The sequence below is a fragment of the Plutella xylostella genome, chromosome 25 (genome assembly GCF_932276165.1).
Source record: "Plutella xylostella chromosome 25, ilPluXylo3.1, whole genome shotgun sequence".
In the NCBI taxonomy this organism is placed as follows: domain Eukaryota; kingdom Metazoa; phylum Arthropoda; class Insecta; order Lepidoptera; family Plutellidae; genus Plutella; species Plutella xylostella.
The window spans coordinates 8918867-9207224 of NC_064005.1; the positions used below are offsets into that span (position 1 = coordinate 8918867).

General features: G+C 37.2%; 5 protein-coding genes across 8 annotated transcripts; 4 read left to right on the forward strand and 1 right to left on the reverse strand.

The window, feature by feature from the left end:
- Positions 1-2887: 2887 nt before the first annotated feature.
- Positions 2888-8104, reverse strand: LOC105384844. Its single transcript, XM_011555130.3, has 9 exons — positions 7383-8104; positions 7063-7239; positions 6575-6777; positions 6208-6368; positions 5909-6039; positions 5034-5271; positions 4416-4551; positions 3712-3795; positions 2888-3341 (listed from the first exon to the last, which is right to left on the reverse strand). Exons 1-8 carry the CDS (start codon positions 7944-7946, stop codon positions 3729-3731), a joined length of 1677 nt encoding a protein of 558 aa, XP_011553432.3. The 5' UTR covers positions 7947-8104; the 3' UTR covers positions 2888-3341; positions 3712-3728.
- A 1836-nt stretch (positions 8105-9940) lies between these two features.
- On the forward strand, positions 9941-16398 carry LOC105384845 (protein preli-like). Of its 4 annotated transcripts, none has more exons than XM_048630356.1 (7): positions 9941-10168; positions 10523-10713; positions 13583-13690; positions 14250-14355; positions 15260-15337; positions 15544-15612; positions 16140-16398. In XM_048630356.1, exons 2-7 carry the CDS (start codon positions 10622-10624, stop codon positions 16302-16304), a joined length of 618 nt encoding a protein of 205 aa, XP_048486313.1. In that variant the 5' UTR covers positions 9941-10168; positions 10523-10621; the 3' UTR covers positions 16305-16398. The 4 variants fall into 4 exon arrangements, with proteins under 4 accessions (XP_048486313.1, XP_048486311.1, XP_048486312.1 ...); XM_048630354.1 differs by having other exon boundaries at positions 9941-10158; XM_048630355.1 differs by lacking the exon at positions 9941-10168 and adding an exon at positions 10244-10403.
- Positions 16399-23887: 7489 nt separating this feature from the next.
- Positions 23888-138467, forward strand: LOC105384853 (neurexin-1). The gene is made up of 28 exons (XM_048630086.1): positions 23888-24079; positions 39311-39722; positions 40815-40948; positions 66789-66933; positions 82011-82152; positions 98226-98375; positions 99383-99543; positions 103012-103038; positions 107659-107817; positions 109101-109253; positions 113902-114009; positions 116166-116358; positions 116741-116932; positions 118772-118915; positions 119308-119522; positions 120131-120248; positions 121199-121795; positions 122015-122215; positions 122613-122729; positions 123250-123428; positions 124254-124425; positions 131471-131688; positions 132745-132930; positions 133274-133380; positions 133737-133951; positions 134264-134569; positions 134976-135121; positions 135522-138467. The coding sequence occupies exons 2-28, from the start codon at positions 39390-39392 to the stop codon at positions 135675-135677; spliced, it is 4974 nt and encodes a 1657-aa protein (XP_048486043.1). The 5' UTR covers positions 23888-24079; positions 39311-39389; the 3' UTR covers positions 135678-138467.
- Positions 138468-141935: 3468 nt separating this feature from the next.
- Positions 141936-144083, forward strand: LOC105384854. The gene has a single exon (XM_011555145.3). The coding sequence runs from the start codon at positions 141990-141992 to the stop codon at positions 143973-143975; it is 1986 nt and encodes a 661-aa protein (XP_011553447.3). The 5' UTR covers positions 141936-141989; the 3' UTR covers positions 143976-144083.
- A 50664-nt stretch (positions 144084-194747) lies between these two features.
- Positions 194748-286375, forward strand: LOC105384855 (hemicentin-1). Its single transcript, XM_048630141.1, has 17 exons — positions 194748-194953; positions 214197-214585; positions 236069-236192; positions 266640-266848; positions 267394-267507; positions 267899-268084; positions 268504-268652; positions 268935-269079; positions 271373-271503; positions 279022-279181; positions 281588-281745; positions 282708-282864; positions 283255-283424; positions 283739-283934; positions 284050-284218; positions 284477-284655; positions 285045-286375. The coding sequence occupies exons 2-17, from the start codon at positions 214498-214500 to the stop codon at positions 285128-285130; spliced, it is 2421 nt and encodes an 806-aa protein (XP_048486098.1). The 5' UTR covers positions 194748-194953; positions 214197-214497; the 3' UTR covers positions 285131-286375.
- Positions 286376-288358: the final 1983 nt, after the last annotated feature.

A 288358-nucleotide genomic window follows, 5' to 3' on the forward strand; every position in this document is an offset into this window, starting at 1 on the left:
ATGTTTAGTAAAAGTGTAAACTGTACGTTCTCAAACATGTTGGATATAAACACAGACACACAAGCAAGCGTTCACATCACTGCTCGCTTGCATATGTATGTGTATGATTGTATTAAAATTAAATACTATCAATATCATAGTGTAGCCTGATTCTGTACAGATATTTAAATTAGAACTGTGTTTTAAATGGTTTTTTTTTAACATTTTATGCCTTCTAAATTTAGGCCATATTAGTGTGGCGTAATGTTGACAAGAGCATCTACGTTTTTTTTTATATTTTACCTTAATTCCCACTTTATAAGATTTGCTTTTTTAGACAAAATAATGCTCCTGTTGTCATGATGCCAAAAGTACAATAATAAGATAATTTTTGAACTGTAAAGAAAAAGGCGATAAATGGTTATTAAAAATAAACAAACCACATTTGTATGGCACCCAATCCTCTTGAAAATCTACTATACTAATCCTATAAAATATCCCATTACAATGTTGAAACGACAAAATTATCATTTTTGCTGGCACAAATGCATCTTCTGTTCATTCATATTGTCTAAATCTGAGACTCCGAAATTCGAAGTCTCAATTTATGTTGTACAGTTTTTTCCTAGAGATTTGTAATGTCATAATAAGGACGTTTAACGTTTTAAAATGAAATTAGGAGTAAAATATGTTATAAATATAATTAAATAGTATCTGGCTGATAAACACTGCACTGTAAATAAGAAATATTGCCTTTTATCCGTTTCATTTTAGTAGTCTAACACCCTTTGTGAACTGAGTTATGGCCCCACATCGCATTACCCTTGTATAGTACCTACTTATTGAATGAAATATGCTTTATTCTGAATGTACTTTATTGTTCATAGTTACTTTTCTCGGTATATCAACCACAACATTTAACCTGAAAGTGCATATTTTAGTTGGGCTGCCAAACTTTTCCCAATTTCCATAGTCCACAAAATTAGGAATTGAATTAGGTCTAAATGCATCGCTCTGGATTGTGCAAATGTTCAGTGCTGGACTATAGTCAAATCTAAGGCAATAACATACATTTATAAAATTGATATAATAAACATGCATTCAGAAAAATTAGAATTAATATGTTAAATTAAAAGAGTAACTCTTATTGGATAGATAATCTATTTTTTAACGTAATTTGTACACTTAACTGTTGTTTTGGAGTGTTTGAATATTGTCTGCACCCTTAAACATTATGTAAAACATATTAACATCCTTTAAGTAGTAAAAATATTATAATGATGATAATTTTGCGCACCAAATGCATCATCTTATAACATTTTGACTCCAGGACTTTTTTTTCTTAACATTTTTTTTACGTAGTCAAATAAACTTAATAATTGGGAATGGATAATGATTTTGGGGTTTATTTTTTTGTTAGTCTCGATGTTTTCTCACTGAAGTTGTACTTATTTTTTTGTTTACGAAGTTTCGGTGACACTACTGCAGTTAAATTGCATGTAGAGAATGAAGTGGAGGTTGAGAGGTGACATAAATAATGCGTTAGATAACTGGAAAATATGGTCATAATACTTAAGTCCTCTTAACTCTTAGATTTGACCCATTTATTGGTTTTGTTAGACGATCGCTACTACATTAAATTGCTTTTTGGTAGCTAGTAAATAACCTACACCGTACAAAGCTTTTTATCAATTTTGTATCATAAATTGAAGTACGTAATTTTGTTACCAAAATTGAATAAAAATATTACAGGGTAGAATTTTATGAGTGAGTGGCTCGTAGGCAGGGCAATTTACCCCAGTATTTCTCCAAGAAAGAAGTTTTAAATTTAGCCAAAATCGTGATATTTGCTATTGGATATATTTATTTCGAATTTATTTCCACTACATTTTCATAATTCTTGGAACATCGATCTGCCTTCCTAGATCACTTATAAAATTCCACCCTGTATACAGTAGTCTCTTGGCATGGGCAAACGACTAAAGATATTTCCTTTTTTCTCTTGTAAATAAATTAAAAGAAGAAAGAAAAATACTTTTGTACCTGTTTGATCGGTTCATGAAAATATTTTAGTGTATTACCTAAGTAGTTTTAACTAAACAAATTATAGTATACCTACTGACTTCTATGTAATATATACGACAAATTCATACTATCTTCAAGAGTTTGAATAAATATAAACTTGCGTAAAAAGGAGTTTATTGTTCGTGTTATTGAAGATTCGCAAATATTTTATTATCAAAGCTTTTGATAAAATTACACGTTGCGAATACGACACAGTCTCCTCATACATCAGATATCGTATTCGTACACAGGTTTTGCAAAACTGGTATACTAAGCCGAAAGCCTGTTACTCAGGGGGTCTGAATCTGAACAACTTTTTTCTACTACTTTAAAAAATCCGAAAGACCCCCTGAGTCTAGGCTGGCCCCCTTTCGATTTAGTATACCACTTTTGCAACCCTGTAAATTATGTTAATTTTTTTAATACAATTTCATAATATATATTGTTTTCAAGTAATAGATTTTCTTAATATTAATTCATTGGCATATTGAGTTAATTTAATAGTGCTATGTAGGTTATCATTTAATTTAGATACTTGTTTTTTTGTGAATTTAACGATTAGACCAAATATTCTGGCGGTGGGTTTAAAAGTTTAGGTCCATCTGCGTCGTAGGTTACACATATTGTCTGGTTGTTTTTTTATTATTATTATTGTAATTTGCTTTTCACGGATGACGACATTCTGGGAGTCTCGTTAGACCTTGTAGACCCTTGAACAATAAATAAATACCTGTACCTTTAAAATATACGTTTTTTTATTTAAACCTTCCAATATATTATCTAAGTAGATATCAAATAATTTGTAAGATTCAATCTTTATAATTGTATAGTTAATACTAAGGAAAGTATAATAATTATATAAATATAAATTTCAAACGTTATTGCTATAAATTATATGGAGAATTCCAACTAGATTAATCTCATAGCATAGGGCCCTTGTAAAGGGGATATTAAGATTCTCGTACATTATGTCGCACGGCAGTGCACAATTCTGTACCTTAGAGGTAAACAGTAATAAGACAACTTTTATACTCTTTTTACACTTATGTGATAGATTTTATTCAGGTGATCTCATTAGAGTAAAAATAGAGACAAAAGAAAGTGGACTTTTACTGTTTACCTCTGAGGTACAGAATTCGTATGTAAATATTTTACAAGTCACTATGGACATAGTTGACAAAGTGTTCCAGCGCCATCTGTCGGTGGAACAGTTGCCACTCGAACGCGTCATCCGACTCCTCGGGCTTGCGTCGTTTGACCTGCTGCCTCTTCCGCGAAGCCTGGTCTGTGGCTGCTTTCTGGATGAGGAAAGAAGGCCGTTTTAGTTGCAGAAGATGTAAGTATTACGTTTAAAAGTCACACTTTCGCGGAGTTGCAGAAAGTGACTTTAAGCTAATGTCGACCTTAAATGTTTAGCTGCTATACTTTGACAGTATTAGGACAGGATGACATAGATTTAGATTAAATGCGGACATTAGTTAGAAGTTCCTTTCTGTAACACAGCGTTGCATTGGACTATGTCCTATGTGTAAGTACACAAGTTTAGTTTTCCAAAGTGGTGACCCCGACGTGATGAAACTGTAGTATTGTGAAGATTGAAGAAGTTTTTCAACCTTTTACAGATAATGCATTCGTCTGATGGCTAAGCGATTATCAACACGGTTGTACCTGTTCCTTTTCCTTGGTTATATCACCAAAGTATTTCGAAAACTCGTCCTGACCCATCTTCCATTCCTTGGCAGTTTTGTGTACCTACGAATTAAGCAATCCATAATTTAATTTATTGCAACTGAACTAATGTTCCCATGGGGAAAGAAAGCTCGCTTAAAAAGCTACTTAAATAAATAAATAAATAAATATGTGGGGACATCTCACACACGGCCATCCGACCCCAAGCTAGGCAGAACCTGTGTTATGGGTGTCGGACAGCTGATATATCTACACAAATACATAGATAGATAGATACTAAATATAAATATCAACACCCAAGACCCGAGTACAAATATCTGTCTTTAAACAAATATCTGCCCCAGCCGGGAATCGAACCCGGGACCATCGGCTCAGTAGTCAGGTCACTAACCACTACGCCATTCGGTCGTCATGACTTCTAGATAAAATGTGTGAGTACCGACTAGTAGTAGTTCAATATAGCTAAGATTAAAATTCAAAAGGTATATAAAATATGAATATAATTGCCACATAGAAATACAAAATTCATTTAGGTTACTTAACTAATTGATAATAATTAACAAAGAACTAAAGAACGTAATTTTCGGAGGCAAATCATTCCATATTTTAGATGCTGCGTAACTGAAACTTCCTTGATATCCGATAGACATGATTGGTATACCTACGTTAGTAGTTATACTTACTTCAGTCTCAACAGCCTGTGACCTAAATAGTGTATCGGATTGCGAGGTCGCAGTTTCTCCACATCAGCTAGAGCCGTTGGCAGTATGGCTCCGAAGTGCTCGAAGATGTAGGTCATGGCGTTCTGGTCCATTTGGCCTGCAGAAGAGGTGAGTTTCTAACCACTGTAAATAAATTTTCGAGGCGGATGGAAGCGAGTCGTGTGCGAAATATCTAATGATGTGGAAAGGGAGCAAATCGGATAACGGCTTATTCCATGTACATTTAATCAGCAAAGGATGAAGCAAATAATGACATGCTTAAGTACTTAATTTTCTAAGTGGGATAAAATAATTTGCCATAGTTACCAATCTCTCCACTAGGTGGCGATACAAAGGCATAAAACAGGGGCGAATTAAGGATGGGAGGACTTATGCCGAGTTGCAGAAAGGGACTTTAAGCTAATGTCGACATTAAATCTATGTCTGTCTCTTTCTGTCCGTCAAAGCAAGGCAACAATACATTTAATGCCGACATTAACTTAAAGATCCTTTCTGCAACTCAGTGTTAGTGCTATAAATAAATCAGATCATTATGTCTAGAATTTAAATAAGTAAATAACTAAACTTGGTCGACCATACCTGAACAATGCGGTGGAATCGGAAATATTGGTTCATCAGTCGGGTCCTTAAACTCTATCTCACATTCCTTATTTGGCGCCTCCGAATGCCCACAATCCTTTGTCACCTTTTGGAATAGTTTGTTCTCATCCAGTTTATAAGAACTAGCGCAGGTAGCTCGTTCGTAAATCTTCTCATTTTGGTCGATAGTGTAGCGACCGAATTTGTCATAGTGATACGCGGTTTCATTGTCTTCAGTCTGAAATAAGTACTTTCAAATATTAGCTAACGTAAGTTTATAATTTTATATTCTGATGTTATGTATAACTGTCTGAAAGAGGGCAAACGTAAGGTCGGTGGTCAGCTCCTGAGGTACAAGGATGTCCTGAAAAGGCACCTCAAAAGATGCGATATCGAACCCGCACATTGGGAGAGTTTGACAGCACGACGTCCCGAGTGGAGACGATTGGTGAAGGCTAGGGTGGCTGGTTACGAGGAGCGCCGCAAAAAAGAATTAAATGCAAAGCGTGATGCACTGAGAGACCGGCCACCTGCGGCCATCATCTACAATTATGAACGCGGTGTTCTTACTTGTCCACACTGTGCAAGGAAGTTCACCGCCAAAATTGGCTATATTAGCCATCTTAAGGTGCACCAGCGCCAGAATTAGGGTTTGGCGCTGGTGCGCCTCAGGCGTCACAGTAAGTTAGGAGTCGATGGCAGTCGCCATGGCCGAAATCGGTCGGAAGGTCATCATCATACAGGTAAGTACTTCTCTTTGATAAGTTTCAATTTTATTCTTGTAAACGCGTGGATAATAGGAGCGACGAAGAGAATACTTACTCGCAATGTTCTAAAACATAAATGTTAGTGCCTACAGCATATTTTAAAGATACCTCACAATAGCTTCCGTCACACTTGACTTGTCGTTTGTGGAGACCATATTCCAGGATAGATATCCTATGTTTGTACGGGTCATTGTAAATTTTTGTTGGTTCTATCATATTAATGTTAGCTTCTTGTGCAACTAGAAAGAAATAATGTTATCTGTTAGTATTGTGTAGTAACTATGTGATTGCACGTAACATAACAGCATAAATAAAGGGTAAAAAAACTTTGAAATATTCCCTACCTAATATAGAGTGTCTATCTAGATCTAGTCATGTGACAATAATATCATCAATACAATGTTCACCTGTGGCTAGTGTTGGATAACTAGACCCCGCAACAGCAAAGTGAGTAAACAGAGCAAGTGCTGCCTCCGAGATTTTTAAATTCAATTCTTGCTTATGTGCTTGTATGTTGTCACCAATGTTTGTCCAACATTTCGTCTTGGACCCAGGTAGTTCAAAGCATCTAAACAAAAAATAATCCAAATATTTTAACATGAAAATTAAATGGACAAGTAAATTTTGCCCCATTGTAAAAATTTCTAATTTACGAGTTTTTGTGTTTTACAATGTTTTTATTATGAATACAATGTCATGGTATCTATAAGTACCTACTTGCTGCTAAGCATATTATTACTTTAACATACAATATTATTAAACTACTAAACTTACTCAGTGTTATTATACTCTTTTTCTTGTTCTATTATAGAAACTTGTTCCGAGCGCAATATTTTTATAACATTGTAAATTTGGTCAAAATCCTCAATAACATCTCCCCAATATTTCACTTCCATTTCTAAATGTTCTATTGCAGGATCAATACTGTTATACTCATCTTCCATTTTCCTTTGAAGTATTTTTATGAGTTTTAATACCTAAACCAATAAGTCCATTTATAGATGTCGGCAATGCGTTTCATCAGATAACTATAAGTATGCAGAAATAGGTTCTTAATATTGTGGTGTTCATACTAATTAACCTTTTGGTCCTATTTGAAACTAAAGTGAGGGCTAATTTTAAAAAATATGTTATTATTATGGATATTGATGATGTTAGTTATTTTGACAAATCCACAATCTCAACTATCTAGATGATTGCCTTATATTTTATCTCTATCTTTATTATTACTGAAATCTCACTATTATATTATTTCTATTTACCTCTGCGAGTTCTAAAGAGTTGTCAGGATTTTTCTCCAGTTCAACACGTCTTTGATTAGCGTCAAGCATTTCCTCTTTCAGAGTATTAATGGCTTCAGTTCTGTTTGATACTAAGTTATTGAGATCTCTTCTCACACGGCCGTGTATGTCTTCTAGGCTCGATCTCAGTTGGTACAGCTACACATAGTTGAAAATAAATACTTATTAGTGGTTAGTGGAGACTGTTTAATCAAAACCTACTTACAATGAAAGTAAAAACCGTTACGTTTAATCAAAACCTAACGAGTCTAACGACATATGAAACAAAGAATAAAGCTTACACGGTCCACCAAAAACATAGCGATATAAGTATGAGTAAATTCGAATATATCAGACATCTTTTGAAGTGTAATTTTCAAGTTTTCTTCAATAACAGGCAATGGATAATATCTAGCATGAACAGCATTAGCCCTTTCCTTTTCTGCTAGTATCTTTTCGCAGTGTTCTTTATATTTTCCCTCTAACTCTATGTACATTTCTTTATCATCTGGTGAAGTAACCGGAAGGAACTCTTTGGCAAAATCAGTCTGACTAGCGTTAAGCATAAACATAGAAATATCTATAAGAGCTATGTAATCATCTTTAGAAGCAGTGGAGGAAATTAAGTCCACTTCTTTAGTTGCCATATCAATGCTTTCTCGCCAGAAGTTGTTAAAGGCGATGACCTTCTCTTTGATATCTCCATAGTAGGCGTGGATAAAACCATCCCTATACTGGGTATTCACTAAAAGTCGGACTAGCTTCTTTAACTGTGACGATATGTTGGGAAGCACTTGAATACACATTTCCTCTAGCTCTAATCTCCTTAATTTTTGAACAAATACTTTAAAATAAACATCAACCATTGCTTAAAAGTTCCTAGTAAAAAAATATAAATTATGAGTGAAAATTAATAGTTATATCAACCGCATTTCCTCACATAAACCACCGAAAACTATATGATTGTATAAAATGTGTATTTTACGATTTTGAAAGCAACGCTTATTCAAAAGATTGAAAATGGCAATCATTGATTGAAAATGGCAATCATTTTATCATCATATCCATATCACACAGAATACATTTTCATCTTAGCCTTTTCACCGACACTCAGAATAATAATTGTTTGGTAGCAAATTTTTTTTTGTTAAGCCATTGTTTTACTGACTGATACAAGTGATACGATTGTAAGTGATAAATATACAAATATATACTCTAAGGATAAATAGTTATACCAATACAAAATGGAAAGCACTTTAGTGTAAAGATAAAATACGATTTTGGTGCGATCCTTTTTAAAAAAGATTTTGAAACGAAGCTACCAAAAAAAAATTTGTTCTATTCTGTGTTTGGTTTCATGCTGTCAGTGTGAAGCTGTCAAACTCACAACACAGAACCTAACTGTCAGCCAAGCCAGCCAAAGCAAGAATCTAAAAAATCCACAGGGGTATAATCGTGACAGTTCTGACATTGCGAAAAAGAGACGCTTAGCTACATTAAGCGTAAGAAAGAAACGTTAAGCTGCAAATGTTTTTTGTCCTTTTTGCTGAGGCGCCTGTTTACGTCAGTTCTCTGTGCCAAACAATGAAACAAATGAAAAATCTGTGCCAAACAAAGGCTGACAGTTACAACAAAATTTTCTAAATGCTATTTATTTTTGATTTGCTAGTGATTTGTGGGTGTTTATTAAGTTTATTAGACTATTATCATCACTTAACGAGTGTGTGACATGGGTGGGTGGATTTTGTTCGGTTGTATAGAGCATATTCAACGAAAACACGATGGAATGATGGATGAGATATATTTTCACATGTAAGTAGATACTATCAAGTTTAACAAGCTTACATTCATCATAGTACTATCTATTGGCTCGATTTTAATATAAAACGATACTAATTTTAATACTGTAAGGTCTTTTAGTATCAGTTTTAAGTAAAAATTACGAGGTACCATATCATAACAAATCACATGGTGTTGCAAGTTATTGAAAATTTATTTTACCCACAAATATTATAGTATGCAAAGAAAATACTAGAAATTGTAACGGACTCGGGTTGGGTTTACAAATGGGGCGCACGAATTCGGTTTTTGTGAAGATTGTATTTTGTAGAAGTCATTCTCCTCTTTCAAATGAGGTGCCTCTCATTGTGAGGAAACGTTCGTTTCTTTTTTTTTCTTCCATGTGTGATTTCTTCTGTATAATATAAAGTTTATTGTATTGATACGAAATACGTGTTTCCTTTAAAAAAACCCCATCACATATTTGGCCCACGATTATAATGCTCATGCTCATCCATTTATCTCTTTCATAGGTTTCCGACAGAAAAAAAAATATCAAGAAAATGGATAGATATTACCGGTCGCACAAATTGGGAACCAAGGACACATACAAAAATTCTGTTCGGCACATTTTGAAGAGGATGGTTTCGATTGGACGAAGACAATGAATTATACAATCCACTCAGTTTGTGTATATTAAATAATTATATTGAAATCAAATAAGTATGAGTAAAGTTTTTTTTCTTATATCGTCGGTTGACAGGAAAAACTCACTAAGGCTGATTTTTCAATATTCATATAAATGTTATCTGGGTAATACACACATTGAGAAACATTGAGACGCAACAGCATCAAAATTATTTCCCAGCAAAACTTTTGTCTGGCTATTGAAAAATTAGCCTTTAGTGTCTTTTTCCTATCAACCGACGATATACTCAAGTTTTGTTTTTGTTATTATGATAAGTTAAATTTCCCCATATTTAGGTTTTATTTTTTTGTCGGCAACATCTATGGTTTGAGTGAGAAAGAGAATAGTGCACACGGCGATTGCGAATCTATTTGTAGTTGATCTGAGAAAAAATCATAAAAAGTCCGACCGAATCCTGTAAAAGCCAAAAATTGGTTGATTTATCCATAATTTTAACACAATATCACAAAAATTTGATAAAAACATGAATGATAGCAATATTAATAAGTGGTAGATTGACTTACTTCAACTTTAATTAAGCACATACTTCTGTTACGAATTTGTCGCTCGTTTGATTTCCGTAACATTTACAGCAATACCTCGGCTGTAACGTGAGTATAGGTTACTATTATTTCCTTCCATAATCTTAACTAGGTTATCGGTATCTTTTTATGCCAAATACTGTGGGGTTAAGGTTGAACCAAAGGTTATATCATTTGATTTAAATGGACGCGCTAGTCGAGTGGTTGTCCTTCAATTTATTTAAATTGATGCATTGTTTACGTCAGAGTGGAGGGCGATCGTGTTCACAAAGGCACTGTGCAGTTTTCATTGAAAAAAGCAGCATTTTAATTCGGTATCTATTTATCTCAGTTGAGTGTCACCTTCTGTCACACAGTTTTATGTAACTTGACACTTGCCCCATATTTACAAAATAACTTAGCACATGTGACTATTGTTTCTGTTATTTACCAGGTGTGGTGAGCGGCAGCTACAACCATGGTGATACAGTGCTGAAGACACCCACTTTTTCTTCTTTCTCAACATTCCAATACAATAAATAAAGATTTCAAAATGGCAAGATACTTTGAAACATCTACCACTTTCAACTTCAGTTGGGAGCAAGTGGCCTGTGCCTACTGGAAGAGGTATCCTAACCCTGAAAGGTAAGATTTAACTTATTTTTATTAATACCTTGTTTACTTTATTGCAAAGTTTCAATTTGCTATCTAACAATTACGTATTATAATCAAATAAAGTGGGCGGCTTGCTTTGAGGATTTCAGTTGAATTAATTAAACACATTAATTCATGAAGGTGGGCTTATTTTCAAAACATAATTTCTTTGAGTGAACCTTTTGGGTAAATAGGCATGATAGTGACTGTGGTATCAACCTGTTACGAGGGCGATACCGAAATGATCGGGAATAGAAAAAAGTACAAAGATATCATAATATTATTTACTTTTATTGTTTTTCAAAGTAGTCTCCGTGACATTCAATGCACTTTTTCATTCGATTAAACCAATCATTGAAACAGTAATTCCAGTCTGAAGTGGATACTGTCAAAACAGCTGATTTGTAAGCTTCGACCGCCTCTTCTGGGCCGCTAAACCGTTGACCACGTAGCATATCTTTAATTCTTGGGAATGTAAAAAAATCATTGGGGCTCAGATCAGGGCTATACGGAGGATGGTCCATCAACTCCACGTTTTCCATATTTAAAAACGTTCTTGTTTTGCGAGCGGTATGAGAGCTTGCATTATCGTGGTGAAGGATTATACGACGATTCGGGTTAGTTTTACGAAGTTCTCTTACGACTTCCGGCAAACAAACTGTTGTGTACCAATCAGCAGTAACCGTCCTTTGTTCTTGTAATGGAATCGTAGCCACATGGCCAGTTTTCGATACAAACGAAGCAACCATTTTTTTCGACACGCTGCGTGAGCGAATAACTTTTGTTGGCTTGACCTCACCTTCGAAGACCCAAACTGCCGATTGATGTTTTCTTTCGGGCTCATATGAATAAATCCAGGATTCATCACCAGAGACGATATTGTAGACAGCATTTGAACTGCCTCTATTGAACCGTTGCAGAGCAGATCGACACCAATTAACACGAGCAGACTTTTGTTCCTCGGTCAAACGGTGGGGCACCCAGCGCGAAACTAACTTCTTGACACCCAGTTCTTCATGTAAAATGGTTTGAATGGCTGTCATACCAATGCTGAGAGAAGCCCGAATCTGCTCGTATGTCACATGTCTATCTTCTTTTATTAACTGGCGTACAGCATCGATGTTATCTTGTGTTACCGCTGTTTTTGGCCGACCAGTAGAAGGGACTGTGGTAAGAGAGGAACGTCCACGGCGAAACTCAGAATACCAACGATATATAGTCGTTTTACTTGGTGCTTCAAGTTTATAAATAGAAACAAGCTCGGCGAGACATTGTTCTTGAGATAAACCTCGACGAAAGTTGTGAAAAATTATTGCACGGAAATGTTCCCGCGTAAGCTCCATTTTTTACACCGACTTGTCAAATTCAAATGGTCAATACTCTTTTATTTTTTTATTTTTTTAAAATTCGAAAATGGAATTATGTTTGAAAAAACACTACATTTGATACACCAATTAAAAACCGACTTCAAAAAACCACTAAAACGTAAGAAATAATTTAAGGTTTAGACCAATCCTAGGTCACAGTATAAATATACCTAAGCAGGTACTGTTCTTTTTTGATGTTGGTGCAGTGACAAAGTAGTTAATCTGAAGAAATATGGCACCAACTTCAAAAAAGAACAGTACCTGCTTAGGTATATTTATACTGTGACCTAGGATTGGTCTAAACCTTAAATTATTTCTTACGTTTTAGTGGTTTTTTGAAGTCGGTTTTTAATTTTTTTAAAATTATTATTTTATTTTGTTATTTTTAGTTTATTTGCAATAATTATCAATCAAAAGTAAGATGCAAATGATACCAATATGTCCTACTCGTTAATACGAATCATTCGAGCCCAAACACGAGGTAGTTGCTATATACCGTTGAGGAGTTCCCTTGACTGCCTTCCGTTTCCATCATCAGATCAGCTCAAGGTCACCATCATATCTTTTTGTTATAATAACAATATTTACGTTATAAATTTCATAAGAATCGGTTGATAAGTGCCCAAAATGGAAATTTATACCCCTGTTTTTACCCCTTTACCCACCCTTGGGGGTGGAATAAAATTCTGAAAAAAAAATGGGACCACCCCTGAGCTCAACCCAATACATCAAAAAAAGAATTTTCAAAATCGGTCCATAAATGGCTGAGTAATCGATGAACATACATAAAAAAAAAAAAAAACATACATACAGACGAATTGAGAACCTCCTCCTTTTTCGAAGTCGGTTAAAAAGGTTTCACTCTAATTTATTCCTAAGTATTCTATTCCCGATCTTTTCGGTGTAGCCCTCGTATTGCCTCTAAAGTCAAGTGACCTTTGGACTTGTGTTTACTGTTGTGCTTTGAAGGCTGTTCTTTGTTTACTATTAATGTCTATATGGATGTAACTATGCTATTAATTTCTAGGCTGCAAAGAAATTTATTTTAAGATTATCAACAGTAATATAAAGGATTGGGGAAAATAATTCTAGGTATTTTGAGACCTTTAAGTTAAGTATCCACCTATCAGTATTCTATGTATCCTACCAAACTTGGACTGTCTTAAAGGTATGGAGAGGGTAAAGGGGGGATAAAGGGTGCCTGACAGTGGGAGGGCTACCTTACCAAGCCTAACTCTCTCAACACAACTGCTCATAGTACACATACTGATCGCAAGTTTGCAAAATCATAAAAAAAAGACAAAAAAAAAATTGTATGGAGAAACGGCTTCACCAATGCTGATAAAGTCAATGATCTTGTGTGAATTTCTTTACAAAGAATATGATGATGCGTCTGTTGCATAAAATGCCGAAGGTACATGTGTTTTGTATGTTTACCTTAATAAAGACTTTCTTTTATAATTATTTAATGTGATTTTTGAAACACATTTCAGTACCCACGTGTTGTCTGAAGACACCTGCCATCGCGAGGTGCGGGATGGCTGTCTGTACACCAAGAGACTACTCACTAAAACCAACAGAGTACCCAAATGGGGGGAAAGGTATGAACCTATTCTAGGTTCTTCGTACATTACCAAGTTATAACTAGTGATGTACAAAGTAAAAATCTTCTCGGTAATGTAGGAAGAAACTTTTGTATTTGTACATATAAAAAAGTATATGAAATATTTATTAGATTACAATATTTGCTCCAACCATGATATTGTGGGGAAACATCTCTAAATCAATATTTTTCTTTATAATTTATATCTGAAAAGGCTATTCACAGTTTTAAGATGTACATAACATAATATTGTTTATGCCTATGATTAGGATTACATATTTAATCTGACATGATTACATTGTTATCAATGTGAAAAGAGCTGAACTGGCCTTGACAAAGAGTGATAAGTTGGATAGGTACCTAGTCACATTGTATTATTATGAATTTCATAAAACCCCATTAGATATCACTGTATGTACCTACAGATATGACTAGGTAATTTTATTTTTAAAAGATTGCCTATCTATATGTATAATACATAGTCTTATAATAAGTTTGTTGTTTTCTTATGATACGTCTAAAACCTAAACCTAAATGGTAAAATGTACTTTTTACAGATTCTTCAGTGCAAAATCGGTGAAGATAATTGAAGAAAGCATTGTGGACCCAAAAAACAAAGTTCTAGTCACATACACACGGAATTTGGGATACACAAAAGTCATGGTGAGATATTTTACCAGGTTTTCCAAAAATATTTTCTATACCGGTTCCCGCAAGCTTTGCTTTGACTTTAAAAGTTATCTCGTAAGAGTTCCGGGATATAAAAAGTAGCCTATTTTATTTCCCATGGTCTGGACATGGACCATCTGTATACCAAATTTCATCCAATTCCGTTCAGCAGTTTTGGCGTGACAGCGTAACAGACAGACAGATAGAGTTACTGTCACATTTATAATATTAGTCAGGATGTCATCAAGCTGACAAAGATTATGTTCGTTCCAAGAATAAACATCGTTTATAAGGAAAATAGGTTGTTTATAAAAATGGTTGAGCAAACAATGGATTTGTTCATGATCTTATCTTGTTATTGTTGCAGGTGTTACTAAGTAATTATTGTTAAAATCTTTGAGTGTCCTTTTAACTAACTCATATATTGTGTTTTTTTAAGGGTTTCTTACATCAATTGGAAAAATAATCCAATAGGATAACTTTTTTGTCTATCCATCTGTTTGACTGTCAGTTAAGTCTTTGTTTGTCTTACGTATGTTTTTTTTATCATTACCATAAAATATACAACAGAATTTCCCAATTCCAAAGTGTAGCAGGCACTATTCTATTCTATTCTCTGTGGGGGAGTACCTGCACCTGGTTCTCTCGAATTGAACCTTTGTGGATATCTCCTAGGTCTGTGTGCTAGTCTGTGTGAACTGGCTAATGTGTTGCAGGCTCTTACCTCCTTTAAAATTTTAAAAATATAAATAATTTACTTGTCCACCAACCCGCTCTGGGCCAGCGTGGTGGACTAGGCCTAAACCCTTCCTTCATTGGAAGGAGACCCGTGCCCCAGCAGTGGGGACGTAATGGGTCGTGATGATGATGACTAATCCAGTGACCTCCCTTCTTTCAGAGTGTAGTGGAGCGCGTGGAGTACCGGCGCGCGGGCGCGGACACGGTGGCGCGCCGCGCGGCCTGCATCGACTCGCAGGTTATTATATATCTATTTATTACAATATATGCATACACAGGCCTAGCCTAGTGTGGTAGCCCTTGTTATATCACCACCTTTTAATTTTTGACAAACCTGCAACCTGTAACTTTCATAATCTTTAGTTTAAATGAATATTTTTTCATGTCTTCATTTTTGTTTTTAATTTTTGCTTTATGTCAAATTTACTAATTTACTTATTTAAGGTGTTTGGCTGCGCGCGCGCAATCCGAGCGTTCGGCATCGAGCGGTTCAAGAACAACTGCCATCAGATGGTGAGTTGGATATATTAGATATATCCAGAGTGTAGTAGAGAATGAATGTAAACCACTGCCACCAGATGGTGAGTGCGAGCTAAATTAATAGATATGATTGGTTCACGAAATGAGCCTCCTGGAGTTATATAGGTATAAATTTCCGGATCAGTGTGGAAAGTCAGCTTCTGACTAATCTGACTGGCTAATCCTTTCCCCATAGCAGTGACAAAAGCAAGAGTTTGTCACAGACATGATAAGTTGCCCATGGATACAGGCCAAGTGTTGTGGCTACCCTGGGCCCTCCTATGTCAGTACTGGTTATGTCGAGAAAGATGTAGTTAATACTTCTACTATTCATAACAGAAATGAAATCATCATCATCACGACATCCTCAGTATTGGGGCACGGGTCTCCTTCCAATAAAGGAAGGAGGTTTTCGGTCTAGTCCATCATACTGGCCCTAGCGGTTGGTGTTTAGCTGGAAGTGAAATAATCCTCTACCATCCTCAATAACTACAATAACACAAAATCTCTCCATTCCCCAGGTGAACGGCTTCAACTTCGTCCTCCACAACATGTTTCCCAAACAATGCCCCACCTCCACACAATCTCCCACTTTAGTACCCACCTTCAAGGAGATCCGGACCGCCGCCGCCGCCACCGCCGGCCGCGCCAAGGCGAATGTACTACACTCGGTTAATAGGACTTAACCCGATGATGACGGGAAATAGGGGATGGACTGAGATGGGAAAGGATAAGATTTGTGCGGTTTTTGGATAGGAATTTTTGGATTGTCTTTTGGTATGCAAACTTTAGTGTGTCTCCGATGTGAAAATAAGCAGAGGAAGTAAAGTTTTAGCGGTGCAGATTACAAAATCTATCTAGCTCAAAGTGATCGAACGCTTTTTCCAAATGTTATTTAACCTGAGCAGGGAGTGATGATCTTGTAATTAGTGTGTTAAATTCCGAATTAGACATGATTATGAAGTAAATAAAACGTAAAAAAAAATCTAATCTTTGCATACCGAATTGATAATCTAAAGTGGAAGTGTAAAAAGTAGTTTGGGAGGGTGTGTTTATTTTCATTACTGGAATGTGACCATATGGGAAGCTATGTTATCCCGTAGTTGATGATTAAGTACAGAATTGCTGAGCAGGTTTTGAGTTTTTTGTGTGTATCGGGCAGGATTGTTCAGACAATGGGTTTTTAAGGTTGCTTTTTTGATGCAATCATGCCAAATAATGACATAACACAACTGTTATAAGCAAAAATAATGAATAGAAATATTTATATTATTATTTGTGCAATAAATACTATAGAACTGTATGGTGCTGATTTGATAGCAAGAAAACAAATCGAAAAAGCAGCCTTATGTCTAGCTCATAGGGTTGGAAATTGGTTGGTGGCAATGAGGAACAATTTGAAGTGAGTGACGATTATAAACTGGTGTTTTCAGAAGATAGTCAAGATATATCTATTAATGGCAGTTGAAAGTGGATTCATTCGAAAATAAAACTTAGGTGTTCAGAATACAGTGTATTTTTCATGGATTTCATTGAATCAAAATTGTACCATATCATTTTAAGGCATGCCATATTCGACAATAGTTATGTAACTCTCTTGGGATAGCATAGTAATAATAATAAGGTTCTAAATCGCTAATGCCATTTTGTTTAAATGCTGCCTATATAAAACATTGATGTTAGTATTAAGGACCCTATTCCAATGTGCTACGATTCAGAATGCTTTGTGTATATTTTGTTGTATATAAAATTATTATTTCCAGTAGGTATTGTTTTTAGCAAAACTTGTTGATCGAAATTAACAATATTCAACTTTTATAAAATGTACATTAGAAACCTAACTTTTGGCGAATAAATGTAGAATTTATTCAATCAAGCAGAAATTTATTTTTTAAATATTTAGATAACATGTTGTGCTTTTGCTTTGCTGAATGTCAACAATACAAATAATGCATTTTATTGTTTTAGTAACCTTTAGCTATTTCTCCACCGATCATAAACCAAGTTATTAGTGATTTGATGATGTAAAATAACTACCTACTTATGACAGAATAAGTGGGCAGATGGATGATGTCCAAGTAAATGACATGTCACGATTAAATATGTAAAATCTTAGACCCGGTTTCTCATTACTCGTTTACATCGTAACCAGGGAAAAGTTGATCAATTATACGTCATCTCCATATAAAGTTCTTGATAGATGTGTCAAAAGTCAACCACTAATACCTGGTTATGCTCTAACCGACTATGGAGAAATTGGCACTAACAGAGCCATTTATGGACTAGGTCAACATTTGTATCGTTTCCCCGTATCATACAATCCGTATCTTAACTACAGTCAAATATTGCGATCGGCACATATCCGAGGCTTCGTTTCGTATATCTGATACAGAGATAAATATGATACAAACTTTTGGAGCTGCGGTTTTTGTGCTGATTGAGTAGCTTGTTCCTCGTCATCAGCAGGACCATATTCAATCTGCTTCTTTTTTCAAACATACCCAATAGGATAATGATCCCACTGCCATTTTTTGTTAAACAAAAATAATTACTGCTTTACCTATTGTCTGTTACCATTCATTGCGATCCAACTATTACTGCTGTGTATGTCACATAATCACTGAGTTGCAGAAAGGATCTTTAAGTTAATGTATTGTTGCCTTGCTTTGACAGTATACGGACAGAAAGAGACAGACTTAGATTTAATGTCGACATTAGCTTAAAGTCCCTTAGTGCAACTCGGCAAATATGTATTTTATACAACAAAACTTTGGTATAAATTAAGAACTAAGTACAAGTACCTACATAGGTACCATTCACTCAGTAACATACCGCAATCCACAGAAGGAAATATGTACGGTGGCCTGCGCCTAAAAGTATACAGACGGAGTTTTTAAAATAGCAATATCAAGCTCACATGCTGCTCAAGCACATCCACATAAACACCACTGCTACACACATCACACACAACACGTCCCCGGATTTATAACAGATGTAGCAGATGTGGTCCCTTCATCATCAGGGATCGCTATTTTAAAAACTCCGCCTGTATACTTTTAGGCGCAAGCCACCGTACTTGTTGTAAATTGATCCATATGTTAAACCTACTAATAATGTAAAGTCGAAACGAATATCTCTGATTTATAATGAAAATGTGAATGTCATTTTCACTTGCAAAAATTACAGGTTTGATAACCTTAAATACCTATTTATTTATTTTCTAAATACCTAGTTAACTGCTGAATTAATTAAATAGTTCGGGTATATAATATGTATTATGCTACCAATTCGCCCTATTTATTTTATCTCTCTCATATTATATAGTCAAATGTACGATAAACAGAGACGATATACCTATGCTTATATTTAGTAAAAATGTAATATAGAAAGGGGCTGGTAGCTTAAAAATTTATGTAAAATACTTAATTGTAGATAAATAGTATTATAGTTGAAATGTATGTAAGTATGTATAATATTCATAAACAAAGGAAATTATAAGTTTATGAAATAAATGAATACGAATAACGATAATCAATTATTTTGTTTTATTACTTGAGTACCTAATTTACGTGTGTCGTCGCACACGGGCTACCGGCCACAGCCACAAACGCCGCCACGAAATTAAAAGCTACAAACAAAATGTAAACGATTTGAAGCGTGTGGCCGCCGCCGGCGTCAACCGTGTGCCGCGAGTCCATATAAAATGTACGAAAATTACAGGAAATATGCCAGTGGCGGCGTTTTATGGTTGTGGCCCGTGTGCGGGAGCCCTTATCCTCCGAAGGAGCGGCTCAATACTAGTATGATTCAGTCAGTATTTAGATTTATCGATTAATGTCCTTACGTAGACTTCTATTAGGGCTAGAGCGCATTGTGGGTCGGCGAGCTGCGGATGCGGTCATCTTACTACATACACCACACCCCATAAATACTTCACATTTATTTAACAATCTCTCATCACAAAATAGTTAATAAGAATATATAATATGTGGGGACATCTCACACAGGGCCATCCGACCCCAAGCTAGGCAGAGCCAGAGCCTGTGTTATGGGTATCGGACAGCTGATCTATCTACACAAATACATAGATAATAGATACATATTAACTATAAATATCAACATTCAAAACCCGAGTACAAATATCTGCCTCAGCCGGGAATCGAACCCGGGACCTTCGGCTCAGCAGTCGGGGCCACTAACCACTACACCAATCGGCCGTACAAAAAATATTTATTGTGAAATAGGCTGTTTGAGCCACAAACCTTTGCAACGTCGCGGCGTGATAAAGAAAGCGGAAGAAAAGAAACAAAAATCCATAGAGAACATCGCATCGGATTTTGTTTTGGCCATAGAGAAAAGAACACTACGTTTTACACTGGTTTTGGCGGCATTGGAAAACTTATTGCAAAGATTGCGAAATATAATAAAATAGAAATGCATTAAAATGCATGCGGACTATATTATTTTGTGAGTTAAATATTGTGTAAACATTCAGAAAATGCCGCTGGATGCTAAGTGGCCTAAATGCTGCTTCCCGACGTGTAGGCCTCGGTATGAACTTGGACAAGACGAAAGTCATGTAGGTACAATGCTCACATCAAACCGGAGCCGGTCGCCGTTGGTGAGGCAACAATCGAAGTTGTGCAAGAATATGTCTACCTCGGGCAGACTATTCGGCTAGGCAGAAGCAACTTCGACAAGGAGGCTGCAAGGCGCATCCAACTGGGTTGGGCTGCATTCGGGAAACTTCGTCACATATTCTCCTCGGCCATTCCTCAGAGCCTGAAGATAAAAGTCTTCAACCAGTGCGTCCTGCCAGTGATGACGTATGGTGCAGAGACGTGGACACTGACGGTAGGACTGGTCCACCGATTTAAAGTCGCTCAGCGTGCTATGGAGAGAGCTATGCTTGGGGTTTCTCTGATGGATCGTATCAGAAATGAGGTTATCCGTCAGAGGACTAAGGTAACCGACATAGCTGTCAAAATATGCAAGCTGAAGTGGCAGTGGGCTGGTCATATCTGCCGAAGAACCGATAACCGTTGGGGTAGACGAGTTCTCGAGTGGAGACCACGAACAGGCAAACGCAGCGTGGGACGCCCTCCTGCCCGCTGGACTGACGACCTTAGGCGGGTGGCGGGTAGTGGTTGGATGAGGAAGGCCGAGGACCGAGTGTTGTGGCGCTCCTTGGGAGAGGCCTATGTCCAGCAGTGGATGATTATTGGCTGATGATGATTCAGAAAATGGATTTGTGAACTAAACTATCGGTGCGGCGTGAAATGAGAAAGTCGATGATGCAAAGCGGCCATGCTATGGGGTAATGTAATGTAATGTAATGTAATGTAATGTAATAGTAGGTACTAATTATAACATGTCGAATTAAGGTTTTGTCGGAGTTTAATGTCGGACTTGCCATATTTTTTTTAGTGATTGAGATTTCCGACTGCAGCCCTGCAGGCAAGGGAGGCTATAGTGGAGGTTGGAGGCTACAGAGATGAGATCAGACTAGTCTCCTTAAGAACATCAGTTCATCCCCGACGATGATGCCCCCTCGTGTGTGGCGGTTATGTAGGTAATCGAATATTTTTTAAAGCTGCAACACAAGAGCGGGACGTACTGCCTGGCGTTCGTTTGTGGTGTCCATAAAGTTAACGTTAGTTTTATCACTTCTATGATGCTGCCAGCATGAGCCGCGAAAATTTTAACGAAAGTAGGTATAATGTGTAACGTCTATGTTGTGAATTTCCTTTTGTAATTTCTGTATTTGTGTGCGATACCAGTACGATTACAGTATTTATCTATCAACATGTACCTATACCCTGACGGCCATGCAAACCGGCGGGAATATATAGGTTGGTGGAGGCTGCTTACAAAGCTTCCGGCGGCGCGGCTGTGTACATCAGCCTACAGATTTATGATTCAGAAAAAGAGATTCAGATACCATAATCCATACATAGTAGGTTTTTACCGCCAATTGAACCTAAAAGGTGTCATAAGTTTGGCGAATCTGTGAGTTAGCCTGAGGCCATTTAGTTTTAAAACAAATGCATAGAATCGATTCTGATTCACAGTCATGTATCATCATGATCTGCATAGATAGCTAAGGAAGGGCTCCCTAGCCCACAGGAGTTTATAGTGTCCTCCCAGCCAAAATTCCCCGACTGCCAATCTCAATCAGATCAGCCACCTGCGCGGAATAATTAGGTTTAGTGACAATGACACCGCTGATTAAACATTAGACCACACGTACAAATGTAACATACTATGTCATCATCATACAACAGAACTAAACCGACCACACAGAGCAACAGCGCAAACCTTTCAGTAAAAATAATCGTTTATCGCTGCTGCGGCTGGTAATGAAATGATACGATGAAATTATTTACTGAATACTTAGACAGACGACCGAATGGCGTAGTGGTTAGTGACCCTGACTACTGAGCCGATGGTCCCGGGTTCGATTCCCGGCTGGGGTAGATATTTATATTGTTTAAACACAGATATTTGTCCTCGGGTCTTGGATGTGCCCGTAAATGGCAATAGGCCCGCCCCCTATTACATTGGGACTAACATCTCTGGCGAAAAGTGGGTGCAGCAATGCACCTCTGCCTACCCCGCAAGGGAGTACATTAGTACAAGGCGTGAGTGCGTGTTTTTTTTTTTTTTTTACTTAGACAGAAAGCAAGAGAGATGTTTGCATCTAGTCTAGAATAGATAATTTACTCCCCCTGTATATAAACCTTCTCGTACATCATAAAGAAGAAAATTACCTATAACACCTATCAACCTACTCGTATATCGTAGATATGAAAATTATAACACCCTATCCAGTGCAATTAAATTCCTAATTACTAAACTCAAGACAACTCATACATAACTCATAAAATGAAATATACAATTCATTCAATTAATCAACTAAGTACCTACCTAGACCTACACGTAACATCATCCATTAAAATTACTCGTCATAACTTGTAGTGTGTATTTGTGTTTGTAAACAAGCTATGCCTATGTATCAGCGAGGTATATAGGTAGGTATATAAGGTACAGTTGAGAAGACAAGGGGCAGGAGGCTGACGCGGTGGTATCTAGTGTTGAGCTGAATGCTACAAAGTGCTACCTTTTGTCCGTTTAAGGGTGGGTTTTGGTAGCACGATTTTTGTTATGTCGTAATAAAAGTTTAGGTACCTATTCGTTCGTAAGTCAACCAACAAACATTGAGATTGCTGATGATCAAATGGTTCGCAAACTGACAAAAGAATCGATCGTTCCGGGTTTGACCGGGTTCCGGTATGACAAACATACAGACAGACAGACACAGTTACTTTCGCGTTTATAATATTAGTTAGGATTTGTTAGGATAAATGCAAAAGTTTTTAAAATATTTTTGGTTTGAACATTGGTATGCTGGAAGCTTAAGTTAGTCAACATTAACACAGAGTAGTTTTTACCCCGAAACTCCTACAGGAAAACTATTTAAGACGACTAACATAACACTCTGGCGAAAAGTGGGTGCAGCAATGCACCTCTGCCTACCCCGCAAGGGAGTACATTAGTACAAGGCGTGAGTGCGTGTGTATGTGTGTGCAAAGCTAGATGGCAATAGCTAGTATTTAATAAATATTTAACTAAACAATAAATTATAGACATTTTGAAGTTAATGCTAATTGTTATTTATCACATTTCCTTAAAGTTATTATAGGAAAAAAAAATTAACCTATATATACAGCCACATTAATATAAACCTGTCACATTAAAGTAGACGGAAACGAAGCTTTTACCGATTGCGGCTGAACAAATTAGACTCTAATCCCGTTTAGACAAACAATGGAATGTCGATTTTAAATCTCACTTAAGACGCCTATTCTTGCGTTTCCACTGCATTCCTGAAATATAAGGAGTGATGCATACTGTGTTGTATGTAAGTATTTATACTATAAATAAATATAACTATATCGTAAACCCATATTAATCAAATAAAAACAATATTTTTTTTATAAGTCTCTTTCAACGATTGCCTTCTTTCATAGTTAAAACACAGCTGAATGTTAAAAACACAATGATTTTAATTATTAGTGATTTATGCTCTCGAGAGTTAGGTCCTCATAGAGTATCAACGCAAATGTCATATCCAGCCCTCTTGAAAACTCTGAAAATCCGTCAACCGTGCGACTGATCGCAACACAGTCGCGTATTTCCACTGCGCGCTGAAAGAGGGGCTTAACCGGAGGGCGGGCGGCGCGCGCAGGCACCCGCCATTACAGTCCGCAGTCGCCCGTAGACCTCCCCGCACCCGCGCCATGCTCGCTACACAACCGAATTACATAATATCATAACCTAATGATGTGCTAAAAACGTGTACGAAATCAAACGGTTCAATCAAGTGTTGTAATAACAAAGTGCGGATTGTCTGACGCGTTGACGCCGCGCTGATGTCCCGGCGTGTGCGGTCGATGAAATAGTAAGTACGCTCTGTGATATCGGTGTTAAATGCGCTGAAAACGCGAACGTTTTGTTCGGTGCGCTTCGGTTTATTTGTGCTTTGGTTCGGCAAGATATTTTCGCGGCAGACTGGGTTTTTGATAATTTATGTGTGTATCCTGTGGCTGGTAAATTGCTGGGAATGGTGGGAGTCAGTTGTAAATACGGTAGATGTAGAGCTATAGATGCACTGTCGCAGGATAAAGGTTTCTGCTCTCGCGGGAACATCCTTGTAGCTATTGATAGATATCTGTATAGTTCAGTCCCAGACACTTTCGAGGGGAGGGTATAGTTCGTGTTTGATTCTACGATTATTGACATCTTGGCTTACGTCTTACTTGTGTCTAGGGTTTGTATTATTGTTGTAAATAAGGTAGGACTGAGAATTTATTGCCATTTCTATCTCACATTATCGACTATTCCTAGTTAGAGAGCACTTTTAGCGTCAAGTCCACCAATTTGTGCAAATTTTACTTCATCTTTGGTGTTTTTTTTTATTTTTTCCAGTGAAATACTGAATCTTGTAAAGTATGTATCTATTCGCTTCTGGGTTGTAATGTAATGTTGTAATGTGGATTTATTGCAATACCTTCATTAACTCACTCGCTGTCCGTTTACAACCAACACATACACACCGCGTATTTCACACACACACGATAGTATCGCATACATAGGTACTACAGTTTACTACGCTACGCTACGCCATTGCAATTTACTACACAACTATAATATTGGTACCCATAGTTTGGAACGACTCAAAGGTTCCACCAGACCCTTTCTTGTTTAAGTACCTTTATGTATAAATTTGGAAAGAGTTAGTTTAACGCATTTTATCTTGCGTATCTGTAGAAAACGGTGCGGTGTATGGTAGCTTAGTTCGTGGTAAAGCGTAAATGGGAAAAACGTCCTGGGAAATGGTCTAAGCTTAGAAATGGAGTAGACCTTAATGTTGGGATATTCAGAAACGTTATTTTTCAGTGGGCTATTAATACTCTTTATAATATTCCTACTTTTAACATCAATAACCATTCACCAATTCACAACTACTGGCATAACCCTGTGTTATCTTCCTTCTATTATTCCTACCGTCCAGTTAGCCAAAGGAACCTATAAGTCCTGTCGAGTTATAGTTAGTTACATTCCCATGAAGATCATCCATTTGAAAGCGTTGTCAGTGGCCCGTTATGTTTACGAGTTGTCTCTAATTAAGTTCCCATGTGTTTGATGTCTTCACCATAAACAACCGACATCGGCTCGCCCACTGTGCGAGTAATAATGCGTTTTAATGTGTAAGGTCTTTACATTGTAGGAAATTGGTTAAGTCGGGTTTACACGGTAAGAGAATACACGGTCCAAACAAATATGTTCATACTGACCCTAAAAAATTATTTGTTTTTGCTACCACAGACAGATACACAGAAGTTAAACTGATAACACCCCTCATTTTAGTCTAGGGTTAAAAAACAGATTGTATCGAACTGTTGCTCTGAAATAAATTATGTTCGGTCATGAACACCGAATTGCGATGCGAATTGCTGCGGTAATGCTCGGCACTCACTCACTTTGATTTGACTGTCGCAGATTTTGACGATGTCACATCGCAGTTTTGCTGGTCAACCTGAATTTGTTCTAGGGGTCTGGATGCGACTGAAGGATGCTAGACCTATCCCCTATTGCATTGCGACTAACATTGCAACGGCAAAAAATAGGTGCAGAAATGCATAAGGGACTAAGTGCCTGGGTTTAGCTTCGATAAGGATTTTTATTAAATTTCTTGTCGGGTGTCGGGTGAGGGTATAGAGTACGCGTACAATAGCGTAACATACGCTAAGCTATTGTACGCGTACTCTATACCCTCACAGTAGCGTACAAAACTCGTGTTCACTCGACCGGCAACCCATTGCCCACGTCGCGGCAACGATTGTGGCGGAGTTATAAAATTCACAGCCAGAATATATTGAAAACCAAATAATAAATGGATTGGTAAAACGATTATAGTGTTGGTTCTCTAAAAAGAATTTGGTGTTATATTTTCGTACCTAATTATTATGAAAATATTTATTACGCAATACGTACGTAAGTTTCATAATATAATAAAGGTAATCAAGTAGCTACTTTAAATTCGGAGAAGATTCGCAAGCTAGCCATTCGCTTTTATTCTTTTCATGTAGGTACATATTAGAAATTACATTTTACGCCCACATAATATTATTGTAGGTATCAAAACACGATCAGAACATACAATTTACTCCCACCATCTACCTGTATAATGAACTTTTGAGGACAAAGCCCTTTCGGTACCGGAAAAAGATCCAATTATTTTCCAACTCAATTTTAAGACAATAGAACAAAACAAGGACTACCAAAAAAACAAGTCCCAATTTACCAAATCGCACAAACCGACCAAGCAAACAAGAGCCAACTTTTCACAAACAAATAAGTGGAAAAAAGTGAAAAATCCGTTTTAGTTTTCAGTGTAAGTTTAATAACCTGGGCTAAGTCTAGCGGCGAAGTTCGTGGCCTCTGTGCCAAGTATTGTAGTTCATGTACCTAGCTACCATGTCTCCTTGACACTTTATTCTATTGCATTACTATGTGGCTAATTCTGAAACAACAAACTTTATTATTTAAAGCTCTGAATGTTACTTCAAAGTTATCTTGTCTATTTTAGGGATCCGTAGTTAACTCAATGATTGGTCGAAAATGACAAAAATTTGTTAAAAACTAAATTAACATCATCAGCCCGTAATCTCCACTGCTGAATCCTCACTCAAATACAATTCTTTCGGTTTTCCTGATATAGCCAGCTGTTTGTCTAAAGTTCGCGTAGCAAAATAAGTACTTACGTCTGTTTGATATATGCACATGGATGAATATAACGGGATAATATAATAGTCCGAGGTGGCGGAGGATCGCGATCGTTGGACCAAATATAAAGAGGCCTTTGCCCAGCAGTAGGATACAAATCAGGCTTTTTAAAAAATAAATATAGCCAGTAGATCCTTTGAGTTGCGTCTTACTGTACCTACTGTGACGAAGGCCTTCATGTTCATGCATAAAGGAATAACTTGTTTGTAAGTTATTCGAGGCAGTTGTCAGCCGAATTAGAATACTTACAGTCGCTTTTGATTCATGATGAGGCTATTTTTGTTGTTCTTACGTAATTTTGTGCGGCTCCAAACAGTTTTTTTTACGTCGTCTATTTATCAAGAGAGAAAATTTTGAAGGATATATTCTTCCATATTAAAATGGTTTAAGTATTAACTAACGGAACTATTTTTGGTGCTTTAGCGGAAGTTAAACCACCAAAAATAGAAAAAAAAACTTTATCTCATCCAAGAGGTCATTCTAACTTACAAAACACGTAATATCGGAGTGTTGCTGCTCTAACGTCGTACCATTTGGTTTTATTAAGTGTTGCGATAGCTTTACATTTTAATAACCGCAAAAAGAGAGAGCTATCATACCAAAGGCCGACACAGATACAGAGTTAAAGTTATTTAAACCTATCCTAACTTCCTAACTAATAGTATAAATGCGAAAGTAACTGTGTCTGTCTGTCTGTCTCTTTCACGCCAAAACTACTGAACGGATTTGAATGAATTAGTATACATTATGGTGTAGACCCTGAGAAAGAACATAGGCTACTTTTTATACCGGAATTCCCACGGGAAAACTTTTCAAGGCGAAGCGAAGCTCGCGGGAACAGCTAGTACTACATAAATCCATTTTAATATATTTTTTTAACTTTGGTCAGATTCACTGTAGTAGAATGATCGCTTTAAAGATATACCGACTAATCTATAAATAGCAACGATCGATTGGGAGAGTTATTTCGTCCGCTTGGGTGACACTCGCAGCTACCTTATAACTAATATTTAACAGGATTAGGATAAGGCTATTAGATTAGCTACCTACGTATTTAATTAGTGGATTTTGAGCTCAAGATTAGCTAAGCTTCTAAAGGTTTTCTTCTTGGGGATTCTAGGATATTTGTACGACTAGGTAGTAAGTATAAATTTTAAGTATCGCAAAATTTTCAACTATCTCTACATACACAACACACCATTGCTAGGTGCGACGTCGCTCGGGAAGAGAGGAGACTTTTTCACGTCAGTTTCCAATCTGTCCATCACATAGAACAACGCGGACTCGGGTGTACCTTTACCTTCATAGCTTGGTTGCCTCGAACAAATATATAATGGACAACATTTCAAAAAACTAAAGCTGCTATAAATCGAAAACCATTTCGAGATTTAGCTCTAAAGGCCACAAAAAAAATGTTTTTGTATTTTTTGGATGTATCATTTTCAAGAAAATCATAAAATAGTAAAAAAGTGCTGATGACGTCATGCATCAGGTGCGATGCATTTTGATGATCAAAGCCCATAGATTTAAAAACAAAGTAACTGTCACTTTCATTTTTGATTGACGTTGACGTTTTATCGTGACCTTGTTGTTTATTTGGGTCATTTTCATTAATTCTGTTCTGACACTTTCTGACATTTTTTTTATTTATTATTAAGAGATGACCTCTATATAATATGTCCCAGAGCATGCCACCGCCTACACAGTTGAAAAAATGCTTCTGCTTATTTTTTTACATGATAAGTACCTACTTTCCATCATCAGAAATATCAATGTCATTTGAAATTGACCCATTTGTTGGTTGGCATGTAAACAAAGTTTAAATGTCACTTGTCAGTGTCATTTATGGTTTTTTTCGAGACTCCGGCAATAGACAAAAATAAAAATTGAGCCTAATATGTGACGTCACTTCCGGTTTTAAAATAATTAACTTTAAAGTTAAAAATAACATGCAAAAATTAATGTATATACAAAATAAAAAAATACGGGTCCACTAATTTTCTATAAACTTTCCGAATAGCTAATAAAAATATAGGGTAAAGAAAATGAAATGTTGTCCATTACATACACCGTTCATTTTACCTCATCATCACCATTATTCCTCTCTTAAGTTGCGCCACTAACCTATCAACCTGTCTAAGGTCACCTTTTAAACTGGTTGGAGCGCATCCCACACTACACTTGCCTGTTCGTGGTCTCCACTCGAAAACTCTCATCCGCCCACTTCCTCTTCAGCTTACCGATTTTAATGTCGGTAACAAAACAATGTAAATACATGCTCTCAGACTGAACACAAAGCTAATAATCGTACGGCGAACTGCGTTCGTATGTAAATCCGGACAATCTCGAGCATTCCGTCCCGGATCGGAACGCCGGAATGCCGGATTGCCCCGGACTTGAGACTCCGGCATCTGTCCGGACTGAAAATATGCAGAAGGTTTAAAAATGTAGTGTCTCATAACTTTAACAAAGAAAGAAAGCGGTTATTAAGTGCACTTTAAATTTAATTATGGTATAACACTTAGAAACTATACTTGAAGTAGCTGAACATCAGGGAATATAACCGGCTGTCTCTTGCTGTAGTTTTTAATATATCTATCAAAATATTTTATAATAATACGGAAGGAAGTGAGGCAATAGAAGTGGGTACAATTATTGGGTGCAATTATTACTATATCTCAAAATATTGTACGATACTTTACACATAATAAGTAGTTGTTGTGATGTTTATACAGGGTTATGGTAAGTAGACCTGATCCTTTCAGCAGGTGATAGAGGAAGGCATTTCCAGTTGATTGAACCCTATAATGCATTATCCGAAACTTAACCATTTCTAAGATATTTAATATTTAAGTTGTTTTTAATTTTTTTGTTAAAATTTTATGTTTAAAACCGAAAATAAAAATAACTAGCCATATTTCAAAAACTTTTTTGGTTGTTTTGCACAAGTAACACCTTAATAAACTAATTAAAATAATGAAGTGTGCATTATTTGACTTAAATTAGACACAATACCTCAAAATAGTTAAGCATTTTTTAAAAATATTCAAAACGTAAAAACAAATAAGTTAAATTAAAAGATAAAGTCATATGACAATTTTTTGTGCACTTTAGCTTAAAAACATGGTCAACTTATAAGCTTTCAAATAAGATATTTCAATATCAAATCGATTTAGGTATCACCAAGATATGGCTAAAACAACCAGTGAAGGCGGAGAAAACTCAATAGGTGTTTCCATACTAAAGTCAACAGGGCTGAAAACAATCACACTTTTTACCTTTAAATTGGGCTAAACTTGTTCGTTTTCCTATTGAATTTTGTCCGCCTTCTCTGGTTGTTTTGGTCATATCTTGGTGATACCTAAATCGATTTGATATTGAAATATCTTGTTTGAAAGCTTATTAGTTGACCATGTTTTTAAGCTGAAGTGCACAAAAAATTGTCATATGACATTTTTTTTTAATTTAAGTTATTTATTTTTACGTTTTGAATATTTTTTAAAAATGTTTATTTATTTTAAGGTATTGTGTCTAATTTAAGTCGAATAATGCACATTTGATTAAATTAATTAGTTTATTAAGGTGTTACTTGTGCAAAACAACCAAAAAGTTTTTTTTTCGGTTTTAAACATTAAATTTTGGCAAAAAAAAATTAAATATGAAATATCTTAGAAATGGTTAAGTTTCGGATAATGCATAATAGGGTTCAATCGACTAGAAATGCCTTCCTCTATCACCTCCTGAAAGGATCAGGTCTACTTACCAATAACCCTGTATAGCAAACAAATTGGCAACAATTTACATACTTTGCTACATAATTGATACGTCCATATCTGTAGCCTTAATAACTTTCCCATTTATAAAGTAATCGCACTGAAGATAACTTAGATATTAAAGTTTTTTCAAGAAATCTATCGGGTTTACGAGCTTGTCGTCTCATACCTACTCAAATAGATACTTTCTGTAGCATTAGATGACTCGCGGCATTCCAAGTGCCGTGTACAGCCAAAAGAATTCTCATACGTTCTCGGCGCGAGAATGCGAGAATAGCGAGAATCTCTGCATATTTCGTATCATCAAGTTTGCCTTTGAAATCTTCAGCGTAAATGTACTGAGATGATGTCGCTACATTGTGTGGAAATCTTAGAAGGAGCTGTGTTTTGAAACCAACTGGAAAAGAAGGATGTTATAAATTTTATAATAATGAAATGTCTATGAAACCTAATATTCGAAAGCGATTAATTGAAACACATTTGTTTTGGATTGAGAAGTTTAGTTGTTAGCTACTTTTACCTATAATCAATTAAAATTCATATGACTCAGATCTTTGGCTATGCATATTAACATTTTATCCGTAAACTTTCATACTTTTGTACTAAGTAAGCCAGCCAAGTCTTAACAAATGCATAATGAGCTAATTAAAGAACTGTTTAATCCAACGTCTATTATTAACACCAACATAGCGCGGCCTCTATACAACTCACAATTTCACCCAGCTACCATTTCATATTTCTCGTTAATTTCGTTAGAGTCCGCACGCCATTGCATGCACAACATTTGGCGATAAAATTGTTTATGCTTCGCTCCTAACTCCAATTTCGGAATGTCAAACAATTCTACAACGATTGAGAGATTTAATTATCTGTAGTAACAAGGTTTCGAATCATTTTTGAGTTTATGAGTTGTTTAAATTATTTTTACTCTCGATCGCGAAAAAAAGGTTTAACGTTTGAGGGTTGAGATGTGTGTTTGTTATACATAAGTTTATAGTTAATTAAAGACTTACCATCTTCTTAAGTCCTTTAACTCCTAGTGGAGCATAGGGCCGCAACTACAGCTTTCCACTTCTGACGATCAGAGGCAGCAGCCACAACTTCTGGCCAGCTCATGTTGATCGACTTGATCTCCTGGGCTAATGTCCTTATCCAAGTTATTCTTGGGCGCCCTATCCTTCTTTTTCCTTGCGGGGCAAACACTAGGGCCTGCTTTGTGAGGCGAGAGTCCTCCTGCCGCAACGAATGACCTATCCAGCGCCATTTTCGATCGAGGATCTCTAAATGCGTAGGTCTCTGGTTTGTGAGAGTCCAAAGGTCTTCATTTCTGATGGTTCGTGGCCAAAATATTCCCAGAATTTGTCGCAAGCACTTGTTTATAAAAATTTGAAGCTTGTGGGAAATATCTTTACGCACAAACCAAGTCTCGCACCCGTATAAGAGGACAGTTTTTACGTTGGAGTTAAAAATCCTGATTTTGGTGTTACGGTTGATGTTCTTGGAACGCCAGAAGTTCTTCAGTTGTCCGAACACTGCTCGTGCCTTGTTGATTCTCGCCTCGACGTCAATATCCGTGCCTCCGTTGTGATCTATCATGCTACCGAGATAGCAGAATTTTTCCACTTGTTCTATGTTCTTGCCATTAATCTGAATGGGTTCTATGTCGTCTGTGTTTATTCGCATATCTTTGGTCTTATACACGTTGACACGCATTCCATATTCGGCAGATATTGTGACTAAGTCCAAGGTCTTTTGCTGTAGATCCTCCCGGCTTGCGGATAGTAAGCATAGGTCGTCGGCATAATCAATGTCTTCGAGGTCACGGTTTGGGCGCCAAGGTATGCCTCTTTCCTTATCTTTAACCACTCTGCGCATCACTTCGTCTATTACGACAAGAAAGAGGAACGGTGACATAAGGCATCCCTGTTTAACTCCAGCAGATACATTTATAGCTTCAGACAGCTGTCCACGATGTATCACTCTGCACGTGGAGCCAACATACAAGTTTCGGACCAGATTTATAATTTTCCCTGGTACGCCCTTCTGTCGAAGTACTTTCCACATAGTATCCCATTGTATAGTGTCGAACGCTTTTTCAAAATCTACAAACAGAGCATAGACTTCGTTTTGCATCTCTCTGCATTGTTCAATCACTATACGCAAGACATTTATTTGGTCCGTACAGGAGCGGTTTACCCGGAAGCCTCCTTGTTCATCTCTGAATTTTGGTTCCATCACCGTCGCCATACGCTGTAGCAGGATTTTCGCTAGAATTTTGGAGCACATCGGCAGTAAGCTGATTCCCCGATAGTTGTTACAGTCTGACATGCTTCCCTTTTTCGGTACTTTGACAATGTATCCCTCTTTCCATTCCCTCGGTATTTCTTCTGACTCCCAGATTCTTTTAAGTAGGGGAAACAAAAGGTTACACGACATTGCTAGGTCGGCTTTTAGGACTTCTGGGGGGACGTTGTCATTACCAGGGGCTTTACCGTTTTTTAAGCTTATTATAGCTGCGCGAATTTCGGTGCAACTCGGGGGGCTGGTGTTGATGTCAAGGGGATGTTCAGAATGCTGGTCTACATAGTTGGTTTGTGAGGAAACCGCTGTCTTGAAAATGTCTTCAAAATGCTCTTTCCATCTTAATAGTTGGGCTTCTGTAGTTGTAAGAGTATTACCACATTTATCTTTTAGCGGTTTCTGCCCTCCTGAACACTTTTTGGTACACAGTTCTTTGGTAGTCTTGTACAGCTCCTTCATATTCCCAGTTTTCGCCGCATGTTCTGCACGGTCTGCTATCGCATTTGCCACACGGCGTTTATCAGCCCTTGCACTACGCTTAACCTTGCGTTCTGTTTTCGCGTAGTTCGCCGACAGCATCTTTCTCTGATCTTCGTTTCTCTCCTGGTTTATTGCCAGCTTATAAAGCTGGCAATTCTTGCGGTCTTGTATTAGGCTCCAAGTAGCGTCAGACATCCAGCTGTTTTTATTGTGTTCAATAAATCCAATGGTTTTTTCACAGGTTTCCTGATACACGGTTTTTATGCTGTTCCACTGGTTGTCAACAGTTGGCTCTTCAACATTCAGTAGGTTGTATCTTTTCCGCAGTTCGGTAAGGAAGTTTTCCTTATAACCTGGAACACACAGCTTAGCTACATCATACCTTTTCGATGTTTTGGTGGTTATCTTCTTGGCTGCCACTATACGGAGCCTAACCTTAGCCACCACAAGGAAGTGATCACTGTTTGCATCGGCACCACGTTTGTTTCGCACATCTAAAAGAGATCGTCGCCAAGTGCGGCTGATTGTAATGTGGTCGATTTGGTTCTGGGTGTGACCGTCTGGGGAAACCCATGTGATTTTGTGGATTCTCTTATGAGGAAACAGTGTGCCTCCAATCACGAGGTCGTTTTGGGAACAAAAGTCTAGTAACATGTTTCCATTTTCAGACCTAGTTCCTATTCCATGTCTTCCCATATGTGACTCAAAACCAATGTTATTGTCTCCCAATTGAGCGTTAAAGTCCCCGAGGCAGATGATAATGTCTTGTTTCTTTATTGTACGCATAGTATTTGTAAGTTGGTCGTAAAAACGCTCTTTGACTTCAACATCTTTACTGTCTGTTGGTGCATAACACTGAACGAGCGTTACTTTACGCACTCTACTTTCAAATCTCGCTGTCATGATTCGGTCCGAAACTGGGTTCCAATCTATTAGGCTTCTTCGCATTTTAGCGCACATCATTATGCCTACCCCAGATTCACGTTTCTGCCCTTCTTCTTTCCCTGAGAAAAGTAGCGTTTTACCGCTGATAGTCGTTATTTCACCGGAGCCGTTCCTACGGACTTCTGAGATTCCAAGGAGATCCAGATTGTATTCAGACATTCTCTTGTCTACCTGCTCCAGGCTGCAGTCTTGTCTCATCGTTCGAACGTTCCAGCATCCAATCGTAGTCCTGTGTTTCATGCCAAAAGTCGTTGTATTTATATCAGTTCGGTTTTCTGTATTTGTGGTTTCAGTAATATATGGGATTCAGGCATACAGGTTTAGTGCCCTAGTCTGATGGCAGGGCTGCTACCTTAAAGCAAACAGACTTGCTTGGTTTGTTTTCAGAGTGCCTTCTCTTATCAGAACATTTTTTGAGGGTATTTGGTCCCCAAGGCCGCTGACAGCCTCTTCCTGTCAAACAGGGCGTGTGGTTATACCGCCAGTGCTCGGTCGCCAGAGCCTCGTCCGTTATCTAGCAGGGTGCACCACGTGCAGGTGAGGTTGACAGTTGGGCCAGAATGATCTTAATTCTACTCTCCCCTTACACCCCCTAGACTTACCATACACCTTCATATTTAGTTATATTTTACTAAATTCAGTATTCTGGCACATATGTATACATAAATGTTATAAAATTGACACAACATAAATAGTTCCTCGACGTGTTTTGGTTTCGTAGTTCCGAATACGACATGTTTTTGCAGATACCTAATTAGTGAAATAACAATACTTTGCCGCTCGTATCGTACTGAACTGGCGGTGCAAAATAGCACTTTACTTAGGTACTTACTATTGTGCAACAAACATTTAACTACGTTTATGTATGTTTGTATCTATGTAAAGTGCCGCAGTGTTGGTTTGTAAAGGTAATCGTCCACCACTCGGTATCGTACGTATCGGACCAAACGTATTTTCATAAGTAAACTGTAGTTATACACGTTTTATTAGCGGGTTTCCAAATGTAGAAAAGACAGCCAAGGTTATAATGACAAGCGGCTTCCGTGCGGCTTCCTTTGGATAATACGATTAATACACCTTAAATTTAACGTAATACATATAACATAATTAATTACTAATAATTTTATTATGATCTAATTAATTATGATTTTTATTTGTTGATTAATATCAGTTAATTTTATTTGCACACTTAGTGCTTTGTGGATTTGAAATCGCTATTATTATTTCTCGTGTCGTTTCTACGAATAAGATCGTAATTAAATACATCCGATATATTTCTATAGATTACAGCATTATACTACGCTGAATATATTAACAATAAATATGAATAACTTATTTGCATATATCTGCATACAAATAAATAACAACAACTGTCTCAGCGTCCTCCATTAAATGTCCATCTATCCGATGCGAGTAAGACATGAATGCCAATAGGACCCAGGACATTATCCGGTCGTTACTGGGAATGCACGGAGAGATACGTTTGACCGCAACATATCGGTCGCTCGGGTCGAACGCTAACGATGCATGTTACGGTCGTTGTGATATGCAGGGATTATTAATAGTGGCTGGTTTGATCTGAGATTACAGTGGTATTGAGTTATGTGCTTTCATGTTTTCGCTATGCTACTAATATTAAAAATGTGAAAGTTTGTACGTAAGGATGGATGCATGGATGTTTGTTACTGTTTCACGGGAAAACGATTATTATTACCGACGATTTATTATTAACTAAATTTGTTATGTAGTAAGCTGGACATAGGTTACTTTTTATCTCGGAATTCCCACGGAAAAACCCTTAAAGGCAAAGTAAAACCTGTGCGAAATATATAGTAGAAAATTATCTAAACATTGGGTCAAAAGATAGTACTGTAACACAGTGGCGCCGCTAAAATAGGTCTAATTTATCGTTGGGCAAATAATACCGCCGTCAGCTACTTCTGAAGTGGCCATCATATTCAAAAGCCAAGGTTTTCGGGGCTGCTGACTCAAACACTTCTCTTAACAAACCCCGACATCTTATTATTATTTCAGCTGTAAAAATGATTTCAGCATTCTCCGATCTTTCTTGTTAAGATGTTTAGGGAGTCTTGTTGGAAACGATTTACGGTTGGAGATCTTTAGTTTTATTGTTAATGAAGTTTGATCTTCAAATATGTATGTTTTAATGAGTTTTGCAGGTTGGAATTTTATACCATAAATGTTGGCTACTATAGGTTATGTTACCGATTTAGGGAATGAAAGACACATAATTTACATAATATACATTTACTTGCGTATGTTTGTTGGTAGGCACTTAGCTGTACGATATTTTTGTACAACATATTTCTTTTATACTACCATGTTCACCCCATGTGTACCCCATGGTGTGTGTAAATGTGAAAAGGCTTCAGTCTAGTGTCTAGACGTGTTCCTACGATACACAGTGTGCCAGACACTGCCATTTATAGCGGCTTATTCCAGCCCAGCCTGCGATGACAGCTGACAGGCGCCAATCATTGTAATGGCAAAAATAAAGAGCTATTCGCATGTGAGCTGCAGATTAGGAAACTATAAATGGATTGGTCAAATTAGTGTTTCTAAAATATGACTGGTTACAACGTAATAAGGAAACGTCAAAACTGTAGTTAAAAACATTTGACGATCGCTTATGGCCGGAGTTGAAATACACTCTCTTTGTGAGCTCTTGCTCTGTCATACACTTGGGAAGGTATAACTAAAACTATTGTTTAAATACATTATATTATGTAAGTATGTATTTATATTGTAGAGACGGTAATAGAATCGTGATGTGTGTAAGCCCGGCGGACCCTGGGCAGTCACAGTCAGCAACGGACGCTATTCTCTGGCCACTTGAATTCGTATTTTTTCACGACTGAGCTACAGGAATAAGGCGGTATCAGTGTTGCCAACTTTCAGCGATGACTGGCGTTTTTCTGGCAGCTTCGGAACAACTCGCAGTGAAAGAAGGCGGAACGGGCTTTGTTAGTTTTTAAAAGTAGTGTTTTTGTTTCGGGCCTAGTTATAAGGGGAACATGGATGGAACTAAATGGTAGGCTTTGTTGCTCGGTGTTGAAGTTTTGATGAAGGTTTCAGCTTTTAATAAACATAGAGGTGAAGGTTTTTCTATTTACGTTTTACTTTAGAATTTTTAGCAAACTCTTTCAAAAGTTAAAATGAGAAAAAAACAGGCATAGCCTCGGTGTTAATAATTACCGTCTTTAATGAAAGAGTGTCGTATCAATACAATTAGGGGTTTTTGATGAAGTTGCTACACACACATAAAAGGTGCTCTTTGCACTACTATTATAAAGAGGAAACATTAAATGTATTTTTCTTCGCATGTTTGTGTAGGTTAGTATATATGTATAAATGTGATAAATAAAGTCGGCTTTGGATGTTCTTGAAGCATTTATTATAGCATTAGGACCAAAGACTAATGATTTATTTAGATATCTCCACAGCGGCGTGAAAATACACAAAAAACTGCAGACGTTTTATCAATCAGCTGCGCGCCATCTAAACACACAGCTCTGCTGGGAAAAAGTTACGCTTTGCACCAATGTGGCACAGTGGCACACGGTGTAGTGGCGAATTGTGACTAGTTATTAGAATAATCCATAATAGTGCAATGGTAATATGGATTGTTTTAAACCTTAACGAGCAAGTACATTATTATACCCAATCAAAGAGTAACATTATAACATTTTTAATAGAGTTAGCGCGAAAGCGTTTTGAATGTTTTGACTTTTGACGTAGCCGCTGTAAGGAAAAACTTACGCTTAGCTAGCATAATAGCAACGAATTGTTAAATACTCATGCTTTTTTATTTTTTGCACTATTTAACTATCCCAAAAAACTAGGGACAATTTAAAAGTTCATAGAGTTTAAAGCTTCAAAGCGAAACAATGAAAACGTCTGCGCATAAGACGTCGTTTTTACAACGCACTTCACTATAAAGTATGTATCTTATGCTGTGTCGGTGGGAACGGCGCGATGTAAGCAGCGGATAGAAACATTCTACAGTCGAGCGCTCGAAGTAAATGGTACTCAGATGTCGGAAAGCGCTAGAAGTAGGCCGTCAGCGCTTCAAATACTATTTTTCGTTGGAGCAGAATTGCGTTTTTGTTCCACGGGTTTATGGTAAATTTTGTAAAATTAAACGAAACGAATACAATACTTAAGTTGATATGTAGATTGTAGCAAATGTACAATATTTAATTTGATTTGCATTTTAAATTATGCATGCACTGTACTAAATGCAGGAGGTAGAGTAGAACAACTACCCAAACATACCGTACCACGTTTCGCCAATGTATTTCAACACCTAGAAAAAAAAAGTTTAAAATCTACTTTATTCTTTACCATCTACTTATAGGCAAACATCATATTTTATCAGCAATGTACAAAATTACATCCTCTTCCCAAAATGTTAAGGGTTTAACTACCCACAACTGGCACAACATAAATTCATTGGAAATTAGCACTTCGACTCAACTACCCTCATAACAATACTGTTTCATCGCTTTCAGCTTCCCAGATCCGCGAGGGATCCATAATGTCCGCATAATCTGGGAACCAGCCAAACCACCGATTAGCCTAAGGCCTAACCCATCAATTTGCATTAGCCTTGTAAAGTTAGGCAGATGGCAAGAAATGTTTACGTTATCTTGTGGGTACTTTAACTGACTATTACCCGTACATTTTAAAAACCCTGCTATTATTTTCATTTCATAATTGTTCTAGTTTCCAGTAATTATCCTAACAGTCTTCTCACAGCGTTGTTTTTAGGTTAACCTCTTTCCCTAATGATGACGTCACTAACCTTTAATTGTTTGTTGCAGGCCCTCGAGAGATGAAACGGAGACGGTGCGTCGGTCTCGCTCCCGCGCGTGTCTTGTGGTGACAGTGCAGTGAGACAAGATGTCTTCGGACGCCGTCGCCGCGATGCGTTGCGCGCTCTTTTGTCTTCTATCTTTTTTCTTAAATCACAATCTCGCTTTCGTCCTCGATAAGCAGAATCCGTACTCGCAGTTTCGAAAATGGAATGCCGGTTTGAACGGGACACTGGAACTTGAGTTTAAAACGGACCAGCCTAACGGTCTGTTGTTGTATACGGACGATAGTGGTACTTATGACTTTTTTGAGTTGAAGCTCGTGAATGGTGCGTTGAGGTTGAGGTATAACCTGGGAGGGGGGGCGCAGATTATCACAGTCGGCAATAATCTCAACGATGGACACTGGCACAAAATACAGGTGAGTTTTTGCGCATCGATATTTAAAGTTTTGTTTGTAAGTTTCATGATTTGCATAGTCTACCCTTGTATTCATAGAACTTAAATGTACAGAAGAAATACACGAGATGTGATCTATTCTTCGTGTTAGTCAGAAAGTCAAAATTCGATTATCACTGTTCTATGAATACGGGAGTTCAACTCCATCAAAGTTCTGTAAAAAGTTTAAAAAGTCATAATTTTATTATGTTTTTTGTAAGTCCTTATACAATAATATGTTTTTGTAACGAATCGTACGATGATTAAAATTTTCTCTGTCCCGACATCATTATTTATCCAAAACTGTTAAGTTTCATAGGCTAATTATTTTGTTAAAGTTTTGAGCTAAGGATCCAAAGGTCAAGTAAACATAAACTAGGATGTTCCGTAAAGTTCGGAATTGATTACTTGCAAGTAACTTTGATAACATGAAGTCATTAGTGAAATTTCGAAACTTACTCTACTTTAGGTCTTGGGTTTGGTTGGATTTAAGTAATAAATATTCATTTCAAAATGGGATATACGTACATAAATATACCATGAATGATTCTATCACAGTAATTTATTTTATTTTGGTATTTGGACCGGCATTTGGGAGAAATGTAAAGGTTATGAAAGAAGGATTCGTAACTAAATATTTATAATATGAATTTTTTGCTACGACGTCGTGTAGCAGAGTGCTACGGCGCAGCACTTTCGTAGCGCTACGCCGCGCCGTAGTCAAATCAACTTTATTGTAATGGTTTAAACTACTGAAAGACAATGAGACATTATATTTACAGTCTGTATTTGTAACATATTTTAATCTTAAAACCCGAATAATAATTGTAAGTACTTAATGAATTGAAATATAATTCCACTTGACGCTGTGCGACATAAAAATTTCATCCTTACTAGAACATTATATTTAATATGTATCTATCTATATGTATTTGTGTAGATATATCATATACCCATAACACAGGCTCTGCCTAGCTTGGGGTCGAATGGCCGTGTGTGAGATGTCCCCACATATTTATTTATTATCTTACAAACGATCGATGCTTCACCATCTAATTCCCCTCCCCGCCGCTAGGTGGCGCGGCGCGACGAGCACACGTCGCTGGGCGTGGACGGCGCGGCGCTGAGCAAGGCGTCGCGCGGGAAGGAGTTCGCATTCGGACGGTTCACCACCAACTCCGACGTGTTCGTGGGGGGGATACCGCCGTCGTGAGTACCTACCACTATATTTACTGCTTCACTAAATATCTGTACCTAAATTTATTTAGGTAGACTAGAGAATATACATTCAATTTAAACGTACTTCACTTCAAAATATAAAAAATATATTGTGGAATAGAGATTATTCAAAAAGTCCGTTACTAATCGATCCGGGCCCAAAGATCCCTATCACACTAGCTGCATTACCGCGTTGGATGGCGAATGGTAAGTGTGATTCTTTGGCCCAGGTGCGATCCGATGATTTTTACTAGGAGTTATTAATATCGATTCAACCATTGATATATGTAGAGTGTCAGCTTCCTACATACATACAAAGTAGTTTTACGTAAAGACTAACATCCATCCATTGATACGTATAAACTTTTGCGTTTATAATATTAGTAGGGTTATTTTTATCTACCGACTTTGCCATCCTTATTTATGTGTGTGGATAAACGTCACTACATCGAGATAAAGTTTAATGCGATGTGTGATGAGTATTGTTTGCACTTATGTATTGAAAAAGTCTTGTTTTGTAGGCTACCACCGAATAACATCACTAGATGGCGTGACTTTAACTATATAAAATATATTCATAGCTCTATGCTACATGTAAATTTTACATAACCTTACATATCGCTTCGGTCTGGGACTGAAAATTTAATAAAATATGTACAATCGAACGTAAACATGGCATGTAAAGGCGTTGTTTTCTCCACATGGCCGCCATATTGGCATGTTGGAGGTCACATTATTGCTGTGTCGAGACGGTACGTGACTTGACCGTATCGGGGGTTGACTTTACCTTACGTAAAAACTAACTTTCGAAACGCTACTGCGCTAACCACCACATTAGTAACGATTCGATAAAGTCACACATTTTAATTTTAGCAACGTCAAAACGTAAATTTCCTTCCGAACTTCAACTTTATCATATTTACGTTTTTATATTCCAAACAGAACTAAAATCGTAATTTGTGCCTTTTAAATCGCTGACATTACTCGGCGTAGTAAAAAACATAGCCAGACATGTTCGTTGCTTGGTTTCAAGCTAGAGTGACCCTCCGGGGCGATATTTCGTCGAGTTGATATTGAACTTGTCGCACGTGATCAATAGAACTAAGACCTCGACGTGTGGGAGTTTCATTTATATTGGACGCCTATGTGTGGTAGTCTAAATATTTTAACTTACGGTTTCGTGTAGTTAGTTCGATACCTTAGGCCATTTTAGGTAGGTAACATATACCATTTTGCAACTCGCTAAACTTTAACCCTAAACAGTCATGAAATAATTTGAGTAGCCATGACCATTTATTTTTGCCCTTAACTCAAGTGGTTAAAGTGGGGTCCATATAATGATGGCCGAATGAGGGTTAAAATAAGTGCGTATCTTAGTTTACAATGATTTGAAAGGTGCATTGAGTGGTGTTTCAACACGGTGTCCGCCGAAAGGGGGTGGCCAAGGCTGCTTATCATACCAACGTAACAAACTGTACAGACCATGTTAATGATAAAAAATTAGGAGTTGTCAATCAAAAACCACGCAAAAGGGCACATTTGCACACTCTACTAAGTACTCAGATCTACATGCTTATATGCTTTCACTACAGACCATTTATTAGAGAATTTAAACGGTATCTGCGATTTTAAACTAACACAGAACTGCTCGAATAAATCAATAGCAGTCTATTTCCTGCAGCTCAGCAATAAATTGTGTATTTGTTTTAGAAATTGCCCTTCGGCGAGTCCGGCCGTGACCTACAAGTCTAGATATTTAATCAGTTACTGCTGAGTCTAGGAATTCCAGTTACTGTTCACGCAAAACCATTTCGGCTTTTCTTTATGTATAAATGACCTTCGCATTTGAAAAACCTCTTAATTGGTTTACCTAGAGATCTTTTGATTACGACTACTTTTTAATTTTGGTTTTAATAAAATCCTTCTCTCATTTATGAATTTTTACGTAGGTTTTTTATAAGTTGCCCCAAAACCAAAACAGTGATTCCCCCAGTGTCCAAACGGAAATTAAAATAATTATGTAAACATTTTCAGCGTTTCTTATCCCAAATTAAGTAACAAAATTGTAAATGACCAATTAAAAGTCTGACCCGATATTTTCCACCAACCAGCATTGCCAATATTGGGCCTACACCGAATAAATATTCCTAACGACGCATTAAAGCGAACTGCTTTTCGGCAAAAAATCGTTTAGAGTACAAAGAGTAAACTTTACCTTAATGGGTTTAAGTGTCGTTTTCGGTCGACGAAGTTTCGGGAGTAGATTGTATCGTGGGTGCCGCCTCGTTTTTGCCCTCTCTAAATCTTGTGTAAGTTACAGCAAGTTTCTGATTGCATTATTACTGTGTTGGGGTTAATTGTGCTAAGTCTTGCTCGGGTTTCGACTGGTGCCTTGTAATCAGTGGTCACAGGATCTACTAGACGACCCCTGCACATTATGTTACAAGCAAAATTATATGACACACTTGTCTTGCTGATTGTGATTGGCTTGTGTAAGTAATGTAGGATGTCTGAGTGACCAATGATTAAGCGTTGCTAGGCCATTTTTCTGTTTCGATTTGCTTCCGTCGAATGGTATACCAATAATGGTCACAGCTTTTTCTTCTCACTTTAAATCAAATGAAAAGGTATTCATAGATTATTCTTCTCTGTCCTTGTCTACTGGCGTCAGTCTCGACAGCTGGAGTACGTCTCACACAACATTTTGGTTGTTCTTTGCATCACAAAGTGAATAAGGATTTAGGCAATTAGATAGGATCCAAATTCCTGCATAGAAAGAGATTGACTGAAAGTTCTTTTTTAAAATATTAAAAACACATTTTTAATATAATATGGCCAGTATTCATAAATATGTGTTGACTATAGGGGCGTGAAATTAAATCAATCATTCAGTCGTGACTGATATAAAATATTGCTGAAAATACACAAAAAAATGCCAAATCGCTTTTTTACTCACATTCCTAAATGGGTCAACGTTTATCAACACGGTGAATCAAAAATGGACTCGTTTCATTCCCGTTATGTTGTATGTTGCCAACAGACCACTTTTGTACTTTTGCAGTTCGTTTGAAAACAATTGAAAGATGGTTTAATACCTAATAATATTAGGTGTACATATACATACATAAATATTTGATATGTAGTGGTGCTTGTCTAAAATTAAATACCTAAATAGGCTGTCGTTATGTAAAAATATATAACAACGCGGACTCTTGTGTAATCAATGTGTTTAAACAATTGTGGAATTGAAATGAAATGATTAGACTCATCTTACACACTTTTATTACCTATATGTGTTTTCAGATTAACATTATTCGTTTGTTTTTTTCAGACGAGTGTTTAAACTCACAGTTATGCTATTGCTACACCAGAACAGGCTATGCAATTTTATCGACACCATAAAAATCGATCCATGTCTTTCTTTTATGTCAAACGCTGAGCTATACAGATCAAACGTTAGGCTGGCGGTACGATTGTCACTTCTACGTCACAGGGATAGGGTGGATTGTGGAAGGGCCGCGATGGGAGGGCTTTTATCCCGTCGATTCCACTGTAAGGTCGGGATCAGAGTGGATGTGTCACCGTAAACTAACCCCAGATTACAGATATAATGCGCTAGAAACAGGTGCAGGTTGACAATTCTCAACCGCGAGTATTATGTTGAATTTTAGAGTTCATTGCAAAATCGTTACTATTTTTATTGCATTTTAAAGGTAGAAAAATGGCCAGGTAGGTATTGTAGACTACTACAGCTATTGCTCACTGTTGAAAACTTTGATGGGGCACTAGGGGCCAGCAGGGGCCAGCATTAGTCAAAAAACTGAAATGTAACAACGCATCCGCGAAAGTGAAGATTTCATCAGCTAGAATAATATTAAATTGTAGCAATTCCGGGATATAATTATACTGTATTTTCAGTCCAGTACTGTATCCGGGTCATGGCCTGCATGTGTGCTAACATCCTAATTGGCGCAGCACTAGTATTTCTACGGATTACCGTGTGTAATCTGCGAATACTAACGAGCGGACACGTTGTAGCTCGTTTTAAAAAACAAACAAGAATCACATTACCACTATAAACAATCTCGGCATTGCACCTGCAACTAGTAATGTTTCATTTCCTGCATAACTAACAGTTTACATAGTGCAAAGACATTACATTTAATTTATTGATTAAGTATTATACGTATTTTATATTATTATTTTTTTATTTGTAAAAGATATAGGTAGTTTAGTATAAGTAGATAAGGTACCTATATTTAAACTTCTCATTACATATAAACCTCAATAAAGTCAGCACATATTTATTGATTAAACTTCTATACAATTTATGATGGTACCTAATTTATTTTATGGGTAATCTAAAAATGACATTCCCGGGTAAAATTTTAAATTTCATCTATTGATTATGTGATATAAATTCGGCGCACTCGGAGTAGTCAGCGTCTAAACGGCCAATCCTTTTATCGCGGTAGCAAAACATAGTCTTGTGTGTGTCACTGTAAGAATGTCTGTGTAACTGTAAACATGTAAGCTGTAGCAAACGGCTGCACTTAACATTATAAACTATAACCCACCATATACATCATCCAAACCTACCCCAACCGTCTGCCTCTTAGCCTAATCATATTCACTTGGCGTCGCACGCATCGCTCACAGCCCGCACCTGTGTTCCGCGCACGGATATTACCTCTCACCAAGCATTCAGCCGCCACTGCCATGCTATGTTACTGCAGCTATAGCTTCGAGTGTGCAGTGGGGTTTATTTTCAGTTGGGTGTTATTGGAAGCGATATTGGAAGGTTTATTTTTAACCGCGCACCAAAAAGGGGTTGTGATAGGTTTATTGTGACTGTCTGATTGTGTTAACATGGGTCGAATAATGAGAAATTATAATCATTTGAAGTTGCGAACTAGATAAGCTGATTTTGATGTCAAGAAAATTGAGAATTTTCGTATATTCCGTTGGTGAGTTTGGTCTAAAAATAGTCTCGAGATAATAGTGTGTATCATTAGGCTGATTCAGAAAATGAATGAATAAAATGTGTTGACGTGAGACGCGATTGAGATGAATATTATTATGAAATTTCCGTCGATATTGTGACAAACGTGTTATAAATCGGAAATAAACAGAAAGTCGTGACAGCTTCAAATAAAATGTCCAATTTAAATAATTTACCAATAAAATTTTAGTTTCAGTGCGAAGGTGTAACATTGACATTTGAATTCTTTAACCTTCAGCAAAGTCTCTACTTTCGTATTAAATCCGTATAGCACAAAACTATAGTCATAGCAAATTTATTAGCTAGGCTGTGCCGATTTTGATGAAACGGATGACGAACCGTGATCTGCACGCGCTATAATGTATAATGGTATAATGTGACTTTTCAAATTACCAAAAACAGTATCCTCGCTGGTGGGCTATATTAGCTGTAGTAAAATAGTATCATATATGTGTACTGAAAAATATACAGACACATTTATTTATAACATTTATATTTTTATCAGAACATTGCAACCAAAAGCTTGCATACAGTTTTCAAAAGGCCTATCTACAGACAGCTTAATAGCTCTCCAAATTAAAATGTCAACAACAGAACAGAAAGCCACTACAATATTCCTAGATAAACATCACAGGCAGCAGAAAAATATGTTTTAGCAATTAAAACCCTTGAAAAGCCCTTATTCTTCTTCTATCGTGTAAAATGCACTAAGCTAGCTTCCTCCAGTGTTTTGCTACTCTAAGCCCTAACAAACTGAATCAGACAGGGTGGAATTTTATCCTGGACATTCCTGTCGGTTACAGAGCAACTTTTACTATGGATCAACTTCGAAATCGAGTATAAATTTTCCCCTATTTTAGAGTTAGGCCGTGTCCCCACTAGGCAAACTGGTAGCGGCGAGATACTGATATAGTCGGCGCGCGTAACGCTGCAAACTACGTACTAAACTAGCAGACTGTGGACACTCCATTTTTAAATATATGGAAGAGCGTACTAAATCGATACGCCACAAACTCAGTCAGTCGCTAACAGTTTGCCTACTGGGGACACAGCTTTAGTCCTTCAGTGAAATCTTGCTCAGTATTCAGACGGTGTATTTGCCAATGTCATGGGTATCTCACTGATAAAATTCCACCGTATGCATGTACTTTTGATTCAAAACCGATTCCATGAAACAGTCATTTGAATTCCGATTCCACTGAACACGTAATGACATTGGGTCAAGGACAGCTATTACTATCGACTGTGTCATACGGCACACGGTTCTAGGAACTACATAATAATAATGTCCTCCTAGCCGAATTTCGACCACGGCGGCCAATCTCAATTGAGATCAGCCATCTACGCAGGAGTAGATTATAGTGCCCAAGTGTGTGCGCAGTACACAGGAGCACTCTCTGTTCCATCACTCTCATAGCCCAATGGGACGGATTGACCGACACGACTGGAGAGAGCTAGGCGCAGGACCGACTGCTTTACATGCCCATCCGACAGCATGGATCGTTTCACTGTTTCGGACATCAGGTGATCAGCCTTCTATGTCCTAACCAAACTTAGAACCACAATTTAGAAACACAAATTGATGGTCCCACCCGGGAATCGAACCCGGGACCTCTGGGTCATGAAGCGAAGCTTCTACCACTAGACCACAGAGGCAGTTAGTTAGGAACTACATAGTTTAGTAGTGAAATTAACAGAAATGCATTTTCAGCTATTTCTGGCTTAGCCCCTTGGTTTCCGAGAAATCAGAATTAGTAATAATACATATAATTCTATTTTTGGTTAAATTAAGTCTGTTTTGTATTTTAGTGAGTCATTTAGGTAGTACTACCATAAACAATCGATTGAGTTTTGCACGACATGAAACTTAAAATAAAACAAAATAATTCATATAATTTACTTGTTACTATGGGTATAAAACTAAAATAAACAATTATTATTATTATTCAATTAGGTAGCTACATTAATGGAAAGTTATTCTGATTTACCGAAGATCCATGTTTAAAATACATAATTGCTGCTCGCGCAGTTGAATACATAACGGTTCAGTGAACTTCCTGAACAATTAAACAACCTTCAGATTCCAACACTCAAACTGTCAGTTGGCAAAATCATGATTTCATGAAATGTAGCTAAGATAAGCTAACTTATTATTTTGTTAGTAAAATATGAACAAACAAGTTCTACAGTCGATGATTATAATAAATTAGTAATCTGGTCTTCTTCTTATCGCGTTGGTGACAAACATAAGAGCTTGACTATGGTTTATCACTGTGGTGGAAGGATTAGCCAGTCAGATTAGCAGCAGGCAGTGTTTCTCTGCCCAGAATATGCTGGACATATCTATGGGACAGGTGGTAGATACATAAAACATTTATTCACTTTTACGACACACAACACTAAACTACATTAATTAACTAAAATCAACTAACTAAATTAATGATTATGGTTAAGCATAGTGGATAAAAACATTCAATTTGGATACATATATTTTAAAACAATAGCCAAACATAAATTTTAAAACAATAGCCCTCTTTTTTTGCCCGCGGTCATAAAGCAACGAACTGTTCGATCAGTCTAGTCACAAACGCATCAATTATTTGAATCCAAAGCCTGTACAGAGGGCGCCACAGGCTATAGACACTTTTCGTTCAAAATTTACTCTTAAGTCTGTCAAATTAAGAACTGTTCAGTTCAAAGCTTTGAGCCTAGCGAGTCCTCTAGTGTACTATCGTGACCAACAGCTAGACTGGATTCGCGTGTTCGCTATATTATTGAAAGCCCTCAGGCAACGTACAGGCACTTTTCACCATTAACTGCTCATGATATAAGGACTAAAATAGCATAGCAGTCGTATATTCGTATACTCGTACCAGTCGGGTGACTTCCAGTAAGTAAAACTTATTTTAGTTTGTGTTCGCGCCACAACTATGTTAGCCTATAAGAAAAGGAATAAATTGTGATTCGAATAGAAAATCGAATTCGATTTGAAAGAGGAGTAAAGAATAGTGTCTATTCATACAATAAAATCCAACTTGTTAGTGAATGTAACTCAGAATGACTGGCTGTGTAAAGAAAGCAACCGCTTCTAAAGATTTCAATACAGTTTTTGCTACACTCTGTAGATACAGCTTTATATCAACTAGATGGATGATGCTCTGTGAGGAATTTACGATAAACCTAACGTCGCAACATTTTATAGCGAGTCTAACGACAAGAGTGCTGGCACCTTATTCCGGACTGCTCGGCGATTACTAAGCGAATGTTAGTCACTTCTTGCTCTAGGCGTGTCGGTGACAAATACTAGATCTGGGCTAGGGTTTTGTCACCATGCTGCAGGGATCAGCTAGTCACTGATTGGCCAGACATACACATACACTCGCGAGCAATGAAAAATTTCCAGTAATAATAGCACTAAATTTACCTAAATGGAAGAGCTACTTTATGACGCCGTCTGCCATCCTAAAAACGTTGATTTTATAGTAAGTATTTAAAAAAAAAATACTCTGATTGAGTTTACAAACGACTCTCAAACCACACAAAAAAAACGCAATAACTGTAGACGTTCGTTCGGTGTCACTGAATAGGGTCACTCTTACTCGGCGAATAAAGGGATCATACTTTTAGTGCTTTTACTAAAAGACCCTTAGTGCCATGGAATGTTTATTAAACATTTACAGCCTTATCACAGAAAGACAGTGGCACCGTCAACTACCCGTATGTTGTTTTACTATGTATTGTTGGAAATTCTCTTAGACTACCAAATACTATTCTGTACAAACATATCCTAGAAAAATATCCCAGTTGCGAATCAGAATTGAAAACCAAGATTTTGCACAAGACGTGAGTCACAAATCCAGATTTCTGAGATGTAAGAGTACGAGGAGCTTTCAGTATTCAGGTCAGAGCTTCCCAAAGCTTCAGCACTGGAGCTTTTGTCAACAAAGCGGAGTGGGAGCTTACGAGAAAATTATACCAAACAAATAGTTCCGTTAACTATATCTTTAACGTTCACGCTACTACAAGATAGGTATACTTACTATTATTTTTTTCAAAGGTTAAATAAAGTACTCTAAAATGCTTTTATTCATCACAGGATCCATGAATCAGCCTCCGTTCGAAAAAGGGCTTTTTTAAAGAATATACCTATTAAGGAGAAAAAACTTGAAATAAAAATAAAAAATCTTAAATCTCAGAAACCATACAAAATTTTTAACCAAGCATAAATTATTTCGCTCCAGTCGGGTGCTTGGTTTTCAACTCTTTTTTTTTAATGTGTTGACCTTTTCGTTCTTTTGTATAAGTTTGTTTACAAGTGCAGCATAAAAAAAACAAATATTTTTGAAGCGCTGTTGTTGAATCAACATTTTTGTAATAACATAAAAACTTTTTACTGTTGTGATAGGTTTTCTCTTTATTGTTACCTATTTTTGTTTTCTTTTTGGTATAAAATAAGTTGCACTGGTTGTAGTTTTATGATAAGATGTTATATGTAGCTAACTCTTCTACATGTATATTTTATAGTAGAGAACAAAATTAAAGTTGCCAGCTTCATCGGATCTTCTTGAAGTCATGCCGAGTATTTATTGTACACCTTCATAAGACAAGGTATAAAAGTGTGTATACAAGGTAAATATCTACTTGTGAAACTGACCGTATACCTACTGTATTTTTTCTTACTTGTCGTAGATTTTGAGCAATCTTGGAGTGTCTTTTTATTTGAATTAATTTAAAAACTAAGTTATAAAATAAAACATAATGACAAATGAAATACTTACAAGCAAAAATTAGATAGTATTTGGAAAATCCTGCAAACAGCAACCATCCTGTGAATTACACCGCATAGAGGAGCGAATGTGGCGGCAAAGTAGGAAACTTAGAAGTACCGTCAGCAATAACGTGAACATTGACTGATATTTGTGTTATTAAAATGAGATTGTAACTGACAAAATGATGCATCTGAAAATTTAAAAAAAACGTAACTTTATTTATGTAGGTATATACCAGTATATACTTACTAACATCTGAGTTTCTTACCCCGATCACTGGACCGTGTGAATATCGAAAATTTATAAAGTTTTTTGCCAACTGTACAAGATATATAAAATGTTTCCCGAATACCGTCACATGCGGGCGCCTGGCATGTAGAGTGGGGCTCCGTGATAGATGTAACTTGCGACAGAGCCTTATTCAGCGACGATGCCAATAAGCCCCGTTTAAAATTACCTCTGAATTGTTTTGTCAAGTTGTCTAGTACTTGTTCTTCTTCTACTTTCGTGCCGGTGAAAATGCTAATTTTCAAATTTGTCCAGACCAAAAAGAAGCAACTTTGATAGCATTCTGGTTGGCCTGGAGTAAGTTTTCCCGAGTGCAGGTGGAAGGGCACAGGGGATAGGAGGGTAAATGAGTGCTCCATAGTCTGGGGGTCGCATAGGTTGTACTTGTTTATGAGATAAGGAGAATTGAGTGTGTATACAGAAGCACTCTCTGTCCCATCACTCTCATAACCCAATGGAACGGATTGACCGACACTACTGGAGTGAACTAGGTGCAGGACCGACTGCTTTAGGTACATATGCCCATGTTGTCCATCCGACAGCATGGATCGTTTCACTGTTTCGGACAACAGGTGATCAGCCTTCTATGTCCTAACCAAACTTAAAACCATAATTTAGAAACACTAATTGATGGTTTGACCCGGGAATCGCCCCTGGGACCTCTGGTTCATGAAGCAGAGCATCTACTACCGCTAGACAACATAGTGGCAGTTTCTCAGCATATTATTTTATAACAGGAACAAGACTTCAACAATGTTAACAATCACAAATGCAGCGAAAAACTTAAGACTTCTTTAAGTTTAACTTCATTCAGTTTGTTTTAACTCGGTCTGCGGTGTAAAACGGCGCTACCGGAAGTGACGTAATATTACTGGCAACATTGAGGGATGGCGACGAAAGTAATTACGTCTGGAAACACTGCAAGAAGAATTGAGTGACTTGCACTCCTTACTATGTTACAAACGCTGTCTAAGGTTTTTATTGCATTTCTTTTAGCAGTAAAATGGTTTCCACTTTGTAATTGTGTCCTTGTAGATCGTGTCAAAGATATTAATATAAAACGTACAGTCCTTGTAAGTATAATATTTGAAATATAGTCTTGGAATAAATGTTTGATGTTTAGATTCCAACGGAAATATTCAATATCGAAACGACAAAAGTAGTGACCTTTTTGATTTATAGCGAAAATTCGCGATATTTTCAATTCAGTCGTAGTAGTGTCTAATTGTCTTTACTATCTGATATGGACATGCGTAACTAATACGACCATGGGCACACAACGTCTTACTTACACTTACTTATAATGTTTTGTAAAGCCTCTATTTTCCAGTACGGTTTAAGACTGAACTCATCTAAAGTTTTATTATTGTACAAGTTCAACAAACAAAAAAAGTAACAAACACTAGTGTTAAAATGACTTTAAGCCTTATTTTTTATCAATGCCAAGATTATTACTTTTCAATGAAAAAATATTTCAGAACAACATTAGATTTATGAAGTACGGTTTGCAATTATGTCGCTTTCACAATCAGCTTGACAGTTGACAAGTCACGCAAATGCTTGAATTGTACAATGTAACTATAGTGCCACAAACTTATCTGTTCCGGTGAGAGCGAACTAAATTGGTCCATACCTCATTACTTACTAAATGAATTTCATATTGACATAGATTATATGGACCAATTTAGTTCGCTCTCACCGGAACAGATAAGTTTGTGGCACTATACAATCTTGTTCAAAAAGGTTTACTGTGAGTACTGTGACAGTCATTGCTTATTATCTTCTTCATTACGCCATGTTAAAAGAGGTAACGTAATCTTTAAGTTTAACAGTTGTTAAATGGGTATTGTGAAGGAAATAGAACTGGTTTATAAATAATATATTTTTAATTCTGTATACAGTGTGTTGCAAAAAGGGTATACTAAGCCGAAACCTACATGTGCAGCATGGTATATCTAAGCCCGAAACTGAAATCAAAATTTCAAAATTCGCGAAAAAAATAAATCCATGGAAACTTTGTTGGTCACGTAACTTTTTACTATGGATAATGAATTATTTTTTTAGAGTACACTTTTACATAGCATGCCCCTCCGGTTCTCGTAGGTAGACAAATCAATAATACGTCGACACTTATTACACCGTTACTTTTCGGCTGATAGCTTAAAAAAAACTCTATCAATCAAGTCAACTTTCACCAGCAAAATCTAAATAAATAGTCGGATCACCCGTAGAGCTTTATATCGCAGAAGTTTTTCTAACTAATACAATAATACACCCTCACAAGCAATGAAAAATTTCCAGTGACATATATGGAACGTCAATGGCAGGAGGAACTTTTTCATTGCACGTAAGTGTATAATACTCATATTTTCGGTCAGCGGTTAAAATGCCTGCGATCATCGTCATGCGTCAACCGCGTCCTTATCGCAGGTTCCGCCGTTATTTCCGGATCCTGTCCGCGGTCGGTGCTAATCTAGCGTTTCTGCTGACGCTACCTCCACCTCGTCGTGTCATTAAGCTTACAGTGAATAAAATGTGCTAAATGGCTTAGTTATGATTATAATCTTTGAAGGTTTCAAATAACACGTAATTGTAATTTTTTGTAAATACGCGTACGCTTTTGTAAAATAATGTTTGGTTAAATTTCCTTTCCGGTCCTGATAAATTCTTGTTTTGATAGTTCTTTATAAAAATGCCTCTGTGGTCTAGTGGTAGAAGCTTCGCTTCATGACCCGGAGGTCCCGGGTTCGATTCCAGGGTGGGACCATCAATTTGTGATTCTAAATTGTGGTTCTAAGTTTGGTTAGGACATAGAAGGCTGATCACCTGATGTCCGAAACAGTGAAACGATCCATGCTGTCGGATGGGCATGTAAAGCACTCGGTCCTGCGCCTAGCTCTCTCCAGTCGTGTCGGTCAATCCGTCCCATTGGGCTATGAGAGTGATGGAACAGAGAGTGCTCCTGTGTACTGCGCACACACTTGGGCACTATAATCTACTCCTGCGTAGATGGCTGATCTCAATTGAGATTGGCCGCCGTGGACGAAATTCGGCTAGGAGGACATTATTATAAAAATACTGTGTCAATTTAAGCTAAGAGTCATGCTACAGGAACCCTCAGTTACTTCTATTGTCGGTCGATAGGTAAAATTCGATAAGTTTCGTCGATCCTGAAACTCCCATCATACATATTTATGAAACCTTCTGATGGTAAGAGGGTTGTGACAGTCCTGCTATTGAGCCATGTTCTTTAACGTACCGTCTGCTCGACAAAAAACGAGAGTCATATATGCAAATATGTATATGTATGTCTGTCTGCCGATCTCAGTTTAGTTTCGAAATATATACCTAGATCGATCCGAATGCCAGAAAGTTTTTTTTCCTTAACCCTTTTGGTTAAACTCTTATGACTTCAGCACTATAGGAAAAAAAACAATGTAATGATTGCACGCAAAAGTTTCAAATTATCCAAAAGAGTAGTATGGGTTGACAAAGATACGAAAAATAGAAGTGAAGATTGGGATGAGAAACTAAATTCCTTTCTCTTCGATAATCCTTCACATATACACTATGATATCTGCAGTCGTGAACGGGTTACAATGTCATGTGATCGGAGCGCAAAATAATGGCTTTCCTTTACTCCAGCGGTCAATATCTAACATGCGATGCATTGGTTCAGAATTTATGGTCGTATTCCTGATATTTATTACATCGCCTGTGTAAATGGCGCTTTACCCTTTGGCATTTTCCATTGTAATGGTAATGTAACGCCAAATAATCCTTTGGAAAAAGTAGTGAAATGTAAAATGTACCAACAGTGTAGAAATAATATCTATGAAAGTACCCCTTAAATGTTTGTGGTGTGAGATCTCCAAACCGTCTGCCAAGCTTGGAGATAATAGCAAAAATCCTCCCGTCTTGTTACGTTCTCTGCGTGTATGTATTTTAAATAAGTATTATAACTATGGCATTAACGATACTGTCGATTTGTCGATAGGGCAACATAAAAAATATTAAACGTATAATATACCTACTATGTAAATCATCCTACCTTGAAATATTATTACCAATAGTATAGCGCTATCATACACTTTGCACCAGACGTGTCCTGCCCCTAACGTCTTGATAAGAAAATCATGTAATTTCGAGGCTAATTCGTGTATTTTCAGCGTTAATCTGAAGCTTGCCTCCAAATTGAGCGTAACAAAATCAATATTGAACTTGCGAAGTGACATCTCCAGTTGGTTTTAAACTGGATTGCTTCGATAAAGCGGAATATGGACGCGAGGGGAATGTTAATTAGCGGCGAGGGAGATATTCTGTGATCTTTATCTACGCTTTTTGTGACACGGATTATAATCACCCACGGGCAATAAAAAGGTTCCACTTAGAAAAGCACCAAATTACTCCTGAACGGAAAAGGCTAGCTTAATGATGTCTTCTGCAACATTGAGGTAAATTCAACCGAGAATCAGGATATAATCAAGTAATAACAGTAATATTTTGTTCAAATTTTAAATTACATGTTTAAAAAAATTGGGGGTGTTTGGTGATGGAATTTGTGAGTGAAACGTTTTCATTCCCCCTGAGTATATATTGGTTGCATTATAAAATAATGAATAAATATAGATAAATACTGTATTGGGTTTTATGAAGGACTTGACTAACTTAACAAACAGTTGTTAAGTTAGTCAATTCGGCGCCCTCGGTTTACCCTTTCCCTACTTTCCTCGTTAAGAAGGAGTATAATATTATATTGGTGTTTTTATTATATGTACAATGTAAATACCGGAAGTTAGATTAGTGTGCTTTCAACTTTTTCTCTGAATACATGCTAATTTTAATATTTTTTATAATGAAATACATTTGTCCCAAATAATGCACTAATACTTACCCTGCCTTTCCGAAAGAACAACCTAAAATCTGTCTTCATCAGTCTAGGAGGCTGGAGGGAGTCCCACGCTCCGTTTAGTAGAAATATGATATTTAATAGTCTTATTATGTTTTGTATGGAGATGAGTTATTATTTAATCAGGCTGGCTCCATTGTTCGTGTTTGCAGTAAATCTTCTGGGAAATAAACGAAAATGTTGAGGGAAATTACGTTTATTGGATGAATTAAAGACGAAAATGAACCAAGTAATTTGCTTTCCTTTCAACAAGTACTAAAATAATGTTTTTTTTTTCTTACAAGCTTTGGTAAAATAGCCGGGGTGTGGCGAGGCGTTGTCTTGATAATCTATACCCTTTCCTCCAGAAATAGCCATAATCTGTCGTTAAATAAGATAAAGAAGTGATTCGACATTGAAAGATTTCTAAAATATCTTTAAAACTTATATTTCATAAGTGTGCAATAAAGTATGAAATAAATAAATAAATAGAACTATTTCGAATTAGTATCTATAGGGTGGAAAGGTTAACGTTACATCACTCAACAGACTGTCCACTAGAAATCCCAAATTCCTCAAGAAGTTTTCAATGTCGTCACACTTGAGTGAGCTCACTTGCATCCTCAAATCCCCCACTTTGTAGTACAGGGGGAAGTTTGGAGGCCGCGCGTGCCTCCGACGCAGCGGCGGCTAACGAGGCGGCTGCTGTGTTGGAACTGTTTAAATTAAACTGCGGAACAGGGACACGGTTTTGAAACGGTTTTGATAGTTTGCGTGAATGAAAAAGTTATAGTTTAAAAAAAAAAGTTATCTTTATCTTCGTTTATACATCGACAATGCGAGAAGAGGATTTCGGCAATCTGATATTTCTTCTTACGTTATACCTAATGTCCAATAAGTTGCTATAAAGGGCTCAAGCTATGAAATTAGCGGATTTGATTTCTTATCAACCCCTTGATTACGTAAAATTATGTAAAAGCACTTTTTATTATATTTATAACAGAAATGTAGTCGCCTATTACTAAAATATTCTATCTTCCGAATTTAAGGTACTTCCACTCCTTGTGGTGTGTCCGTGGGACACCCTGTATATCGCGGCTCTTCCTCACGTTAGATTGGATTTCGGAACTGTCACTCAGAGTCCTCGCCGAGGTCGTATGCAGGTTCACAGCACAATGTAGACGAGACTAGTCCTTGTGGCTAATGGAATAGGGTTTGAGGTCGAGGGTCAAAATTATGTAATCTTAAAAGATGAAAGGTTAAATCGAATATGATGTGGGCCGTGAACAGGATTCTTATAGGCAGCGCCATTTTGATAATATTTTTATGGTAAGTTCCTGAATGAATTGTTTTATTTGTAATATTTTCGTGACACACTAAATATTGCTCAGAGTGTATCATGGTGTAAATTTATTGTATTAAGCGGCAGGCAATGTGAGAAACTAACACATACCTATAGTTTGCCGTAGGGGGATATTTTTTACAGAATTAGGTCTTTTTTTTTTGCGATTTTCCAAATTTTATATATTAGTTTGGGCATATAATCCAATTTTAGCAACATTTTTTACCGACAAGTAGCGAAGCGCAAAGACGTTATTATTCTGAGCTACAAATAGATAATTGTAAACCTACATATAGATATGACTCGGACGTACAAAAGTCCATGACCTAATTCGTATAAAGATAAACTTTCTCGTACGACGGACCCACATCCAGGCTGACTGGAATAGTCTAGTCTACTCTAGGCTATAACTCAGTGTCTCGGTTACATTTACTTTCATATTTATCACAAGTTTCTTGAAATAGTATTCAGAGAAATATTACATGGAAATGTTAAAATAAGTAAAAAAAAATGAGAATAAAAAATACTGAATAAGAGTATCTAGCGAGAGGAACGGAGGCGAATTAATTAAAAGTTTTAATTGCAGTGCATATAAAGTTGTAATAAATAAATAAATTTACATAGTGGAAAAGTTCAAAAACTTCAGATTTATCAAAACTATCAAAAGTCAGATAAATGTTATCACTCCTTGAACTCCGCTACGTCATAGCTTAAAGTTCGTTTTTACCCGACTACGGCGAATCAAAAAGGAGGATTATGATTTTTTATAATTTATTTATGTAATACCCGCCAAAAGGACTTCACTAATTGAGTAAGGCGGTCATTCTGATCCACTTTGATCTTCGCTAAACAAAAAAAGAGGCGATGATATTGAATAAAATTACACTTGATGTTTTTTTTAAATCCATCTGTTAAATAAACGACACAAAATCCTCATCTAAGCTCTGAGTACATACTAGAGAAAAGCATTAGAAAATAAGCTCCAGGAATATCCTAGCACGAGAGCAAAGTCTAGATTATGAAGCCTTCAGGAAACAGGAAATGACGGCTGAAGCTGGAATTTAATTAGTTTAGGTCTTGAGAGTGTTTCGTTTCGAGTCATAGCGTAGCCTAGTGCGGGAGGTTGTGCAGGATACACACATAGCTTGTAACTTGTGTACAAACCCAACATCTAAGCTAAGACTTACATCTTCTTTCTATATTAATTTTTATTTTTAATATTTGATACTTTATTGCACAATATATATTTTAGATTTCTTTAATAGCGGACTACAGTTTATTAGCGGACTACATCGTCAAAAAGGAGAGTTACACGGTTGGTTTTCTTGTCGGTGTCGGTCTGTCTGTATAATAAGTGGGTCATTCTACCAAACATCGATTTTTATGTTCGCGTGAAATAACTCTTAAAATATAATACCTAGACGTTAATAATGTACTATCACAATCAAGCCGGGATCGTGTTCTATGTGTTCTCCATAAAATATAATGAAAATTTTCATTATTTATTGAAAAAACCATATTGACACTATGTGATTTGTCACGTCGTGTCGATTGTTCGCGAGCGTGGTAGCACGGTTTGAGCAGCTATAAAAAAATATTGTGTAGAGATAGGATTATATTTCACATAATAAAATAAATTACAATACTTTTACTTATTCATAGTTAAATATTATATTTTTCCAACAATTAATTAAAAAAATACAGACCATTCTACAACCGTTATAAAAAAATAGTCACAAATGTCGACGTTCATAAATCACGATTTTATGAAGGTAAATATTTTACTCTGTGAACATATTTTTTTATTAATGGCAACTCTAAACCACACCTGTCATTGCCAAGTCTAAAATTTTCGTGGGGAATGAATAGTTTTTTTGTAATTCAAAATTCAATATACGTTCTACACCTGTGTCAAAGTTGACCTGTCACAAATGAGGAGGCTATAAAAAATAAATGGATCATTCAATTACAATTTTTGTTACTTGACTTAGTGAGTATGAGAGTACTTAGCACATTTTTAAAACATGCACAAGTTTAACATCATATTGAAGCTGATATGGCGTATTTTGTCGATGTTCTCACTAATGTCGATGTCACGCGTGATGAAAAATTGTTCGACAATTGTGATTTTGTTCGACACGAGGTGACAGATGCTTCTAGGACTTTGGTCAAATATCTATTAACTGTGTATTTTTTTTTCTATTGCTTATTGCATTCACTAATATAATTGTTTACTGAGATAAATATGTCAAAAAAGTTAACAGATGTATCAAACATGCGATGCAGGCGTTATTATATGTCTTGTCGACACTTGTGATTTTATTTGATCGACACAAGTGACTGTAGCTTGTAGTGTGTTGTGAAATTTCTGTTAATTATACTATATAATGTACCGATCTTTTTACCTAGGTTTAGGGTTTTTACCAAAATAGGGGTAAAGACGAAGTTAAAGCTCAAGAAATACACGGTTTAAGTAATAAATATTAAAATGAGTAAATTAATGCTAGAATAAGAAATTTGACACAAACAATACAGTAATTATGGAAAATACTTTAAAAAAATAAAGTTTTTAAAAAAAAGGAGGCACCAGGATTAATGCAGATTATTTTAGACCATTAAAGGTTTACGATTATCAAATCAAACTTATTACAAAATGTGCTAAGGAAAAGACAAGGATGAAAAAAGCGATTCTGAGATTATTGATCTAAATAAAAATAAAATATTTGGAATAATAGTCCCAAATAATGTATTATTTTCATTTAATATGATTCTGATGACCTTGATTCATATTTATTTTGTGGTCACCTAATAAAACCTAAATTTCCACCATCAAAAAATTTCGACATTTGTGAAGACACTTTTGTCGAAATTTTTAATATATTTTTTAAACTTTTTTCAAAATATAATTTCAATAGACAAAAACATATTATGGTTTATATGTAATGAGAATAATATTATAGAATAAAGTTGAGAACCTTAAATGATTATTTTATGATAAAAAACATGGATTGTATCACCCATGTCGACTTCATAGTCACTCGTGTCTATTTAATAAAACAAAAAGTTCATATTTTTTCCTAAAATAATTCTACTATATCTCTGATTTTTTTATTTAATGTTCCCATCATTATGTAAAAGTTAAAAATCTACTTCAATATGCGTAAAAGTTGATTTTGTTTTTATTTATTTTTTTAATCCGTACGGTAGAATTACCCAAGTAAGCTTTCGTTAATTTGTAGATAATTTAAGAGCTTAAACAATGTTCCCGGAATTCTACTGGTACTGAACCGAAACTCGGTTCCTCAAAAACAAACACAACATTAAGCATTATTATACTCACCTGCGTTTTTACTTTCAGCTCCCGAGCAACTTTCAGTGGAAACATGATATTGTTTCACAAATGGTTTCTTTCGTGAGTTAATTAGCAAAAAACTTACATTTCCTTCTTTAAGTCCATGTGGAAATTATTGAAAATGCATGAGAATATATAAATTAGCTGGTTGGCTAAATTTTGTGTCCGAAATGTTGAATTTGTGTCTTTAAATTTAAGCATTTAGAGTGTTAAAAAAACCTAATTGAAGTACCCTTTCAAAAAATAAAATAAAAAGGCTAACAGCACGTACTCACAAGCCTCTGCTGTCTGCCTGTCTGTCTATCAGTCTGTCTATTCTGTACGTAGCTCATTATTCACTGTTATTTTCACGTTCATGAATAACGTTATTAAAAAGTAGCCTGAAACTTTCATTTCCACACTGTAATTATGTATTGTATCCAAAAACATATGATTCTAGTTAAAATTCCAGCAATATTAAGCCATTTCTATTGCTTTCATTGTTGCATAATGATTACAATTTTAATAAACAACTTATTTTTCCTTCCGTAATAACTACTATTAATTTCGGTACTACTGGCTTTACTCTCTTTTATAATAATATACACTTTGTATGTCCTTAGAGAGGTATTAAAACTAAAATAATATTATTTGTCATAGCTATAATCTAGATAGACACACACCCATAGAATGTTTCCAAGCGGATTAATTCTCATTACATTTGCTCGAGAGTTTGACCGGAGAGAAACGGTAGCGCGACTCTTATATGTAGGTCACGGGTTACCAACTTTTACAATAGCTTAGATACCTAATATAAAAATATAGCTACATGTACCTACAGTGCAAGTGAAGCGAATTTATACGTCACTCGCTTTTTGGGATATCAGCCAGACATACGCACAGATACATACACACCTGTTAATGAAACTTTAACTTAATTATTATAAGGTAATTTACTTCTTAGTATAAGGTGTCTTCAGCTTACTAGTAGTCCGCTGCTGGACGTAGGCCTCTTCTAAAGCATGTCACTGGATGCGATTTATAACTTTAACCATCATAATTGATCAACTTTTTTATAGTATTGCACCACATCTCATCACCAATAAAATTAAACAATTTGTAATTTTCAATTACTATAAAATATTTACAGCAATTAAAATGATCGTAAGTTAGTGTAATTGAAAGTATAAATATTTAGTTTGAAATTATCAATTAAACATGGTCATATTAATGAGTTGTTGAGGTTTTGTATTGGGAATTCATTATTACTACTTATATTTGTTTATTCCTCTCAAAGGATTTTACTTTCAAATATGCAACCACATTTATAATTGTTTCATTCATTTTAATATATTCATAGGTTAATTTAACAATGGTACGGTGGCGAAATGAAATAAGATAATATAACTAAGGATAAAGATCTATCGAATGGCACAGAGGTTAGTAACTCTTGAAATTGTGCCGAAAGTACCTGGTTCGAATCCCAGCCGGGGCCATCGATTAATGGGCCATTATTTTATTTTGGGTACAATTTGACATACTTTTACAGATATTTTTTTCAAAAATAAACTTCTTATTAATTAACCTTTCAATATTTATTTATGTTAATTAACATTTATATTATTCATTAAATACATTTGCAGCGATGTTTTCTTGCTATTTCTTAAAGTTATTGACGTTTAATCGAGGAACGATGAGAAAAAAATACTACTGCGTTACTTTCATACAAAATTATGTGTTATTGTTAGGAACATATATTTTGGTTCGTAAACATATACCAGATAAAAAGTAAGAAAAAAAACATTAATCTAACAGTTTAAATTACAAAATATTCTCAGTTTTGTTATACATTCTATAATAAAGTTTCCCACTGCGTTACCAATCAATAAGTTTTAATGCAATACTTTTCGAAAAAAGGACAAAATAATCATAATTTTTTGCTCAAAGTTTTAGAAATAGCTCTAAATAAGGTGATTTTTTAATTATTATATTTAGTTTAACATTCTTTTGAATATAGAGTAGCTAAAATGTTTGTGAATACTCTCAGGAAACGAGGGACAAATAGATAACGCTGTGGTTAATTGGTAACACAGTGGTATCTCAATCACAGTCTTTATACTTTCTTCAATTAAAACTAATCATAATTTGAAAAAAACTATCAAACTAAAATTAACAGAACTCTTTGTTTAATATCAAACATTAAAATCGCTGAAAATATAACAACTTAATACTAAGAAATATTTCTCATTTTTTTTGCCTATAAAGCCGTTGTTTTTCAGCCGCTGTTTACGCCATTGAGTCTGAAATGTTATACTGTAACAATATAATATGCTCAAATGTTATATTTGTACCATAAATTGAGTAACAGATACCTGAAAACTATAAGAAAAACCCCTGAGTTACTATAGCTACAACTGCGTTACTGAAAAAGTAACGAAGTGTAGCGGTAACGCAGTTGTAAAACAATAACTATTTGAAGTTAGTACTTAAATAAATACACATACATGGGATATCAAAATGCCCTAATAATTGTTACTAATTATTACATATATTGCATGAAATAAAATAATAAATATCTATAAAACTCACCGTATGTTGCCGGTAACTCAGTGGCGTCACAATAAATACACGCGCTTCTCTCCAGGACTCTCATCCGAAAGACTTGGTCATTTTATCCGTCCCGCTCTCCTTCCTGCACTCCGATACAAATACACAGCCATTCAAATGATCTTAGGTGTAAGAAAGTGAAAAAAAGTTTATTTATGATTGAATTTCCTAGGGTAACCTAGTGTAGGTGTATTTTTGCTTAGGCTTGGGGACTCGGCCAGGAATATTAATTGTCCCATAATATGTTCATATAAAATCATGATTATTACCGTGAAGTAAAGTTTAAATAATGACATATTCGTTATAATATTCAAAAAAATTGTTTCCATTATAATTTTTTACACACGTTGTGCTTGTTTCATATGACTCGCTCCGAGGGACAGACAATTTTTGTATGAAAAACAATTGCGTTACCAAAAACAACAACAGAGTTACCGTAATTTGTAAATAAATAAATTATTTAACATAAATTCATTATATTGTCTGTGACCGGTGTCTTATTTAATTGCTACAGACGGTAGCTATATTCCTGAATTTCATTATTTAATTTTTTAAAAATGTTTCTTTGTAGGGGACCGATCATGGTCCCTAAAATAAAATAATGGCCCTAATACTCCTGGAAAAATATTTGTTTACAGACATTTATTATGTTGTTCTCGGGTCTTGGATGACACCTGTTTGTGTTTTGATATATCTCCAATAGGCCTGCCATGCGTGGAGATAACGACAATAACCCTGACCGTGAATTGGCCTGTGTATGTATTAGACCCGTTTTATTAAATTCTCTATGAGAATAGATGGCAATGCTTCTTTCTATTCCTATAATTATTCTTAGTCTTAAAATATTTGTCAAATAATAATGCAGGTCAATTTTAACCCTCTACTTAATCCTTTACTTATCTCCCTTGTTTAACCAATACTTATTCCTTACACCGAAGAATCACCTCTAATCAGGCCAAACCATTACTCGTCAGCTTAGGACCAAATGCCTTCACATTACTTACCTATTATCGGTTCGAGAGCAACGTATTCGCACTCACACTCTCAAGAACTATTCCTATATTGGATCCTGGAGCCGTTTAAATGCAAAACCGATTGCTTCTTTCTAGTTTACGAAACGAAATTGGCTCGAGTACCTATATTCCATCTGACGGCGATGCACTGCCAATGTGGAGCCGCCAGATCGATGCGACAATAATTTAAGTTTGAGCGAAAGCAATTTTAAAATACGTGACCTCGAGTGAACTTTGGGACGTGTTGTGGGTACAATAGTACGTACGTAAATAAGTATGTGTATGTACTGTACGTATACGAAATGGAATTTTATCAATAATCGACAGTACGACACAGATCAGTGAATGCGACATATTGGAAAACATAATTATGCCTATGACAATATGTAGGGACATCTCACAATATGTAGGGACATCTCACATACGGCCGTACGAGCTAGGGGTCGATATAATTAGGATTAGGCAGAGCCAGAGTAATATGGGTTTCGGACAGCTGATATATATGTCGCAGGCATCTGGTTTAATCTGCTGTTTGATTGAACCGCTAGCCCGTTCATTGGATGACGCTATTCAGTTGTATGACTAAAGAACAACTCGTCAAGTGGTTGACTGTAACGTCCAACGTCTTGACTGAACGTTATTCAGCGAAGTCGTTAAATTTGATATAGTATAGCAACTTTGTAATGTCTGGTTAGGATGAACATGACCAGACAAGAGTCAACAAAAACACTATGTTACAAAGCTCTCATCTCACAAATTAACTAAACAATAACAATAAACGTACCTTGATATTGTTGTTCATAATTATCCAGTTTGAGCACATTTTTTTCTTAGAAACTATCCGCCGGCGGTGTAATAATAGGTAAATCCATGTTGTCACACTATTTTAACATAAATAACGCACTTTAAAGCTAATTTATTTGCAAAAAATAACAATACAAGTGCTTTTTGTGTCAGCTGTTCGCTGTTAGACGCCATATTTGTTTTATTCACCACCTGACTGATTTTAAGTCCGCTAACTAGTTGGACGTTTTGTGACGCTTATAAAATCAACGTTCGGCCTAGTCATACAACTGAATAGCGTCATCCAATGAACGGGCTAGCGGTTCAATCAAACAGGAGATTAAACCAGATGCCTGCGACATATACATACACAGATACATAGATGAATATATTATTTTATAAATATTAACAAGCAAGATCCGAGAACAAATATCTGCCCAGGGCTTGAATCGAACCCGGGACCTTCGGCATAAAAGTCAGGGTCACTAACCATTGCACCATTTTTGATCGAAGATAATTTTATATTTATTTTTTTAGGGTATCAGGCAGTCCAGCACCATGATGCGTTATCATCACTAATAAAATTGCTCTCTGCACAATGACTCCATTTATCGAGCTTGGATATTCAGTCGTCATCAGCAGTCGAAAGCAATCTCAGAGGACAAACACTGGGAGGGAATGAGTGATTGATTGATTGATTGACCAAATAAGCGTGGGCAATGAGGCTCTGCCATGATACTCTAATAGCTTTGATTGACAATGGCCGCTCCATCATCGGGCAGCTTATTGCTATCCCCAGATCGAAAAAGAGACTTGGTATTAGATTGATATAGTGCACCTATGTGTCTCTTTGTGCATAGTAGCTCCGTTTCGAATGCAGTTTTTTGTTTTACCAGATGCATTCTATCAGCAGATCATTGACATAGGTTAGTGGAAAATATCATTTGTATTACCCTCCTTGGTCTAGTCTAGGCCTATGTCGAACAGGCTGATGAAGTTGACTAATTATGAAGCTTAAATTATACCTCTATTATTATCTTTATTATGTATGCACGTCAGCGTATGTCTATGCCGTGCAGCCGCCTCATTTGCGCTGGTGACGTCACGTGTCCTACACGTTCATTTTTTCGTCGTGTCGTCGCTCTCGTAAAATAAACAATTTTATAAAGCTCCCGGGGGGTCACTCTATATGACGAAAAACTAAGTTTCGGAGCGCAGCGGCGCCAGCTACGACTCTATGTCGTTGTATTAAACGTGCCGATTTCACGACAGCTCTCGTTCGTTAATTTTTTGTGAGTATAGAGTAACCCCCCGGTCTGCGCTGGAGTGGACAGCGATAGGTCAGGAGGGTATTTTATTACGTTGTGTTTTGTTTTCTTTGCGCGGGAAAGCAATTTAGATTATTGTCGGCCGCTGTCGGCTCGCTTTTTTGCCGTCGACAGTGATAGCTTTGATTTTGTAACGGACTTTTAAAGCTGTTAAGTTATTGTATAGTATTTTTATCACGGTTCTCTTGTTTGAAAGAGTTGGTAGAACGGTTTTAATTTCATTGAGTAGTTAGCTTTACATTGCATTTAATACGAACTCCTGTACATCTGTTTTAAGAAATTGAAGTCATTTGGTACATACATACATAAATGCTCACGACTGTAATCCTCGAAGAGGTAGTCAGAGGTGGCTCGCAAGCGCATAGTCACCCGCTTTTCGCTGTACATTTAATTTTGTACTCACGTGATAGGTCGTGAGCCGTATCGCCGTTTTTGGAAGAAGATGAAGTAATTTTAAGTGGAACATTTTTATTGTCGCAGGTACAACTCGAAGCTGACCACCCTCGCGCTGCCGTCCGTGATCTTCGAGCCGAAGTTCCGCGGCGCCGTGCGCAACCTCGTGTACTCCGACCTGCCGGGGCAGCCGCCGCGCCGCCAGGAACTGCGCCACTCCAGGGACCTCAAGGTATGTGGAGACCAGTGGGGTAACCACCACTGAACATCAACAATTTGCTCGCATGTATGTGACAGTACATGGAAAAGACGGGCGCGCCTCTGTTTCTGTCGCTGCCCCTCGTAGCGGAAATTCCAATGTGAATCAAAGAGCTATAGAGGAATCTTACTGAATCCTGGAACGCTTGAAAGGAGCCTCCTCCAATGACGTATCAATTGTAACTTATAAAGAGTGTTAAAAAAAGGATTTAGTAAGAGAAAAGGATGCGATTGAGGGTGTCATTCTGAATATCTTTTGTTATACGACTTTTGGAAATTTGCGAAACCTTTAGCTTTAGAGGACCACTAGTGTCAACATTTCTGGCTGGTTGATTACTTTGTGCTCAGACTTTTAGGATTAGACGAAGAAAATCAGTGACAACGGCAACGTACCTTTACCACTATTAAAAGTAACTTTATACTTTCAACATGTTTTTAAAACAAAAAGTAAAGGTAGAAGTGGTTCTTACTCGACAGAGATCGAGCAGCGAATGCGCTCGGCAGGAACGCTGGAACTTTGCCAGAAATACGAGAATTCTGACCTGGAGCAGCCAGCCGGAGTTAAAGCCAAGAATTTAAGCACCCGCCTCAGATAAATAATTACTTGTTTATGTCATTTATGAAATAGGTAAAATAGGTGATTAAAAACAATGACACAGGTATAATTCTTCTGGCGGATCTCTTCCAGGCAACCTTAAATAGGAATAAATAGCGGTATAATTTCTAGTAGAGATATCTTCCAGACAACCTTTGAATGGATAGACTTGATTTATGAAATGTCATAAATCATAATCTTACCGAAACTTAAATTTAGGTGGCTTTCATATTTCTGGTAATGGATAATTTTAAAACGTTTTTTTTCGTGTTACAGTGTAAAAAACTATTGAACAAAAACCTCGTTTTCATCCATCCAGCAATAACGTAACAGCCAATACGGACAGACCGCAGCTTTCCCCGTTGTAACGGGAAAGCTTTAAAGTAATTTTAATGTAAGCATTCAATGGTCGGCCGCACCACAGATGTAGCCGCTAGTACACGGCGGTTTTAAATAAATTTACGACTTACATTTTCAATTCAAAAACAAAGCTCTATTTTGTGTAGCCGTAACTTTTGCTTTGCCCGTGAAATTTACTGCTATATCTTATATCTTCTGGTTTAAGTTGGGTATTATTAAAAATATAAAAACTAGAAAGTTGCGGCCGGTTACGTTAGTGTACTTTGTTATGTTGTTATGATATAAAGATATAACCAAAGAGATAACTCACAACGGTCACATCCCTTTTAGGTTTACCGAAATGACGAATGAATTTTAAACAGTTTAAATTAAAAATGACCAATTAGGACAAGTTAGATCCAAAATAGAACAAAAGAGACATAGCGAAAATTCTGCCTGGAAAATTGTAAGGCTTATTTTAATGAGCAATTCTTATTCTCAGACTTGCCGCTGCTATAAATAAAGTCGTATTTTGAATAATAATGAGCTTGTCTTATGTAAAAATAAGGTTGGTTTTTAAATTCCATCTGTTTATATGGAGAATGTGTGTTTGCGGCAAATTCTGAGATCAAATTCCATTATGTACCAGGCGTGTCCCGTGTGGACTTCCGCAGTGACCCCAGCTATCTACCCGTTTGTTTTCCGCATAATGTTTGGCCATTGTTAACATAAAATGGAATAGCTTCAAACGTACCTATTTATACTTTTATTTAAGTAAAGTTTATATTAATTTTAAATACGCATGCTACTATGTATGGTAGCTGAACATTTTGTAAAAAGCCACTTTATATTTCGAGGTCATTTCAAAACTCCCAAGAATTCTCACACAAAAATAACTTTTGCTCTCAAGGAAAATTCAATCATATTTTACAGCGCTCTCCACAATTCAGCCATAAATCCACTTGGACATTTGCATGCAAAACGCGCGACATCCATCAGGGACCACTCCGAGACTCCTGACGGAACCACCCGCGAGGAGGCAACCCTAGCGTCTGCACCAGTAGCTACCGAGTATAAATTATTTAGAAGGGTTTTCTGGACAGGGTTGCGATAATGTTGTTAACAATCGTAATTTTTAATGAATATAGAGGAGGAAGAATGGCGTGGAATTTAAAGCCAATGCTCAGCGTGTGTAATTGTTGGTGGCTAATGATGATAGGAATAGTTATTAAACCCTGACTACCTAGGGTGACCGGACCTATACAAATACTGGTAATACGCCATCAAGGAAAGAATAAGGAATGCAAAGAATAGTAAACGCTTTGTTTGCTCTTTTTGGATCGCAGCAATTTAGTTAAACCTCTTTGTGGAAGCACCCACCGTTGCAACCTTGGTGTAAATACATTATTTTTATGTACCTATTTACGTAGTCACGTTTAAGTAGCATTCTAATTTACAAAAAAATATGTGGTAAGTTTATGATGAATGTAAAGAGTGAAGTAAAACAGCCCACGCTAAAACCATACAAAACATCTGAATTTTAAATACAATGTAGGTACTGCCTACAGACATAGGGAAAGAAAAAGTCAGAAATAAATGTTTCGGAAAGTGTGTAGGTGGAGTAACACGTACAGAATAATAATTACAACAAACACAAAGCTAAACCGCAAAATAAATAATTTTTTATGATATGCTTATGCTTAGGTATTTGTTGAAAGTCTGTGGTTGAAAGCAACATTTTCTGTTTCTTGGTAACAGTTGAAACTTCATATTCAGTATAATATCTGAAACAATCTTAAGTTATTAAAAAAACTACAAAAAGTATTTGAATTCTCTTTCTAAAGTATTAACCGGTCGTGCTCTCAGCCTAAAAAAAAATAATAGGTACGTTTTGACCTTGGCTGCATTTTCTCCGTTACCTGGATGACCTCGTACCTATACATATATTTTTACAGTCTGCCTAATTGCTGACCGACCGTCGCGCCGCGTCTATCTCTCACCCTGTCCACGATCTCTTGTGCATATCAATTTGATTGTTTTTATCATTTAAATCTGGGTAAGATTTGCCTTAAGGTTTCATGCTATTGTCATAAATTTGTCCACCTTTAACGAGTGTTTAACATGGTGACACAAATCTCAATATACAGGGTGTTGCAAAAAGGGTATACTAAGCCGAAACCAACATGTGCAGCATGGTATATCTAAACCTGAAATTGCAATCAGAATTTGAAAATTCGCGATTTTTTTTTTAAATTTTCCATAGAAACTTTGTTATTCACGTGATTTTTTACTATGGAAAATTAATTATTTTTTTCGCGAATTTCCAAATTCTGATTTTAGTTTCGGGCTTAGATATACCATGCGGCACATGTAGGTTTCGGCTTAGTATACCAATTTTGCAACACCCTGTAGTAAAGTAGCAAATTAATGAAGAAATTGAAGCGAGAAAGGTATTAAAATGGTCAGCTGATAAAAATACCTAAATAAAACCGTCTACTTTTAAACAAAGAAAATAATTCTGTTCAACCCAAATGCAATTTCCAGAGGGACATTTCAAGTAACAGCCAACAGCCCCGAACGAATGGATGAAATAAACTAGAATATCTAGACAGTGCATCTAAACTGAAGTCTAGAATCTAAACTCCGTGTGAAGCAATTTGAATTCTATTTCCCAGTTCCGAAGCGTTTGTTGAATTTTAATAACAACTTTAAAGTTTCGTAGCGCCTGAGTTTACAACACTCGACAGAACAGATATATCTATGAAGCCTCAGAAACTATTATTCTTGGCCAGATCATGCATAGACTTGTAAAACATTTCGGAGAACGCAGACGGCGAATGGAATAAATTTCACTTGTCGTTTTATAAGATTTATCTCATATTTTATAGCAATACGATAAGTTTTACTATACCTATTTCTTACAAACTTGTTCTCAAGTTGTGACGAATAGACCAAATTAGAATATGACGCTCTCCGGACTGCTGGACCGACTTTAGAATGATCCAGAGGAAGAAAGTCTAGAAATAGGCTGGCTGAGTTGAATTTAGTTGGATGAGAGAGCCACGTATACTTCAGAATAGAATAAAATAACGTGAGGGATTAGGGTTTATTAGTTTTGTCCATGGTGAGAAGTCAGCCTGTAAGAATAGCGTCAGTCGCTGACTGCTCAGAGTGCGCCGGACGAATTCAAAGTGCAGTTAATCTTGTAAAATTATTAGTAATTGTGAGATAGAGTTATAGAAACTGACTTTATGACAACCGATCTGTCTCTCTATGTGTGTGTGTGTATGTGTGGAAGAGAATTTCCCATGTGTGTGTGTGACCAATAACCATAAGCATTCCGTATGCAAGCATGCATCACGCGTTATCTGTATGATAAATATTTAAAGTAATTTAACCTGACACTGGCACTAATCCAAGCTACTCGGGTATTATTGCTGTACACAGAGCATACTGATATCAAACTAGACTATTAAATAGCTTTGTTTTAAAATATAGTACAACAAAAGGAAAACAATGCAACCTGAATCATTTGCAGGCATACTAAAAGGTTTAATTTATTTTTATTTTACTAAATACTCAGCAACGTATTTATTTCAAGTTATTAAGTGAGTAAATTTATGTACTTATTTATATTCGATCATAATTGCTTCGACGCTCACTTACGTTATTAAAGTGACATACAAAGTAACGCCTAAAATTACACTATCGAATAAAACGTATTCCCGATCCTGGCAAGGAAATTCAACTCTAACTGTTTTTCAATACGGTTGGAAATCCATTAGCAGCACTTGCGATCGTGCATACCTAGTTGATTGACCACTCAGTATGATAAACATCGAAGGCACACTGAGAGGGTCACACTACCTTGACTAATAACGAATGAACGAGAGCTGTCACGCAAGGTTTATCGCTCATAATTATCAGTGTTAGGGCCGTCACAGCTCCGGCGCAGTTCAGTCAGTTCACACTTCTCAGTGACAGCACTAATACTGACACTGACAAGTGTGAATACGTTCATAGAGAATGTATGAAAGAATAATTTCACAGACACTGAACTGTGCTGGAACTGCGCCGGACCTGTAAAGAATTTCTTGGACTACGGCAGATAGTGTCGTTTCGTTTTTCTTAAGCTAGAGTGACCCCATAACCAGCCCCTGCCTTAATTGATGGCGCTGAAATAAACGCGTGAAATGTCAAGTGTGATGACGTCACAATATGGCGGATGGATTTGGCGGGAGAGCGGTGGCGGCGACCGCACGCTCGTGCGACGCATGTGATTGACGGATCCGGATGCGACCTACTTGGTCAATCAATTAGGATGCTGGCTGGAATTTGGAAAAGTTAGGTTATATACCATAAGGCTGCCTGTCCACGCGGACTAGCAGAGCGGTATATTCGAACGCATTGATCAGCCAATAAAATTGCATGAGCAAGGTTTTAATACAATTTCGTTATGGTGGTCAGGCAACCTTATTCTTAGTGTAGACTCTGTAGACGCTCAACAACTACATATGAATAAAAAAACTATAACTCTTTTACTGCTATATCTACATATATCACGTTACAAAAAGTATAAAACATGAAAATATAGGTAGCCTGATATTGATGATATTAAGTATTCTAGAATAATAATAAGCTCACCAGGAATAAAATCTTTATAAGTTCATGAAATAATAATATTATGCAAGCAATTTTCCTGTTAATCCTAATGCAAGTTAACAGGAAAGTTTTATATGAAACATTACTGCGGTTCATTTATAAGTTGCCATAAATTTTAACAAAATTCTCGCCATTGTGAAAGGATAATTTCTACGATGGCGCCGCTTTTATACAGGGTGTTGCAAAATTGGTATACTAAGCCGAAGCCTACATGTGCAGCATGTTATATCTAAGCTCGAAACTGAAATCAGAATTTGGAAATTCGCGAAAAAAAAAAATTTTTTTCCATAGTAAAAGTCACGTGACCAACAAAGTTTCTATGAAAAATGAAATATTTTTTTCGCGAATTTTCAAATTCTGATTTCAGTTTCGGGCTTAGATATAACATGCTGCACATGTAGGTTTCGGCTTAGTATACCCTTTTTGCAACACCCTGTATAACCAAAATATTAAGCGATGCTTTACTGCTAGAAATAAAATGCTCAAGTTTTTTAATGCCGACACGGTGGGGGTTATTTATAACAATTTTACCCCCACTGACTATGAGCGAATAACTTCCAAATATTAAACGAAAAACAGTTTAGTATGAAGCTATTGATAGACTGAAACACTGACACTTTTTTGAATCTTGCAAGTAATACTACTTTTAAGCTCGCGGAATAATATTATGAACAAAACCTGTGAAAATCAATCAATCAATCTCTAGATTTTCATAAAACGAACGAAGGAGAACTGTTATGTAATTGGTAGGTACGTTTAAAACAACGAGATAGAGTCATGGATAGCACAGCAGCGCTTCGAAACTCAGTTTTTCGTTGCTTAGAGTGACCCCTGAAACTGGAAACTTAGGGCAAATATATAGCAGGCTTTTTTCATTGTGCAGCGCACCTGCCCTGACTCGATCTGTCCTAGTTTTTTTTTAATTCTTTTCATAATAGAAGCACTGAAACAATGCAGCTTTCAGCCTCTAATGAAAACTTGATGACTTTACTTTGAATCATTAAGAATAAATATAATTTTGTTATTAGTGGTTTATTATAATTTTATATCACTAAATTTTCAATTATTCTTATTTTTGCATTTTAAACTCGAAAAGAGAACGTTTCGCCAAAGCAAATTACGCTCAAAACACTCCCCACAATTCATATTTAAATACTCTAATACATAATATACTCAGAGGTATATGGTATATTATATAACACGCTCTTCAAGGAAAGTCAAAAGCTTCACTTTAGCCGCGGCATAAATTTCCTTCGTTGAAATAATGTTTTTTTAATCGCGCCGTGAGGCAAAGATTCGCCCGCATACAGCCTACTCGGGCAACTTTGGCACCAGGTGCACTAGATTAAAAACTCCTTGTTGCATCGTAATGAGTATTTAATGGTCTATTCACCCCCCATGTCCCCTGCGTCGCTGGTATCGCGGCCTTTTATGTGTAATAGTTGCCAGTTTTATTTCGCTATTAAATATGGCCATGCTTTGCTTTGCGGACGCTGGATTTTAATATTAAATTAGATATGATATGGATACTTACGTATGGTACTTTCACGATCTTATAAAATTTGTTGATGATATACTGAAGAGTTGAAAACTTAGATGTAAAAATAAAATATTAATTATTCACTGACCATAATATTGTATTGTATTAGTACTCAATTTGGCGGTGGTAAATTGTTAATAAGTTTGTTTGAAAAGTAAAAATTTCAAGTACAAAATCGAGAGTTATCCTAATAATAACCTCGATTTTATATTTTCAAGTTTGCAAACGGGCGTATGTGATGAATATGGACAGGCCTAGTCATGTTGTGTCCAAAACCGTCAGAAGACACGTCGCACGCATAACTCGTAGCTCAAACAAGTTTATACAAATTCAATATTGGCCGGTCAGAATCAGAATCCCAAACAGAATTTTGCTGCGCAACCGGATTTGTGTTTTAGGTTGTTGTTACTCGTGATTTGTTTGAATAGCAACGAATTTTAGATAAAATATAAATAAAAAAATGATAATATTACAGACAAAACGTATAAATAGAAGCCTTAGTCTATAAACAAAGAGGAGGATGTTTCTAAAAAACGGTATGGAGCGTGTCCCATTTTTTTAGATTTTACCTTACTGACCGTTCTTAATGTTACATCCTGTATATATATGCAAAATCAAAATCAAGCTAGGTGTCAAATTTAATGCACCACTTTCAATCGGAACATTTACTATATATCGTATAAGTCTAATGATTTCCTAGCTGACAAACCGAATGACTGAAGTATATGGCCATACCTGGTAAGCGGCTGGTCTGATGTGATCACCATACAAAAAAACGCTGATGAGATTACCTTCGTCTGCTAGCCACTGTGCTAAACTCTATAGGCTGGTTTATTGCCATCTTTTTGGCACAGCTCCAACTTCCAAACAGTTGAAATAACTTTATCTATCAGACAACTAACTCGGTCAACAGATGCCGAATGGTGCATAAAAATACGCCATGATCATATAAGGACTCATTTCATCCTATGCCTCCCACACTCAGCCAATACCAGCAACCTACTAGCAGTATTAGTTTGATCAGGAAGCGCCCCACTTACTTTGACGTAAATAAGATGTAATGACTGCAACATTTTTAGATTCTCCTGTAATAACATTGATCAAAGGACCGCTGCGCAACTGATTTTCTACAGAAATCTTAGACTCCTTAGAAATTTTTCTTCCGTATTTCCTTTGATAGTTTTTTTTACTATAAGGGGATCTTTTTGCTGCTACTGGAATATCTAACTAAATCTTGCGGCTTGGTTGCGACGTGCTGAAAGTTCTTGAATTTAAATTGCGTCGTAATATCTATAAGTGTAGGATTTATTAATAATTATTATTATACGGTTTAGACAGGGTCATTACTTTTCCGAGTCTATCCTTTTGTGATAGTTGGAGGTTGGAGAGTGAAATTAGATGAAAAAATCAGATGGAAACTAGATTGTTATTTTAGTTAAGTATAGGCGATTATAAATGGCACAGTTATACCATAATGCATTCAAACTTGAAGGCTACATGCTTAGATGTGAAAATGTACCTATTATAGACAAAACACATCAAAAACTTCCAACTCAGCACCTGCATCCTAAACGCCCTACGTAAATAATGCAGTAACTGAGTTTACACAGCGTCTCTGATAATTTGTATCTCGATGACCATTAGCCGCGGCAGGAGTTCCGCACGACCCCCGCGGGGCCAGTCACTGGAGGGTCACTCTATACTGACGAAAAACGAACAAACGAGAGCTGTCGTGCAATCGGCACGTTTAATACAACGAGATAGAGTCGCGGCCTGTGCAGCAGCGCTCCGATACGACGTTTTTCGTCATAGAGAGTGACCCCTCAGTGACTAGCGAGAGATAAATACGGAGCTAGAGTGAGAGCTTATTTAGTGGATGCAGGTTAAAGTGGGTTGCGTTTAACTTAGGGATTTTGTTTATATATTAGGCTAAAAACCTTCAGTCGGGTAAAGTCGAGTTGCTACTTACCGGATAACTTTCTCAGCACGAGCTTGCTTGTGTTGGGGTCCACCAATCCGCACTGAGCCCGCGTGGTGGACTAAGAAATATCCTTCCTTTATATTTTACTTTTCATTACTAATTTGTACTTCTTTTATCATGATCAGTCTGTGGACCTACATATATATTATGTAATATGTATCATAAATAAATATGTTTTGAATAATTTTCCCAAGAATATAATTATTAAAGTCTATTAATTTTATTCTTCCTTCTAATACACTACACCAAAAATTTATCCCGAAGTAAGCTTTCAGTACCTACACTAAAAATTGTTGGCAATTTGCGAAAGAGGATATTTTGGGTTCAGTTGTGCAGTTGGGAATAGCTGCAGGGATATTAAGTACATGAAATATTACTATGGGAGGAAAACAGATAGTACGTTTCATTTGAGAAGGCATGCAAAATGACCCCAATAAAAGTAGGCTTTATAATATTATAGATAACAGATAGAGTGGAATTTACAAGAGCTTTTTTATCTGTTGGACACAATTACGCATTTGCAAATCTGTAGTTAAAATATGATAGGTACTAAAGGATAAAGTGCTATAAGTGGAAAGTCATGTTTTGTAGATTGACACAGAATAATGAGAATAAAGAATGTTCTTATTGGATCATGGAAATATAAGTACTTTTTACTTGTTATATCCTGGTAATTATATTATAATTACCTTTAAAAAAATATAAACCTGTTCTTTGAGCAAGTACCTATGTTTATTCAAATTAGCTTTGTCTCTACCCGTACCCAAACATAGGACAAAGTACACAACAACCTTTATTTCCAATCCTTACCATACTACGGGCTACGGCGTAGCGCTACGGAAGTGCTACGCTCGTAGTACGCGTCGTAGCACGTCACCCGTACTCTCAATAAATAAATTCAATTACAAACACTTTGAATGATGGATACCTGAACTTTAAAACACCAAGGTAACACTCCGTAAACATGGCCGAAACCTTATTATTACTGGCTGTACATGAAACACTATTAGTCTATGAATGAAATACTCCAATTCGTGTAGATGGTGATTTCAATGATAAGATTGGTCGTTTGGGCTATTTTCTGGGGTCTTTGTAGCCATAAATCTAAGTTCGTTGCCTTCGATACCGTTGTTCTTTATATGCAGCGACTGCTCGGATCGTTGACCAGTAAATATATAAAATATGAATAGGTTTCTAAGATACTGCGATAATAAATGAAAGCTATTGCTAAATGGGAAAAGATCAGGTCGTTTTGACCGTGAATTTTGAAAATTCGTACAAAAAAAGTGGTTTACGATGACCCCCTTGAGGCAGCCCCTTTCAGCTATACTATACGATTTTTGCAACACTAGTTTAATAAAGTGTCAAACTACACACTCGGGCAAAGAAACAATTCCACTTGCAAAATGCTGACACCAAACGGCCCCAGTTTTTTAAACCATTTAATAGGAAATTTTAACAAAATATATATTGCAGAAGGCCAGGATTAAGTTAGTCTTTTTCCGTTTAAGAGTAATTTGGTGTTTGTCACTGGAACTTTTTCATTGCCCGTGAGTGTATAAACAAAAAAGTCTCGACACTAATATATTAACTAGATCATTAGTATGACGGTCGAATGGCGTAGTGGTTAGTGGCCCTGACTGCTATGCCGAAGGTCCCGGGTTCGATTCCCGGCTGGGGCAGATATTTGTTTAAAGACAAATATTTGTACTCGGGTCTTGGGTGTTGATATTTATATTTAATATGTATCTATCTATGTATTTGTGTAGATATATCAGCTGTCCGATACCCATAAAACAGGCTCTGCCTAGCTCGGGGTCGGATGGCCATGTGTGAAGATGTCCCCACATATTATTATTATTATATAATTTGTTTCGAACCGCTCGGAAGCCGGAGCTACAGACACGTGTATTGTTATCGACAAAAAGTCAAAGTCTTCAACTCAAACATCAAAGTTCGGAAAGACTAAACAATGGGAAAGTCTGGTTTGAGTAAAGGTATGTATTTCTTCGTAATAATGTAAATAAAAGCTTTGTTCTTAAATACACAATAATGATCTCTTTTGTTGTTGACACAGGTTGTGTTTGAAAGGGCTTATATTGAGTTCTACAGATTTTTTATTTGGTTAACGAAACGGTTACAAACGGATAATTTCATGTTTGAAATAAACAATTGAATTTCCTTTATATATGAGTTAATTTTGAATATGGAAATGCTAATAGCATAAGTAAGTTTTTCGCAAATATGCTATGCCGCTGGGACAGTTTTCTACATATCCTTGCACCACAAATACCTCAAATTATTTATAAACACACTCTCCTACACCCAAAGGATGTCTGGTAGAGATTTCTATAAGCAATAAGGCCGCATTTTTGTTCCGTTTTATTTTGAAGTTCTTATGATGTAACAATTTTTTTTGATGCTACAAAATATCTTGTGTTGTATACGATCTTACGTTTGATCTTTGTCCGGGCAGTTCAATGGTTTTGTGTGTAACAAGCGTACCACGTAAAGGGATGTTCACTGTTCAGTGTTCAGTACCTCTGCAGGTAGGCGTGGGAGATAAAGGGCAGACGCGTGGGAGGCTCAGTACTATGTGGTAATTTTTATAAGGTCAGGCGTTTAATACTTCAGTAGCCTGAAGAGTTTACCTGGTCGTTGAAATTTAAATTTTGCATTTTACGCTTGAAATGGGTAGGTAGTTCTCAAACTTTCGATTTCCTTTCTATATGGTTGTCTGGTAGAGATTACGTTTAGTAATAAGGCCACCAATTGTACTATTTATTTTCATTTTTATGTTTGTGAAACTGTTTGTGTGCAATAAAGAGTATTTATCTTATGTTATCTTATAAAAAAACAACGATAAAAATTCAAAATGAACAGCCTTGTCTTCCGGAAAAATATCGAATATTGCGTTATGATATTTAATTATAGTTGTGTAAAAACTTGTTGTTTACCATATTATAAATTAAACTTTGCAAAGAAATGAACTAAAAGGTATAATTTCTAAAGTATATTAAAATATTAACACCACAAAGCCTGGATGCTCTCAAACATCACTTTCGGGTGTTCTTGAAATTTCTGAGAATTTGATGTTACAACCTTTTAGCGACGAAGAGCTTATTCATGAAAATCAAAAACATTTTACATGAAATAAGTTTCAAGTTAAGCGAAATTAAAACAATACAAAAAAAAACTTTAAATAAAACCGTAGCGTAAAAGTTAGCAGTAGCATTATAACTAGAAAATTATTATTTATTGTTCTTTTTAAATACACAGAATCCAATAAATGTTTCTTTATTTCGTACCCCGAAAACAATTAAACAGTAAGTTTTACCCTTAATCCCACACAACGTAAGGTGAAAGGGCAAAGTGCGATCTTATGGATTATAGCCCTAATTCTATGAGCAATAAAAGTGAAACTTGTAGCAAGTTATACGAGAGGTAATGTAGTCGTTTTAGTTGGTAGTAATATCAGTAACCCAACACGCCATGGTAGCTACATTTTGACCTTGTTGTAAATCTGTTTTAGTGGTACCTAATTTGGTTGGAAATATTTCTTCGAAGTTTAGGGTGTATAAATTATATGAGCAAGAAACGGGGTCAATAAACTTATAGGGCCTTTTCACTTTGAATATATCATAACCTTTGGTAGCTGGAGGACAGAGTGCTGAGGAACTAATTGAGAGGGCCCCAAAAGAATATAACTAAGTATATTTTCCATCACTAAAGAGTTCTTACTCAATTACGTTTGTGTTTGAATCGTAGTTTCGGGAAGAGTGCTGGCTCATTATAGTAATAAGACACACAGAAAATTTCCATCATGCTCCTAAACATCTAGATCTATCTCCATCTAGCCAAGAATCCACTCGAATGAGCCAGATGCAGGTACCTTACATCCGCGCAGAAAATAAAATAGAATTCCATCGTACTCTTCACAATAAAAACATATTCTTAAATAGAAAACGTAAAAGTCCATTATTTAATACAGCGACCTACATAGAGTAGGTGGCGCGGGATGGGACACTCGCGACGAGGTCTGTACGTGTACGGAATAACACTTGGATCTACTGCGCGGCACTTTGTTACTTGGCCGCATTATACGGGACACATTAGTGACGGGATATCGCAACAGCGATCGGGGAGGGTGCGATGATAACCGGGCCGAAATAAAAACAATGATGATGAATTTTTTTACGGCACAACCCATAATAATAATAATATGTGGGGACATCTCACACACGGCCATCCAACCCCAAGCTAGGCCGAACCTGTGTTATGGGTGTCGGACAGCTGATATATTTACACAAATATATAGATAGATAGATACTAATTATAAATATCAACAGCCAAGACCCGAGAACAAATATCTGTGTTTAAACAAATATCTGCCCCAGCTGGGAATCGAACCCGGGACCTTCGGCTCAGCAGTCAGGGTCACTAACCACTACGCCATTCGGCCGTCAGATGATGCTGCCCATGGCTGCTACAATGGCATTTACAATGAATATTTTTTTTAATACCTAAAAAGTGCATTTTTTTACATAATAAAGCGTGAACTGAATTATGTCGTCTCAATACGAAGAATCCATTGCAGGTAATGGACCTCCTCCAAGGCCAACATATCTCTACGCTTGGTATGCGAGCGCAGAGCAATGTCTGCCCCGATCTGTCGGAAATCGAACCCGGGACCCAAGGCATGACAACCGCGTGGCGCATTTATTAGTAAATTTAAATACGCGATATCAGCTGTTAAAATATAAATAAACATACACTTGGTCGGTGTAAAACCTTCAAGACGGTACGGCGAACGGTAAAGACTGGAGTCTACAAGCGAACATCGTTTTATCATCAAATAACCCTCTTTATTGCCGAGACATGCGTCATGTATGGAGATAAAACACGAAAATAATGACCTTTGTGCAAAGAGTAGACATACGGCACAGATGGGACTGTTTATTTTGGTGTCTGTAAGTCTGTGTTTGCTTACATACTATTTCTACGGTACCTATTATTTATCCTGTACAATCAATATTTCTGAAAGTATGAATACGTGTAAGATAAGGCACCTTTAAAAGTTTTCTCACACATTAAACAAAGCTTAATCTTCAGGATAATTTAGCTGACGGTAGTATTTTATGCAAAACAATATGAAACAAGCAAAAATAAAATTGTGATAATGTGTTTGCAATTAAAAACAAAAGTTTCCCGTAAAGTCTTTGTAACATCTGTTTACCTTACACTCTTTGGCGCCAACAAAGGCTCTATAGGCTCTATAGCCGATCAGGCAAACCGCGCAAAGGCTTGAGTTATTGGGTCAGATAAACACCGCGTCCTCCGCCGCTTGTGTTGTGTAAATGTTGTACCTACCCAATGATACGTACTCTAATATTAAAAACGTGATCGCACCGTTATAAATTATGCCCCTGACAAGTCTCCTCGGGCTACCTCTGGCAGGTTCTGTAACATGGCACCTTTATCTACGTAGATATAAACGTGACTATATATTGTAATTGGCGTTAAAAATGGCCATGTGATTGATGGGGCGTACGTTATATGAGTTTATCTACGTATCTAGATAAAGATGCCAGCTATCAGTGTAGATAAAAAGATGCTGTTCGACCAGGATACCTACACGGCATACGTAAAATCTAACCGTTCCAGAGACCGAGAGACAGATGTGAATACTACGAGTAGTGCTGGACAAGGGTTTATCACCGTGGTAAAAGCATTAGCTAAACCAGTCTCTTCAATTGTCATTCACCGTCTGCCCAGGGAAGCTACCCTGTAAGAATCCTATTAGTATTGCACTTCATCCCATCTTTTACCGCATAATATGTTCTATGGTGGTATCCAGTCCTCAGCATCAGCCCGGCTTATGACCAACTCAGCCCTTAAATCTAAACGTATTCCAAAATCCTCTCTCCATTGCAGTCGTCTCGCTCCGGCAACGCGAGCGGCGATGCGTGCGAGCGGCGCGACCCGTGCCAGCACGGCGGCGTCTGCATCAGCACGGACGACGGGCCGGTCTGCGAGTGTCGTGATGCTGATTATGAGGGCGCCTTCTGTGAACGAGGTATGTGGGCACACTGATAGTAACAACAAATATATTAGAAATCAAATTCCTCCTTACTCTCCTCATTTTGGAGGTTTGTGGGAGGCTGGAGTAAAGAGAGCGACAAGACTCTGCAAGAGACGACTACAAATAAATACAGGATCTCAGTCTGTACAGTATTGTTAAGTACTTATTACTTATGTATGTAGTGATACTCATATTTCAGTTGAATATCAGCCCGTCGCGGTTTGAGGTTCTAATCGACACGAGGCGCTATTGTTAGCCGCGGTCGGTCGAGGGCAACTCTCCCCTATTTTCAGTTGCACCGGATATCGCTCGTTTGGTCCTCTCTAGGGACTCTGTAGGTATATTTTTAACGTTTGAGAGAAATGCTAGCTTATCACCCAGCCTGATAGTATGCTGAAAAGTTTGTGTACTCAATTGAAAATATTGCAACATGGTCTTAGCAAAGTTAGAACGTGGTTGAAAGACGAATAATCGAACACAATTTCAGATATAAAATAAATTCACACCTTGTACTAATGTACTCCTTTGCGGGGTAGGCAGAGGTGCATTGCAATTTCATCATCATCATTGGCCACAGCATCTATATAGATGATTGTTGCAGCGCTCGTGGGTTATGGGTTACGACGGCCGCACCGTCGTTGATGGCTGTATAGTCCAATAGCAGCACGACATTTTTTGCCACAATGGTTGCAGACGTAACGCGATTCCAACGGAGGAGACATAGCACGGCGAATTCTTTTCTGCTTTAGATTTTCAAGACAGCCTTCATCATGCTTCGCCATGCCTGCTTGAATATCGCGGCGCCATTCAGGTCTCATTTCGGCGCGCGAATTGCAATTTCAGAATTATAATTTAAGGCTGTATTCCCAGTAGATAATCGAAACTGTGAACACTTGGCATACTTCTCTCGCAAACTGTTTGCCTACTGCGATCGCAGCCTAACTTTGGATAACTAAAGTTGGGTTTATCAATTAATCCGAAAAGGTATTCCGCTTCCTTATTCCGAAGTTGTCGGTCCGGGACCGTCGGCTGTCGCTAAACAGATTACGACAGAATAAGTACATTAACAACTTTCACACAATAGAGAGGCAATTGATAACACCGCGCTGAAACTTTCAGCCGCCACGGAACTCCTGAAATCTTCAGAAGATATCCTCTTTGCGGATCAGTATCGAGACTGTTTGCTTGTCAATAATGAGAACAAGTTTTGGTGGAAGAGAAGAAGGGGATATTGGAAATTATGTTGAGAGTTTGTGTTAAGTCGGTGAAGATAACCTAACGCCTAAAACCTACGTAACGCATTTTACGACTTTTTATAAAGTTATATAAAATATGTTTTGATTAAGTGGGGATTTTGGGCATGTGCTAGTGTAAAACGAGAACATAGGTATATTGTAACAAAAGAGGAAAAACGTTGCATCACTAATTATGCAAAGTAACATCTCCTGATTTATTGTTCCATTGAAAATATCGTCTTTTATATTGTGATCTTACCAAGGATTATAACATAATTCCGTTACCGGCACAATTAGCACGGTAAAACTTAATGTTGCTTATATTTTTGCGCTATAAACTAACGGATATTGCCATTTTCATTAATTTCATGGAATTTAAAACTGCGGCTAGCTATATGTATATTGAACATAATTATAGGCAATGGTATAAAAATTATCAGTAATTAACAATTAAAAGTCTATTAGGTCTGTATAAATAAGGCTTATGAGTGAAAGTATTATGATGTTATTTTATGTAGGTCCTCATACACTAAAAGCTAAGTTTAAACCACCGCTTTTACTGCGTCAAAAACAATAAATTACTTGCAACCTCAAATTGGCAGTCGTTTGGCTGAACTAACTTCTTGACTTTGCATATTAAGTTACTAATTTTCTCTCCGTAGTTCATAAATCACACCACTAGGTGCTTTTTAGCGCTAACAACCATCCTACTTATATGAGTACAGGTTGATCACTCAGCGAGTATCTTTTGGAGCATTCCATATACATTTATAAGCATACGGTGTAAGTTTTCATTGTTATAAACAACAAACAAAACAACTGACCATCTACTACTCTACGAGAGTTTGAGATTAAACGCGTTTATTTTAGCAGAGTTTTGCGTAAAATAAGCGCTAAACTATGACACAAATGCGGACTATACAGTATACAATGAAGTTACAGCAACACGGAAAGCCAACTGTATCCTACCACGCGGAAAAAACAGCTGATAATTGTTTAAATGCACTCACGAGCTTACATAAATATGAAGCAGTTTACGTAATTATATACAAGGCCTGTTTTGTTCAATTACTAAAGTCACGTTATCAGAAAATACTCATCCACGGCAATGAAACTGATGTCAAAAAAAGTATATGATTTAGGGATGGAAGAACTTTCCCAGCACTGGGAATAAAGGTTCCATAAAAAACAGTGATCTTTTTTACCTCACCTGTAGTATAAGTATCCACCTATTACAAAACTGTTGTTACAACTTTGAAATCTGGCCACTTCAGGTATAATTTAAGGCTTTGAAATGTCACACCTATTAGCTCGTCTAGTTTGACCTTTGAGCGTACACGTGTGGTGTGAACCGGATCCGGACATTGTAACGTGAGCCTGACTACAGCGTGCTAACCTGGCCCCTTAGCATGAATTTTTATCGTGAACGTGAAGTCATCGAGTAATTTTGTAAGAAAATATGAACAGCGCCCATGACGGTCGGAAGAAGAAAAAAAAATTACCAACTAAACTAGACGTGAAGTCATCGAGTAATTTTGCTTCTCGTAAACGATGAAAATTCATGCTAAGGGGTCTGATCAGAACACTCACTAGTTCAGGAGAGACCTTCGCCTTGAAATATAAACTTTAATTTTAACGCTTTCGGATCACCACGTATCGGGGGGTTAGTTTAATTCAGCTTAAAAGGTTTTCTTGTACGACTTCCGGTATAAACAAAAGGCTATAGGTTGCCTGGCAGATATCGCTTTTAGTGATAAGACCGCCTTTTGTACCCTAATTAAGTAGCAATTTGTTGATCTTATTATTCTTTGTTGGTGTACATTTGTTCTCTGTGAAAGAGTCACAAATATCTGTTCATTCTGGTTCATCCATACTTACAAACTTTCACATTCATAATATAAGTAGAAAGGATTTTAATTGGGATATGTTGGTTTATGTTTCCTCTTCATCAAAATGAACATCATAACTTCATGACGTAATCTTATACTATCAGATTTGAGATTGTCGTATCTGCACTATGTAACGAAACTTCCAAGAATACTGTTTATTTGTGGCGAGGCAACCTTGTTAGAACTAAAATCAATATTTCTATTGGGAATCAAGAAATTGTATAACATAGGCACATCCATAAAAAGGGAAAGTTTCTACAACATGTACGGACTTTAAATACTGTTATTCGAATAAGTAAAAAAATCATCTCGAGCTATCGTAAATCAAATTATGTGTACTTAATCTATTTTTACGGTAAAATATTAAACTTCCGGAACAAAACAACTCCAGAAAAAAAAACAGCTATAATCTTACATAAATAACAGTCATTATACTGCTGTGATCCGTTAAAAATACCGCCGAAAAACATGTACGATTTCATCTCATAAATCGCCGATATTTCCAACTACTGGAGGTGAACTTGCTGTAAGTTCGGCCCAACACGCCATGTGCCGGCTAATATCCCAGGGGTCACTACAGCTTCACCAAAAACAAGGGTCGAGAGCTTTCATGCAATACGATACTTTAATACCTACATAGAGATAGAGTCGTGGTCTTATTTTTTAGTAGGGTAGAGTGACCCCCGGCTCCAGTATGAGGCATTAAGTTTTTTAATAAACGCAGAGCCTTGTGCTTCTTGGGAAACTAGAGTAATTTGCGAAAAGCCATAGTTCAGAATACTGTTTATGGCCTAAGTAGTGCAGTATTTGTTGAGCGCATTAGCATGCCAGGTTATGGTGGGATGACCGGATGGCGTGGTGGTTAGGAACTGTTGTGGGTAGCAGGGTCCTGGTAACTTGATCGGGGCAGATATTTGTTTAAATTGAGATTTATCTGGTATTGGTCGTGGTCCTTGGGGCCTAAATTTAACAAATTGTAATTGCTGAACATATCAATTTCTCTTAGATTAATCTTGCGAATTCAAGAGCATACGTTTATAAAAATTAAATTACACTTTTGGTGACCCTAGCGTGTTATGTAGTTAGGAAACAAAATTTCACGACCCTAAACATATTATGAAACTCAAGTGAAGTCCTAAATACAAGTGAGATCTCACGTGCTTGCACGCCACATTATGTATTTGGGTTACTTACGTTTATAAAACATTTACAGCTTAATGCTTTTACTATGTTAGAAAATTGAGCCCTTTTAATTGCGCATGCTTCTTTCAACACAATTATTATTGCAATGAAACACTTCTTGTTAGAAATGTAGGCTTCTAGGACTCAATTAGGGTTCCGTATCAAAGCGCGCCAAGAGAAGAAGAAACTCTAACAGTTCGTAGGATAATTTACTTTTCATAAACCGTTTCAGATTTCAGACCAAGACAAACATCTTATGGCATTCTCCTTTTCCGATATGATTAGAAATAAACTCAAATTTATAGTAGGTAAATAACCTAAATGTCCGAACCTGTAAAACCTTACTTCTTAGACCCACGTTTGATGTCGCCAAAGTTTAGGAAATAATTCGTCGTAAATACGTAAGTAGGTACATTTTGAGTTACTGAAGCCAATTTTTCCTTCCCTCGTCTTAATTTATTCCAGTTTTCGCCTCGGTGGAGTTTTCTCCTTTTAAAAGAAGTCTGTCACGCATTCGCCTAATGGTGTTAGGGAAAGTCACATGGGTAAAGGAAAATTACCAAAAGGCCAAATAACCTTTTGGAGATAATGGCTTGTTCTCGGAATAAGTGTAAGTAATTTCAAAACGGTATTGGGTTTTGTGAAAAATTTGCAATTAGGTATACCTATCAATACTATGTTTTTCTGAAATATTTCTCGTACATACCTCGGCAAGGATGCGCCCATACTACACTACAGTACCTAAAGAGTACAACATGCACCTACCTAAAGAGGTTTAGTACTGGTATTGTATTTGCTGAAATTTTATATTCGTAAATGACAAATCTTTAGTCAACCTGTTGGTCCGCCTTGGGACAACACATTATTTTTTTCAACGTTGAGTTGGGGTGAAGCGGGGGCCGATGGGACTACTTACCGATGTAACGAACGCTTCGAGAGAAAAACAGGAAAATACTTTTAAAAGTAATCGTTTCAACTTGTTTCTTTTGCTATTTTTAATATATTTTTCTTATAAGTGGTAGGTAATTTTAAGCTTTTATATTTCTTAATAGTCATTATGAAAGTTTTTTGTATTATTCAAAAAACAATCAAATATTTTTAAGGCTCCACAGCCACACACAGAGTATTCGAGTAACGTACAAAGCCAAACACCGCCATTAAAGAGAAAGGAATAGATCCTTGTCTAACAAGGTTTTACTTTCTTTTCAAATACAATCCAAAGCATCTTAAATTGTCGTTTAGATCCAACCCCTTCCGCCATCTTAGAATCCAATGTTTGAATGTGGAATTAATTCCGATTTGCAATTCCGTTTTAGATTCAACGGTATATTTGTATTTCGAAACACCGGAGGTAGCATGGAGCGGGTTTGCTAAATTATTACCCTGCTATAGTACCTAATAGTTAACTTGGTTGATTATTTAATTTGTTGGTACCGTATCGAATTTAATTACCTACTAATTAGCCCTAATGATACAACTTTTCATAAAACTACCCTACTTTACCTAATTTCAGCTACAAAGTTTTCTACTTTTGCATACGTAAAATGTGTGATTATAATATTTTGACAACCGAGCTCTTCCGGTTCCAAGTTTAAATTTAAACGGAAAGTGCAGTGTAACGGCCATTATCACGCGCTGACTAATGAAGAATTATGACGTCATAAAGCCTGCTATACGGCACAAAACCTCTTTTGTCCAGGCGCAAAACAGATATTGTCATTAGGGGGATGAACGCTGGCCGAAAATATTTTGTTAAAGCGGAAATTCTGAATTTAAAATTTATAATCGCCGCGGCCACGTGGTCTGCATTAATCTGCGTGCGGTCCGGTGATGTGGGTGAGCGAGATATGACACGGGAGATTTAAATAATATTCATAAACAGCGTAACTCGGCATAATTTGATTAGTTCCGTTCAATATGCTACGGTGTTTTTTTCCCGCTTCCAATAAAAAAGCGATAGGACATAAACACTTAAACAACTCCGAAACAACATGACTTGCAAAATAAAAAACGGGGTCAAACAAACGTCATCACACCATTCCGCAGAGCGATCGTAAAGAAAAATCGTACCTTTTTTGTACTATGTTATGTATATAAGTTGTGAATTGTAATGTGTTTTTAATGGTGCAAAATAAAGAGTATTCTATTCTATTCTATTCTATTCCTTCCAAATTCAAACCGAGTTCTCACCGGCCATTCACAGCTACACCGGAAGTGAGAAGGTCGCTCGGACTGGCCGGCACATGCTTCCGTTCGTCCGTCGTCGTCTCATTTCCGTCGACACGCGCTGGCCACTCGCGCGGCGGCCATTGTTGTTCGCGCGAGCTGTCACGGAAATTGCCGATTGCGTCCGAAGGTGGCCAGAGATGTGAAATCTGAATTTAGAAGCGGACGCCCGTTTTCGACGTCCTAGGTGCACTAACTTTAGTCTACCCTAGGAAAGCAATGTTTTATGGTAATCTTCGATCGAAGATGGTAATATTGTATAAAAAAGAAAGTTATAAAAGAACCAAATAACATTATACCTACTTCTCCTTTAAGAATACATATTATACACAGCTATACTTTTTAGTAAATTGAGAAAAAAATATGAAATTTAATGGTTTCGGTACTTAATAATCATTAGAATCAAATACGCAATGTTACACATGAATTAATTATGAATAACATGTGCCTACCTACATATATTCGACAAAATATTCAAGCAATTTTATTATGCATAAATACCTAATACATAATATGCGTATCGGAACATTTACATCAGTTTGGTATGCATACCGGGGAGTCCTTTTTGAGTGCAGCGAATCAACCCGGCTACGTGATTGCGCCAAAATTCGTAAAAATCCATTCGAAAAATACCCCCGATGTAGCCGAAAATGGACTGAGAGGGTTTTGGTATTCCTGTCGCTCTCTTTGAGTATCAATTTTGTGGTTTGTGCATCAGAACTCAACGCTCCATTTTGAAAGAGACCATTTCTGGACATGTGTGTTGCTTTTAAGCTGGGAAGAAATTGAATTCAGTGCAGTGTTTTACACTAATGGATGGGCCGTTAGCACTAAAGATTTGTCTTTTGGAGACAGAAATTTCTAAGACTGGTACTGTTTTTCAGATAGTTTTATGACGTTAGTACTAATAATTGAATACCATTTTATAATGTTTTTTTTATTGCTGACCGAATGCGCATCTATACATATACATGTCCCTATGTACGCCAGGAAATGGTCTTATATCACCATCGATTCCCCTAACCATGAGTTTACATCAAAAGGTTTAGAGTTCAATTTTGAAAACTGCCAGGCGGGTGAGACAAAAACAGTCGTTTTCAAATATGCACCCTTAGGTCACAAATGGATATAATAACTTATTGTTTTATATGCATATTATTTCATATAAGTTCATAATTGGGAGTAATTATAAAGTTTATTTCACCAAAATCAGCAGTTACGTCAAAACTTGAGAGCTCATTTCTATGCTTTTAAGTTGGTAGGTTTATTATTTTATAATAATATACCGAATATCAAATAAAGCTTTATTCAAATCTATAGAAATATTGATTCTACATAATGAGTCTGCCCTTGAAATCCAGCTTTCCATGTTTCAACGAATTTAGTATTTCAAAGTTATTACAGCCTATTTATCTTTCTAGTCATAAAGCCTGTGTATAAATAGCGTTTAGAAACGATAGAACCGAACTTGTTTTTGAATTAAATTTACATTGAATACGAGCCTGTAATTATACAAAATTGAGCTTTTCGATATTTTCGACGATTAATTCGATAATGTCGATGTAGTCATTATGTATGCCACTATAATTTTCATTAGACAGGGTATTCACCGATACCAGAGGGTCATTCTAGCTTACAAAAACCTTAGTTTCGGAGCACTGCTGTGGACCACGACTCTATTATGAACCAAAATTAACCTATTAATCCTCATCAATCGATCAATTTGTGATTTGGTACTGTATCTCATAAAAGCATGTGTGAATGTGGCGTATTGTTATTTGAATCAGGGTATAGGCGTATTATCTAAAGTTAAATTCATATTACAGCAAGCTTCCACGATAAATCCCGACGAATTGAGAACCTCCTCCTTTTTTTGAAGTCGGTTAAAAATAAAGAATAAGATGCGTGACAGAATTTGTTATCCTTATATTAACTAAAAAGGAAAGGTAGTTTTTTCAAAGAATCTAAATAGAATCGCATTATCCACCCGAACCTTTATGAATAAACGCGCAGATTTCTGCTCTCCAAAATGGTAATCAGGTACTTTCCACGCTTTCGGGATAGAAGTGCTTAGGCCATCGGACACCGACGGAGAAAAGTATAAACCTTTAAAAACTTTTTACCTCTTCTAACGATAATATGGTAAGTATTATAACCAGCAGAGTAGCTTTTTTTTAAAGTTACTTTTGAATCGTACTTAAAACAAATGGAATTACCTATAACTACGGTTACGCGTTTGTAATAAAAAATGTAATTCAACCCTTTTGAGAATATATTCATTTAACTTTCCCTCAGATCTTTTTAGAAAATAGCTTATTCAGAACTTCAGTTACCTACAGCAAACAAATAACGCTTTATAAATAACTTTAGCTTAATAAAAAAACATTTACATTTTATTAGAAAATTAGCTGTGACAAACAATTTTAGATGGTATCAAAATTAAGCCCATTTTTATAGGACAAACAGTTTTTAAAAATAATTTGTATTAAGTTTTTAATTAGTTTAACATTATTTAGATTTCAATATAAAACTGGGAGCTTTGTTTTCCTATCATATAATATGTATCGCTATAGTTAAGACAACCCGCACTAGGCCAGCGTGGACTAGGCCTAAAAAAACCTTCCTTCATTGGAAGACCCGGGTAAGTAGTAGGGACGTGATGGGTTGTGATTTTGTGATGATGACGATAGTTAAGTTTCACTGTAACTGTGCAATTTACCAAGGATTAAGTAACCAATCAAAATCACGATAAAGGAGATTTGACGCTTTAACAGTAACATAGGTTTAGGTAAGACCCGCTGGACTGTCGACCATAGACTGCGGTACCCGGTAGTGCCTGGACGAGGAAGCCCGATATTAGACTGATATGTCCCAGAAGCCAAAGCACGGGGCTCAAACTCATATGTCAAGACGTGACAAAAGCACTCGCCCTCGAAGCAGTGCGATGTGAGTGAGTGCGACGGAAAACTTTTGTCACGTCTTGGCGTGCGCGTCTTGTGCCCCGTGCTAGGGCTTTTGCTTGGGAGAGTCATAATCATTATGTCCAGCAGTCGACATTTATAGACTGATGAAATTCCAAGGCAATTGGCTAAATCCCACTATTTAAAACACCACATTTCAATATGCAAATGCGATCGTAAGGACGGGCTTATGTCCGAAGGACATTTCCTGATATCGACATCGCGCCATTACACCGGCGTGCTAGCGACTAAGGACACCTGTGATACACAACAAAACTAGATGGAAGCCATTATTCTAATGTTATTAACTTTAACCGTATCTAATATCCTTTGTGAGTTTTGTTAATTGATTAACTAATTATATTAGTAACCTGAGTTATTAATGTTATTATATATTTCTACAACTTTAGCAACGAGAAGAAGCAAAATTCGATACAAAGAATGTTGCTTCTTCATAGATATTTTGTAAGTCAATCATTTATAGTGATTTTTTACTATGAGTATGAGTACCTAGTAGATTTTTGCAAACTCATGTGCCTATTTATATACTAATAACAATATAGTGGATTGCATTTTTGAGCCATATTTAGGCGACTGCTACCACTCAATTGCACAGACAATGCAATAAAAATATGCAGTCCACTTTAAATTCAAGCCCCGCAAGAGGACCAATAAAGGATATTTCCAAACACAATCATAGATAATTGTCCAATTTCAATGCTCACCAGTGTACAGGTGTATATTTCTGGCCACTCAGCGATTCCAAAGCGAACATCTGTGTAACACATAGCAGATCGAGGCTCTAGTGCTGAGATGCGAAAAGAAACCAGTTTCCCATGCAGCAATATAATCGCTGAAAACCAACGCTGTGGTTATCCTTATCCTTATCCTTACTATCCTTATCCTTACTAATATTATAAATGCGAAAGTAACTGTGTATGTCTGTCTGTCTGTCTGTCTGTCTGTCTGTCTGTTACTCTTTCACGCCAAAACTACTGAACGGATTTGAATGAAATTTGGTATACATACGGTCTAGACCCTGGGAAAGAACATAGGCTACTTTTCATCCCGGAATTCCCACGGGAAAACTTTTTAAGGCGAAGCGAAGCGCGCGGGAACAGCTAGTATTATATAATCTACAGTACAGTACATGCTGAGATGTCAAATACATGTTTCTTTCTTTGCATGCAACGATATATTTCTTAAATATGAACTAGATTAGGTGACAGTGCTAAAGAAACATCTCGGCAAATAGCAAATAGCACCCCACTTCTACCACTGAGCTGTTATTTTAAATATCTGGGGACATCTCACACACGGCCATCCGACCCCAAGCTAGGCAGAACCTGTGTTATAGGTGTCGGACAGCTGATATATCTGTCGCAGGCAACTGGTTTAATCTCCTGTTTGATTGAACCACTAGCCCGTTCATTGGATGGCGCTGTTCAGTTGTATGACTAAAGGACAACTCGTCAAGTCGTTGATTGTAACGTTCGACGTCTTGACTGAACGTCATTCAGCGAGGTCGTTGAATGGGATATAGTATAGCAACTTTGTAATGTCTGGTTAGGGTGAACATCACCAGACAAGAGTCAACAAAAAGACTATGTTACAAAGCTCTTATCTCACAAATAAACTAAATAATAACAATAAACGTACCTTCATATTGTTGTTCATAATTATCCAGTTTCGCCACTTTTTTTCTTTGAAACTATCCGCCCGCGGCGTAATAATAGGTAAATCCATGTTGTCACACTATTTTAACACAAATAACGCACTTTAAAGCTAATTTATTTGCAAAAAACTAACAATATAGGTGCTTTTTGTGTCAGCTGTTAGCTGTTAGACGCCATATTTGTTTTATTCACCACCTGACTGATTTTAAGTCAGCTAACTAGTTGGACGTTTTGTGACGCTTGTACAATCAATATTCGGCCTAGTCATACAACTGAACAGCGCCATCCAATGAACGGGCTAGTGGTTCAATCAAACAGGAGATTAAACCAGTTGCCTGCGACATATCTACACAAATACATAGATAGATAGATACTAAATATAAATATCAACACCCAAGACCCGAGTACCTACAAATATCTGTGTTTAAACAAATATCTGCCCCAGCCGGGAATCGAACCCGGGACCTTCGGCTCAGTAGTCAGGGTTACTAACCACTACGCCATTCGGTCGTCATCATTTTGAATTAGTTTTGTATGTGACACGCACCATCTTGTTCGTACATTCTAAATCTACTTTTCTGTGGTTTTAGACTCGCTGAGTTTGTCTGAATAGGGTATCAGGTTAGAATGAAGGTATTACTGTGCTAATAGTAACGTGGGTCTCTGAATTTTAATGATTACAATCTGCGGTAAGCCCCTTATATAAGATAGCTTTGGTCTAATTATGATTTAGGAAAATATTATGTAGGCAAAGCTTATAAGTGTATGTACCTATTGTAATTTTTGTCATAATATTATTGTCGATTTTTATTTCTTTTCAACAATGAGTAAAATGTGCGTTTTCAGGAATTACCAAAAGTCGTAGAATATATATTGTCTTGAAAAAATAGATCGATAGATATTGTTTATTTGTACACAAAGCGATTTATTCCAGCGAACATTTGAGTGGAAGGATATTTACAGTAATAAAGAAAATATTGTCGGGTGTTAGATCGCGCGAACATAAAATCTAAAATGGCGGATCTCCCTCCACAATATAAAATATCTCTCGGCTTAGATTAGTTACATTGCTCCCAGCTGACTCATAAAGTTTGGGTCAGCGAAAAATGTTTCAACTACTATGTAAATTACGCTATATAAATGTATTATTTTCAAGATACCTGTTATGTTTATTTCGTAAGTCAGTGTTTGAAAAACGAATCACGTTAGTATTATGTTATACAGCGTGTCCAGTAAATACCGCACGAATAGAAAACTGTTTTTAATACTTTAGCAGTAAACTGTAAGTAATAATGAGAATAATAATTATGTTTTCTTAGCCTCTTTCAGATCAAGAACTCTTTATAATAATTAATTAAAGCCACCTAAGACTACTCAAACTTTTTAAATCTAAATTAGTAAAGCTTTTTACATAAAACTGATACTTATGTACCAGTAAAGTTCAGAAACACCTGGCCTAATGTAACTTCTTAGGAGTTTTATTGCGGCCTCGAATGAAATATGTCTCTTTTAAGATTCTTTTTTAAATCAGCTTACCTGTCTCGCTCTATCTTGAAACCTCATGTCTCTTTCTATCCTGTACTGTACCCCCTCTTGAAAGGCAATGTATTGCGTCTGTCTTGCGTTCCTACAATTAAAACAATCAAAACTTATCTTTAAGAGCATTTTTCCAAAAAGTGTAACTCCTATTATACATATTTACTACAATCTAAATATTTGTTGAAATAATAAAAGAACATGATGATCTAATCCGCTATTGCAACCACATGGCCAAAGCTTTTTATTATTTTCAATTCAAAATAGGGAGTAAATCACAAAAGGTAATTCCTTTTTAAATTTCTAAAATGTTTATGAAACCTAAAAATTACGAATATAAAAAGCTACGTAATAATAATGGTGGCACATAAACCCTTTTTATTATTTTAACCTTTATATTACGCGTTATTATTTGCTAGCGTCCCGCGTCGTCTTCATACCATTTATGAGATAATGCTATCATAACAATAATTTATTATGCTAACGGAAATGAAAAATTCGAGCCATACATAATAAAACAGTTATTGTAGAGCCTTTGTTTATTTAAGTAATAACAGTTACTATAATATCGACAGAGTATAACGTATGTTGTGTGTGGAAGTACGCGTTTCTGGAACGAATTGAGCCCGTGGGAAATTTGAAAAAGTGTTATTGAATTTCATGTCAATTACAGCATCGTAGAATCTTGAGTTTGTGGGAAACTATGATAAAGGTATCTGTGTGTAGAAAACCTAGCTTTTGAAGCTCATAAAATATAACAAGGAATGAAGGGAATATGGGTTTTTTATAGTTGAAATATATATTTTTATTTAATAGTATTAAAACTTGCGAGTATCACAGAAGCGCTTACACGTGTGATGAAATTTTCTAAAGATCTCGTTCGCTCGTTAAAATGTCATATATCATATACCGACGTAACGGTAAATTTTAGCTCTTAAGTATACGGCAGTAAGAGCCATGTAAAATGTTCCCTGCAGGTTACACGAGTCTTTCAGCTGAATGCACTGATAACGTGGGCCTTTACTTCCGGGTCACGGGGTTTCAGCACGACTATCTTACATGTACTGGTTTTTACCCGCGACTTTCCCGTGGGAACTCTGGGATAAGTACCTACAGTACACGAAAGCTTAGGTAAAGTGATCAACGATTTTCGTTGTTACCTACACCTATTATGTTCTCCGAATTCTTAGTAGGTGTAGGTAGGTACTAACTGTACGTTTAGAAGAGGATTGCAAAGCGACATTGACAGGAATTGGACCTCGTGTGTTTTCACTAATTTATAAACGTATCAAAGTCACTTTATAAGTTCTATGAATGCAGGGGTTTATGTCTAAAATAAAACTTATGAATGGACAAAGAACAATCGACCAGAAAACAGAAAAGCGACTCTGAATAACTGAGCATTGCCAATACAAGTTACCAACTTACAGATACGACCATCAGTCTTGCCAACTTTACTAATCAATTGCTCTCTCCGAAGGTGTTATAGCGAAGTGTTACAACTTCTGGAGCTCGATTAAAACTGCATGCTAAGTCTACGTCTTTGGTGCAAAACTCGGCTGAGGACGAAACTTCTAAAAGGTCGTATTAAGTATGAGTTATTAGCTTTGCGGTGCCTCGCAGTTTTATTAATGAATTTGGCGCCGTGGTCGGGCTTTTCAGGAGTTTCTCATTTACGTATTTTTTTCTGTTTTACGATTTATTTTATTACACAAATGAGGTTTCTTTTAAAGTTTAAAATGTGAGTTTGAATTTAGCACCCCGTATTTAGTTAGAGATCATTATAGGTGATTTGCAAATCAGGCAAATCTAGCCGTAGGTAACCAATTTCACCAACACGTGAACAATTCAATTTACCTCCTATTCACCTTAAGAGAAACCCATAATTGGTTTAAACTGCCGTTTACGGTAACTATTAAATGCATATTCACAAAGGCATGCGCACATGCACACAAATATACTCCATGAAACTCCCAACTTCATCTTGCATTTCAAATTAATTAATGACTTTAATGAGTAATGAGCGCGCCAAAGCGCCCGCTCGTGTCGTTACAGTGTCGCTTCTCCACTTCTTGGTACTTATTCTTTGCCATTATGCAACTTTACCTTTTTGTACGAGACAGTTTTTTTGATTAATGAAGTTGTGCAAGTTTTTTCGGTTGTCTTTTTGCCGTATTTTTAACATGTTCTGCTATTTTACTTTGATAAGACAAAAACGTGTTACAGTGAATGAAATGTTTGTTAGTTTTATTCAGGTACCTATTAAGTTATTACAATACAATTCTCTATTATCATCATAATTTAACAATGATATGAATTCTGTGATGTTGTCTGATAAATTCATAGTTATTTTACTAAATTTAAAGGTTTTTTACCGTAACCGCCCTCTTTTATTAATATTATTATAATTGTATAAATGATAAATCTCTTTTTAATGATAACTTATTAAACCTACGTAGAGGTTTAATATCTACCGTTCACAAGACAAGACACCTTGTACAACTGTTATGCTTGGCATTTACAAAGCAAATAGCTTACGAACTATCAAAATATGTAGATTTAGTTCCCGACACTCTCGACGCTTAAACTAATTAATGGCGGCACTCGAGAACTTGCTAGTCTCTCGGAGGCAGTGTGACTGTAGGTATAGATGTGGAGTCATAACTCTTTGTCTTTAACATAACTAGTGTAATCTATTATTTTTTCCTCGTTAGCGCTAGGTTTGCTCACTGAGATTATTTTTGCGTTTGATTAGTCCAGAAGATTCCGTGGGATTAATAGGTCAATGATATGTAAATAAAGGTTACATAACTATAATTATTCAAGACTAGAGTCTGATAAACAACACAACACACAACAACAACAACAATTGTGTAATGATAAAATTTTCTGAAATTTGACAAAATATTTTAAGGATTATAATCACTAAACGACGACGTCGTGTCGTAGCAGACAGTTTTTGGTATCAAGCATTTCCCGAGTCACGGTCCGCATACCAGATGCTAACAGTAATTAATATTATTCTCGAAATGGGGTTCCCGAAACTGGATCAATTATTTATTTTAGCACGATTCGGTTATTTTATTGAAATGCAGTAATTAATCAAAGTCACTGCCGTCATCAATTTAATTATGTTGGAAAGATAATTCTTCTTTTTCTTTAGCGTGTCAGTGACGAAATCGAGACACTAGTGCGCGTCTAGGGTTTGTCACCTGGTGAATGGATTACCTGTCAGAATAGCGTCAGTCGCTGAATGGCAAGGGTGAACCGAACTTTATAAAGTTATAAAGTTACTCTTGCGGTGGTGCTCCTTTCGTTTACCTTTCGGGAATAACATAATAACATTAATCCCGCTTGTTACAGACAAGGCGCCGTCAGAAGCGACGTTCCGCGGCGCGGAGTTCCTGTCGTACGACCTGACGCAGACCGGCGGCGAGCCCATCGTCAGCACGCAGGACACCATCTCGCTCTACTTCAAGACAAGACAGCCGAACGGACTGCTGTTCTATACCGGTATGTGGGGATGAATTAGTATGTGATTTGGGTTTGTGAGGTTTTACTGGCTATACATACGTGGGGATGTATTGTAACCTTTGTGGAGATGTACCTAATGGTGGTTAAATAGGAGGGGTGAAGGGCTGTTTGTCTTCGTAGCTCTGTAACTAGAGGTAATGTATCGTTTGCTGATGATGGTTTATAAAAACTATTAAGTTCTTACCATTTTAATTTTCAGTGCGATCAATGAATAATTTTATAGCGCAATTCCTGTTCTGAAAAAAAATACATGGATTTAAAGTTACCGTTTAGTGTTCGATATCATATTGATTCTTTTTCTTGCTTTCCTACAAAGCTTGTTCTTGCTACTGATTTAGAAATCATTCCATATGCAGTGAAAATCGCCAGCAAACATTTTGTCTTGACTGTGAATTCTTTTAACTCAGTTGTTTTCTTGTTACAAACCAGTCTTGTGTTGCACGTCGTATAACTTTGAAACTTACTTCGGTTTGCAACAGAAGCTTGTGAAAAATAAACTAAAGTTTTTTAGTCAGGTAAACTGCGCTGAAACCTAAATCTATTGTCTGCGGCCTGTACTGGGTTTTTCCTGTATAAACCCTCAAAGTGCATAACTCAGCTGCTCTAGGGTGTTCAGTCCCAGAAAGTCCTCGCGAGTGAGTGAGAATGAGACACTATCTTTGTATAAGTATTCACTTTTTAGGTCTCCTCGGAAGTAAATTGTGAAATAGTATACCAGTATCGCGTGAGCGACGCGTTTGGTGATTTGCTGCTCATTCGGTATTTGGACTGTTGTTGTTGCAAGGACGCGCTCTGAATTATCTCTTTTCGTTAATACACAAAATGCAACATGCGCGAACATCAGGTGCCAGGCTGTCAGTTTATTTTTTTTCCGTAATTCATGTTAAGTAATATTTTCTTTCCATCCCGTTCTACCCTTAGATCACGAGAAAGACTACTGCTTACTACTATTATAGTAACTACTACTATCCATCCCTCTCTCCCAGGCCACGAGGCAGACTACCTGAACCTGGCGGTGCGCGACGGCGGCGTGTCCCTCACCATGGGGCTGGGGAACGGCAAGCAGGAGATGCACATCAAGCCCGCCAAGACGCGCTTCGACGACCACCAGTGGCATAAACTGACTGTTCATAGGAGGATTCAGGAGGTAGGTTCAATAAGATAAAGATGGAAGATAAAGGTATCATCACGACCCATCACGTCCCTACTGGCGGGTCACGGGTCACCTTCCAATGAAGGAAGGGTTTTAGGCCTAGTCCACCACGCTGGCCTAGTGCGGGCTGGTGGACAAATATAGATATAATACTTGTGGGAAAAATGGTTTAGTAAGCCGAAACAGAATGATTGGTTGTTGTTAACAAATTCTGTTCTTCCAACTTTTGGGAATTCGTAAAGGAAAGATGGATTTTTTTATTTACGCGTGCAATTAATTTACGCGATATGCAGTGAAAAGGGGTACACTACATAATTCCGAATTACTTTTTTACGAATATGAAAATAACGATTTTTATTATTACGAATTTCAAAGTTCCGAATGATTCACAATCCCGAATTTCAAGTTTCCGAATAATGAAAATCACGAATAGTTGATAAAACGAATTTTCAAAAAACAGATTTATTAAAATGACGAAAGTCAAATTTCCGAATATTATAATTTCGATATTTGAAATGTACGATTTGTATTATATCGAATTGTTAAAATTACGAATCCCGAAGTTTTAATATTCCGAAAATACAAATCCCCAAATGTAATTTAGTTGACAAGAAATAAGTAGTTATCTATTATACATGTATTTTTAAGCTATATTATGTGAAACGCTCCGCTCCGCTTCGCTGCGCTCCGCTTCGTTTTTCAATATCTATGTGCACCTAACACGCTCCTCCTCGCTTTGCTCGTCGTCGCACCTATCTTTAGGTTTAGGTCCCAAGGTTTTTTAGTAACACAGTAAAAATCCGAGCAATTGTATTGCTTTCTTGTGTTACTTAACAACAAATACTACAAATAGTTTTCTATTTAACAATTGTTTTGCTCTATATTTGAAACGCTCCGCTCCGCTTCGCTGCGCTCCGCTTTGTTTTTCGATATCTATGTGCACCTAACACGCTCCTCCTCGCTTTGCTCGTCGTCGCACCTATCTTTTGGTTTTGGTTCTAAGGTTTAAAAAACGTTTATGTTTTTTTTGACAAAATCACGAATTATCATTTTTCCGATCGGGATTTGAATTTTTCGTGATTATAATAAATCGGTATTTTATTTTTCGTATATTAAAGTAATCGTATTTTTTTACGTTCGTATATTTAACAATCGTAATAACAAATGTTCGCGATTATAATATTCGAAATTATAATTTTCGTGATTTTTATAATTCGGTATTTTAAAAAATCGGTATTGGAATATTTCGTAAATTACATATTCGGTGTTATCAAATTCGGAAAAACGTTTTTCGGAATATTTGGGTGTTCCCAGTGAAAAGAATAACCCTTGAGTTTAAAATATAAACATAGTGGTCGAAACAAGCAAGCAAGCAAGAATTATTATTTTATATTCAACAAAGTTTATAAGCAGCGGCTGAGATTCGAACCCGATTTTGTAGGAACTACAAACACAATTTCATTGCAGTCATCCGTGCACCAACAAAAAAGAAACCAAATAAATTAAAAACACAGTGTGCGACCAACAACACGAAAGAAACCCAATTTTCTAACCTTACAGCGGACCTTGAGAAAGAACGGCGAAGGAATTAATTGGAGAATTGAAATGGAACTTTTTACCAGCAAATTGAAACTGGAATCGTGTGCCGTGTTTGGTATTTGCAGGTACAGTGGAGGACTCGCTTGCCTTACTCAATGCCCTTAATACATACGTCGTAACATCTAAATTGACTTACTAGTTTTGATTGAAAACATACACTATACCGATAGTGTGGTTTCGTGATTGCGTTTTGAGTGAGCCTTGGTGGCCACTAATAAACATCACTTACATAAATAATTTCCTGTTGAAAATCTGAAGATTACAGATGATATCGGCTTAATTTAAAACAATACTATCGATGCAAGTATTTCTTTCTACTTTCATAACAAATGCCTATGTAAATTTTTAACATAAGCTTATCATAAGCAAATATTACAGTCCTTTAATAATTGTTTTACCAACAGATCAAAGCTCTTTTATCTTTTGGGCATACAATAACCGCAAAATAATATACGACAAGGTTGTTTGATCGTCGTTTTCAACATTCTTTCATCTCTGCACACAGATTACCCAGGATTAACCACAAAATGTTTAGGTTCATTGGATTTCGAATGAACAGCTCCTGTATTCCGTAATTCCGTGAGTGAGATTGGTTGTTATGAAATGGCTGTCAACTTAGAGCTTTATTGATCAATAATTTAAAAATATTTTAAGTTAAAATTACCTACTTAAATTTAAAATTACTTCTTGGTGTACAAATAAAGAGTTAATTTAATTACTCTTCTATCTGACTTTTTACTGAAAAATATGATTTCAAAAAAGTTTTTGTTGAATATAATGATATGTTATTAGGTTTATTCCTTTTTTATTAGAATTTATTGTGTTTTGGTTAATAAGTCGCTAAGTTGATTCCAATTATCACCGGTTTCTAACAGAAAAGTTACACAATACAGGGGCAAAAAAGAATTGTGCTTCGCGTGACCGTTTCCACATTGGTCGATGGCATTAAATATGTAAGCCGTTTTACAATCGACGCCCTGTCGGCAACTCTGTTCGGTACACTCAGCTAAAGGTGAATCTGTGAGATTTATCGATTTAATTTGTAGTGTTGAAATATATTTTTTCTACAGATTAAGACAGTAATCTGCCACAATCTTCAATAGAATAACATATAATGTTTCAAATGAGATACAAACAAGAAATACGCAGCTGTGCTCGTCAGTTTAAACAAGGTGTCATTGCAAAAGTGGTAACTTCTACAGATATGTACTAAGCAGAAAGGGGGTGGGCTCATTTGATAAAGTGATTTGGTTTGTCAAATAATGAACAACAATGTTTCAAAAGATAATCTTTTTATTCTCAATTTTTCAATCGTCGTAGCATAAAAGTTGCTTACAATGATTCCCTGATTAACACCCTGTCGCTTTGTATACCACTTTTGCAACTGTATAGTGTATACGTAGCTAATTAAAAAAATACATAATGTATTGTAGGATTCAATAGCTCTCGACAATGGCACGGAATAATTTGACCGCAAATAACCTATATTAGCGTTTAGAATTGATTTGTTATAAATTGGTTGCCATCGAGTATTTGAATTATTCCGACAATGAGCATTCCGGTTGGAAACACTGTGGTTGTGTAATATGCCTTGGATATTAATAACTGCCCATTCAATTGCCTGGTTCTACACTGGTTAACACAGTTGTTGGCTCATGATTCCTGAGGGTTCCAACCCTCTCTTTCTGATCTGAACCCTCTCTTTCTAATCTGATCTTAGCCAGATAATTGATAAAATTTGTAATTACTCAGCTAATTTTTTTTTTAAATCATAAAGCAACTTAATTTCGATGTGGTGGTTTTTTGGTACTTTATAATATCGCTGCAATATATTTTAATTTATCAATTTGTTTCTATTTTCAGATCACTCCATTTACGAGCTTCTGTCGGGTAAGTGTCTAAGCTATTTTATATTCTAATTAATACTGTTTAAAGAACAATATCCGTTAGAAGTAGAAGCGATGACAGGTATACATTTCAAGACTCTTCAGAACTGATAAAGGCTTTGTGAACTACTTATGGATTTAAATAAAATTTGGTATTTAGGAAGCGGCCATCCTGGAAAAAAACATGTATTAGTATGATTTTCCGCGGGAAAATCTTTTAAGGCAAAGCTTTTTTAGCTCTCGGGAAAAGCTAGTTTAATAATATCCGCCCTTAAACTCGTTATCTCTAATAACGTTATTAATGGCACAACTTTTTGATCTTCAACTTGTACTATCGAATACCTTGGGGAGGTTTCCTCAAATCCCAACTAAACTATAGTTAGCGAACTTCGGTTTCCAAATAGATAAGATTAAGATTGCGGTACCAATGACCGGTCGAGGAATTGAAGAACATGTATCGGGCAAGATCTAGCTTGTTGATTTCTAAATGTAAGTAAAGCAATGAGACTTTTTTGACATACCTACTGAAGACTAAATTATAAATATTATGCAGTAAACAGTATATATTATTATTTTATATTTTATTTATTTATATTTATAAAAACAGGCATATATAGATTACATTTTTGTTTAACAGCGCCATTAAACCGAAATGGTTTGTCTTGGCACATTAAAATGAATTTACACATATAGTAGGTACAATATTACGATACATTCACGGTTAAACATTACAGTACATTAATCGGTGAAGTATTATACTTATAGGTATTATCTTAACACATCGTACACTCCTGACTTAATACAAAAGCAAGTACCTATTTTATTGTGAGTAAAATTTTATTAGCGTTAGTTAAAGTCAGCTACACCGGGCTCGCGGCAAAAACGTCGTAACCGCCATGCAAACAGCGTCGCTTACGCGTTTCGGTCGGTAGCCCGCTTGAACTGGTTCAGTCATAGATCATAGATAAGAGTTTTTATGGATGGCAGCTATATATATATACAGGTTGCTCTTTACTAGAAAGACAGATATTAGTTTTATGATTATAAATTTAGTTTATAGGTATGTTTTAAAGCATTTTGTTTAATAAAAATAGGTAGGTACTATACGTAAGTATAATATGGTTGTTTATTTAGGTAGGTAGGTTTTTTACAAAGTATTCTTTTAGTTTATTTTTCAGGTTTTTATTATTTATTTCATTTTTAAGTGTGGTTGGCAATTCATTAAATAGTGTAGGAACTATGTATTTATTCGTTCTACGTCCGTATATATTTTTAAAGCGTGCAGTTGTCATTTTTTTGTTGGTGATGCTTCTAGTATGTATTTTGTGCTCGATAGGATTTAGCATGTTGTGTTGGTCGTATTGCTCAACGATCAGCGCGTATTCCACCCGTCTGTGGACCGGTAATATCCCACAGTATTGGAATAGTCTCTGATATTCACCTTTACATTTTTGTTTAATTTTTGGTGGTACAATCTTTTTTAGTAGTCTTATTTGTAAATTGCATATTTTGTCGAGATAGGATTTATAGGTTCGTCCATAGCTTGTGATTCCATAGAATATTATGGATTCCACAAGTGCTTTATACATATTTAATAAAACACTGTACGGTACCTTGTATTTAACTATGGATATTTTGGCAAGGACTCCTCTAAGTTTATCACATACCTTATTGACATGTGGCTCCCAATTAAATCTATCATCTATGATGAGACCAAGGTAAGTTGCTGTTTTGACTTGTTCAATTGTTTCGCAGTTATTGCAGTTGTTCGTGTGTAAGCAATCATGGTTATGTGCTATCAATCTTACATGATGGTCTGTAGGGTTGTGGCTGGATCTTATGTGCATCATTTGGGTTTTTTGAGCGTTTAGAATTAGTCCTGCATCATGTGACCATTTTACCAACGCTGTGAAATCTTTTTGTAGCTTTTTCATTGCCTCTGTCACACTTTTGTCCGCTGCTATTAAACAAGTGTCATCTGCAAACTGATATAGGGAGCAATGTTTAATAATGTTAGTGACGTCATTTACATAAACCAGGTAGTGAAGGGGACCAAGGACGGATCCTTGGGCCGTGCCTATTGAGACCTTAACATCATCACTGTAGCAGTCGTTTATTTTGACTCGATATTTGCGGTTGGTGAGGTAGTTTTGGCACCATTGTAGCAATGGTCCCCGGATGCCTGTACTATCTAATTTCTTAATGAGGTAATCGTGTTTAAGCGTGTCGAATGCCTTGCTGTAGTCGATAAACACGAGCACAACATGTTGCTTCTCATCCAGGTAAGTATTAATTTCATCGGTAAATTTTGATAGTAAAAGTGTTGTGCTTTTTTGAGCTCTAAATCCAAATTGTGTGTCTGTCAGTATGTTGTTGTCTTCATAGTATCTGTGGATGAGACCAGCTATATATTTTTCGAAAATTTTGTCTAAGATTGGTAGTATTGTTATCTGTCGGTAATTCGAGAAGCAGTCATGTTTACCTTTTTTGTGTATCGGTCTAACGATTCCTAACTTTAATTCATCTGGGTATATTGTGGTTTTTATACTCGTGTTTATGAGGTTGGTAATGGCTGTGACTATCTTGTCTCCGATAATTTTTATGTCGATAGGACGTATGCCGTCCTGTCCTGGTGACTTACGGGGATTGAGGTTTTTTATAATTTTGTGAATATTTCTATTTGTAGCTTTCTGGTATAGCATTGATTTGTCTGTCGATATTATGTATTCAGATTCATGCATTAGTTGTTGGTTGCATTTTGGTTCAATATCTAGGACATTTTTTTCAAATGTTCGTGCAAAGATATTTGCTATGTATTTTTCATCACTTTGATCTGTAACGAATGCCTTTATTATGGCTTCGTCAACTGATTTGACTATTTGTCCTGTTAAACTGTTAAGTATTTGCCATAATTTTCTTGCAATTATAAAAGCGAAAATACATTTCCGTGACCATGAAGAGTTCAAGGCCACTAGACAATTTATAATCGTGTTTATACGTTTAAGCGTCGGAATTATGTAGCAAAACCTGCCATTATTTAAAATTAAGCAATTCATAATTCACTGAAATTGTTGAATTCATGACGGTTGTGTCCGCTTTTATTAAATTTGATTGCGTTTAAAGAGAGGCTACTTCAGGTATAAAGTTATTGGAAAATACAATTTTAATAAAATATGAATGAATGCGGTTTTTGCTCTGTATAATTATAAATGAACGAATAATAAAAATAAAATCAAATAGTTAAAAACTGTTTTAACGTTTGACCCTGGGGGTGTTTTTCATACAAAAAATATGTTTTACTCACAAAGCTTTGTGGTATTACTCTTTTAAAAAGTGAAATTATCATCCTTAGTAGATAATTCGCAATTTATTTGGTACCATTCGATAAAAGCATTTAGGCATAATTGAACGATAAGATCATGCATAAATTAATTAAATCTGTTTATGATTTGAAACGAATTATTTCTTACGATCTTCCTACTATCCATAATACGAAGCGTTTACTTCAAAGCGGTGATACGAGGAATCGCTAATGAAATTGAATCTCTCAAAGAGATTGGAAATTGGACGTTGACGATAGGTAAAGTCCGACAACGCTGTCTTTGCAACAGGCAAAAGATGGCGTTTTTATGAATGAAGAGCAGTAAGATGTTCCACGTTTAGGGGAGTCGCTAAATAGCTAAACAAAAACTAACGTTGTCCGATTCTATTTTAGCATTCGGGCACGTTCTATTACGATATTTCAGGTTATTTTGGATGAATAGCGCAGAGGTCATAATTATAGCATTTATAAAGATGGGAAAATATAGATCTCGCCTATATTCATAACGCACGGAAAATATTATAAAATGTACCTATATAAAAGCTTCATAAAGTTCAATCGTATTTAATTGGCATTTATTAGTTTCTAACTTGCAAAGTAAATTCAAGCTTTGAAGATACTTTGCAGATGAGAAAAATCTAGTTCAGAGTTCCAATATCAGGACTCCAAAGAATATTACATTTTTCATTTTATAGAAACCTTCCTGGGACATTTTAGAATATTCACTATTGATCCATTAGGGATATTGGGAATACATTTTAGCGCAACAAAGGAACTTTTCTGTTTATTAGCTTTTTGAGTCTCACAGTCCCAAAGAACCACTTCCAGTAATTTGTAGCATCAATGCATCCTTGCCTATCCTGGAATGAAACAGGCCAATCTCAATGAAATTAGCTGACAACCTGGATTAACATATAACCTACTTTTTATCATAAAATTCTCAAGGGAAAACCTTAAAAAGCAAAGGTTGCAGAAAACTTGACTTTGTCGGATTGTAGTAATGTTAGGTATTTAACAAAGTATATATACTAACCATTTATATGAAACTAGCTGTTACCGCGAGCTTCGCTTCGCCTTAAAAAATGTTTCCGTAGGAGTTCCGGGATAAAAAGTAGCCTATGTTCTTTCTCAGGGTCTAGACCATATGTATACCAAATTTCATTCAAATCCGTTCAGTAGTTTTGGCGTGAAAGAGTAACAGACATACACAGTTACTTTCGCATTTATAATATTAGTTAGGATGTTAGGATGTCAGGATGGTTTCAGGCGTGCCATGGGTACTCAAAACCCCTTTCCCCCCAGGTATCAGCAATAGTAGACGACGTGTACTGGTCGCGCGCGCACGCGGCAGGCGGCTTCACTCTGCTGGCGAGCTCGCGCGCGCACGTGGGGGGGTCCCTCAACGCACGGGCCCTGCCCGGAGCCAGGGTGCACACCAACTTCGTGGGCTGCTTGAAGAAGGTATGTAGCAGGCTGACCAGTTGACTTGACATCTGGTGCCAACAAGCTTGGGGTTGCCTGGCTTGGTCCCTGGTTTTGTGGCCAGGTGCCAGATTGTAGTGTCTTTGTTTTGAGGGTTGTCATAACTTGCTGTCACTATTGCGCTGTCATGTCGATGGCTTCACGCTGCTGGCGAGCTCGCGCGCGCACGTCGGGGGGTCCCTCAACGCACGGGCCCTGCCCGGAGCCAGGGTGCATACTAACTTCGTAGGCTGCTTGAAGAAGGTACCTACTATCCAGACCAGTTGTATGTAACCTGGCTACCAACTAGCTTGAGGTTGCCTGGCTTGGTCCCTGGTTTTGTGGCCAGGTGCCAGGTGTACTGTCAGGTGCAGGGTTGTCGTCACTCGTTGTTACTATTGCGCTGTCATATCGATGGCTTCACGCTGCTGGCCAACTCGCGCGCGCACGTGGGGGGCTCTCTGAACGCACGGGCCCTGCCTGGAGCCAGGGTGCACACCAACTTCGTGGGCTGCTTGAAGAAGGTGAAGGAAGCAGCAAGACAAGATGACAAGAACCAGATGCCATGTCGACTAGTACGGGTGTACATGGCTTCACGGATTGACCCCTGATCTTTTTGGCCAGTTGTAATGTCTTGGTTTGTCATCACTCGCTGTGACTATTGCGCTGTCATGTCGATGGCTTCGCTCTGCTGGCGAGTTCGCGCGCGCAAGTGGGGGGCTCAATCAACGCAAGGGCCTTGCCCGGAGCCAGGGTGCACACCAACTTCGTGGGCTGCTTGAAGAAGGTATGTAGGAATCAGACCACTTGACTTGTCACCTGGCTTCCAACTATCTTGAGGTTGCCTGGCTTGGTCCCTGGTTCTTGTGGCCAGGTGCCAGGCTGTATTATCAGGTGCAGGAATGTCGTCTTTTGCTGTCACTATTGCTCTGTCGTGCCGGCTTCACGCTGCTGGCAGCTCGGGCACGCACGTTGGCGGGTCGCTCAACGCACGGGCCCTGCCCGGAGCCAGGGTGCATACTAACTTCGTGTGCTGCTTGAAGAAGGTATGAAGCAGCGAGACGAATTGACTGGACATGTGACTGACAGGAACAAACTGGCTCAAAGGTGCCTAGCATGGTACATATAATATGGTTCTTGTCGCTAGGTTTTATTGTCTTCATTCTATACATTGTTCTTGTCATCACTCGTTGTTACTTTGTACTATAATGTCAACGCCATGTATTGGTTAAAAGCGCTCCCATCAAACCCCAAACAATCCCTAAACTCCCTCTTTCCTACAGGTGGAATTCTCCGCCGACACGCTCCGCCTGAACCTCATAGACCTGGCGCGGACGGGCAGCAAGCTGATCGCGGTCACCGGGCGCCTGGAGTACGCCTGCACGGCTGTGGACTCCGCTGACCCCGTCACCTTCACCACCAGGGACGCGCATTTGGTGAGATACTCTTGTAAAATATTCCAGGGGAGCTACTGTTGCTTTTTAGTCGCCAGCTTGAGTGAAACCAAGGCCAGGAAAGCCGAGGAGCTGGGAATACTCTGAAGCAGTGGAATATGAACCTCTTACCTCTATAACCTGTGTTTTACGTAAGCCTCTAGAGTCTAGACTATAACCGTAGCCGAGCGATTATCACAGTGTAATGGAGATGACGAGAAGCATTTGATAGCTTTTATACTTTTAGGATTGCTTCTGGAAACTAAAAATCCCCGACCGAGTGTTCTACTGTGGAGTAAACTTGGCATTAGATAGTAGTAGTTGGATAACAGAAAACAGTGGCTGGCGTTCCGCGTTCTATGTTTTCCGTTCTATTATTCCATTCGAAGTACCCATCTTTTTCTCTCAATATCTCACGCTTTAACAAAGCCGGGGCGGTGCAATTGACAAGTACATTGCAGTAAAGGGTAAAATATCTTCCCTGGGGCGTGCTTAGCTGGGACAAATTACATTTTTACGACACCTTTACAATATCTCTGGCGGTGCAACAGTCTCGTCGTCTTGAGATAATTGGATGAAGATATAAGTACGTTACAGGACATTGTTTCATTGCTCTGGATGATAAAATTTACAATATTTATATTACGAAATTTGTGGCTAGATGAGGAAGGCGGAGGACAGAGATTTATTGCGCTTCCTTGGAGGTGCCTATTGTCTAGCAGTAGTCTATTACAAGATGATGATTATGAAATGATTGTTTAGTAGTGTTGTATTTCAATTTTATTATTATAAAACTGTAAATCTGTGTGGTTTAAAGATAAACGTACATACTTACATACATACTTTTTAATTTATCTCGACTTTCCTTTTTACTGACACAAGTTTTCTCTGAAACCAATTAACCAATCATTAATAATATCTAGTTTTCTTAATGAAAACTATTATTTTTCTGCAACAGAACATCTATTTCATTGTCACTGCAATAATTACAGCCAGTAGATAATTACTAAGTATGTTTTCCTCACTACAGTGCGGTTAAAGAAACATTGAGCTTCACTTAGTTTGATTAAGACTTTCTAATAGCATAGAGAGGCCAGCTGGTGGTTGTAATGTCTTTTGAAACACTTTAAAAAGGATAAGATGATACTTATCTAGAATTCTAGACTAGTTAACACTGATGTGTAATATTAAGTTTAATGTTTATTAATTATTTATAGATAGTCGAATTGTTTTTAGGTGTTGTTAAATTCAGTAATGCATTATTCTTGGAAAAGATGATTAAGTATTCATTACATGATTTCGAAATAATGTTTTTCAGCCTTCGATTTTAAAACATTATCGAAGGGATACTTTATCTGAAAACAAAACAAACATTCTGACACAGAAAACGATTGTTAATTATTTATTACTTGCTTGAAATGGGTCGTCACTCTAAGAAAATATTCGAAAATGGAGGATTTATACAGGAAATAATTACGTCCCTACTCAAAACGTGAATGTTTTTTTTACAACTTAACGGATTATAAACCCTTATTTTTTAACACAATGTCCACAAATCATCTATTACATCCTAATGGTAGTGAAGTGAAACTATACAATCGTAAGTGAATTTAACCAATTTGTCGTGCTCGCTACAAAGTGACCAGCAAACTCCGAGGGTCACTCAGGCAGTCCGCACATCCTGAATTGTCCTCAATCTAATCAATTGCAGGCTGTTGTGCAAGGCTCAAGATACAGCGATTTTGAATTGGTAAAATTACTCACAGATTTCTAGGTAGGTATGAAGCCCTTCTGGCAAGATAGACACACAGCAGTTAATAGTGCGTGGATGACTTGATGCCTACGTGATGGTAAATGAAAATATCTTGAGAAATCCTGACATATACTGGATTACCACAAAATTTTTAAAACATTTTAAAAAGTATTTTACGACGACATTTTTCACATTTATTAGGCGTTTGAGAGCGCTAAACATCTGTTAATCTAAATAAATATTGTCTAAGCTTTTGTAGCAAGGCTCTTAGGGCGCCTTCAAATTAGTCGCTAAGTGTCGCGCGGCTGCAGCGCTGCAGCCGCGCTGCTGTCTAAATTCCATATAAATTACTAACGCGCGACTGCAGCGCTGCAGCAGCGCTGCAGCCGCGCGACACTTAGCGACTAATTTGAAGGCGCCCTTAGACCAACCACTAGCTGAGAAAGCCAGATGCAGCTACTAGCACCCCCGTAGAGTATAGAATAGAAAAGTGGCCGGCGGACGAGGCTCTTCTAGATAAATGCAACTCTTTCAATATAAATGCTACATAATTATTTATTTATTTTATTTATTTAACTCTTTATTGTACAGATATTACAAATAAAAGTACAAAGGGTGGACTTAACGCTAAAAGCATTTTCTGCCAGTCAACCCGCAGGAGGTACAGGAAAAAATAGGTAATAAGGTGTACAAAAAAAGAATTTAAAAAAAAGGAAAAGAATAGTAAACCTAAGTCACTTAATATTATACCTAATTAACCTATATACAAATATACCGATACATACAATATATTGTATTATCAACTCAAATAGACATTGTTTTTTCCTACCAAAAGAAATTGACGACCGAATGGCGTAGTGGTTAGTGTCCTGACTACTGAGCCGATGGTCCCGGGTTCGATTCCCGGCTGGGGCAGATATTTGTTTAAAGACAGATATTTGTACTCGGGTCTTGGGTGTTGATATTTATATTTAGTATCTATCTATCTATGTATTTGTGTAGATATATCAGCTGTCCGACACCCATAACACAGATTCTGCCTAGCTTGGGGTCGGATGGCCGTGTGTGAGATGTCCCCACATATTTATTTATTTAATTCAACAGCAAACTTGGTTATTAAAACCCTACTAGGGATAATAATTGCATGTCCGAAAGCTCGCAGCCCACGCCGCCCGGCCCGCCCCGCCCCGGGCGCCCTCGACCGGGCAGACAAAGCATCCACTTGGTAGTAGATTAAGTGCAAGTCACTAGTTCAAGCCTCCAGTCTAGTGCTCGAGGTGCTTGGACAGTCATTTCTGGAAGTGTAGCTTATGGGGCTTAGTCTTTGTACGGTAGGTGGTAAATTGATAATGATAAATTATGTATTTACGAAAATGCCTTCCGTTGGAGTGAAATTTCAATTAAGCGCAATATAACAATCTGAGTACAAAACAACTTGGTTACTTAAAATACTGTTGGTATACTTTCTGTAATAAACTCCGACAATATCCTCTCACAGTACAAAGTCTATATAAACTATAGGGTATGTCTGTTTGTACAGTGTTCTAAAACCACTCTTGAATGCAAGTGCCTAACAAAGCAATTCACTTACTACAAGGGGAAAGCAAATCTCTAAAACTACGTCCTGTGGACAGTTGCCGCTAGTACCACGTACTAAGCCAAGCAACAAGCGACACGTATTTTGACTTGTTATAAGCAAAACATAGTGCAGGCCTCGTATGAAACGTATGATGATAAAAAATAGTACCAGTGAATCTAGTAGTCACGAATAATTAAGATAGAGTAGTAAAGACAAAGAGTGTTCTCTAAACACGGCGTAACGAGTAAAAACGTCTCACAAACGATGATCACTGTATTGTCCCTAGTAAAACCTTTGACAGGCTTCAAATACCAGACAAACTTCAGCTTAAACAGCAAAGACCTAAATCAGAAAGTTAAAAAGCAAAACACTTTAAATTCTTACGAAAATTGAGTGTTCCCTCGGAATTTGCCTCCACCGTGCGCCGAGTAGCGCCTCTTGAAGCTCTCTTAATGACTTGGCCGTGGAGGTGATTTTTTGACGGCTGTTAATTGGTGCTCTGGGGCTTGCTTATTGGCGCAAGACTCGAGAGAAAACCCTGGAAAGGCTTATGGCCTTATGTCACGGACGTTTTTTGGGCAGTTTGGCCGTTTGTGTAGGTGACGGATTACGTGTTTTTATATGAGAATATCGTTGCGAATACGTGACTAAAACCTTCGAAAACATGAAATAAAAATCCCAAAGATGACCTAATTACGCCATGCTTCAAATACTCTTAAATAAAAAAAGTATTCGAGCAGTATACAAAAGCCTATTTACCTACAATCAAACTGTATCAATGGAATTGGGGCAAATATTGTTAAACAATTTGATGATGATTGAAGTCTAAACAACGCAATATTGCATGTCGATTTAGAAAGTGCTTTATTTTCTGCGGTAATTCAGCGTCATTTAGTTAGTTGGCCTCAAAGAAACAAAACGCGATGAAAAGCTGTATGTTGATGGATTGCCGCGATTATACGACTCCGGTTGAAGGCATGTGAGGTTGAAGGCATGTGAGGTTGAAAACAGGTGTAGGTATATATTTAAAAACTTTTTATAACCATATAGACTATGAGGTTCATAAAGTAAAATGAACCCCAGTTACTTATAAAATTTTGTGTAACAATACAAAATAATTAATATCTTAGTATAAAGTGAAAAGAGATCTTATTGAATATAAAATACGAGTATGTTGATAAATGTAGGTAACCAAAATATCTCCCGAAAGTGGACCAATGATCAACCTTTCTATATTATACTTTTAATTTATTATATCAAAAAGACTGTCTGTAAACCCAGTACAATATTTAACAAATAACCTCCAATATTCTCCACAGATCCTGCCAAAATGGGAAGCGGTGAAGATGGGCACGATATCGTTCAAATTTCGAACAAACGAACCGAATGGATTGATTCTTTTCAATATGGGCGCCAAGCCACCAAGGGTAGGTTGCACGGTAAGGGGTGAAGCTTTAAGGGTAAAGGATAAGGAGACGTCATCATTCATTGAATCCACGGAGTTGGAATCCACTCTAGAGATGGTCGCTTCAAAATCATCCTCGTGACAGGTTGCTGTATTGTCGTTGATTAGATATTTGGTTGCTTTTTTGGTTGATAGAATGAAATTTAATTCGATTTTAACGGCATTGATTTCATTATTATTCACTTAAATGTAAATTTTTACTGTATTTCTTATTAAACTCAAATTTTCTGATGTAACTTTGGTTTAAAGGTTTACGATAACTTTCTGTTTTTTTAAGATAAAATAAAAATGCAGCAACCTATCTATAAGTTTTCAGTAAATAAGGTTTCCTCCTATTTATAAATTACACTTATTTATCAAGCTTATTTTATAGTATAAAATATTAGTACGTATAACTACTAAGTATGTTATGATATTAAATTTATCATCATTGTTATCATAACATAAAATTAATATAACATATAATAACTAGTTTATCATAAAGAAATATTTATTATTCAAAAGCAAACGAGAATCAACACAGTTTCATGAAAGTTTATTCTATCAATTACTATGCATCTGAAGAAAAAAACACTGCGGGCCCTTTAATGTAAACACTTAAGCTCTTATAATATCCTTATTTACTGAAGACAGCCATCAAAATTTGCATGGTAGGTAGGCGGATAGACAACAAAAAGTAATACCTTTTAAAATTTAAACCATGTCTTAGGGGAATTTGTGTTGGTACCTTATAAAGTTTCACCCACTTTTGAAGTGTTTTTATGTTTACCTTGTCGATGATGTAAGGCACAGAAATTTAGACCTTGAGCACAATATGTTTTAGGTTGATTGTTAACCCCAGCACCATATTGAATATATAAAACACAAGTCACCGTGAATAAATGTATTGTTCTGTATACAGATGATGTTGTTTATACAATTATGTGTGTAATGTATATATTGTTTAACTTAGAAAGGGCTTTATTGTATACCTACACAAATTCGCACAACTTTCATTACCTATAGTTTTTTAGTGAATAGTCATAACACTTTTCTATATCTACTTAACAAACATCTACCATCAAATATACTTAACACTTACTACATCAACTTTTTTTCGTATTATTCTTCACAACATTAATTGTACCTATGCAATAACCTTGTAAAAATCTACCTTATTAAAATTTCACTATTCATTAGTATGTATCTTTCATTAAATAATTTCAAAGACAAACTCATTTAAATTCGAAATAACAACAACAGTTTCAGCTATTGCTAGTTTCAGCACGTCCTCAGCAATATTTTACAATATACATATTTGTTGCTATTCTAAGTGGTTTAACCAACTGTACCAAATTATTGTTGGCAGTTGTTGAAAGTTTGTCTATACAAAGTTCGTTCCTCTCGACTGGAAAGTTTTCGAATGTAATAATATTTACTGTTAACGAAATATTTGCATGACTAGCTGATAGCACCCGCTACTCGAAATGGTATCGAAGCATGCACCTCCACAATTAGGTCCTTCACCTTCTAGTTACTAAATTCTTTCTTAACTATATTACTTTCAATTATTACTTCGATAAGATTATTGAATCTGTTCTTAGTTGTCGTTTTATTATTCAGTGAGTTACTGAAACTAAATGTATTTCAAAATAATAATATGTAGTATGTTATAAATGATCTGACTTTGTAGCGATAAAGTTTTGTTCGATATTCTAAAGGATACCTACATATTAGCTAGTAGTTTGTTAAGTCATGTCAACTTGAATAATTAAACAATCACAGATTGCAAAATACATTTCCGGGAACCGGTTTGTATTAGTTTAGCTACCCGTAGCTAGTTTACGGGTGACATGCCAGTTAGTTCTAATTTGTGGTACCTCTATCAATGAGTTTTGCTAATCATTGTGCTGTAGCAAAATCTAATCTCTATTTATTTTATGTTTTTTGTTTTAGATTTGAGCTCCTTTTAGATACAATTTTAGCGCTTACCACCAATTCATTAGTTATTTGCCTACCAGAATAGTTTATTCCTTATTGTTTTACATATTCACAGAAATACATCTATAACCCCAACTTCCCTACCAACCTCTTCACCCAAAACCCCAAGCTAAACCACCACACCCACCACCTCCCCAGGCTGACCTCTTCGCCGTGGAGATGCTAAACGGCTACATCTACGTGCACATGGACCTCGGCTCGGGCGGCGTGCGGGTGCGGGCGTCGCGGCGGCGGGTGGATGACTCGCATTGGCATGAGTTCCTGTTGCGACGGACTGGGAGGGATGGGAGAGTGACCGTGGATGGCGCTAATGCTGAGTTCAAGACGCCTGGTGAGGGTTTTGATTGTGGTTTTTCAGGGACTTGCCATCAGAATTGAGGGATTTGCTAAATTATGTTCAAAATTGACAGTGATTCTCAAGGCACCGAATTCATGGTCAAAATCAAGTATAGAAACTGATGTACGTAATATAATAATAATAATATGTATGACGTACTTATATGTAGACTTATCCAAGTACGATATAATATAGATTTCTATAATTAAAAATTTCATTTCATTTTGTCGGTTGCAAAACATGGTTACGCATTAAAGTACGGTAAACTTTTAGCAGGCTTAGCGAAGTTATTTATTTTAATAATCCATTCTCTAAGTTTTCTATAACCATAACTTCCGTAACATAACCGTGCAAACAAAACCCTCCGTTTTCGCAGGTGAATCAAACCAGCTCGAGCTGGACGGCTCTTTATTCGTGGGCGGCCTCGGCTCCGAGTATTCGGCGTCTCGGACTCCGCCCGCCCTGTGGACCGCCGCCCTCAGGCAGGGCTTCGTGGGGTGCATGAGGGAACTGGTGTTGAATGGGAAGCCACAGGATCTGACGGCGTACGCTAGGCAACAGGATTCTGGTGAGTGAAATAAAGCAATTTATGAAAAACTGTGTGGATGTTAATACAGATGAGAAGATAGGAAAGAGGGTAGTGATATTGACTCGCACTAAAGAAGGTTATAGAACGGAGGTAGAAGTAGCCCGCGCTGTGGACCGCGGCCCTCAGGCAGGGCTTCGTGGGCTGCATGAGAGAGCTGGTGCTGAATGGGTAACTACAGTATCTGACTGCGTATGCGAGGCAACAGGATTCTGGTAAGTTTCTAGACAGAAAGCACATCAAAGAAATTTGTTGATTTCAAATAAAGCCAAGATCTAGAATACGGATGAGAAGATGAGAAAGAGTGAGGTGATATTGGCTTCTATTGAAGAAGGTTGTAGAAGGTAGGTAGGTAGAAGTAACCCGCGCTGTGGTCAGCAGCCCGCAGACAGGGCTTTGTGGGATGCATGAGGGAATTGGTGTTTAATGGGAAACCACAGGACCTGACCGAGTATGCTATGCAACAGAATTCTGGTAAGTTTCTAGAAAGAGGCACACCATAAAACCAAAATCTAAGTAGGATGAAAAGATGGGACAGAAGGTTTTTACGAAGAAGCTTTCAGGTTCAAATATTCGTGCATTAATAATAAACCTTCCTTCACTTCAAACCTTGAGCTTATAGAAAAAAACCCTAGGTAGACTGTGTAAAACTTTAAATTTCAAGTTTAAAAATTTAGTTCATATGGTTAAAAGCAAAAGAAGAATAGGTACAGCTACTAATGTAAAGTATAACAAAGTGGACGTAAAAAAACAATTTGAAAAAGAAATTGCATTGTTACCGGTTCTGGCGCTACATATTTCATTTTATGCAAAACATAATAGTGGTCGGCATGCATCTGTTCAAACTTTACAAAATACATTTTCTTTTTAAAAGTCACGGCCAAAGCACTTTTTTGTTGCTACAAATAGTAAAGGTAATTATTTAACTTTACTTTGTTTGCTTAATCGTTTTACACATTGGCATTAATATTTACAGGACTGTGCCTGCTTTTATTATCATGCTAATTAAATTAACCCTTGGTTTATTATTTTTTTGCTAACAAGCAAAGTTTTGCTTTATGAAAAAAACCTTTAATTATTTCTGTTGAGGGTGCTACAAAGGGTAAAACAGGCCGTTAATTAAAAGCGTCTGTCAATACTGAAAATACTACTCGATTACTCATCGTGTTTGATAAAAATCACCGGTTAAAGTGCTTATGCCTTTTTAATTTATTCGATCAAAGCGGCTTAAAATATTGCGTAATCGGATCAAATAATGGAAATGTTCGCTGCGTAATCTCTGGTGATTCTTTATTAATACACACAGTCGTATATTTTATAATTAAATTACTGTTGTAGGCAACATCGATGAACTTTATACTATTATAGTAAGTATAGTATTAGAACGTTTGTAATGTCATGAACTGTTCAACTGCTGAATTTGACCCAAAAAACCTTTTAAAAAGACAGTATGTGCCAAATATTGTTTTAAATGCCCAAGAAGCAGCATCTTTGTATCCTGTATGTGTCCTTTTGCGATCGCCGTATTAAACCTGTAATTGTAATTAATACCTGTATCCCTAGCATCAGTACGATCAGCTTGCTATGTCCTGATGAACCAATACTGTAATTTCCAAATTTCAACCAGCTCAAACCATTTTCCCGTCTATTCCCAACGTCAGTGCGTCGGCGGCGTCTACTACAATATCTGTCATTATAGTATCAATGAGTGCAAACAATTTTTACTACTACTCCCAGCATCTGTACGACTTTCTCCCTCTGGCCTGATGAACCAATATTGTAATTTCAACCAGCTCAAAGCACTTTTCCCTCTATTCCCAGCGTCAGTGCGTCCAGCGTGCCACGTGCTGATGAAGCAGTGTGTCAGCTCGCCCTGCCAGCACGGGGGCTCGTGCTACGAGGGCTGGAACCGGCCGCTGTGCGACTGCTCCTCGACTAACTATGGAGGACCTACTTGTGGAAGAGGTAAACTGACTTGAATTTCTTAAAACTACTAGTAGGTACTTATGATAAATAATGATAAATAAGATGGTGACAAACCTTAGAAGTCTAGCTGTTGGTGAGCTGTAGTCACCGACACGCTGAGAGAAAGGATGTTGAAGGACCAATTTTTTAACCAAGAGACACTGAGTTTTGTGATGTTTTGCAAATCGATCGAATTGTTTTTGAGTTCCAATTAATTCAAAACTCCTATAGATAGTATTAGTTACCTAACTCTGGGAATATAATATTATATAGCAACTTTGGTTGTCATCGACACAATAAAAATAAGAACAAAGTAATAATTCAGACATCTGACTTATTTAATCCTTAAACTCGCTTCACTAATCTCAACCAAACCCTTCCAACCTCTTCAGAATCGCCAACAATCTACCTGAACGGCAGCCAGCACCTGACCGCGACCTTCGGGCCGGAGCACCAGACGCAGACCGAGGAGCTGATGCTGCGGTTCAAGTGCACGAAGGCGGGTCTACTGCTGCGGACCAGTAGCGACCACTCGGCGGACCGGATCGAGCTGAGTGTCGCCGCGGGGAGGGTCAGGGCGTCGGTTAGACTGGCTGATAGGGAGAAGGTATGGGCATAGAGAGCTTACAAACTTTTGACTGATAGAGATAAGGTATAGGTAGATACAAGTGCACGAAGGCGGGCTTATTGCTGAGGACCAGTAGCGACCACTCGGCGGACAGGATCAAGCTGAGCGTGGCCGCGGGGAGAGTCAGGGCGTCGGTTAGACTGGCTGATAGGGAGAAGGTATGGGTCTACGATAATACTGAGTAAATTATAAACTCTTTTTCAGTAACTTTATATGGTCTGGGGTATTTGAAGTGCCTGAAAGATCATAACTTAAATATTATTAACAGCTCAACGGCTCATGACATCATCATCATCTCCCGTTAACAATAGTGTTAAAAGGATATCCTCACATCTCAAAAGTCTGCCTTTAGGTTTCCTCGTCCAACATAAAAACAAGTCAAACATTTTTATTCATCGTAAAAATATAAAATTTTCTGATGAACGTCAATTATTACAAACTCCTCTCCATCAGCTATCTATCTAAGGTTACCGCTCCATCTGCAACAATGCCTCTTTGCCTAGCCGATAGTAGATTACTACATAATTATTATGCTTACCATCACGCTACAATGCATCTATATAATAATTCTCCCCTCCCATTTCCAGAACCTCCTAGCCGGTTCGAACGTGGCCGACGACAACTGGCACACGGTTCGTTTCTCGCGGCGCGCGTCCAACTTGAAGCTGCAGGTGGACGGGGCGCAGCCCGTGCGCGGTATGTTGTGTACGTATGCACGGGACCGCACCCGCACTCTTTTGGTTTACCCTCGTAGAACACAGGTTTGGTCTGCTTTGACCCTCGCTTGATCGACAGTTTTGGAAACCTTTTTAAAGATAAACATAGTAAAGAAACATTTATTTGACACATTGACAACAACAACCAAATAACAGCAAAGAACACAAAACTAATGAAGAGCTATCCTGAGCATCAAAAAGCCATTACCTCAGCACGTGCTGTTTTTGACTTTGATAGACGGGTAGATAGTAGATGCTCAGGGTGTCAAGTATTGACAGCTGTTGTAAGGTCATAAAGAGGGTCTAAGCAGACGTAATGTGTAGATGATAAGATAAAGGCGAGTTGATTTGCAGAAGCAAATCGATTCAAATTGAAGTAGTTAGGCGGGATGGCCAGGGTCGTCCCGCAACTCGGTGTTAGACGTCCATTAGAACTGTAGACTAGTGGCTTATGTTGAGTTCTTTTTAGCTGGCACTTGAAGTATCCACCTTTCATTTGAATGCCTGTTTTCTTCTTCGTTTGTATTCATTTGTTTCTTACTCCTGTAGATGTCCTTCGTGAATGTGTTTAGGTATTCTTAAGACATTTTAATAACTACTTGTTTTGATTTTATCTTTAACTTTTTATAAAATCAGGACAGGTTCCGATCAGGAACTCTCTTACTGGATTGACTATGTGTAACCTCTGACTAGGTATGTGTATCATCTATCAACATTTGTCTTTCTATCAGCTTGCAACTCTGTCATAGTTGAAATGCTAACTGTTCAATGTCTATAACCTTCTGTAAAATAAAGTCAATGTCTGTAAAAATGGCTGCTAAAGAATTACTGTTCATCTCTCCTTCGCTAAGTTTATTTTTTATTTCGAGCCGTGTTGTGAATCTATGTTTCATGCTTACTTTACCTAAATATTCTCATGATATTTGGTTTGTTTTGCAGCTGAGACTATTTTAGGGAAAGCATCCACTTTAGAGATTTCAAGCCTACATCTCGGTGGGTTGTTCCATCCGGAGGAAGAAATCCAGATGACATCGACGTTGCCAAATTTCGTTGGCTACATTCAAAAGTTCGTCTTCAACGGAATCAAGTACTTGGATCTGGCCAAAAACGTAGCGATGGATCCTGATGAGAACAACAACATTTACGAGTCCTCTAACATAGCATTTACTGGAAAATTCGTGAAACCAGATGGGCTGAACGTTTACAAAGCTGTTACATTCAAATCTAAACACACGTACGTTGGACTACCGTTATTGAAGGCATACGCAAATACGTACTTGGACTTTTACTTCCGAACGACAGAAATGGATGGCCTTTTATTTTACAATGGAGGGAAAAAGCAAGACTTCATAGCCGTTGAGTTGGTCAACGGGCACATCCACTGCGTTTTCAATTTGGGAGACGGTGTAGTCACCATGAAGGATAAGTTGGAGAATTTCTTGAACGATAATCGATGGCACACTGTGTCAGTAAGGAGACCTACACCGAAGATTCATACGCTACAGGTTGATGATGACTTAGAAGTACATTCTACAAGTAAGTATTACATTCAAAAAATTCAAAAGTGGTTAATGATTACCTATATTTTATAGGTCAATTATTTGTCGTCTTACTGCTGGACATATACCATAGACTGTATAGCATTATACCTCTACCATGGACCACCATAACAATCAGTCCTCGGTATTTCTTATGTGGTAGGCTATCCATGTACTTACCAAATTCGGTAAATAAAAATGATACTATTCATTTCAGGTTCAAACCTCATGCTGGAGTTAGACAGCATCCTGTTCGTGGGAGGTGTACCAAAGGACATGTACACCAACTTACCCGTGGGCGTTCTATCACGTCAAGGGTTCGAGGGATGCATCGCCAGTCTGGACCTGCCTGGGGAGTCTCCGTCTCTGATGGAAGATGCCGTGGTGCCGAGTTCGTCGCTCATGTCTGGATGTGAAGGTGACAAATTACAATATTTTTATATTAGCCCCAGTTTCACAAAACTCTGCTAGATCTTAACAAGGGATTAGTTGTTGACTTTTGACATATCTGTCAAGAATTTAATATGGAAATGACAAACCTATTATTGATCACATTACAATGTAACAGGGATGTTAATGATCTAACAGACTATGGTGAAACTAGGCATATGGGTGCTTTTCCACCGTAGATGTGCTATGCAGCTATATTGTTAAAAAAATCCGTTCCCACTATAATATGCTATGTGGACCAATGAAAATAATTGGTGGATATTAATCGCACCTATAGCAATAACACATCTCTGGTGGAAAACCACTTTAAGTCCTGCCAAGGATGAAAAGCATACTCATATAATATTGTATTGGTTCTCTTCTAGGTCCAACGAAATGCACCCACAATGCGTGTGCAAACAAAGGAGTGTGTGTGCAGCAGTGGAACACCTACGCTTGCGACTGTGATCTGACGTCGTTCACCGGACCTACTTGTTATGATGGTATGTAAACACATCAACCAATAGACTGTTTGTTTCATTCTTAACATGCTAAAGATTTTTTTTTAAATAGTTATTTATTCAGTAGAAATAAACACACTTACTCGTAACAAAAAACAAAAACGCCAAACTGTACAACAGTTTGTTGGCGTGACGCGCTCTTAACATTTGTTTTAGCAAATCTCACAACTAATATACCTACTTAAATAACCTAACCATAATATATAGGTACATAGATACAGTGATAATATATATATATATATATAATAGATAATAATGAGACTTGCAGGTACCACAGACACATTAGAAATCACAATTTATAAAGATCGATACATTTATTATTACTTATATTAAATACTGGACTACATTGAAATGAATGTACACAGTGTCACAAAAAAGGATTTTCATACGAAATACAAATGGTTGCCTTTATGGCCCCCGTCAACTGATTTTTCTACATAAAGACCCACATCAGGTTACTAACAACAACAATCACACTAAAACCACCCAATCTAATTTCCAGAATCAATCGCCTACGAGTTCGGCCCCGGCCGCGGCATCATCACGTACACGTTCCCGCCCAGCGCCGTCGCGGACACGGAGGCGGACCGGCTCGCGCTCGGGTTCCTCACCAGCAAGGCTGATGCTGTGTTGTTGAGGATCGAGTCTTCCAATACACAGGACTATCTGCAGATGGAGATTGTGAGTTAATTGTAGACCTAATATCTCAGAGTAGAATAGAAGAAGAAGAAGAGCGCTCTCTTAGCCCCTTCTCCCACTACGCGACTCTCAAGCGACGCGACTGCGACGCATCCCATGATCGCGTATAAAAACGGGTCTTCGACGCGTCGTTGACTCGTAAAATGTATGCGACCAAGGGTTGCGTCGCAGTCGCGTCGCTTGAGAGTCGCGTAGTGGGAGAAGGGGCTAAGACTTATGGATGGAAGATGTATGAATGAAAGCGCCGTCGCGGACACGGAGGCGGACCGGCTCGCGCTCGGTTTCCTCACTAGCAAGGCTGATGCCGTGTTGCTCAGGATCGAGTCTTCCAATACACAGGACTACTTGCAGATGGAGATTGTGAGTTGATTGTAGCTTGTACGTAGGTTTGGGAAGGAGGCCTTTTACGGCATTTATTGCATCGTCGGACAGCAAATACTAATTACCCAAGTTAAGTCTTATGGAGTGAATCGTACTTTAATGGGTCTATCTATAACCTGTCTTCATTCGACGCTCCAGCTTTCTGGACAAATATATTCTCGTTTATGTATTTCCATTTCTTCTCTTAGGTACGGATCCTATTTGAAATTAGCCCATACATTAATTTTACCATTTTTATTTACGCTTTGTTACCCGACTGCCGAAGGAGGAGGGTAATGTTTTTTACAATTGGAATCGTGAATCTTGGAGCGCCCCAATCTACGTTGTGTCTTTGCCCCATAAAAACTCCCTATTACCTCTACAGGTGGCTGTAACTCCTCTATATTATAAATTTGTAATGGCTACTATTCCCTTTCTTCCCTCCAGATCCGCGGCAACGTGTTCACAGTCTACAACGTGGGCGGCGGCGACCACCCCCTAGGCGACGAGGCAGCCAGGGTCGATGATGGAGCCTACCACGTGCTGCGCTTCACGAGGAACGGCAGCCAGGCCGCGCTGCAGCTCGACAACTACGCGGTTAATATACGACATCCACAAGGTACGGGATTCTTATATACTCACTACCGACACAGTCATAAGCAATCAAATATTCTGTAGTGGTAAGGTAGCTGGAGATTCATTTACTAAGCGATATTGTAGTGGTGCTCCGTAGGAGTCCGTAGCAATATCGATTGTTGACTCTCCTAATAGCCTGAAATTTTATACCCTTGGAATTTTATACCCATTTGAGCAGTGAACACTAAATGCTAATTTTGTATGACTGTATGGCACTGTAGCCGCGCAACGTGTCTATGATAGGTTGCGAGTTTAAGCACCAATAGGGAATATGCAAGAGGTTCAGATAAAGGTCAAATATTATTTATAATAAACTTTGTTATTTCATAACTACGCCTCCATCAATATTTTTGATTATAATTTATTTTTGAGCAAGTAAATGAAGTTGAAAAGTACAAAAAAACTTCGGTAAATTCTAACTTCAGAGAAACGTCACCCATCTTCTTAGGGCGGATGTGAAGTCAAAATTCTTTATATATCAATCTCAGAATAATAACTTCTTTGCGTTTACGGCGGAAGTTAAATAAATGTCAAGTGTAAACAAAGAAATGTTAATGTCACCGAGTGTTTGTGATGCTCGTTGTGATCAGATACGATGGATCACATAAAAATTCTTCCAATAGATCCTAGCCTCCTATAACCTCTCCACTTCTTGTTTGATATGCTTGTTTGTTTGCAAAAATTAGGACTTTTTATATTTTTGTTGGTAGTGTATGGGCTGCCACTAGTTGTTCTTTTGTAATGAGGCGTGAACAGCCATTCGCTAGTCAACGAGCCACTCAAACATGCTCCATATTGCAACACAATAAAATTAAATTTGTATTGTAAGTATTATGACATGAACATGACACAAGTTGCTCTTTCTACTTTTAGGTTATAATGGCAGTCGTTATTATATTTCAAAAGTTGTTATTTTTTTCTAAATTAAGTTATGGAAGAATTCTCGTAATCAGAAGAACTGGACACATTAAATTTATTACGCAGTATGAACGAGTAAACTGTGGCCAGCTGCGGAAAAGTTTTTATTATAAATAAAAGATAATATGTATGTTATTTTTTTCGCGCGCGGTCACTCGAGCGATCAAGACGCAACCGACTTCGCTGCCGTGTATTTATTCAATATCTCGCAAAATAGAAATTTCTCAACTTTGCAATCACGTTTCACACTTCACTTATACCGTAACTGTTGGGTTATAACTTAACACACAGTCAAATAAGTGCCATATCAACGTAATTAAGAAGATATCAAAGTTGAATCAAGTACCTTGCCATCTCTGTCATATTCGCAGTGAGTACCCATCTGCTATCTCTGTTCCTCTTCTCCACCCGTTGACGCATCGCTATCGCTATACCGTACACGCATCTACGTCACGCTGACTCGTGTGCGCAGCGCTGCCAGGGACCCAGCGTATTCTTAAGCGAAGCGATTTTGAAGATGTCATCAAAGTGTAACGCATGTTGTGAAGAGCTTACATGTAACGAATACATGGAATGCGCTAACTGCAAGAAGAGGTATGACTTACTCTGCTTAAAAATTTCTACAAGAGTCTTTAGCTCGATGTCAGAGCAGGATAAGAGTGGTTGGCAATGCCCTTCATGCAAAGCATCCTTACCAAAGGGAAACAACTCAAACACTCCCATCAGAGCAGCAAGCACACTAAGCAACTCAGTAACATCAAATCAAAACAATAAATCTGAACAAGCGCCCAATCTCAATATCAATCTCTCAAGGGGAAGTCAAGCAAAACCCAAAACAAAGTCTAAGGTCGAGAAAATTCCAGAGCCAAACTCTAACCAAATTATTCAAGAAATCCGAGGCCTTAAGAATCAAGTGGACGAAGTTAAAAATCAACTAATTTCACGAATAGATATTCTCGAGAAAAATCTTGAATGCAGAGACAAAGAAATTGAGAATTTGAAGCTTACAGTGCATCAAATGCAAGAAACTATTGATTTTCAAGCCCAACGCCTAGTCCAAAATGAAATAGAAGTCATTGACGTCCCTGAAATAGCCAACGAGAGCGTCTATCACATAGCCGTGATCACGGCAAAGAAGATGGGAGTCGACTTATCTGAAAATGATATAGACGAAGCCTACCGCGCTGGTCCTCGGCGTATATCTACTGATAAAGCAGAGAAGCCTGCACGCCCTCTTGTCATTCGATTATTAAGGAAAAAGAAACGGGATGAACTCATAAAAGCGGCAAAAATGCGAAGAAATATATCATCCAGTGATATTGTACCGGGAACGACGAAGAAAATTTATGTGAATGAACGTCTTACAACGAATAATCGTCGTTTATTTCGTGAAACCCGGCTACGTTCCCGCCAATACAAATTCCGGTTCTGCTGGATTAAGGATGGCAGAATATACGTCAGAAAAGAGGAGAACAAGCCTGCAATTGCGATTAGATCAGCTATGGACTTGGATCAGCATGTTGGCCTTGCTACAACTCCTACCATCCCCCCCAATGACACCCTTCCTTAAATCTAAATTCATTTACTCCACATTGCATGAAACAATTTTTTTGTTGTACCTCTATTATCTAAATTATAATTTATGTATTTATCATATTTATATGTTCACATCTCAACCCCTACAGTGTACACATTCAAGTCTATATTGCCTTCTAACCAACTCTAAAGAATTTCACAACTTATACGGTTATAACGAATTTAAATCAAAATCTCAGTTCGCCTTATATTGCATGTGTGATGTGAGTCTTTCCCCAGAAAATAATGGAATCACTTAAGTTAGCTGAAGAATTAGAACAAACATTGGTATTTGACTGTCATTCTATCCAATCTCTTGAACAATGCAAAAGCATTCTTAGTAATAATTTAAATTTGCGAGTGCTAACATTTAATATAAGAAGCATTGAGTGCAACTTCGACAATTTTTTAATATCATTCCAACGTTTAAACATTGAATTTGACGTGATAGTCCTTACCGAATGCTGGCTAAGTGATGGCTCTATAGTAGGTGTAATCGAAGGATACGAGTCATATCGCACTAACAATTACATTAACAAAGCAGGTGGTAGAAGTACCTGGTAAGTTCACTCTATTCGGCATATATCGTTCTCCCTCATTCAAAAATATAAATCAATTCTTGACTGACCTTGATCAATCCATCTGTAATACTAAAGATAAAAGTTGTATCATAATAGCGGGTGACATTAATATTGATATATTACCTGGATCTATCGATGACTCTGCCTCAGATTACCTCTGCCTGAACGCAGAACACGATCTAGTTCCTGTAATTTCTAAACCAACCCGATTACTAACATGTCTCGACCATATATTTGCAAGACCCCGCTTTAACCCCATAGGCGTTGTCTGTGAATCAGCAGTCACTGACCATGCTCTCGTGATGATAGGACTAACGGATTCAATACTTAAACCTGAGCGCAAATCACGGCTAGTCACTAAATTAAACTTTGATTCGATTGCTCATGACTTAGCGGACACCGATTGGTCGATGGTCCTCAGCGAAACAAATGCATCGTTAGCTGCACAGCTCTTCACGTCCAAAATTAATAACATTGTTGAACAAAATACGGAACAAATAAAGATTAGTCGTCGAAAATTTAACCTGAAGCCATGGATGACCCCCGGCCTAATTCGGTGCACTAAAAATAGAGATGCCCTTCATTCAAAAGCAAGAGCTAGGCCAAACGACGCTATAATACAGATCACTTACAAACGCTATAGAAACTTCTACAAGCATCTCCTAGATAAACTGAAGCGAGAACACGAACGAATCCAACTTGAATTAAATAAAAGAAACCCTAAAAAACTATGGCAGACTATAAAAGACATTTGTCACTCTAGAAAGGGTAGCAACACGGCTACAGAACTAACAAAAATTCACGCCAACACGAAGTACTCCCTAGACAAATGCAACGAATACTTCTCAACTATAGGCGACAAACTAGCACAAAAAATACTAGGTGATTTAAAAGAAACCGAAGATTCCCTAGCAAAAAGTGTTCCTGGAGATGGTACGGTAGCCAATTCTTTCTTTATTGCCCCAACGGATGTGAGCGAAGTCAGTACTTTAATCCAAGAACTGAAAGAGCAAAGTGCACCAGGTTTAGATAACATTAGTAACCGCCTTATAAAACATATAAAAAAACATATTATTCTTCCTTTAACCCATATTATAAATTTAAGTATTGAAACCGGTGCATTTCCAGAGTGTTGGAAGAACGCAGCTCTATGCCCTATCTACAAGAGCGGAAACAAATTAGATCCAGCTAACTACAGACCAATTTCTTTGCTAACCTCTCTCTCAAAACTACTTGAAAGGGTCATGAATATGCGCCTTATGCAATACCTGGAATCAAAGCAATTGCTAAATCCCAATCAATTTGGATTTCGTCAGGCCAGGTCCACAGTAGATGCAGTAGGAAGTCTTTCCAACTGCATTGTAAACGCATTGGATTCTGGTAAAGCATGTATTGGAGTGTTTCTGGACCTGGCCAAAGCATTCGATACGGTTTCAGTAAAAATACTGTTAAGGAAGATGGAATTGCTGGGAATAAGAGGCATAGCTCTGGAATGGTTTCAAACTTATCTCTCGAACAGATCTCAACGCATAAAAATCGGCAATAACATTAGTTCTGAAAGATATGTTCGATATGGAGTACCCCAGGGCAGCATTCTTGGCCCTAGCCTTTTCCTGATATATATCAATGATATAACCTCCTCAGCAATGAAAAATGCAGAGTTATTTTGTTATGCAGATGACACGGCCATGATTTTCAGTGATAATTCTTGGATGGAAGTTCACAAGAAAGCTGAACAGGGAATGTCTAGGCTCGGCTCATGGTTAAAAAAAAACCTTCTAACCCTAAACACTGATAAAACAAAATACATCGCATTCCACAAAACGAACGCATCAAAACCTCTGCCTTCTACTGGACTAGTCGTTCACTGTTGTGCCTACAGTGATGATCGTCCTATTATTTGTTCATGTCCAAAAATTGCACGCACTACCTCAATCAAATATCTTGGCGTCACAATAGACGAGAAGATGAACTTTAAGGAACATATTCACATACTTTCTGGAAAAGTGCGCAAATTAATTCACTTTTTTAAGCCGCTAAGATACAGTGCTGACATAAGTCTCTTAAAACAAATTTACATAGCAATTTGTCAAAACCTCATCTGCTACTGCCTTCCTGTTTGGGGAGGTGCTGCCAAAACGGTTTTGATTGAATTAGAAAGAGCGCAAAGGTCTGTTTTAAAAGTTATATTGCGGAAAAAACGACGATTCCCAACTCGTAATATTTATGAAGAGCTAGAAGTCCCCACTGTCCGTCAGCTCTTTATTGAAATGGCTAGTGTTCTTACTCACAAAAACCTTACCTCCTCATCTATTCTCCCTTCAGTGATGGCAAGACGAGTCTACAAAGTACCTGTAAAAGCCACTCACACAACTTTCGCCCAAAGACATTCTGGCTTCCTCCACCCCTTCATTTATAATAACATTTGCAAAGCTTGTAATTTAAAAAACAAATCAGTCCGTGAAGCAAAACTAGCAATACGTGTTTTCCTACTTAGCCTTAATTACGACCAAACTGAAAAACTCATCGCTCAAGTAGCCTAAATGTAACATACTACAACTAAATTACAATTCAACTGAATATCTTTAAATAAATAAATTCTTTTTATGTACACTATAATTACCGAAACTGTAAATTACACATAATTATAAATATGTAAACAATATTATACTATACACACTCACTTTCTAATACATACATATATTTTTATATACATACATATATATATTTATCTATCCCACCCATAAAATAGATTTATATTTAATAATACTACTCATAACCACCCATTAATCCGCTCCCGCTCATACCGCCCGCTCCGTCTCTGGCAATCAAATTGCTCACGATCTCTGCGATACAGGCTCGCCTAGTGCAGAGTTTACCGGTAACATTGGAGTTAATAATTCAAAGTACCCTCATTATGCTGTTTTTATTTTATTTAATGCTGTTTTATACGTTATAATTTTTGTAGAATTAAATTCGGGGATAATCATGTAGCATGTGAAAGAAAACATCGTGAGGAAACCTCAATATTTAGATTAAGCACATTTAGATATGTGAACCCACCAATCCGCAGTGGACCAGCGTGGTGGGAAATGGTCCAAGCTTAGGAAAGGGGTTTAGACCTTTGAGATATGCACAATGGTTCCATTCAAGAGAGCCAGGTGCAGGTTCTTACACCCCCACAGATAATATAATAGAATGACCCTTTAACCCTAGCCTCTCTTACTGAGAACCAAAGTTACAGTAAGTAGGTACTGACATACAATACAAATATTACTTTATATTCATATTGCCATAATAGCGTAATATTGTGTACAAAGGTCCTCTGGTTTGCGCGCTCCCATTTCAAAAGAGCTACTAGTAGCTATTTACGAGCTCCCATTACAAAACATCCACTGATCACACTTTATACACTTCCTTTTTCGTTTGTTACCATGACAACATTGGTTTGTTGAAAATACAAAAGTACTCTGTGATTACTTGATTAGGTAAAAAATCTATGCCGACTGACGGGACTCATTATTCTGAGCCTTGAAATTAAAAGATTATGACGTCACACCAGCCCGCCATCCTGACGGGAATTTCAAAGTGGTCGTGATGGTTGTAATTTTTTAACTTTCTTTAAAATACCTTAAATTACTTATTTTGGCGTTGAATTTTTTTTTTACTATAATTAAGTGATGTAAAACTATCCAATAAAAGTATTAAAAAAATTTATGCATATTCCCTATTGGAGTTTAGCTTTCATTATTCGAGCTGTATAAAGACTTCCACAATGCTTTCAGAACCACCATACATAAATCCTTTTTCTATGAATTCATCAGTTAATTACACGGGGTTCAACCCGAAACCAGAAGCCAAAATCAAAAACATACTTACTTTATGTTCTTTCGAAAACAAGATCTGCGGAAAACGCAACATAACCAATTAACCACTTACTATTTCATATTCCAGGAGGCCAACAATCAACAATCTTCAACAGCATGTCAACCATAACAGTCGGCGGCGGGGCGGGCGGCGCGCGCTCGTTCAGCGGCGTCATGGCGGGGCTGGTGGTGAACGGAGTCCGGGTGCTGGACCTGGCGGCTAGTGGGGACCCCGCCGTGTCTGTCAGAGGAGACGCCAGGCGGGCTTCTAGTCCGTTGGATAGGGATATTAATCGGATGCAGCAGGTTTGTGTTTTATTATATAAGGCTTTTAGAGCGCAGATAATACTCTAATCAAGAGATTCAGCCTCTAAAAGGTAGCTGTCAAGCACCGGACAGATATTACCGAGTGATCTTGTTATCATGAGCATCCTTCAGCGGGGTCATGGCGGGGCTGGTGGTGGACGGAGTCAGGGTACTGGACCTGGCGGCTAGTGGGGACCCCGCCGTGTCTGTTAGAGGGGACGCCAGGAGGGCATCTAGCCCGCTGGACAGGGATATTAATAGGATGCAGCAGGTTTGTGATGATTATACATGTGTGACCCACTCTTCATGGTGGTATGTTAGATCATATTACACAGAATCGGTAGTCAAACTGAAGAATAGGAAAATTGTGGATGGATGCTTTTAGAACGCAGATAATACCTACTCTAATCTAGGGCTTAAACTTCAGAGTGAGCTAACAACGCTACAAAGACAGCTGTCCTGCACCAGACAGTTATTAGCGGATGATCTTATCATGGGCATCCATTAGCGGGGTCATGGCGGGGCTGGTGGTGAACGGCGTCAGGGTGCTGGACCTGGCGGCTAGTGGGGACCCCGCCGTGTCCGTCAGAGGAGACGCCAGGCGGGCTTCTAGTCCGCTGGATAGGGATATTAATAGGATGCAGCAGGTTTGTGGCGTTTGCTAATGTTATTGGTTTGGAATGAATCTGTTCATGGATAGACTGGGTAGTGGGGAGTATGTAAGACTTGGAGTTGGTAGTCAAAATGGAAGAGAAAAATTGAGGAAAGAGTCTTGTAGAGCGCATAACACGTCCTCCAAGAGCTTTAAACTCTGAAGAAAAAGCCTGCTTTCGTGCACCTCAAACCATCCGCATCTTTCAATAACTATCCACACTCTAAACTTTCCCCAGGTGATAGTCACTCATCAAGGAGACCTTCCGTGCAGCCCAAAAACTCATCATCATCCTGTTAGCTTCCATTACTGGTCATAGGCCTATAACTATTATTATATCAACAATTTTTACACATGCTATTGTATCAACCACTATCCTCACACATCCACCTATTCTTCCCCAGACGCCACCATCAGGCTACGCGGGCCCGGGCGTGATGGACGAGCTGGTGTACTCCGGCGCGGGCTCCGGCTGCCGCGACGACGACGAGGACGCGTGTGTGTTGCCTGATGCAGGATCTGGAGATGACCTGATCACGCCCGTTTATGTACCGTCGACGAGACGACCGCCTTCTAGGGGAGGGTATAAGGTATGGATCTGGTGAAAGTTTTCTATGTTGTTTTTCGTGTTTGGGTGCGTTAAGGTCCTATAGGTCGATCTTGCAGACACCGGCAAAGTGAGCTAATGTAGATTGCTATTCCTAGACGCAGTTCTGACGTTTTTGTAGCTCAATTTGTCAATAGACGACACGACAGTTGAAGCAAAGGACTGACTGTTAATACATACATGCCCATTGATAGCATAGGCCATCTCGCTACTTAATTTACTGCAAAAGTAGTATAAATTCGGATATGACAAAGACAGACGAGTGTGCTCCTGCGTTCAAGTTTCAAACCTTTCCTAATATATATGTACATGTTTATTAATTCTAGGGCGATACAAGTGGAAAACTTATGAAGCCATGTGATGATGAAGACTGCATCGAGGGTTCGGGATCCAGTGGCGAGGACGTCACTGAACCAGACCATCCCACTACTACGTAAGTCTTTCCACCATATTTATAACTGCGCTTGTAGGAAAACTTTATAAAACCCTATTTACACAGAAAAAGTAGGAAAAGAGGTATGATAAGACAAAATGGAAACAAGAGGTTTTCTAACTGAGTCTATCTTCAAGCTTATTGTTTACTAGGTATATACCTTTTGCTTAACACCTTTATTATCAATAATGTTCGGTATCTAACTCTACTGCTGGTCGTTGTCATTGTAATAAATTATTAGGTACTAATAATATTTGCGGGTTTTATTTTGTGGACAATATTATTGAGCTGTTATTTATTGGTTAGCCTTTATTTCTGTACAGTGTCTATCAATCGTAATAATAAACAATCTTCAGATCCGGAGCCAGTTCGACCCACAGCATGACCTCCATAACCACAGCGGGCATCAGTTCGACCCACCACGAGGAGAAGGCCGTCAGCTCGACCACCGTCGACCTGACCACCGGGGGGCGTCCCACGGACAGACAGACCACCGCGCCCGACCACGACAACATGCACGCCGGGACTCATCCTGTGGCAGGCGAGGAGAAAAGGACTACGCCTATTGATGGTAAGATAACTGTAACATAGTATTGTCTCATAAAGGTTGGTTGACAGACGAGGGGTTAACATAATAATCTTGCCACTTATGAGGTCCTAAGTGATAATGATTGTGGATTGTAAATGTAAAACAACGTCCAAACACTTCTTCTGAAATGTTACTACTCGTATTCGTATCAGAATTACTGATAGCACCAGTAGCAATGGAAGGTACGATACAGATGTATTGTGTGTGCTGCGTTACCAACCACTTTTTAATTTCCAATCAATCTGAAAGATATAAATTAGCAGTTATAACCAATTCTAAACTTTAAAATTACAGAAAATACCTACACCGAGCATCAATACACACCCACCGTCACTAAACACACTCCAGACGAAAGCACTCACACGACAGAAGAAGAAATCCACCACATCCCAGAGTACGAAGACAGGCATGAGCACGAGAACGAGATAGATACACGAACGTCCACTTACGAGCTCGAGGGAGAGCAGGACAGAATACCCGGGAAAGTCCATCCTGACTACAACGGGTTTGAGCACGATACTTCTACGAAGTGGTATCACCCGAAGACGACGGATAACAGGGTTGTGCCGCCTGAGTCGGAGTTCTTTGCTACTATTGTTGGTGAGTTTTGTATGTTCTTGTGTATGACAGTCAATCTAATGATGACTTAATTTTACTGTTGGCATCTAATTGAATAATAATCAACAAGAGGTCTTCATGCGTGAACAACTTAATATCGATGATGTTGGTCACTGGATAATTTGCAAAAAGTTATAAGCTTTTATTCATCGTATAAATAAATAAAAGTCTGAGGAACATCAATATTTTTACAAACTACTCTGTTCAAAAAGTTTTTCTCTTATCTTATCGGTATAGTTATCACACTGGCCCTAAAATAAAGGTAGATGTGGCTATTTCATTCGTTTTTCAAACGAAAAACTTAAGGTGGAAGTTTAACAGTGTACAGTGCCTTGCAACCTGTATTTTATAGTTTCATAATTTTCATTCCACATTCATTCCCTCCCAGGCATCGTAGCCAGCGTGCTCATCGCCATCATCCTGGTGGTGATCATCGTGCTGAAGTACGTGGTGTTCCGGCTCGACCCCTCGTACAAGGTCACCGAGGGGAAGGGCTACCAGCAGGGGGCCAGCGCGGCGCTGTTGGGCAACCAGGTAATGGACTTTATTCATTTATTTTACTTTAGGTATGTTTGTAACTCATGACTATGGGCAACGCCAAAGGTTAACTAGAAAAAAATGCTATTAACATTAAAGAATTATTAATGTTACCGCAGAATACTGGCAAGTTTCCTCTTTTGAATATTTCTGCAAATACTAATTTGAATATGATTGTTTATTGATTTGAAAGAAATACTGGCTGGCAATAAAAAAGCATAGTTGCTTGGGTTCCTATTTTACTTGGTTCTACATATTTTGATGATTGCAAGAATGTTGATGAAGCAGCCTACATGCACTCATCAAAGATCTTGATTGGAGACTACAAGCTTTTAGGGACAGTGTAAAAGTAAATAATCACACTCTGATAATGTTGATGTCTTACTCGCCATTTCAGGCCCATTCAAGCTATCAGAGTGGAGCAGGAGCCCCAACAGGCGGTGCAGTGAGGAACCTTCAACCTTTACCACTGAACCGGAACGGATCAACACCATCCGCCCCTCTGCCCACGCAGCCGACCAAGCGAGACGGCATCAAGGAGTGGTACGTCTAAACCGCGAGCGAGACAAGGACAAACATAGATCCCGTTGTTACACCTGTGAAGTGACTCGGACATATCATTCGATCGTAGGTAGTTCCAACGCAAACTCAAGTAGTATTGTTTCCCGCTTTAATCCTCTTTACCTCGCAAATGGTAAATAAAATTTGATTAATGAAAATGCAAAGAATCTTGATAGATATGATGAGCTCTTTCATGTTTGTGAAGAGCTTCTAGTTGTAAATGAAATCAATTTGAAAGAAAGGAAACAATTTTGAAACGCTAAAATCAATATTTTTTCTAGTAATAAATTGCAGTTTTTTTGCGCTTAAGGATGACGAAAAGAGAAGTGAAGCAGTCAATTTACCACAAACGTTAGCAATATATGCAGTGGAAATTAAAAAAGCGTTGTTGAGAGATCAGCGAGTATTATCTTATTTGCTATGAAACGTTAAGGGAATAAAGTAAGAGAAGATATTATACTGACTGATTCGCAAAATGTTTAGTGTAAATAATTATTGTTATGTCATAGTAAAAGTGAGTGGTCCTAATAAATTCATTAAAGATCTAATGGTAACCTTGGAATTGCATTAATACCTAATACTAAACTTAATGAAAAAACATATGCAGCAAGAATGGGGATGCAGAAAACTTGAGTGTTCATTGTAAAAAATATTGGAGAAAACTAAATTATTTATTTATTTGGGTTAGAAATTGAATTCTTGTTGAGTTTATTTACATTTGTTATCTGTCTTTGACACTGTTGATAATGTCATACCCTTCGCTTCTTCGTCAACTACTCTTTCATACTGTTTCATCTATTTGCAATTTGACACTACTTTCTAACTTGCCTTTAAATAGTTTAACTTTAACTAAGATTAGAAGAACTTTTGCAACAACTTCCATTATGTGCAATTATTGATTCGGTTTATTGATCGGTTTAGCTGATCAATGATTGCACAAGGAGTAAGTGTAAAATGTTTCTGAGTACATAAGGCGAAATCACTGACAAATATTTGGCTGCCACCTTGAAAATGAAGCATATCCTTCTATTGAAGACTACAATACCTTTACAATTTCAATATCTCTTTCCTATATTTATTAGATCTTATACAATATTTTTATTATTAGATCCAATACGGGGATGGGTGTAGTTGATTTAGGAAAAGAAATCATAATCATACGATGTCAAGGGTGAAGTTAGAGTGTTAGATACTTCGGCGAGATGTATATTGTAGATCGCAGAACGAGGTATGAGCTTGTATCGTAGATTTGATATCAAAATATGTTAGATTCATTTCACATATAATTTTGTTTTGTGTTGATTGCTCAAATCTGGCATTTATTATTTCATAATTATTATTAATAATAGATAATTGTATCTTAGATCTCCGTAACATAAATCAAAGTAATCATTAAAAGAGAAGAATAATAGGTAATGGTCAGGATGGTATTTATTTTATTATTTAATGTTACTGTATACGGAATCATTTATTGTGATCTATAATTATCTGAACCCCGATTATTTCTCCATACATATTTATGAATGAAACTGCTTAAATTTAAATTTAAAATAGTGTGTATACACCGTCCCAATTTCCTCTCTCAGATAAAAAATAATCTTTTTTAAAATTAGCTTTAAAACGAATAAAATACATATTTATATAGATATTGTTATGGAGCACAGGTTTTAGGTATTTGAGGTTGCATTTATTGTAAATAGTTAACAATATAATTAATTATTGATAATTATAATAAATTAAGATCGTATCGTGTAATACTGTAACACTCGTTTTATGGCACAAAATGTTAGAGTCTGCAATTGGTTTGTCATTGTCAGTCAATTTTTAGTCAATAATTATGTATGTTATTATTAGTCAAAATAATTATGTTAATCGAGGGATTTTTATGTGATCTGACCTAATAAGTATTTTTTCAAACCTACATCTTGTTTGTTGTTATATTATTTCGATGCGTTACCTGTTATTATTTATATTTCACGTGACCACATAAAAATCCGTTGAAATACAGTAGTAAATTTATATCGCATTTCACATTATTTTGCATTTTTCGTTTTTATACTTTTTTTTCTTTCTCTATTAAGATGTACCTACCTTACTAATTACGTTGGTATTATGCAAATGTAAAGTAACGATTCTAGTACCTATGTGTGATTTATTTACCTTTGAATGTTGCGTAGTTTTTTACATGGAGTAGCATGACGCATAAAGATACAAGTTGCCAGCTAAAATTAATATTACTTATATCGCATACCAGTGTTAAACCATCATCGGTGGATTTGCCTTCAAATATACATACGCTTATCACAATTGTAGGGATATCTATCAAACAAATAGCCTTCTCGTTGTGAGTGTATTTGGTGGTACTTTTATCAAACACCCTGTGTTTAAAAACTAAAAGGTCACCTTTCTTTTAAGGGCATGATCAGGGCATTTATCAGGTCTTTCTGGCAAATTCATCAATGGGTTAAATCACTGATAGCGGCCCTGTACCATGATATTTTAAATCGATACCTCCACCTACAGCCTTGTTGGAAATCTGAATAAAATCGTTTCTTAGCTGTATTAGAACCAACTTAGCGTCACAAAAAGATCGCGGTACGGGGCAGTAAGTAGTTTATGTAACTAACTAACTAGTAAGTGATTAAACAATAACCGAATTACTTTGTTTTAAGTTAAGTTGTATTAAACACGTACTTACAGCTGTCCCGCGACTCTTGGGCGGACCAAGTTTCAGTTCAGACGACAGATTTTGAAATAATAAACTATATTCTGTAAATTATAAGTGTGTCGTTTTATTCTCATGGCCCCAATCCAACATTATGTTCCTAAGCATGTCACTAAATTAGGAAGTGTGAATAATATTCAACCTCTTGCTGTCCGGCTAAGTGAAATGCTATGTTCATCAGCCAATAATTATCCACTGATGGACATAGGCCTCTCCCAAGGAGCGCCACAACACTCGGTCCTCGGCCTTCCTCATCCGACCACTGCCGGCTTTAAATAATGGACTCTGTGGGTCCAGTGGACAGGAGGGCGTTCCACGCTGCGTTTGCCTAACCAACGCTTATCGGTTCTTCGGCAGATATGACCAGCCCACTGCCATTTCAGTTTGAATATTTTGATAGCTATGATGGTAACTTTTGTCCTCTGACTGATAATCTCGTTTCTGATACGAAATCAGAGATTGGAATACTAACGCTAACTAGTTATTTATAATCATAATTATGCATACATTAGAAGGAGACTGTTGATGGGCAGACCTTCGTTTGGTAGGAGGTAATACAAATCATTCATTCAAAGTCTTACTCGTAGCTGCAGTTGTAAATCGTAGTCAGAGGCCTTCGGCAAGCTTGATGAAAACATGTTCGATAGCGGTTCACAGAATAATAACTTGACCGGCCGAAAATTTTAATATTTGTATGTGGGTAGATTGAAATTAATCTAATCCTTTTTGTACGGTAAGCGGTAAGTAAATTTTAAGTCAGTCTTGTCAGTCTTTGTCGTGATGTTCTGCCATTGTAATTTTTTTTTTTTTATACATAGCCGACTTGGTTTCCCACTGCTGGGCAAAGGCCTCCCCTTTTTCCTTCCACACCCTACGATCCTGTGCACTCTCAGCCCAGTTACTATCGAATTTGTCCAGGTCGTCCCGCCATCTCCGTCTCGGCCTGCCTCTCCGCCGGCACCCGTCGCCCGGCACCCACTCGGTCGCTATCTTGGCCCACCGGTCCGGGTGCATGCGGCAGACGTGGCCGGCCCAGTTCCACTTGAGCTTCGCGGTCTCGACACCAACATCGACTATGCGAGTTTGGGAGCGTAGTGTGGTGTTCCTGACATGGTCCGTCAATTTGACACCTAGAAGACTACGCTCCATCGCTCTTTGGCAAACCTTCAGTCTGGTCTTCTGATGTTCGGTCAGTGACCATGTCTGTGCGCCGTAGGTTAGGACGGGTAAGATACACATGTCAACGAGCTTGCGCTTGAGTGACAATGGAAGGTTGCCCTTCATCAGCTGCTTCATAGACCAGTAGCTCTTCCAGGCGTTTTCGATACGTCTATCGATTTTTTTATCTTGCCTGTTTTCGAATGAGACTAGCTGGCCTAAATAGATGTACTCGTTGACATATTGTATATCCTGACCGTCAACCGTGACCCTACGTTTCGCGCTATTGGACATGATCTTGGTTTTGGACCGATTCATCGACAATCCGACTTGAAGGCTTGCCGTGCTGAGATCTTGCAGCATATTTTCGAGTGTTGATTCCGACGGGGCAAAGAGTACGATGTCATCGGCGAAGCGAAGATTGGTTAATCTTCTGCCGCCGATCTCGATACCTTCCCATGGGACCGCGAGCTTTCTAAAAACTTCCTCGAGAGTACAAGTAATTTTTAATTTTTGTAATTATTAGCGATCGTTATTATCGAATTAAATAGTGAATTTGGGAAATATCATTTAAATATCACCAATTGCCATTAGTAATAATATTTTTTTTCTATATTATAAACAGACAAGGTGAATTTTGTGAGTGAACGTGAAGATTCCTTCGGATTTCATCTTCGAGGGGCCCGAGTCCTGGAACTTCGATCACGTGAGTAAAAACTATCATATTTATCTAGGTATTTCTTATTATATGTATCTAACACATCTAACACTGCGAATAAACTTTAACTTTAATACCTCACGATTTATGATTGAAAGTTGATAGGTTAGAACTAGAACTATCAAGTTGTTTGAACCGAAGTGTGCCGTGATATTCTACTTACAAGGAGTTGTTCAATAGGTAGTTGTTCAATAGGTAGGCACTGTTTTCTGAAGTTCAAGGATATCGGCTGTTATTATGAGCCATCAACTTATAATATTTGATGGCTGCAGCTGAATACTTATGAAATGTCAATAATAATAACGAAAAATTGAAGGTCGAGGCTGAACGCAGCTGCAGCTGTGCTGAACTAATCCGATACAAAACATTTTACATCGTTTTATAATAAAATGTATGCTTACGGATTCAATGAGTGGTAAAGGAGTAGATTAGGAAGAAACCTGCACATCTAGATCTTGTGTACTGTGTAACCTAAGTGCATTATACTCAATCAAAAACGCCATTACGGCACTAGCGAATCACCGCTGACTACACTTTCGGGGATTACAATCCTGAGCAGAATATGTAAGTATGTAAATGAACAAAAAAAAATACAGTTTTCATGAGTTTGGGGTTTTCATCTCCGCGGTGCATTTTGCGATAGGTACTTTATGCTACTGAACGTCACAGACTAGTAGTTAAGTAGAACAGCAATATTCCGAAGTCTGAAATTATAGTTAGAGTCCTACAGACCTAACTTCCCAACAAAGAAAAGAATGGAAATGGTTTTTTTCTCATAAATGAATAAAGAACACGTCAGTATCAGAAACTACAAAGAATAATTGTTGCCCTAATAAATTCTGTTACTTACCAACACAATTAGCTTTTACAGACTTTATTCTCTCTTTAATGTACGCAACTTATTCAGTTGATTTACCTAGTTGGCGATCTGCCCGTTTACGCACTACGTAGACTTTTGCCCTTCATAATAATAATAATTTACCGATATAAAGCCAGAAAAGGTGGTTCCATTATAATGAAGTGCAAATTGGAAATCATTATGATCGCCACTTCAGATTACCAGAAGAAGAATTTGAAACTAAAATGATTTATTCTTTTTACACAATATGCCTAATTGGAAAAGAGGAGTTTGTATAGGTAGACATCTCAACATCAATTAATGTGTAGAGATCACTACACAATAATAACAATATTATTTATGAGAGTTTAAATAAAGCAGCATTTTTAAATAATAATATGCAGCAATCAATTTCTAAGTCGTCTGTTCGACCGACTGTTTTTATCAATTATTTTGATGAATTATTATTTTATATGATAGTTGTTCACACTCGTGTGTCGTGAGCAAATATAAATTTTCTATTACATGACCTACACTAAACACAATCACAATAAAACTATGCATTTTTATGATATAGGAAGAGTCATGGTGTATACCTACGTAGATATTATTATTTGTTGCATACACAAACTGTTTTTTCTAAAACAAACATAGATCCTGATATTAACTTTACGATACACCGTAAAGAATGTTTTGTGGAACTTTGGATAAATGTTGTGTCAATGTTCCGTTACCCTGATATCTCCGTCCAAAGATCAAAGTTGACAACTGAAAATTATAGCCATTATCCGCTGCATTTTCATTACAAGAATCCCATTTGTCAGTTCATTTCTTAGAGTAGCGGTGGCACTCGGGCAGCCCCGCAATGTTCACCAAAGAAATACTTCTTATTCTGCTTTCTTTACATTTTATTTCAAGAGTACAATCCGAAAATCCTTTGTTAACGACAGACGGAAATTCTGATCAAATAGCTGAGGCAGCTGAATGCGTTTTAAAATTATCTGCAAAGTACTTCGTAGAGAAGAAAGCCTTAAGCGGCAGCATCGTGATAATCAACATCAACTCCTACGTCTCTACGACACAAGGACTACTATTGCAGACTATCCACGGAGGGACCAAGTATTCAGTTATGGTAAAGGATTCCTTCTACAAACACGCAAACGCTTCTCACTTTCCGGAAAAAGCGAAGAATTACATGTTGATACTGGAAGAAAAATCAGAGCTGACTAGGAATATTAAACAGTTAAACAAGCTCCCCACTTGGAACCCGCTGGCTAAAGCCGTCGTTTACTACGAATTGGAAGGCAATGAAACCGGACCCGAAGTGGCTATAAACTTCATCAACGAGCTCCGTTCACACAAACTTTTCAAGAGTATTATCTTTATTTATTCACCGGCGAACGAGGAAGTGGTGGCTTACACTTGGAGACCCTACGGAGGAGACAACTGCGGAGGGGAATGTACTTCTGTATACGTGCTGGACCGATGCAGCGACGGGGACTTGCAGCAGGTCGAGAAACAATCGGAGATGTTCCCAGCGGACATGCGCGGGTGCCCGCTCGTCGCCTACGCCGTCGTCTCCGAGCCCTACGTCATGCCTCCCGTCATGAGACTCACCAACACCTCATACCCCGACGCTTACTACTTTGATCGAGGCGGAGAAATCAATCTTATCAAAATTATTAGCGAGTTCACAAACACAACCCTTATAATACGGACATCCGACATTCCAGAAAATTGGGGAGTGATCCAGCCTAACGGAACCGCCACAGGGGCTTTCGAAATCTTGAGACAAGATGAAGTTGACTTAGTCATAGGAAATATAGAAGTGACACGGACCATACGTAAATGGTTTGACCCGACAGTGAGCTACACTCAGGACGAAATGACGTGGTGCGTCCCGAGAGCCGGCCAAGCGCCCACCTGGGACAACTTGGTCATCATATTCCAATGGTCGACCTGGGTCGCGACCTTCGCAAGCTTAATCATCATGGGATTAGTATTCCACTACTTGTACTACAAACAGAACAACGGTAATGTAACAAAATGGCCGACGAATTCTCTGCTAATGACGTTTAGCATGCTGCTCGGCTGGGGCGCCAACTTCGAGCCGCGAAGCGCCACATTTAGAATCCTGATCTTCGGTTGGCTCTTTTTCAGCATAAACATGGGGATTTCCTACGAGTCGTTTCTGCGGAGCTTCCTAATGCACCCGCGCTACATGAAGCAGATAAGCACCGAGGCGGAGATCATCGAGTCCCGGATCCCGCTGGGCGGGCGGGAGATTTACCGGCCCTATTTCGAGACTAATAACGCGAGCTCGTTTTATTTATATCGGAAGTACAACTCCACAACGTTCCGCGCGGGGGTGGAGCGCGCGGCGCGGGGGGGGTTCGCGGTGGTGTCGTCGCGGCGGCAGGCGGAGTACACGGACCAGCGCCTCGGCCGCGGCGCGCCGCTGATCTACTGCTTCCCGGAGAGCCACAACCTGTACAAGTACGGGGTGGTGCTGCTCACGCGGAAGTGGTTTCCGTTCCTGGAGCGGATGAACGGGATCATCCGGAGCGTGTCGGAGAACGGGCTGATAGACAAATGGAACTCGGAGCTGTTCATCCACACGGCGGGCGCGGACGGCGCGGCGGCGAGCGTGGCGCTGGGCGTGGGGCACCTGCTGGGCGCCTTCTGGTTCATCGGGTTCATGTACGCCGCAGCCGTGCTGCTGTTCGCGGCGGAGCTGGCGGCGGGCGCGCTGCGGCGGCGGCGGGAGGGGGGCGCGCTGCGGCGGCGGGGGGAGGGACGCGCGCGAGAGAGAGTTATTGGCAAATGGCGGATACTGGTAGATAAATTATAATGTTGTAGCTTTTGCAACGGCTGTGGTTATGCTTTTAGAGAATGTTGTAAGACGGAAAATGCTTTTTAAGAAAATCTATTTGGCATTTAGAACAATAATAAATATAGCTTTGGTATTATTATAAAAAAAAATATTATTAGAAAAACTTTCATTATTATAGGTAAGTATTATGATTATGATTAAGTGTTGCAAAAGTAGAATAGTTATCCGAAAGCATGTTAATTCTCAAGAACTTTTGTTCTTCGGGTATATTTGATAGGTTGATTGATTTATGGACTTTAAAAAAAATAATTCATATAATAAATAATATTAAGATGAGAAAGAAATAAAACGAATTCCCCTCATAAATTTTAGAGCAGCAATGAGAAGCAAGACAAAGGAAAACTATAAATAATTAAGTAAGAGCTGTCATGTAAAATTAATGCAAAGCTCTCTATAATGCTTTGTTTTAAATAGTTCATAGCTGAAACTGTGACGGTTGCACTTACAATGCTCATTAAAAACTATTAAGAGTATAATAAATAGTAATTATTATGTTATGATTAAGAGTTAAATATGTATTAAATGATTATGAGTTGTTGTCTGCTTTATTATACGTCAATATGGGCAGAAAAAGTAACTTTATACTGTTTACATCCTGTATCAATCTACCACTTTAGCAAAAGCTCCAAGTGCTGATCATGTATGAGTACAACTACACTCACGGGCAATGAAATAGTTCACAAAGTGCCGTCACCAAACAGACCCAATTTTTTCAAATATATTTTTTTAAATGATTTGTGATCGTGATGCTCTGTTAAATTTACTTCAATGTTGCAGAAGGCGTCGTAAAGTTAGCATTTTCCATTTAGGAGTAATTTGTTTTTCTCAGTGGAACCTTTTCATTGCCCGTGAGTGTAAAAGCTGTAAGTTTCCGTTTCGTCCCAAACTCATAATGTCGTATGAATGCGATATCACCCCAAAAATTCCGACGCAAAATCGTCACCAGCCCATAAACTGAGGAAATGCCGTAAAAGCGAACATCTGTTCACATTTGGACCACCTACTAGGCGGTTGACTTATACCCAAATACACCTTAACACGTAGGCATGAAAATTGAACTTCCTTTGATCCAACTGCACGGCTAAGTTTGTGGCTCCCGTGTGACATTGCAGACAGAACGCCATCCGTCTTGATACAGGGACGCAAGGTTATCAGTGCTTGACGCTACACCGTATCTTCGTAGGTCGAAGGTCGGTTTTGGGGTGGCAGCTGTACATGTTTCCTTGTGGGAAGCTAATGCAGTTGACGTCTTTGTTACACACACGAGCGGCGTGGGTGTGAGTGTGAGTGTCCCCGAGTATTTGTATTTGCATTTTCATTCATTTGAATGTACAATTTCGTTTTAGGTAAGTCGAGAATCTGTTACACGGAATGTGTGGTTTTTGTGATTTGTTCGCTTTGTTTCGCCCGATTTCTACATTGCTCTAGTTAGGTATTTTCACAGATTGTGCACGTTTGTGTAAAGTGGAAATAATTTTCTGAAAATAGGCAACTGGTGTACTGGAAAAACACGTGAAAAAGTTTTAAAGAAAGTGGCCCGTTTTCTGCTACATTTATTGTTTGACGACAAGAAAGAATCATCAACAAGCATCATTTTTACAAATCACCCTGTATCTGTTTCTTCGTATTTTTTATGTCGTAATATTCTAAGCTCGTATCATATACAACACTAGTTATCGTGAAGAACAACGGCAGTATAGCAGTAAAAAATATCGTGAGCACTTTACATCTCCTGTTTTATTCACGCATTGCCATTATCATAACTTGGTGGAGCAGCAGTGTATTAGTAAACGGAGATTCGACTGACAATAAATTTGAGATTCTGGTGCGCTACCCGTTGGACCGTTATTATAATCCCAGGTTTCAGAAAATGATTTCTATATTATTTTAATACATGTCATGTTATAATTATGGGTCGTAAATTTAGGTACCGATGTTAGTTTTAATTTATAAAAATAAAAATAATTTTAAATTTATATAACTAAAGTAGAAAATAGTTTTAATTCTATTAACTGCTTACTTTGTCACGCTATTCGCTTCATGGAACGTATATCCGACAAGCTGTTGATAGAAAAATACCATACGAAATATAGTCGATTTGTCAATATTAATCAAGTTAGGGTAACCACTCTATCCCTACTTGAAATTTATATTTAAACATCCATTACCGTAACCGTTACCTGCCGAGAAACATAATCCATTATATCTCAACGACATACTTAAGACCCCATTGTGTTGAGGTCAGTATATCGACCTCTATAAATCATTGAGTGTCATCAAACTAAGTTATTGGCTCGTAACTTTACGGGCACCTCTCCACCTACCCTCATCTACACCCGCATCACGAGAATCAGAAACTTTCCAATCGAGAGTCGATTCGAAAGGGCAAGAGTCAAAATGTATGCAGTTTTCAAACGAGGGGTTTTATAAGTTTATCGTAAACCTGAATTATTTTAACCGGTAAAAACGGTGAAAATTTTTATAATAACATACCTAATAATCTTCATCTTTTAATCGGTCCATCCACAGTTCAAGGTCCAAACAAAAGGTATAGTCAGTATAAAATACGGCTTCCAACGGCTTTACGTTGTAAAATTTTATGTTCAGATCCAGAGTTAGGTATAAAGTTTAACTTTGGTCCAACAGTAGAGGTAATGGTGGCCTAACTTTCTAGGCTATAATAAATCGTAAGCTGTTAAAGCTATTATAACTTGGCGGTAGGGCCAAAACCTGTGGTAAAAATGGGCTGTAACCCGTAAAAAATAACCTATAGATACTGCTATTCTGTAATGGAATGAGGCTAGATACATAATACCGACAAAGACGTAATGTTACCGCAGCTTATTTAATGCTTAGAGAATAACCCCGAAGCGAAATTACCTCAGCTTGTGACTTTTAAAAAGTGAAACTTGGAATGTTGTTTTGGTGAAAAAGTTTTTTTTTGCTAAAGCAGCGTCAAATGTGAAATTCATTTTAGCGTTAGAGTCGTGTTTTAATTTAGTGGATCAAAGCTGGTGCAGGCTGCGACAGCCGCCAGCAGTCGTCTGGGATGCGGCGCGCTCTGTGGAAAACGGCACTGGATGTACACTCACGAGCAATGAAAAAAAACCACTTACAATATGCCGACACCAAATGGCATTTTTTTTTAAAACATTTAATTTAGGGTTTGTGCTTAGGGTTTGACAACCTGGTGAAAGGATTGGCCACTCAGATCAGCATCTGTTGCCGACTATCCGCGTCGGCCGTATACAGTCCGATCCAAACAACATGATAGTTCCTGAAGTTGACTCTGATTACACTTTTGAGCTTTGTCAAACTAACCAACTGTCAATCTTTGAAAGAATGAATAGGCGGTTAATTAGTTTGACAAAGTACAAAAGTGTATTCGCTGCCTATTCAGCTACCAAGTTGTTTGTACATTCAATCAGGTGATTCGCCAACGATGAGTCTCCTTTCGAGATGTGCACACAATCTCAAGGAAATATAACACGGAACCCTCCAAAATGAATTGTTCGTACCTGTATGTATGTAAATGTATAACATACATTTATGGCAGCACACAAATATTATGTAAATTTTTTGGTGTCACTCAACGAAAGTCCTTGCTAACTGTGAAAAACTCGCACGGCATTTTTAGAAGGCATAAAAAAAGTTAATTATCCAGTTCATTGTGTAGCCGTTTTAGAATAAGTACATTTGTTTATGTTTGTTTTTTTCGGGCAATTTTCACCTAATTTCAGGGCATGAGACATGAAAATGTAATTATTTGAAGAAGAATCAGTTTATCAAACACATTTGCTTAAAAATGGTTTAGTTTTTACTTATTAGGTACGTTTTGTGTATGTTGAGACACATTGTCACTACTTGTACAATGAAATAGTGTCAGCGATGTCAACGTTCTTTTGTTTTTCGTTCCCAAATTATGGGAGACATGTGCGTGATTATGATTAGATCCTCTTATAAACACAAGATGCTGATTGATGTATTTCTATTTGTATGTATTTTCTACTCATTATATTTTTGTTTATTATTACGAAAAATCTATGTTACTTTTTATCGACAAGCCAACTCATCCAACAATAAACGGTATTAATTTGAATTTTCCCGCGATTCGGGGGCTTCCGATCCGACGCGCCAATCAGCGCTCTCGCTGGGTACAGACCCGGCAGAGGAAACAAAAGCCTGCGGCCAGGGGGCCCAATATCCGGCCCGCACATGTAATAGGGGCCATAATTCTCGGCCAAACGAAAAAACGTCAATTTTGTGCGTATCTGATTCGCGTTGTTCAGATTGTGAGGCTTTGAAGTTGTAGTTTTTTTTTTGCATCGTAGCTTTTGTATTTAGGTAGATATTTTTTAATATTTCAGTTGTAACATAATATGTAATTCTTTATTGCACATACTTGAAAATAACAAACAGGATATACTTACACAAAATTTCTTCCTGGCCACCTCGACGGAGAGGAATTATATTTACGAAAAGGCTCTCAGCCTATCGCACTACCAATCACTTTCTCGATGTCACGAAATGTTAACTGGTAGAGAATGCTAGCATTAAGTTCGCCTTCATTCTTATGTTTTTATGTGAAACAATTTATAGTAATAATAAAACGGTAAAGTGCAGTTATTATGACCTAAGTATAAATAAAATGTGTTCAATTTAATACACCACTTACTACTACAACTGTAAATTGAATTCATCCATGACTGCATCGAGTCTACTGCATTTAAGTTTCTAGTATAGTTTAGCGGCTCCCATTGTCTTTGAGAGTCTATCGCATCGGCACCCGAGCCCAGACTTGATCTAATAACTACGGACTTGATAATATAATAACCAAATGGAACAACTGCTGTAACTAGAAAGCGAACAAAAGGAGTGGGAATATTATTATAACTCCTTTGTCCGCTATTCAATTAGTATAATACTATACATAATTCAATAGTAGGTAACTATAGTCACCAGTAACTGTACTACTGGTATTTTAATTTAGTTAATACAAATAGTGGTTGGATGAGAAAAATCAATGATAGGGAGTTGTGTCGCTCTTTAGCAGTCCAGCAGTAGACAAGCAATAAGGTTACGTAGAGATTAAATAATGTTGATGATGAGGAATAAAAATCGATATTTTGATTAGTAAAATTTCAATTAGTCGTCTCACTGTAAGTAAAGTGATAATATAAGGGGTGTTTCAAAAGCGGTGTACTAAATCAAAAGGCGGTGACTCAGGGGGTAATTCTGAACAAATTAATAGTCATTTCGTAAACCTATTCAGTTAGAAAAAAAGAGTAGGTGGGCAGTTCTTCTTTTTAACCTACATAATGGATAAAAAATTATCCCGAATTTGAAAAAAATAACTTTAGCTTTTTGGTGAACTCTAATAATTTTTATGATAGCTACATTTCTATTCTATCGAAAAAGGTGGTAGGCCGCGAAGTTTAAGTATTTTTTCAAGATTTTCAGAACATAATATGTGGATAAGGCAAAGAAAATTACACCTTCGTCACAGAATCTTTTATTTTATTTTAACGAAATAGTCTTCGTCGATTAAAATGAAACTTTTTTGATACGTTAATAAACAAAATACCATTTTAGAAAACATATGAAGGAATGGATTTTTAGTAATAACAAAATATTTATTAAGTAGTTATTACCACTCTGTCACAATTTCAGCTAAAATGAAGCTTGTTTTTGCTATAAATATTTTTTCGCTACTAATTACAGTCAAAAATTAACAGCATAGACGTTAACATCAATTACTAAATTTAATATGATTTTTCCAAAGTTGCACTATTTATAACAGAACATATAAACGACCAAAAATAAGTTGACTACCAGGAGACACCAATCGTTACAGAGTGGTAAACGATGTGACATAGTTGTTATTCTATTAAATATGCGGCAGCGTTTTGGAATAAAACAGTTTTATTTAAAAATAATAATTTAGTAACTTACATATAAATCATTATGGTTTCAAGTTAGTCAAAAAAATTACTGGAGATATCTTTATTATTAGTATAACTAATGAAATCACACTTGAAAACCTCTGGAGAGTGAAATATCCGTATTTCAGGAACTTAAAGGACAAATTTGTTCCAACTACATAAAATAGTGTTTATCTGCACAAATAATATTTTCGGCAACCTAAAATTTAAGTAACATAATGGAAAATTACGTAACTTGTTAAAGTTTTAACCAGCCATATTTCGAAAATACAGCAGTGGCTCTTAGAACTTGAAAAAAATACTCTTTCCTTTTTTAATTGCCTTAGAAGCTGGAAGGACTTTAGTGTTATCATCAAATATCCGATAAATCATTCTCCACCATATTAAACAGTCTACCACATTCATCGTCTGTTCTTGAGAACAATAGCACGAAATTACCTTTTTCACAAACGAAACTTTTTATTAATGCAGCGCAAGTGTATTGGACGTTGCTTTCACTTCTTACTTTAACCAAAACGTGTAGTTTCTCTTCAATTTTTCTTTGATGAATTTCCTCAGGTTGGAGTGTTTCGTAAGAATGTGACAGATTTGTCGTGTGACAGAGGGGTAAAATGTGTTGCAAAGTCGATTAGCATTTAAACAGGAACATAAAGTGTAATATTCACATGTTGATTGCAAAGTAATTGTTATTACCAATGAGTAAATAACAAAATAATAATTTAATTGTATTTTATTTTAACAATTACCTACGTGACGAAGCTGTCGCCGAATAAACACACGCACCTCCTGTCACACTTTGCGGGTGGCCGATACGCGGTGTCTGGATCTCAAAGGGGAAATCTTACCAAGGAGAAAAGGAGACCTTAAACTCTGATCGATGGCAATAAGGACGAGTGGCTCAAACAAATATTTTAAATGGCAACCTACGTGACAGAATGTAACTACTAAAACATTAGGTAGTAAGAGACAAATTTTCAACATTTTTTTAAAATATTTCTGAAATCATTTAAAAATATATATTTTGTTTTACTAAATAGGTAATATCTTCTGGAGTTTAAATAAATTTTTATATTTTATGTCGTCATATATATTTTTTGTAACATTATCGAATATGCGCAGGATGAAGTGGTGGGAGACAGCCAAGATTCGTATGAAATACACCTCTGTCACGCGGATTTACCACTCTGTAACGTAATTTTAAATTCAAAAATATAAATTTATATTTTTGTAAACGTGCACAGCCGTTGTGTTTTTAGTACAATGCACGCTGAAATATAAATAAATAAATAAATATTTGAAAAACTCATGATTTTTTCTTCATAACTGATGGAGACTAAGTTATGTAGGTTAAAAAGAAGAACTGCCCAGGTACGTTTACAAAAAACTGGACCTCTTGGTTAATAAACTGCGGCACATCGGAACTAAACCGAACACCGCGACGCATTTACGCAAAAACCAAGTAACCGATAAAAAATTCACGCCAAAAACCTCATAACGGAAAAGTCAACAAAAAGCTACAGTGATTCTTTTTATTCTATGTAAGCAATGTAGCCAAATTGGGGCCCACTTCTATCGGCTAGCCAGCTTGAATATTTATTAATGCTAGGCCGGAGTGCGAATTTCGACGCGCCCTCTGCCGGGCGTGCGGTGAATAATTCTTATTGTTTGTTATAAAAACGTTGGCCACCCCTGCCTTAGGACCGCAGCTTGTATCTGACTGAATGTTTTTTGTTTCTTTTTGGAGTTATTGATTCATTATACTTCTATAACCTTATCCGGTTATGTTTTTTATCGGTTTTATTGTAATCGTTAATGAGCCTATATTGCATATCGGATTACAAGAATGCACGACATCAATATTGACGTAATTATAATGTTTTTTACGCACGTTCCACCAATCACATGATCGTGTCAATCGCGAATCGCTTTAAAGTTACCGTAATCTACGTCTAGGTACGTTTAGCGCATTCGGGCAGTGAAGGCTAGTGTGATTTTCAAATCATTTCGCCTTATTAATTAACCTCTACATACATCTATTATTTTTCCGTTAATCATCTTTATCATTTTCACCAAATCTTTTAGAAGGTTGTTGTTGTAACCTACCGAGGGTTATTCCAAGTCCAACTAGTCATTACATCGTGCATCCCAATACTATAAGGTATGTAGGATGGCTATTGGGTAATGGTAGCAAACGCTCTCAATAAATATTGCGCTAACAAACAATATTGACGACAACTCGCGACTATAACTCGGACGACACAAGTATACAGGGTGTGAAAAAAAGGGTATATTCAACCAAAAGAGGGTGAATCAGAGGGTTATTCTGAAAAACTTTTGTTTGACGTTTTTTTAAAATTCACTAATTAAAATTCGTATAGATAGAATCACGTGTCGTTTTAAATTGTTTTTCTTAAATTTATTTATTTTTTAGAACAATACCCTTTTCAGCTTACTGTAACATTGTTGCAACATCCTGTATAACTCAGCTGCATCAGTCTGTCCGCACAGTCGTATAACACAGTAATAATAGTAATGAAACGCTCCTATTGTAGTAACGAGCGGGTGATCCCGTGAATTAACTTTAGCGATAAATTCGCGAACGGACTAATTCAACAGACGCCGCTGAAACATTGGCTAAGGGTGGCCGCACACTCGACGGAAAATACGGGAGTCTAATACAAACGTTTGGGTTTGTTTTCAATCATCGACGGGGGAGGCTGGTTTGTATAGAACAAGTTTGTACCAAAATTCGGTCGTAACAAATTTACCCCCAAACTCATAAAGCTTTTTGACACTTTACAATAGGTTTAAAATTGACGTTGTGATAGGTATACGAATTTCAACTTTTTGACTGACGTAAAGAGCCGAAACTCGTATGTTTCAAAGTCATTTGTATATCTTCTCTAAAATTAAAATACGGTTTATAAATTTGGACCCCAGTGTAGGGGCAGCCTAAAATCAGCAGCTATTGTTTTATTCCGATTCACGAGATTCGGCAGCGACTAATTGGATAACAGGTAACTATCACATTGTTATGGAAATATCTTCGAAATTATTTGTAATATCCATCTCTAGCTAGTCGTTATTTACCTACATTGTTTTAGTATACTGAGGCTATTCTAAAATGATCCAATTATTTTCTGATGAAAAGGTTGACTGTATTTTTGTTAAAAGTCATTTACAAATTTTATGTATTAATATGTTACAATCTATTGGTGTTTCAAATTCTCATTTTTTTAAAGTCATATTGTGTGTATTATTCATTATGTGTATAATAAACTTAAAATGAATGACTATTTATTTATAATTTTATTTTAAATTACTGAGAAGAAATAATAGCCGTTTTATTTGGATCTAAGTAAAATTACGTGAAAAGTATATATATACGTTCGTAAATAAGCGCCTGTTTACTTCGGAATGACCTAAAATTTGTTACCGATATTACAATTCGTATGTTTATGGAGGGTCACGGAAGGGATGTCGTGTTGAGACGAAATAAAACCCACAGACGTATCGACCACTTATCGACTGGTCAGTTAGGTTCGGGTCCTTTTAGTAGATTGTATTGTATTATTGTCTCAGGTGGGACATTATAGTTGCGTGGTGGCCTAAATTTGAAAATACTAAGGCTTAGTATCTCATTTGAGTATGGCCATATGATAGAGCGTTTACACTGGTGACTAAAAGCTAAAGTGTTTAGTCAAATGACGTCACTTATGTAGCGACTGATTCATATGTATCAAATTTGTATGATAAAAGGAGTAAGTAGTGACAGCATTTCACCTCACATATAATTTTTATCCAATTGTGAAGCCGGCTCCTAGACATTCCTAGTATTTATATAGAATAACTATAGGCCCAGGATGTCAGGCAAAGCCTGCAATTCGGGGGTTGCACATTTGTGTTTTTTGTTTGTGACCCCGCGCGGGCCTGCGCTAACACTTATGGAAAAGGCAAAATTGGACAGGCCACCGTGCGGACAAGCTGATGCTGAGTTCAGTAGCCGGGTTCTTTGAAACTTACGCAGGAATAAATTATTATATTTAATAATGAAATTACTTATTTGTGTGGTAGGTAGGTATTGTGTTTACTATATTAATATTATAAATGCGAAAGTAACTGTGTCTGTCTGTCTGTCTGTTACTCTTTCACGTCAAAACTACTGAACGAATTTGAATGAAATTTGGTATACATATAGTCTAGGCCCTGAGAAAGAACATAGGCTACTTTTTATCCCGTAATTCCCACGGGAAAACTTTTTAAGGCGAAGCGAAGCTCACGGGAACATCTATTATAAATATTTTGGTTGAACCTAATTATTTACCAAACCACCTACTCTCCGTTCGAAAAAGGGCTCTTTGTCTTTGCCTATCATTGATCATATTATATATATTATTATATTCATAAGATTATGTTTAAAACATATCATTCCTTCAAATAACCCTACAGGCCACTGTCACCCAACAATTTGCTAGCGCTTCAATTCTAACCCTAAATCGGAGTTTCAGAAAATAAAAGGATTAGCTCTCCGCCATAGATTCAATGCAATTTCGCGGCCAACGTTTGTTACTTTTATTGCCATTCCATATAGGGTTAACTGGTTATGTTCTAGTCAAATATAGAGGGTATAAAAGGAATACTCGGCTCTGTTTTTGAATGTTTTTTTTAGCTTGTTAACTTGCGGTTGGATGGGAAAGGGTTTATTTTGAACGTGAAATATCTATCCAAACCATTATCACTTGTTTTGATGAAGTACAGGAAGAAGGCTCAGGAAAACGTTTTAAGGTGTTCCTAGAGATACGCCCTAGTAATAGACAATTAGACCTGACGATGATGGCCATATTTCACTCATACCTACTTTAAACTTTTCAGTAGCAATAATAGACGGCTAGACGGGGTGACGACACCCCGCTTTTGAAAGGCTGGTAATGATTGGGCGCAAAAAGCTATAGATCGCATCCAGTGCTTAGTAGAGTCCTACGTCCAGCAGTGGACTGCAATAGGCTGATGATCATGACGAAATACATAATTGTTCGGTGCAAAAGTGCAACACTACAAACTAACCCTCAAATTCATAGACAGTATTTTAAATTTACAACAAGGTTAAAAAGTTCAATGAATTCGGGGGTAAGTAAATCGGCCGAGTGAGCGGTAAACTACACGTTACTCCTCGACCAGCCAATAAACTGCGAAGCGGTATGCTCCAACAAATCCTAAATTTATGATTCAGAAATGTTATTGTGGATTCCATCCTTAATACTAATATTGGAAATATTAAGTCAGGATGTCTGTTTCAGTTTATTGAAAGACGTAGGTTAAAGGCTTAAAGGGCGTTGGTAAAAACAAAAGCTGATCATTGTCATGTCAGCCATCAAAGTTTCATTACTGAAAATCAGCATATCAAAAACAAAACACTCTATCCGTTGATTCGTGTATTATTAAAAGTTTAAGCTTAAAATTATAAATAACTCATCCTCCTATCCTGTTTGACCCAGATATTTTACAGACCACAGCCAAAATTATTAACCCACGTCCCTTGTAGAAAATTTGTCGTATCCTAAAACATATTCTATTAAACTTACTTGTCTACAAACATATAACTATGGAACCTTTTCGCATGTTCTTCGTCACTTAGGAATAAACAGTATTAAGTTAAGTACACACGCCGGGAAATATGGTAAGCGACGTTCGCATGACGCTAGTATATAATGTAGAATATAGTATAGCTAGTATAATATAGAATAGAGTATCTTCAATATCGGTGGACCACATGTGGTGCCCGAGTTATAGCAGCTGGGCCGTTGTTAGACTTAGTTTCTCTGTTCTTTATTGTGAACCGTTAAATTTTACAGCTATGCATAGCGAGGCTGCGAGGGCAAAGATGTGGGAGTGTAGACGGGAGGTTTGGCTTAGAAGGCAGAGACATTGTGGATACTACATTGTATTGTGTAAAAGTTGAAAAAGTCACCATTTCACCAAATTGTAAACCGCTTCGTAAAAAGGTTACCAAGGTTTGAACCATAATTATAGTAAGCCACGGCGATTCATATTTTTCACATTAATAATATGAAATTCCAGGTAGGATGTAAATAATTATTTGTAAAGAATAGGCAGTCTAGCAGTTTGACAGTCTGCGAGCTGTCTGTCAAATGTGGAGATCATTAATTAGGTACCTACACCTTGGTAATGTGTAAAAGCTTAGTCAGTGTATTTTTAGTGGTTTCCTTAACCTTACGACTAAGATTCATCTCTACCTAATCTCCCATCTGCCTCTTACTTTACTCTGTGCTTGATGTCCAGTCCGGGACAGCGGGTGGACGTTGCCTGAAAGGTATTTTTTTTTATTTTTCAGCGCTGATAAGTTGGTCACACTGCGCGCGGCGTCAGTTGGCGCGGTGTCGCCAGTTCCGACAACATACGAGTGGAAAGTTCAAATTAAATGTCTTTACGCTTTTTTGCACTCGGTCCGCAGTAGTTTAGGACTAATGGCCTAAATTCTGACGGAATTTTCCGGTTCGGTTTGTGTTCGTTTTTTTTGTTAGTGATGGGAAGATAGAGCGTTTATTTTGCTCTATTTAATACGGTTTTCAACATAGTTAAGTATACGCATAAGTGTATAAAGTATTCAGATGATACATGACGGAGTGAAATAGCACATTATGAAATATTAAATTATTATTATTTAAATAGCACATGGCTCAGCCCAATTAAAATAATATGAATAGTATAATGCGCAGTTCATGTTAATTTGTTTAAACTCTATATTGATTTTTAGCAAGTCAATCCACAGTTCGTTAACGATTAGGTATCTTGGAGGTCTATATTGCCTCCCGAAGTTCGTTTAAGAAATATTTTTTCAGAATGACCCTCTTTCGGATTACTATACTAATTTTGCAACATCCTGTATAAGGACATTATTTACCAATAACATTGATCACGATCATTGCGTTTGAATTTTACCGTCGTTCCCCGTACACAATTATTTGCAATGTGAAGCGAATTAATATTGAATCTAAAACTCATTAGTGACTGCGTGATGTGCCGGGTAGGTATTGTGTAGCGCTCACTAATGGATTGAATTAAAATTAGTGGGTATCATGGATGCCATAGTGTTCTGTGGTTGCGTGGCGGTATTATTAGTGGTTTCATTGAACCAAGACATCGGGGACTGTTATTATCTAGTATGAATAAAGTAACTCTCTAACGTACGAAATTTATTAAAGGTGATTCAGCTAATTTATATTTAAATTCCATCATCGTCCTTTATCAATAAAATAGGTGCATTATTTACAATAAGTATATTATTTTATCCCTGAATGAAAAACTGTTAACCTAGAACTGTTTTCATGTGCAATAGTATAATCCACATGCATGCATGCGTGCATGATAATTATTTTCGGTGTCTAAGACTATACCTACATCAATGGCAAAAGCCTCCACCATACAAAATATTTTAGTTCACTTTTCAAGGATCTTCTAGGAACTAGTCACACTTGGCCCTGGACGAGCGACCTCCATGTATCATGGACGTCGACGTGTAAGATATAGGGCCCTGACTTAATGGACAAGTAGGACCTTAGTCTGGATTGATGACTTGTTTTATAAGCTTTTAGCCCGCCCGAGGCGCTGGGGCTAGGTTTAAGTTGCTTCAGCTTTTTTAGGGTTCCGTAACTTGAAAGGTAGAAACGGTACTCTTATAGGATCACTTTGTTGTCCGTCCGCCCGTCTATCCGTCTCTCTATTGAGTCCCTTTATCTTGTCTCTTGAGGTTGTGAAATGCCATACAACACCATTAATACATATAATATATTATCCAGATTTACTCCAAAAAAACCCTACAATGTAACTAAAGTCATCTATACTAACTTAACCATTTCCACGATATTTAAGAGCTTTTTTTAATTTTTTGCCCCCAAACCACCAAAAACGATATTTAAATATGTCAATTTTTTTTATTTTCGGTTTTAAGCATAAAATTTTGGGAAAAAAATCAAAAAAACTTAAATCTTAAATATCTTAGAAATGGTTAAGTTTCGGATAATGCATTTTAGGATTCAATCGACTGGAAATGCCTTCCTCTATCACCTCCTGAAAGGATCCGGTCTACTTACCAATAAACCTGTATAATGCATTGAGTATGGAGGGTACACCCGAGTCCGCGTTCTTCTATGATATAATGGGCCTGTTTGGACTGCTACTAAATGTATGGGATGACAGGTAGTGTCAAATGAAAATCATAAAAAATCTAAACTATAAGTTACGTTTGGTGCTTAAAAAATTATTTTTTCATACTGTATAAAATAAACTATATAAGTAGAAAGAGTTATTGAAACTGGCGGTAGGTAAAAATGGCGTAAAGTCTCAACACAAATATTCTGTAGACAATCATAGGATAAACACCCTGGAGACATGATACTAAACAAGCATTGAAAGCAAACGAAAATAAAACATCACACCCCATTCACTTTATTTGTCCCCAGTATTCCACATCAACAGTTACATTACCTGACTCTTACGAAGCTGCTGATACAGTCCATAATTGGTTGAGGTTACGAGAAACTCGGAGGTCATCATAACATGAACCTGGCAATACTTTTGCTGTGATATCTGGAGTATATAATAATCCTTCTGTTATTCTACCATACAAATGTACCTGTAATAGTTTCGTTCAGTAAATATTATTTCAGATTCCAATGTATCGGTTGAGGGATCTGGTTTTGGCTATACTTTTCATATACACATAATATCCCTTGTGCAAATAAATACGAGTAACAGAGAAAATAGTTTTGGAAATTTTATAAACTTAAACAAACAATTATAAAAACATTCAACACAAAAAGTCGCATAACTTTAGAACGGATAAGCTGATTTTGAAACAGTCAGAGTAACATTTCCTGTAACCCATAAAAAACAAATCAGTCTATCCGTTTGGGAGCAACGCTACCACAGACAGATACACAGACACCTTAAACTCATAACACCCCTGTTTTTAATCGGGGGTTTAAAATATAGCACGTATCCATCAGAACACAACCACATGCTTCCCTATTCATAATTATAAAGTCTGCCTAAAATTTGCGTCAACTTATTATAAATTATACCTATATTAAATACTCATTCTAAATTAAGAAAAAGGATACTATTTAAAATTATTAGGCATTCAATACGTTTTTCATGAATTTCTGAAACGTAATCCGTACATTATTGCTTGGTGTATCGTTATTAAAGTCACACTAAAATGCGTAAAATACACACATGTAAAAAAAAATTGAAGGGAACAACTAAAACTGTTTTTATTTCTTTTTAACATTTATAGTACGAGGGCACTGACTAAGAAACCGTAAACCATACTAATATAATATTTTTATTACGGCGGCATTTCCTTGAAAGTCTCTTTATGAGTTATTATTATGAGTATTATGTTATGACACAATCTCGGTGCATGTTGCGACCACATGCGGTCACTACAGTCACTAGAGTGTATCAAACAGATTCTGGTTGACAACGTTAAAATGCTATATTGCTACACGTCGATTTTAAAAATACCGATGCATGTTTAGATAAAAATGAATGATGTTTTACAAACCTGTTTCTTATATACGTAAGTCCGGTGCACTGGTTAATGATATGATTCCAATTTTGCACCAGCTAGCCTAGCACGGGGCGCAAGACGTGCCTTCAAAGACGTGACAGAAGTGACTAGATATGCAGGTAGCACTTTATATATTTTTTACGTAGGTGTGTACTTGTGGGTTTTTTATGTAAAATTATGAAAGACATTGCAGAAGTGAAAACTTGGTAGACGTAATGTATGTTTAGTCTTAATTAATGTATTGCTGTCATAAACCTAGTTAAGTTTTTCTTTTTCTATAGGTATAAAAAAGTGGCTCAGTTCTGTTCGCCAAAGATATTTTATGACGTCTGAAATTCCCATTGAATTATCAACTTACAAAAAACAGTTGATCTATATAGCTTGTATAAATTGAAACTTTTGTTTTAAAAATATAAATTCAATTAGGTTCTTACCACTCTCCATGTAAAGCAGTTCGAAGCATGAGACAAAAGATTTCAGTTTTATACTTCTAAGTCTTGAGTAGCAAGTAATAATGTAGCATTATATGGATGAAAGAATTTTTGAAATTAGTATTAATTTTTGCGTGTATTAGTCACAAACGTACACACAAATCTTTATGCTTTATAGAGGTAGTTACATAAATAGTATAGTAAGCTGATAGGCGGTGACTCAAAGGAGTCATTCTCAACATCTTTTTTTAAGTATTTTGGAAATTCATAATATAATTAAAGTTGCTTGTGAGTCACCTCTGACTACCCCTTTGGGGATTACAGTAGTGAACATATGTATGTATGTATGGAATTAAAGTTCAATACGACACGTGCCAACGGGAATGCCACTGATAAATTTCCACCCTGCACAGAACCTGCCCCTATGATTGGAGGGGGGCAGGAGGAGTGGCAAGGGGGGGGCCTTTACTTGTGAGATTTATTTTTATATCTGGGGTGGATGGGATATGCTTAAATGGAAATCCATTTCGGCACAAGTGCATCGTATCGGGTGAAGAAGACTTGTGGTCCGGGAGCCGGTTGGCAAATTTTTCATATTTTTGCTGAATGTTGGATTGGACTTGATGATAATAATAATAATAATAATAATAATATGTGGGGACATCTCACACACGGCCATCCGACCCCAAGCTAGGTAGAACCTGTGTTATGGGTGTCGGACAGCTGATATATCTACACAAATACATAGATAGATAGATACTAAATATAAATATCAACACCCAAGACCCGAGAACAAATATCTGTGTTTAAACAAATATCTGCCCCAGCCGGGGATCGAACCCGGGACCTTCGGCTCAGTAGTCAGGGTCACTAACCACTACGCCATTCGGTCGTCATAATGAACACGTGTTGTTGGGACACACACACAGACGTGTTTGGGGGTCACATTAGATTTTGGGAGAAATTTCTAACCCCGCGCCCCGGACGGAAATGGAGAGGTGTTATAAGTTTAGCGTGTATGTGTATATTGTGTAAATCTGTTTGTGTATATCTGTATGTAGCGTAACTCCCAAACGGTTGAAGAGATTTTTTGTGTCATGGGTAACCCAAGTGTTTTTAATCATGTTTTATAAAAATTGGTTCAGGCATTCTAAACTCCGGAATAAACTCCAGTTGATACGTCACCGTGGAGCCTAAGTGTAGTCTCCTGATTATAACTAGATCGCGTTAATTTCCATACAAATGACATAACCCCTACCTTTTTTTATAAAGAGAGCATAGCATGGTCTCCTGGCTCTTGGCCTGCTGAAATGGCGCGTCGTATACGACAGGTCGGGCGGGTATTATAACCATTGTATATTGTATACTCGCTTCGTCTACTCGATCGGTGACGACTGTATATTCCGTACTAGCGCGGGATTTGATAGTTAAGGTAAACTATGAAAGTTAACGTTTTGCAGCATACAATGTGAGCGTTTTTCAAACGGTCTGCCAAACTTTTATGATACTTTTAGCTAGGAGAAATGAGTACTTTGTATGCAAGAGAATGTGTATATTTGTATCGTATATATGCACTCGTATTCCTACCAGTAATCGGTAGATAAAGTTATTGAAATTCTCAATAAGGTAGCGTAGGCTATCATTATAATAAACAAATTATTGCCAAAAATATCCCACATCCATATGCCTTAGCTCCCCAAAACATCAGCTGTTCTCGGCATTTCTTATCACACACATAGCAAATTTTGGGAAATCGATAGGAACCAGATTCAACGTTGCATGATTTTTAACCGACTTCCAAAAAAGGAGGAGGTTCTCAATTCGTCTGTATGTATGTTTTTTTATGTATTTTCATCGATTACTCAGCCGTTTATGGACCGATTTTGAAAATTATTTTTTTATGTATTAGGTTGAGCTCAGCTCAGGGGTGGTCCCATTTTTTTGTAAAAACAGGGGTATAAATTTCCATTTTGGGCACTTATCAACCGATTCTTATGAAATTTAGAACGTAAATATAATTCTTATAACAAAAACAAATGTTGGTGACCTTGAGCTGATCTGATGATGGAAACGGAAGGCAGTCAAGGGAACTCCTCAACGGTATACTACCTCGTGTTTAGGCTTGAATGATTCGTATTAACAAGGAAGGACTTATTGGTATAATCTTAGCATTGATTGATAATTGTTGCAAATAAACTAAAAATTATAAAATAAAATAATAATTTAAAAAAAGACTTCAAAAAACCACTAAAAAGTAAGAAATAATTTAAGGTTTAGACCTAGGTTTTTTGAAGTCAGTTTTTTATTTTTTGTAGTGTATCTCTACTAACATAGTTATTATGGTTAATAGCTATGAAAATTTAATAAATACCAACTCTACAGATCAAGCACTTCACTGTTGCTACAATATTAACGTAGGTACAGAAGGGTCACTCTGGCTTGGGAAAATGGAAGTTTCAGAGTGCGGCTGCATCTCGGAAAGAGCCCCTTATCTGAACGGAGAGTAGTTTGTAAAAAATTACGTTCATTACAAAATTTTATATTTATACGATGAATAAAAACATTTCACTTTGACTTTGTCTTCTCTTAATTATAAGGTACCGATTACATTTCAACCACGGAAGCAGCCTCATCGACTAAAGAATCACAATATTACTTATAAACAAGTTGTTCTCGCGAGCTTCGCTTTGCCTCAAAAAGTTTTCCCGCCGGAATTCCGAAATAAAAAATAGTCTGTTTTCTTTCTCAGGGTCTATCCCATCTCTATACCAAATTTCATTCAAATCCGTTCAGTAGTTTTGGCGTGAAAGTGTAACAGACAGACAGACACAGTTACTTTCGCATTTATAATATTAGTTAGGATTAGGATTATAGTAACGGCAAACCGTTTGGACACACTCTCGTTTGTTTGTTCGTCAAGCAAGAGTAACCTCCATAGCACATGCTCGTGCGTAATGTAACAATATCGCCGTTGTACGCTTCATTAATATTCGCCCTTTGATCTCTGCGAGGGTGGGTCTCATCTCATCGCTACTGTTCACTGTTATTATAGTTTTTTACCCCCTGCCGATTAAGAGGTGTTATAATTTGCATGTTGTGCATTAACTAATAATAACATTAGTAAACTTTAAGAATAAACAATGAACAAACAATGAAATTAACAATTTAGGTATCAATAAACAAACAATTTAAGCAACTTAGAAATGAAAATTAAGTGGTGTTAATGTGCTTTTTAAAGTTAACTTTGAAGGACCTTAACGCATCGTGAAATATGTCAAATTCTCTTTTAGGTGGTGCATGTAAGATGGTGCAAATGTGGTTTAGTTATATGAGGTGGTAAGGGTTTTAAGATATAAGTACTGGTTAGAGTTTAAAAAAATTATATAATTACTTAGCTCATAAAAGAGGGAGAAGCATTTGCTACATCCATTATAGATATAGACATTACCCCCTTATTCATAAAAAACTTACTGGACGCTTAGCCATTGAACTGATTTGTCACTCTCTGACAGAGAACAATTTGTTTTTTGTGAGAGAGTGACAAAACAGTACAATAGCTACAGCGTCCAGTAAGTTTTTAAGAATAAGGGGGTTAGACAGCATTTCTGGTACTAAAAGTGCCTAAGTCTTACTCCATTATGGGGTAAAACGCATTCATAATATCTTTCTCTGTGTCGGTTAGAGTTAGGAGTCGAACCCGGCACTCCTCATTGTGAATATTGTGATATTAATGTAGTTTAAATTGTATTACAATCTTGGAATGGGCCTCCACCCGCCGCACTTTACGTAGCCATAGCAGATCATTTGAAGGTTAAATTTAATTAACGTTACGAGCTTCACTTACATACTTACTCTATCTTTACATAAGTAACTAAAATATGGTTTTACACTTAAGAGGAATGAAAAAGTTCCAGTTACAAAATGTCGACACCAAATGACCCCAATTTATACAATGACTAGCGGTTCCCGCGTGCTTCGCTTCGCCTTAAAAAGTTCTATCCTATGTTCTTTATCAGGGTCTAGACCATATGTATACCAAATTTCATTCAAATCCGTTCAGTAGTTTTTTGCGAGAAGAAGTAACAGACAGACAGACAGACACAGTTACTTTCGCATTTATAATATTAGTTAGGATTGTGGAGAAGTAAGTAGCAAATTTTACAGGGTGCTGCAAAAAGCGTATACTAAGCCGAAATCTTTGTGAGCAGCATGTTAAATCGTAGGTTTGGCTTACTAATTACTAAAAGTACCCTTTATGCAATACCCTGTATTTGTCTGGGTGGTCCACTGGTCCAAATAACCCCTGAAACAAGTGTAAAGAAGCGGAGCAGACAGTAATAAATGCAGATTTTTATTGTTCATAGCTATAAATATAAATAAACGTACTTAGAATACGGTAAAGGGGTGCCTCGGAAATCAAAATAAAATAACACAAACATAAACTCAGTATCGTAAATAGCTACAGAAAGTCCACGGAACGATTTCATGTTCGTTTTAACGTACTGTTGTGCGGCGTGCAGCGGGAGTCTCTTCAGTGAAAATTCCTTTTATAACTTCACCAGTTTATTTATGAATTTCACTTAACACTATTCACAATAATTAGCTTTAGCTTCAACACCGACGACGCGCGACTCGGAACTGAATTCAAAACGTGACCGAAGTATGTACTTAGTTATTAAAATTACGAAATGATTGAATGCGCGTATGCGGTGTTTGCATTTTTGTGTGCGGACATAACAGCCCCCCCGTTTAAACGGAGCTTATCTCTGCGAGAGTTAAGCGCAGTATGTAATCGAAGTTGAAGCTAGAGACATCTTAATAAAAAAATGATATAGAAAATAAAAGAAAAGAGATAGAAAAAAAAATTAAAACTAAAGATCTTATGATAATAGTTAAAACATCAATAATTTGATAAGTTGCGGTTTGACAGATGTTTGACACTTGGAGGTAATGATTTAACAGATTTTTTATCATCAATGGAAACTTCAGATAATTCGATAGATTTACTTATTTTAGAATTAGTTAACTTTCTATTATTACATCGAAAAACGTTAATACAGCGATTAGAAGTTTGTATATTATTGAGAACTTGTTGAGATCGACTGGAGTTAGAAAGTGTAATTTTATTTATTGATTCGGAAGTGGATTCAGCATCTTCCAAATTGAAATCGATAGGGGTTAAATGAACTCGGTAGTCTATGATTTTGACATCAGATTCTGTAGTATTTAAAATTGAAACATTAACTCGTTTATTAGATTTTAATGTTGCTAAGCAATTAGAAACATACTCTCCTTCAGAAACAGTGTGATCCACGATAAGCGCTACCTTGCAGTTTCATAGCTCCGACTCGTCATTTGATACGGCGCATTCAACAATGGCTATAGATCGAGAAGGTATTATGTACACGGGTTGAGTGAAATGAATGGGCAAATAATAACCTTGTATGAGAAGAGTGTTAGTTGAATATTGAACATCTGCATCTAATGACTGCAATAGATCGTTGCCTATTATGCCATCACAGTCCAGGTTGATGTCACTCAGGACAGCGTGAAACTTGTAATCAAATGATAACGTAGTATTATTTGGAAATGGGTGCTCGATGTGTAATTGTAATGAGCCTAAAGTTTCACTGTAATTTTCAGAGCTATTTATCCCTTTTATATGGATAACGCTGCCATCAATCGGTGGCGGTTTTTGTAGGCGTGCATGTTTTACGAGAGAGACACTTGCACCCGTATCTATTAAGAAACAAAGTTTCTCGTCAGCGTGACTTGTTTTTAGATATACATATGGTAGTGATATCTTTTTATTTAATGAATTAATTTGATAGCACGGTTTGTCACCATTGTTGTTGTTAACTGTGCAGTTCTGCGATGTAGTAGGTATAGGAGGACTCAGCTGTTGTGACTGAGGTGAATTCAATTTAGTAGGACTCAACTTCTCTGGTTGAGATGTATTGGATGTAGTATGACTCAGCTGCGGGGACTGAGATGAGTTTATATTTGTAGGACTCAGCAACTTTGACTGAGATGTATTTGACATAGAATGACTCAGCATCTTCTGCTGAGATGTAAGAGATGTGGTAGGACTCAGCTGCGGGGACTGAGATGTGTTTGAGTTGCATGACTCAGCATCTTTGGCTGAGATGTAAGAGATTTAGTAGGACTCAGTTGCGGGGACTGAGATGTGTTTGAGTTAGTATGACTCAGCATATTTGGCTGAGATGAGGTTGAGTTAGTAGGACTCAGCATCCTTGGCTGAGATGAAGATAGGATTGAGTCAGTGGATTTCGAAGGGTTACTAATTTTTGTGCCATTTTGGGTTTGAGATTCCAGCAGACACGAAACCGAAATCTTTTTTAGTTTAAATTATTATCGTTTGACCCAGATTCATTATTGGCGTCGCAAAAGTTGATTGAACTTGAATTTACACGAGGCGGGTTATGATCACGTTGCGCATAGTTTGTGTTTTCGCGTCGTTGCATGTTATATTTCCGTTTGCGACATTCGTCGATGGTATGACCCATGTTTTTGCAATATCGGCATGACTTTATATTGTTATTAGAATTAAAATTGGAATTTTGAGTTACTGGAATATTCCTTGATGATGACGGCGACGGCGCGTTTATATGAAATGACCTGTGACCTTGATTGTTTTTAACTCGGTAACATTCAGAGTTGTTATGGCCCTTTTTATGACAGATGGTACATTCTTTTGCGGGTTTAAATGAAATTTTACTCAAGTTATGAAGTTTTTCTTCTTCCAGGGCATGCGTGATCGCTTCGCTAAGATTTTTCGGGTTACGGCATCTAACAATAAAAGCAATGTTGGAATTTATACCTAACATAAATGCATTTAGGGCAACTCTTTCCGTGGTTGCTATTCTTCCTTTCAACTCAGACTTGTCTTCACAAGTAAATTGGGTTTCAGCCTGTAAACGGGTTAAACATGACTCAAATCTAAGTACATATTGCGAAATTGATTCTGATGGATGCTGCTTACAAGTCTGAACATCGATTAAGAGATGAGATTCATGTTTTCTTTCGCCAAAAGTACTTTTAAGAAAAGTTTTTAATTCACTCCACTCTTCAAAAGATTTTAGGGAGCATGCAACTTGAGCTTTTCCTTCTAATTGCGATGTAATAAATTTAAAAAGAAAAGTTTGTTGTTCTTGAGAAGCAAGAGATATGGCATTTTCGCAATTAGTAAGAAAGGCTGGGAGTGTGGCTGTATCACCATTGTAAGGTTTTATAAATTTGGTGAGGACATTGAGGGTAATTTTATCAGTCATTTTTGGGTTACAATCGGATAATTGAGAATTATCAGATTCAGTGGATTCAGATTCGGAATCTGATTGCTCTTCAGATTTGGTCTTAATCTGAAACTCTGACTTAATGCTCTTCATAAGCTATATAAATGAATACAGAGAATAGAATTATTAAAGTAAACAGTAAGATACAGTGGAATTGGAAAATAAGAATCAGAGGAATCAGAGGAAGTAGAATAATTGAGTTCCGCGAGTTGGAGTTGTGAACACTTGTTTAACACTGCACTTGATTAAGAGGCCTTTAGATTCACTTTAAAATTTGGGAATAGATATTGATAAGATCACTCACAGACCGAAGACCAGCAGGACACGAAGCATGGCTCTGGAACAATGGGCGAGACCGTGAGACCCAGGAGGTCTATGGCGACTCACTCACGTGGAGAGTGACCCCGTAGTACAGTGATGACTCGAAGATGTTCGGCGCGTGACGCGGGCTCCGGCTATACAGCGGAGACTGACCGTCGATCAGGAGAACAGCTGATGATGAAGCGAGGGTGGTGCGGGCTCGCACAGGGCGGAGACTGACCGTCGACCGGAGTATGGGAACAGTGCGGCAGGTGCGGGCTCACGCTACTTGAGCGGAGACTGATCGTCGACCCAGGAGACCAAAGGGCTGCAGGCGGCTCGTTTAAGATCCTCTACTATACGAATATAGTTCTTCCAGAGGATCCCACTTCTGACACCACTGTTGTGCGGCGTGCAGCGGGAGTCTCTTCAGTGAAAATTCCTTTTATAACTTCACCAGTTTATTTATGAATTTCACTTAACACTATTCACAATAATTAGCTTTAGCTTCAACACCGACGACGCGCGACTCGGAACTGAATTCAAAACGTGACCGAAGTATGTACTTAGTTATTAAAATTACGAAATGATTGAATGCGCGTATGCGGTGTTTGCATTTTTGTGTGCGGACATAACAGTACGAAGGAAAAAAATAATTATTAATATTATGTTGAAGTGTTGGAAAACTAACCGTCAAAAATATGTTGCCTAGCAGTTCATTCATACCCAACAATTCAATGGTTTTTATATATATTAAAATATAAGTATTATAATAAAATTTATGAGAAACATTTAAAATCTTAGAGCTTTTTACTTAAAATCTTAGACCTTTAAACATTGTGTGATTGTGTGAAAACATGGTAATTCTTTTCTGCAATCCTTGTACATAATTCCTAAATACACAGACACAAATTATATTTCTTTATGCATTATAAATTCATACTCATAATACACTTTATTAATTATATTTTTTTGGATGAAAAATTAATGCCCTTCTGTAATCATTTACAGACTTGCTCTTCCACAGTGAGCATTGAACAACAGCCGGCGGATCGGAAATAACTTTAAAAGGTATTTCTTTGTGCGGCGACTGATTTGTGAACTGTTTGTAAATATGTCGGCCATCGCCGCCAACTTAGCTATCTGGAATAGGTGTGGGTCGTTACGTGATTTTCACGAAACGTAACAAACTGGTGACGTCTAAGCCGTCACTAGTTAAATAACTAGCTATTTTTGTAACTAGCTATTTCTTCAACCGGTGATTTTAGATACAAGTTATTTTACCGAAGTATTACTTCCTATAATGACACGAAAATATAGCATTGACTATTGCAAACTGGTGTTCGTCAAAGTAGTTTTGTAACTATGCAGTTAGGTACATACAAAATATTGGGGTGTATTTAGGAAATTTAAATCTGTAAATATCTCGGCAATCGTAAGGTGTTTTGGGGAGTTGTCTAGGGGGAGTTGTTTTAGGTATGTTTTTGAATGAGGGCAGAAGTATATTTTTGTGAAAAATAATATTCTATTAGTTAAATTAGTGTAATAAACACAAAATAACGCTTTAAACTTATCTCTTTCCTGTTACTCTTTTATTCAGTCTACAAATGTTTTGTCATGTTTACAGTAATCACTACATTACAAAAGTCACTAATAGTTTGTCGTATAACGTATTGTTAATAGTGACAGTGAAATAACGCCCATGTCCAGTTTACAAAAATCACTTGGTCACAAAAATCACTAGGTTACAAAAATCACTAGGTTACAAAAATCACTAGCTTGTCGTATATCTAGAAACTGGTTATTCGGTTACAAGTCCCGTAGCCAGTTATTGTAAATAGTGACGTGAAATAACGCCCATACCTAATCTGGAAAGAAAGAATAAGAATAGGTATATAGATAACGGAATGCTTTAATAAATGGAACATTATAGTTAAAGAGCAGCAAGATTACTATACTGGAGTTTCTTTCGCCATCCAGTGGTGGAGCCTCTGTTACTAAATTTGGTGGTAGACTCACGATGAATCGGAATCTATCCAAACTTGTATTACATAACACGTATAAAAAACTTCTTTTCGGTCAGGAGGTCTAAAGTAGTGGTAATTATTATTACATTACAATAAAATAAACTGAATAAAAATAAAATGAAAATTTTTCAAGGTGAAAGTTTCTTAGAATTTAATGTAACTTGCCCACGCATCGTTAGAGCTGCCTCAACTTTATTTAGCCAAGAATGTGGGGACTTCAAACAAGTACTATTATAGTAGTGATTATTATTGGACGACCACGAGGTTTTCGAACAGATTCTTAGCATTCTACAGCGTGCGGTTATAGTCTGGGTATTAGTCTAGGCTTAATAACACCTGTTTTGTCTAAAGTCTAGACTTGTGGGTAGAAATAGGGTGGTGATCACGAACACATTTTGAGTGGAGATTACGCTAATTACAAATTAATAATTAGTACTAGGTACCATTTTGTTCTAGAATTTCTAGGTAAGTAAATTCTAGAATAAAAATTAAATATTTTCAAACAAAAATGTTGGTCTCAGACATCCTAACTTAATATTATAAATGCGAAAGTAACTGTGTCTGTCTGTCTGTTACTTTTTCACGCCAATACTACTGAACCGATTTGAATGAAATTTGGTATACATATGGTCTGGACCCTGGGAAAGAACATAGGCTATTTTTTTATCCCGGAATTCCCACGGGAAAACTTTTTAAGGCGAAGCGAAGCGCGTGGCAACAGCTAGTTTTTAATAAAGTGAGGGGAATGTTTTTTTTACTAATTTCCTATACCGCTTTCGCAATAGGTATCCTGTATATTATTTAAATCGTTATGATGGAAGGAATAATGTAAAACGCCTATAGTTTACGTAATAATTATGTTCAGCACGTATTAGAACTACAATGAAAAATTGTGCAAATTACCTACTGGGGACACATACGGTAAAATATGTTATAATATTTTCTATTTGGTCAAAATGAACAATAGAGATATTGTGAAGTTCTCAAGATCGAGGACTTATAGTTATATCATGAAGATGAAATAGAATATTTGTCAGTTATTTTAAATGAAATACCTAGAGTCCGAATAAAATAAAAAAAAACTTTGAGTAGTACAATACCTACAGTCCTACATAGGGGATTTTTGAGTTTTGTTTCGCTGATATTGTTCAGCTAAACCAAACTCAAAAATCCCGCTTCAGCTAAACAAAACTCAACTTCGGCTTCTTCCATCAGTTCGCAGTCTATGTCTGCCGCTTGCCTACGCCAACCTATAAACTTAAGTAATGCTTAAGTACATTCGCAGTAGCCCACTGATACATTTCTACCACCCCGTATGTCCCGCCCGTATCGGCTGAGCACATTACTAAACATGCGAACTGCTCGTTTGTATTGTGTTTTAATTTGAAAATACTTTACCGAAATTGATTCATTGTTCTTTGGTAATCAGGAAGAAAAAAAAAAACTTTTCTGAAGTTTTACCGCGAAGTTACATCGTAATTTGTTTAGCCACGAAACTTTGGTTGACAAGCTAGTGAGGTAATATAGTTTTTTATGGAAATATAATTATTAATTTGACCTGGCCTATAACAAAGTAAACAATTAACCGAATGCAGTCTATAACCTTCTTAGTGAACAATATGCCTGCGACTAGTCTTCAGTTTCATCACTAATGAAATAAGACGGCTGAATGGTGTAGTGGTTAGTGACCCTGATTGCTATGCCGAAGGTCCCGGGTTCGATTCCCGGACGGGGCAGACAGATATTTGTACTCGGGTCTTGGTTGTTGATATTTATATTTAGTATCTATCTATCTATGTATTTGTGTAGATATATCAGCTGTCCGACACCCATAACACAGGTTCTGCCTAGCTTGGGGTCGGATGGCCGAGTGTGAGATGTCCCACATATTTATTATTATTTATTAAGTACTAACCTATTGTAGGTTCTAGGTTTGTTTTTTTATTTGCGATACACAAACATAATAGGTATTATGTATTGTAACATTCAAGAATAATAACAATACTTCCGGTATATTGAATACGACTGCAGCATTTAACATTGTCGTAAGTGAAAAATCGCTACTTTTCAGTAGAGCCGTTTTAAGTTTTAAATATGACTAAAATAGTTCTAAAATTTACATTACTCTATCTATCTTAACCAAATTCGGCATGGTGACTTAGTTTTAAATGTGCCACAAGGTAGTAAGATAAAAAGTTAGTATTTTTGATAGGAAAGGTGAAAAAAGGCACATGTGACATTATTAACCGTCAAATCCCAGATTAACTTTGTCGGAAGAGTTAGATCCAACAATGTTAACTGGACTTAGTATTGTAAATTTTGTTGGTAGTGGGAGATTCAACAATGTTCACTGAACTTAGTACTCTAGATTTTGTCGGAAGTGGGAAATCCTGCTATTTTAAGTGGACTTTATATTCTTTACGATGTCGGATTGATGCTTTCCTCAATCAATTTTTCTATGAACATTGTAGTTTTTCATTATTTTGTTTCCATTTTATAAGATAAATTTTAGTTGTCAATTATAATAATGCAACGATAATCTGCTTATAGTTCTCGACACTAAACTGAATGTCGCAGTTTCTTAAGGCATGCGAAGAACGGGAAATTCGGGAAACTTCGTCACATATTCTCCTCGGCCATTTCTCAGAGCCTGAAGACAAAAGTGTTCAGCCAGTGCATCCTGGCCAGTGAGGACGTATGGTGCAGAGACCTGGACACTGACGGTAGGACTGGTCCACCGATTTCAATTCGCTCAGCGTGCTATGGAGAGAGCAATGCTTGGGGTTTATTTGATAGATCGTATCAGAAATCAGGTTATCCGTCAGAGGACTGCGGTTACCGACATAGCTGTCAAAATATGAAAGCTGAAGTGGCAGTGGGCTGGTCATATCTGCCGAAGAATCGATAACAGTGGGGTAGACGAGTTCTCGAGTGGGGACCACGAACAGGCAGACGCAGGGTGGGACGCCCTCCTGCCCGCTGGACCGTAGGCGGGTAGCCGGTAGTGGTTAGAGGAGGAAGTCCGAGGACCGAGACTTGTGGCGCTCATTGGGAGAGGCTGCAACTGAGTGCTGGTGTTGCGGTACAGTGCCAGGTAACTGGAGCGGAGCGGTCATAGTTCCTTTGCATAAAGACAAAGGCTCTCTCCAGGTCCGCAACATTCACCGTGGCATCAACCTCTTAAGTATCGTTGATTCTGTATGCAAAAATATTGATTGAAAGGGTAGATAGGGAGACAGAGAATAAAAAATCTTGGATGTGTGGGCATGGTATTTGAAGAAAGGGAATGGGATTTGTGGATAACGATCTTATTACTACGAAATGTCACAGATAGTTACTGGCTTAACAGAGTTCTGTGCCTTCTTAGATGTAGGGAAGGCTTTTATAGTAAGGAGGAATGATTTTGTGGAACACAATGTCCGTTTATGGAGTGGACAGCCAATTGACGCGACCACTGGGATCCCTTTAGGAACTTTGGCTTGCGTTAGGATAAATTGAGCCTTCACTGACTGGTTTAGCATCCACAGGGGTGTTAAGCCCTACTTAATGTGTGCTTCGCCTTGGCTGTTTAATCTATTTAAAGAAAGTTATGTTAGGGATATAAAAGATGATAAAGAGGATTGCGAATCGAAAAGTTACTTCTTAAGTGCACGCTGTATGCTGACAATTAAGTCTTACTATCATCGTCGGTAGAACAGCTGCAAAAATAAGTAACTTTCCGATATGTTTGTTTAAAAATGAAGGGAATGAAAGGCAAAAGTAATGATGTTTGAAAGAAATGAAACAGTGACTGAGTGTAAGATCACGATAGAGAATTAAAGAGCACAGCAAGAGAATGAGTTTGTATTGTTTGGGTAGCCTGTTAACGAGAGATGTAAGGGGGATATTGAAAGTGAAAGTGGGAAATCAGATAAATTTATTGGAGCCTGGTACTCTGTAATGAGGACTATGAGGAGTAAGAAAGTATCTCAAAAAGCTCGTTTGGATGTTCATGAGAGTGTCGCTGATGTCATTTATTATTGTTATCACTAAAGATCTAGCATATATTGCAGCTGTACAGTAAGAGGCTGAGAAACCTGCAGCTTACAGTGCACGTGACTGCACTAGTTCATCTTCAAATCCATTAGGAATTTTATTGACGGTTGTTATCCGAAAAACAACAAATAAAATATTAAAATATCGGTACCTATAAACATACAGAATGTAAAAGCAATGCTCCTGAAATCATGAACCACGTGGTCCTTCAGTCCAACTAAAAAAGTCTAAGGGACATACCTACGCAAATTATCATTTTTTTCAGTTTACCATACAGAATTACCTACTCTGGAATATTATGTATGGGATTTCGAAAGATGTGAGTGAAAAAATTAAAGTAAAATATTTTTGTAGATACCGGAGCTTTTAACTGTTTTTGAAAAATCTGCCCTTAGTAAATTTACAGTAAGAGGCCTTTCTTACTAGGCCATGGTCACATCAGCAACTACATATCCAAGCAGTGTATGGTAATGTATGGTATTAGCGACGATGCCACACCGTCGCCAAGTGAGTTAGGTAATTTAACATTTCAATACTTACAGCTTGGACACGTTGCTGGTAACGCGGTCAATGAGGTTCTAGTGAGGCTGGGCTCTAACTTTTATAGAGAGCCGGTCGAGATTTTACAACGTTTACAGAAAATAATGGTACATTGTACCACATCCAACTCAATAGTTTAACATTATTTACAAATAACAAGGTTGGTTCTTCCATATCCAACAATCACACGGGAATGAAGAACAAATAATAAAGTCGGTAATACCATATACAACAGTAGTACTTGAAACGCAAGCAAGTAACAATGTGGGATGAGGTACATCCGACTCAAAATTAAAATGATGCGCAGTTAATACTGTTGGATGTGCCGTTTGCTACAATGTTACCTGTTCAGTACTGTTTATACAACTTCCATACGAAATTTTTAATAAAATATTAATTGTTAAAAAAAATACATTGTATTAAGCAAGCATGTTAATGTGAGATGCTATAAAAATATATATTTGTTTAATTGCATCCGTTTTAATGGAACATGTTTGTACATAAGTCTTCAATTTTTGTCATACATTGTCTTGAGATCTTTACCCGTTCCTTGATACACTAAGTCTGCCATTATTTAGAGCAAGACATTATAGTTTCATTATTTTTATAAATTGATTGGTCTTAAAGACCACATAATAAAATTGTATCACGCAACTTGGGCTCATCCCGCTAACATGGCGGGAAGTGGTAGATACGACCGGCCGCCCCGCTCGCCCGCCCCGGGAACAGTGTCGCAACATACTTACCGACAGTGTTAAGCGGTCGCCATGAACAGATCCGACTTTTTTCCACAAGAAAAATCGGGAAATATTAATAATTAAGAGCTGAAACTTTCCTAACACCTTCCTTATTGATATAATGACCTTCTAGTGCAATAATCTGAAAAATGGCCAAAAGTCAGTTACGACATTGTTAATTGCTACAGTCGTACATAAGCCACCTTTTTATGTATGGAAATAGGTACATTTAATAGTTGGATCTCGTAGTGGCAAAAATAACTTATCATTCATACGATGCAATGACTTATATCCAGCTATTTAATTACAGTGCAGTCAAACAGGTCAGAGCGGATTTCATTCATCAGAACACTCGCAATATCCTATATCCACGGCCATTCACAACCACATTTTATACAGTACCTATACACAAACCGTACTACTTAAGTAGGTACTAATAATTATAAAAACGGAAGATGTGCTTAAGGAAAATTATTGGAATAAATAAACACACAAAATCTACGTTTACTCGGGAGCTAGGCTGGCTGAGCTGAAATCAAGGGGATATGTACAAAGGTTCCACTCGAGAGAGCCACGTACAGGAACTTCACTCCCTACCAGAATAGAATAGAATAGAAACCCACAAAATCACTGAACCAATTTCAAACATTCTATCACTCATTCTTTTATGCTACATTATTCCTCAGTGCTGTAGGCTATTTTTTATCCCGGAATTCCCAAGGAAAACCCTTTGGCGGTTCTCTCACTGACCCACGCTGCGTATTAAAGGTAGACCGGCAAAAGGGTACCTGAAAAACCTAAAAATAGAAATTAGGTAGCTCTTAATAACTGTACTGAACGCACAATAGGGTATTGGTAACTAGTACTTCAGTGTAGTGATTTCCCAAAATAACTTTTGTGTACAAATGAACGATAAACAGAAGTCCTTTATTGAACATTGAGTTTTACGTGAAAATAATCGATTCCGTAGGCATTTGGTTGATAAGGGTTGTTCCTTACATAACATAAATATGATATTTACTTGTATTTACTTTTTGTTGTAACCTTTCTATGGCCTAACCTACTAGAGGAATCTCCGATTAAATTATTTTATTTTATTCATTGGGTTCATCAACATCAGTTACAATTACTGTTTTTAAAACGAATCTTAACTAAATTTACTGTCAATTATAGATTCTGATGTACATTCTACACTCGCATAATTAAGCCTAATTATTCTAAAGTGTTAATAATTTAGTTAATGATAACATTCAAACGATCACAGTTATGTAATCGTTTCTAATAATACGAAAATTTTCGATTGCGGGAAAACTCCTATGCGATCGTTTTTCTTAAATGTACCTATATTATGTAATATTAATTACCTGTTGAATTTTATTTATTTGCTACATTAAATGTAATGAATTGCATCAAATAGGAACACACCGATCCGTACAAAGAGATTCCGATGCCGGTTTTACAGTGGCCATGTGTTTTTCAGCTGAATTTAGTACAAAAAGTCAATGAATTACAAATTGTCTTAGTTTTCCGAAATACGCGTACCCTAAACATTGAGTTTATGAGGAAGAGTGTCAAGTACAAGTTATTTATGTTTAGGTGCCCTTATAAGTTGTTTTTTTTCAACAACCTTTTGAAAAATCGTTTAAAAAATCTACCTAGTAAGTACAAAAAAATGCGAGACCAATAAACTTTTTATGTAGCAGCAATTTTTTTTATTTTTTTTTAAGTGTTGTTACAAAGTTGTACAGAATGATCACCTCAAGTCACCCCCTTTCGGCTTCCTATACCCTTTTTTTAACACCCTGTATACAAGCTCCGTAGCCGTTTCATGCATCCGTTTCTCGCGCATTTGTGACTTGCGCCCGGCGGATCTCTAATTGCCCTCAGTAACTCGCTGCCAGGTTTGAATGCGGGTAATGGAGGCCAGACTTTAGGATTCAACAGGATTATTGTCAAAATAAATATATTTCTCTATAAAAAATACTAAGGTGCTCGTATAGAGACTTCCCGCGTCACGTATATCAACTGAGGGGGTAAATATATATGACGAAAAACTTACTTTTGCTTAAGTTTTGGAGCCACGAATTTATCTCGTTGCCGTTGTATTAAACGTGCCGATTGCACGACAGCTCTTGTTCGTTCGTTTTTCGTCAGTAAAGAGCCCTCCTGGAGTTACGCTACCACAGACAGATACACAGACACGTTAAACTTATTACACCACTGTTTTTCATGGGGGTTAAAACAATAACAAACTAGTAAAACAAGTACTTAAGCACAGCTATTTTTCAATTACGGAAGTTAACAAAACTTCTTAAATTTATAAAACATGATTCGTGCTTGACTTGTTACTGCTAAAAGGATACGTCGTAGGTCTCGGCAGGAGTTTATTTTTTCGCGTTTTTTGTTGTTAATTGGATCGTACCTTTCATAACAAGGCTCGGGGGAGTCAAATTTCAATTTTGAAATGTTTCATCTGGCGCGGGACATCAGATTTTTTAGGTATTAAAACAAAACGGTGGAATTAAATGTTTTTGATGAGTCATTCTGCTTTTTTAAAAATCTTGCATCATATTTTTATTTAGTAAGTACATCGTGATATAATGACTAAATATATTCATAATTATAGCATGCTATACAAAACACACACACCACACCACTAGTTCTACAGGTAGGTATGACTCAGATTCATTCCAAAAGCAGCCAATGATTATTGTCTGATCATGTTCAGGAGCGCCTTAATTCTCCGCCTTCCACCATTCTGTCACATCACGACCCATCACGTCCCCACTGCTGGGGCACGGGTCTCCTTTCAATGAAGGAAGGGTTTTAGGCCTAGTCCACCACGCTGGCCTAGTGCGGGTTGGTGGACCTCAACACAAGCAAGCTTGTGCTGGGAGAGTTGTCGGGTAAGTGGGCAAATATATGATAAATGGCTGATCGTGCCAGTTTTTGCTTAACCTCAGTGATCAGTTACGATCACAGAGGCCCGCTCTACTACGGACGCTTCATACCATTCTGCCAAATCTTTTGTTAACTATCCCTAGCGAATCAGGGCTAAACACATTCTTTATTACAATGTTTGGGAATGGGCGCTGAGAATATGAGACGTTGTCTCCGGAATGCATTCCAATTCTGTTGAATGCGTCTTGCACACTGCTGGGTAAATAAGTTGAAAAATAACAGTCATTGCTTGATTCTGCGAATTTTCAGATATTCTTTGAACTTTTCAATTGTTGACTTTTAATACATACATACAGTGAGGATGAGTGTTGTTCGATTATTTTTTTAAATATCGCCTGCGATTTAAGAGTTGGTTGATAATTATCTATTGTATTTCTTTTTAAAACACACAATATATCCTAATCCTAACTAATATTATAAATGCGAAAGTAACTGTGTCTGTCTGTCTGTCTGTCTGTCTGTTACTCTTTCACGCCAAAACCACTGAACAGATTTGAATGAAATTTGGTATACATACGGTCTAGACCCTGGGAAAGAACATAGGCTACTTTTTATCCCGGAATTCCCACGGGATAACTTTTTAAGGCGAAGCGAAGCGCGCGGGAACAGCTAGTTCCTAATAATTGTGGTTCTCCATGATTTATGAATGAAAATTGTCAACAGAGTAATTAAAGTCACAAAGCCATTACCAGTAGCTGACCTGAAATTATGAAGTAACTAATTAAATAGCACTGTAAATTAAGTAATTACAATCAATCAATAACTCGTGACGACGTCACGCTATTAATAAGGCTGAGAATATAATTTCAATAGATCAATGGCAGTGCTGAGAAATGATTTCTTCTTCAAAGAAAACAATGATATATATCGTAATGGCGTTTAATTGTAGGTTGTCACAGATTGTTGTTTCGGATTCTGTAGAAAGAGGCAAATACATACATAATTACCATGTCTGCCAATAAAAATATAAATGAAATGAAAGACGAATTAATTCAAGCCTGGCTTCTGATATAGGGCTTGTACGCTAAAATCTGCGATTGCTTTGACAGTTTTTCAGGGTAAATGCTTAAGCTTAAGGTAATGCTTCGCAGGTTTTTGTGTAAACAATTAAAAAAAATAATAACAGAATACAAGTACTTTAGCTTTTAGAAGTTGGTTACATATCTTTTGAACATCACAATAACGATCATTACAGCCGTGTCCTGTACAGAAATCGGGGCCATAAATTCCGTACAGCTGAAAAATCGACTTCGCGCGTTGAAATTTTACAGAACAAGCGAATAAAGACATTTCTACAAAAGCAAAACAAAATGGACGCCGCAAATATCAAAACAAAACGCTTCCACCGACTGTGAGGCTCATTCACTTCCTGTTCGATGGATTCAGAACCTTATGTTGACGGATGTAGTAGTGGTTTTTGGAATTTGCGTAGGGCTTAGTGTTTGGTTTCGGTGCTTAGATAAACCTCTTTCTTTGGCGCTGGTATAAGCTGTTGAAACTGCTCATTTTTGGGTATTTTAAATAGTATTTTGGTAGTGGAAAATGCTAAAACGTGGTAGTATCGACCAAATATCTTCACATTCTTTCATTCATCGCTGTTCTGTCCGAAATGCTACGGTGCGTTTGCAGTGTGGATAATTTTGCAAAGGCGGGTATCTATCGTAGCAAGCTGGCCACACTTATAACACCCCAATTCTGATCGGGGCTTTCAAATTTCAAAAATCTATCGGTATTCGGTACCTCGTGTACCGGAATGTTTCTTCAGAACTCGGCAAGTAAGAAGTTGCGCCGCCGCCGCCGCCGCCGTGACCGCGTGAATAAGGAATGTTGTTGTCCAACAACAGCGCAACAACCGATGGAAGGCGAGGCGAGGCGCTTCTTTATTCAACTCGCGATTGCAACGCTGCAGCCAAGTTTGAGCACTCAACGTGTTTGCACCTCCTAGCTGCTCTGCGCTCCTGGTACAAATGGATGGAATGTCTTAAAAGTTTTGTGTGTTTTTTTGAGAGGTTTTCTTAAAAGGAATTAGGTAACTACCGAAGATATCGAGTATTACTAATGGATGATCATGCTATTTATTTGTTTAGGAAACTGATGATCTGTCATCTTCTTGCACTCACGGACTCACCGCAAAAAAATTGCGCTGTCTGCCTTAAATTCTAATCATATCCTAATCCTAACTAATATTATAAATGCGTAAGTAACTGTGATTGTCTGTCTGTCTGTTACTCTTTCACGCCAAAACTACTCAACGAATATGCATGAAATATATTGGTATATATATGGTCTAGACCCCGAGAAAGAACATAGGCTACTTTTTATCCCCGAATTTCCACGGGATAATTTTTTGAGGCGAAGCGAAGTTCGCGAGAACAGCTAGTACGTTATAAATGTAAGTTTAGGCATTTGTTCTAGTACCTACCAACTAGCAGTGAAACGCGAATGGCAGATGATCAATGCGACTCTCACTATAATTGTTCGCATCCAAATTTACACATCCCAAATTGATATGGCAAAATAAACACGCCACATTCACAGGGCGATGCGAGAAACGAAACGACGAAATATCGCAAATTCGTTAAGCAATTTTTATAATGGTTTGCCATTATTGGGAACAGTATTAAAAATACAGTTCAAAAACTTTGTCATCGTCTTTTAGGCAAAGCGTGGCTTACGGGAAAACTAGTAAATTATAATTTAACTACATTATTAAATATGTACTGCCTTGCACAGGAATAAATTGGGCGTGAGTGTTGATGTTATGTTATTCCAATTCCAGCATGGAATCTGTCACTAGTTGAACCTTACGCAAACATAATAATCAGCCTGTAGATATGTTATGAAGCCACCATGTTTGCTGTGTGCTTAAATCATTACCAGTAAACGGGAGCTGTGATGCCATCCGTGATTCTTGATGACATTAATTAATGTTATTACACTGGTTTGTTGGATCAGAGTAAAAATATCAGAGACACTACTTTTCGAGATAGGGTTAAAATGCCGTCTTTTCATACAGCATTCTAAACCATAAGTTTATCTGGTACAAAACGAGTTTTTCGGATTCATGATGTTGTAAGTTGTTGTTGTCAAACTTATAATAACTATTATTTTCTGTTGGACATTGTAAGAGCATACATTCGTGAGAAAAATGAATAAGTTCCAGTGAGAAAATCACAAAAAATTTCAGCAAAACGGGCTATAGAATAACGTCAGGATTGGATGTGTGAGGGCCTATCACGGGTTAACGTGACAATTCGATTCTATTTTCCATACTACACAAACATATGGAAAAAGAACAGCGCCAAAGTAGTCACTTTTGAACTTACAAATGATGATGGGCACAAATCTATGGAAGCTGGGACCAGCACCAATAGAAATTTGTAATACGTAGTTGAAAAGGTATTTTTTAGCAGAGTATGAATAACGGAAGCGCCAGTCTTGATTTACTGTCCAATTAGAATAATCGTACCTTGAAAGTTTTTATATTTTATTTCTGTAATTTTAATGTTTTTGTTAGTTTTTCATATTCATTTTTAATTTTTATAACAAAATGATCATATTTCATATATTGTTATCTCAGTAAATAAAACCAGTTGAAAGTATTTTTTCCAATTTCAATAATACGTGTTTACTTGTATTACGCCCTAACTGTCATCAGAAGAGAGTGCAATGCCATAGAAAAATACTTCCTTCCGACGAATATATTTCAAAATGGACAACTTTTACGGATTTGTCGTAATAATACTTTTTTGCTTACTTGAAAAGAGCTATCCAACGATGTATGTCTCGTCTTTATTGGACATAGGTCCCAAAACGCCCATTGTCATTTGCCTTACAATTTGTCAGTGACAGTTGACGATACGCAACGTAAACGAAGGTTCGAATCTTGTAATCGCTGCACAATTTTTCATATACCTACTTACGACTTTCGTGCTATAGTTACTTAATAATTATTTAGTGCAATAATTTTACATAATGACGTCACTATAATATTAAGTACCGATTAGCGTAAGCAAGCAAACACTTACCCTCTCCCAAACACACATTATTGTTTTATTAAGAACAGCGTCCGTGGTGCAGATTGTTAAGATTTATTACGCAACTTGGGTTCCTCTGACTTTGCTTTTGGACCCTAATAAAGGGCTAAGTGTCCCTTATGGCAGTTAAACGCATCCATGGGGCTCCACGCACTGTGGTTGAAAACGCGCGGTTGCGTTCCTCGATATGGGTAAAAAACGCGGCGTTTACATTATCAATAAAACTGATTGAAACATGAAGAATAAAATGATATCGCTAGTTGAAGCTGACATATTTTTATTTTATAGCTTGGATTTTGGATACCCAACTTGTGATTATTGTTGTTGTTACGTGTTGTATAGTTATTTAATTATTATTGTTATAACATTAGTTTAAAAAATACTTAATCACAAGCATTCTTTATTAAAATTATATAATGAATTAAAGCCAGTTCTATCGATAACCTTTGGCAATACGGTAAAATCATAAAAATAAGGCCAAAGAAACTTTTTTCTTACTGAAAATGTGACGATAAATAATCGCGGCGTCCCAACCGCTTGGAACCGCCGCTGCCATTCCAAGAAACAAAGTGCAAATGACACCATTATACGGAATTATTTACGACGAACATAGACAAGTTTATTGCTGCTACATTAGCAGGCATTAGCTTGTAAAACTTTATATGGAAAATTTTGCGGCATCGGGTAAATGAGAGATTTTCAACCATAGACAAAAACCGATTATAGATGGCGCTAGTAAAACTGCATACTCATCAGTACTGCGTTTTTTTTAGCCGGCATGAATTCCTGTCCTTTGAGCCAACACAAAAACCCAATAGATGTAAATTCAACCATATGCAATAACTAGCTGTTATATTATGCATAATATTAAGTGTTAACTAGTTTAAGACAGCTTTGTACCATTTATGACATCTTCCGTCCGAAGAATGCAGCTCACAAAAAACGACAGGCCGGATGCCATCTATTGGTCGATTTTGGAACTTTTACATGTCAAAAGAAAATCTCCCATTCTTGAGACGAAGAAAGTAGCGGTAATGTGGCAGTAACTTTTTGTGACGCGCGTATGTGGAGTGGTGATGCTTTCGGTTCTGAGACTGTAGATAGATAGATAGATAGATAGATTATTCTTTATTTGTACACAAGAATAGATTATACAAAGCTTAAATATAAACACATAGGTACAAAAAAGGCGGTCTTATCACTAAAAGCGATTTTTTCAAGACAACCTTTAGGTGGAAGAATATTTATGTTCAGATAGGGTCAAGTGTACTAAATAATTTATTAATTAAATATAAATACCTACAAACTAAACGATATACTTACGTGAAATTATACTTATGTAGTCATTGTTCAGGATTACCTACTTTCCTTGCCACGATTCGTCTTTATTGAATAATCTCGACGGTGTGGAAACATGACGGGGAAAAATATAGCGAAGATACCTGTGCTGTACTGAACAGTTTGTTTAGGAAACCGTTATGGTAGAGTGGTAGACCGTCATGAAAAATAGTACAAATTTTACCGTGAAGCAGGTTCCGTCTCTGATTATTATACAAGAGCTGGTATAATCAGTATGGACCTTAGGTTAGGTTACCTACGTTTCCAGTAAACTTCAAATTACTTAAAGTGATCGAAAAACTAGCAATCAGTAAGCACTCAGAATACTGAACCTAAACACCAACCAACGTTTAATTTTTGACGCATTAAACAAACATTACCATGAATTTTATTTAAGGCCTAAAAACGTAGACTTGGTTATATAAAATGTAATGCATCATGATTTAGTACATTTCCCTGCATGCCTTAACGCTCATATGTTTATTTAAGATCTATCATAAAATAGTGTGCATTGCATTTATGTAGTTTATAGTTCAGATCGGTTTTATGTATCCCACATTTATGTGGATTCGTTTAACAAAATATTTTTATGGAAATGTGCAAAAGTTACTATGTAAGTATGTTGAATTTTTCTTATACAATTATTTATGATCAAACGAATTTACCTGTACCTGTAAGTGAAGTTCGATCAGTAAAATTATCTGAGCAGCTTTATTCGACGCCATTTGCGTTTTTACGCCAAAAATAGTTTTAATTAACGGCCGTGATTTGAAAGTGTATCTCTATAGTGAATTCTGCATGCGAAAGGTGAAGCCTGAAAGTTTTTTGTGAAAAAAAATACCGTGACATGTAAGAACTATTCAGTTACAGCAAATGAATCGTGAAGGAAAATGCTGTGAATAATGCACATCTAGTAGGTACTAGCACTAGCACATCTAGAATATCTTTATGTGTGAACACTGTGAACACACCAAACCGCAGTGGACCATCGAGGTAGGAAATTGCGCAATCAGAGGAAGATAGTTTAGTTAGACCTTAAGTTCACGAAACAAGGTTCCGTCCGAGTCCTCTCAACTAATAGAACCGAAAGGAATACGGAGATCTACAGGATGTTGCAAAAAGGGTATACTAAGCCACAACCAGCATGTGCAGCATGGTATATCTAAGCCCGAAACCTAAATCAGAATTTCAAAATTCGCGAAAAACATTATTCATTTTCCTGTGACTTTTTACTATGGAGAATGAATAAAATAATCGCGAATTTTGAAATTCTGATTTTAATTTCGGGCTTAGATATACCATTTATGCTGGTTTCGGCTTAGTACCTATACCCTTTTTTCAACACTCTGTATTCTGCAGTCTACTGAACCGGCATGCATGATTCATGAAAAATAATTTCTTTACATCCTTAAGTTTTTTACTAATTGCGCCGCAATATAACTAACATTTAAGTTGTAGATAATAAATTGTAAGTACAACGGATTTACAAATAGATATTCTGTCTTCAAAATTAACATTTGAATAGAATATACACCGTATCGTACTAACTGTGAAAAAAATGTGCCACTCTATGCCAGCAAACATAAGAGCCAAAACTTTACAAAGCTGTTTCATTAGCAGAGGTTTTTTGTCATGCTTGTACCTAATTTGTGTTGAGGCAAAAAGGTGTGCGTCTACAATGGAGCACTAATTGCAATTTGTATGTTTAGAAACACTTGTGTACAGTTTTTTCAACCTTCTGCTGATTTACTATAATCAGTCACAGGTATTCTGCCTTTAAAGCTTGTAACTGCTTGAAGTCTGCCCGCGTGTTCAGTACAAGTATACATGCTCGCAAGACGTTCTGCGCACGGGATATTGGTTTCTAATCGGCCGGGAATGGAGAGATATGAATTTCCCCATGGTTATTACCTGAAAGATGGCAATATTTTCTATCATGTGAGTATGCTTATCTGAATCCCAGATAATGCTTTTACTGTGCAAGTGCAAGTGCTCTCTCTATAGTCAACAAGAATATCATGTTTCACATATTATATAGTAAATTATCTATAGAATTATATTTGGATTATAAAATTTATATAATGAACGATACTTAAAGTCAAAATTGACCTTTAAATCTGTTGTCCTATTGAAACAACTAGTGTTGCCACGAATAGTGATTTGGCCGAATACCGAATACCGAATATTCGGCCGGCGCTCTCAGCCGAATACCGAATATTCGGCCACCGAATATTCGGCAGGTGATCCAGTATAATTCAACAAGTTGAAGTTTTATTTAAAGAGTGTTCTTCTTAATCTTATGGCAGATCGGCAGATCCGTACAACTGGTGGTCAACCAACTCGAATCAGTAGCCAAACCTTATATATTTTGTTAAAATTACCTGTGTCTCAGTAGTAGGTATTGTATATTTATATTTTATAGCTGTTCCCGCGAGCTTCGCATCGCCTTAGAAAGTTTTCTCGTGGGAATTCCGGGATAAAAAGTAGTCTGTTGTTCTTTCTCAGGGTCTAGACCAAAGTATACCAAATTTCATTCAAATCCGTTCAATACGGTTCCCGCGCGCTTCCCTTCGCCTTAAAAAGTTTTCCCGTGGGAATTCCGGGATAAAAAGTAGCCTATGTTCTTTCTCAGGGTCTAGACCAATGTATACCAAATTTCATTTAAATCCGTTCAGTACTGTTCCCGCGCGCTTCCCTTCGCCTTAAAAAGTTTTCCCGTGGGAATTCCGGGATAAAAAGTAGCCTATGTTCTTTCTAAGGGTCTAGACCATATGTATACCAAATTTCATTCAAATCCGTTCAGTACTATTCCCGCGCGCTTCCCTTCGCCTTAAAAAGTTTTCCCGTGGGAATTCCGGGATAAAAAATAGCCTATGTTCTTTCCCAGGGTCCAAACCGTATGCATACCAAATTTCATTCAAATCCGTTCAGTAGTTTTGGCGTGAAAGAGTAACAGACAGACAGACAGACAGACAGACAGACAGACACAGTTACTTTCGCATTTATAATATTAGTTAGGATTAAGCGCAATTGTCTCTTACGAACAAATGCCTTTTTTTTGGGGGTAGGAGCAAAAAAAAGGAACAATTAAGATAAGAAACTCTTTTAATTAATAATAATATTCATAGTTTATTTACACTTTTTGTGGCATATTTACTATTGGGATATGTGCAAAATTGACCAATAATTGTTATCTGCACGAACCTGCACCTCTATGCCGCAGTAAACACTTCTGTCTAACTGGCCCTACCCACTGTTAACACCACTGCACAACACAAACTTAAGAATGGCCACTGCTAAGGACATCCTGGAGAAGCAGATGAGCATTGAGTCCACAATCACATCCCGGCTCAATGACTTCGAGAAGAGGCTCACTGCATCCACTGCTTCCGCTGACAAGACGACTGATCTCGGGGCCCTGGCCAAGGACTTCGCTTTGTTCAAGGAGATGGTTGTGGGTGTCCTACGCCTTCTGCAAGACCAAGTGGCCAGCCTGACAGGACGGGTCGAGGAGATGGACCGCCACAGTCGGCTTAATGCCCTATTGTTCACCGGCGTAGAAGAGCAGGATGGAGAGGACCCGGCAGCAGTCATCACAGGCATTGTGACAGGCAAGATGGGCTTGGCCGACTTCCAGCGGAGTCAGATCCATCACTGTGTAAGGATTGGTGCTACAAACCCAAGAAGGCCGCGACCAATCCTTGTCAAGCTGAACTCAATCTCGGCCAAAGCTTCAATATGGGGACGTAAGACGCAGCTGAAGTCGAGCGGCACTGTCGTTGGTGAGTTTCTCACAAAGAGTCGGCAGGAGTACTACGCCCGCGCGCGCCGACACTTCGGGGTCAGCGCGTGCTGGACCATGAATGGCGCAGTGCATATCAAGCTCGCTGACGGCAATAAGGTGACCATTGTCTCGGCGGCGCAGCTGGATGAGCTCTGCAGGAAGCATCCTGCAGTGGCTCCGACGACCACGGCGGCGGCCGCCAAGACTCCTGGAGAGAAGCCTGCGCCCAGGCAAAGCAAGCCAGTCACGAGGAGCAAGGCCACTATCCCAGCCAAGGACAGGCGTTAGAGCTGAGCGTGACATTCGTTTTTTTTCTCCTATAATTTGTCTACTAAGTTATTTGAACGTAGGTACTATTTTTTTATCTCACAAAATTCAGTAGATTAGATAATGCGTGCAACTTTTAAGGTTATTTTGTCTGTCACTTTGACACCGTCAATGTCATTAGTTGTCATTGTCAACCAGTTGTCACTAATTTACTTTTTTCCTTTTTTCTGTGTATAATGTAATCACGTTCCGTTTAACTTAAAACTTTTTATGTTTATTTTATTTTTGTTTGTGACATACATAGCGCTGCACTTAGAGGTGTATTGTATAGTGCAATCTATATTTATATTGTGTTATAAATTCGTAGGTATATAATTATATTTTATATTGTAGGTAAAATACGTAGTATATATATTTTCTAAATAAATATTATATTAGATTATAGGCATAAGTATATTATATTATTATAACTATGAGTACATATGACTCTGCCAATAGTGATGATGATACTTACCTTTCTTGCTCTTCCATTGGATCCATAAGTAGTTGTGATTTGTCGTACGTTCAGCTCTCATCTGGCCTCAATACAGAATTTTCGAATTGTCGGAAATCTCTGAATGTAGTTCACATCAACGCTCAGAGTATTCCCGCACACCATTCCGATATGCTTACGTCCTTCGATAACAACAACATTCATGCCGTTCTTGTTTCAGAATCCTGGCTAAAACCCTCACTCGACTCTTCTTTGTATCCACTACCTGGTTTCCAGCTCATCCGGAATGATCGCGTCAATAAAGGCGGTGGTGGAGTTGCTATATACCTTCGTAGCCACATTCCATACTCTATCATTAGTAAATCTCCGAGTGAGTATTCTGGGAAGGCAGAACACCTTCTCATAGAAGTACGTCTCGGCCACAGCAGGATTCTCCTCGGAGTTTACTACAGCCCCTCGATGACTGTCAATTACTTTGATTCTTTTGAAAAACTTCTTGATGATTACTCTCCTTTATTCGACAATACCATAGTCATGGGCGATTTCAATACTTGCCTTTTAAAGAACGATTCTCGATCCAAGTTTCTGCACTCCATTGTTACGTCTAAAAATCTGCACATCTTACCGTCAGATGCAACTCACCATCCGCCTAATTCAGATCCAACTTTTCTTGATTTGATTATCGTTTCCTCATTAGATCTCGTTATTAAGCATGGTCAGTTAGCAGCTGACTGCTTTTCTTACCACGATCTTCTTTACCTTTCATATAAGATTCGTACTCCAAAACCCAAGAAGCGTACCATTCTCCAGCGTAACTTTAAACAGGTGGACGAGCTGCAACTGTGTGAAGATGCTAAGGCTATTGACTGGGCACAGCTGAACGACATAGACGACATTGACGAGAGGGTCGCTCTGTTTAACTCTCTCCTCACCGATCTTTTTGATAAACATGCACCCCTCCGTCCAGTCCATGTTAAACAGCTGCCTGCCCCGTGGCTCACAGATGACATAAAGAGGCTCATGTCCAAACGTGATCACGCCAGATTTCGTTACAAGAAGCAACCCACTGAGGAGCACGAGCGGATGTACAAGGAGCTGAGAAATCGATGCAATAGAGTGTGTAGGGATGCGAAACGCCGACATATTCATAAAACTATAGAAAACTGTGATAATTCACAGTTATGGAACTTCCTGAAATCTTTGGGCATAGGGAAAACCAAGGCACTTTCAAACATCAACACTGACCTTACTGCTCTTAACAAGCATTTTTCAACCCCTCCTCTGATTCTGAATGATCAGATTAAAGCCACAACTCTAAGTCATCTTTCTGCTATGCCTTTCCCTGACTGCCCTTCATTCAATTTCAAACTTGTTTCTGGCCGCGACGTTAAGAGATGTATTTCGGCGATAACTAGCAAAGCAGTAGGCATTGATGATATCAGTGCCTCCATGGTAAATCCAATATTAGACGTTATTTTGCCTCACATAACCAACCTCATGAACCTTTCCCTCCTATCCAAATCCTTTCCTAGCTTATGGAAGAATGCATTTGTTCTTCCACTGCCAAAAGTCCCGAATCCTACGTCTTTGTCGCAATTTCGCCCAATTTCAATTTTACCTTTCCTCTCAAAAGTCCTCGAACGTCTTGTCTTTGAACAGTTTTCCAGTTTCCTATCCAACAACGATCTCCTTAACCCTCTCCAATCCGGCTTTCGACCAGGCCACAGTACAGTTACCGCCTTAATCAAAGTGACCGATGACATTCGTAGCAACATAGATAAGCAACACGTTACTGTACTTGCGTTGCTGGATTTCAGTAACGCATTTAATACGGTCGACTTTGATCTACTCATTGGTATTTTACGCACTCTTAACGTATCTCCGGCAGTCACTAGTTGGTTCGAGTCTTACCTCAAGGGACGCAAGCAGTGTGTACGTACCGACAGCGAGAGTTCAACTTGGTGTCCAGTACTTGCTGGCGTCCCTCAAGGCGGCGTTCTTTCTCCTTTACTTTTTTCTTTGTTCATAAACATCTTAGCCAATAAACTCACTTCTCTCTACCACCTATATGCGGATGATCTCCAGCTCTACACTAGTGCACCTCCAGAACACCTCAACTCTGCTATTAGCCTCATCAACACCAATTTGGAGATTATCTCCAAGTGGGTGAAATCTTTTGGTCTGCTATTAAATCCCACTAAGTCACAAGCAATCGTTTTTGGCAGCTCCAGAATGCTACGCAAGATTGACTTTGCAGCTGCGATGAGGGTCAGGTATGACCAATCGGACATACCATATGTGGCTTCAGTAAAAAATCTCGGCGTGATCATGGACAACACTCTCTCTTGGGTTCCCCAAGTTGATGCTGTGAGCAGGAAGCTTTTTGCATCTTTCCACTCTCTTAAACGCTTGCAGTATTTCCTACCGTTTAACACTAAAGTTACGCTGGCACAGTCTCTACTGCTCCCAATTCTCGATTACGCTGACGTAAGCTATCTTGACCTCACTGAAGAGCTACTCAACAAACTCGAACGTCTCCAGAACTTATGTATCCGATTCATTTTTGGATTACGTAAGTACGATCACATTTCTGAGTATCGTGCTCAATTGAAGTGGCTCCCAATTCGCCTTCGCCGGAATACTCACATTCTCAACATGTTATTCAATGTTTTGAATAACCCTTCTTCCCCCCAATATCTCAAATCTAAGTTTTCATTCCTATGTTCCCACGGCCGAGCGTTGAGATCTACAGAGAACAAGATGTTGAGTGTGCCTGATCGTAACGCTGCTTCTTATAGTGACTCGTTTGCTGTGAAGGCGGCGTGTCTGTGGAACACCTTGCCCGTGAACGTACGACTATCACCTTCGCTTGCTACCTTTAAAAAGAGCGTAAAGGATCACTATTATCAGACCTTAGGTTGGAAATTATAATTATGTAAGTAAGTATATGTATGTATTAATATAGCCAGTATATATTAAGTGTATTTTGTCTCTTAGGTATATGTGTATTTATATTATTATTTAAGTAGGTTGAATAGGTAGTATAATTCTAGTTTATAAGATTATTTTGGACATGCTTAATGTAGTCTCAGTTACTTATATGTATGCATTTACTGTTTTTCTTTTTATTATTGTATAAAAGAGTTTTGTTAAATTTACCTGAGTTTTCCACCAACCAAGGGTTGGCTGGAAGAAATTGCTTTTTGGCAATAAGCCCGCCTTTGTGTACTAACTTCTTCTTCATTTGTATTTTGTCTGTGTATGTTATTTTTTTTTTAAGTATGCAATAAAGTGTCTATAAATAAATGCCGAAAAACTTGTCTAAATTCATCACAATTTGCCTTTAATGAATTTTAAATATTAAAAATACATATTTTGTATTCAGGTTTTTGCAATTAATGATTGTTTGATAGTTAAATGTTTCGATAAAATAGTTTTTTATTCCCTTTTGTAAGATATTTGCTACTTTTTTAAGTATTCGGTATTCGGCCGAATACTACTCACTATTCGGCCGAATACCGAATACTGAAAAAACTGGCCGAATAGGCCGAATACCGAATAGTTGCCGAATATTCGTGGCATCTCTAGAAACAACCATTATGTATTATATTCCTGCTCTTTTGAACTTTATACAGATAATCATTCAGTGAAGTGTAACAGTATAATTAGATAGCCGATTGTCCATTCCATAAAAAACGGCTGAGTATTTTTATACACAGCTACTATTGTACCTATCAGTAGGTAATATTATGTTGTAGGCACATAGAAAACTGTTTTTATGGTTATAGAAATGGTTAGCCCACAATAATGTATCTAAAGTATACAATTAATACTGCAGCTTATATTTTTTCTAAATATACCTTAATGTATTTAATTCATACATTATTATTATGTACGAGTATGTAAAGTCGTGCGGTTAACATTAAACCAGTTCTATACAGGGTGGCCCAAAGAGTGACGTCCAAAGGAAAATGTTTGATTCCTTAGGTCAAGGGGTGGCCAAATCACCCCCATGTATGTTCAGCAATTTTTAGTAGTTTAGGAGTTATGATTTTTTTTCCAATTTTTCTACGAAAATCGACCTCAGTGGATTAATTATGTTTTATTATTGTTTTGGATAACTTTTTTAAAGTATTTTTTATTTTTGTGTCATCCTCTTAAGATGTTCTTTTAAGCATAAAAGTTTCAGCTTCCTAGCTGTAATGTAAGTTAGTTATTTTTATGTCGAAAGTTCAAATTATATCATCGAGCTAGACTGCTCTGAATTTTCTACTTGAAATTAAAAATTGAAAAAGATATTCTCATGGTCCCTTCTTAATTTTAAAAACTCCGCAACATTCCAAAATTGCATAAAAATAAAAATAAACTATTGCTTAATGGGGTATTATTTGCAGAAAAAAGCCATCAAAGGTACCTGGGTGGAAATTACCTAATTAGTAAATTGTTTCAGAAAGTTGAAATATTTCTGTTATGTCATTACTAAGGACTAATTAAGTTAGAAAATGTACCAAATTAAAGGGAAAATTAAATTATCTAGTATTATTTTTATTTAAGTTACATTTTTTAATGTAAATTCTTAGTAAAATGTTTTAATCTGAGTAGTAAGATTTATGAGATAATTGTATTATTAATAATAAGTAAATAAACTCAAATAATAATTTTACACATTTACTCACTCAAAATGACGACCTCCCATAGCAATACACAACCTACATCTACGCAAGAAATTTTCTTTAAGTCGCCTATACGCTTCTCTGTTTCATTCAGATGTAACTTTTTGACAGATGTCACATTTTTGAGAAAAGGTACTTTTTTTACATGTTTAACGTTTTGACAAATGTCATATTTTTTACATTTGTCACTTTTTTGACTTAAAGAAAATTTCTTGCGTAGATGTAGGTTGTGTATTGCTATGGGAGGTCGCCATTTTGAAAATTTATTGTGAGTAAATGTGTAAAATAATTATTAGAGTTTATTTACTTATTATTAATAAAAAAATTATCTCATAAATCTTACTACTCAGACTAAAACATTTTTCTAAGAATTTACATTAAAAAATGTAACGTAAATTTTAAAAAAAAAAGTAAATAATTTGATTTTCCCTTTAATTTGATACATTTTCTAACTTAATTAGTCCTTAGTAATGACATAACAGGAATATTTCAACTTTCTGAAACAATTTACTAATTAGGTAATTTCCACCCAGGTACCTTTGAAGGCTTTTTTCTGCAAATAATACCCTATTAAGCAATAGTTTATTTTTATTTTTATGTAATTTTGGAACCTTGCGGAGTTTTTAAAATTAATAAGGGACCATGAGAATATCTTTTTCAATTTTTAATTTCAAGTAGAAAATTCAGAGCAGTCTAGCTCGATGATATAATTTGAACTTTCGACATAAAAATAACTAACTTACATTACAGCTAGGAAGCTGAAACTTTTATGCTTAAAATAACATCTTAAGAGGATGACACAAAAATAAAAAATACTTTAAAAAAGTTATCCCAAACAATAATAAAACATAATTAATCCACTGAGGTCGATTTTCGTAGAAAAATTGGAAAAAAAATCATAACTCCTAAACTACTAAAAATTGCTGAACATACATGGGGGTGATTTGGCTACCCCTTGACCTAAGGAATCAAACATTTTCCTTTGGACGTCACTCTTTGGGCCACCCTGTATATTCTATAAGTCGGTGATTACGTTTAAATGCCAGCAAAAACATTGCATACAAGACAAGCTTAGTGTTCGGATTAATAACCACATAGTGCCTAGCTTAGCTACCATTCAATAGCCTGGGAACTTGGGAACGCTGTTTTTTTGTGACTACTACCTACCTACTATACAGGGTGTTGCAAAAAGGGTATACTAAGCCGAAACCTACATGTGCAGCATGTTATATCTAAGCCCGAAACTGAAATCAGAATTAGAAAATTCGCGATAGAAAATCGCAACTTTGTTGGTCACGTGACTTTTTACTATGGAAAAAAAATATTTTTTTTTGCGAATTTCCATTTTCTGATTTCAGTTTCGGGCTTAGATATAACATGCTGCACATGTAGGATTCGGCTTAGTATACCAATTTTGCAACACCCTGTATAGCAACTTTAACTGAATGTTATACGTACTGTATTTTTTCAAGATAGCATTTTGTTTAGCTTTTCTTAACCAGCCACTACCTCCCACCTGTGCCTCAGATCTGGAGCCCTATTGCAAATTCCAAACGAAATAATACACTCACGTGCAAAGAAACAGACTCACTTGCAAAATGCACACACCAAAAAGCCCCAGGTTTTTAAACATTGTAAAGGAAATTTGTACAATATATTTACATTTTTAGTTGGTAATATTCTGATGCACCGTGAAATGTATTTACATCATTAAGTTACATTGAAGGCATCATTAAGTTAGTTTTTTTCTGTTTAGAAGTAATTTGGTGATTTTCTCAATGGAACTTTTTCATTGCCCGTGAGTGTACTTATGATTTTTATTTAGTGTCAAGTGTAATTCAATACATTTCGAATCCGAGCATGCTTGTCAAAGCAAGTTAACAATAGGTGCAATGTTGTTGTACTCGTATATTTACGATCCGCCAAACGTAGATATTATGGCTTTTCAGCTATTTCTGGAGCAAACCCAGGTCCAACAGTGGAATTTAATGTTACGAATGTGTGCGTGTGTGCATGTGCATGTGTATGAATTGAATACAGTCTCAAGTTAACCTTCATCCATAAACCGACTCTTAAATATAGTTTTAGCATGACTGAAACAATTAAACGACTAAATAGCTTCAATGGTCTGTAAACCGCATATATATTCCACCACCGCAACAAATCCAACGGAGGGCCCATGTCATTACAGCTAAAACTAGTGAGCCATTTATTTATAGTTCTCTCGGAGCAAATTAGAAGATTCAGTAGTACAGAGGCGAGCGGCGGCGCGCGCGCTTGTGGAACCAATATGGCGGACGCACGATCGAACGCCGCGCGGTTTTCGAAAAGAAAAGTGTTCGAATTTTGAAAATGACGTGTGGCATTTGTTTCTTCTTTACCGGGAATGGCCAGTTGTGCTGTGCTTGTGACTTGTGACGTGACGGTTAATTTGAAGTGATTGAATTTTGGATATCTAAGATTCAGGTATTTTTTTATTTATTAAGGCCCTGTTTCACAATGTCTGGTTAGTGGCTACCTGTGACATAAAGTAGATGCTGTCACACTCTGTTATTATTTTTTTGACAGTGACAGCATGTATCATTTATGTATTTATCTCACAGGTAGCCACTAACCAGACATTGTGAAACAGGGCCTAAGTATAATTATGATGTAGGTAGTTTTTAAAAGGTTATTTGATTTAAACAACATTTACCTTAAGATATTAGAATTATTAATCATCCAAATCTTAGGTGCGATAGAGACGTTCTGAAACATCATGAAATTGAGGATTTCTTCTTAGCAATAAAAGATTAAAAATGCGTGAGGATTTCTTCTTAGCAATAAAAGATTATTTATCCAATTTTCTATATAACGAAAACATAAGTACCTATTTTAATTGTTCTAGTTTTATATAGACCACCACTGTAGGAAATATTTACTTCAGCGTGCCATAAAAATGTTGTAAGTATAATAAATTTATGGCTTCCTGATGAACCATGACCACAACACATTCGTTAACACTGTATATATTACAGTCATAATTGTGTTTAATTGTTTGTACATAGGTTCGTCTATATTTTGACGTTATTGTACTATTTTCAATAACAACGCCCAGTTATTGTGTGTATGTAGTGGAAAACATCGTGAGGAAACCTGCACATCTAGGTTCTAGATGTGTATTCTAAGTGCATTGTACTTATTCCAAAACGGTGATATGGTTCGCAACCTATCACGTGAGTACAAATGTGCTGCGAAAAGTGGGTGGCTCACTTGTGAGCCACCTCTGACTACCCCTTCGGCGATTACAGTCGTGAGAGCATATACATATACATACGCCCAGTTATTAATTATTGTATAAGCATTTTGTCGTAAATACCTAGAAAATTCAGTGTAAACAAGGATGGACTTGTAAAAATTGTTATTCTATGGTGTTGTAACTTTTTTCCTCGAGCTTACCGTCGCCCTAAATGTTTTTTTTTTTCCGGTGGAAACGTTTTTCTGTTATCTTATATTTTCCAACGTAACCGTATATAGGATTAATACATAACGGTTAAAGACGTGTCAAATCTCTTGTCTTGTAATTAACAAGGTTTTGCAAATATCTAACTGGTATAATTTAAGTTGAAAATTTAGGAGTCCTTTTTAAGAATAGAGTTTTTTCAGCTTCATCTAGAGTATTTATCCTTACGGAGAAAAACTACTAACAAAAGCCCACTCCCAAATACGACACAAATAGACAGGTTTTGCTCATATTTCGATGTTCGAAAATCGTTGCAAATCACCCCGGGCTGAGTGAAAAGCACTTATCACAGATTACACTACAGACTAAGTTTTGGCAGAGATAATACTAATATGAATTTTAGTAAAAATTCTGCATGTGAGACTGAATTAAAACCAGCGTAACTTTATCAATAACAAAGAAAATCCTTTATGAGAAAGTATAGTTCACTTTTTCAGTAAGAAAATACTTATACGTATGTAGTACAGACGATATGCAGAAGATAGTATATTGTAGTTTCAATATCTGGAAAAAAAGATTATTTCAGCGTTTCATTTAAGCTTCTAGCATTCAGTTCAGTAAGAGAATACACTCGAGTTGGTAATGTAGGTTTTTACAAATAACTGTATTTGTAAAATTGCCTATATACAATTATATAGGTATGTGGAAAATTATTTTTCGAATTTATAAAAACAAACCTAAAAGTATCTAGTATATCATCATACCGAAAGTAATGTTAGTCAAAAATAAATGTCTGACTCTGTATTGAATTAGACACTAATTAAGTAACTTCGTTTTGACATCGCGATAAGTAAAATTACTCTAAACGGACTGTAGCAAAAGGAACAAGATTGTATTGCCTGGCGAACGCAACACTGTCAACTGGTATTGTTAGTTTTGACAGATCAATAATGGTTATTCTTCTGTACCTAATAAATTTTGCTGTGAAGACCCTGATAGGTTATCATAGAATAGATAGACATGACAATTTTTTACCAACTCTGAAAAAAAGAAGCAAATTATCAATTTGTATGTACAACAATGTAACAAATAAAAAAAAAATGGCCACACACTAACAAAACTCTTTAAAATTGCAAAAACTAATTGAATATTATAAATATTTAAAAATATTTTTTTATAAATCATTTTAATTTCCTAGATCTGTGTTGTCGTTTTTGTTAGAAAAAGTTTAGAAACTTACAATTACTCTGACATAATTATGTAGGCAACAAAAATAATTTACTATTGTAAGATAACCTTCCTGCACCAGCATTAATGCTCCTAAAAACAATTTAATATTGTCAGATTATCTGTTTATTATTAACAGCACCTTTCTTTACCCTCCCGAATCTCTCATCTCTTCTACAACTCTCACTCGCTACTCTTTGCGCCCGTGAGTACAATAACAGCATCTTTACCCTCCCGAATCTCTCGTCTCTTCTATAACACACACTCGCTACTCTTTGCCCGCGGGTCCCCTATAACCATCGCGTGGGACTGTGCTGTACCTGTCCAATTGAAACATCCTCTATGACGGTGACACCAGAGTCTCTCGGTGCGAATATCACCGCCATTCATTAGTCACAAGGTCGCTTATCGGTGGTAATCGTCCACCAATAGGTATCGGTATCGGAGCAAACCTATTGTCATTTATAAATGTATGGAGAAACGGCGTCGGCAATGATAGATCTTGATATCCGAAATAAGGAATTATTATTATTATTTTGGTTTCTGACTTATTTCAGCTCGGTTTCTTCTATAAGAACCGGTGATTGATGATGCACACGGGCCTAGGCCAAGTGAGCATCATTTTCTAAAGTTGTAGATGTTTGTCTTTGAGATGGCTGGTCGGTTTGCAAGAACTTGCGAACTAATCTGCATGTATTCAATATGGCTGCTTTTTGTAAGATGGTGTAGGTATGTGTAGGAAGATCTAACGCTTTTAATGATTGGTCTAACTGTTTCGGTATAACTCCTGTTGTTGATAATACTATGGGTACTATAGACGCTGATTTTAAACGCCACATGCGGGTTACTTCGTCTTTAAGGTCGGTATATTTGCTTAGTTTTTCTGAGATTGTGCTTTGTAGATTGTGAGTATTAGGAATTGCAATGTCTATAATCTGGGCAGTTTTTTGTTGCTTGTGTATTATGGTAATGTCGGGTCTATTGAAGTGAGTGGTTCGATCTGTTAAAATAGCTCTATCGAAGTAAAGTTTGTGTGTATTGCTTTCTAGAACAACTTCTGGAACATATTTGTAGTACGGTATGGCTGGTTGCGGTAGGAGACTATACTTTATTGCGAGCTGTTGATGAATTATATTTGCGACTTGGTCATGACGATGTTTATACTCAGTTTGGACTCTAGATTTACATGCGCCTGTAATATGTTGGATTGTTTCTGGTGCTGAGTTGCATTTGCGGCATTTATCATTCTGGGAGCCTGGTAGTTTCATGATGTGCTTCTGATAGTTCTTGGTTTCAATGACTTGGTCTTGTATTGCGATGATGAATCCTTCAGTCTCCGGGAAGAGTTCCCCGCGACGGAGCCACTCGTGCGACGCAAGCTTGTCGACGTTGGGTTGGCTCAGGTCGTGGGGGTGTCTTCCATGAAGAGATTTTCCGCTCCACTCACGTAATTTGTCGTCTTTTTCTAGTTGTTCTTCATTAGGTTGTGATTCGTAGTCTCTAAGGTTTAGGGGAGTTAATTTACTATCAGTATTTACTATTTCTTTGTAAATTGTGGATGTTTTGGCTTTTTCATGGAAGTAGTGTCGGAGCGATTGGATTTGCTTGTTATGTAGGTTCTTGATGTCTATAATACCTCGTCCACCTTCACTTCGCGGCAATGTTTGTCGTTGTATGCAAGCTCTGGGGTGATGTTTCCTAAATTTAGTCATAGTTGTGTTTACAATGCGTTGTAGGTTCTTTAATTCTGTTTTGGACCAGTTAATTATTCCAAAAGAGTAAGTTAAAATAGGTATAGCATAGGTGTTAATTGCTTTGACTGTATTTGCTGAATTAAGTTGAGTTTTTAAAATTGAGTTTAGTCTGTGTTTGAATTGTTGAATAAGTTTGGTTTTGGTATCTTTGTACTGTATCTGTTTATTTTGACATTTTTTATTATTATTATTATTATATGTTCTCTTATATTTTCACTCCTTTTGGAGGTATATTCCCTATCTCACGGGCGTAAGCCAAGTGAGGAGGGCCTAAATTTGGGATGAAATGACGGAGGTTGTGAGGAATTTTCTGGTGATGCGGCATGTGTTTAATATGGTGGCTTTTTGTAGGGTGTAAATGATAGATTTTGGGACGTTAATGGTTTCCAGGCTATTTTTAAGGGTTTTTGGGATGATTCCAGTCGATGATAAAACTATAGGGACGATGTGAATTGATTGGGCGCGCCACTGGGTTTTATTATTATTATTATTAATGCCGATGAAGTAGACGCACTTGTGTGGCATTGCAACCAGTTGTACTGTACGTAAAATTATTGTTATCAGCCAAAATTTTCATCTTCAGCGTTTCAGTTGTTGACTGCAAGGGGTGTGCCGGACGTAATTGTAAGTTATACTCGTAGTGTTGATACGTCACTTGGGGTGGCTTTGCAGCCTTTGAAGGTTTTTGCTTGATGCTTCTTAACAATCTCTAAAGTCATCATCATTATTTGATAACCAAAGTCATCATCAGTATTTGACTACTGCGCCAGCCCCCGTAAAATACCTACACACCTATATTTACAAAACAATAATTTATTTATGTAAAAGTATAATTCAAAACACGGCAATTTGCAAAGGAAAACATTGTCGAAGTCTTTACTTAAATTGTCGGCGACAAACCACTCTCCTACAACAGAACATTAAAGCCCCAATCGGTTCCTTTTAGGCTAATAATGTTGCTAGGCTCACGGATTACAGGGTTGCCACAACAACGCGAAACGGGAATATTAATATAATCACCGCCCACGCGCTAAGCAAACCAAATCTGGCGAGGTTCAAAGGACTGTAGGTTACTGTGTATTTTTTTATATAGATATTGGAGTTTCTTTAATGGCTAAAGGTTATGATAAAGTACCATTGCTGTTTTGATTTGAAAAATAATATACCTTAGATAAAGTTTGATCAGATTCGGGATATAGTACTACATCAGCGTAATTATCTATAATTATGAACTATAACTCTATGAGTGTAGCAGGTATAAGGATATAATCTAGGGGCCAGTTGCACAAACATATTAAATGTAGATTTAGTGTCAAATCTCGATTTAAGCCATAAATTTGTATGAAGTGACTTTTCTTAAATCGAGATTACTAGATTTAATATGTTTGTCACCCTAAGAATTTTCAGATTTTTATCCTAATTCAGGTTCACTATTCACAATATAATAGTCTAGTAATGTTTAAACGGATTTAAGTAAGAAATTCTTGTAAAAAAATACTTAGAATGCTCATCACGACTTCAAACACGAACAAAAGAAGATCACACGACTAAGCTAGACATGAGAAGAGCTGTCAACTGAACAAAATGACACAGAGTTATAATTAACAGCAAATAGCTCACGACTTACATCTATTATTATGAAAACATTGCAACAGCTATACTTATTGCATTGAAAGGTATCAAGTTCACAAGGATTTGAATATTCCATACAAATTAATTGAAAATACAAAATTTGTTCTACCACAGAATAATGTAATCACAGCTGGATATATTTAGATGGATGTATGGTATATAAGATCACTACCAAGGTACGCGACAGTTTCATCCAAATGGGGCCTGCAGAGGAAACCAAGGTGTGGATGTAGAAACCGTGGTCACATCGAGGATTCCGTGTTATTCAAACCATCGATCGATAGATCCCATGGGTATAAAATTTATGGATAGACCATGAAAAAATTCACCGTATGAACAATTGAACATTATTCGCACTTTTATTGCTACCACCGATCCCTTGCTAACCGTACAAGCCAAGCCATGCATCAAATTGAATGACCACAACAAGAGATGAACTCAAAAGTCCATTTATTTCAATAAATTCCTCAAAGAGCGAATATTTCGGACCCGTATATCACGGGGCGGAAGTTGTGTCTCACAATTTAGATTGACAAATGGTTACCTACATCCGGTGTGGATGAAAATTCCGATTGTTTCATATTGGACGTAATAAAGAACAGGGCGGTTATTCTGGACACACGAACAAGCCATCGCAAGTTCACGATCGCACCCGGAGGGTTACTCTTTATTGACGAAAAACGAACGAACGGGATCTGTCGTACATTCGACACAAAGTCAAAGTCTATGTTTTGCTTCATTTGTATACTGGCGGCGGCGCTGCATTTTACCTATTTAATTTGTGTCTGCAAACATTTCCTTACCACTATTTTATTATTATTATAAATTCTTTATTGCACATAAAAACATTGTACAAAGGCGAACTTAATGCTAGTAGCATTCTCTACCAGTTAACCTTTGGTGGTGTCGAGAAAGTGGTTGGTAGTGCGATAGGCTGAGAGGAGAGAAGTTTACCAGTATTTTATCCTATCAAAACTTACACTTCAGCCTTGGAGTCTCACAGTCCCCTCAGAAAATCGCATTTTAACATTGAAATCGCGTTGTCAACGCTGTTGTACGCAGAATAGGGGCTGGCCTATTGCCCCGTTGGCTTCGTTAGTGGATCACCGGCCGTGAAAGTGCTCTTAATAAAGGACTCAATATCAAATACATTGTAGTGCGTTATTGCTTGCTCTAGTTCGGAATATTAGACGTCTATTTCTCATGTAAAATGAATAAAACGGTTGGTATTTGTTAAACAGTAAAACTCTCAGAACGTTCCAAATTAAACTTGCATTATAACAATGAAGCGAATGCGAAATTAAAACAAGTTTTTATGCATGATCTAGTGATAGAGTGAGTCGTAAAGTAAATAGGGTTGTCAGAGACAAAATACATTTTCATTAATTTCCCATCATCCACAATTGGTTCCACCATAAAGTTTTTATCTGTGGTAACGATAAAATTATTATTCTGTCCACAATGAAAAACCCAGTAGGAGGCAAATTGACATTAATGAAAGACCGATCAGAAATAAACATGCTGATGGAAACAGTATAATAGAATAATTAAACCACCGCGATAAATTATTATAAATAAAAGAAATACAGAGATGATCACAATTTGACGGCATCTTATTTTCAAAATGGTTTATCCAATTCAAACTCACAGCGTCGTTTGGAAAGTCGTTTTAATTTGTTTAGCTCAATGAAATGTAGCTGCTAATAGATATACATAAATGATCGTAATTCTTTCTTCTAATCTTTTTTTAAGCACGTACTTCATTTGTTTGTGGCCCCGTGTTTATAATAATATATGTCAGACAATCAATGTTTGTATGCATACTAGCAATAGGAAATCATTTATCTGTGTTTGTTGAATCATTGCGGTTTGGGTGCCGGCTGTGCAGTATTATTGAAGTTAATTCACCAAACATGTAGGTAATTTCATTTTGATAAATTTGATAATGGCAATAGGTTGTAATATTTAATTAGAGAATTATTATGTGTGTCCCTTGCCACGGATTTCTACCCTTTTCAAAGCAAGTAATATAAAAAAGTCTTCACAGTAGAATTAATTAAGATCATAAACCTTTACTACCTTCTGAGTGGAATAACTAGGTTGAAATTTCCTCTAATCATCATTAAATGCGGTAAGTAAGTGAAGAAAAATTTTATGCAAAAAAAGTGTCGTCAACTATTTTTTGTCAAGATGTTTACGCGTGGTACAAGGCACAGCATTGGACGCTGAAACAATTATAGCATATCGTTTAAGAAAGTAGTGGCACTTTCCACCAATCACAGCGCTAAGGGTATGTAAACTTGAATTTAGGTAAAGATGCCAATTTAAATCAAAACTTTCTTTTTCATACCAATGAGCAAGTTCTCCATTGAACCATTTTTCCAGAGATTGCACAAAATTATTCGAATTCATTGTATTTTTTACAAAATTATAAAAAAAAACTGTATTGAAGGGCATGGGACACCCTGTATAATATGTTAGCATTGTGAATCTCAAACTAAATCTTACTGGTGTAGGTACACCAATAAACAGTGTATAACTTGGGCCGCTTCCCAGATAATCATCAGCTATGTCGTGTTGTGCAGTTCTATTAGTCGTAATTGATGCAGTTACGTCGCCGACACCGCACACTATCACGACGCTCAGTGGCTGCAGGAGTTGTCACGTGGCGCGCGATTGGCTGTGAGATACGATCGCTTCGGCTACCATTGGTGGTTGATGAATATGCTGAGTGAGTAGATATGTACTGTGTTGTGTCGAAATTTTAGGGTGAATTACAAACTGTTTTATTGAAAAGAGACGCAAGTCAAATATAGTGTTAAAATTATTTGATGCAGATTGAAGTCATGATTTTTTCTTCTGTACTTAGGTATGTAGATAAATAATAAAAAAAAATAGGTATTTACTTAATTCTCAGGTTCATTCTATTTGACAGTATGAAAAAACTCCTCCTTGTTACGAGACGTTTAAAAGTAAAAACCAGCCTATATGTATTGTAAAACAACAAAAAAGATAAATCGGAAAACAAGATGATCCTCAAAACTAACACACTTAACTTATGCGAGTATGTCCACACGAGTAGAGTTCAGACCAAAGAGCTGACGACAATAGTGTGGCAATCTTTTCATATGTAAATAAACATATTTACGGAGATATGGGACGTAGCTTGTGAAACGAAGATACGTATGCTCGATTCGAATGAAAAAAAAAATGTTTTTTTTTATTATTGATAAAAAACAGGCATATAGTCATTTTACAATTTTAAAGAACTTGATCTAGTGTTCAATTGAATAAATTGTTTCCTACGGATGTGCACCTACAGACGTTTATGTGAGAGAAAACGGAACTCAATCGTAAATAAACAACACTACATTATTTCTGGTTAAAAAAAAACTACATTTTTATTATTTATACATCTGCAATCATCTTTATTCTTATTTCTAAACTTTCATCCTAAATCTGTCACCCTCGTTCCAAAGTCACATCAAATTTAGAAAAATACTGGCAGCTTATAAACATTACAGCGAGTTTGATGGCGGCTACAAATAAACGTCAAATTAAGAGGAAAAATATCACAAACAGCGAATAAATTAAGCATCCACGAAGGAGCAACTAAGAGCGGTGCTGATCCAAAAATGGATTTTGACGACCAAGATATCCTTGTCCCTTCTACGGGCAAATTTAAACTTAATGACCGAGTGGGAAGGATGAAATTAGATGTAGGTCTATGTTGGTTTTAAGATTAGTTATAGTATAGCTTTTGATGTATATTTCTTTGATCTAAGTGACATTTGGTAAACTGTTAATGAGTTGTGACGTTTGGGGCTCTTTCGATGGAGCACATTTTAAATGCATCGTATGCTTTTGTTTCGAGATTCTGTGAAATCTTTTGTTCATATTTATTTGGATAAGTAGCATCGATTTTATTAAAGACGATTGTGATTGATAAGTGGAGGATTGTTTATTTCACTTGGATTATTTTGCTTCCTGTTCTAGGTATTTTCATTTTTCTTTTTTCATGAACTTTTTATGCTATTTGAGCTGGTTAAAAGAGCCACTATTTTCTTAACTTTCAACATCTTCTAAGATTAGACGATTCATATTTCAAACACGTCACTAAAAATAGCGACCCTTTATTACTAACCTGTCATTTTTCCAAAATATATCTGTCAAACGAAACTGTTCAGAATTCCTGTCGCAGAGTGGGTGTGTAAGTAACCATAAAAATTTAAAAAGGGTGCTAGTTATGGAAAATTGATAGTTGAAAATGTGTATTCTAAAGTTGGATATAGATTAATGAAGTGTAGAGTGACAAGGGTGCTCGCGGTTCACGTTGAGTTATGGTTAGTATGACAAAGTGCTAGGATTAGGGATGGACAGACACGTGGCGAGCGTCACTTCTGCTAGGTCTCGTGGTGTCATGGCAGCGAAATGACATGGTTTTTCTATTAATTAACGATCATGAGCATAGCTAAAAGTGAATAGTTTATTATATTTATTATTCTTGTTTATTATTATTATTATTATTTGAATTATATGTAATAATTAACACATAAAAAACAAAATTAAAAAAATGAATTAGTTTAGCTTAGCAATGAAAAACACCAAATAGGTAAATTGTTTACCGCCTGAGCATGTCATATTAAATTTGAGGTACAAAAGCGAATACAAGCGCGTACAAAACTACTATTCATTCATGTCAGTTAAATTTAGACGTAGAAATTGACGCGGCCACCTCAGAATAAAGATGGAATGTGTGAATGTAGGCAGGTTGTGAGATAAATGTTTGTAAGCAACGTCCTTTTGTAATGATTAAGCAATAATTATTCATGTATTACTAACCTGAAACGGTGTAAATTTTCCGTGTATTTATATAATGTTTTAGTGTTTAAACAGGTAGCAGAACTAGATTTTATCTTAAAAGAGTGTAATCTTGTTCTAATTGAACAATATAAACTAAATTTCTATTATATCATCACTGGGCCTTTAGACATCCACTCCTGGACATCGGACTCAACTAAGGCCGAATAAATAATAATCCATAGTTCACGTTAAATTATAATAGGTACGGTCAGGTGCAGAGAAACCTGACCCCCCTTTCATAGTAACAATGCTTCTGAGGGGGGTCAGGTTTTTCTGCCCCTTACTGTACCTACTTCAGATTTTTCGCAGGAGATTCGTATCTCCAAGGATGTTCAGTGGGAATCTTAATATCTAATTATAATAGCTATTTCCTGAGTTTTTTTTATATTCAAAATATAATATGTTTTTCCTGAGTTTTTTTTTATTTAATGCGTTATTTATTTATAGAACATTTGACGCACAATCTACAAAAAAGCTAATCTCCTGTTTTCGTCTTCTCCCGAGCGGCACGGAACAGCTGTTACATGTATGATTCACTGAAAATATACACATTTTTTAGAATTATTGCTTTAGTCGATAAAACGTAAGCGTTGAGGTTGTTTTATGTACTACATGAGCAAAAATATAAAAAATAATGTCAAATAGTTATTTTTAAAAAATTGTTATAAGAAGGCGCCTTCTCTAAGGTACGTATAATCGCTACGTTTTTGTGAATCTAGATTTTAACGACAGAGAGATTTAATAACTTCACATATTATTTAATTATACATATACTATCATTGTTTTTTTCTTTCAAAAATGCATGTTAATATTGAATTTGCAATTTTTCACCCAACACTCTACTAGCACCTAAATCCGCTGACCACTCCGCGCGCAAACAAATTAATATTAATTCCTCTCATTTATAAACTCCAGTCGTATTCATAAAAAAGCCCTTTGGCTGGTAGACCTCCAGATGTTTACTTATAATTAATCTTAGGGACCCTCAGTTCAGGAAAATAAACCTTTTCATTGACTTGTAGAACCAAATTGCCTTAATTTGGCTTTTTAAACGTACGTTCCATGTTTTGATAGGACGGCGGCGGTAGCGGCGAGCGTTTTCACAAAATGGTTGAAATTACTTTGATCGAGTGTTCGCTCAGCTCTAGATATTATATTGAATTATACACAAATATACAGTTTTAACACAAAACCGCTTAAATTAAAACGCAGCAACAGCAACGCCTTGCACTACTGAACTTAACTGTACTCGTTTTCAGGGTAGGCGGTGCATTGATACACCTATTTTGTTGCCAGTGTTTCGTCAATGTTATCGTAATAGAGGCGACCTTTTTGCCAAGAAACCGCCGCAAATAAAACCCAAAATGCACCTATCTATCTATACTTAGAAATTTATCACCACAATACATAAAAATAATTATATATTCTGTCGAAGAAGAATTTGTACGCCCATTAAAGGACAGGACATAATATATACATATAACGCACTCTTATGTATTACTATCATCTTTAAACCTATCACAATTAAACGATTTTTATTCCTTTTTTCTATTTCTAGAATTATTCACCCCTGAAAGAGGTTATACCTACACTCTGCCCTCAAACGGAACCACTTCCAATGGCAGGCATTCCTAGCGTTCCGATCCACGCGATCTCAGAAGAAGTTTCTTGGAATCGCAGCACTTCGTTAGTTATAAATACAAACGTGGCGCCACGGCAATTAGCCAGCCCGTGACTGGGTGAAATGGAACGACACTGCGTTTGAGAAGAGAGGAACGAATCGTCAATTAGCTGTCAAAATTAGACGAGCTAGTTTTAAATACCTAGCTGGTACGTTTAAAAAAAAGCTAAGTGCCAATTTCGCCATAGACGGTTATCTAACCGACAGGGATTGATTTATAAATTAAACGTCATCTCCATATAAAAATCATGACAGATGTGTCAAAAGTCAACCAGTACTCCCTGGTTATGCTCTAACCGACTATGGAGAAATTGGCACTTGATATATAAAAGGAGAAATTGACTGACTGACTGACATATCAACGCACAGCCTAAACGGCTAAACGTAGGCACTTGAAATCTGGAAGGGACGTTTAATTATATAAACAGAAATGACAGTTTATTTTCAAGAAAAAATACGTTTTAGATGCGTGGGTCGATCTAAGTTCAGTGGGAAATACTCTGAATATATTTACTTACGTAAGTGTGTTTATGTAAGAAATTGATAATCGTTTGAAATCAGCTGAAGGTAGATTTACTCCAAATCTCCTTTCTAAATATACCTTCTGGAAATATCTGCGCGTGCACACCCACACAGGAATATTCGAAATTATTCCCTGATTTATACACACTCCTACTTATCTAGTACCTTAGATTAACAATATACGAAGTAGATGGTGTGTCACATACAAAAAGACTGTACATTTTCTTTACTATCAAACCGTTTTACGTTCAACATAATGACCATTGAATAAAGTAAAAATCTTCTGTCCGACTAATTCAAAATAAAAGCTCAGATGTAGAATTGGAGTGTTATCTGTCGAGAGGTTTCTTTTGCACGGCCACTACATCTAGTTGGTATATTGTTAATCTGAGTCTACTACATTTACTTCTACTGACATTTTTACGAGCGTTACAGTAATTTTGTGTCATAAAAATGATTTTATCTCAATCCCCTTGAGAGTTTCTGAAAATGATTTAGACATCACTATTATAAATTACTTACGGCAAGGCTGCGGGCTGATTGTAGTCACAACATTGTAATTGTCAATGTTTGGATAAACTTTGGCTTGCTTTTAAAAGTTAGTAACTTTGCTTAGAAGATATTAAAATCTTGAATATAGATTTAGGGCGTCTTGCATAACAAAGTTAATCAAAATTAAATCTATGACCTCTTGCTCTGACATTATACTGTCAGAGCAAGAGACAAACTATTTAATTTTATTTAACTTTGTTATGCAAGTCACCCTTAGTATTAAATCACGATATAAAGAGACGTCATACAAATTTATGGCAATCTAGATTTTAATAAAATGTGCAAGTCGGCCTAATAATATAAGTACTACACAGCAGTGGCGAAAAGTCCACACAAGCCGATTATCATCCATCCGCTTTCATTTTGGATTGACTGATTTGCAGCCTCTAATACTTAAGCAGTGTCTGTCAAACATTACGACATATCCATATAACTTAGGTATATCACTTTCCAATTCCTGAGGGCAGATAATATCTGCATCTATATTATATGCAGAAGTCTTATGTCGTAATTTGAACAAATAACCTTAAAATAACGTTTATCATAGGGGAACACACCCCTCAATACAAGTTGATGAGTATCCGGCACGATCTATCGATGATGATAATATTTGTTGCGACGACAGCATCGTTTGTCATCTGTTCTTGTCGACAAGAGGGTGCACTGATTACGATCATAGGGGTCCGTTTCTTACCAATACACATCCAGCTGCCGCTTCACGGATTCTTTATAGACGTAGATCATCATCATCATCATCATCATCAGCCAATAATCATCCACTGCTGGACATAGGCCTCTCCCAAGGAGCGCTACAACACTCGGTCCTCGGCCTTCCTCATCCAACCACTAGGTACCCGCCACCCGCCTAAGGTCGTCAGTCCAGCGGGCAGGAGGGCGTCCGTATAGACGTAGATAAATGTCACTATATCGCGATTCACTATAAATACGGCGCTGTGATTGGAGTAACGCGCCGTAAACGAGTTTATCTACGAGTAGAGTCGATATTGACGTCGTTTCATATTCATAAAGTACTTACCTAAGTATAGTGAGAAGTACGTAAGGAAGTATTGTTCTAGTAGTACATATTAACTAGTGCCTTATTGTATTGTAACTATACTAGTTACAGGAATATCAATAAAGATTGGCAGTTCTAGGCCGCACATCAACATTTATTAACTAAAAGATAGATTTAAGATAAAATGGACACATATTCTAGTAAGAGACTGTTTGCATAGTGCCTACCCATTGTTTGGTTCAGATGCGTGTTTTGAAACTATACAAGGCCAGAACGCAGAGGCTGGGACTGCTCGCGTATATTTTCAAATTAAAATGGTGCCATGATTTACTTGAAAGTATACAAGGCCATTACGCACTAATTGCGTATATTTTCAAGTAAGTTAGGCCAAAATTATGGCTTGAAAATATACTGCAGCAGTTACCACTGCGTACTAATCGTGTATATTTTCAAGCGCCAAGCGGCAATGCGAACACTTGAAACTATACGTGATTAGTTACCAGGTAGTTATTTTGAATTGATGCTCTTACTTTCTTTCATGCGAAATAGTAATAAGTCTATTGCTTTCTAAACATTGCATCATTATTCCGCACTTGGCATTGTTTTCGTAACCTGTTTTTTTATTAACATCGAACAGTTAAAAATTAAATTGATTTAAATTAAACTGTAGAACTGTTGTTAATAGTAAAAATGATCTCAGAAGAGTGTGTAGAACATCCCACAAATGTACTTTAATATTGCCGACGGCTTCATTAATTCTTTTCCGTTCAGGAGCTATCGTCACTGGAACTTTTTCATTGCTCGTGAGTGTAGTAGGTATTACTCTTAATTCATATAAATAATATAAGATATTACTATTCTTACTAGCAAGTATGATTGCTATAAATATAATTTTATCAATAAAATTAGGGCTTGTTCATCTTTATTTATTAACATTCTATAGGTATGACAGGCAGAACAAGTAAATTATAGTCATATAGGTACATTTACCGAAATAGTTAAGTAAATCAGAATCAGCATGTAGGTATAAATTATATGCGACAAGTACGCCAATCAAGCAATGTGCGTAATAGCAATGTATATTTTCAAGAACGATTCAGTAAATCCCAACTTGAAAGTATACGCGATTAGTACGCACAAATCGTGTATATTTTCAAGTAAAATATTATTATTTTTTACTTGAAACTATACAGTGCTAGTACACTATGGGTGCGTTCTGGCCTTGTATAGTTTCAAAACATGCGGTTCAGATACTAACACACAGACATAAATTTTTAACACTCAAGACCAATTGAAAAAAAGTTTCTTATTATGACCGGCCAATCTTTGTGATACACGGCAACACGGTGATAAACTCAAGTTTTGCTCTCATGTCACCACCACGTCAATATAATAAGAAACCAACACCAATCTCTTCTAAGTATCCTCATGTATACACGCCCCTTTATTCAAAGGAAAAATGCCTTATTTACAAGAAGCAATAAATTAAGTTATTAATTTACTTATCTGTAATGATAATTACTAAAGCGAACGTCAGAATTTCAACGTAAAACACAAATTTAATTCAGCAAATAAAAGTTTAACGGCTCCAAATTAAGTTAATGTTGGAACTGAAACACAAAATGAGGTTATCATCCCATGAATTCATAATTTTGGACAAAAATACATAACTCTTGCTGTCATTTCCACGAGAAACGATAAACAAGTGACAGGCGAGGAACCCGCATAATTTCACAAGTATTTATATCTTTGTGAATTCATGGAGAAATTATGAAATACATAAACTTTCGGATTATTTATTTTTGTGTCATTTCAAAAGGAAGGAACCTTATCCTTACTAAACAACACATATCTTTAAAATTTTAATTAGTAAATACACTTAGGGTCACTATAGTGTCAGAGTAGCCAGCAATACGTAAATTTTATTGATGAAACGATGAAACAGTTTGGTGCAAGTCACCGTTAGTAACTTAAATAATTTAAATATCTTAATTCATTATTTTTTTATCACTGAAACAATGAAACCTTCTGTAAGTACATCCTTTAGCCACGTATAATATTAATCTCAGTACATACCTACATTTCTATTAATTAGTAAACAATGCCGCCAGCTCCAACAAAGGCAAGCCGAGATAGCTAGTAAACGTAATAATCACATGTAAAATTCACTCTCTATGTAAATACAGTATTTCTGGCTACAGGAGAGAAGCTGTCGTAATTATATTGTCCTTTGTTGCCGAATGTGCGAGCACTGTGGGACAACTAATTGGGATACACACATGTAGGAACATGCAGGGGGAGGGGGGATAGTCTAATTCTCTGCTATCGCTATGGCTTTAATACTGACAGCGGATAACCGACCCAAAATTGTGGCAGGTTCTGTCAGATTCAAAGCGTTAGCGATAGCAGACAAAAAATTAAGGATTTGGTAAAATATACTCGAAAGTTCAAGTGAATAGCACCAAATTACTTCTAAACGGAAAAGTCTAGCTTAAAGACGCCTAAAACTACTAACTAAAAACGTAAAAAATGGGTTTGACATTAATTGTGCTGACAAGTGGATATTTATGCTAACTTGTACTACTTACACACTCACTCACCACAAATCACCAATTTTCCACGTGCATTTTTAAGTAGGTAAGTACTTAAAAAGTTTGTCGCCTCTACATCATTTGTTTATTTGCAATGTTATTATGTAAATTATAATAACTTAACTTGTGTGGTTAATTAAAAACTTTAATGAAGTAAAATTTAATGAAACTACACGTATATTATCCCAGCCAGCACAGTTTAAGCTGGGGCGAAATTGTATAATATTTAAAATATTAAGTTTTCTGTGCACGTTGTTCCAGTAAATTAGATTAAATTTTAATTTGCCGACAACCTGCTATTTGTTTCTATGCATTGTGTGAATTTTAGACAAAACTACTTGCCCTAGTTACCTTGTCTGAAATTATAATATGTGAAGGGTGGACCTGATGCGCTTGCTTGTGTACAGGAATTATACCAAATCCTGTTATAATAATTATATATTTTACACGGTATATATTTTTCACGGATTTAGTTTTAATGAGCTTTTTTAAGTAAGTAACGAATATTTTGCAATAGTTAGGTTGCAATACATATTTTGCCCGTGTCTCCCCAGTTTTCTCTGGTGTCACTTTACTGTGCACACTTGCACTACTATAATCCACTCCTGCGCATAGTGGCGAATTCAAGGATATTGGCCAAGATACCGTGACTGAACAAAATAATTAATAAGTAGGTACATTAATTATGTAGTTAAGAATAACTTTATTTGACTGAAAACAGCCGAATGAAAAGTACATTCTAATATGAGCGCAAGTGCGGGACGCATGTCAAACGTTTATTTTTGATTTCCTCACTATCTCAGTCACTCGTATTCGATCGAAACAAAATGGAACAAAACGGGGTAAATCTATATTTGCCGCCTGCGCATTGGTGACAAGTTCAAACGACATTCCTGAAATAGCGAATGCCACCCCTGAAACAAGATGGCCGGATGTATGTAATTACAATGTTCAAGGCGAAATGTACAGACTTTAAAATAGAAATTTCAATTAACTTTCTGCTTTACGGCTTCCTAGCAAAGCGATCGACTCTAGCCGTATTGAAAGTATGAAAAAAGCTTGCTAGGAAATAATTTCTTGTGGAATTCTAAGCAATTTACAGTAAAGTTCTCACTAGGTTGACTCTTCTGAAGGTACCATGGTACCGGGTTCGAATTACGGATGGGTGTGTTGGTGTAATTGAAGTAAAGCCGAAATTATAAGATGATACCCGCATTAGATCATACAGCACCAGGATCGGAATCCCGGATCAGGGCTCTTACACAAAACCAAAAATTCTTCACTCGTGTCGTGTTGCTCTCTCCCATGGAATAGGTACCAGCGAGTGAAAGGGACACTTTTTTGCGATGCAACGCCGCATCGCAGTTACACGCTCCAGCCCTAAGGGGTCTCATCACCATTTTGCAAGAACACATAATTTTCCGTTCGCAGTCGCAAAGTTCGCTGGTCTCTTAGTAGGAATTAGCATAAATTAACTGATGAAATATGGAAACGTGAGCGGCTCCGGAAATGCGAGAAAATGGCGCGACGTGCGCGTAAGTTGCAATTTTGCGAGGGAAATCTTGTTGAATGAAATACATGGAAGAAACAAGAATTTAAAAATAACAAGGTGCAACGCAGCAGGAGGTAGCTTGCTCGTGTGAACTGCGCCTTGTTTTGAATAGAGAGTGCGAATTGAAAATATATAAAAGTTAGTTAATTATGAAATAGGGTAAATTATTGATAAAATTATGAACGTTGTCACCGTCGAGTCCGCGTTGTTCTATGCAACTTGCCATAAAATAAATTTAATGACACATGAGTGACTAACTAGTAACTAATGAGAATAGCTATGTGGGGTGAAGTAATTTAACGGCAACATTTCCGACAAAAATGTCCCCAAACGACAATGTGAACGTGACTAACCAAAGTGTCTAAAATAAACAAGTCTTTGTCGGACCGACAGCTGCCGCCGTTTACACATTTTTACAGCGGAACTCCAAATTTAGTCTCGACAATTATTCCCGTCGCGACAACATTGAATTAAATTAGTAAATTCACAACACTTCCCACAATTAAGTTTCACCCTAATTCTAAAACATTAATTTGATGAGTAATTAAAAATTTCCAAGGCGCCGGAAGACCCACTTCCGCTGGATTCTCCCCCTCTCCCTTTGACGTCAATGAACGGGGTGATTCGACCAGTATTTGTTGAGCTCTAGCCTAAGGGTAGCGGAATGATAGCGTAGGTAAATAAAGTAGCCTTCATGAATAGTTGCAAAAGAATTTCCATTAAAGCTCGTCTCAAAGATTGTTTTAATTGTTGAATAATAAGTCGGTTCATTTGCTATATATTATGAAGGTCTCGTTAAAAACGAACTGATCAATTTTCAGCTGTAATCGTATTACATAACTAGTGTTTACATCACTAAAAGACTTTTATCTTTCCAGTTCATCAGTTCCGGTGGACGACCCTCAGAAGAATTTAGTACAAAAATGAAAGAAACATTGGAACTGATCCAACTCCTGAGTGACTGAACCATATCAGAAATAAGAACTATTTTGAGAAATGTGGAGAGCCAAATAATAGGAAAGTCACTTTTTAAACGCGATATATTTCGAATAACATCAATGTGTCCAATATCAGATGACTCGACCCGTTTCCGAAATGAAATAAGTGCGACAAAGTGCTTGATGAATTTTCGAACGTCAGTGAGTCAGGTTAAAGTGCATTTTAGTGTGACAAGTGAAAATGGCTAAGGATTACAATTTGTGTGTGCTAGTGGTAGTGTTAGTGATGCAAACTATGATCCAGACCAGTTACGAGATTATTGAATCACGTAAGTATTTTTTTAAATCCCTATAGCTACTTTCTTCTTTTTTTTTATAATAAAAGTAGATCTTGAAAAAACATACAAATATGTTGTGCATAACAATAACTATAGACACTTTCTTCCCTATTAAAATTATACATACCTAGGTACGTGTAAGTAACCTATGAGATCACTGCTATAAATAGCCGTCACTATTTTCATTATCACTATTGGTGCCATCCAATTTTCTATTTACATACACAAAAAGTGCAAGACGAGCTAAACTTTTCATCTGCGCTTTGGAGTATATCCCACCACGAGAATACAAAATATTCACGGCAATGTATTCTAGAGTTTCACTTCTGGTCTTAAATACTATTTTTCCATAACACTTCAATCCGCCGTTCTGACAACCGAACGTGAAAAACCGGACTCTAGTGCAAGTATTATTAAGTTTCAGATTGCATAGGAACAACGGTGGTCCCAAAATCGCGCCTTTCCGTGCTCCAGCAGGAAAAGTGTCGCGCGCGATCCAATTCTATGGCAACATTGGCCACAGTCCAAATTGAGCGGATATAAGAAGATACGATTGTGTCATACGCCGATGTCAAATTGAGAGAGGGAAATTTAATTAACGGAGATTAAGCTCTATTTTTGGTATCTAACTGAAAGAGTACCTGCGATAGGTGTTTGTTTTTGTGGGCAGTTTATGGTCGCACACGGCAGGTTGCAGTGCGGTGATTTAGTTTTATGAGCGTCCTGGACGTGTGTTTCTGTGCTCGTTTTTTGGTTATGAATAAACCGAAAACGGGTTAGAAAACGTTGATGGTCTATCGGGGTTGAAGTTTTTTCACTGTGTGTATTCAAACACAAACAACACATAGCATTTTCGTCAAACTTAATCTACACCAACATAATTATACATACAATTATGTAAAATTATCTGAAGGAAGTCCATAAGTAACCAAATACGTCCCCTAATAAGATAAGCCAACGATACCGACGAAATTAAGTCCCTGAAATCCAGTCGTGCCAATATTTTATTTGTCGGATTACGGGGCACCGAACGCTCGGCTAGAATCATCCGAATGCCTTTATCTGTCCATTAAAATAGTTTATTGAGTGGAAGCCACCGGCCACTGCTGCGGTTCGTATTTTACAAGATAATTCTGGATTAACGTTATTGCGTTCAGAGTCTGTTTAGAATATATAAGGTTTCGAGTCTTCTGCAGCTGTGAGATATTGTGAATGCTGAAATACAGAGAACTGAAAGTTATATACTCGTACGAAGTGACTGTTTATTTCACTCTGTAATACAAGAAGTATTCAATTAATCTAAATGATGGTTTATTGATGTATTTTTGCATTGGAAATTTTGGGTTCTATTTTAATAATTTATAATTTTATGGTATTAAAAACACAGACATTATAATAAGTATGTAGCGAGCTTGCGAATTATTAATGACATCCTTTACTCTTACCGTCAGTGCTAGTAAGCCCTTTAAATTTAATCTCAAAGTGTTCCAAGGTTTAGTAACGCCTCTGCAAACAAGAAAAACTAGTTTCACCATAAGTTGTATTAACATACCCAGGAGCGGTGGTAGCTCAGTCGGGTGAGCGCCCGCTTCTCAATCAAGAGATGCGGGTTCGAATCCCGGCGCTGACATGTACCAATGAGTTCTTTTAACTTAAGTACAATGTATACCATCGCTCTTACGGTGAAGGAAAACATCGTGAGGAAACCTGCATATCTAGATTTAGCACATCAATCTAGATATGTGAACCCACCAACCCGCATTGGACCAGCGTGGTGGGAAATGGTCCAAGCTTAGGAAGGCAGTTTAGACCTTGGGGATATGCACAAAGGTTCCATTCGAGAGAGCCAGGTGCAGGTACTTACACCCCCACAGAGAATAGAATAGAATAGAATACCCAGGTAGTTCTGATACCCAGATTAATACATCACCAATCGACGATATCATTATAAATTTGCATGTTTTTCTTCTAGACTTTTACTTAGACACACTTGGCAATGCAAAACATAGTATTAATATCATAATAATATATTGCTGTAATATCCATTTCCCCATCATCATCATGTTCTTTTCCGGTTTATGTCACATTTTTTTAATTGAAATAAAAAAATAGGTACCAAAGGCAAAACCAACAGTTAGGACTCATGTAACCGAAACTGCAAACCGTCCAACCAATCTTTATGAAATCGGTGCAGCAAAATAATGTGTAAAAAATATGTAAGGTACCTATAATTAGCAACCTGTTAGAAAGGTAAACAGCTAAACAGTATATACCTAGGTACAGAAAGAGCGCGGGGCGCACGCCAGATACACCTCGCCAATCACTAATTTGTCAACTCCCTTGTAGCTATTTTCTGGACGGGTAAACGAACTGCCGGCCGCTGTGTTGTATGCTGCTGTTTGATTTTTAATTTTATTTAAATTGTCAGTAACCTAACTAAAACATCGTTGGAAAACCCTCCGATATTCAATAATAAAAGCCGCATGACCCATAAAAAAAAAACAAATCGAAAATCAGTTCAGCCATTTGGGAGCTACGCTACATAACACACACTCATATTATACATATACACATACACGTTACACTGATTATACCACCTCTCTTCGTACGAGGTAAAAAATTAAGTTATGGTAAATATTAGATATAAATGATGTGTGATACATGTTATGTTCAATGCTTGGGAAGTAATAATGTCTCTATTTTAAATAGAGACATTACTATGCGGAATCCGTTTTATGAATCATTTCATTGAAATGCGACTTATTTCTTGCATAATTTATCAAACAACTCACCTGCTGGGGCCATAATTGAGCCAATTTGATGCGAGAATCTTATTAAAATATACCTTCAGCGGAAAATAATAAATAGTTCTAGTATAAAGTTACCTTTACCTGACTCAACATAGAAGAATTTGATTAAGTTCAACTAGCTAGGATAATAATAACATAAAACATAATAAAATGGATGTACGAAAGTAGATATTTTGATGTTCTAATGAAAAATTTAATACCTTAGATATTTGTCTATAATGTAAGAACTTACGTAGGATATACATAATGATACTATCGATAACCACATTGGTATATTTAGTTACTACTGAAATCATCAGTTCTACGAAACCGAGTATTCATTAGATTCATTTTATACATATTGCAATAAGAATCTAGCTGATTCCACATTTGCTTCTTGCTAATAATTTTAAGATGAAAGATAGCCTCACTACCGCTGAAAGATCATTCTTTCTCGCTTACTGCATTTTTTAAACGTTTTCGCGGTTTTTTTTAATATGATGACAGCTACATACTCTGTGACGTCATAGCCACAGCCCACATGTCCCTCTGTGTCGGATTGTCTTCGACGTGGTCCAAATTTATCTTAGCCCTCGTTGGTCGGCTGCCAGTCAGGTGGGCTACTCTATACTGACGAAAAACGAACGAATGAGAGCTGTCGGACAATCGGCACGTTTAATACAACGAGATAGAGTCGTGGCTCGCGCTGCGTGGCTCCGAAACTTAGTTTTTCGTAATAAAGAGTGATCCCGGTGAGCTTCGCTAATCCTTGAGTCGCGAGCGAACATCGCGACACAGCACTAATGATGAGTTTACTTTCTTGTGCGTCCTGCTGCCCTAGTAATTTTACCTGGAAGTTTTTTAGTCAGATGAAGTGAGATATATAGAGGAGGAATATTGAATGCTTGTTATTTAATTAGCTATCTAGTATATTCTATACTTATTTGACAAAATAATAATGAAACGGTACACATATCCGTGATGAGATGTTTATTTTTGTTGTGTAAATACTGGGTAGGTATATAATTTAACCAACACACGTACGAAATTAACCTCCAAATAATTGAGAGGAAGAGGAAACTAAGTATGAAAATTTATAAAGGTAAAGTAGTCATGTTGTAGATATTCCATGTATAGAAAAAAAATTGAAATTATTTTACTATTTTCGATATTATCATTTAATAAATTACTTTAGCAGTCTAATAATGATTATAATAGGTAGCAAAACTTGATTAATGAGCAATTAGTTAAAGAAGAAATTCCAATTAACATGAGAATTCTTCATAAAAAGCTCCACAGGTAATAATTTGTTTCAGTTTGCCAATTTTGAATTCTTTCGCTTTGAAGGTTTCAATAAAAATACTCTTCATTCGGAAGCGTGGGGGCCACTCTATAATGATGAAATATGAAAATTCGGAGCGCTGTTGCACGAGTCACAACTCTATCTCGTTGTATTAAACGTGCCGATAGACTGCTCTCGTTCGTTTTTCGTCAGTATAGAGTAACCCCGCGGGTACAGGTACAGTACATTCCCAGACCCAAATGAAATGCCGCAAAAATATTTGTCCACAAGAGCCGGCCTTAAATGGATTAGTGGTGTATTCGATGTTTTTCAATTAAATGACGGATGTTTTTTTTGTATCGGGATATTTTTGTCATCTGCTGCCACTGCACGGGTTAGTTCTTGGCGTAGATAAGCGTCACTATAACGCGATTCGCCATAATTCAGTGATTGGCGGAATGACTTTATCGAAGTCGATTACGAACCCGTGTAGGGGCCGCGGCCGGTGCGGTTTTTAAAGTATATTTTTTATGACCCTTAGTAATTGTTATGTGTAATAGTGCCAAATATTTTACGGCTTTAAGCATTTTTCACTATTAAAATTTAAGTATAATTAATAATTTAATTATCATCTTAGTACCTATAGGTATTTTAAATTGAACTTTTACTGGAAGTAAAACTGCAGGCAGTTCAGGTGATTCGTAAGTGATATGTATAGCAATATACATATCTTATTTATTTTATATGTAAATATTAATTTTAGTAGCGTAAAGTTTAACAAACTCAGATTGAAACCCCAAAAGCTGCCGTTGACAGTCAACTCCCATCTATCCGGCAGATATGAAGCATGTCCATTTTTTAGGGTGGCGCTTAGTATGAAATCTAATTTTGTCATATCCATCGCTGGCTTTCCGCCAAGAGATGTCGTTCTCAAAATAACAGTTGGTCGCCAGGCGATGCAATTTTGCCCCGGCCACCCCGACTGTGTAACTTTTTTGTGAATCAGTAAACTAGTGTTGTTTAGTAATATATTTTTTTGGGTATAGCAAGGACTTCTAAGTTGAGCTAAGGTTGTTCTAAAACTATCCTTCATCATCATCAAAATCATCAGCCAATAATTATCCACTGCTGGACATAGGCCGCTCCCAAGGAGCGCCACAACACTCCTTAAAACATAATAATATCAAGATCTACAATATGACGTTATTAATTTAGAGTTAATTTCTTTATTAAATTAATAATGTAGACGCCGAAATCCAAAAGAATCAGTGGTAAATATTATTTTGATTGAATTTATAACGAAATAAAAGTACTTACAACTAAATGAATAAGTAATAAGTGTACCTACACAGATTAACCATTGGTAACGTAATAAGGATACCGAACTGATTTGATGAACTCATAAATAACTTGTTGAAGCAGGTGTGGACTGAGTTTAAAAACTTATTCGATGATCGAAAAAGTAGTGAAATGCTCTATTAAATATAAATTAAAAACCCCCTTCATTCAACACTAAAAGTGGCATAACTTTTGAATGACTTAGCCGATTTTTATTATACCTATATGGCTGAGAACACTCCGGGTAACGTAACCCTAAACAGAACAAAACGAAATTAGGTTTTGTCGATTGGGAGCTACGCTACCATAGATTGTGTATCTAGGTGACACACACACGTTAAACTTATAACACTCCTCTTGTTCCGTCGAGGGTTAAAAGTTCTAACTTACTTACCCGTTTTACTATTACCCGCTTTGTCACGCTTAAAAGTTATGCATGAACACTAAATTCACATCTTTCAAAAGTGACCCACTCTTGCTCTTCTCTCCCCAGTATATTCCCACAAAAGAACAGCATTAGCACTAACATACGAGCGCTGTTTTGTTACTCAACATCAAAACGCAGAATGGCACCAGTTTATTAGATCTAAGCGGCGAAGATGGCATGTTTTATGTATGTGTCGGGCGCGCGGGCGGTCGCGTTTTAAAAGAATATTATCTTGTTTGTTTCACGAGGATTCAGCTTTGTATGCGAATGAGGAGTTTAGGAGGATTTTCGTTTAAAAGGAATATTATGCTGCGCGTGATGCGTGAGTGGTGCCTATGACAAAGATTAACCAGTTATGAAGTCACTGAAAATACACTGGAGCCTGATAATAACTACGCTTCTTATATACTCGCGAACAATGACAAAGTTCCACTTAGAAAATGCCACAGAACTACCCCAATTTTAGTAAAACATTTAATTTTGCGTTTTTACTTGGCAATACTCTGATGCGCTGCTAGGTGTTATATTATGTATAGTGAGTGTAAATTCCTAATCGATCAAAATCTAAGAAACACCTTGTTTTTCACATGTCCCATAAAAGAAAAGTCTCAGAATGTCCGTTCCATTGACCTGGCAACGGGAAGGTCACAGATTAAATTCTAGCCTGTATGCCTACGACATCTCTCAGTTTGCATAACAGTGAACTAAGGAGCTGGGGGGTCACTCTATATACGACGAAAAACTAAATTTCAGAGCGCTGCTGCGCGATCCACGACTCTATCTGTCGCTGTATTAAACATGCCAATCACACGACAGCTCTCGGCAGTAAGTTTTCACCGGTATAGAATAACCCTCCTGACCCTATCTGAGCACCACGATCAAATCCCTGTACTTATCTCAATAAACTCATTCGTTCGTTCAATTTATCACGATCATCGTAACAAATGATTCACGCAACATCACCACATGAAGTCGTCGATCAATTAAAAATGCCACTCGTTTGCGAGTCGCCAGTGAATCACGCGTATACACTAGTGGTAAACAGTTGACTTGGAAATTATGAGCTTGGTGAAACTAAAATTTGGCAAATTATGAGCTTGGTAAAACTAAAATTGGCTAGATTGTAATTCACAATCTTTGAAGTTTTTTTTTTTAGTTACGTTAATACCTACTTTAGCGATAAGTAGTAATTATGTTGTTACTTCCCTTCAATAATTTGTAATATTAAAAGATTTAACGTTGCATAGTTCAGAAAGTTACCTACTACTAGATGGCGCCACATGGTGTTCATTTAAAGTAGCTAATAATCAATACTACATTATGATGATGACGGATTTATAACCTGGTTGGGAAAACGATTCATGTTCATATGATTTTAATTACGGTGACTTACAATTATAGACAATAACAAGTCATAGAATATTATTAAGCATATTGTTATTACCGTACCAGTAACTTTAGCAAGCTAAGTGATCGTATTCTGCATTATAATATATACATAATCATCATCATCAGCCTATGGCAGTCCACTGCTGGACGTAGGCCTCATAAACATAATGATTCATATTAACTATTATCCTCTCAGTCTATCTCTCTATTACTTTCTCCACAACTCCCAAGGTTAACTGAAATAATTTTAATAATAATAATGATAAGGATCCCACATTAATTTTAACTACAGCCTATTTGACTTCGTATTGACTTAAGGACAAAAAAAACACAATGAAGATTGAATTGATTGATTCGATCGAATGTCCATGCTATTTCGATCCACGGATGCATGTCTAAAACAGCTACCGTGCCCAGAATACTGGTGGCATTAAAATCATAACCTAGCATGCTGTTGGCATTAGCCTAATAAAACGTAGTCCACAGTTTTACTACCGTATCGTTGAAGACGAATGGCTCAACTTAATTTATAGACCGCAGGCCTTCGGCCATAAAGTCAGGACATCTCAAATAAAGTTATGAACCACTTGACTGTGATAGCCCCCTTCTAAGTGTCTTCGGGAATATAAAACTGATATCTTCGGTGCTTGAATACATAAACCCACCCAATTATACACTTGCTAATTATTTGAGTCGTAAGTCTATAATTTATTATTTATGCCAATAATATAAAGTACTTATACAATACACTTCTATGTAATGAGCTTGAACACTAGGTTGGTTAGCCTGCAAAGACAAATGAAGAACTTAAATATGAATAATAACAGCTTCAAGCTTTCTGTAGAACCTTCACATCTCGTATCCTACTGAACTACACTAGCAATGGAAAAGTTCCAGTGACTATAGCAATAAATTACTTCAAAACGTGAAATAACGATATTGAAGTACATAAAATTACCAACTAAAAACGTAAATCCTAATCCTAACTAATATTATAAATGCGAAAGTAACTGTGTCTGTCTGTCTGTTACTCTTTCACGCCAAAACTACTGAACGGATTTGAATGAAATTTGGTATACATACGGTCTAGACCCTGGGAAAAAACATAGGCTACTTTTTATCCCGGAATTCCCACGGGAAAACTATTTAGGGCGAAGCGAAGCGCGCGGGAACAGCTAGTATTTTATAAGTTGAACTTTTTAATTGCTCTCGAGTGTAGGTATTTTTACTTTGATAACTAGGAGGAGCTTGTAACCTCTAGATGTGTTGTGTATGTGTACATCTATGCCATGATAAACCCACACTACATCAACAACGTAACACATTGCAAACGAACCTGCACAAATAAACTTATTTCCATACTGCTAACAGCCGCTCGCCAATATCAACAACTAGTCCATCCATACTGGTGGAATGCGTTGAGGCACATCAATCAATATTCAATCAAATTAGATAGATAGATAGATTAATCATTTATTTGTTCCACTTAAACATAACACATAAGTAGTTAAAACAAATAAGATAGGTACAGCTAAATTATGGGAAATGTGTGTGTTGAAGAAGACCAAGAGGGAAGCAACTCAGCGCATATGTTCGCCCTTAGGGACAAACCACTGATTTTCAGTTACCTCCCATGTAGTTTAATTTTCATTAGATAATAGGTATAGATGGCAGTTTGAGAGCTCAGGTGAATCAATGTATAGAACTTTCTTGAGGTTCAAATTGGAACTCCAATTTGTGATTTTCCATTTAGCCGAGAGATTTTTCCAGATTATTTTTGAAAGTTTTTATAAAGTAAATAAATTGTGCAAAATTTGCGAGTTTGATATTATTATGTACAAAAATTGTAGCAGTTAAAATTTAGGGTACTTTTGGTAAAATATCGGAAACATCCGATTCATACCGTTATCGTTATATTTAACGTTTTAAAATTCTCGTGGGAATTATAAGTCAAATAGAAAAAAAATACGCTAATGAAACACCCAATAAACTTGGAAGACGGAACAGAATTGAATGTTAACACTCAACACATACGGTTTTATGGAATTTCCTCACTCACGGCGATTGCAGACTGCGGGTCACTCTAGATAACGAAAAAACAAGATCTGTTGTTTTAACCTCAACTCTATATTGTTGTCCTGAAAGTACAGATTGCATGAGAGCTCTGATTCGTCAAGTTTTTGTCAAGCTAGAGAAACCTTGCTGGACTGGGGTGAAGCAGCCATTTTATAGTTAGGGAGGGCGCTTCGGCTTTTTGGTTTATAGAATGGAATAAAAAATAATAAAAATATCACTCGCTTTTCACTGTTTTGCACACACGTTATAGGTTATCGCCGTTTTTGGAATGCACTTAGGCTACACATCTCGTGTATATGTATAGATTTCCTCTCGATGTTTTCCTTCTCCGTAAGAGCACGAGGTATAATTGTAATTAAATTCCTTATTGTTTCTACAGAATACATTAGTATGGCCGGATTCGAACCTATGACCTCACTAAGCCTATGACTCAATAAAAGTTGCAAGACTTATCCGTTACACCACCACGGCTCATGGCACAAGAGAAAACATGAGTTCTTAGTATAGTAAACACGGCTTCGGCCTTCATCCCACCACTAGTAAGTACATCTACTAAACATAAGTGCATGTCCCGTTTGCATGCGCATAGAATCATAGAAGTGGCGATTTGCGATCCTACCTCCGCTAACTGCCACTTCTGGTCGTTCACACGACTACGGAGCAGCAGGAAATATCATAGTAGGTATACTTGATTGAATTTTTCAAATCTACAGGCAGTTGCAAAAGGGCTAAGCCGAAAAAGGGTGGCTCAGGGGGTCATTCTGAACAACTTTTGTGTACGAGTTTTCAAAATTGAAGAAAAAAAACCCTTTTCCATAGAAACTGTCTATTTACTATGGAGAACGTTTTTTTTGCAACACCCTGTATATCTTTATTGCTAAAGTTTTCAAAAGATTTTTATCGTTGTGTGTTTCGCAATTTTCCCAAGAACAAAAGTTGCTTAAAATTACGATTTATTTCACCTCCCGTTAGAATTACGTTAACTTATATGACACACATAATATCATACTTAAGTTTTAAAGTGAATATTAAAAATAATGATTCCATCTGGCAAGGAAGATGTGAGCTTGAAGATTATCTATCGATTCTTCATTCTTTATACGATGAAGATGATGAAATTTGAATTGCATCAAAGATGAATTACCAATTTTATTGCAAACATTTGTTATTGCAATGAAAATGCCTTTTTAAATAAGAGTTAGAATTTCACTGATCGAACACGTTGTCCAACTGCAGGTTCTCAGGTATTTACTGTAATAAGCAACATAATCATCCTAACTAATAGTATAAATGCGAAAGTAACTGTGTCTGTCTGTCTGTATGTCTGTCTGTTACTCTTTCACGCCAAAACTATTGAACGGATTTGAATGAAATTTGGTAAACATACGGTCTCTAGACCGTATGAAAGACCTCTGAAAGAACATAGGCTAATTTTTATCCCGGAATTTCCACGGGAAAACTTTTTAAGGAGAAGCGAAGCGCGCGGGGACAGCTAGTTTTTTATAAATTGTTACTTTTACACTGTCGTGTCGTTTGAAACAAAATTAGATTACTTAATGATCAGTTAAAAAATGTAAGTAAATGATATAATATTCTAATCTACACAGAAATACCTATATTCATAGATGACCTATGTCAAGAAATAAAAATTATCTCATAAGTATAAGAAATATATACCAAATATTTTTTTTTTTTCGACCTCAGTATTTTTATTTTTCTTGATGCAGTCGCATCTGCACCACTCCTGCACACAGGACACTAGTCTTTGCCCGACAATGGCATGCAGCGACTCCTCATTCGTACGTCTGCAGAGCAATTTCCTCTAATACCAGATGTGGAAGATGGTACATACATATACTAGGGGGCCACTCTATACGACGAATAATGAAGTTTCGGAGCACTTCTGCACGAGCTACAACTCTATACCGTTGTACACTCACGGGCAATGAAAAAGTTCCACTCACAAAATTCCAACACCACGCCTGCAATTTTTTCAAACTTTAAATTTAAAATTTGAAAAAAATACTACCGAATTTATTTGGTAATATCCTGATGCTCTGTTAAAGGTACTTCAATGTTGTAGAGGCAGAGATATGGCGAGGGCGAGGGCGATTTAGTGCTTTTCTCAGTGGAACCTTTTCATTGCCCGTGAGTGCATAAATCGTTCCGATTGCACTCATTTGTTCGTTATTCGTCAATATAGATTAACCCTCCCGCGTTATTCAAGTGCATATCAGCTTTAACTTCTCACATCTATTTTGAACCGTTCATTTCTCTATAAGAAAGAACTCTTTGGCGGTTTAGTTAAAAACATGGTGTTGTAAAGTGCTAAACGGAAATGGCCAGAAATTCTATATAAAAAATCAGCTCTTTCTGTTTTATACCCTTGTTAAATATTCTGTTTTTATTATTTTTATTTATGGATCAGTGATCATGGCGTAATTTTTACTCATCTTATTAACTTACCACCGCTTCTGAACCTATTAAAGTGTTTCAACGTCTACTTTATCTTCTTACCTGAGCTTCAAACCTGAGAAGAACGCGGCCGTAATCATTCAACTTTCAGCTCCATTTACTTTCTAGTTATCTTTAATCCTTACACAAATTCTGAAAGACATCTTTTAGTAAGAAAAGCGGGACACAGAGAGAGCTTAAGACTTGTCTTTGTGATTCCGTGACGGAAATTACACTGCAACTTGCCGTCAAGTTAATATTCATAATTTTCTGCTGTATTTTTACCCGACAGCGTAAGAAGGAAGATTATACATTTTTCGATAGCGCGAGATTAGGACGTGTTTTCAAAAGAGCCACTTAGCTTTTGTTATTTTGCAACGGCGTATTCCATCAGTCTTCGAATACAAACACAGATTTTGTGAGAACTTATGTCTCTTTATGAACTACTCGGTATTGTGACTGAAACAGTTGTTTAATCACTTTGTATTTCAGATAGTAAGTAAAACTTTCCAATCTCCGTGCTAATATAGCGTAGTTGTGTGCCAACTTCACCATAATCTTCTGATGGTTATTAAATTCCAAACTTGTTTAGTCTCTAAGTTCTTATACGCTCAAGTCTTTAGTAAAACAACCCTTAATGAAAATGTCCTTTCCACTTTCATTACAGAAGTCCGCGCGATCTTAAAGGTCAAATAGTCAACAAACTTGATGATCTTAGTTTGATGAACTAGATTTATAATTGGATAAAGTTCCGTGATTCGGCTGAAATGCTTAGTGTGATTAACTATATAAATACATGATTTTGTCCAACATAATTATTATGCTGCAGATGGGTAACGCTACGCTTGCCTGTTCGGGACATCAAATAGAGAAGATATATGTATTTTTTTCATATAGGTACATTTATTCGATAAGATTCCTCAGAGAAACCTCGAGTGCTGCTCTTTCTATAGCACGTTGACGTTGAGGGATTTTAACGGTTAGTGTCCACGTTTCTGAACCATACGTCATCAGAACACATTTGCATTCTGAGATCCCGAGCGTAGCTCAACACTTAGATATACCTTGCAACCTAATTGCAAAATTTGTTTCAGCTTAGACCACATAAAATGTATTAGCTACCAAATTTCAGCTAAAGGAATGAAATCATGTTACATCTAAACAGTGAAACATTGCCATTACGCGGTTTGACGATGCTGCAATTAAATCTTAATTTCCAAGATGGATGCCGAGTCGTTAAAGCTAAGAATGTGGTCATTCGCAACTCTTGTCATAAGAGAAAAATGTTGTTGACAATGTTGACATCCGACGACTAATTGGATGATTTAGAGAGCTCCAGTCTGCTAAATACAAAAACAAAATGTGATGTAGTAAGGATGACCATGTGCTGAAGTACAAGAATAAGCAAAATCCAAATACGCCCGTGGTAATTGCACAGGAAAATACGATATTATTATATTTTATAAATATTTTGGAGTACGCAAAATATCCATGGCTTACGAGCATAAAATCCTTTGCATAAAATTAATATAGAATTCATTTGTCGTCATGGAAGAATAATGCAAATTGATCCAACTCAATACCTATTAGCACAGTGACGCGCGCATTATCATAACGTCAATAACCGAATTACGCGGCGCACTCCCAAAATCATCGATCTCAAAAGGAATACATAATACCGTGTCAATTTGCGCCCGATATTAAGTGAATAATCCCGCCGTCATATTTTACGATCGCGGTGCATTTCATTTATATTCCAATTGGCGTCGAAAGAGAGATGGAGTCCGCAGTGTAATTGCTAGTCCACTTGAAAACTATGCGACGGTCCAGTCCGGCTAATTGTGTTCTGCCCGCGAATATGCATGAGTATGGATCCCGATTTGCGGGGAGTATTCGGGAAAAAAATGGCGGTTCCAATCCAATCTTTACGGCTATACCTACCACCATTGACTTATATATTACTAGCGTAAGGACAGGCCCAACCGCTCTAGAAAATGACACCCTCGCGTTGGCCCTAAAACCTCATAAATCTGTCATAATTTGTATGAATTTAGGGCCAGCGCGCGGGTGCCATTTTCTTTTGACAAAACGTTCTGACGGGCGTATCCTTCCTTTTGAAATCATTGCCTACCACCGATTTTAATAATAAATAAATAATTTCGATAAAAAAATATGTGTTTGTCATAGTCATTTACAATCATTTTATTTAAGTTATGTGAGGTTATCTCCATATCGACTTATAAAATGATATATCCATTTTCTAAATTTCGGTGTATTCTGGTGTTTATACATTTTAATTACTGCGCTGATCGCGAATAATTACGTCCTGGTTGTCTGGTAGAAAATGCTTTTAGCATTAAGTCTACCTTTTCTACACTTATTAATTTATTCGTGCAGTACACAACTAAATAAGTACTTACCTATAGTTTTCACTTGCATTCGCCCTTTGGCATCGAGTTGAAATGTATCGCATGAATCTCATTATCAAACAAATCAATAACAATTTATTGGTACTTATACTTACTTAGTTTGAAATCGCAGTTGAATAGTTTTACTATACTGAATTTGCCTCTGGTATAGGTGAATGATTTCACTGTGGAATATTGGAATTTTGAGCGTATACTTTGTTTTATTATTGGGATGGTTGATGAGCTTTTTGAAAATTTAATCTCAAACAGAAAGTATTTTTGTGTAAAGTAAACAAGTCTATCTATGTAAGTTCACAACATTAAAGAAAAAAAAACTGCCAATGTGTTTAGTTTATATTGCTGTAGTACCCGACATTTCGAATTTATAGGTATTTTTGTGTATGTGTCTCTATCTAAATCTAAACAATAAAAAACCAAGGATATTACCATTTTAAAATGGAGCAAAATGCATTCAATTTTCACTTGAGAAAACTTCAATGGCGCAACGCATGTACACAATACATTTTAGGAAAACGCACGTAGAAAATTTCGAAATACCACCGCATGCTACTTGAATAGAAAGGAATAATTCGATTCTCCAGTTATTCCTGTTAAAATACATTTCGTATTCAACGTTTCACGAATAAAAAAATGTATTCTACATGTGTGCAGGTAGCCAGGCGACGCCTTCTTCTATTGTAAGAGACATTTTATACTGGCGTGCATAGTGATTCGGACATTCGCATACCAAAGAATTGGTTTTGTTTTGGTTTTACATTCTATTCTATTTATATTCAAGTCCCGTTCCAGGTTTTCTTGTATACCTATCATAATCATAATATCGAATGCCAATTTTAAAACGTTAGTGCATCGTACGGTTTCTTAGCTACAGTAGCCCTTAAGCAGACAAAAAGAGTAGCAGTGTCTTAACTGCCACTTTCCATACTTTTTCGAACCAGCGCTGATAAGCGCGGGTAAAACAACCATAGTAAAGTAAGCGCTTATAAGTTTCCAGATTTCTTTCTGTATACGGCCGTATTATTTATAAATAAATACATTACCTTTGTAAATAGGTACCTACATCACAAAAATGGTGTCTCCAATAGTATGTCTTCAACTGTAAGTCACGTACGTAAGCAGAGAGGAAGCCCGAACCCGACATGCGGCGATGTTATTTTAGCCTGAAGGCATAAAGTAACATTTATGAGGAAACACAACTCTATTTTGTTTGACTCCGCTACCCTTTGTACGCGCAAAACTATTATAAAAGGCAAGAAACGCTAAATCATTGTTTATTGTATGAAATGCACCTTTAAATGCGCATTTTCTTTCGCCGTGAGCGCAGGTATGCTTCTTTATAATGAAGAAAATATGCGGTTATGACGAATGTTATTTGATTATTTTCTAGTTTAATAGTCTTGCTGAGATTCAAAGAAACGCCTTCGGAAATTAGAATTTTAATCAAATAAATCCTAGCGTGGACTTCAAAGGAAACCTGCATACTAAAATAATATGGTTATTAAGGGTGCTACGGACAAAAACGCGAGATCAGCTTGTTCCTAGCAAACCACTATCAGACCCTACATAAAGCGAAACGCCTTTTTAACCCACCACCCGTCTGAATTTATAACAACGAAAGTTAGATCGGATTTGTTATTTATGTACCTAATATCAATTAATTTATAACAGACGAGATTATATAAAGAGTACCTATATGTACTTTACGTAATGTAATTTTATTTAGTTAAAGTACGCTGGGTGAATAGATTACTTAGTAGGAACTCGATTCACCATGTCAATAATAATAACGTTTGTCAATAATAGTATATAATTTACTCTATTTTCGACTATTATATACTAAATGAGATCCAAATATGAAACCTATATGAATATATCTGATTTCATATACTTAATACTTAAATTAAAATGTGCTGCGCCATACAAAGGGACTCAGTTACAAAATAAACTAACTCATTTTGAGTCGAATTAGAACTTAGCTCATGAATTTAGTCCACGAGATGAATATTGCATTGTTAAATTATTCTATTCTATTGTACTGTAAATTATTCTTAAAGTAGGTACTTATGCATACCATCAAAGGTTTAATTTGTCTTGTTTGCAATCTGCTACAAATGAAGTGGTGTTATAAGTTTAAGGGCCTGTTTTACAATGTCTGCTGAACATCATGCAGGGGGTCATTGTAAGCAACTTTTGTTCTAAAACTTTTGAAAATTGGCGATATAAAATGTATTTTTCAAATACCTAAATTTTGGTGCTGTTTTGTTACTGTAGTTATCTTTTCAAGAATTTCTAAAACCTGTACAGAAAACGTCTAGAATCACGAGCTCACTACCTATAGCCCTTTGGCTAATTAACCCCTTTAGAAAGATATTTCTCAGCAAATCTCAATCTCTTGTTAAATCCATCCAAAGGTTGTCTCTCAGAGATCCCTTTAGGTGATAAGACCGCGTTTGTACCCTATGTATTCTTTTTGGTGTAGAAATAAAGAGTATTATATCTATTTTATCTCAGAATAAATTAAAATAGTTCTCCGACTGGCCGCGAGATGTCACAAACATAATTATCATGTTGCAGCGGGATTCCCAGTTCCCTTGTAATTTTCTACTTGACGAAATAACTAGGCCAACCCAACTAACACTAAGATGTTGTTTGTGTGTGTGTTTATTGGTTAAACTAACAACGGGATAGACTTCAGCTTGGTGTTACACGTGTTGATTTGCAATGAGGGGTTTCAGAATTGTTTTAGAGCGTTTTCAACATCGTGAAAGAGGCTGCATTAAGGAAGCCTCCTCAATTGAGGTATTAATTATACCTTTAATAAATCAATAGATCAGATTTTAGATTATAGATCAATTTTTCTAATTTTATTTATGGAAAATTAAATTTTTAGAACATCGAAAATGAGGTAGATTTTGAAGACAAATTTACAAAAAAAGAATGTTATGTTTTGATAATTATTCATTTAAAATTGTTTGCTTTTGAATCGCTTCAGAACGATGACAAACCTTATTCGATGGTCACAATGTATTAAGCAGCAGATATTATAATTCTTCTAAAACATTTGTTCACGTAACAAACAGACGGCAGTCAATGAATATTACTGCAAAGTAAACCCGAGGGTTGGTTCATTTGCATTCACTGAAGCAAAAATAACACCCAGTATTTTTTTAAGTCTGTAAAAAACGCTTAGTTTCTTCTTTTAACTGGAAATATTCAAACTTCAAGAAAAAAATGAGTTCGCCACGCCGCCACGGGTCCATTTAACTTTATAACTAGATGAATGAAATTTCGGGGTTTTGTTTTTTAGAATTATGTAGAGATCTCGGCTCAACATTTTTGTTTCCACCCTTTTAGTAAAAAAAGAGAATAATTTTTGCTAAAAGTTACAATGAATTATGTTATCAACCTCTTTACAAACTTACATTTAGTAAAATCAATAGTACTTATGGGTAAGTATGGAGGTAGAAGTACAACCACAACAGCATCATAATTATATCAATCGACATAAATCACAGTAAACATAATAGCGATTCCTGAACCAGTCACCACAAAATCTCTTCCCAGATTCTAAATACAAAAGAGAAGTCGAGTCCAAAACGCATTACGAGTGAAATAAATAAATAAATTATCGATCAGTACATTAAAAGGCGGAAGGAAAGCCAGATTTGGCCAGGATTTGCCAGTTCCAATAGATCGCAATCCTAGCGAGCCGCGTGCACCGCTGAATAAACAAATCTACTGAGGCTGGCCGGTTGCAAAAGAAGAAAAAAAACGTGTGGAAAGAGTTTCTGTTCGGCCTATTTTGGGATTCGAACTTTTTGGTTTTCTTTCTTTTTTGGGAAATTCTTATTGGTAACTTTTAAAAAGATAACGAAACATTAAAAAAGTAATATTACATGGACGATCGGCTGTATGGGCCGAGTATTTTGTTAAGTTCAATTTAACATAAAGCAATAATTGTAACAGCCTGGGCAAATATTAGTGTTACTATTCACATACATTTTATTTACATTCCGACGCCTCCCATCACTAATTTTATGGCGCACGACACGACATGCATCGACAACTAGTGATGTACCGTTTTTAAACTATTCACATACAAATGGATGCGTTCTCGGGAATTTCAGGTGAAATTACTCAAATAACTATTGTAAGATATTATGATACTATGACTGCATCTATATTTACGCACTTATATCTCCAACAGTGGATAATAAAACTATTGGCTGATGATACTGATTTCGGAAAACTAATAAATTATTAAAACGTAATTTTATCTAAATTCTTCTTTATATCCTGCCTGTATTTTTTTTTACTTCTGATAGGTACCTTATAAATTATTTAAATTGCATTATTCTTGCGACCCATCACTACAAACAAGCACTAACTATCATCACATTCTATGTCCCAACTACCAGATAATCGCCATCATACATTTGTTAAACTGCGTATTAATGAGTGGAATGGCCGCGAAACTAGAGCCGGTTCTGCTAAATAACGGGAGATAGATGTGGTGGATTAATTGAAATTAACTGGCCATTAGCTGGGCAGTCAGTCGCGCTGCATTGTCAGTATATAACAATGACGGGAGAGCTATCCGTGTAATGGAAACGTATGGGCTTCTCATCAATAGCTTTAGTTACATACATAATTGTGGAAATTTATAGGTAGAACATAATGTACATACATCCATCCTGGCGTGCCTTAGCAGGGACAAAGGGCTTTGAGAAGATTCCTCCACCTGACTCGATCTTGGGCAACGGCTGCGAGATCTTCCCACTCTATCTTCACAGCTGTTGTCTAACTCTAATATAGGTAGATAGCTATGATAATTTAACATATAAGCATATAAGGACCCCCTCCTCCGAGTGACTTATACCTCTGACACAACCTGGAAAATCAACGACGGGCATTAATATGACAGCCTGTAATTTTGTCACCATGGTGACAAAAGCTAGTGCATAGCCTAAGAAGGAGACCATCCTGTTTCCGTAGCATTTGTACCGATATAGTGAATAGATAAAATATAGACTGAGAAAAAAAAGTCTATGTACAAAAAAATATGTAACGAAGAAATAAACATCACGATAATGTTTTATAGATATAACTATTTAAAAAATACCTAAAGGTAGGTGGTAAAAGAAGTTATAAAATGTAAACGACAAATAATATCTTACTTTTTTATCTGCAACGCCTGTGTACAATGTTCTGGCATCACTTAAAATTATACTTATCTAAGTAACTTTCCCAACTCCCATCAGTCTTGTCCTAAGATGTTTAACAAGAAATTCCCATTACAAACCTTCGCCCTAAAACAAATTGTAACAATAGAACTGAGAGGAGTATAAAAGAATCGGCATTAGCCCAATTCGCAGTAACGAATGCGGACATTTAACGCCACAAGCCACGGAACGTGGAAAAGCGGAATCCCAATCAGCTTAGCACAGAATTTTGTAATTTTTACATTTCCCAGAAAGAGTTATTTACATTACAATAAGAATTAAGTTTTTAGACTCCGATCTTATAATCTTCGAACCATATCTAGTGAAATGGTGATAAAAAATTATTCAGCTATATTTTTTACTCTAATCTAAAACATAATATGACTGGCTTTTGTCGGCACCACTTATCACCTCTCAGCCAAACCCAATACCGTCTAGACCTCTTCAACTTCAACCCAACAATTGACTTACAATTCCAAATAAAACGTACGAACTCACGCTCCAATGAAACAACACGCAATAATGTGACGTCACGGGTCTCGCGAAATTAAATCTCTCACTAATTTTCCACAACAGCCACATCAATCGGCCATTGCTCGTTCAAAGGCGACGCTGGATCAAAAGGTCACCGAAATGTGTGAATCGAGTTAAGGGCGTCCCACGCTACACAGCCAGATATAAAGCTTTGAGGCATCATTAGATCCGAGCTTTCAGAAGTTCCGTTTTCGGTGACGTGATCTAATTATTGTTTTGCACGGATTTTGGTTTTTACGCGTTGCATTCGGAATAGGCCTTTTTTTGGAGATATTTTGATCCACAGCTCGCACATCATATTTGAAAATGGTAATATAATATTTATAATGCTATTTAAATACGTTTTGCAAAACTACGACTTAGGGTATGTAGTTTGGTGTACTGCAGACGTTTTCAAATAATATCCGTGGAATTTAGAACGAGTTCATAACAATAATTAACAGTTGCGCTATAATGCACATCTACTGGCGAGTGACCCGTGGAAGTACATTGATAGATCGTTGATTTCACAGAATTATACTGGAAATTAAGTTCCCTGAAACCGTGTCCAATACAATACGCACTTTCATTATCTGTGATTTGTCCGTGTACGATGTCACAAAGCAGAAATGTTCTTTGTTAAACAATATTGTTTCTTTTCCTTTAAATTTCCAAGGCCCTTTTTTCTTAGTCCTCCCCTGTAGGGCTTTATTTTCAGGACAAGATTTCCTCGTCTTTTTGTGTGAAAATATTGATAACTTCTCGGCAAATGACTTTGTCGTGTCATTCGGCATTTGTCAAACGGAATTTATGAAACTCGATTTGTCGGATAAGTCATGGCTGCCGAATCCTCCAACTTGCTCCAATTCGTTTCGGAATATTCTTCGATTGATCATTGTACCAAAAAAAAACTAGGGTCGTGGGTAGGGTAGTGATAGAAATGGAAAAAAATGAGCTTTGAGCAACTTATTTCAAATATTTTTTTAATAATAATAATATACTAAAACTTGACACCCAAATGCGAAACCTTAGAACACCTTTAGAATAAGATTTTGTTAATTGGTCACAAAAATACCAAAACAGGCAAAAATATTATGCCTGACTATTATAAAAAATTTTTCCTGACTATTATTAATTCAGCAGACAATGTGATATGCTGCGTTGCTATGAATGCGTTCGGTAACCAGTCATATTGATTGCTCCACATAGTATAGCACGGCTCCGGTATTTTAAGACCATTTACCTTTTTAAGATGTGCTGCAACAAACCCTGGTACCCTTTTCCAGATGTGATCCAGGTGTGGTCATTTGACTTCAACTAACTCTCATACCCTGTCCCAGCTGTGAACCAGGTGTGACGTTTAACTTCAACTAACCCTCGCACCCTGTTCCAGATGTGATCCAGGTGTGGTCATTTGACATCAACTAACCTTCATACCTTGTTCCAGATGTGATCCAGGTGTGGTCATTTGACTTCAACTAACCCTCTTACCCTGTTCCAGATGTGATCCAGGTGTGGTTGTTTGATTTCAACTAACCCTCGTACCCTGTTCCAGATGTGATCCAGGTGTGGTCGGCCCCGCGCGGCGCCACGCGTCTGCCGTGCGACCTGGCGGCGTCGGTCCGCGACGTGGCCATGCTGCTGTGGTTCAAGGACGCCGACCGGATGCCCATTTATACGTGAGTTGTGGTGTACTTCTTCTTGTTAATTTAGGTTAGCGTCCACGTATTGGTATCGTACGTAATGGACCAAACGTATTTTAATCGGCAATGTCGATGAAGTGGACGCACTTGTTTTTGTGAATTGCTATACAAAGAATACTGAATGCGATGCGTCCGTTTTGGACGATTCCGAAATGTGGACGTTTACCTTTAGGCTGCGTTTCTATTCAGTAAACTTCACAGGCATACAGACTAATTTTCTGCCACCAAATGAGTGAGCCGAAAGGAGGCAAATTAAATCCTAGTTTAAGCAAACTCAGATTTATTTGTCGGCATCGCAAGCTTACAACTACATTCTGAACCGCTATAGTGTTTTTTTACTGTGTGAAACAACTATACAAGAATATTCTACGTATTTTTCCAAAAAAAGACGCCCAGACTTAGAATTTCAGTAGCGTATAAAAATAAAAAGCTGTGACTTTTACCACCTAAAAAACTTGATGGTCCTCAAACGCTTAGTTTCCTGGAAAAGCCTATTAGCTGTCCGGCACTTTGGTCTGAACCTTTTTCCTTCATGCTCCAGATAATTTTAAACACAAATATAATATTTGCCCTTAGCCGCATTATTACTGACCGTCGGCCGGTGGCGACCGTAGTCGGGGCCGGTGGCGACCGCAGGCTCGACCCCCAAAGGGCCTTTTTAAATAATCTTTCCCGATTTTAATTGCATTTTCGCTTGGCATTTTCAGTCCAAAGGGGTTGTTATACTTTTTTTTGTTGGACATTCTTATGGTTATTTGAGGGTTCTGATTACATTTCAATTTAGCCAATAGCTTTAAACGCGAGTTTCCCTTCGCCTTAAAAGGTTTAAAAAGTTAATATATTATAGTTTATTATCTTGATCCAAGATGTCAGCATACTGCATGCCAAAGTTCATAAAAAAACATGCAGCTGTTATCTCTTAAAATAGTAAGAATAATCGATACTAACTTCACGTTTATAATAATTATTTTCTATTTGGATATTTCGCGTTTCACAGTACATACCTACTGGTTTGTACAATGTACGGCTCAATGCTTTTCGGTTCCGGGTAAAATGGGAGGATTTTTTACTTTTTAGTCCATAATGGAACTCAGTACTTCGTCACAGCTTTCAGGCTCTTCCCGCAAATCAACACTGAAATAAAATTGTTCAAGGAATTTTATTTTTACATAATTCATAACGCGCACTACTACCTACATAATTTCTGAGAATATTTTGTGTGTTATTTATACGTAAAAGGTACAAACTTACTTACCTATAATATTTTAATCTTTTTTGGATAATATTTAATTCCTATAACTACTATGTTACCCTATAATGTTTTATAATTACTATCGCGTCTCCGCTCATTGCAGTCAACACACAAGCTCTGGCATCGCTCCTAGTCATGACACGCGCTAATTTGATCCGATCACTAATAATTCATCACACTGGCTGCCGTGGTTAGCGGAGAACAGCCCACGATCTCTCTCCTGGCCTGGGTACCTGTTTTTCTTTGCCGAGGGTTTCATTCGAGTAATGGCATAGACGCGGCACATTGCATTATTACGATGAACTATGCATTTTGCGAATCACTGCTTTGTAATTTTGTTCCCGAATTGCTTTCCAGGGACCGGGCTAGCAAATGGCGTAAATTACGATTCCGGTGTTTCTATTTTGAGAAATAAAAATAAAAGTCAATAATTTTTTTTAAAATAAGGTGAATAAAACGCAAAATATGTTTTATAAGAGTTTGGTAAGTTTTTTATTAGCTATTTTTGCGTCATCTATGTTGCCACGGCTGACCCCATCACCTATTTTACTTTTACTCATTCCAACATGACTTACCCTTAATAAATTCAGTCAGATAAATTTCCTTCAAACAATTTTACATCGAGGTCGTTTTGTACTAAAATAGCAATAACTTTTTTGTTAATTGAAACAATAGCAACGTTTCATACCATTTTGGAAACTGCATTAAATGAGCAATCTTTTCAAATAAGGTGCCAGGTTTGCGTGGTATATTTTTTTTACAGTATGTAGAGTCAAAGTTGTTTATAAAAAAATACGATTACCTACCTTTTATGACTTTGAAAACCGTGTTTTTTTTTAAACATACAGCATTAGTCGATATTTTTTTTGACTGCGATCAATAGCAGGGCTATACAGGGTGATGCAACACCAAACAAATTCTAACAATATGGATTTTTGTACCGGCGGCACGCAAAAAACTGATCCAAGGTGTCGATTTTCAGCAAATTTATAAAAGTGTCAATATCTCGAAAATTATCGAGTTTTTACTAAGGTCATATTGTGATATTCTGGCCTCTCATGTGCTGACCTATCAGCCCTTTAAGGGATGACGTTGACTTTTGGGACACCCTGTATACTATGAGAAATAGCAACATGGGTATTCAACATAGAATGAATCAAGATTCACACATCTACAAAATACCTCAATCTAGCATGAAACGTCGTCACCGTCCAACACTGACCTGAAAAGTATGTTATTTGTGTTCAGATAGTATTTGATGAAAAATCTGAGTGTTACACGTAATGTAACGGGCAAATTTTATCCCGGAATTCGCATAAAACAAAGTGACGGGAAATAATATGGTATTTTTTATTTTATCGCCGTGCTTCTCGTGTTTATGCAAAACCCCTCTTCGACCCTTGTTTATCTAGTTTACAATTCAGTCCGTTACATTCGAATGCCGCTGAGGGGTACTAAACACTGTCGCACCACAGCCTTCAAACTTTGCATGCGGCTGCGGGCTGTTATAAAAATTGCACTGTTTTCTTACTACGTGCATTGAATACAACGGGCAAACGGTTAAATGCAGTTTTGGAAATATTGATAATGTTTTATGTTAGCATTTAGAAAGAGCTCATAGGTAGATTGCGAACTGCATCACTGTATCACTGTGATTTTTTGCTTATAGTAGGTACTTCATGTATAATATGGAATCTTTGAAATCTTCAAAAAGCTATTCGAGTAATGTGTAAAGCTTCAGTAAGCTTATGTTTAGGGTCTGAATTTGAGTATGCATGTAGCCTTTTAGAGGCATGGGAGGTTATTAAAAGCGAATGACACGGTCGCATTTCTAATTACATTTTATGACACATAAAAATGTGCGTACGTAGGTACGCTTCCCGCATGATGAAATATTTACATAATTAACTTACTCCTAGATGTTAAAATAACGTAGTCAACAGTAAACTCGCCTTTGTCAGTCATTGTCAAGTATACTTATGTCGTAGGATGATTTGTAAACATGATTTTTTAGATAATGGTGATAAATGCTTCATTTGATCTGAGTTATTTGCTTCCCTGCGCTACATTTTACTTTTGACGAACAATTCAGCCAATCACAGCACTGCATTCCATTCTCCAGTATGTCTCAATTTGACTTTCAGTACGTCTAGTACTTCTGTAATTCCATACATTAGCTGTTAAAAGTTGCATGATAGTTTCCGCTAGAGGCGCCACTTTGTATGCGACAAAATGTAAACTTTTATAGTTTACGACAATCTAACAAACCTGTACTAGGCCCTCTGAACCGAGAAAGTATATGCATTAAGCTATTTCTTTTTACATTTCTAACAAGCGGCATAAAGCCATCCATGACGGCCGATGATTAAAAATAATAGGAAAAACATAATTATCGACAACCATTATTATTTCGAACAATACCTATACTGTGTCCATAATTCATTGTACATTTTAATTTCAATTTATCATGTAAGTATGTTACTGTCACCTGTCAATTACTTGCAAATAATTTGCAAATTTTCAGCATTTTGATACATTACACCTTAATCCGTTGTGGCAGTCTCTGTTCTATCGTGTTGTAGGAAATTTCACATACAGACTATTACTGAAATTGCTGTTAAATTTTACTCTTTTGAATTATTATAATTTAAACCAGTGCAGCCGGAATTCAGTTAGTAAACGATAAAAAATATATTTATATAGAGCTCTTTAGGAACTAAAACCCAGGACATTCACTGAGACAATATTGTAACTTAGATATACACGGGCATTTAAGTATAGTATTTATACAGTAGGTTTTATCTTGATTTTCATATACTTAATCAGGATAATATATACGAATACGATCAAAGAGTGTCAAGTACACTGTGGAAATTAAATATCAGAGCAGCAAAATAGTGACTTGATGCCTCTGCAATTTTCAACTTCATACTTTACAACCATCCCCACTTAAATTAACTTAAAAATAAATACTTAACAGTAAGCACAGTTTAATCAATAGCATAACTATCCAAAATCTGTCAGATTCCAAACATTACTAAGTGACAAGCAAACATTTCTAAATAACAACTCAGATGTGTTGCTGTCAATTGCTGGTCCCGCCCACCGCAGCCAGACGATTCACGAAACACCCTATTGCGCACTTTGTCGGTGACACGGACGTAATTAATAAATTTCAGTATCGGGACTGTCATTGAGATGGTTAGGAATTTAATACTCTTGAAGCGATGTTGCGGTTCGTTTGATAGGTTCGGCATTTTGTAATGATTCTACAAAACATGCTATTAATACTTCCATAAAAAAGGAAAGGTTACTTATGAAGTTATGCTAATATTTTATTTATAATTAACTAGGTAGGTAGTTCAGTTTTTTAAAGTTACATGCTGATTTATTTATTGCAGTCTGGTTGTCGTTTATCTATTTAATATGTATCTATCTATGTATTTGTGTAGATAATATATATCAGCTGTCCGACACCCATAACACAGGCTTTGCCTAGCTTGGGGTCGGATGGCCGTGTGTGAAATGTCCCCTCATATTTATTTATTGTTTACGCTATGCCAGGGATATTTATAAGTATCATGAAACTTTCATTGTAATCATTTCCATTCCAACTTAATGTCAAGAAGCCCACTAATAAAATTCCACCCCATAAAATATTATCTCTGAGTTTGTCTTCTAAAACACGCGAGTGACGTACAATATACAACGCTACAGCGACTCGCATGATCAATCAATCTGTCATCAGAACACGTATCGGGGTGAGAGCGGATCTGTCACTGATCTATGGCAGAGTGGTGGAGTTTAGATGAACAATATACGGGCTAGATGGAGTGACAGTACAAAATAAACTTCTCGACATATAACGCCCCGCTTCTATCACTGAGCTCTTATTTTAAATTAGTTCAATGGTACAATGGTTCTTATTAGGTTGAACACCGGTAAATTTTTGCTTCGCTTTTGTGTGCTAAATACCATCTTGTTAATATATCGTTAGTCTATGTGCTGGAGAGTTACTTTAGACTTTAGATTATCATAAAAATAATGAACGAGAGTTGTGACGGAATCGGTACGTAATGCAAAGAGACAGATTCTGGTTACGCAGCTGTGTTCCGAAACTTCGCTTTTCTTAAGTTAGAGTGACCTCCTTTGAACATCCTCTGTCGTATCATGGTTGATGATGTCGGCAGATTTGAAAATATATTAGAAAAATATCCTTGTTTTATTATTTTTCTATAAAAACACATTATAAACAGCTTACTACGGTTCAAATAAATTATGGATATATCTTAAGTAAAGTACCTATCAGATACAGGAAATTATAACACATTTATGCATAATAAATGTGGACCCAGCTTTAGGTATGTCTATTTATCGAGACTTACCCCCTTATTCATAAAAAAGTTACTGGACGGATTAGCTATTGAACTGTTTTGTCACTCTCTGTCAAAGAACAAATTGTTCTCTGTCAGAGAGGGACAGAACAGTTCAATAGTTAATCCGTTCAGTAACTTTTTTATGAATAAGGGGGCTACTATTTTACTTTACGAACTAACAAGACAAACATTAACATTGAAAGAACTTTTATATATAAACGAGTTAGTTTCTTCACCATTTTCCTTTTCTAGACGCGAAAATGAAAATGATTTTATTCCTTCGTTTCGATGAAACGGGCTAATTTACATGTGCCATTTTATACCCATATTAGCACATCGGATTTGATCAGCAATAATGGGATTACGTGTGTGTAAAGCTGGACGGTTAGCAAAACAAACGAGTTTTGTTGGACAGAAAATCGTACTATAGTGGGATTGTCTGCGTGGATACATACGAGTAGTATAGGTACAACTGCCTCTGTGGTCTAGTGGTAGAAGCTTCGCTTCATGACCCAGAGGTCCCGGGTTCGATTCCCGGGTGGGACCATCAATTTGTGTTTCTAAATTGTGGTTCTAAGTTTGGTTAGGACATAGAAGGCTGATCACCTGATGTCCGAAACAGAGAAACGATCCATGCTGTCGGATGGGCATGTAAAGCAGTCGGTCCTGCGCCTAGCTCTCTCCAGTCGTGTCGGTCAATCCGTCCCATTGGGTTATGAGAGTGATGGAACAGAGAGTGCTCCTGTGTACTGCGCACACACTTGGGCACTATAATCTACTCCTGCGTAGATGGCTGATCTCAATTGAGATTGGCCGCCGTGGCCGAAATTCGGCTAGGAGGACATTATTATTATTATTATAGGTACAACACAATGTCACAATCAATCAAAAAGCCATTTACATTTTTTTTTAACTCACACCTCTGTATTAACTGAAGATCCAGAAAAATCGCATGGCCCTGCTAGAAAATGGGCCCTGACTCATAAAAAATACAACTAAGGTACAACAAACCTGTAGGTTATATGAGCCAGCCTCCCCCGTCAATGATTGAAAACAGTTTCTCTTTAAGTTCTATTTATTTACTACTAGCTGTTCCCGCGCGCTTCGCTTCGCATTAAAAAGTTTTCCCGTGGGAATTCCGGGATATAAAGTAGCCTATGTTCTTTCCCAGTGTCCAGACCATATGTATACCAAATTTCATTCAAATCCGTTCAGTAGTTTTGGCGTGAAAGAGTAACAGACAGACAGACACAGTTACTTTCGCATTTATAATATTAGTTAGGATCTAACTAGGTATTTCATATAATTACTGTCAACGTATCTTTATTCTTATTATTCATTGCAACAGAGCGACATTAATTTTCTACAGAGTATTTCCACTGTCAAGAGGAAGATCTTTAGAAGGGTCTTTGGCTAGAAGGGACTGGCTTCACCAAAAAAAATCCTTGGAAAATGCAAAAAATTCCACTAAAAACTCAAATTTACATCCGAACTTATGCTAGCCGTACCGTCTCACATTATTATCTATCAAACATAGATCTTGCATTGACTCGCGGTCGGTCTCGTGCTAATAAAGCTATTGTCTTCAATGTGGATGGATTAATCAGAAGCTCACAATGGGACGCCGAGTGACATCGGCATCGTCTTAGGCGAATCATGAAACGGAATGAGCATTGGGTTCGGCGGTGGGACGCTGAGTGGCTGTAATTGGAAAATAATATCGACGGTGGAAAGGCAGAATGTTTGAAGCGCCATGACATAAAATGTTCACCAGAGTGATTTAAAGTTGGAAATTTTCGAAAAAAATCATATCTCTGTAATTATTCTACCTATGGCTTTGAAAATTAAAATACGTAAAATTTAAATAGTTTTCTATGTAATTCTGTTTATAAAATGAATGTACATATTCTATTTACTGTAATAAGGGACATAAGACATAGGCATCTGAAATCTCAGTCAGGTAAAATTGGCTTAAACGACATTAACATTTTAATAAAATACAATTAAAAACAATTTAAAGACCAAGGAGATTTAACCATCACACCAGCATAATGTTTTATAATAATTTATGTTACTTTAAACATTCCATAAGAATGAATTAACCGCCAAACTAAGGCAATTTATATCTAAGATGAATGACTTTAAAGAATAAATGAACTTATAATTGGACCTCAGAACTCGAGAACGGTTGAACCGATTTTGGTGTAGAAACATTTGTGGAAGTCCAGGGAAGGTATAAAAGGTAAGAAGGGTCAGCTAGATTAAAAACAAAAATTTCATAATATCTGGGGGCACAGCAGTGCCATCTCGAAGCATTATTTTATTATTAACTTTATTAACATATTGTTCACCGCGTAATCACTTTGAGATTGAGATCCAAGTGATCAGGTTTACTTATTCATCAATTAATAATCATAATCCAACCGACATTTCTTCGTCCGTCTCTATGCCACCATTCGGTCACCGCTTTTGTCCACCTTCCGTCCTGCCTTCGAGCCAAGTGTCCTGCCGACTCCCATTTCAGTTCAGTGACCTGCAGGGCGATCACGAAAAACAGAGCTAACGTATGGAATCGAATGCGAGTGCGACAACTGTCAATTCGATTCTATATTTTTCGTGATCACCCTGCTGCATACCGACGTTGAAGACTTTTGTCTTTTGGCGAATTACCACGCTGGGAATACGGTCTGTAAGCAAAATGCTCAACATGGATCGCTCCATAGCTCTCTGTGCAACTCTGATTCGGTGCACAGTTTCCTTGGTCAGCGTCCATGTATCGGCACCTATGTTAGTGTGGGCAAGACACGTTAGCAATTATCAATTCATAAGCAGCGTCGCTCGCTTTAAACTATCTGTCAGATTCATACAAGATACGCTAGATTTAATAAGCAAGCGACGATGCTATAGGATTGTTAATGGCTAATGTTTAGTGGTGGTAACCCCAAAGATAGGTGCGACGACGAGCAAAGCGAGGAGGAGCGTGTTAGGTGCACATGTTCGTCGAAACCAAAGCGGAGCGCAGCGAAGCGGAGCGGAGCGTCTCCCCACATAGCGTCAATAATAATAATAATGCCAAAACCCCTAGTACCAAAACCTAAAGATAGGTGCGACGACGAGCAAAGCGAGGAGGAGCGTGTTAGGTGCACATGTTCGTCGAAACCAAAGCGGAGCGCAGCGAAGCGGAGCGGAGCGTTCCCCCCACATAACATCAATAATAAAGAAAATACGATACGACAATATTTTTACTTTTTGTGCATTATACATTATGATAATTATATCCGTTGTAGAATATATGTTATAAACGTTATGCATTTTAATCGTTATATCAATTGAAATTATACTTTTTGAACGTTATTCTTTACGAAATTATGTATTTAGTAATTATGCCTTTCGTTTGTTATGCACAGTGATCGTTATACTTAATAAATTTATATCATATGGGCGTATACCTTATAAATGTTATACCATTCGTTTTTATACCTCGTATTACTTACCCAGAAATAATAAGGCACAAGGAACACTTAAAGAATGAATTGTATGTCTTAAGAAACATGGGATATGATCAACCATCAAGGAAGACTTAACGTCGAAATAGACGACCATTCTAAAGAAGCACTTGCGTACGAGTATTTTCTTTGTAAACTTAATATCAAACGAAATTTAAAAAGACAAACGCTGCTAGGGGTGACTCTATGTCCAGAAATGAGACCACAACCATCGGCTGCCATAGAAAACATGAAGGATCTATACAAAGCATCTTGAAGAACATTGCAACAAAACCCAGGATATCTCCTTGTTACTATGGAAGATTGACTTTCAAGATGGTATGGCCACATTGCCGAAGTTTTTAATGATCCTAGCCACCATCTGAGGAGTTGGATGCAGATGAAAATATACCAAGATCATCTTGTATCTTGATGCATAATCGTAATCATTATGATTAATAAAATCGGCAGGTCGCTAAGGCTAGTCAGAGGCCTTCGGGCGGCTTGAAGACGTCTGACAGTTAGGTTGCCCACTTACCCGACACCTCTCTCAGCACAAGATTGCTTGTGTTCGAGCCCACCAACCCGCGCTAGGCCAGCGTGGTAGACTAGGCCTAAACCATTCCTTCATTGGAAGGAGACCCGTGCCCCAGCAGTGGGGATGTAATGGGTCGTGATGATGATTAATGATGAGATTTATGACTATCCTGCATCTTGACAGAAATTTAAATATCCAACCCCCAAATAAGACGAATTGATACGGACCATACGATCGCTAAAGAGTGGCAAAGTACCAGGGAACGATGGTTTTCCTACGAAGGCATAAAAAGGAGGATAGATGCAATATACCAGATATTGCACTCTTCAGCGATGGAGGATGATGAAATGAAGTTAGAGTAAAAGTTAATTTAATTCATGTACAACTTTTTCCTATAAGGTTTGCTTTTCGTTAAAATACTTTATTCTGAAAAATATGGGATACAAACAGGTCGTGGTACTCTTGGTCACTCACTTAAAACGTGGTCTTCTACTTCGTATAATTACCTAACAATTATCAAAATCGGTTAAGTTCATCCAGAGTTTTGCGCTTGGGAACACTTTTTCGGTTAGATTTTTATATAGATAAGAAATTCTGTTTCTGACTAGATTTCGATGTAGGTAAATTATTTAAGAATAAGTTTATTTTTGAAATATAATTTTTATATTGTATAAAAAGTAATGTCATGTTAATACATTAAAAATTTTGTCATTTAATTTAATACATAATTTGTAAATGCTGTGCATGTCTGTTATGTGTGCACACTTCGGACCTACATTATTATAAACTTAATTTTAATTCAATGTTTGTAGTGTGTGCTGTTGACGTGCCAATAAATAAATAAATAAAAATATTTTACATTAAGAACCATATTGTCATAGAAAAAATATTTTATAAAAAATAAATAATTGGTTTGATCCTTTAGAGAAACGTTAAAATTCTCTACTTGCATAGAAACAGCAATTTAGGGGAAGGGATCCAAGTGCATATTTTTATTAATAACTCAATAAATATTAATTATAGCAACACTATTATTTAGAACCGTAATATAATACCTAGATATTATAATTTAATGTAGTTATCTGGTGATATAATAAAAAATATTTATAGTTTTATACTGGCGAACGAATCTGAGTTTGTACCTACGTAATTGCGCTGCGCACGCGGCACCAACTGTCGCATAGACGCACGTCCTCTCACAATGAACGTCCCGGCGGGGTACTGAAGCGACACCTTTCTAACCGGTCCTATTTATATATTGGCGTTTTCACGCAATATCCTTCTGAATATAATAATAATATAACAGTTTAAACACCATAAACCGCTTCATTGCGATTCTTTTAAATTGTTTTATATCACTTATATCAATTATCTACAAATCGCAAAACACCGCTTAAATGCCAATCGTACCATTAACCAGATTTAGGTAAAGTTGTATTAACCGCCAAACGCCGCGAGTAAGACTGATCGGTAAAATGGTTTAAGTGCCAGTGAGGCTTAAATTACAATTACGTAAAATATATTAAGTGCTTTTATGTTATTTTCGACAAGAAGGCATTTAGTTTCATATCCATTATGTTTTATTTCGCAATCAGGTAGGTCGCTTAAGTAACTAATGATACAAATTCACATTCATCCAAAATGAATTAAGTCACAGTGTTTTACTGTTTTAGTAAGGGTAAAATGTTTTATATAACTTTATTATTGATCATGTATGTTTGAACATACAAATGACTAAAAAAGTGGCTCTTAATACAAGAAAAAAGTATTAAGATTTCCAAAATCACCGATGTCTTAAGCGCCAAAAAAGTGCTCAGATCGAAACGAGACCCACACCATTCGAAAGAGAAAAATCAGGCGATTCCAACGGTGTATATAACTCATATTCGCCAAAAGTGGCGGATAAAACATTCTGCCTTTCCACCGTCGATATATGGTAAGATGTATTTACCAATATTTTAGACTAAACACGAGGAGTGATAGGATATGAATATGCGTATCATGATTACCTGGCGGGTTACTCTATATTGCCGAGAAACGAACGAACGAGATTTGTCGAGCAATCGGCACGTTAAATAAAACGAGATATAGTCCGAAATTCGTGTTTGTCATATAGAGTGACCCCCTGATGTCCAATCACTCGTTTTACACGGCCATTCTATTTGTGTCGATAATAAAAAAATATTCAGTGTTAAAGACAGTAGCTGATTCGACAAGAGGTAGACAAATACTTAGCTGGAATTGTTTCTATGAAGAGCACCACGGATAGTTGCACTCCTCAGGCCTAGGTCCACTTGTCCAGCAATGAAGTCATATTTCAACCGATTTAATGCTGAAATAAATACACTTAGAACCAATACATGTAATTTAAATATCGATGTTCCTCTTTGCAGCAATACAGTTTGATTTGAATGGGTATTCGTCGAACCGATTATTAACTGGTAAATGCTACAGATTCGGGATTATCGGAGAGCAGTGAGCGTGTGTCGGTAGTCGGTACCTACTGTCAGTGTTCCAGCAACTTCGGATCGATAATTTGAAACATTGCGGAATATCTCTCCAATAATAATCCCCCGTGAACTTGATATTAAATTAGGCAGATTAGTTGCGAAACGAAATGTCACAGGGATTACGAAAACTGGATTATTCTCGAAAAGGTGCTCTTACCGAAATTATTTTATTTTAACTTTATATTTTTTTGTGAAACCTATCTACTAGGTGTTTTTTTATAATAAAATGAGTACTTAAACATTCAGGGCTTATAAGTATACACACAACAGTAACTATGTAGATAGGAAAATGATTTTCAGATCGTCAATAAAATAGTGAAGTCATGCGTAAGTCAGAAGATACTGCACATTATGTAAAGGCAAACAATTTAAGGGTATTTCTGCATTTCTTTTTTAACTCTACTCTTGCTGAAATAACATAATATATGAATCTAACTTCAACAGTCAGTTTAGCATTCACTAACTATAACTATAAGTGCAATGGTAACTGCTTAGGATTGGACTATCGTGGTACCAAAATTTAGAATAAGTCACCATCACTTACTTAGTTAATCAACTTTTCTGTCAAGAAACTCAAGAATACTGGAGTTGGTAATTACTGAAGAGCTATTTACACAAGTTTTGTGTACAACTTCTGTTGAGATTATTCTGGTAAATAAATTACCGTTTCGCTGAGAAAAGACAGAGACATAATGTCGGACTGAATTTGGAATTAGGTGGTGCTGCATTGCATGAAATTTAGAAAAATAACTCTTTTTACTTTCAATAACATTGTTAAGCATTCTATAAATTAAATAAAAAATAATCAATAGGTACTATACTCGTACAAATGAGATCGTTTTAACTTCGAATCCGGTTCTTCTCAATGGTACCGACTTAGTTACTAAACCCTTCAGAATAATGGACTTTATTACATCTGCTTTTGCTGTCAAAAGGTATGATATATCCTTCCTTCTTTTCTGTTGAATGCGTCCTCTGTAGCCGGATAGATCACTCCAATCACTGTTATTATGTAGTTCTCTGACCATTTAATCAATCTGAATCGTATAGGCAAATGGGTAGATCCACAAATAGAACAAACATACTGTTATACGTTATAGGTATAGTATGTGTGTAGGTTGGTAATGTAGACAAAATAGTAGTTAACAGTCAAGAGTTACCAAGATTTAAAGTACAGGCTCTATAAGAAACAAATAGACAAACTTTCAACAATATTGCAAGTTCAATAAAAACATTCAATTTCCGTACACACAAACAGCCAATTTCACTTGAAAACTTTCGGCAATAATAAAAACTTTGCGATTGCAAATTGCTACTTAGACTAATAGAAGGAAAGGGGTCGCCGATAGTCTAATAAATTCAATAAGGAGTGCAGTATAAAAAACTTTCGTAAAAGTTTGTTAAAATATGAATCGACTAGTGACTACAGCTATTTCAAAATACAACGGTGTAGTCATGACGTAGGTATACAAAACACCATGGATGTTTGTAGCTTTTGACCGTAAGATTATTTGTAAGTGCAAGTTTTTTTTAATGATATACTAGTTTACATTGCAATTTGATTATTTTAAGTATATTTTTCATAATATAGGTATTTATAAAATTTTGCAAGTCTTCCGTAGTATACATAATTTTCTTTGTTATTCATAATTTTACACTGAAAATGTTAAGCTCGCTGTTAGAAGACCTTTTTGCACGAAGTAAAATCTGTAGTAAAGTAAACAAGGTCAGCGAAACGAGATTCCCTTCCACTTTCCAAACGAACCTCATGAAACCAATTAAAAACCATCCAATCAAGTTCAGAAACTCCACCGCGGCCGACGCAACCGAAAGTGAATCAGCAATTCCTGAACGCGAGACGTAGATAAATTTCTAAACGCTGCGAGGTCCGAAGGTCATCCATAAATTACGGAAAGCGATCCCCCAACGTCCATAGAGGAACAACCGATGAATCGCGGGTATTTTTTATTTTGCCAATTCGGTTGGAAGGCCGATGTTTCTTTTGGCGAAATATGTCGGTGCAAATTTGTGCGCCGATCGCCATTCTGAGGCCGATGAGTCTAGTTACGCTTGCCGCTCCATTCTTCTTTGAATGATGTTGTGTGAGTTGAATTGTTACATTTTGAAACTCATTTTTGTTGAATATACTGTACAGGAAACTATTAAATGTGTACAAATTACCTAAATAATTATTATGTCAATTTAATTATAATTCGAAATATTTTGGAAAAAGATAAAAACCATGGGTCAGTAAGTACACGGTAGGGTTTATGAAAAAAATCATAATATCAACTGTCTAATCAGCCTTCTAGCCTCCCTATAGTTGCTGTGTTGGACTATAAATTTATTTAGCATTTGATTAAGCCCAACCAAACTGGTTAAAACCTAGTTATTTTAGAATACACTCGGCCATAATTTGTGTAATCCTAATCTCTCTAGTGTAGCCCTCGCCCTGATAACGACATCGCAACTTCCACAAACGCAATCAGCCTCTCTCACCTTTAATTTATCAAAGATTCAGAGCTCCTGGAGCTTTCCAAATTGAATTTTGCTCTAACCGACTGTAGAAAATGAATTGTATGAGAGGAAACTTGTCTAATTAATTCAGATCAGGCCACTCAGGTACTCGGGATAATTTGATAAAAGGAACAGGTATTCGGAATCCGTAAATAAGGGGGCTCTCAGCTAGCCATATATTTCGAAGCCGAAATTATTGTTGGAGGATTAGTTATTCCAGGTTGATGCCCGTAATTTGAATTTTGGCTCGGCCAGAAAGATTAGCGCCTAGATACGGAATGGTCAAAGTTAGATGAATTTGAATATAGAAGTTGAAACGGTTGCCGGCGTAAATATAATCGTTTCCATGCTAAGTAGGTACAGATATATACATTTATACTAGTACATAAGCAATTTTTGGGTAGTAAAATGTTCTAATGCATGCCATGCATGCATAATGTTAGCCCCAGAGTTTTCACACGTAATGTATCGTAAGAAGTTTATCGCATTGCCTTTTCATTGCTTGTCAAATATATTTGTTCATCATCGAAACTTAACAAAATAACTGTGCAATATTTCTATGAATAAATGAAAGTTGAGGCTTGCAATTCACCCGCAGTAAGTGGCGGCTCACTCAATATTCCCCGCAGTCCCGCGGGTGCCAGCTTCCATGCACGATTTCGACCATAAATTGGATTCTAGAAACTTCGAAATAGCTTCAATATGAGAAACACTGGCCTATAGGTAGTAAGGTTACATTATATGGAATCTCATTGGCATTGCAGTTAAGTGCGAAATAAAAAAAGCAATCATCATCATCGTTATGGAATACAAACTAATTTAAAACACACGGCCCGTAAATAGTCTACTTCCGGATATGGCATCCTCCAAGATCAGAGAACTATTGCTGTAATCTCTATACTTGGAAAGCAGGTTTGAGATATAATGTACAGAACACAAACATTTAACACTCAAGACATGAGAAGAAATTTGTTTTTAGGTATAACAGTTATCTACCCTCATCGAAACCGGAACCTTTGGCCCAAAGGTTGGAGTCACTAACCACGCACCGCACCAACGCGATGCATCCAGTCATTATCATCATCATTATCATCAGTCCGTTATCGTCCAATGCTGGACATAGGGCTGAAACTTGACATGAGACCAGCCTTCCGTTTGATCTCTAGTATAATAAAATAACCAACTCCCAAAAGAAACCCTCCAACATTGCAAGTCAGTTTGCACCATAACCTCTGAACTGAAAGTGTTAACACCAGTCACCCTTTCACAAGACAGCCTAACAGAATCCTGCTTGACCACCCAATTAGGTTCAAACTTCACAAGCACCGTAAACTATTCTAAGTAGAAACATAAAGATCTTATGTCGGGAGTGCCGGGAGCGGCAGATCAATAACTGTCTGTCTCTAACCGAGTTCGCAATTTGCAACCGTTCTTAGTAGACTCGAGTCTTGCTAGTGTTATCTGCAATTTGAGAATTAGGTAGCGCGCGGAATAGTTACAAATGTATTTCCTTTGCTGGAGTATAGAGGGTTAAAGTGAGTGTCTTGAATAGAATAGAATAGAATACTCTTAAAAAAAAACATTACCATTTCACAACTTAAAAAGGCGGTCTTATTACTTAATGCAATCTCTACCAGACAACCTTTGGATGGAAGAGACCATTTTAACATAATTAATGGGAGTAGAGGTCTTGAATGAGAGGCTGGCAATGGCATGTATTTATGTAGAAGTACTTAAAACAATGAACGAATGGTGTAGTGGTTAGTGCCCTTGACATGCCGATGGTCCCGGGTTCAATCCCCGGTCGGTGCAAATATTTGTTTAAAAACTAATATTTTTACTTGTGTCTTGGGTGTTAATTCATTCAAATCATATATATAATATAACATGTATCTATTTACGTAAATGTAAATGTATGTGCAGATAATTATATTAGCTGTCCGATACGCATATTACATACTGAGCCTAGCTTGGGATCGGATGGCCGTGTGCGAGATGTCCCCTTATATTATTATTATTCATTTAAAGTCTTATCCAGGCGGTCTTCGAATATAGTTTTTTTAGTCAGTAAGTATCTAATAAAGTGTTTTTAATGGAAAAATTACGATCTAACAAAAACTTCCAAAGATTCTCCTTTTGGAAGATTTGTTTTTCTCCCGATAGCTGCTTGGGAGTAATAAATATTAAAAGCTTCTTACAATATCAAAATATAAACTTCTTAAAACATAAATGTTACCGAATTATTTTATAAGATAGTTATGTAAGAACGAAACAACCTTTTAGTGAACTGAAAGTGCCTATCGTAATCTTGTTAATGTATTTTCTATGTTTGGTTTGTGTACAAAGCCTGGCCAGTTTTTAGGTGAAATCGAAACCTTAATCTAGAGTCGTAATTCTGTACCTAAATTCTACTTAGACCCTTCCTTTATCGCTTTTTAGGTTCAAAAGAACAATAGCGCGAACCCAGTAAGTTACGAGAAGGTTTCCTAAAATATACTATTCCTTTACAATCCTCGCATTGGGCCCGATTATATTATATAACTATAATTATTTGTGGTTCTGGCCGTGATGGACTCTACATATTTTATGTGATAATTTTTTTTTGTTAAGATGTATTTTTTCTCTATTATTATTCTTTATTAATCTACTTACTCAATTATTGTTATTTTAACCCATACAACAACCATTCGGACTCGGGTGTCATTTAGTGCCAATTTCTCCATAGTCGGTTAGAGCATAAACAGGTATTAGTGGTTGACTCTTGACAGATCTGTCAAAATTTTTATATGGAGACGTATAATTGATGAACCAATCCCTGGTCGGTTAGATAACCGACTATGGAGAAATTGGGGCTAACCTTAGATTTCAGAGTGTAATTTTTAAAATTTTAATGACGTTCGTTTGTAATCTTCTAAACACTTCTTTCGCCATTTCTTTCCTTCTCAATGACGGGGCCTTTGTGAAATGGTGGTAGATGACTATCGACAAATAATTGTAAAATTTTACGTCGATTAAACCATTTGAATTTGAATTTGAAATTTGACTGAAACGACACTGATAAAATTGTACCCTTTATACAACCAATTTAATGTAGCCTTAAAATAAAAATTGAAAAAGACTTATCCTGCCTTCTGAATGAGGATTTATCCGTGCCAAAAGAATTCTTTTCTTGCTTTTAAACAATACACATGCACATGACTCTATTATGTTAATTAATTCTAGAACAGTTTTTATTATAAAATGTAACTTGTTTTTCATACTTACTATTATTATAATAATAATGCATGTACGAAAAACACTGTCATTTTTTATAATAATAAGGTGATATGTAAACAAAAAGGTGGGTTAAATCCATCATAATACCTAGTAAGAATCGTAAATAAAGCTTACATAAGCTCCATTCAACTGCCCTGGTCCTCAGATAGAGATCGTAATGTAAGCACTTGTCTAGTGTTAAAGATTCAAAATCAATCAACCAAGGTTCTTTCGTTTCAGAGATACAATGCACCGACATAGCTCACCGAGCTAGTAAGCTTAAGTGGCAGTGGGCTGGTCACATCTGTCGAAGAACCGATATCCGATGGGGTAAACGTGTTCTGGAGTGGAGGCCGCGACTAGGCAAACGTGGTGTGGGACGCCCTCCGGCTAGATGGCGTGACGACTTGCGAAAGGTGGCTGGTTATGATTGGATGCGAAAAGCTAAAGATCGCATCCAGCAGCGTGCTTTGGGAGAGGCCTACGTCCAGCAGTGGACTGCTATAGGCTGATGATGAATGCACCACAGTTGAACACACCAAAATGTATTACTTTTTACTGCTTTCTCTAGGGTAAATAAAGCACAATCAGTCGGCAAACATTTAGAACAAGAAAAACTGACAAGACCGCATTCCCGCTGCAGTCGAGAAACAAAGACGAGTCCTAATGAATCAAACCCGACAGAGTTCGAAACTTATTTCAACAGTTCCGAATAGTGATGTCACGGATAGCGCTCTCGTGGATACATAGGTTTTCGGAAGAAACGAATATCCGGTCTTCAGGTATTGACTGTTATGCATAAAAAGAAATTTAAAATTTTATAACGGTTCTTTAACGGTATTGCATTCTTACTAGTGAATAATTAGTAGTTAATTATTGACAATACTAGGTACCATCTACATACGCTTCGATCATTACACTTTTACATTGGTAGCGATTCTGAAGATACCAATTTGAATTTAATTACTGTAAACACTTAAAATTAAATAAAATGTACGAATTAATTAGTGTAAAATTCAATACATTTTGAATCCGATTATGGTTGTCAGAACAAGTTCACGATTGATATACTTACAGCTTAATTGATTGATAATAGTAGAATTAGGTAAGTATGTTGGTGTAGGAGCGGTGGTAGCTCAGTCGGGTAGGAGTGGTGGTAGCTCGGTCGGGTAAGGCAGTTAAGACCTTGGGGATATGCACAAAGGTTCCATTCGAGAGAGCCAGATGCAGGTACCTACACCCCCCACAGAGAATAGAATAGAAGTAGGTATGTTTACCTTTCATCGACTTCACAAGACTTCAGTTCATTTACACTTCGCAAATCCGAGTATTCGAAATAGTAACATCACTAGACCAAAACGTATAGGGGACAGAGGCCTTGGCGAACAGCCAGAAAACCGCGGCTTTTACAAAAATTAAACTTGTAAACCCCCTATGTAGTATAAATATATACCCGTGAAAATACATCTGATGCCTTTTCAACTTTGTGTGTCTCTTTTTAAACATGTGGCAGTATAGCGTAAGTCTCCAAATAGTGAATAATATTATATTTTATTGGTAAATGGTCGATAAAAATTAGACCCATCCAATGAAAAAAACAATTCCGTAATTTTTTCACCCCAGACGAAAAAGAGGGATGATATAAGTTTAACGTGTCTGTGTGGGATTTAACGTTGGTTAGGTTAAAATGTTTAAGTCACTGGTTACCAACTGGTAACAAACAACAACATACTTACGTATTTCAACAATGTAGAATAAGATTTAGTTAGGTTATTCTAACACCTGCCTAAGCCCTTCAGAAATCTTCACTCATTAAGATATTTCTGCAGTCAACCATTACAACATTGAGTTGTCAACACCCGGGGCAGGTCAGGGGTCCACTGACCTGATCCCGGCAGTGGACGGTTTAATTACTGATGATTATCTTGTTAAATTGGAGTTTTGTTCAATGTTTTGGGCCTGCGCTTCTAAGTACTTTACTTCAACTTCGTCATATTCAAAATATGCCAGTCATAATCGTATCGAGTTTGAAATTATATCGTTTAGTGATATAAACTGAAACTGATTGAAAAAATCGCATAAAATAAAGGGGCTTAATGAGTTTTAAATATTTGAGTGAAACAGTTTTTTTTTTAATTTTAAGTTTAACGATTGCCTTTTATGCCATGTCAGATAAATTGACCTGGCAACGGAAACATACCTAACTAAGATAATGCCTATAATGCGAAAATATACTCGCACAGTTTCGTCAAACCTCATTACTATAATTCAGCGTACAACATCTGCCTACACAGGCACACACAACCCATCTGATGAACACCGGAAGTTGCTATCGCTCGTGTTTTAAAGGTCCCCTGAGACGTGCCATCACGTAAACTTTATTACACAAGAAGATTCAGCAGGGGGCGTACCGATACCACGTGCCATTACAGTTTATTTCAGGCGAACCTTTTTATGATTCTGAGATACTCGTTGACATTATATTGCATATCCGGCGGTATTCCAAGTCTGTCCAAGAGCCCAAAATATTTTGATTCTATACTTTTTTACACGTTTTTTTTAATGACATTTATTTATAATAAAAACTTAGGCTAATACTATTTTTTACTGCCAAGCTGCGTAACAGTTTGTTGGCAGACGCTCTTAGTTCTAAACTAAAAAACTAAGTACCTACTGACACTTATATTAAATTTAATCTATAAATAATTAATCTAATGGTACAGTTGATATATTATATAAAGGAATTTTATGGTATAATTTAGATGTTAAGTTTCAGAATTTAAAAAAAATATTTTTTAATTTAAGTTTTAATGTGGTTTTACAAAATTTGTCGGTAGATCGCAATAGGGGGATATTATTACATATTTTAGGGGTTAAGTATCTTCTTGTCCTTTGTCCGTAGTAATTATTTGCCTTTGGCTGGATAAATTTTCTATTATTGGCTGATCTTGTAAAATAGCGGTGATTTACCACGTAATTATATACTCGCGAGCAATTAAAAAGTTCCAGTGACAATAGTATGTAAATAGTATTAAAAGGGAAGGGAATATTCTCTTGCGCTGTCAAATGTTCTAGAATATTACAGACAACGTCATTAAGCTAGCCATTTTTGTTTAGGAGTAACTCGGCGCTTTCTCACTATAACAATTTCATTGCTCGTGAGTGTACATACTTACTCCAACTGTTGTAGGCCTATTTGTCGACTTCACGGTAGGCCCGCTGTATCGCGGTGCTACTCCCGAGCGTTTTATTACCAGCCAAATGATGGGACCATAATTATGAAATGAGGCCCGTGAGCTACAGTAACTCCTTGCGAGTTATAATGAAGTTGCGCGGATGTATGAATGTCACAACTTTTCATGAGTGTCGTTATTTCTCTTTCTTTTTTAATGTCACAATGAAAACAGCACGGGGAGGTGACGAGATGATTATGTTTTTGAAATAGAAGATGGTACTTATATTTTTATAACTACCTGCTAGCTTTGTCTAGTGAGTTTTGCCTTGCTTGTCTTGGTAGATAACAAAATTATGTTTGTTTTTCGTTAAATACATTTCGTTAACCCTTTTGGGTTTGCAATGCTTTTGTCTGTAATAACAATGCAACAATCAGGTTAAACTACCGCGATTTCATTTAGGCCCGGGTCTCCTATTTACGCCGTAGTTCGTGTCCAGCGTCATCGCCGTAGGCCGCGTCACGATGCTCATGACATCTACGCGCCAACGTCGGCGTGTGAGGGAGACCGCATCAGTACATTTCTATAGTGAGCATCGTGACGCGGCCTACGGCGTGACGCTGGACGCGAACTACGGCGTAAATAGGAGACCCGGGCCTTACTTTTTGTGAGAATTTGACACATTTAGTAGAAGTGAGGTAGTAGAGGGGTAGGTACTTCGAACTCATAACATCAGCATGCTGCCGTCGTCGTTATTAAAACGTGGAATATAGAACCTTACGTCAAACTTCAAGAGAAACTGTCCGAACTTCAAAAATAAATCTTACAAGTCGCCCAAGTTACCGTTTCATCTTTCAATTTTAGTCTCCCGAATAGTCGGTAAGTATTATTTTTTAACCGAGATATGGCTAGCTTTACCTATTTCTAGACATTGTAGTGATCATCCCCATAATCAGAAATAAATAAAATTACTACGTTTAAGAATGTACTTGCTTATTTTCCCGACAAACTTCAGACAAACTAGACTATACAAGGAGCTTACGTCGTAACAGTACGTAGACTCGTAACCATGGCAACGGGCACGTTCCCAGGTTTACGATAATAGGAATCTCTAGATGATTGAAATCCCCAGCCGTTGGATCCACGAGTAAATGTATTGTGACGAGATGTGCCCTATCACCCTATGTATTCTGCTCTGAAGCTACTTTATTCGGGTTTGTTCGTACTTTGACCTTGTCTTCATTTGTTATTCATGTATAACATGAATCGTTTTATTTTTACGTCTGTGATTTTACGGATAGAAATAGAATAAGTTCAATAATTAGATTGTTAGAATCTATTAATTCGGGTTGGTGGGTTCACATATCTATCTATTTAGCACATCTAGATATGTGAACCCACCAAACCGCAGTGGACCAGCGTGGTGGGAAATGGTCCAAGCTTAGGAAGGCAGTTTAGACCTTGGGGATATGCACAAAGGATCCACTCGAGAGAGCCAGGTGCACTTACACCCCCACAGAGAATAGAAAAGAATCTATTTATTCGCTTTATGATTATAACAATCTCATAATATTATCAGTCTCTAAGATTGCCAGAACGCTTTGCTCTCAACTCCCAAGCCTCATAATTTTATAGCAACAAAACGAAAGAAAAACATAACTCACAACAAACCGCCACACTGAAACGATCTCTACAACTCCGCATAGTTCAAACCATAAGGGGTAAACTTATCAATGCATCTGACTCAATTTTTGATATTCTCTCAACGGTGAAAGAAGCAACATAGTGAGAATGCAGCGTCTTCCTGCTTGGCCGGCGGCCAGGCGCGTGATCAATGAACCGTGTGTGTATTTGTTGAAAATTCCAAATATTGCCGCCCCCACTGCCCCCCCTTCACCCCCATGGGGGCGGTAAGTGGCGGGATCTCGTTTAGCACTGAAATATGGATCGGTTGAAACTTTCGAGCGTTTAATGCCGTCTTTTGTAGTTGTTCGATTGTAGCGTTTTTTTTTCTCTTTTAATGAAGTGTAGCTCAGTGAACTGCGCTAAAGAGGTACAATGTAAGTTGTAAGGGTCACTTTTACCAAACGCTAAACGTATTTAAAATTGTATTTAAATGAAATTTTAAATACATTTTGTTCTAACTGACAGACGTTTGACAGGCTACTAAATACGTTTAGCGTTTGGTGAAATTCCACCTATAAAAAAATTATAAGTGTTGGAGGATAGCGTTCAATATACCTGACAGCTAGGTTCCTATGTAAATCAGTAGGTATGAGTACGAAAAGCACCAAATTACTCCTAAACTGAAATCTGCAACATTGTAGTACATTTAACATCGCATCAGAAAAATACTTCTAAAAACGAAAATGCTGGTGTTTGGTGTCGATAATTTGTAAGTGGAACTATTTCTCTGATCGTGAGTGTATCCACACAAAGTTTTAATATTACTCGTATACACAAACAGCAATGGTAAGTACATGTTTAGAAAAGGTATGTGAAGACGCGCCAGGGGTCCCTCTATTTGACGAAAAACTAAGTTTCGGAGCACTTCTGCCCCAGCTACGACTCTATATTCCCGCTGTATTAAACGTCCCGATTGCTCGACAAATCTCGTTCTTCCGTTTTTCGTTAGTATAGAGTAACCCTCCAGGTTTACATTCGACTGAGCTCGACCCAGGTGCACGAACTAACAGAATAGAATGGAATAGAGTTGAATAGTTCATTGTGAGAACATGTAAAATAGCGATGCTGATACTGTATGTATAAGAGGAGAGATGGTGAAGCAATCCATTCATTCATTCGTTTCCAGTCAAGGTTATACAGAGTTCCCAGTTTCTCATTTTAGTAATATTACAAGTTTAGACCAAAGATGTGTACCTAATTAGTTGAAATGAGAAATACCTACGTATTTCTACAGAATACTTACGTTTTTAGATGGTGATGTCCTTATGCGCTTTTAAATGTACTCTACTATTAGGCCCGGGTCTCCTATTTCTCGCCGTAGGTTGCGTCCAGCGTCACGCCGTAGGCCGCGTCACAATGCTCACTACATCTACGCGCCAACGTCGGCGTGTGAGGGAGACCGCATCAGTACATTTCTATAGTGAGCATCGTGACGCGGCCTACGGAGTGATGCTGGACGCGCCCCTCGGCGTAAATAGGAGACCCAGGCCTTATTTGCTGCTATGTCACTGGAACTTTTTCATTGCTCGTGAGTGTACAGTGAAAAACTGTGTCTGTATCAAGTTTCATTGCATAATTTAAACTGCAAATTGGAGCAGAAAAACTTTTTAAAGCATTTAACAAAGACACAAACAAACCACAGAGAGTATTGTAGTCGAGTTAATTAGCGCGACGTATGAACTAACAGCGCCGTAACAAATAATTTCAACTCAAAATTCACAAGGTTATTTCCAAGCAAAGTGTACACAAATAGGAAAATATTAAAGTGAGATAGGTAAGGTGGGACAGTGTCAGTGATCGAGATGTGTGTCGGTCATTGTACCCTATAGGATAAGTAATAACATCGGATGACAATTAGTTAATTAAAGGTACACAGTAGGTATTAATATTTCAATTAAAAACATAAAACTGAATAATTGAATATATCATATTTGAGAATTTATATAAGTAATATGTAGGCATTGATATTGATGTTTTAGTAGAGGTGATTGGTTAATTATTCTGCTTGTGGCCGATTACTAAGTACGGAAAAAATATATAGGTAATAGGTGTAAATTTTGAATGAATAAATTTAATTAAACATTAACTTCTGTTTATCAGCTATAGGTATGACCAGGTACGACCTGGTTTCAACTAGCTCAATGACTAAATTTTACCCTACATATGCAAATAGGGGTGCATGTGGGAATATTTATTTAGTCTAAAGAGATTCGTGTTTGGTTTTCATAGTTTATTGAAAAAACGATATCTACCTACACTATACCGATACCGTATGCACTATCTAGCTATTATTTGTATTGGAAAGCAATTTCGATAACTATTTTTTTCTAAACAGAAAAAGATACAGATAGATTTTTTATAGGAATAATATTCAATTATTGAATATAGCGGCCTCACAAGTCCACTATTCTAAGATCGCTTTTATCAGTTTTGTGTGTGGAAAAATAGATCGCATTCTTATCTATTCCAATTTAATAATTGCAATATATTTGCTTGGTAAGGAGATAAATAATCAATTATTTAACTTCTGCTGATAAATTAATTATTAAATATAACTTACAAAATAACGCAACAACAATTCCAACTACAAAATTAAATGAGACACGAAAATTCCGATTCAGATTCCGTACGTCAGCTGCAAAAGGCAGCTCGCATATCAACGACCGAGTCCTCAGAACAATGAGCCCTCAGCATCGACAAGGGCCTTGATTTGACAACGGATTCACACATTTCAGTGTTTCAGGATTTCAGAATCCAGTGGACTTGTGACTGTTATCTTCTGGCGCTCGGTTGAATGACCTCGCCTGCTCTGGTACGCTACTATGGTTTGCCGATGGTTACTCGATGTTTTTAAGCCCCAACGAAAAAAGAGGGATGTTATAAGTTTAACATGTCTATGTAACTGTTATAATGTGTGTGCATCTGTCTGCTGTACCACAACAAAAACATAAGAACGAAAGAGCCTTCCTGAGCCGCGAGCACAGGACTCGATACTATTTTCGAATCTACACAAACATATTATGGAAAAAGAACATATCGTCAACTGTCACTATTTTCCAATGCCACTTTTGGAACTAACAAATTTGCCTTACATTTTGACAGTGACATTTGACGATACGCAACGTAAACGGAGGTTTCGAATCCTGTGCTCGCGGCTCTGAAGAAGGCTTGTCATCGAGTTGCAAGTATCGGCTAGTCAGATTAGAATCAAGGAAGGTGTGATACGTCACTTATCATCCCTTTCGAGCACTCCAACCACCCCTTCAATCATTTCGGCAGTAACTCCGGATACAATTAACGTAATTGTGGTAGTATTCGTTGAAACTCGCACTAGGCACTCTGCGCCATGGTAGCGTGGCTGGCCTAGTGCCAGCTCCGCCGCGCTGCCTCCGTCTTCGGTAATGTTGCACCATCTGTAATTTATAGTAGCTTTTGTTCTACACTGTGTAATTTAGCTTTTTATTCGGATACGTTTAATGAATGTTATGAGGCCGGTGAGGTGCACGCGTGTAGCTGTGAAGTGATAGCGCGATTGCGGAATAGGACTTGTTAGGGAATAAGTAGGTACAGTCAGCTGCATAAGTACCACTTTTGCACCTTGTCAAACTCACAAACTGCCTGTTCAAACATTGACGGTTTGTTATGTACTCAGTTTGACAAGGTACAAAAGTGTGTTGCTACTTATGCAACTGACCGTACCTACAGTTTTCTTTAATTAATAAGCTTTTTTATAACTCACTCTGACTTCACGATCACTTCTTTATTGTACAGCTGCCCATCAGCTGTCTGTCAAGAACCATTATCTTGCGTGAAGATAATAATATCAAGTAGGTAGGTGCCTTGAAACTATAAAAAATCAGCCTCAGCTTCTCTTCCATGTTAACGTAAAAAGAAAATAAAGCAATACTTAACAATAGCAAATACTTCTGTTTTCTGGTAAATACTGTTTAAGAGTTATTAAATTACAAGAAACGTAACAACAGTCTTAAAATGTTTTTAGATTCATTTACTTGTAATGTTTCATAAAGATTTAATTCTTCGAATAAAAAGTGTTTACTTTGTCTTATTTCTCTCATAGAATCTTAATTAATCTTCTTTCAAAATGCTAAGACAGCTTATCTTGCTTAATTACCCACCTTACTCATCTTATTTTGGCCTTTTCTATCGCTAAATGTATTTGTTATATCTCGAGTGGTCATAATAATTATTGTGATAAGTCTTGGCCCTTGGCTTAGTAAATATTAGCTTAGAAGAAAAATGCACGTCTGCGAACCTGACTTAATAACCTTACAAGATACCTTTCCACGAATTTTCATAAGAGTTTGAAAAAAAATACAGACAGAATGACTGACTTTGTACAGAATGACCCCCTGAGTCACCCGCTTTCAGATCACTATACTTACCACATTTGCGATATCCTGTATAAAAATATAATAATGAATAAGTAAAGTATACCTAAATAGAAATAAATACATTTTTCCTATAAATTTTTCCAATTATTCTATGGATGAATTTTTGACATAGCCTATAGAGTCTAGACATAACAAATAATAACTTGGCATAAAAGCTGCATAATTTTGAAAACCAGACAAAATATCATGTCTAAAGAATCAGGATGTCTCATTTCTAGGATCACAACATAAAGCATGAAAACCTCTGGTACTCCGCCAAGACGGGACTGCATAAATTGTAAACCGTCTTAACTATCCCCCATATACAGGGTTGACTTTTATCCGTGTGCTTGTCGGCAGGTCAACTACCCTACTAACTGATCCTAACTGAAATCTTGAAAAAACATAACTGTATGAGGAAAGTTTAAAATTCGGAGTTGGTAATTAAATAACTTATGTATAAGTATATGAAACGGCTTTATTTTTGTTTTCAGAGATGTACTAGTGTCTAGAGTTCTACAGGATGTTGCAAACAGGGTAAAAAAAATCATTTTCCATAGAAACTTTGTTGGTCACGTGACTTTTTTACTATGGAGAATGTTTATTTTTCGCGAATTTTTCAATTCTGATTTCAGTTTCGGGCTTAGATATACGAGTACCATGCTGCACATGTAGGTTTCGGCTTAGTATACCCATTTTGCAACACCCTGTATAGTTAAAGCACAGTTCATTGCATAGAACTTTTAAAGGGAGTCACACTGATAAAACTCCACCCAGTACAGCACGCATACGCGCACTCTCCTTTGGCTAATTTAAAATACATTTATGCGATGCTAAATCTTGTACGAGTGGCTTATTTTGCGCTACACGGAGTATTGGTGGCTGAAACTGTTTTAATGAAACTTAGATTAACGATATACGGACGAGGTATGTGTATTTAAAAACTACCTATATATACGTATTTTTTTTAACGGTCAAAGCGTTTTAAGTTCAACCGTATTATAAACATTGCACCAATGAATAAAGTGACAAATCTTCTAACCAAACCAACTCAAAATAAGAGTTAAGTGGTAGAAGTGGGGTGTTATTTGTCGAGACGTTTGTTTGCACTGTCACTCCATCTATTTCGTTCGTATTGAAAAATCATTAACTGAAACTAAGAAAAAGGAACTTTATTATATTTTATTATTTTTAAAAAAAGTTTCAGTTTATGTTAGCGTACTGCGGATACAAAGGAAAACCACACATTTTATGTACCTTCGTCATCATATAATAAAAAGCATAAAACAAGCTTGCTATAAGCTATAGAAGGCCTACCTTGGGATCAATCGTAACTAAAATCTGATGGTTCAAGTAGTAAGTTAAGTTAAGTTAAGTTGTTGATGAATTCTTCTATCCTTGCTTCTCAAGATTGCACGAAGTAATCTGTTCCTGCTCTTTATTGTTGCAGCTACTTAAAGTTGGACGAAATAATTCAAGGAAAAACCTTGAGCCAAGAAAATGCAAAAGTATGTTTTTGTTGTACTTGTATGGTTCAGCGGGATTAGCCTATAAAGTTTATAGGCATAGTTTATAGTTCTTATGATGCTTGTTTTTTGATCGATATAATAATTAAGTAGATATGTATGATATTTATATAAATTTTAAGTAGTAGCACGGATATTATTTGGGTAAGTACTAGTTCTTGCACATAGCTGTGATATGTAGGTATGTTTAAAAATTTACTCATGTACCTTAATCATTGAAATTAATGTATAAGAAAAACAACACCGTACACCAGGTACATAAAACATAATTAGGTACGAAAATTTCATAAAATACACAGTACACGAAGGTTTCACAAAGCATAGCGGATGCAGAGGTCGGATTGAGCAGTTTTCAGAAGAACCTTCTCCGAATTTACCACTACATAATTATAGGCCAACACTTTTCCAGATCGAGCCTTCTTCAAGTACAGTTAACGTTAAGTTGTTATGAAGAAAATTAAGACTAAGGCCATTTTCTGTATTTTGTTGTTGATTCTTTCTTTTTCGTTTTTATTGTTCTGTTTCCGTGTGTCAAATAAATGTTTCTAACTTTCTTGTCAGAAAGCGATAGAAGTATTTTAAAGAAAAGCATCCACCGTTCGGCAACGGACGCATATCCTCGACCAAACACTCGTTCAGTTGCTAGCCATTCATTGGCCGAGGATTGGCTGAGGATACTGTAGGCTGTAATCAGGGTATAACATGTGATCTTTAGCCTTGCATCTCAGCAGATTAAACGAATAGTTGAGCAGTTCCTTTCAGTAGTCAGATTTGTAATGTCGCAGTAGTCTCCCTGGCTCGCCGCCAGAGTAAGTGTCTCATGGCTAAGTATCGCCAAGTCGAGTGTAGTCCGCAAGTGCTTGTAATTGTTGCAGCCGCGAGGAACTCGGGGAGGCCTCACTATTACACACTGCAAATAATTATGATCTTTAAAAATATGACATACTTATGAACTACTTACTTTAGAATAAATGACATCGTATAAGTACCTACCTAAATAAGCAAACAAATTGCACACCATCTTAGCTTTTTCCTTATTTCATTTAACACACTCGCTATTTCGACAGAATAAAGAAGAGTAAAAAAGAGTAAAGTACATATTTCGGAGACAACCTAGAAACATAAATACAAAAATAAAATACTTTAGTATAACCATTTTGCCATGACCACATTTTAAATGTGTCATAAGTAATATTTGTGCATTGGCTTCATGTAATAAAAGACTGATGATGGTAATAATTTTATCTACATAGACAAGGTTAGGTCTTACCATTTTATTACAATTAGGTATGTACCTAATGGTAAAGGAAACTTGCTCATCAAGACTAATCTCTATTCGGATGCCAACAAAGTTCATAATTATCTGTTACTTAATCCAAGCTACTAAGTCGGGAAAAGTTTTTCTTTTATATCTACCGAGTTAACTGTAACGAGATTGTTAGCTTAAAAAGTTTATTCTATACTGTAAGTGGAGCGTCTTTCTGAAATTTTAAATTATGTTATATAAAAATATAGAGTACAATATACGACAATGCTATACTAGGTATTTTTTGTACCTATCCAAAGGGCATAAATTAATGTTTGTACTTTCCTTCTTCTTAATCGAACGTGTTACGATCTTATCAGTGTATAGGTAGTTTTGCTTAAAGTATTTTGTCTCCTCCAACCCAAATTATCAATTTCTACCATATAAATAATGACTCTTTTTTTTCAGTGTGGACTTCAGAAACGGCGCTCCGGTCCACTGGGCGATAGCTGGGGAGTTCGGGGCCAGAAGTCACTTCGTGCTGAACGAGTCTGACCCGTCGTCAGCACATCTCGCCATAGAGAAGGTGGCAGCGCAAGATGAAGGCCTCTACAGATGCAGAATAGACTACATAGATTCACCGACCAGAAATTACAAAGTGAACCTTACTGTTATAGGTAAGTTTGTAAATATTAAATACTGGGAACATAATTATGTTGCAGTTTAAGACTTCGTCGATCATCAATCTTTGTCCCACAGCATTAAAGAAACGTGTCCTACGTTTGGTCGCTAAAATAATGAGACCCTAGTTGGGTGCCAGGTTGGTCGCCAACGCCGAGATGGGCCCTAGTTGGGCGTCAAAATGATAGTGAGTCGTAACCTTGACCCATGTTTAGGCGCCAATACCGTCTGTTGGAGTCCAATAATGTCCCAAGTTTGGGCGCCAACATAATCCTAGGCCCAGTTGGGCGCCAATTATGTCCCATGTTTGGGCGCCAATTTTATACTATCGAGCGAGGTTTACGAGCACTCATGAAAATAAGTACCTACTTATCATAAGAATTCCACATGTTTGCAGGCATTGGCCATCAGTACCGTGCTACTTTATGACATCCTTATTTATGGTGAATTGTGATATTATAGAGACGTATCTACATCGATAACGAGCCCGTGTAGCGGCCAATGACTGTGTATATTGTACTGACATCTTCTCATTTCTCAGTCCCGCCAGAATCCCCTCGGATATACGACTCCGAGGGTCGCGAGATCCTCGGCGGAGGCGCCGGCCCTTTCAGAGAAGGGCAGGGCTTACTGCTGTCTTGCCAGGCATCAGGAGGTAAGCTGCTGCATAATATTACCTCTATTATAGCCGATTCTAAGTCTAAAAGCATCAATTCTGCATACTTCACATTGTTTTTTAATGGTTTCCCGTTGAAGGCATAAGTATCCATTGTTTTATTCTGAAGTTTAAATAGCTATATCAAGTTTAATTTAAATCTGTTCAGTTTCTGCGTGAAAGTGTAACCAACATTCACACACTCACAAACGCTCGCCTTTATCATATACGATATCACCTGTGTGTGATGTGATAAGAAACCCCACTAGCCATCCACTCTCTGGAAGAAATTACTCTTAGTAATAAGGCCGCCAACTGTACCGCCTATGTTGTGCATTTGCTGTTGTAATGTTCATGTTTGTGAAATAAAGAATTATCTATCACCCACCAGGCAAACCCCTCCCAGACGTGTCATGGTACCGCGGCGAGGAGCGTCTGGCCCACACGCGCGAGGGTTCCGTCTGCCAGCTCCACATCCAGGAGCTGACCCGCGAGCTGGACGGCGTGAAGCTCCAGTGCCGGGTGCAGCCGCCGCTGCTGCAGCCCACTGTCCGGAATGTCAATGTTAAGCTGTTTTGTAAGTATATTTTAACCAACATGTTATCAGTGTAACGTACCTATGTGTATGTATATCTGTCTGTGGTAGCATAGCTCCCAATCGGCTGAACCGAATTTCGATTTGTTTTTTGGGTAATAGATACCTATTGTTACGCTCAGTGTTCTTAGCCAGATTTAATCAAAATCGGCTTATCTGTTCAAAAGTTATGCGACTTTTAGTTTTGAATGTCGGGGATTTTTTACGTTGGTTATGCCACCTCCACAATCCTTGATAATGATACAAAAGATAAGCGAGAGAAGTTTAAACATAATTATATTTCTTAGCTATGATTATGAATCAGTTAAACAATTCAAAATGTACTGGCTCTTCCTCTTATATGACTTTAGAAAAAAATACAAATTTATTTCTCCTACTTCTAAAAAGACCTTTGTTTCCAGTAAAACCCCAATTCGTCCGCGTGACGGGTCTGGGCAGGACGCGCGCGGGCCACGAGCGTTCCTTCGTGTGCACCACGCGCGGCTCCAAGCCCGCGCCCAACATCGACTGGTTCATCAACTCGCAGCTGATTGACTCTACGCTGAGCCAGGTGTGTGGGGATTATGGGTCAAGCTAGTGGAATGGGTGGACGATTTGGTCCGTTAAAGATAGAATGTATTAAGTACATTCTGCTTTGAAGGTTATCAAAGGAACTACCATTGCTTTATGAAATACCATCAGTTAGCATAGCAGCAATGCTTTGGGGTGATTATTTGATCTAGCAAAGAGAGCACAAACGGAACTAAGAAGCTATTCAACTTACTACACACGTTCTGTAATACTATGAAGAACACTAGTATATTCCTTTTTCTAACCAAGTACAACGTCACAGGTGGAGGTAGACGGGGAGGTGACTCGCAGCGTGCTGGCGTGGCGCGTGCGGCGCGAGGACGGCGGCCGCGGGCTCGTGTGCCGCGTGTCCAACCCCTGGTTCCCCGCCTACACGCTCGAAGACTCCGTCATGCTTGAAGTCATGTGTGAGTATGACGTCACAGGTGGAGGTAGACGGGTGGGTGACCTACTGCAAAAGCGGTATCTATAGTAAGCCGAAAGGAGACTCGCCGCTTGTCCTTTATTTAGGACATTTGGAAAATAGATAAATATAAAATGTACTCCACATAGTACAAAGTTATAGAGAAATAGTTGTTCAGAATGGCATGCCTGAGTTACCAAGTTTCGTATTACCACAATATTTTTTAAACAAACTGTATAAACTCTTCGCATAAAACACACTATTCTACTTCGTATATCTTTCATTAAACAGACTAACCAACGTCTGCACAAGTTTGCAGCCGCAAACCAGACAAGCGGTACAAAACACTTCCTTCTTAATACGCAAGCGTATGTAACAATAACGTAACTTTTGAACTGCCTAACAAAGTTACTTGGCGTGAAAGTTAGGAAGGAAACTGTCAAATAGTATAGCGCTCGTAAGAAGAGGTGGTTTTGTAAACGTGAAGAGAAAATGCTTGTTTTCTTTTACGAAAAAGTGCCACATCACCCTAAGGCGATGCCACCGCGGGATCAAAAGGCGATAAGCCGTATTCTCCAAAGTCATTATGGCTCTTCCGAGAACCGGGAAAAGAAAGAAAAATGTATTCCTGTATCGGCTATGACCAGATATTATTTTGGTCATTATTTATTATTTTTACTATATTTACAATGTTATCTTTTATAGTCCATATTCTCTCATATTGCTTATGTCTCTGAAACACATGGCCGTATTTTTTTTTTATCTGTACCTAGTTTTCCAATCTGGAAGCTGAAATATCTTACTTTTGTAACATTATTTTAATGATTGATGACACTACCATAGCATGATATTGGAATATTTTGGTGACATGACAGTCGTATTGACATTGTTTTTTCGACTATATTCTTTGCTCTTATATTCGTTACTCGTTGTCTTTAACATAAATATATAATTATTTATTATAAGAAAACTGCCAAAACACACAAGTTTATAACTTTCATACTAATAAAATTATATAGTATAAGGTTTTCAGAAAATCCATTAACTTTTTCAAGGAAAAGTTATCTACAAAAACAAATATTGGTTTAACGTTTGGCAGCCATCTGTGATTAATCAAAAGTTGGCAAGTCGTAAATAGACTGGTTTAATAAGTTAAACTTCGACAGACGAAGTTGTTCGTCGCATCTGTTCGATGCATTCGACGATCCATCAACTGATTGCCAATACTGTTCGTAGTTCGGTTGTTTTAACTTCGCTCAAGTAATCTATGCAGGACAAGTGTCTTTTATGTAGTTTCGGTTAGTGCCTGCATGGAGTTTATTAGTACGAATTTGGTGTTTTAACCGCTACGATGTACCTGATGTTTGTAGAGAGGGATTTTTTGTTGTTGTATGATGAGTAACTACCTATTTAATGGTAAAAATATATTTATACTGATGTATATTCACTTCGTATCATCATCGAAACCCATTACGTGACCACTGCTGAGGCACAGGACTCCTTCCAATGAAGAAAGGGTTTATATATGCACTTCTATATCCAAGTAAATGTCTTCAGTGACTTCACGTACGTATACATCTTAGTACACAGTGCGAGTATATTTGGTTTCTGTCTGAAGTTTCCCATCAATACAGGGCTAAAGAGTGGGCAAGTACAAACAGCAGATCGATTTCGTCTGTAGTTGTAGTTAGCAGCTAAACAACCAACAACTCTTCAGGATTCTTTCTCAATTGAGCTGCTTTAAAGAATGCCAAAGTTTTCTTTGGATCTTCTCTCAGATAAGTTTCCCTATTTTTTGCCAAATCTAAAGATAGATTATAGCTTCTGCTCTGTTTTATTATCCCGTGCACTGAAGTGTAAGATTAAAGTTTTTCAAAGTTGTGTTATCTTTTTTTTTGTTTTGTTTTCATAAGAGAAAGTAGCAGTGTTATTTAAATATTTTATTGTATTTTCTAAATTGAATTAAAATAAATTTGTGAATAGTACTCATATACTCTTTTAAGATACCAGACATTGGTTCTTCGTCATAAATATTCGGTCCATTGTCACTTCTACCTTACCTATTACTTGAGTTCTCTTACAAATTACCCATAATACACTCACTCAGTAGTGAGTCACACGTGACGGCTACAGATGGCCAGAAAGCGACCGTCCTAGCCGATGACGGAAACACAACTGTCTCATAAGGGTATTTTACATATTATCTGAGTTCTCTGAAAAATTCCACATGATAGACAAGACGACCCTGAAATATACCTATCATTATGGTATACTTAATGAGCTATATTTCTTCCCAGACCCGCCAGTAGCCCAGCTGTCCCTAGTAGAGCCGCGGGAGGCGCGCTTGCTGCGAGAGGACGAGAACGCCCAGCTCCTGTGTTCTGCTGATGCCGTGCCGCCGGCAGCCAACTTCAGTTTCTATAAGGAGGTAGGTACTTTTTTTTTTTTTTTTTTTTTTTTTTTTTAAGATTTTATTATCACTCCACAGACTTTATGTCCGTGCCTTTTTGAGAGATCAATATATTGTGAGAGTTTGGTTGTTTTTTGTCTTCATCTTTTAACTACTCACTACTCAATGTGGAAGCTTATAATATATATATTTTATCTTTTATATATATATACCTATATATTATTAATAATTTTTTTTTTTTTTGCACTCCTGGAGGAAAATCTACACAGACACCTGGGAAGGGGACCCAGGTAGTGTCGGCCTTTAACCGACTAAAAACCCCCAGTTGTGCATTTCTTGTTTTTTTTTTTTTTTTTTTTTTCTTTGTTTCACACAGTCACACTTACAATTATAATGGCAACAAACATTTGAAGGGTAGGGCCAGTGTCAGCTGTCTTCAGAGAACTTAACAGACGCCTGTCAGTGGCCGCACACTCCTTTTGTCATCGCTGTTGTTTTGCCTGGTGTTAATGTGTGACAGTGTTCTTAAAACTATCTTAATTTTATTGGTTAGTTCTTATACAGATAATATTAATTCATGATATACTATACAATACCTACATATCAAAACTATACAATACATGCTATATACTATACATAACAAAACTATAAAATACATGCAATACGGTTTGGCCGTCAATATAAAATTAAAATCAAAATTCTCCTATTCCGCTCCATTTTGCGTTGCCAAAAGCCTTGATTGCTGGGCAACGACCTCTTTGTCCCGATTTTTTATTGCCATCTTTAGGTTGTACTCGAGGATCCGTTTCTTCGGTGCTGTTATTGCCGTTTTAGCGAGGTTGCCGATAGCGTCCTCGGTGTCATCCGCATAGTAGGTGCAGGCGGAGGTGTGCCTCGACAGCGCCACTACTGCGTGAGGTATGCTATCGTGCAACTTTATTTTATCTTTTGTTTTTATGATAATGACGGATTCATACGTCAATCCCTGTGCTTCGTGTATGGTTAAGACGCGTGATCCCGTTCCTTCTCCAAACCCTTGGCTGGTCAGGGTCTCTTTTTCTTCCTGTGTATGCGTCAGGAATAGAGTGTTGGTTTGGGATTTTGGAATTGCTGCGTCTGTAAACCTTTTCAGCTGCAGGGATTGGATACGCGTTGTGGCTGCGTATATGCCTGAGTATACTTCTCTTAGGGCGTATGCAACATCCATGGGGTTTCTGTATGAGCACAACAGCTCCTGGGTGATGTTTGCTACCAGTGTTGGGCGACTGTACCTTAGTTCGAATAGGTTCTCTCTGTCTATGTACGGTAGCTGGTTGATGTCTCCGATTAGAGCAATATCACTGGCACGGGACAGGCGGGCGGCAATTACGATTGCCCCGAAATGGTTCATCAGGGCCTCGTCAATTATCAGGCGTTGGCATCCGACATGTTCTCTAAAGCCGTTTACTAGGACTGATGCCATCGTACGTACCCTAGTTCTAACCATGTCCCCGATCCTATGCGCTAGCCTGTTTCGTATATCGACGGCCGCCTCAGTTGTCGTGGTGATAATGGTGTCTTTGCTCACATCGAAGTTATTTACCACCCAGGTTGTCTTCCCACATCCAGGTACCCCGTTCACCCAAGCGATGGTGGGCATCGTCCAGCTATTCCAGGTAGCGTTAATGGTTTCCGCTTTTGCTAGGATTTTGTCCTCTAGCATAATCCTGGTACACTGAGCTACGACCACCATTTGGTTGTTGTGTGGGAGAGTGAGTTTCGGGATGTTGCGTTCCCAGGGCACAAATCCGCATTCCTCGCTATAAGCCGCCATATACGCTCCAGTCATTTTGCCTCTGAGGACTTGGCAACTACTGTTATCGTATATGCAGGCTTCGGCCTCCTCGAGTAAAACTTTTAGCCGGCTTTCGTTCTCTTGCCTGTAGGTCTGCATGATCGTTTTGCAGGACAAGAGATTTACCTGCTTTGTGGCGGTTGTAATTGCCATAAATTCGATGGCGGCATTCTCTAGATGGTCGTTTGAGGTGGTAGCTGTTTTCAGCTTCGGTGGGACCACCTGGCCCATATCCGCTCGAGTAATTTTCCTCTGGGCAAGCCTTTTTCCAGTTTTAGGTTCTCTGGAGATTTGGCGCCTCTCGGGTGTCCTCTGTGGTTTTCCTATAAGGCTTGAGGCAGCTGCTTTAAAAGCCTGGAGGAACCCTTGGACACGCCCTTGCGATGTTAAATTGTGCATCCTCCTTTCCATGTTCCGTTGTTCTGAAGCGGCGACAGCCCCAGCGGTCATCCTCTCCTGTAGGCGTTCAGATCCGGTGACCAAGTATTCGGCTTGTTGGTGGCAGTTGTCAATGCCCCTCGCAAGTATATGACCTTTGAGAAAGCTTAGATCTTCGCCTCTGTCCTCGTACACCACTATTTCATGATGTTTTGAGGCTTTTAGGCAACCCAGCTGGTCAACAATTTCGCCTTTCCTATACTCGATCACCATTGCGTCTACGCTTATTATCCTGGGGACGTTACTGTCTAGCGCTATCTCTCCAAGCTTACTGAGCCATGAGCATGCCTGAACAAACGGGGTGTCGTCGGCCCAGTCGAATAGTGCGATGGTCTTGTTACGCCATCGCACTAGTCTGCAGGGCTGATTTCCCACTAGGGTTACTGGCAATGCGTCGTAGGCTTTACGCTTCATGGTAGCCTTCGATGTGCTCCCATTTAGGAGAGAGGCTAGGCCGGGTGATATGGCCACGCTCTTTCGCGCCCCTGAGATACAGAAGCTGATGCCGAGTCTTTCACTGCTTCCGTCCATGAACAGAGCCACGCTTCGGAGTCTTAGTCTAGCTTCTCCTTTTTCTCCACAATCCAACAGCTGATGTGTTGCTGTTTCTTTAGGAGTTGCTTGTGGTGGTGCTGTGATGGTTGTGACTGAGGCTTGATATACTGGTATTGATTGCGGGTCGGGGCGGGGTATGGTGCTGTTTCTCCTGGCTGCTACTCTGAAGACACGATCTGAATAAGATAGAAAATGAGGTCTATGCTTGGTGTCTGCCAGAATATCTTTTAATTCTGACTCCACCAAATTCCTGTCTATCAATATCTCCAGATCTTGTCTTGCAGCAAGGAAACGGGGGCAGTCGAGAATTATATGCCAGACCGATTCAATGATGTTGGGGTCGCATTCACATTCTGGGCTTTCTTTGAGTTTAAATCTGTACAAATACTCTCCCATCCCCCCATGTCCAGTCAGCATTTGTACGTGAGCAGGGGTCAGTTTGGCACTTCGCGTAATCCGGTAAGCTTGGTTGACATCCGGTAAGAATTTACGCGTGACTGCTCCTGTACTGGATGTCGCATATCGGTCTTGCCATTTCCGGACCGATTCCTCTCTGATCTTTTTCCTGACATAGGACAGGGGGACTTTGTCATAGTCGTGGGAGGTGCTTTGTAGAGCTGCCGTTTTGGCGAGCTCATCGGCTCTTTCGTTCCCGGCAGTTCCAATGTGTGCCCTCAGCCAGAACATTTTTATCTCCCTGCCCTCGCACACGACCCTCGCAATGTTTTCCTTTATGCTTCTTGCCAGGGGGTGGCTCAGTTTCGGATTTCGGAGCAGATCGAGTGATGATCTCGAGTCGCTCAAGATGTTCACTTTGTTATCCGTACTAGAGCTCACCAGTCTTGTTGCCCTGTGAAGGGCATAAAGTTCCGATTGGAAGACCGTGCACGACGGGTGGAGACCAAAAGTCTCGGACAGTTTTTCTTTTCCATCCTCCCACCAACTTAGGGCGGCGCCGACTTTTCTCTCTATCTTGCTTCCATCCGTGAAGATTTGGGAACCGGTATGCAACGGGTTGGTGTTTTCAAAGAACTCGTAGTTGGTAGAGGTAAGTGTGGACGGATGTGGTAAGTCCAGGTACCCTACTTTCCGTTCGAGCTCTTTGCCTGGCGGGAGGTAGTCGGTTGACAAAAGTTTTTTGGATTTGTACAGATTTGCTGCCTCCTGTATTCTGAGATCGAGAGGCAGCAATCCCGATAGTGCCAGTGCAGATGTGAGCGACACTGTTCGGTAGGCTTTGCATATTTTCTGCGCGAAACCTCTTTGCAGCGAGAACAGTTGTTTTTTGTTCATTTCCAGTTCAACGGCTTCCGACCAGACGCTTGCGGCGTATGTCATGATGGGCTCCACTACTGCGATGTATATTGTCCTCACAATTTCACCGTTAAGTCCCCAGGTTACTTTCGCCGCTCGCGCTAGCTGTTTGTAAATATCCGCTGCCTTTTTACACTGAGCGGTAATATGAGCTTTAAAAGTTAACCTGCGGTCTATGATGAGGCCCAGCAGTTTTATTTCCTCTACGAGATTAATTTTTGTGCCAGCCATGGATAGTTGGGGTAGATCGTACTTCATCTTCTTTGTTAGTGGCATCGCGTTGGTCTTATGCGATGCGAAGTTGAGTTTGTTCCGAGTTCCCCATTCCACTATTCCATTTAGTACCTACTTTGTTCGCTGACTCCTCTAGGGTGTTTACTGCTTGACCTGTGAAGACAAGGGCCACATCATCTGCGAAAGCTTGGCAATACACTCCCTCAGCCTCTAGTTTGTGTAGCAGTGAGTCGAGTATGATGTTCCAGAACGTTGGTCCTCCTATGGAGCCTTGGACACATCCTTTAGTGGTTCCCTTCTCACATGCTGCACGAGCGTAATTGACCTTGATTTTTCGGTCACTGAGATAAGAGCATACCATCTCGTACAGATTTCGTGGGCACCTTTTCTTTGTCAGTTGATGTTTTAAAGCGGGCCACCATGCGTTGTCGAAAGCACCCTCTATGTCCAGGGAGATGAGAATGACGATGTTTTTACTGTTTATTCCCTCTCTTAGGTGTTCTACGAGGTCATAGAGGGCGTCCTCGGTTCCTCTCTGAGGCATGAAGCCGTACTGTTTTATGTTAAGCGTCGGGAAGATATGCCACTGGAGGCGACTGACCATTAGTTTTTCAACAATTGAGGTAGGTACTTTTAAATTCTTGCACAATCATTTTACGACTGGTATAGGCTTTTAAGATCTCCGAAGTAGTGTTTATCTGATATTTTAAACTGGCTGGGTTTAGAAATAAATTCGTTTGCACTAATGCTGTGAACAATTGAATATTGATCGGTGCTACATAACAAACGCATACTAAAGCAACGCAGCATAGCTGATCTCTGGTGGATCGGCATCCTTATTATCTGAATCACTTCTGTATAAGTGCAGAACACTTTTACCAAAAAACTAGACATTCAATCAGACGTTTTTGTTAATATTTTTTGCAAATAGCTTATGCATGTGTTAAATGCCGTGTTAAACACGCTTTAAACCAGGCTGAAACTTTTTTGTCGTAACACAGATTGAGTCCATATCAAAATTCAATATGGTAATATCACGCAAATACTAAGTTAGAGGTTAATAAGGAACAACGTACTAAGTAGTGCCTAGCGTGATAGCTGTTTAACTTCTTGAGTTTCATAATGAGAATTTAATTAAAACTTTACAATTATATATACGGTTTGGTAAAAAGCGTATACTTACCTAGTAACGAAACGGTCGATGGGTAAGTCAACACAGAACAATACATTATTTCTGAAAAACATTTGCAATATACGCCATTTTCAAAAGTTAACTCAAATTTTTCAGTATGACCCCGAAGTGAAGGGGACATTTTCTGACCATTTTTTTTTCCGATTTACCATCGTCATTAGACATGTATTGGGTAGCCTTCCTTTCTTGTCCAGACGGCCAAGGGTGTCGCACGCTACGTTTTCCTGTTCGCGATATCCACAGCTGACATTTCTCCATAAAAAATGCATCTAGCTTGACAGTGATGCTGATATCAACGCTATCAATGTTGAAATATTTCACTACCTACCCAACTTGTGGGACAAGTTGTTGTTGACTTATTAAACTAAACTTACTTACCTATTTTTAAAGCACTTATTAAAGTATGTAGTACCTATATATAATATGAAATTAATTTGTAAAACCTAAGAAGCTGTTGGTGACAAACATGTTATATACCTACTTACGGTCAAGCTATAAAGCCCTGACATCAATGAGTGCGATTTTGCTAAGACTTTTTATGATAATCAGTTATTTTTTACTTGCTTTGGTTGGTTTAGTTGGTGAATATGTACCTACTTACTGTTATGTACTACGTAATGTTATGTACCTACTTACTTAGCCTGTATGAAACTTAAATTCATTTTAAAAGTTTACCCTAAGTACTTACACGAAAGATATGTGGCTACCCATAGCACAGGGTATCCTAGTTTGGGAGCCAGGAACCAAAATGTATACCTACTTATGGCAAATAAACGTTTTTCTTTTTTTTCATTTTATCAGTAAACAATACGTTGCTTTTTGTTTACTTTGACGATATATTGGTTATCTACAATGCTATTCTAAAAACAGGTTGGCTTTTTAAATACGCCTATTCATGTCCTGTGGAGTAAAATTTTTACTCAGCCAATACCATGTTAGTTATTATAAAAAGTTAAAACGATTCGAGTAGTACAAAGCGAAATTCTATGATAGATAGGTTTTTAGTTTGGTATTTTAGTAAAATCCAAATGCTTTGGCTTTTAGTATAAAAATTACTATGCATTCGAATTATGTGTGACCCAGTTTCGAATTGAACGTATTTTTACGTTTTGTTACAGGTCGCAAAATAAAATGTACTGTTAAAATATTATGTACTAGTTACATCGACAAAGTTGCATCGATAATTTAAAATCTCACGAAACTGCTGACTGCAATAATAACTGATGATTTAAACTGAACATAAAATAGTGTATCAAACAGTCTCCTAAAACATTCTTGAAGCCGTAAACATAACTTTGTTACGTTGAAAATTCTTTGTAACTACCAAATATATGCTTGCAGGCGCACGGGACGTAAACTTTACTAACGGTACTAAAGATTGATTCCAGATTACGATAAGTATTTCTTTCTTGTTTTTACAAACATGTAAGTCATGATTCCGATGTTTATTCGTCCATTAATCAAGCCCCCGGAAAGTTGGGATTCTTGGGCGAATTAATTAAGAACTATTAGTCATTTTGCGGCAAGACGCGACAGGTAGTGGAGGGTCTCAATAAAGTGGCCCGAAACGGCTGTGGCTTACGGAATGTTAAATAGTTTTTAGTACAGGCTTTACTTGTTTCCGTAGTGTACATAATTTACTGAAATTGTAACTGTACATTCATGTTATGAAGATTAATGTCTAATAATTGTTAGCTATGATTAGAAAGACGACACACGAACAGGCAAGTATAACATGGGACAGCTTCCAGCTTGATTGACAAACAAACTTAAAGACTGGTCGGTAATGACTGTATGAGGAAGGTAGAAGCTGTAGGCCAGAGTCAAATGCCACTTCATAGGAAAAGCTATAATAAAGATATATCTACAGTGAAAGATTAGGAGCTGAGGATGACTGACCAAATAACATAATTACGAACCAATTCCCTTTAAAATGTCAATGTTATTCTCCAACGGTCCTTCAATCCAGGAGCACGAGATCCACGACGACCCTATCGGCGGCATCTCTGTCTCGGGCCGGTCGCTGTGGCTGCGCGGTCTCAGGCGACACCACTCCGCGCGCTACCGGTGTCGCGCCGCCAACGCCGAGGGCAGTGCGCTTAGTGAGCCACTCACGCTTAATGTACTGTGTAAGTATTTATATACTCTTACATAATAATAATTATGTCGGATGTGTTCCTATAGTAGGCAAGCCGTTTGCTGTCGACTGAGTGCGGTTTGTATGCCAAGTGCCTCGGATTGCTAGTTCTGCGGACACTTGCTACTAGACTTAAGTTGCTACACAGCAGAGGGTTGTAAAAGTGATATAGTAAGCCGGAAGGAAGTGGTTCCATTCTGTAGTAATGTAATTATTATAAGATAGGTATGGATAATGGCTTAATATGGACATAGACTTGTGATGACTTGCGACTACTCGATATCGTAAATACTATTCACAAGACCCTATCGGCGGCATCTCTGTCTCGGGCCGGTCTCTGTGGCTCCGCGGCCTCCGCCGACACCACTCGGCGCGCTACCGGTGTCGCGCCGCCAACGCCGAGGGCAGTGCGCTTAGTGAGCCACTCACGCTCAATGTACTGTGTAAGTATACATGAAAGAAGAAGAAAATAAGAAACATTTGACATACAGACAACAACACCAAAAATACAGAAAATCTGCAATATAGCAATAATATACATACAAAACGAATAAAGGTTGCTGTCCAGAGTGTCAAAAAGACACCAGCTCAGCATGTGCTAGGTGGGTATATAAGTTAGATTATCGGCGTTATCTCGGTGTCCGGCCGGTCCCTGTGGCTCCGCGGCCTCCGCCGACACCACTCCGCGCGCTACCGGTGTCGCGCCGCCAACGCCACTCACGCTCAATGTACTGTGTAAGTATGTTAATTATGTTAAAGCTACATTATGTAGTAAAGCTTACTATAGTATAAATGATTATTTAAACGACAAAAACGCGTGGTCTTGTCCACCTCAGCTAAGGCTATTGAAAAAATGAAATGGATATAGGTACTTAAGTAAAATTGTAGGTACTAGATATAAGTAAAAATTGTAATAGATTATAAGGAAAAAGTTGAAAAGATGCTCGAGGAGTTTCTTCCGCCATTTCTTTCCTTCTCAATGACGGGGCCTTTGTGAAATGGTGGTAGATGACTATCGACAAATAATTGTAAAATTTTACGTCGATTAAACCATTTGAATTTGAATTTGAAGTATTTCTAAGTATTCAGTGTTAAGTCTGCTTCTGGTAGGTCATGGCGAATGCTAAATATTAATTGTGGACTTATCGTATGTAGATCGTATTTTTCTGACAACTTTCCACAGCTTAGATTTCTGACCATGTCTCTTTGTATTTACTCATCTCTCTATACTATATAAAGCGGTGTCAGATTTCTATCACAAATGAAAGGGGTGCGGACATTTTGTATATGTATGTAACCTACAAGGCTCGTGCATTGGTGGCTAGCATTTAAAAAACAAGCGTTTGCCTTGCATAGAAATCCCTATAGTCCCTAGTTTTGCGCTAACGTAGACTTGTCTAAAATTCGTCCGTACACCGTTGCTTTATATTTATAATAAAAAATATTACACTGTGTAAGTGTGTAGGTACTTCTGAACTTGTACACTATGTACTTACCATGTGTCAATTACCGATCATAAATTATAGGGATTAACTGAGGCAAAACAAATATTTAATTTTTGAAGAGTGCTTATGAATAATTATATTCAGGTAAAATTCTAGGTAATACATATTTATCCCCTCCGAAATTGATCCTATTAACGCATTATTATAATCACGTGTATCAACCTCCATTGTAATACATTAATCCGATATCATTGATCATCCAATACTGATTCCTGACTAAACGAAAATAGGTATATAATAGCTACAAAGTGTGCTTACATGTATAATAATATTTTATAATATTGGCAAACATGTACAATATTAGTATCCAGTTAATTAATAAATAAAATTGTATTTTATGTTTTACTCGTAATCTCTCTGTAAAGTTGTTCAATATACGCATAAATTGATATCCAAATGAAATCCAAATAATCCTAACTAATCCTAACTAACTGTGTCTGTCTGTCTGTCTCTCTGTCTGTCTGTCTGTCCGTCTGTCTGTTACTCTTTCACGCCAAAACTACTGAACGGATTTGAATGAAATTTGGTATACATATGGTATAGACACTGGGAAAGAACATAGGCTACTTTTTATCCCGGAATTCCTACGGGAAAACCATTTAAGGCGAAGCGAAGCTCGCGGGAACAGCTAGTATTATATAACTTCTTCACAAGGGGTACAGAATGTCTTCAATTAGATTCTTTGAGAACAGTTCCAAATTCTGTTTGTCGAGGAACCTTGCAAGCCTGGACGAAGCTTTGCCCTCAATGCCATCCCCCTTCAACCAATGTAATAGAGCTCTGCTTCCAAGCTCTCTCTTGCACCGCGTCCAGAATGTTCTGCTTGCAACGTGATGCTAGAAACCTGGTCACAACCATACCACCCCCCAACTTAACAAACCCCCCCTCCCCAGCGCGTCCAGAGTGCTCAGCCGGCAGCGTGGTGCAGCAGCTGGCGGCGGCGCCGGGCGGCGTGGTCCGCGCCCGCTGCTCCGTCACTGCGCCGGCTGCGAGGGACGCCGGGCCGCTGAGGTTCTTCTGGACTTATAATGGGACGCGGGATGTGCTGCCGGTAAGTGGAAAAAAAGGAAGTAAGGGTAAATTTTGTGGAATATGCAGGGTGTACAAGATTCCGGGACTGCATTTGTAAGCAAGAATGTAAATAAGCAGTGATGTACCTTTGTAAGTAAGAAAAACTATGAAGTTGTAGTTTTCAACGAGGGTACACCCGAGTCCGCGTTGTTCTATGTTTTCAACCCTTTAAGTATAAAATCATCTACTAACATAATATAATGTGTACACGTTTACTCATCATGTCTCAAACTAATGCTCTATGTCACAATGCCAGACATTTTATTACGTACCTATTAGTTTATAACTAAGTATAAAATGTTATAAACTTTAAGGAGATACTCCTGAACGTAATTTTCATGATTAGTTTGTAATCATAAATTCCCGGCTTAAAAAACTAAAGTCACCAAGTAAATTAATACTTGTTTGGAGTTTTCGCGAAGATTACTCTTGAGCTTAGCTAATAGACGAAACAATTTTTAGCTGAAAACTAATTTTGAAGTTCCAAAAGTTTGTAACAAGATTATGAACAAATCCCGTATAAATTAATTTTCTTCACTTCAGAATCTAAAACCTGCATATCGTATGATACGAAATATTCTTTTTACGTGGAACTTTTCAGTTAAAAATGTAAGAAGAATTTAATATCTACAACGAATTTAAGATAAATCTGTATGTATTACAAATAAGACTTCATGTTATTTATAATAAATACACTATTCGGTTTAGATTGAGTCACTTACTTAACTAGTTTCACTACAAAGTCACATTTACTCCCGTTGAATTCACATAAATATCCTCCCCCATCATTATCAGCCCGTATTCCCCTCATACAACCACCACCGGCCACCTGTCTAAATTCGACGGTCCAGCGGGCCAGAGGGTGTCCGACGCCACGTTTGCCTGTTTGTATGTATATCCTCCCCACACCCCATTTACTCACAAAACTACCACATCATCCAGATACCAGCATCCAACGTGACGATGATGGGCGCGAGCAGCACCGTCGTGCACGGCCTGCCAGCCACGGCTGACGGGGACCTGGGCTGGCTCGCGTGCTGGGCCGCCAACGACGTCGGCAACCAGAGGGAGCCCTGCCTGTTCCGGATCATGCCTGCTGGTAGGTGAAGTGAAGAGTTTGTGGGTTAGGGAAGATGGTGGTGGTTTTGTTAGTCGTTTCAAAAAACATTAGATAAGCATAAATATTTTGTATAACAATAAGCCAACAAATTATAAATATTTTGTGTAACAATAAGCCTACAAATGATAAATATTATTTTATAGCAATAAGCCATGTCACTATTATTTTCACAAACACACAGCCCGTATAATAATATAGTCTACTGCAGAACATGGGCCTCCTGCAAGACTGGAGAGTTTTGCTATAACCTCTACGCTTTGCACGTGGGTTAAAGATATATTACAGACTAGGCGGATAGACTTTTTACATACTACATTTCACAATTTCCACTCAAAAAATCCTGCCAACACAATCACACAACCCCCACAGCGCTGCCAGAGCCTCCGTCCAACTGCGAGCTGGCGGAGAACTTGCTGGTGGTGCGCTGCGAGCCAGGACACGACGGGGGGCTCCCGCAGCAGTTCCTGCTGGAGGTGCTCGAGGTACGGCGCCCCCAGGAGGCCCCCGAGGATAACGAGATATCCACCATGAACGACCAGGTAAGCGCGGCCCACTATACCGCTTGGAGATGCCGTGCTTTTCTTCCTAACCGGTTTCAAGTAACACTGGATGGTTTGAAGTTTGAGAGCTTGTGGAGTGTGCAAAGAAGAGATATTAAAAAGAGATCCCGCGTTTGTTGAAACTTTCTAACACAATTATCCTTTTCATCCTCAACGCAAGACGCGGTCTTGTAAAGTGAAAAAAGTTTGCGGACTTGTTTTGCATGCGAAAGTGTCCGAGCACAATAGCGTCTCTTGTTTGTCCTCATTATGCGGTTTCAGATGTATAAATAACTGAATCAATATTATCTCAGGGCATCATTGGTCGAGGTCTGACGGAAGCGGTGTACCGCGCTCGCAACGACGCTCCGCAGTTTTCGCTGGATGCTCTATCGCCTGGGAAGTATACATTGCTGGTGTATGCTGAGACGCCTCGAGGACGATCACCAAGACCGGCCGCATTGCACAGCGTGCCGATACGAGTTGGCGATGAAGACGTGGATAAGCCTGGTACGTTCGCCATAACCAAGCAACATCATTAAAATCTTTAGAAGTCTATTCTTGGTTCAATAAAGATCGTAATCAGCAAGAACCATTGTAAAACGATTCTGTGTTTCCTGACCAGATTCCTTACAAACGATGACGCCGTCGCCGCCGATATCTCCGATGGAGAACGGGGTGGCGCTGCTGATTGGTTCGGTGCTGTCGCTGGTGCTGGTCACGATCCTGACCACTCTGTGCGTGTCGCTCGTCGTCATGTGTAAGAAGAAGAGCCGGGCGAGACCGGATAGCGAGTAAGTGAAAGCCAAATTTACTTTATCACTGCACTGTAGGTATTTATAACTGCTTTTGAAAGTCCAATTTGCAGATTGTTTTGGCACATGGTTATTGTTATTATTTTGGTAGATCTGTCATTAAATACTACAAAGTTTTATCCCCTTTTAAAACAGTACAGTAGCAAAAAAACGCACAAGTAATTACATCTACGTTAACAACAACCCACCTCACTTCTCTAGACCATTTTCATCACATCACCACCTCAAAATTTCCAGAACGATCCTGCGCAGAAACGTCGGCGTCTCCATGTACGGGGGCTCCTCTCTCTCCCCCAGCATCGTCCCCACGGTGGTGGTCCGCGGGCACCGCGGGTCGCGGGTGCTGGCCGCCAGATGGTCCGGGGTGCTGGATGAGGCGCCGCTCACTGTGCTGGCTTTGGATACTCGAGCTCATGGTTAGTTGGGTTAAAGTTCTAGTGTTAAAACGCTGGTTGCAAAATCCAGTTTAGTGAACTGAATAGCTGATGCTGCCAAACCACCACCGACACACTATAGAGCTTCCACTATGTTATTATATTTTTGACGTTTCCTTATGTCTGGTAAGTAAAGTTGGTTTTCCTTTGCAGTCTTCAAAAATGTATGGGATTTGAACTGTCTAAAAACCAATAATATAATGGACAGAGTATAGCAATTAACAATTCTTAAGCATCATCTCATCGCTTATCTGTCAGATTACCAATTATGTATTTTTTTAGCAATGCTGCTTGTGCATTCTGATTGCTAATGTATGGTAGCTGTTAGGATTATTTTCCAATGTTTGAACTGTATATTTTCTCTGTTCCAGACGTGGACTCCAGTGACTGCGAGCCACACCAAGAGACGCAGCTGACACGACACTGCGACGAAATGGAAACACAGACCGACACGTGATCAAATGGAATATTCCAACAAATCGGGAGTCCGAACCATTTGACTTGTCAATAAAATATCAGTATTAAAACCGTGATATCCATGCGAACCAAAACGAACAAACATTTGCAGATGCAAATAACAAAATAGAGTGCATGATCCGAGTTAATTTCTGCGAAACTTAGGTACCGCGAGTAGTTGACATGGCCAGCTATTTGTGTTCACATGAGGGGAATAAATTTAAACTTGCAGGTTATGGAATGTTATCGTGTGTACACCCTGTTTCATAGGAACGACTGCTATGCAAGCTAAAAGTAATCTTATCCAGTAGCATAGAGGGTTTTGTTTCGAAAGTTCTTACCTGGAATAGGCTATAGTGAACGTCTTGAGACAGCCGATGAAATATTGTTTCGATACCATCACAGACGTAGTCGGCAGACATTCATGGGCGACCAATAACCATTGAGTTTTCAGGTGACTTATGATCGGGGGCTATTCTGTAAGCATTCTCTGAGGCAGTGTTACCTCAACATCTTCGGTAGTAAGCTTTGTAAATTGCGTAGTAGAATTCGAATAAATTTAATGTTAGATTCTAGATAATTATAACCATTTAGGATTGGCAAATGTCAGTACGAAATAATTTTTGATGCTGCGATTTATAAGTTATAAGTTTATTACCTATCAACAATATTTTTATATCTATAACTATCATCACGAAACAGAACGATCTAATAAGCATCAATGTGGTTTATGGAAATATTTTTTAATTTGTATTATACTACTTACTACTAATAATTTAATGTAGTAATTATTAGTAGTAAGTATCTAAATTAGTACACTGTCTGAGTAGATATTACATAACTTGTATTTATATTGGAGTGATTTTAGAATATAAAAGTTGCAAAAAAATATGTAGGTAATTACATTATGCAGCCATAAGTATACCATTCAATACTTTTTATAATCATTCTGCATTCCGGAAGTTGCTGCTGTTTTATGTGAAAAGATTTTCTCATTAAATTTACAATACCTACAAGGCAAATAATACCTTTCTACATTTTATTTACTAGCCATACACTACACAGCTGCCTGAGGATTCACCTGGCGGGTAAAAATGATCGTGAATGGCTAGCTAGTAATGATTCATGAAAAGTTCTTGATATTTAACACTGTTAATAATATTTACACTCACGGGCAATGAAAAAGTTCCACTCACAAAATTCCAATACCGAAATACCCAAATATGTTCAAAAATTAAAAATATTACTGTTCTAAGTTGGTTATATCCTGATGCTCTGTTAAATGTACTTTAATGTTGCAGAAGGCATCATAAAGGTAGTTTTTACCGTTTAGGAGTAATTTAAGTGTTCTTCTGAGTGGAACCTTTTCTTTGCTCGTTATTTATTGAGTGTATTTGGTTATTTAAAGATGCAAAAACAGAAAACAGATTTGTAGCACCATCGAATATACGGGTACTATTTTTAAGTTACTGTAAGTAATAATACCTAAATAGCCCATAGATAATGAAATTTTTAAAAACATTTCTCCGGTCATCCTTAGGGGACGACCGTTTTATGTTTCCTTTTCCGACTTATTTCTTCCTTTGCTTCTCATAACTTGCCGATTATTATATTTATATATTCCTATTTATGTACCCTATACCATAACTCCTATAAGTCCAAAACTATATTAAGATTACGTTATTTAAGATTATTCTGTTTTATTTTCTAGAGACTTATGTTTAATTATGTTTGAGGAAGTATTGAAAATACACTAGAACCAAAGAATAGTTGATCAAATTTATACTTATGTATACGTAAGGCATGTATTTTCTATTTTCAATTTGTAGCTGATATTATTTAAGCAAGATGTATACGTTTTAGTATGACATTTTCACATGATCCAATAAATAAAGTTATATGTACGGTAGTTAAATTATTATTTTGTTATTCTCGATGTACCTATGTAATTCCCTACACACACACAAAACACACGCACTCACGCCTTGTACTAATGTACTCCCTTGCGGGGTAGGCAGAGGTGCATTGCTGCACCCACTTTTCGCCAGAGTGTTATGTTAGTCCCATGAAATAGGGGGCGGGCCTATTGCCATTTTACGGGCACATCCAAGACCCGAGAACAAATATCTGTGTTTAAACAAATATCTGCCCCAGCCGGGAATCGAACCCGGGACCATCGGCTCAGTAGTCAGGGTCACTAACCACTACGCCATTCGGTCGTCGTAAAGGCCTCTACACACCAAAGCCGCTGACCCGGCGGCTCAGGCCGCCGGCTCAACCCGCCGGCCTTATTTTTTACCATCATGCCTCATTTTGTACTATGTTAACCCGCTGGCACTAGGCCGCCGGGCTATGCCACCGGGTCAGCGGCTTTGGTGTGTAGAGGCCTTAATTCCCTACACTATTTTCATATTAATTAGTCGGTACCAAACGTATAATAAACACACCTTGTAGTTGTGTTGTGGATTGCCAAAATCCAATTTTACATCTTGTGTTTCAAAATAAATTATTAACAAACCTACAACACAAGATATTTTATAATGAAAACCAAAGAGGCTGTTAATCGAAAAGAAAACGATTCTTGTTTTAATTTTTCTGCACGATATTCTAAACACACTGGCTACGGGAAATCCATTTAAAATTCGAATGTCCTATTCAAAAAGCACCTGTTTTATGGTCAAACCACGCCAGGGGTTGTCTAATGAACCCATGCCATGCGGTCTTGCCGCGGTTTCGACCCGTCCCGTGACACAGGATTTTCTGGTTATTTAGGGCATGTAATGAGCACACTAGACAATCCGCTCTATTCATTCATCGAATTAGGAAGTACTACAATAGAATTCCATTTTTGATTTTCCATCCTGATTTGACTTTGGCTTCTGAACAATTTTGTCTCGAGAACTGTAGATGTATTGTTTCAGGATTACTGCCACAATATGGCGGCAACCTTTTGTTGTAATTAAATAGAGGGTTAAATTAAATTATCAACTCGTTTGCCTGGGCAAAGTTGAGAATTGTTTGTGGTTTTCGATTTTGTGACTAGTTTCTAATTGAATTCTTTTAGCGTTTGTTTTTGATTTTGTTGAGAAAATATTGTTATTTTCTTTTTTCAAAAAAGAAAGAAGGTGAGTGGTACCTTCTATAATATAAAAACACAAAGGAGTCAATAAAAAGAGTACGATAACTACCTATAAACTATTCTGTTCAAGATAACGATTCTATAGCTTCT

Bases quoted from the DNA above. Each gene is read 5' to 3' on its own strand.
- LOC105384855 (XM_048630141.1), top strand. From the start codon at position 214,498: ATGGCTAAGGATTACAATTTGTGTGTGCTAGTGGTAGTGTTAGTGATG. The intron at 268,653-268,934 runs GTGTGTGGGGAT...ACAACGTCACAG, and splicing joins TTGACTCTACGCTGAGCCAG to GTGGAGGTAGACGGGGAGGT. The intron at 283,425-283,738 runs GTAAGCGCGGCC...ATATTATCTCAG, and splicing joins TATCCACCATGAACGACCAG to GGCATCATTGGTCGAGGTCT.
- LOC105384844 (XM_011555130.3), bottom strand. From the start codon at position 7,946: ATGGTTGATGTTTATTTTAAAGTATTTGTTCAAAAATTAAGGAGATTA. The intron at 7,240-7,382 runs GTAAGCTTTATT...AACTATGTGTAG, and splicing joins CTATGTTTTTGGTGGACCGT to CTGTACCAACTGAGATCGAG. The intron at 6,369-6,574 runs GTAAGTTTAGTA...TTTTTTGTTTAG, and splicing joins AAAGAGTATAATAACACTGA to ATGCTTTGAACTACCTGGGT.
- LOC105384853 (XM_048630086.1), top strand. From the start codon at position 39,390: ATGTCTTCGGACGCCGTCGCCGCGATGCGTTGCGCGCTCTTTTGTCTT. The intron at 39,723-40,814 runs GTGAGTTTTTGC...CCCCGCCGCTAG, and splicing joins GACACTGGCACAAAATACAG to GTGGCGCGGCGCGACGAGCA. The intron at 131,689-132,744 runs GTTTGTGTTTTA...ATTCTTCCCCAG, and splicing joins ATATTAATCGGATGCAGCAG to ACGCCACCATCAGGCTACGC.
- LOC105384845 (XM_048630356.1), top strand. From the start codon at position 10,622: ATGGCAAGATACTTTGAAACATCTACCACTTTCAACTTCAGTTGGGAG. The intron at 10,714-13,582 runs GTAAGATTTAAC...AACACATTTCAG, and splicing joins AGGTATCCTAACCCTGAAAG to TACCCACGTGTTGTCTGAAG. The intron at 13,691-14,249 runs GTATGAACCTAT...TACTTTTTACAG, and splicing joins GTACCCAAATGGGGGGAAAG to ATTCTTCAGTGCAAAATCGG.
- LOC105384854 (XM_011555145.3), top strand. From the start codon at position 141,990: ATGTTCACCAAAGAAATACTTCTTATTCTGCTTTCTTTACATTTTATT.